General features: G+C 38.6%; 9 protein-coding genes and 3 pseudogenes across 9 annotated transcripts; 4 read left to right on the top strand and 8 right to left on the bottom strand.

The window, feature by feature from the left end:
- Positions 1 to 7,176: 7,176 nt before the first annotated feature.
- LOC134377165 (olfactory receptor 52D1-like) lies at positions 7,177 to 8,127 on the bottom strand. The gene has a single exon (XM_063095781.1). The coding sequence runs from the start codon at positions 8,125 to 8,127 to the stop codon at positions 7,177 to 7,179; it is 951 nt and encodes a 316-aa protein (XP_062951851.1).
- Positions 8,128 to 18,226: 10,099 nt separating this feature from the next.
- Positions 18,227 to 19,183, bottom strand: LOC134376926 (olfactory receptor 52H1-like). Its single transcript, XM_063095504.1, has one exon. The coding sequence runs from the start codon at positions 19,181 to 19,183 to the stop codon at positions 18,227 to 18,229; it is 957 nt and encodes a 318-aa protein (XP_062951574.1).
- An 18,354-nt stretch (positions 19,184 to 37,537) lies between these two features.
- On the bottom strand, positions 37,538 to 38,476 carry LOC134377028 (olfactory receptor 52H1-like). The gene has a single exon (XM_063095633.1). It carries the CDS (start codon positions 38,474 to 38,476, stop codon positions 37,538 to 37,540), a length of 939 nt encoding a protein of 312 aa, XP_062951703.1.
- Positions 38,477 to 54,392: 15,916 nt separating this feature from the next.
- On the bottom strand, positions 54,393 to 227,092 carry TRIM22 (tripartite motif containing 22). The gene is made up of 14 exons (XM_063092842.1): positions 226,655 to 227,092; positions 226,118 to 226,213; positions 225,270 to 225,500; positions 220,696 to 220,718; positions 219,276 to 219,376; positions 218,966 to 218,992; positions 117,510 to 117,536; positions 69,981 to 70,450; positions 69,282 to 69,377; positions 68,427 to 68,657; positions 57,774 to 57,796; positions 56,181 to 56,281; positions 55,858 to 55,884; positions 54,393 to 55,604 (listed from the first exon to the last, which is right to left on the bottom strand). Exons 1-14 carry the CDS (start codon positions 227,075 to 227,077, stop codon positions 55,009 to 55,011), a joined length of 2,472 nt encoding a protein of 823 aa, XP_062948912.1. The 5' UTR covers positions 227,078 to 227,092; the 3' UTR covers positions 54,393 to 55,008.
- On the top strand, positions 81,111 to 92,147 carry LOC134375016 (tripartite motif-containing protein 5-like). The gene is given in 4 exon segments (XM_063093148.1): positions 81,111 to 81,193; positions 89,952 to 90,420; positions 91,007 to 91,102; positions 91,761 to 92,147. Coding segments are annotated over 4 exon segments (1,035 nt in total).
- LOC134374827 (tripartite motif-containing protein 5-like) lies at positions 122,405 to 124,432 on the top strand. Its single transcript, XM_063092843.1, has 3 exons — positions 122,405 to 122,836; positions 123,421 to 123,516; positions 124,178 to 124,432. Exons 1-3 carry the CDS (start codon positions 122,414 to 122,416, stop codon positions 124,430 to 124,432), a joined length of 774 nt encoding a protein of 257 aa, XP_062948913.1. The 5' UTR covers positions 122,405 to 122,413.
- LOC134375015 (ras-GEF domain-containing family member 1B-like) lies at positions 173,468 to 176,952 on the bottom strand (annotated as a pseudogene).
- Positions 180,208 to 202,327, top strand: LOC134375014 (tripartite motif-containing protein 5-like; annotated as a pseudogene).
- LOC134375013 (lysophosphatidic acid receptor 6-like) lies at positions 223,483 to 224,887 on the top strand (annotated as a pseudogene).
- Positions 227,093 to 251,039: 23,947 nt separating the features above from the next.
- LOC134375862 (olfactory receptor 52B6-like) lies at positions 251,040 to 252,050 on the bottom strand. Its single transcript, XM_063094618.1, has one exon. The coding sequence runs from the start codon at positions 252,048 to 252,050 to the stop codon at positions 251,040 to 251,042; it is 1,011 nt and encodes a 336-aa protein (XP_062950688.1).
- A 9,934-nt stretch (positions 252,051 to 261,984) lies between these two features.
- On the bottom strand, positions 261,985 to 262,995 carry LOC134375846 (olfactory receptor 52B6-like). Its single transcript, XM_063094597.1, has one exon. The coding sequence runs from the start codon at positions 262,993 to 262,995 to the stop codon at positions 261,985 to 261,987; it is 1,011 nt and encodes a 336-aa protein (XP_062950667.1).
- Positions 262,996 to 272,936: 9,941 nt separating this feature from the next.
- Positions 272,937 to 273,947, bottom strand: LOC134376779 (olfactory receptor 52B6-like). Its single transcript, XM_063095305.1, has one exon. The coding sequence runs from the start codon at positions 273,945 to 273,947 to the stop codon at positions 272,937 to 272,939; it is 1,011 nt and encodes a 336-aa protein (XP_062951375.1).
- Positions 273,948 to 288,358: the final 14,411 nt, after the last annotated feature.

Genomic DNA, 288,358 nt, shown 5'->3' with positions numbered 1-288,358 from the left:
TTCTTACTACGACTTGGCTTCACAAGTCACACAGTGTCACTTCCACCACATTCTAGTCACTAAAGTTGAGTCACTAAGGCCAGTCCATATTTAAAAGGAGGGAACATAGCCTGCACCTCTCAGTGGAGTGCCAAGATGACCTTGTAAGAAGACCATATGGGATGGAATGCATTGGTGTAATCATATTTTTATAATCTGGCACAGACATCATTAAACTTTAAAAATGTTTCTAAGGCAAATTCAAATTATAGCTATACATGCATAAATATAGATATATAGATATAGATTCCAGTACTCCTAGAATCACCTGTTTCCCTGATCCTTCAAAAAGTGATTAAGCCCAATTACAACCCAATAAGAATTCTATAAAAATCCTCTCTCAACTCTCTAAGAATCCTCTCTCAACTGTCCCATTGTTATCCTTTGAGAGAAATTTGGATGTGCACAAGATTTTTTTATTTATGAGCGATGTAAAAACAAAAAGCAAAATCCCGAATAGCCAATGGTTGGCATTTCTTGATTAATATAAGTAGGCTTACGAACAAATTTCAGACTCAAAAATTGTCTTCCCGAAAACTTCCTGAACCAGGCCAAAAAGGGAAAAGACTATTGAGGAACTTAAACCTGTTCAGCTTATACACTTCAGTTTGCCATCAAATGAAGCCAGAAGATGCAAAAATGTGATTGGAAAAGACTAATTGACATGATTCTGAAAATTATTTAGAGGTGGTAATACTTTTAATATCCCTCAGACCCTCCCTCTGAACCAACCTGTAAGTGTAACATTTTTCCAAATCCTATTCAGGTATTAAAAAAAAAAAAAAAAAAAAAAAAAAAAAAAAAACCTATCACTTGCAGCAACTTAGATGGAATTGGAAACCATCATAACATGTCAAGTAAGCCAGGCACAGAAACACAAATAGCACATGATATTACTCAGACATGAAATCTAAAAGAAAATAAAAATAAAAATAAAATAAAAATGTGGTTCTTACAAAACTACAAAGTCTAATAATGATTACCGGAGGCCAGGAGGGGAGGGTGGTCAAGGGGCAGGAGAAGTTGTGGACTTACAGATACAAACACGGTATTTATCCTCAGTGAATCATTATACAGTATATGCATATATTGAAGCAACACACTGTACTACACACTGTACTCCACAAAAATGTACAAGTAAATTTTAAAATTTAAAAAGGAGTTAACTGTACATTATATATCAATTGGGAATTATATTATTTATTCTATCATGCTGGTTAAAATGATAAACTGACTGGAGCTGTTTAAGATTAGCACCAACAGTTAAGGATCCCCTTCTCTCACCAGCCACTGGTTTACCCTCTACCAAATAATCTTAAAAGAGGAGAGTGGATATTTTAGAAACAGCATCAGAAAAAAGATTACACATGATCCTCACTGGAGAAGATTTCTCAGGTACCATTTACAACCAGCAAAGCAGTAAAAGCTCCAAGGGATTGATTCTTGCATACATGTTTCCATCCAACAGTGTATTGTCCCTTTCCAATGAAAACTACTGTATTAGCAAATCTACAGCTATTGGAATCTTAAACTGAGGATTCTTCAGGATCCTCCAGAAGCAGATGCTCTGGAGAGCAATGGCTTACCTAAAATTTTCTGATGAACAGATAATGACACAAAGTGCATGGCTTGTGGCCAAGACAACAGAACTAGATTGATTTTTTTTTATATACCTTTGTTCTTCTTTTTTTTTTGTTTTATTATTAATTGTTGTCGACCAGTACCTGAGGGGAGACAGTGGACAATGAAGAGAGACATGCTTATGGGATTAGGAGGTCCATACAGTCTGATGACCTGTAAGGTGTTTGAGTTTATTTTAAGTTCCTTTTTATAAGCCAGTGAAAATAATAAATTGTACTGATTAAGTCAGACATGTCTGGTACAAAGCTGTCTACAGAACTTTTTCTGCTGCCATGGCACTTGAGAGTTCATAGCTAACTGCTTATCAGCAAAATAAGAGCATAAGCTTCTCTTTTACAACGACTTCAGGGTCCTCAGTTAGATCAAAGTCAGACCTCAAAGGGAGCGAGAAGGGGGAAACAAGCAAAACGGGAAGCCAGCCTTGGTGGCCTATTCCCTAGAATAGCAAGGACTCTGTCAGTTTGTAATTCAATATGCCACAATTAATATTGCTTATTGTCTTAATTTGGTGTATCTTAATGGTCACCTAAGAGTTTCTCAATGTTTAAACATATTTTTACTGTAATTGCAGCCTAATCTCATAAAGTGTTTCTCTGCTATCTAACGTAAAAGAAAACTTGTGTGTGTGTGTGAGAGAGACAGAGAGACAGAGAGACAGAGAGACAGAGAGACAGAGACAGAGACAGAGAGAGACCACAGCTGCTCCTTTAAATCTGATTTTTGAATTTGTCATCCCCCACACAATCCCACTTCATAAAGTTATTAACTCTTCCTTTAAAGATTTGAGAAGACAGCTTTTCTTTCATAAGTTCCTCATGGTATTGCATTTTTCTCATACCATTAACTTCAACCTTCAGTGTTTTAAGGATTGGACCCTGATCCAAAGTCAACATGATAACTTAGAAGGTTTCATTACATCATTTGCAGTGAATCCAAGGTCAGTAGGGGCAGTAACAAATATTGGGACTATTTTTATTCCAATTGTGAGTATCTTCATATACTCTCTAGTCTGCTTTACAGGTGCTATTTCAATCCCAAGAAAATTTTCTTTCCATGAAAAATCAAAAATTGTCTCACTTCTAATGCAGTACACATTAATGCAGTTTTTGTTCCACTGGAGGGTTTTTGCTTTCCTGACACACAGAAATCTATCTTGTGTATAAGGGGTAATTCCAAGAGATTTTTAGATATTTAAATCCTGTAGCCTTCCAGAGAACCATACTTTCCTGTGAAGAGCACCTGGATGGACTTCCAAAATGAACACTTGTAGTACTCAGGAAGCTCCTAGGAGAAGTAACTGACCTCTTCCTGTGTACTGTCTCAGGCTGCTCTTCCCATACTAGGGAAATTACAACTAACCATTTTCCTCTTTGCTGGCCAAAGAGACATATTCACCACATTTAAGACTTTCTGTTGTACCAATTTGAACACCACTTTTTGGGTGAAACAGACTGTCACTAGGCTAAAGAAAAAAACCTCCTGCATCTCAAAAATATATTAAAATGGATTTTGGATTCTTTTGCTTGTTTGTTTGGTGGCCTGAGTTTGGTGATATAGGTTCCTGGTTCCAGAGACTATTATATGGACTAATAGTCATTGACTTTCTGATAATTGTACTGCAATTGTTCAATGCATGCAGTCTGGAGTCTTAAATACTGCTGAATGTCTATTGTCATATCACATAATGCAACAGATTATCCTTTAATAAAAGAAACATTCAGGACTAACTACAGGCTGTTTTCTGAGCAACCTGATTAATAAAATTCTGACAATGGTTTATTGGGAATACAGATATTAATGGTTTGCAGGCTGAGTTTATCTGCTTTTGGCCAAAAGAAGATACCAAGAGATTTAAGAAAAAGCCTGCCAGCAGTCAGATCACATTGTCCCAGCTGAAAAATAACAAGGCCTAAAGGATATAAATGATACATGGACAGGCAATTCTGTGACAAAGTCTGGAACAAGGTAGAGAAAAGACCCATCATAACTCTTCTGGCTAACATGAGTCACTGCTTCTTCTTCACTGATGTTAACTCAAGCCCACTTTTGTCTTCATATTTCCTGGATAAAAAAATATTAAAATACAATCTCAAATTACCCACATTTTCTTGACCACATCCAATTTAGAATTCCTCCAAATTTCCAAGTTCCCTCCTTAAAATTATCAAGCACAAGCTCACACTGTATAAGAATCTCCTCATCATTAGGGAAATGCAAATCAAAACCACTTTGAGATACCATCTCACTCTAGTTAGGTTGGCTAATATCCAAAAGACTGAGAATGATAAATGCTGGTGAGGTTGCAGAGAAAAAGAAAACCTCCTTCACTGGTGGTGGGACTGCAAAATGGTGCAGCCTTTATGGAAAATGGTATGTACATTCCTCAAACAATTACAGATAGATCTATCATATGACCCAGCTATTCTACTGCTGGGTATACACCCAGAAAAATGGAAATCATCATGTTGAAGGGATACCTGTACTGCCATGTTTATTGCAGCACTATTTACAATAGCCAAGGGTTGGAACCAGTCTAAATGCCCATCATCAGTGAGTGGATCAACTACATTGTATGTTGATAATGGAAAATTAAAAAAAAAAAATAAATAAATAAAAAGGAACCATGAGCTGTGGTTTTCTCTTACTATCATCTTGGCTTCCTGTGACTTTGGGCTGCCCATCATGCCCAAGAATTTGCTTCATCTCCCTAGTGGGGGCCAATGAAATGAGGGTGCTGAGCTCTGGTATTTGGTCAATTCATTTGAACCGAAATCTTATGGATATTGAAACAAGAAAAAGTCTTAGAAAAGGTTTGCTTCATAGAATTTTCACCAAAGAGGGCAACTTACTTTTATCAGTGATTCTTTAGCAAAGAGAGTTAGGCCACCTCCATGAACTGAGAACAATTTTGTAGAATTTACAGTCAGTTAAATTGCTAGTATTTTCGCATGGGTTTTCACCCTGGCCAAAGTTTTCTTTCCATTATGGCTGTTCATGATATCACAAACCTCTACATTTTATTAGCTTATAGCACTGCTTAGCTTTATACAATTACACTGCATGAAGACGGTGAGTCAAGCTTCCTTACAAGCTTGCTGCTGTGATGGCATATAATTTGTCAGGCTAACCGATTTTTAAATATGACCCTTAAAACTTGGCAACAATTTGGGCCAGCCCCGTGGCTCACTCGAGAGAGTGCAGCACAGGTAGCGCCAAGGCCACGGGTTCGGATCCTATATAGGGATGTCCGGTGAACTCACTGGCTGAGCGTGGTGCAGACCACACTGTGCCGAGGATTGTGATCCCCTTACCAGTCAAAAAAAAAAAAAGTCAACAATTTTGTTTTTCAATTTCTAGGAAAATAAAGTGCAGAAAAGCAAAAGAGAAACATTCTCTTTTCAAAGGTTGTTAAATGGAAAAAATCAGTGGAGCAGACAATATTATTAGTGGTGGAAAAAGTCAAATAAATCACTGTTATTCTAAAAAAAAAAAAAAAAAAAAAAAATCCCCTCCAAGAATCCCCTCCCAACTTCTGTGTTGCCCAGTAGTTCTTCTGGAATGCTTTCTCTGTTACTGTGGCAGGATTAACAAAGCTAATTTTTGAGTATAGATATGTTCCTCTTGGTCTTAGGTTAGTGAGTTTTAATAATTTCCAACAGAGGAGATGGTCTTCACAGTTTTTATTTTTTCTTTCCTCTATATATGAAGCAAGATCTTACAATTAATTTTCGTTGGGATTTTTTTCACAGAAATCTCATAGCTGCTCAACACAGGAACCACGAGATCAAAAATAGATCTTAACTTATGGACATGTTGTACCTTTTTGCCTAGCCTAGAATCAAGATGGATCATAAAATAATGATTACTTCACTGTAAGAAAAAAAAATAGAATTATCTTAACATGCACATATTTTCCTCTTTGTTCCCATAATATCATTTACACTGCATCACTGCAATTGCCATATGCCATTGTAATTCTTCTCTCCTTAGAATATGAATATCCTAAAGTCTGGCACTGTGCCTTGTTCACCTGTAAAATTATATTATACCTGGTACATAGTTGAGCTTCAATAAATATTTTTGAATGGATGCTCAGCTATAATAAATAAATGAACAGTGTTTCTAAAGTTCTTGCAAAATGTGCGTTCTCTTCAGAAAGTAGGTTAGAGATTTCTAGGGATGGATGGAGAGAGAAATGGGGAGTTATTGCTTAATGATTACAGAATTTCTGTCTGGGGTGATGAAAAGTTTTAGAAATAAATAGTGGTGATATATGCACAATATTGTAAATGTAATTAATGTCACTAAATTGTACACTTAAAAATGGTTAAAATGACAAAGTTTATGTTATATGTATTTTACAACAGCACAATAAATAATTGTAGTTTCTGTTTATATGACATTTATTCATTTAACACCACATTACAAAGTCAACTGTGGATAGGCTGAATCTCAGACCATAGAAAAAGAAAGAGATATGGATACTGACGTTGAAAAGTAGATTGAATGTCTTAGAAGATTGAGAGTTTCTAGTAATAAAACATAGTGAAAAGTTGACTCTGATGAAAAATATCACGTTGTGAGGGAGAATCTACTGGGTGCTTGCATTTATTTCTTCCAGGCAGGGTGGGGGAGGATCAAAAAACAAAAACTGCCAAGTCTTGTGGAAGGTAAGCCTGTGCTAAAACTTGAAGGCCAGCTGTTTAAAGAAGGATTTTTGTCACCTCAACTAACACCCTGGATAGCATTAGCAGGAAACTATCTGCCCTGGAAATTCTAGTATACCCAAAGGGCTATTGACTAATTATGGTAAGCAAAGGGTCAGACTGAGTCCATAGTAGTCCTCAGAATAATTTGTATATCAAACCCATCACTTTTAGAATATCAGGAAAAGAGTCAAAGTCCATCAGTCATGAGGAAAGTATACTAGCTACAAACATCTTTTGAAGTGATTTCCTGAGAAACTAGTGCTATAGCTTTCCTAGGGAATTATGTACTTCCAGGCTTCTCACAAAAAATCACCCCACAGTCATCCCCATCTATTTCAGACATAATCTCAGATCCAGGGATCTTGGACTCACACAGCCATCTCTGGCCTAGGGGTGACACTCTCACTGAAAACACTCTTGGTTTAAAAAATATATTCTTAATCTCTTGAAGTGACAAGTAAATAGTTCTTTTACATTTTTTTCCATACCTTTAGCGCATGGAATTTCTGTACATGATTTTTACTTTCAAGTGTGCAATATTGCCTCTTGACCTAAAGGCCCAGTAAGAGGCCACATAATAACTTCACAGAAAAATGGTATTCTATAGATTTAGCAAGAGTAAACGAGTTGTTCTAAGTACTTCAAAAACTCTTAGGTAATACACAGTGCTGGCTTGTTAGCATTAGCAGAAGCAGCAACCTCTAGTACAAAGGTAAGAGATGCTGAAGAAAGTAAAAGATGAATTATAACTTTTCCCATTGACCTTTGGAGTATGTAGAGGGTATAGCTACCTCCTCCCCATAAAAAAACCAAATATTCTTATGCGGATCTGTTTGGTGTTAATGCCATAGACCAGGGGGTTGAGAACAGGAGGCACGAGAAGGTAGAGATTTGCAAGTACAATGTGGACCTGAGGAGGTACGTGGTGGCCAAAGCGGTGGGTGAAAAAAGAAAAAAAGGCAGGGATGTAGAAGACAAGAATCACACAAATGTGTGCTCCACAAGTGCTAAATGCTCGGAATCGGGCATCCTTGGAGGGCAGTCGCAGCACAGTCCACAGGATCAGGGTATAGGAGGTAGCAATGAGGACCACATCCATGCCCGTGATTGAAAGTGCTACAGTGAGACCATAAATGGTGTTGGTCTTGATGCTGGCACAGGCTAGCTTGGCTATGCCCATGTGCTCACAGTAGGTGTGTGGGATGATGTGGTGACCACAGAAGGGTAAGCGTTCAATGAGGATAACAAAGGGGAAAACAAAGAGAAGGCCACGAAACACACATGCCACACCTATCTTCCCAATCATGGTGGCATTGAGGATGGATGTGTAATGAAGTGGACGGCAGATAGCCACATAGCGGTCAAAAGCCATGGCCAGCAGAACAGCTGACTCCGTGGCAAAGACTGCATGGACGAAAAACATCTGGGTGAGGCAGCCATGGTAGGAAATTGAGTGGGACCTAAGCCAGAAGATTGTTAGCATTTTGGGCAAAGTTGTTGAACAGAGTACGAGGTCAGTGATGGAAAGTAGGCACAGGAAGAGGTACATTGGCTCGTGCAGAGCTCTGTCTGTCATGATGATGTAGAGAATAGTGCCGTTACCAACCAGGGCGAGGACATACATGGAGCAGAAGGGGATGGCAATCCAACCATGTTGGTCTTGCATCCCAGGGATCCCAAGTAGAATAAATGTGGAAGGGTGGAACGCAGTGCCATTGGCGACAGATGCAGAGAGCATTCTAATGCAGAGAACAGAAGGCTTTGTCTTCCTAAAAGTGATTAGAAAACAAAATGATGTCATCCTAGATGCCATTTATTCCTCGAAATATCCATTCAATGTATTGCCTTCCTTTCATTCCCACCAATTCTACTCAAAGTCATAACTTTCTCACTTCTTGCCTAGGTTATTAAACTAGCTTTGTAACTAATAGCCTCTTTTCAGGAATTTAATCTTCCAGTGATGCTTCTACATTTCTACTAAATATTCTAACACTTGAATATAATCAACTGTTAAGCAAATATAATTTTTCTTAGCTGCAGGATATCTTGTGTTAACTTTTTCTGGTCTACCCTCCACCACTTTTTATTTATGTTCTGGGACCTGGGACACTTTCCTCTATGGGCTACATCAACAGACTGCCTTGCCCTCTCACTTCTAGTTGGATTTGGCAATAAGAAATACCAACAAAAGATTGAGGGAGGAAGAAGAGTGAGGGCAGGTGTTTATTCCTTCAGTTTTTTCCCAGCAGGGTTGTTGCAAGCCCATTGCATCCCTGTCTCAGAAGTCTTCTTGGTTCTGGTTCATCTTGCACTCAGTCCAAGGATTGTAAAAGTGCCCACTGTCACTTATACAGGGCACATCACAAGAACTTGTAATTTTCCTACACATGCTCAAACCTTTCTAAATGGTTTATGTATTACATTCTTCTTAAATTATCTGAGTGTGTTATCTGCTCCCTGCTAGAATCCTGATACAATGTCATGCAAATCTCTTCTTGAGCTTGGTCCTGCCTCCCTGTCTAGCATTATTTACCACCACATCCCACACCGTACTTCATGTTCCAACCATATCTAAGTGTTGTGAAATGTCTAAAAGCATGCATTCTCACACCAACATACCTTTTCATGTGTTTTTTTTTCTGCACAGAATGGCTGGGCCCATTTGGTCATCTGGTAAGCTCCTAATAGTTATTCAAAAAACTGTTGAATAAGTTCTCCTCTATGAAGTTCTTCTATGTCTTCTCCTTTAGAGAGAGAACACATCTTCAACATGCCTCCCTTTGGAAATATAAAATTATTTAATAATTATGTGTATGTCTCTCTCCCGTTTACACTGTGAAATTTGACTCTTATTTTTTTCTCTGTATCCAGCATCTATGCTGTACATACATTAGGCCAATGAATAATGTTTCATGAGTAATTAATAAAAGATCAAATGCAGTAATTAAATTTTTAACAGACTTGGGTAAGTGAACATGGCTGAAAGTGATATTTCCCCTTTGGAGCCTTCCTTAGGAATCAGACAAGACCTTCCCTTGCTAGATCTATGATTCCTACCATGTTCTTTCCCTCTATATACTCCAAGAGGCACTTTATTACCTTTTCTTTAATGCATTTATAACTTAATCTAACCTAATCTATATAATAAATTTCTTCCTGTTTTCTTGATTAGTCATATGCATTATTTTGATCATAAAACATATCTGCTTTGGTCTGTTTTGCTGGCTTTCGAGTATGACAGTTTAGAGTAATGATACTCCGTGGTCAGCCAGTCCAAAAGTCGCACAGTTGTGTGCTCTAGGAAATCTCCAAAAAGACTAAGTAAGCCACAGGAAAGAATAAGAAGGCCAGAGACTAAGGGCACATAGGTGAGTTAAGTCAGGGAAGATTCTTCAGAGTGTGTGTGCTGTGGTTTGAGGTTATGTCAATGGAAAGGGAAAAACAGAGAAAAAAATTCTGGGGCTGTCTTGACTTTGGAGTCCCCTGTGGGCAAAGTCAGAGTCATCATTCTTGCCTTGTCAAAGTCCAGTCTTTGGGAGTCAAATATTCTCATTTTTAGAAGAGACATTAACATTAAGTTTATTCAGTCATTCTCATCTAAAAACATTTTTACAATGTGAAAAAAACTAAGATAAGCTGAAAGTGTACTACAATAATGATAATAATCAACTGCTCACCTGAATCTACATTATTAAAAGATCAACTCATAGTGTGTTATGATTTTGTTTTAGTAGTTGCAATATACATTTCTCATATACTACGGTAAGTTTATATTAATATAAATGTAAATTATATAGGTCATAATGTTAGTATAAGTTTTCATTACTAATGAAATTATTATTGTTTATATTTTAAAATCATGACAAAAGAGTGTACTGCCAATTTCAGTGTAAATTTATATATTCTTAAAAATTCAAAAATTTCAGTTATAACTTTCAACAAAAAGCAATGGTAAACATGTCAATGGCCATCTTGTAAAAGCATAAATGATTTTGGACTCTATCCTAGTACTATCTGACTTTTTAAATAATAAATAAATCAATGGGATATAATCTTGTCTTCTAATTGACAAATAAGTTACAAAGTCTACGTAGCTCAATAATTATATGATGCTTGAGTCCCAGATGTGATATCCTGCAAAGTGATCACCTAGAAGTTTCTTGCACGTCTCTGGAAACAGGGAAATTATGCTTCCTTGAGGCAGCCATCTTAACTTCAGCTACTCTGAGTCAGAATGTTTTTCTCTTTTCATTGAGCCAGTGTTTATAACCACAACCTACATTAAACACTATGATTTTTCTTCAATATCTTAGGCTTCCAATTTTATACACTTGTATTCTTTCTAAGGCTGCTCTTTTATTTCATCCTTTTGTCAAAAATACATTTATTGACAGCCCATTATGTGTCAGTTATTCTAGGTGATTCGTATATATTAAAGAGTAAGACACATGCATGCTTGATGATATATTAATCTTATAGTGTAATAAGACATAATTAATCAAATAATCTCCAATATATGCATAAAATGCTGTATTGATATATGCTATGAAGAAAAATTACATTAGCCAGTTTCTACTCAGCAAAGGCTTCCCTGAGGAAACAAAACTTGACCTCCAAATACAAGTCTTCCTCAGATGCTTCAAACATCTCTTGTACTCCTCAACTTCCAGTATTGTCTCCCCGCTGAAGCTCTCCTTCTGTGATCTAATCTGAAAAACAGGACATTAAGACCTAGATTTAGACAGGCCGGGTTCAAAACATGGCTTTATTGCAGTTACTTGTAAACTGTACTACCTTGAGCACTCTTTAAAATCCCTTTTGTCCTCATTTTCCCAATATAAAATTCAGATAATAATACTTCATAGTTTTGTGAAGAAGTAATTAAGGAAAAACATATAAAGCATATAATATAGTCTCTGTAACTTAAGCATTAGCCGTAATCCTCACTGCTATTTCTCATGATTTTGAATTCTCTGAGTCCATCACTCTAAAAACTACGTATTCCTCTCTCTATAGAGAAAACTTCATTTAGTTCTTCAAGTTAAAACACATTTGCCTTTCTTGAGTCCATAACACAAGACTTAGGGCACTGTGGTTTCACCCTCTTCTAATTTGAGTACTTTCTCCAAAGATATTTAAGACTGGTCCTTGGTTAGTAGGATTAGGTGAACTCCGATAAGATATGAAATGGAATGATTCCCCAACAATCCCAAATTCATCAATATGCTAATATCATTGAGATCTCCTCATTAATTTCCCTCAGGGCCAAGGAACCATTGTGACATTTTGGGTCCTTCAACACAAAAGAAGCAAGCGTGTTCCATGCTGCCACTAACAGCTAAGTAAGGATAAAGAAATGCTTATCTTATTTCTGTTCAGGGAAGAATTTCTACTAGGGTGTTTAATGAGGCAGTCACCTGATATTGCCCTGAAAACAAACAAACAAACAAAGAAACAAACAAACAAACAAACAAAAAACAGAACCTGGGGATGCTGGAGCAAGGATTTCTAGCTTGGTGGGATCCTAAGGTTTCTGCACACAAACTTCCAGGATTATCTACATGGAGGAAATTAGATACAGGGGGTACCAGCTATGCTCTGAAACTGGTCAGACTGGTGAGTTTGCTGATCCTCTGGGCTTTCTAGGGACACGGTGAGGGTCCTGGGTACTCAGGAACAAAATTACTTACTTACAAATATATGTAGCTTTACTCCTGCCTGGTTAGCCTGACTGATACGAGTAAGAGCCAAATCCAACTACTGTGCTTCACTATACCAACCATTTTACTATTCATATGTACCTCATAACGTTATGTTGTATGCCTTAAATACACACAATTTATTAACACTTATTTAAAAAAATAAAAAAGGAAATCTGCTTTTATCATTATTTTTAAAAAGGCTGCTCGTAGAGATCCATTTGACTGACTTGCCTTGAGCCCATAAAGGAAAGCAACAAGAGACTAAAATCTCTAATTGCAGCAGAGACTACTCAGGTGCCAAGCAAATAAGGACTTACTGATTATAAATTTTGGTGTGCATTAAGGCTGCCTGAATACCTGAGGGATTCAAGAAACTCTATTTTCTATAATGGAGTCAGAGGGCAGTCTGAGATGACCTCCAGAGTGGTCAAGGACATCAATATCTCTGTATGATTGTTGTCCGTCTCTATCCTCCCATCTCTATGCAGAACTGACCTCGACCTTATTTTCTATCTACCTCATCCATTTACACATTTAACACTTACCCCAGCCTTGGTAGTCAACAACACTTGAGAAGTCTTGATCCAGCACAAATAGCATAGCTCCTGGATCTGAGGTATGGTCCCATTTATCTCCACCCTGTGAAGGCTTTTTTTTTTTTTTTTCTGGTCCAGGGAGGATGTGTTGTGCCTCAGAGCACTAATGGCCCCAGCTGCCAAAAGTAGACATGAATTTACAAATAAAATCTCTGAGGACACGCACCAGTTATGTCAGGGTCTTCTTTGAAAAGCTGAGCATTTTGTAAGGCAAATAAAAGGGTCACCCTGGTCCTGCACTCATGGATTAATAGTAGCCCAATTGCACCAGTCTGTTAGGGAGAAGGTAGGGGCCATGGAATGAGGATATAAAAGGAAGATGTGTATCTTGAATTAAAATTTGCATAGTTTCCTTTTATTGCCTAATCTAATAACACGTATCACCTGTTTTCAAGAATAGAATCACTCTGCCTTCTAAATTTTTCCAGGGTGACCTTGAGCTTTTCTTTATTTCTCTTTAACATTTTTGTGTGTTTATTAGAGTAACTCTTTGTTTTTTCTCTTTCATTTAATTATACCAGATGATAAGCTGCTTAACTAAACGTACTGCTAGTTATGGTTCAGTGTGAAAATACATAGTTTTCTCATAATCCACAGAGGAAATGACATGTTGGCAGTTGTTGCTATACAAATCAGGAGTTCAGAGAAAAGTTTCACACTGGAGTTATACAAAAATGATGTAAAATACTGCTGATATGTCAAGGAATAAGAAGACTGAGACTACTGCTTAGCAATTGCAGTCATTATTGACCTTGACGAGAACAGAATTGTACAGTGTGTTTTTCTGAAAGTTTTTGCTTTCGTTTAGGTTCAAAGGATTCATTGGTAAAAGAAACCACTTGTCACACTAATAAGCCAGTTTATGATGTTTATCAAGCTACAGCAATAAGCAAGTAAGCAAAGAAAGCAAAATTAAGCAGGCATATTAAAAAAAGAAAAGAAAAAAAATTAAACAGTGTTTGCATCACCAAACTGGGGAAACACCTACATCCAGATCCAAGCAGTGCTGGGAAGTCCTGTGAACAGCGATCTGGAGTCCCAGTTGGGTTTGCCACAGGCAGTGGGTTTACTCCACAGGCGAGACTTCAGAGGGTGGTTTGAGGAAATCCTGCTTATATCACCCAGCCACAGACTGATAACATTAGTCTGTGTGCAAACATGCAGCTGTGGTTATTTTATTAATGCTTGGATCTTTTCTCACAAGTCTTTGGGGAGTTCTTCGGCACTGGGAACTGGCCAGGTTCCCAAGGTCCAACAAGCTCCAGGGCTTACTTTCCTTCTTATCTGATGTTTACTAAGCACCTATCCTGTATGCCTGCACACAGTTTCTGAGAGTCTGGCACACAGCCTATGTGGGGTCATTTTGCAGTCAGAGGCCTAGCGATGCCTCTGAAGCCTGAAAAAGACTATAAGCCTTAATTTTCCCAACACAATGGTAATATGAAGTTTGAGTAGGGGTGAGGTAAAGAGAAAATGGGAGAGAAGAATTAGAAACAGTAAATATAGATAACTCTTTCAAGAAGCTATACTGAAAAGGAAAGTAGAGAATTGAGGGTAATAGCTGAGAGAGAACTGGAGTTAAGAAATGATTTTAACATGAGAAAAGTATAACCAAGTGTTTATGATGATGGAGAAATCGAAATGAGAGTGAAAACTGATAATCAAGAATGAGGAGAGAATTTCTGGGTTCATGTCTTCAAACACAATGTGAGTGGAGAGGTAGATTTAGGTAGGGTTGCTGTGTTGCTGAAAAAGCACAATAAAGTGTGTGTGTAGGTGTGTGGGTGTGCACATGTGTGTTAGAGAGGGAAGGAGAGAGAGAGAGAGAGAGAGAGAGAGACAGAGACAGAGAAAGAATATTTGCATTAAAGAGTAATTTTAAGAATAGACCATAAAATTCATGCTGGTAAGCAGGAGAATTAAGAAATGAGGAAAATGAAGAAATATGAAAGGGCAGTAGGATCAATTTATTGTCAGTGCCTTGAAGTTGAAAGTTCGTTGAATTGGGATTTAAGAGAAAGTGACCTGAAAAAATAGGAGGTGATGGGTGAGGGACTAAAATTTAGATTATTAATAATTTGAATATATTTGCTTAAATACAAATTCTAAGGTATTTTCAAGGAATTAAGTAGATGAAGTAGGGTGGTCAAGATCTTTGGAGGAAACCTCAGAGTACTAAGAATGAAATTATTCCAGTTATCTACTGTTGCATAACAAATTACTCCACACCTAGTACTTTTAAAGCAATTTATTATCATGTCTATTCTATAGATTTACTGGGATCGGCTGAGTGTTTCTCTCACGTGGCTATAGTCAGATATAAGGTGGAGTTGTAGTCATTTCTAAGCTTGACATGAATTTGTGCAGTTGATGCTGGCTGTTAACTAGGAGCTCAGCCAGAACTGTCAACCACATGGCTTCTCCATGTGGCTTGGGATTCTCACAGCATGGTGGCCATGCTCTAGAGAGTGTCCAAAAGTAAATGTTCAAAGATACCAATAAGGAAGTTATTAGGTTTTTTATAATCTTGCCTCAAGTGTCCTGAAATGTCACATGTATTTCTCAAGGAAAATGCTGAGACCAAATCAGAAAAAAGGGAGGGGAATTAGACTGCACTTCTTAAAGAAGTGGCATGTTTTTATTGCAGACAAATATATGGAATGCAAGATATTGCTTTGTCCATCTTTGGAAGATAAAACTGGTAATGATCCACCTTCTTGCCAAAATAATACATACCTCCTTCTAGATCAAAATATATTTACCTCTTCTCTAAGACCTCAAAATCTCATTCCCATTATGTAATTAGTCCAAAGCCCAGGATCTCAGTCTCTAAATCAGGACAAAGTATGAATATAGCTCCTTGGATTCGATTTCTTGTGCACAGCTTCTAAAATGCAGCTCCTCTAGATTTGAAAACCTTTGAAGTAAATAAATGAGCTATCTGATGCCTACACATCAACATACAATGGTGATACAAATATTGGATAACTGCAATAGATACATGTTAAATAGTGGAAGAGACACGTAACAAGTGACTTGTCCATTGTAATTCTAAAATCCAGCCAGGCATATATGTCCAGTTTGTAGATAAGAACCCAAACCTTCTCCCTGGAAATGATTCTCTGTGGTTTGGCTTCAACCTCTGACTCAATATTTTATGTCATCTTTGTTTTTCAATGAGGAATAACCTGTACTTACGTCTTTCTCAGCCTGATTCCTGCTTAAGGAAGTTGAAAACCCAAAGACTTCTTTTCATTTCACAATGACAATTTCCCTTTTAGTCCAAGCTGATGATGCTTACATCTGTATGTTTTTGTCTATGATTTATTTTTTAGGGTTTACTCCATTAGAGAAAAGTCACACTTGCAAATATCTTCCACTTGTCTTCTGTCTGATTTTGGCTGAGAGTTATGGAATTCTGGGTTAATATTTTAAAGATTCTTGGAAGCTTCTTTGTCTAATTGAAGAGGTTTATAAGGTGCACCCTTAAATATTTTTCTAGTCTTAGCAAAGGATCTTATAGACTCATCTTAGAAATAATGCTACATCCCAAGGCCATTTTTTACTTTGAGAGTCTTTTGTCATTTGGAGAGGCTGGGAGTAAAAGGAGCCAACTTTTTATTTAAGCCAAGATAGTTATGACTCCTTTGTATTTATTCTAAATTCTACTTGAAGAGTGAACAATTTCATTTTTACTTCCTATATCTTAATCTATATCTTACCATTTGTAGCATAAAAACAATGTTGGTACTTTCAGTATTCTGCTTCAAAATTTCTTTGGCCAAATGTATCAGTTTTCTAGGCATATTTTCTATTTTCCATATTACTACCACAGATAGCTGAAGTCTCAATTGGACTGGATGACCAAGATGAGCTTACTGCCGTAACTTGCAGGTGTTGTCTGGGACCTCAGTTGGGGACATCCACTAGAATATTTAGACACGGCTTATCTATGTTGCTTGGGATGCTCACAGCATGGTAGCTGGATTCTAAAGGAAGCATACTAAGATCAACCATTTCAAGAAACCTACGTGGAAACTGCAAAGATTTTTATGACATAACCTCAGATGTCCCAGAATGTCACTTACACTGAATGCGATTTCTCAAGGATTCTTAAGTCCAGCCCAGATTCAAGAAAAGGTGGTTTACCATTTGCAACAACATGGATGAGCCTGGAGAAACTTATGTTGTGTGAAATAAGCAAAACACACAGGGATAAATACCACATGTACTCACTCATATGTCGGAGATAAGAGAGAAGGAAGGAAGGAAAGAAAGACCACAGTAGAGCATTGGACTTACAGAGGGAGAGAACATTCCTTGGGCTACAAAGTGGAGTGGGGAGGAAAGAGGGAGGGAGAGGGATGTTGGGGATAATTGGGTGGGGGACATGGGGTACAAATGCAATTTGTAGTAATAGGCACTCTGCCAGTATGAATCTGGCCCTCACATCATGGGCACGAGGGGTGACAATCAGCTTTATATCCATGAATATTCATTAAAAAAAGAAAAAAAAGAGGGATTAAACTCTCACTATTGATGTGGGAATGGCAAAAAGTTTACACTGTGGAAAACCGTGGAAGATGGAAGATGTCTTTGTAAATTACAATCTTCCACATCGTGTTATTAAAGGGAATCTACATGGACACCAAGAATCATGACAAAAGTTCCTTTGTTTTTTGAGAAAACTACATGGTGAAAGAAGCCAAAAATCTTCAAAGAAGGAAGAATCACCCAGGCTGAGACGATAACTGCAAGAAGTAGAGCTAATTTATAATATATTTTGATGATGTGAGATTTAAAGTTGGAAAGTTTTAGGATGGATGAATAATATTAGTCAAGAAGCAGTTACATGGAGCATAAAGGAGAGCTGTGTTCCTTTAGACCCAGAAAATTGCTACAGTAACCAAATCTATGCGTTTCCTAAAGGACCAGAACTTGTCAGATCTGGAAGGAAACAATTTTTCCTAGGTATCAAAATTACCTAGAAAACTGTTCAAGAATACAGAGGTCAATTGAAGTAAGACAGAGCCTGAAACTTTGCATTTTTACCAAGTTCCCCAAGGTGATTCTGATGCCCACTCAAGTTTGAGAACCACTTTCTAGATGATCATTTTTTTTCGAAGGATTCTTAAAAGAGGGTAATCATTTGCTGTTATCTTTACCAACTTTCATCTGGAAAGTGCCCTGTAGGTATCCCAAGTTGTGAGGCCTTTATTCATCTCTTTTAACCCATGTAAGACTTATCTGTCTACATTATGTATGATTGACATGCTATCCTATAAGTTGAAGAGGATATAAATTCCCTCTGCCCTATCTAATCATGCAAACATGTCCTCTTCAACCTTTATTTTGCTTCTCTAGACATCTACCTGCTCCTTCTGTCTCACTGCTTCCCATAACACACAGTGGATTTCTAGAATTTCATGTAAATTTAAATCAACATTGTAGGTATTCCAGCTTTTAAAAAGTTAGAAGCACTCCAAAATCAATACAGTTATATGTTTCATTTTGTTTTTCCCAAGCTTTTAAATTCATGTCACTTGTTCTCTTTAGGGAAGAACAGGAGGATGATTTTGTCCTGAATCTGTTTGGTCTTCACCCCGTAGATGATTGGATTGAGTGCGGGAGGAATGGCTACATAGAGGTTGGCAAACAGTATGTGAAAAGATCGAGGAATATTGTGACCAAAACGGTGGGTCAGGACAGAGAATATGGCTGGTGTGTAGAATATAAGACTGACACAAACATGGGAACCACATGTGCTGAGGGCTTTCTGGCGAGCGTCCCTGGATGGAAGGTTAAAGATAGTACGGAGGATGAGAGTGTAGGAGACTCCAGTGAGGATCAGGTCTGACATGACAGTCATTACAGGCACAGCAAAACCATACCAAATATTGATGGAGATGTCTGCACAGGCAAGCCGGGCAATGCCTATGTGTTCACAGTATGTGTGGGGAATGATGCGTGTTCGGCAGAAAGGCAGTCGCTTTAATAGGAACACACATGGGAAGATGATACAAAAGCTTCTGCTGATAATACCCATCACAATCTTAGTAATAATCTGACGAGTGAGAATAGTGGTGTATCTTAGGGGGAAGCAAATGGCAACATAGCGATCAAATGCCATGGCCAGCAGAATGGCAGAGTCCATTGCAAAGCTGTAGTGGAGAAAGAACATCTGGATAAGACATCCAGAAAAGGTGATTTCCTGAGGACCCAGCCAGAAGATGCTGAATGTTTTGGGTACACATGTATTAGACAAGATGAGATCTGTAGCTGCGAGCATGGAGAGGAAGAAGAACATGGGCTGATGCAGGCTGCGCTCCATGGAAATTAGGAGGAGAAGGACACTATTGCCTGCAAGAGCCACAAGGTAGATAATAAAGAAAGGAATCCCAATCCAGATGTGATACTGCTCCAGCCCTGGGACTCCCAGTAGGATAAATAGGCCTGGATTGAAGCTGCTGAAGTTGAATGGGGCCGTCATGGTCATGGATTGGATGTGTCTAATAAATTGAAAATAGAAAATTCATGGCTGATTGTTACAATAATCTACAGACATCTGCTTATCATCTTTCTCCAATATCATCCCATCACTTTCAGCTCTAGGAAATGATAAACTATCCCTCTTTTCTTCTCTTTGCTAGTGAATATCCACCAAACTTTCACTCACAGTTTTAAGCTGTAATAGAAGCGGTATTGAGATAATACTTTCCTAGAGACACAAGTCACATAACTCTGAATTCAGTCCTACCTGCCTACCAGCAACTTAAGAAGTTTTCTAAGAAAATGTGGGTATAAAATAATATTATTAAGAGACCCACTTAATTACGAGTCAGAAATTTGGAGCAAAATTCAATGTGAAATACCAGCCCTGGGGAATTGTAATAATGATCATATAAGGTCACAAGAGGCTTAACAAAGGCTGATTAAATATCTAAAACCTAAGCAAACAGTGCAGTCTGTTTTCTTCCTTGTTCCTCCCACCACATTAACATCTGCTCTGGTTCTCATTATTGTTATAGAAAACTTCGCCAACAGTACAAGGGAGCAAAGGACATTCGTCCCTAAAATGTGAGGTTTAGGTGGTTCAGTTATTTATTTATTTCGCAGCTGGCCAGTACTGGAATCCAAACCTGTGACCCTAGTGTTACCAGCACCGAGCTCTCTCAAGATTTAAGTAGTTTAATCTGCTCCTTCAGACATTCCTAGGTTGGAGAAATTTTTAAGAAAATATAGTCCTCAATAACTTACTATATACCAGACTTGTCTCCTTGAAAGAAGATAGAACCCCTCCTCCTAACCCTCAAAGAATACAAATCCCCAGAAGGGGAGCCCAGTGTCCTGGCAACATTATGCAATGACATTCTGACCCACGTGTGATCCATTCAATAATACATTTTTGTGAGACCTCATTGGAACAGTTGAATCCTTCTGCCCAAACTCGTCTATTTTGTGACATTATACACAATTCTTTTTCTCCAACCTTAAAAGTCACTTTTTTTTTTCTTTCTCTCTGTCCCATGAGGGTTGCAATTCTTCAGTGTTCTATCCAGGCCTGCTGCTCTCTTGGTGGAAAAAGTCCACCTGGGTGATCTCTGTAACTGCCAAGGCTTTAACCTCTATGTTGAAGATTCTGAAGTTTTAAAAAAAATCTTATGATATTCCTCTCTCCTCAGTTTTGACATTACTTGTACTATGCCTATTATTTTCACTTAGAAATCCCTCAGGTGCATTCAGCTCAGCATGTTCTAAACTATTCCATTTGTCTTCTATTTCCCCAATCCTGTGTTTTCCTACAATGTTTTCCAACTCAGCAAATGCCAGTACAACAAAATCATTTTCTCAGTCTAGAATCTTTGAAGCTATCTTAGTCATGTCTCCCTCACACTCACTCTCCTTCTCTTCTAAACACTTATCATATTACAAATATTCACTCTCCGAGTATTTCTATGTTACAGCCACTTATTACTACCCCTACATTAACTCCCTTATCCTACATACCATCTACTCTCACCAAGACCTCTACATAGATCTCCTAACTCAAATGCATCCATTTTCCTTGAGCAACTAAAAGTTGAGAAAGGAGCCAGAAACAATATATAGAAAATAAAAATAATATTTTAAAACTATCTCCTGATGTAGTCCTTGTGGTTTACCTCTCATTAAGGCTGACCCTGGAAATAGAGGCTTCCTGTTCCCGAAGAAAGGAAGATGTGACATAGGGTCTATCCAAAAAGGAAATGGAAAGCCTATCACTTCCAGATAGGAAGAAATAGCAAGGCTAGCATTCAGCGACAGCGGATTTTGTCTGTGCTCAAATCTAGGTAAGGTCTATTTCATTATCAATAGATTCAGTTACAGAGGCAAATACATTAAGAGGCTTCAATTAGAATTCAGAACACAAGACCCAAGGTTTTCTAGTCACCACCAAAATCTGTGGGTAAGCTGCCTTCCCCACATCACCTATTGTGTAGATGATATCTACGGGAAGAAAAGACAAATGGAAATTGGAAGAACAAACCGTTATAAAGAGAAACTAAATGAGAGACAATAAACCCCATGACAAAAGTACCGTAATTAATGACTATTCCAAAAAAAGTTGGAATTATTATATATAATATTATATATAATATATTAATCTAATTAATATTAAACTATTAATATTAACTATTAATATAATACATTAATATTTAAGGTATTCCTACAGATTACTAAGGCTTTGATCCAGTAGAAAAATTGTCAATGGATGCAAACAATCAAGTTGTATTAAAAAAAAAACAACTCTAGTCTTTAATATATGTATAGAATATTCTCCATCTCTTAAATAATTCAATTCAATAAAAAAATGGATAAGGTGCATTATTTATCAGATTAGCAAAGACTTAAAAAGAATGCTAATATCATTGATGATACCCAGTTCTGTGAAGAGTGTAAGAAAATAAGAATTATTAAAACTATTTTAGAATAATTTACTATAAAATAATTCTTAGAGACTAACTTGGCAATATGTATAAAAATATAAAATTGACATATGCTTATACATTGACAAATATAGAAATGTTTCCAAGTTTAAAAAACTAAAGTTATGCAAATAAAAAAGACATAAGGGTAGTTACTGCTGCAACATTTATAACATGAATTTGAATAAAATAAAACATGGAAAATAAAAATTGAAAAGCTGTCATCCATGTAAATTTTAACAGGAGAACTATTTAAAAATTTGTGTTATGCTCACATAATAGAAAAGTATGTAACCTTTAAAAAGAATGAGAGTAAATCTATGTGTATGGGAATTAAAAGATGCCAAAATATATTTAAGTAAAAAAAGGCAAATTATAACACCATGCTAGTATATGTTATTAGTGTTGATTTGGTGTTCATGGTGGTATTTGCATTTAAAAGCCTAGAAGAATACATGTCAACTATTCTGAGTGATATTTAAGGGGTGATCTCTTTAGGATGAAGTGGAGAAGAAAATTTGAATGATTTTTAACTTTAACATAAATATAAAATTTAACTTTTAACTTCATATAAATGTAATTTGTTTTAAAAAACAAGCTTTTGTTAGAAGAGTAAAAATAATTGCTGACAAGTTAATCATAATCCACCTAGGATTTAAATTTAACTGGTAACATGATTTCAGAATATATTTTTTAAGAATAAAACAGTTAAAAATATGTAAGAAAAGTGTTTTACATACTAGTAGAGAAGTGTATCATGCCCTTTATGTGTTAAACATAAAGGGCATGATTAAATTGAATATATTTATTAAATGTATAACTACATATAATTAACTAAACATGTAATTAAATTACATAGTGTTTTTCTGTTTCAAGAATAAATATTCCTAAAGAGAAAAGTATATAGCCCCAAAATTGGCTGTAATTTTTATAATACTATGTGCAATCGGAGAAATTAAAATCAGTGAAAAAATGCTAAATTATTCGACAAATGGTTTGGAAATAATTTGCCATCTATTGTAGAAAAATTGTATCTAGATCCAAAATTCACACTAAGTAAAATAAAATTCCTCATAAATCGAAAACATACATGTAAATCAAATTACAAAAAACCTCCAAATTGTATTAAGTAGAGTATCTATCTGAAATCCGTATAAGAATGAGGATTTTAAGAAGTATATTTAAGCAAATAAATAAGATACAAATATTAAGTAAGGTAGAAAGACAAAACCGTAAATATAGACTAGAAAATAGCACCAGGGCCAAATCAAATGGCAAAACTTCAAAAAGTAACAGAAGCTGCTTAAGATGAAAAATTTCAGTCTTTAACAAATTATTGATAAATGAGAAATTATTAATCTAAGCATATTAAATCCCCAAACTGGAAGTTAATAATTTTCAAAAGAGAAAAAAGAAGCAAATGTAATTAGTGGAATATAGTCTCTAAAGTCACAAGTGAATTATATAAACATGATGATTTCAATTAAGATAAGAAGACAAAAAATAAAGTTTCTAATGATAAAGAAAATATATTTTCTAATGATAATGGTATTTTACAAGTTATTCAACGTTTTGACAATCAAAGTAAAATTGATGATCTTTAGAAAAATATAAATTAACAAATATTATTCATCAATAATTAGAAAACCTAAAAAGACCAATTTATATGAAATAAAAAGAAAAGGTTATCAGAGACTATCTCTCTCCAAAAGATGCATATAGAAAAAAATTTATTCAATTGTATTTTCTTTTTTTTAAAGGGCAGGTAATTCATGTAAGACATAATCGATTTCTGAACATATAGGATACCTAAAAGTTTTCTAGAGTTATTTTAAAGGCTATTAATACTATTCATAAAAATATAAGTGCATGTATTCATTTATTCAAACAATATTTTTTAAGTCCTAATATGTGCCCAGATGAAATGAGAACATGTTTTGTAAATAACAATAGAGTATAATAATTGTTGTAGTGAGACAGATAGTGCTAGCCTGAATTAGTGTAATAAAAGAGATTAATAAACTGATTTCTAAGATATAAGAAGACAGAACTGGTAGGATTTGTTAGTTGATAGAGGGATAATAGAAAAAGTATCCAAAGGTGTTGAACCATCACCAAACTCTTCCATCTCCATGAGCTTTAAATAAAGTTTTTGGGAGTTTCAAGATGGCGGCGGCTGCGGCGGCTGGCGCGGAGTAGCTGAGGTGGAAAAGGTGGCCACTGGGCCTCAGGCAGCCGGGAAACTTGTGGACCTTCCTCTGGCCATCTCTTAAGGGAGGACTGCTGCTGCTGGCCGGTCGTGGGGGCTCAACGCCACTTTGCCCCCGGCAGGAGAGGCTGCCTCATTTGCAGGCAACAGCTTTGAAGTGTGGAGCAGGAAAAGAACTGATTCTTAGCTGCAAAAGTGAGTCTTGAAACAGGGAACACAGCGCCAGGGCTGCTGTGGATGCAGCCAGGATCCCGGAGGCTGGGGCCGCATTGAAGGCGGCCAGCTGCCCTATCCAGGATTCGAGGTTTCAGGCCGGCATTAAAGAAGACTCCTGGGAGCGCCCGAGCGGCGCCGCGACTGAACAGCCCGAGGCGGCAGCGCCGAGAACACGGAAGGCAACAAACCAGAGACAGAGCGAGCGCCCGACCTGGCACAGCACTGTGAGTGATCCCTGGCACAGCTCTGTTCGGGGGGTGGATGCACACGCGGCTCCCCGCCTGCACCACCAGGCCACTCACTACCCCGGTGCTGCCTCCATTTTCCCAGGTGCGGGCAGCTCCGCCCTGCTCGGCCATCACTGAGCCCATTTGCTTGGCCTGGCGCGGGGCTTTCCGGACCCTGCGGGCCGACCTCCTCTCCCACTCCCTCCACGGTTCTCTGGCAGGGCTGGGGGTGTGGGGCGTCCCGACCAGTTTTGGGAGGGCTAGGAAGTACGGGCGGGCCGACTGTCACTCCACCACACCCTGGACTCCGGCCCCGGTAAACTTCCTGTTACAGGGAGGCAGATACCATCTCTGCAACCACCAGTTTGGAAAAAAGCCTAACGAATTTCTGGTTGGGAATAGTGTGGTAGGAGAGTTCCCAGGTCCGCTTGAACCTGCCGGAGAGCAGGCTGCAGGCGGGCACTAGACTCGGTTTATACCGGGGGGATACAAAGGTGAACAAGACCCGAGAAAGATCTACACAGTGCTACAAAGGCACCCAGAGAGACCGGTCGTCTGTGCCTAGCAGAAACCTGGTAGACTTCCTGGGCGAGGCGGTGCTGAGCAGGGTCTTGAAGGCCCAGCTGATAGGCGAGGGGTGCAGAAGACACGCCCCAACCCAGCACAGTGTGCACAGAGGGGGGAGACGTGCGGCCAGGGAGGCGGAGACTCGACAGAAACCACACACCCGGTGGGGTCGCCACTGCATGATCTAACAGCCTGGGCCAGAGCACACGGAACGGGGAGAAGTCCTGTACAGAAAGTGAAAGCTCAACAGAGATCACACACCCTGTGGTACGTGATCCACCAGCCCAGCAAAGTACAAGCTGACCAGAAAGGTGGATCCCCGGAGAAGCCCAAGACCCGAGGCAACCACACACACAAGACACTAGAGGCCAACTGAGCAGTCACGGTGGGAGCCATACCAAATTGGCAACCACAGCAACATCCTAGTTAGTCATTAGTCTTAAACCGGTGGACTGTGAAACCCCCTGCCACAATGAATAAACACCAAAAAAAAGACACCAGAAATACAAAAAATCAAGAAAGTACACCACCAAAACTTAATAAATCTCATACTCTAGATCCTATAGAACAAGAAGCCCTTGAAATAACTGACAAGGAATTTCGAGTGATAATTCTAAGGAAACTGAATGAGATACAAGAAAACTCAGCTAGACATCATGATGAAATGAGGAAAAGTATACAGGATCTGAAAGAGGAAATATACAAGGAAATCAATGTCCTGAAAAAAAATGTAGCAGAACTTGCTGAACTGAAGAAGTTATTCAGCGAAATAAAAAACACAACGGAGAGTTTAACCAGCAGGCTTGTCGAAGTTGAAGAGAGAACCTCTGAACTTGAAGATGGGCTGTTTGAAATAACACAAGCAGACAAAAAGAAAGAAAAAAGAATCAAGGACATGGAAGAAAATCTGAGAGAGATATCAGACAACCTCAAGCGCTCAAATATCCGAGTCATGGGTATTCCAGAAGGGGAGGAAAATGGAGATTCCATTGAAAACATATTCAACAAAATAGTGGCAGAAAACTTCCCAGGTATAGGAAAAATCACAGATCTTCAGATCCAGGAAGCTCAACGATCTCCAAACGTATTCAACCCAAAAAGGCCTTCTCCAAGACACGTCATAGTCAAATTGGCAAAACTCAGAGACAAAGAGAGAATCTTAAAAGCTGCAAGAGAGAAGCGTCAAATCACCTATAAGGGAGCCCCAATCAGGTTAACATCAGACTTTTCATCACAAACCCTAAAAGCTAGAAAGGAATGGGATGATATTTTCAAAATACTAAAAGACAAAGATTGCCAGCCAAGAATACTCTACCCTGCAAGGCTATCCTTCCGAAATGAGGGGCAAATAGTATATTTCTCAGACAAACAAAAACTGCGGGAGTTCACTACCACAAGACCACCCTTACAAGAAATCCTCAAGGGAGTACTGGGTTTGGTTCCTGAAAAATAACTACCACTGCCATAAAAACCTAAGAAAAATCTAAACCCGCTAGTACAATAAAAATGGCATTCATGAAGAGAAAACAAGCTAACAAAAACACTATCTACAACCTAAGGAACCAACAAACAAAGAAACCAAACAGTAAATCAGAAAGCAAGGAACAAAAGACACCTAAGACAACCAAACAACCAATAAAATGCTAAGAATAAATCAACACCTTTCAATAACAACTCTTAATGTTAAAGGCTTAAATTCCCCAATTAAAAGACACAGACTGGCTGACTGGATCAAAAAGCAGGACCCAACTATATGCTGCCTACAAGAGACCCACCTCACCCATAAAGATTCACACAGACTAAGAGTGAAAGGATGGAAAAAGATTTACCATGCAAACAGAAAAGAAAAACGAGCTGGAGTGGCTATTCTTATATCTGACAAAATAGACTTTAAACTAAAAACCATAAAAAGAGACAATGAGGGACACTACTTAATGATAAAAGGACTGATCCATCAAGAAGACATAACAATCATAAATATGTACGCACCCAATGTTGGAGCAGCCAGATTTATAAAACAAACTCTATTAGACCTAAAGAAGGAAATAGACACTAATACCATAATAGCAGGGGACCTGAACACTCCACTGTCAATATTAGACAGATCATCTAGGCAAAGAATCAGTAGAGAAACACAAGATCTAAACAAGACTCTAGACCAATTGGAATTGGCAGATATCTACAGAACATTCCACCCAACAACCTCAGAATATTCATTCTTCTCATCAGCACATGGATCATTCTCCAAGATAGATCACATATTAGGTCACAAATCAAGTCTCAACAAATTCAAAAAAATTGGAATTATCCCATGTATCTTCTCAGACCACAATGGATTAAAACTAGAAATTAATAACAAACAAAACTCTGGAAACTATACAAACACATGGAAATTAAACAGCATTCTACTTAATGACATATGGGTCCAAGAAGAAATCAAGCAGGAAATCAAAAAGTTTATTGAAACTAATGAAAACAATGATACATCATACCAAAACCTGTGGGATACTGCAAAAGCAGTATTGAGGGGAAAATTTATTGCATTAAATGCTCACTTCAGAAGAATGGAAAGATGGCAAGTGAACAACCTAACACTTCACCTTAAAGAACTAGAAAAACAAGAACAATCCAATCCTAAAGTTAGCAGACGGAAAGAAATCATTAAGATCAGAGCAGAACTGAATGAAATTGAAAACCAAAAAACAATTCAAAAGATCAACGAATCAAAAAGTTGGTTTTTTGAAAAGATAAATAAAATTGACAGACCATTAGCATGGCTAACAAAAAAAAGAAGAGAGAAGACTCAAATAACAAAAATTAGAAATGAAAAAGGCGATATTACAACTGATTCATCTGAAATACAAGGAATCATTCGAGACTACTATAAACAACTATACGCCAACAAATTTGAAAATCTGGAGGAAATGGATAAATTTCTGGACACACACAAGCTCCCAAAACTGAACCGTGAAGACGTAGAAAATTTGAACAGACCAATAACAATAAAGGAGATTGAAGCTGTTATCAGAAGGCTCCCAACAAAGAAAAGCCCAGGACCAGATGGATTCACAGCAGAATTTTACCAAACATTCAAAGAGGAATTGACACCGATTCTTTACAAACTATTCCAAAAGATTGAAACGGACGCAAATCTCCCAAACTCATTCTATGAAGCAAACATCATCCTGATACCAAAACCAGGTAAAGATATAACCAAAAAAGAAAACTACAGGCCGATATCCTTGATGAATATAGATGCAAAAATCCTCACTAAAATACTAGCAAACAGAATACAGCAACACATACGAAAAATTATTCATCACGATCAAGTGGGATTCATCCCAGGGATGCAAGGTTGGTTCAACATACGCAAATCAATAAATGTGATACACCATATTAATAAACTCAAACACAAGGACCATATGATCATCTCTATAGATGCTGAAAAAGCATTTGATAAAGTTCAGCACTCATTCATGACAAAGACCCTCTATAAGTTAGGTATAGAGGGAAAGTATCTCAACATAATTAAAGCCATATATGCCAAACCCACTGCCAATATCATCCTGAATGGAGAAAAGCTGAAAGCTTTTCCTTTAAGAACAGGCACTGGACAAGGATGCCCACTCTCACCACTCCTATTCAACATAGTGTTGGAAGTACTAGCCAGAGCAATCAGAGAAGAGAAGGAAATAAAGGGCATCCAGATTGGAAAAGATGAAGTCAAACTGTCCCTGTTTGCAGATGACATGATCCTATATATCGAACAGCCTAAAACCTCTACAAAAAAACTGTTGGAATTGATAAATGATTTCAGCACAGTAGCAGGATACAAAATCAACACACAAAAATCAGTAGCATTTCTTTTGTCCAATAGTGAACATGCAGAAGGAGAAATCAAGAAAGCCTGCCCATTTACAATAGCCACCAAAAAAATAAAATACTTAGGAATTGAGTTAACCAAGGAGGTGAAAAATCTCTATAATGAGAACTACAAACCACTGCTGAGAGAAATTAGAGAGGATACAAGAAGATGGAAAGATATTCCATGCTCTTGGATTGGAAGAATCAACATAGTGAAAATGTCCATACTACCCAAAGTGATATACAAATTCAATGCAATCCCCATCAAAATTCCAAAGACATTTTTCTCAGAAATGGAAAAGACTATTCAGACATTTATATGGAACAATAAAAGACCACGAATAGCCAAAGCAATGCTCAGCAAAAAAAATAAAGCTGGAGGCATAACACTACCTGACTTTAAGCTATACTACAAAGCTATAATAACCAAAACAGTATGGTACTGGCATAAAAACAGACACACTGACCAATGGAATAGAATAGAGAATCCAGAAATCAACCCTCACACTTACTGCCATCTGATCTTTGACAAAGGCACCAAGCCTATTCACTGGGGAAGGGACTGCCTCTTCAGCAAGTGGTGCTGGGATAACTGGATATCGATATGCAGGAGAATGAAACTAGATCCATACCTCTCACCGTATACTAAAATCAACTCAAAATGGATTAAGGATTTAAATATACACCCTGAGACAATAAAACTTCTTAAAGAAAACATAGGGGAAACACTTCAGGAAATAGGACTGGGCACAGACTTCATGAATACGACCCCAAAAGCACGGGCAACCAAAGGAAAAATAAACAAATGGGATTATATCAAACTAAAAAGCTTCTGCACAGCAAAAGAAACAATTAAAAGAGTTAAAAGACAACCAACAGAGTGGGAGAAAATATTTGCAAAATATACATCTGACAAAGGATTAATATCCAGAATATATAAGGAACTCAAACAACTTTACAAGAAGAAAACAAGCAACCCAATTAAAAAATGGGCAAAAGAGCTAAGTAGGCATTTCTCTAAGGAAGATATCCAAATGGCCAACAGACATATGAAAAAATGCTCAACATCACTCAGCATCCGGGAAATGCAAATCAAAACCACATTGAGATACCATCTAACCCCAGTTAGGATGGCTAAAATCCAAAAGACTATGAACGATAAATGCTGGCGAGGCTGCGGAGAAAAAGGAACTCTCATACATTGTTGGTGGGACTGCAAAATGGTGCAGCCTCTATGGAAAATGGTATGGAGGTTCCTTAAACAATTGCAAATAGATCTACCATACGACCCAGCCATCCCACTGTTGGGAATATACCCAGAGGAATGGAAATCATCAAGTCGAAGGTATACCTGTTCCCCAATGTTCATCGCAGCACTCTTTACAATAGCCAAGAGTTGGAACCAGCCCAAATGCCCATCATCAGATGAGTGGATACGGAAAATGTGGTACATCTACACAATGGAATACTACTCAGCTATAAAAACGAATGAAATACTGCCATTTGCAACAACATGGATGGACCTTGAGAGAATTATATTAAGTGAAACAAGTCAGGCACAGAAAGAGAAATACCACATGTTCTCACTTATTGGTGGGAGCTAAAAATTAATATATAAATTCACACACACACATACACACATACACACACAAACCGGGGGGGGGGGGGAGGAAGATATAACAACCACAATTATTTGAAGTTGATACAACAAACAAACAGAAAGGACATGGTTGGGGGGGATGGGGGGAGGGAGAAGGGAGGGAGGTTTTGGTGATGGGGAGCATTAATCAGCTACAATGTATATCGACAAAATAAAATTAAAAAAAAAAAAAAAATAAAAAAAAATAAATAAAGTTTTTGTTTGTTTGTTCATCTGTTTGTTTTTTTTTTTTTTTTTTTTGGCTTCCAATTCTCTTCTTAATTTTAGAGAATCATTTTAAGGGTTATTCAAACTATGCACATTTGTTTACTATCTGCCAAACTATGCAAATAGACATTCACTTAAAGACATGTTACCTGGAATGTGTGACTAGTATCCACATTCTTAAGTTTTTTGCAGGCATCATATCTGGAGTACATACGTCAAAATTGAAGAATTTGAATACAACTCCTGGTTCTCTACCTAACCGGACATGCTGGCATTATTGACACCATTGCAGGTATGTAGTTCCTAGGTGACACTTTAAAAACATTCAATGATTTCCTTTGTCCAGTCTTAAATCGGTGTTATGTTAACTTACACTAGACCTTGGATGAGAACATCAGAGTGGAAGAGTCTATACAGCCCGCACTTGTATCAAAAGTGAGATAACTTTAGTTCCCCAACAGTGTCACCCCCAATTTTACTTTCAGTGCTGGAGAATACTACTGTCTGAAATTCTTCTCCACCCATGTCTGATCTTGGGTTCTTCAGCTTAGTTCATCTTCTCTCTTCTCTTACCTAACTCCTACACATCTACTGTCCCCAGCAAGCTTTTCTGACAAATATCCAAATTAGATAATGTCCCTAGTTACTATCCTGGCACTTGTCATTATCCAATCAGCTTTCTTATTACATCATTTTAATTTTGTTTTACTTAGCTTTCTCATTTAATAAACTGTAAATTTTAAAAGGACCAGCATCATGTCAGCTTATCTCATTATTCTATCCCTAAAAGAGTGCCTGGTGCACAGTGTTCAAAAAATGCTTGTTGAATGAATGGGTGAAGAAGGGCCCTTGGAACTCTACACTAATTAACTTGCACATTCAGTGATGGTCAATGGTCTTGTGAATACAGTTTACTCATGTTCCTACTGTACCATCACCTACCTCTCCCTCAGTCTTGCGTCCTTGCAGCCTAACATACTAGCACAATGCAGGCTCCTATAAGTGGTCATGATTGATTTACGACTGGCCATAACATAAATCAATCAGGACCACTTCAACTCTGGGAAACAGCAGATCTGAAAGAGCATAAAAAGTCGCATCCCGTATTTAAATAATTCTAAACTAAATGAAGACTCCCAACAAAGTAATCCGCCACTGTGACATGCCACTGAAAGACAGATATCTGGAAGGAAAGACACAGCTAAATGTTAGAAATTAGTTAGCATCTTTCCCACCCATTTTTAAGTTTAAATACAATAAAAATATCTGTGGTTTTACATTCACATTTTTTACTGAATCTTTCAGTTTTCAGAAACTATATGCTTTCTTTAATCTGTTAGTAATATCTCTGCCTTTGATCACAGTCCCTTTGACCACAGAATCCTGGACAAGATACTGTCTTTAGCAGACATTCTACTCTCAGCTTATTTGCTAATCTTTGATTGCTGAGCATTTTTCTTCTCTCTCCTAAGGCTGGAAATATTGCAGTGACACATCCTACATCTCTACATGTTCAGTCACTCCTAGCTAAACACAGGGCAGATCATTCAGTAATGTCTTGATCATGAAGTATAGTAATTCATGTCTTGTCCTTATTTTTTTTTTTTTTATCTATGTGAAGACCTCCCCAATACCCTTGTAAAAAAATGAGTGTCCGTGGTTGATCCATGAATCACAAAGGACTGTCATGAGACTTATTCTATAAAGAAACATTCTACTCCATTAGGTATGCACGTCCCTCCATGGTGTGTAGGGGAGGTGGATATCTTAGGGCTTGCCTCCATCATCCCAAAAGAACAGCAGGACATTCTCTCCCAAATGTGATCACAAATACAAACCTATGCTTCCACACAGAAGATATGCTATCTATGAAAATACACTATCTGTAAAAATCTTCAGCTTTACAGAGACCAAAAGTCTCTGAAGTCGTCTAAAAGACTTCAGTCCCCAGACGGCTGTTCCCAGTCTGTTATGGCCAGTCCTAAATCGATCATAATTACTTATTGTCTTTAATTTTTCTTACAATCTTAGGGTGAAAACCTTTGACCTCCAGACAAACCTAAAGCAGTGGGAGAGCAGTGGGTGGGGCTCAGCATTCAGATCCCAATAAACCCTCCTTTTTTACGCCTATCTCTTAACATGCCTGTAAACTCTAGAACTATATTCACAGTTCTAATTTGGCCTTTTCTATTTCCTGGAGCCCATCTTTTCCCAACTTATTTAGCTCTATTTCTCATCAGCTCTACTCCCCACTAGCTTTATTCCTTAATAGTACTACTCTGCTCTCCACCAGCATATACCTTGGAGGTCCTGGTCCTGGAACTGTTTTGCAAAGGCAGGGTAAGGACCAAAGAGTGCAGAAACACAGCAGGCAAAAGATGGAGCTGAGAAAAAGAGGACCAGTACCAGGGACAGATACATAGACAAAAAGGACAGACATAAGATCATGATCACAGTAGGGAAGAATAAAGACAGAGTCTGGATGAGTGAAGAGCAAATGTACATCCCTTGTCTTCTCCAGGGATTAGAGACCAGTTAGAACAGAGGCCCTCTGAGCCAGTGGGACCTATGAGCCTCAGGTCCCAGCGCCCAAAGCTAGTCTAGGACATAAGCAAAGATTAAGCGAAATTAACACTTTCCCATCTTAGGAACTTATACCTCTACTAATTATTAGTGAAGACTTGGGGATCTTAGAATCCAGGATAGTACTGTAAGGGTAAAAATGTGTATTACTTTTTCCTTATTTATTCCAATGTTCACAGTCAATACCCCTATAACAAAAGACAGATTAACAAGAAAAAAGCATAAACAAATTTATTTAATCAAACTTTACATGACATAGGAGATTCCATAAGTGAAGACCCAAAGATCCAGGAAAAAAAACAACAACAACTGTATTTTTATGCTTAGATTATGTAAAGAGTGCATAGCTGTGTGTAAATATGGTGGGACAAAAAGGGTGTAATCCAATGGTAATAGACTGGAGGGGGGGGGGGGACTTAGCAAGGCCAGTTAGCTCAGATTCTTCTCGGCCTCTCTGTGTAACATTCCTGCCCCTCTCTAGTATGGGGCAGAACACTTCTGGAATGAGGGTCTTAAGGCCTCCTTTCAGAGAGGAAGGTCAGAGATTTTAAGGCTTGCTTTGGGGGAGATGAGTTCCAGTTTTTATGATCTGCTTTGGAGAAGAAGAATTCTAGCTTCTAGTGCCTGCTAAGGCAGAAAAGGGGGAAGGAGAAATGAGGGCAGGATAAGGTCAGAGAGAACTTCTTGCTCCTGAGGCCCTGCCAATCTCCTTCAGTTCAAAGTATTCAGCATACCAAAGTGCCATACTATGGGGTATCATGTTCTGAGCCCCAACGGCAGCATACCTGGGTCTCCACAGTGTCGTGATCTAGCTTGATCAGCAACTTGATAAAGAAACTCTGCAAGAAGTAGATCTATGTCCCCAGGCCCAGTCTAAAACTCCTAAAACTTCTTGTGCACAACCTGTTTTACTTTCTTCTGAATTCTTGGTAAAAATTACTACATAGTGGGGGAACGATAAATGCCTGTTGAATTGAAATGAATTTCTTCTGATCTTCAGATAACAAAACCCAGACATGTGTCCTGTGGCTGCCATCTCCCCAGGTGTGAAGAGGCCTCTTCTCTGATACTTTCTTCCATGGACAGACTTGCTTGGCAATTCTCCCGTCTTCCCTTAGTGGTAAATCATCATTACCTTTGTTTTGAGTCAATTATTTAAAGTAAACTAGTAATCTATTGGTGTGGGGTAAATCTCTAAGACAAATTATATGCAGAACTGAAAATCATAGACAACCAGCCTGGGTAACTGAGAAAACTTCCCAAAGAACCTTCCGTCAGTGCAACAGGAAAGTCCAGTTTCAAACTCTAGTGCCTCCCCCCCCCCAAAAAAAAGGAATTTATTTGTTGTTCTCCTCATCTCTTCCTTTGTGCTGTAACAAAATACATAACTGTTCTGGAAATCACTTTCCACATCTGTGAAAGGGCAATAATATCTTGGAAATGCTTATCTTAAAGACAAGCTTAGAGAAATAAGTGGGGGTGACAATTATCATCTTAATATGGGTAATGTAAGTTATTCTCTATCAACACCAGAATTATTTTGAGGATTAGATTGAGTTACAAATCCAGAAAGATTCCCGTCCTCAAAATAGAAATTTTATTCATTAATTAAAACATTTATTTTTTCAACCCATTTATTCAGCAAATATTTGTTGAGTGTTTTTTATGTGAGAGAACCTTGCAGGTGATGCAAGTGCTATAGGAAACAAGGTAGATGCTAACCTGCTCCTCGATGACATCATGGAGGGGAGAGACATTGAAAAACTAAGTATACAAGTAATCACCTTATTAAAATTGTGATAAATCCTAAAATATAAAGTATATTGTGCCATGAGAATATAGATGAGAGATACTAATGTAGTGTTCAGGATTAAAGAAGGAATATCTGAGGAAGGAATTTTAATTGAAGCCTAAATTGGAGTTGCTAGGCATAGTAAAGAGAAGGAACAAGGAGAAATGTAGTGTATTTGAGAAGGTGAAACTAGGCAAGTATGGCAGAGGCATTGTCTTAGTTTGTTACCAGTGGTATCAGCCTGCCCTGTGGGGACAAGTTTCATCAATTTCTACAAAATACAGAGCTCATTTTATCAAGATTCTGGGAATACTTGTTCAACTGAGTGTGTAGGAGAGGCAGATGAGTTTAGTACATGAACAGGACAATGAATGAAATAATGTAATATAGAATATAAGCTGGTTAGAGAAGGAAGAAAGGAAAAGTTAGGGATAATGAATTAGAGGCAGAGTTTTCTGATGAAATTTATATACGCATGAAACGTTTACTGAGAACACAGTGTATGTCCGGTATTCTCATTGCACAGACTGTATGAAGGTGCCTAGAACTATGTTTCTGCCTTCAGGGAGCTCATAACATAGGTGTGAAGATATAAATACAAAAGCAAATAAATATGACTGTTTTTAATAGTGGCATAAATAAAGTAGCCCCTGCGTGTGCCGCTTCTGAACTGCCTAAAGGGCCTTACAGACAGAAAAAAAATGTTAACACATACACACACGAACACATACATTCTTATGTCAGAATGCCAATTTTACTCTTTGCTTCTTACTCCCAAGTAACTTAATACGTTCATCTTGTTTAAACGTATGGCTTGTTTTCCAGTGAAGATTTTAGGAAATAAGAGGTGTTATCATGGGACAGTTGCCTAACAAAAGCACGAATGACTTCCACCCAACTCCACCCAACAAGCACTAAGTTTTATTTTATGTAAAATAACAGGACACTGAGTGTGACAACGTTAAGACAAAATCACTTCTGGAATTACTTGCTTAAAGAGTCAGGGAAGCAAAAATAAAGTGTAAATAAACATAAATGAAGTGCAAATAAATGTAAATAAAGTGAAGGCTCTGAGTTGCATAGGAGCCTGCTCTTTCCGTTCAAATATTTCATTCCCTACAATGATCCTAAGGAAGAACGATGCTTAAGCATGATCCTGAAGACAACAGAACCACTGATGAGTTTCAAGGTACAAAATTACACAATCGGGCCGGCCCGTGGCTCACTCGGTAGAGTGTGGTGCTGATAACACCAAGGCCACGGGTTCGGATCCCATATAGGGATGGCCGGTTAGCTCAATGGGTGAGCGTGGTGCTGACAAAATTACACAATCGTATATGAATTATAAACAGATCATTCCATCTTTTACAAAGAGAGTGGACTGGATAAAGCAAGGTTAGAACTCCTTCAAGTTTTCAAGAAGAAAACTCTGAAATACTCTCAGAGACAGAGGTAGATTAGGATCCAGGCAATCTTAACAGTCATAATGTAAAGGTGAAAATGTGATGTATGTATGATCCCCTGGAATGACTTATAAGCTCCTCAAACCCAAATATTCAACTTAAATATTTAATTAATTTTGTTGGAGTGTAAAGTAGGAAAAATAAGGAACAAGCTACAGATTTCTGGCCTTGAAATTCATGTTTTTGCTGGTGCCATCCCCCGTAAAGGAAAACAGGATAAAAAGGGCACTTATTATTAGGGAAGGCAGTGAGTTTTCAGGTCAGTTTTGAAGAAATTAAATTTGAGAAACTTGTGAACCACTTGTAGGAGTACATACTCAAGAATTAATTAGATAAAAAGTTCAGAGTTTGAATCATACAGACCTGGGTTTAGGCCTTAGAACTATTAACTATCTTTCTGTAATCTTTGTAAGTCTCTGTTTCCTCATTTGTAAGCCAAATTAAATATTTCTCTCTATAATTATTTTTTTAATTAAATATATTAATGTTTGTAAGCTATAGACCCAAGTTTGTAAAAAACAAACAAACATATTTTGGAGGATGAGATTGAAGAAAACAGGTGAAGTTAAGCAATTCTATATAATCTGAGACGGGTAGTAAAAACAAGTAAAGGGCACAAGAGGAGGCATTAATAGTGTATAGTCTGGACGGAAGAAGTGTGAAGCGGGGAGTTTGTTAATTGTAGCAGAGCGGATGGATAACGACTTAACGAGGGAAGCAGGAAGCTTTGCCTTTACTTGAGAAGCTGAGAAACTGAGGGCTGAGTTGCATGTTAGGAAATATTTATTGTCCCTCAAATACCTCAAAATTAATAATAAGAAAGATAAAAACCTCAGTTTTAGTGCTCTTCTTTAGACATTATCAGCTTTTTTACACAAATGGTGAGAAAACTAAACCCAACCCCCCCCCCCCCCCCCCCGATTCTAGAAGTTTACAGGATTCGCTTTCTCTCCTTTCCCTCTTGCCTATACTTTGCACATGGGCAGAATGCTGAAATTTGAAATTAACAGGAGTTACAGATTGATTTTTATCTCTTCCTATGTTATGTAAAGTTTTACCAAATCAGTTTTACCTAAATTTCTCCTTCAGTTTCCACTCATCGAGTCTTCAAAGAGAAGAGGAGAAGGAATTTGTCCTGGATCTGCTTGGTCTTCACTCCATAAACAATAGGATTTAGAGCAGGAGGGATGGCCACGTAGAGGTTGGCAAAGAGGACGAGCACATTTCGAGGGACACTGTGCCCAAAGCGATGAGCGAGGATGGAGAAGAAGGCGGGTGTGTATAACATGAGGATAACACAGACATGGGAGCCACAGGTACTGAGGGCCTTTTGGCGGGCACCCTGGGATGAGAGTCGGAAGACAGCACAGAGAATGAAGGTATAGGAAACGGCAATGAAGACCACATCTGACATGACAGTCATGAGAGGTACAGCGAATCCATACCAGATGTTGATGGAGATGTCAGCCGAGGAGAGCCGAGCAACTCCTATATGCTCACAGTATGTGTGGGGGACGATACGTGTCCCGCAGAAAGGTAACCGTTTTAGCAGAAAAACGTCTGGCAGGATGACAGAGAAGCTCCTCACAACGATGCTCACCATGAGCTTGATGGTCACCTGTGGGGTCAGGATGGTGGCATATCTCAAGGGGAAGCAGATGGCCACATAGCGGTCAAATGCCATGGCCAGCAGGATGGCTGAGTCCACTACAAAGCTGAAGTGGAGGAAGAACATCTGAGTGAGGCAGCCAGAGAAGGTTATTTCTTGGGAGTGAAGCCAGAGGTTACTGAGCAGTTTGGGCACCGTGGTCATGGACAAGATGAGGTCTGTGATGGCCAGCATAGAGAGGAAGAAGAACATGGGCTCATGGAGGCTGTGCTCCACTGCAATGAGGTAGAGGAGGATGGGATTACCCACCAGAGCCATGGCATAGGTTACGCAAAAGGGAATCCCAATCCACACGTGAAACTTTTCCAGACCAGGTATTCCAACAAGTATGAAGGAAGTGGGGTTGTAACAACTTAAGTTATACATGCTCTCTTGCGTCTGAGATGTACTGGTTCTTGAGCCCTGAGGACAAACCAGCTGTCAGGATGAGCCGTGAAAGTTAACCATTTCACTCTGATGATAAAAATTGTTGGGGACTGAAACTGTCCCATTTAAGCTTCTTACATCAGAAGTAGCTCCTGTCCCCTGAATGAGCGGGCACTGACAGAATTGACTGTATATTGCCCCTTCTCTGTGACATTGGCCCCACATCATTTCTTTATATATGAGGGAACTTCAAAAAGTTCGTGGAAAGATTCATATTATCTTTCAATTTATTTTTTGAACTTTTTGAAGTATTCTCTTATTTACTAATAAATCTTATGAAATGGTTTTTTTTTTTTGTAAGTCAATAACTTTATGTGATTAAATATAATTAACTGTGTTTCTGTCTCAGGCTGATTATTCAGGATAAGCCCAATTTCAAAAGGTAAATAAAATATCAATTATGGGGAGGAGGAGTAGGGAGGAAGGAGAAGTAGAGAACATAATAAAAATACTAAAAATATCAAATTGAATAAGCTGTGGGGAAAGAAAAGCAGTTGACTTTTATAGAGCAGATATGTTCAGACAGTGGGTCTTATAAAATTGAAGAATTTGGATAAAGCAGGAGAAAAAATAATGAAAAGGGCAGGGAAAAGAAAGGGTAGATTCCAGTGCTGTGGGGGGTGCATGAATTTTGTTTCACAGGGGCTAGTGCATGGTTCAGATTAGAATGTGTGCCACTGGGATGTGAATAAGAGAATGCATCTACCAGAAAGCACACAGGGATGAGTGAGTAGATTATCACTACCTAGAGATGAGATGAAGAATAATAACAGGGTTTTGCCCCAATGTTTTCATTTCTAGCCTGCTACTGCTTGAACCCCATCGGTGGGAATCTCCAACTTCATGCTAAATGGAACCTGCCTCTGGAGATGGCTTTTGCATTGAAAACACCCTTTTAGTTTTAATTCTTTTTGTGTAATCTATTGTAAATGAGTCCATGTGAAAAGGGAAGGAAAGGGAATCGAGAACACTGATGCCAGCGAGCACAGCATTGGAGAGACACTACAGAATATGAGCCATCTTTAGATGAGTATTGGAAAGATTTGGTTTTTATTTTCCCCAGTAAATTTATAAAGTCATTCAAATAGCTTTTAAGGAAAGGTGGTGGATTTTTGTAAGCAAGTCACAACAGCTCTATATTATTTCGTTTGGCAGGGATCTGTAGTCTTCTGCATAAGGAAAGCATAGTGAGTTGAGTCATCTAAGATTTTGTGACATCTTCGCTAAGTCCCTGGCAAAAGCTTCTCTCTCTTTATTTTGTCATCGACAGAGTCCTTGATTAGCCGATGTAAACCTTTTACATCTACCTAAGAGAAATGCAACTAGTTTCCACTGCCCAATGGCAGCTGCTCCTCTCCCCTCTGCCATACAAAAGTCTTTTCTAAGTTACATCTCCAGGACTGATACAGACTAACGTCTACAGGCACCGAGCCTGTAGCAATAGTGTATAGTAACAGAATCTTTATGAAGTTTTCCCTAAAATGTTGGTCAAATGATCTCCTGTGGCCTGAAAAGCAGGTTGACTGAGAACATCCCAAATGTCTCTATAATTTAGACTAAATTGCAGTTCAGCTTTTGGAGTACAGATTCACTGCCTTCTGACAGGAATCACATTTTCTTCTAGTCACAGGGAATATGTTTAAAGGGGAGAAAAATAAACTAGTAATCATTAAAACTACAGTGGGTAGTCAAAAGAAAACATTCAAATAAATGTCTCGTGGTTCAGTAAAAACCTATTCAGATCTCCTTTTTTCTACCTAAAGAGCTCTTTCCTTCTAAATTCACTTCTGTACCACTGGTCACATTAGCTGGTCTGTAGGTAAAATCGATATTTTCCACCATTGTCTATATCCTTGTTATACAATCACTGGTGTCAGAAGGACCCCTTTATCTCAAGGTCATGTCCTACAGGGCACAGGCCCTTTTTAGACACTGAGTAAACTAGAGGATATCTTATCTGAAAAAATCACAGAGCTAGTGTAGGGTTTTTCTTCTCACTAATTGACTATAGTTTTCAACTCACCAGACTCACTTCTGTCTCTTGGTTTACAGGATTAGTAGTGAAGTATCTGTTTAAAAGAGGCAAGTATAATTTTAGGTTGGCAAAGATTCCAGTAAGAGGTAGACTGAAAATATTTATGCATTTCCCTATATCCCCAGGAGGCAACTCATTCATTTCCCATTCCCACACAAGGGATGGAAGCAACCATATTAACTCCTTTCCCTTGAGATGGAACATGGCTTGGGGGTTTTAGTAACCTGTGGATATTGGATCCCTGTGAGATCAACCTAAGACAAGTCAGACACAGTTCAGGTAGAATTCTCAGAAGCCTAAGAATGTTTCTGTACTTTCAGCAATCTTCGATTAGTCCTTTGTATAAATTTGCATCAATTCTATACAAATAAATTTTTCCACATTTTTGATACTGGAGTATAAGTCTTCCAATTTTTTTTCAGTATTTTCCTAGCCATTCCTGAGATTTTGCTTTGCCTTCAAGAATTTGTAAAGTTTCTCAGCTTACACACACACACACACACACACACACACACGCAGGCACACACACGCAGGCACACACACACACACACAGAGAGGCTTGGATTTTTTATCTGATTGCACTGAATCTATATAATCATATAGGAATATTTGATATGTTTATAATATTGTATATTCATGACATAAATATTAGAAATATATCTTCTCATTAATTTGGCTTTTTAAATTTCCTCAATAATGAGTTAAAATGTCCATATGATCCATAGGTACCTAAAAATACAAATTTATTTTTTGTTTTTTGTGAAAATATAAAAGTACAAATACTTAAAAATAAAAAATACCCTTTTTTGGATACAGTACATATTACTTTTCTATAGCTGCTACAAAAAATTACTATGAACTTCATGGCTTAAATCAGCACAACTTTATTATTATTGCACAGTTCTGTAGTTCAGAAGCTCCACATGGGTATCATTGGGCTAAGATCAAGGTGTTGAGAAGGTTGCATTTATTCTTGAAAGCTCTAGAAGAAAATCTGTTTTCTTTCTTTTCCAGCCTCTAGAATCCCCTTTCCTTCATCTTCAAAGCCAGTAATGCTACTTTCTTCCATAGTTACATTTTCATCTCACTTTCTTCTTCTGCCTTCCTCTTCCACTTTTGAGAACACTTGTGAATGCATTTGAGCCATCCAAATAAACCAGGATAATCTCTCTATTTTAAGGTTTATTGATTAGTTTCATCCTAAATTCATATGAAACTTAATTCTCTTTTGCTATGTAACTCAACATAACACAGGATCTGGGATTTAGAATGAGGGACATTATTCTGCCTACCACAGTTTCATAGTTAATAAATTATATTAGTTAAATTCACTTCTCTTGATTAACTTTAATATGCTAATACATTAGCAGTGATAGACACATTTAAATGTCTCATTACGTATTGTTAATGTCTCCTGGCTTCTTAGTTTGTAATGCGAAAGGGCCACCCTCAGGACAGATGGGGTTGGTGCATGCACTTTCTGGAGCCAGAAAGCCTACTGACTGGGGCATTCTGCCACTGCTGGCATCCCTCCCCTATTCAGTAAAACTTCCTTGCCACTCTTAAAGTTGGCCTGAGTTGCTCCCTGGCTCCAACAGACCTGCACAGAGCCACACCCCAGGGGGAGGCTATGGATGTCCCACACACCTCTCTTTGGGGCGCAGACCCCCACCTGCAGCACCAGTGATCCCTCCCAGGCTGCCCACCCCAGCAGAGGGGGTTACAGAGAAATCTAGCACCTCACTTAGGGACACAGTGGCCTCCCTACATCCCCAGAGACCTCATGTGGGGCAGCCCATCATACCTGAGGAGCTTCACAGTGACCCAGCACCTCTCTTGGGGTCACAGAGGCCTACCCAAAACTGCAGTGGCCTCACCCAGAATGGCCCACATCAGCCAAGAATCTTCAGTGAGTCCTAACATCTCATTTGGGAGTGCAGGGTCTTGCCTACGACCTCAACAACCTTACTGGAGTGACTCGCTCTAGCCAAAGAGATGCAGAGAGACCCAACATCTCTCTTGGGGGCAAAGGGACCTTCCAATGACCACAGTGGCCTTGACCAGAGGGGCCACTCCAGCTGAACAGCTGCAGAGGGTTACAGCATCTCTCTTGGGGACACAGAGTGATGTCCATGACCCCAGAGACCTTACCCATAGTGACATGCTCCAGCTGGGAAGCTTCAGAGTGACGCAGCACTCCTCTCATGGGACAAGAATCCCACCCCAAACTGCAACAACCTCACCTAGAGGGATCCACTCCAATAGTGGTGCTTCAGACCAAACCAGTATCCCTCTTGAGGGTTCAGGGCTCTACCCATAAACCCAGCAACCTCATTCAGAATGGCCCACTTCAACAGTGATACTGCAGAACACCCATCACTCTTAGGGGCACAGGTTCCCACCCATGGCTCCAGCAACCTTGCCAGTGTTGCTCACGTCAGCTGCAGAGATGCAGTGTGCCCCATTGCCACCTTTGGGGGTACAGGACCCAGCCCAAAGCCTCAGTGACTCCACTGAGTAGCCCACTCTAGCTGAGGAGTTGCTGAGCACTTCACTGTCACCCTCAAAGTCCAAGGTCCTAATCTCAACACCCATAAATCCTGACTGCCCAAGTTTGCTCACTGAAGCTAAGGAGCTTCAGAGCACCCCAGTGCATTTACCAGGGACACAGAATGCTGGCTGGGGCACCAGCAAATCTGCTTAGGTTCAACCATTTCAGCCAAGGAGAGGCAAGTCACCCTAGCACTTCTGCCAAGAGCTTGAGACCTTGTCCATGACTCCAGAGACCCAGCCTAGTGTTACTCATTTCAGCAAGAAACTTTCAAGCATCCCAGTACTTAGGCTATGAAGGCACTCACAAAACCTAAAACAGCCTACTCAATGTCACTACAAAGCACATATACCGGTAAGAGTCTCTCCCTTCAAAAGCTACTCCAGAGTGTTAGAAGCAGCAACTGCACCACCAGATGCCCAGACATTAATGTAGGAATTCCAGAAGAATATAAAAAAAACTTAAAGAAAAATTTTAAAACAATAAAATATGGCATCCTCAAAGGAATACAATAATTCTCCAGTACCAGACATCAAAGTAAAGGAAACCTGTAAAATTCCTGAAAAGGAATTCCAAACAATCTTTAGGAAACTCAATGAGATGCAAGAAAATTCAGATAGACAACAGAAAAAATGAGATAAACAGTCCAGGATCTGAAAGAGGAATTCAACAAAGAGATAAATACCTTAAAAAGGAAACAAGCAGAAAACATAGAACTGAAGAATTCATTAAATGAAATTAAAAAATACGACTAAGAGCTTAAACAACAGGCTAGAGCATGCCAAAGAAAGAATATCCAGGCTCAGAGACAGGCTTTTTGAAATAAAACAAGCAAACAAGCAAACAAAAAATTATAAAAAATGGAGAGAGCCTACAATATCTATGGGACAACCTTAAGCATACAAACATCTGAATTATGGGTATTCTGGAAGGGGAAGAGAAAGGAAAAGGCACCAAAAACCTACTTAGTGAAATAATAGATGAAAACTTCCCAAGTTCTGGGAGAGAGATAGATTTCCAGATTCAAGAGGCTTAAAGGTCCCCAAACGGATTCAACCCAGAAAGGTCCTCTTTGAGACACTTCACAGTCAAATTGTCAAGAGACAAAGACAAAGAGAGAATTCTTAAAACAACAAAAGTGGCAAGTCACCTGCAAGGGAATCCTCATCAGACAAACAGCAAGTTTCTTAGCAGAAGCATTATAGGATAGGAGAAAATTAGATGATATATTCAAAGTTCTAAAAAAAAAATTTGCCAGTCAAGAATACTGTGCCAAGAAATTCTTTCCTTCAGAAATCAAGGAGAAATGGTGTTTTTCCCAACAAACAAAAACCATGGGAATTCACCACCACAAGATTTGCCATACAAGAAATCACCAAGGGTGTCCTACATTTAGAATCTAAAGGATGATAGTCACCATGATGAATACTCAAGAAAGAATAAAATACAGTTGTAGAACAGATACACAAATGAGAAAGAGAAAGAGACTATCTTCTCACTACAAAAAAAGCAACAAACAGCAAAGACAAACAGTAAAAGGGAAAGAAAGGAACAAAACACATATAAAACAACCATAAAAAATCAATAAAATGCCAGTAATAAGACAATAACTAGAATGTAAATAGATTGAATTCCCCACTTAAAAGATACAGACTGGCTGAACAGATTAGAAAACTAGACCCAACTATACACTGCCTACAAGAAACTCACTGGACCTGTTAAGACACACACAAACTACTAATGAATGGATGGAAAAAGATACACCATGCAAATGGAAACCAAAAATGAGCAGGAGTACAACTTATATTGAGTAAAATAGTCTTTAATCCTAAAACTATATAAAGAGACAAAGAAGGTCATTATATAATGATAAAGGGATCAGTTTAGCAAGATAATATAATAATTGTAAATATAGATTCATCCAACATCAGAGCACCAAGATATATAAAGCAAATATTTTTGAGTACAAAGAGAGAGAAAGACAAAAACAAACAAAAAAAAGTAGCTGGGGACTTCAACACTGCTCCCTTAGCACTGGACAGATGATCTAGACAAAAAAATTCGGCAGAGAAGCATTGGATTGAAACTACACTTTAGACCAATTGGACTTGACAGAAATTTACAGAATGTTTTATCCAACAACTACAGAACATGCATTCTTCTCATCAGCACATGGAACACTCTCCAGGATAGAACACATGTTCAGCCACAAATCAAGTCTTAATAAATTTTTTAAAATTTCAATAATATCAAGTATTTTTTCAGACAGAAAGAGAATAAAACTAGAAATCAATAACAAGCAAAACTTTGGAAACTATAAAAATATGTGTAAATTAAATAACATGCTCCTGAATACCCAATGGCTCAAAGAAAAAATTAAGCAAGAAGTCAAATAATTTATTCAAATAAATGAAAATAAAAGCACATTATACCCAAAACTATGGGATACTTCAAAAGCAATATGAAGAGATGAGTTTCTTGCAATAAGTTTTTACCTCAAAAGAATATAAAGATGTCAAGTAAAAAACCTAATATTAGACCTCACAGAACTAGAGACCTCACAGAACTAGAAGAGAAAAAACAAACCAACCCCAAGATTAGTAGAAGAAATAATGTAAATCAAAAGAGAACTAAATGAGCTAGGTACCTCAAAAAAGATACAAAAGATCAATGAAACAAAAAGCTGGTTTTATGAGAAGATACATAAAATTGACAAACCATTAGCTAGACTAAGAGAGAAGACCCAAATAAAAATTGGAAATGAAAATGGAATCAAAACAACTCACACCACAGAAATATAATCATTAGAGGTTATTATGAACAACTATATGCCAACAAATTTGAAAATCTTGAGGAAATGGATGAATTTCTGGACACATACAACCTATTGTAACAGAACCAAGAAGAAACAGAAAACCTAAACAGGCTAATAATGAGCAACGAGATTAAATCAGTCATCAGCAGTCTCCCAACAAAGAAAAGCCCAGGACCAGATGGTTTCACTGCTAAATTCTACCAAACTGTTCGAGAAGAATTAATACCAATTATTTTCAAACTACTCCAAGAATTTGAAGCAGGGGCCATTCTACCAAACTCATTCTACAAAGGCAGCATCACACATCACCCTGATACCAAAATCAGACAGACACACCAATAAATAAATAAATAAATAAATAAAATAAAAAGAAAAAAGAGAAGAAAACAATGGACCAATATTCTTGATGAATATATATGCAAAAATTATCAACAAATTACTAGTAAATAGAATTTAACAGCACGTCAAACAGATCACGTACTATGATCAAGTGGGATTCATTCTAGGGATGCAAGGATGGTTCAAAATATGCAAATCAATAAATATGATACACCACATCAACAAAACTAAGGACAAAAACAATATGATCATCTCAATAGATGCAGAAAAGCATTTGACAAAATTCAATATAACCTCATGATAAAGACTTACAGCAAATTAGGTGTAGAAGAAAAGTATCCCAACAAAATAAAAGCCATATATGACAAACCCACATCTAACATCATCCTGAATGGGGAAAAGCTGAAAGCTTTTCCTCTATTAACAGGAATAAGACAAGGATGCACACTTTTGACACTACTATTTAATATGTTATTGGAAGTTCTAGCCAGAGCAATTAAGCAAGAGAAAGAAATAAAGGGCATTGTAATTAGCAAAGATGAAGTCAAATTGTCCCTGTTTTCAGATGACATGATCTAATATATATAGAAAAACTAAAGACTCCACAAAAAACTCTTAGAGTTGATAAATGAATTCATTAAAATCACAAAATCAATATACAAAAACCAGTAGCATTTCTATACACCAACAACAAACTAGCAGAAAAAGGAAACAAGAAAGCAAGCCCATTTATAACAGCTACCAAAAGAATAAAATACCTAGGAATAAATTTAACCAATGATGTGAAAGATCTGTACAATTAAAACTACAAAGCACTGATGAAAGAAATTAAAGAGGACAGAAAACATTGGAAAGACATTCCATGCTCATGGGTTGGAAGAATTAATGTTGTGAAATGTCCATACTACCCAAAGAGATCTACAGATTCAATGTAATTCACCAGTTACAGCCTTCACAGAAATAGAAAAACACAATCATAACATGGAACAACAAAAGACCTTGAATAACCAAAGAAATCCTGACCAAAAAGAATAAAGTCAGAGCCATTACATCACCTAACTTCAAAATATACTATGAAGCTTTAGTAACCAAAACAGCATGGTCCCAGATAAAAACAAACATATGGACAAACGGAATAGAATAGAAAACACAGAATTTAATCCACATATTTACTGCCAATTGATCTTTGAGGAAGGCACTGAGAACATCATTGGAGAAAGGGCACCCTCTTCAATAAGTGGTGCTGAGAAAACTGGATATCCATATGTAGACAAATGAAACTAGACCCGTCTCTTACCATGTACAAAATCAACTCAAAATGTATGAAAGGCTTCAATCTAAGACCTAAAGCTATAAAATTCCAAAATAAAACACAGGAGAAATGCTTCAGGATGTAGGACTGGGAAGACTTTATGAATAAGACCTCAACAGCATAGGCAACAAAAACAACAACAAATTGATGGGATTCTATGAAATTAAAATGTTTCTGCACAGCAAAGGAAACAATCAAAAGAGCAAAAAGACAGCCTGCAGAATGGGAGAAAATATGTGCAAACTATGTATTCAGCAAGGGATTAATATCCAGGATATACAAGGAACTCACACAACTTAATAGTAAAAGCAACAAATAATCCAGTTAAAAAAAGTGGGCAGAGGAACTGAATAGAGATTTCTCAAAAGAAAACACACAAATGGCGAACAGGTACATGAAAAAATGCTCAATATCACTATTAATCAGAGATATGCAAATCAAAAGTACATTGAGATATCATCTCATCCCAGATTGATTGGCTTTTATCAGAAAGGTAAAACATAACAAATGCTAACAAGGGTGAAGAGAAATGGCAAATCTTTTACAGCCTTAGTGGGATTGGAAATTAGCACAGATATTATGGAAAATAGTATGGAGGTTTCTCAAACAACTACAAATAGAACTACCATATGATACAGCAATCCCAACACTGGGTTTACACCCAAGAGAATGGAAATTATCATGTCAGAGGGATACCTGCACTCCTATGTTTATCACAGCTCTATTTACAATAGCTAAGATATGGAACCAATGTAAATATCCATTGGCAGATGATTGGATTAAAAAAACTAGGTATGCATACACAATGAAATACTATTCAGCCATAAAATGAATGAAATTTTGCCATTTACAGCAGTATGGATGAGCTTGGAGAAAATTATGTTAAGTGAAATAAGCTAGGCACAGAAATAGAAACACTACTAGTTCTCACTCACCAGTGGGAGCTAAAAATAAATAAATGAATGAATGAAGAAGCAAACAAACAAGAAGTTGAGTTTCAGAAGGAGAGAGCAGACTGTGGTTACTGGAGGCAGGAAAGAGGAAGGGGAAAGTGTGAGAGAGGGATACTGAGAGGTTGCTTAATGGACACAAAACAGCTAGAAAGGAAAAATAAGTTGTTTGGTATATAGTTGAGCCAGGAATCTATAGTTAATAATAATTTACTGCATGTTAGAAAAGAGGAGATTGAATGTCCTCATCACAAAAAAATGATTGTCTTGTAATGATGCTAATTAACTTGATTTGATCATCACACGTTACAAACATGTATTGAGATATAACTCTGTGCCCCATGAATATGTATAATCAATGTTTCAATAAAAAAATTTAAATGAATAAAATAAAATTATTAGATATACCAAAAAAATAAGAAGAAAAGCTTGACCTGTGCTCAAAACAACAACAACAACAAGAACAACAACAACAACAACAACAACAACAACAACAACAACAAAACAGTTAGTGGAGACTGACTCCAAAATGAGCCAGTTGTTTCCATTAATAGACACAGATTTTAAAGCAGCTATTATAACTATGGTCAAGGACATAAGGAAATATGTTTGTAATTAATGACAAAGTAAGAAATCTCAGGAGAAAAATAAAATTTATTTTAATACAATGAATATTAAAACTATAAGGTACAACAAATGAAAATGAATGGTCTTAATGAAAGAATGGAGATGACAATAGAAGGGTAAATAAACTTGAGGATGGAGCAATGAAAATTACACAATCTGAAATACAAACAATTGAAAAACAAAGAAAAGGACAAAATTTATGAAAGATAAGGAGAATAAATTTTTTTAAAAAAGTTACACACAAGCACATCGTCAAAGTTCTGAGAAAAACTTGATAGCAGCTAGAGGAAACAACACAATAATTACATTGTGATAATTGTTGACCTCTAATTAGAAGCAATGGAAACCAGAAGGCAATGAAAGATACATAGACATCAGTCAACAGTTCTGTATATGAGGAAAATATTCTCTAAAAATATAGGTGAAATGAAGACCTTTCTTTCTGCAAACAAAAACTACAAGTAAAACCAAAGGATGGTAGGGAGAAAATGGACGTTTGCTCTTGAAAAATTTTTTATATGACATGCAAAGTAGTATATTAATATTCGAAGGTAGACAGTGATAAGGTGACTGAGATAATTCTGTACATATCAATGCAGTACAAAACAATATGAATTGCTTAATGAGCAGGAAGAGCTAAGGCCTCTGAGAACATCTGTGAGGACACAGATGCTACTTATAATGCATCATCAGTTTACTTTAGCTTTTGTAGAATATATTAAACATCAAATATGTACATATGTCAACATTAAATATAAATATTATTAAAATGTATGAGTTTGTTAAAGATGACTAACTGAAATAATATCATGTTTGGCAGAAAGGTAATTAACATTTGTTTATCTGCTGGGTATATTTAACGTTGAACATGTGTACATATTTGATGCCTGTGGCTTGGGAGTGGTATGAAGCATGGAGAGTCCATCCTGTGTTCCATGACTGGGCCCACTAATGGGTACCTTGAGCTTCAAATTTGGGGTGTTATCAGATATGGTGTGCTCAGGAGACCCAAGTGGGAAACAAATGTGATCTTGTAGGGCCTGGATAGTATGGCCCAAGTCAGTGGAATGCACAGAGATGAATAAATTAAACTAGGAAAAAATGTCTACTGCAGTCAGGATCCAACTAAACACTATGGATGGGACATGAGAACCAATGTGATCTACTGGAGAAATCTCCAGGCCTTTTGACTGAGTGTCTTTAGCCTCCATCAGGGTCTGCAGGTAGGACATCTTTTCCATGCCATTTCAGTATCTTCTGACATATGTGTAGGCTCAGTCTAAGATGGTGTGTGAATTTATAAGGGCTGTCCTCTTGCTGATTTATTAGATAATTTGTCACATATAACTTTGCTCTGGGGTGGAGGAAAATTTAGTTCAGTCTCCATGTTTAGTTGACAAGTGTGATTTCTCCCATTGAAAACTAACCTTGGCATAGAGCCTCTGGTCCCTCCTGGAAACAGAAGGAAATCTGTTGGTTCTAGTCTTGTTTATTTCTGAAAGCAGAGTCTGGGCAAAAGCCAGCAGGGCTGTTCAACTCAACGCCAGGTCCACAGGGAAGGGCAGGGGGAACAGAACCTTGAATGAGTTAGAACGGCCACCTGTCAGAATTTGGACACGTGTTTTCAGGACGGATGGAGGGATTGGAGAGCTGGATGGAGCAGTGGCCCAGATGGACAATATCTGGGACTTCTGAGGACTGAATGGGGCAGGTGGGATCAAGCTGAGCCCAGGCTTCCCCCAGGCTTTCCTGGCAGTGCCCTTAAAGGTGTGGCTGCTGCTGCTGTCACTTGCATTCTGTTATTGTGGCTGCAGCTGCTATCAGGGCACTCTAAAGAAGAGAGTTGGTAGTAAGGTGTCCCACACTGTGCTACTCCTGCTTACTAACTATAGCAAGCTTACCTCTGAAGGAGATATAATGAATCTAAGGCTGTTTAGGGCTCCTAGGCAAAGTCATATCAAAGGGCTCTATACTATTTTTTTTTTTTTTTCCTTCTGGAGTTTCAAAGACTTGCTGCGCTGCAGGGCATTTATCTGGGCAAGGGACCTTCTAGAGTTATTCACCTTGCAGAAGCCCACTGACCATTCCTGTTGGTAGAGGGTGCTAGGCAATTGCTAGGGAACTGTTTCCCTAGCTTTCTCCAAATTCCTCTGTGGTGAGCAGACCTTCACTGACTCCCATGTCCTGTTGTTTATTCCTTTGTGCAATTCCTTCTCCTGGAGAGTGGGCAGAACTTCTGAATTACTTATAACCAATAGTATGTCGCAAAGGTGATGGGATGTCATTACTGTGACTATGTTACATCATATAAGACTGTCTTGCTAGAACAGCTCTTCTTCTCCTGCTGGCCTTGAAGAAGCAACAGACATTGTGTGAACTGCCTATGAAGAGGCCTAAGTAACAAGAAATTTCAGGCATTTAGAAGCTGAAGCCCTCAGTTCTACAAGTGCGAAGAACTAAATTCTGCCAATAACTTGTTATCTTGGAACCAGACCCTTCCCTACTCTAACTTTCAGGTGAAAACATTCTGAGTGGTGCCTTGAGTTCATGCCCTTGACATTGTGAAAGAGAGATTCCATCTAAGCTAGGTCCACACTTCTGATCTACAGAAACTGTGAGATAAATCTTTTAAGCCATTAAATTTGTGATCATTTGTTACACAGCAATAGAAAACAAATCTAACTCTTATTTAGACTGCAGAGTTAGATCAGAGAAGTTATTACAATTATACAATAATGTTAGGTGGCTATAAGATGATGAGAACAAGAGTACTTTACAATGATGTAATGTTTATTTTATAATTGGCTACAAATATTTTAAGGACTCTGATTCTTTACTCAAATTTTTCTATTTCTTGAAACAAAGTTAATTATTTTTTAAAGTGAATTAATGTGCACTTTTAAAATCATTTTTTTCAAGTCAGAGAAAAGAAGTCATGAAAAAAAAATAATCAACACCACTCTGTGTCAGTGCTTATGTGGTAGGAAATAGCTGAAACTATTACAAATATTCTATTATTTAATTCTGACAATATCTCTAACAGTTTTATTAATTTTATCTATTGTACAAGTAAGAAATTGAATCACATGGAAATTAGTTAATCTGATAAGGAACACTAAGTAGCTATGTCATTAAACAAAATTATATCTATTCTCAGAGTTCAGCTTTTAACCATATAACTATGTCCACCCTGTACATTCAAGGAAGGGGACATTTTTTTCATGTCATCTGTAATAACATGCTGGTCATGAAGTGATTCAACATAATATTATCCATTAGCATGACCTGCTCCTCCCTTGTTTATGGCTACATGGAATCAGCACATAAATTTACACCTTAGGCATCTAAGGGTTTCCTTAAGAGGCACCAGGCTCCTCCTGCAGATCATTATTTCCTGGAATCTCCCTTCTGCCCCCACTTCCCTGGGAACCTGGCTGCTGGCTTCTCCATGGTGGGATGGTGCAGAGGAGTGAGCACAGGTGCTGGAGTAACACAGACCTGGACTTAATACTGCCTATCCCTCTCATTAACCTTGGCACCAGAGGGAAAATCTCTTAACAGTTTATAAACGCTATCAACCTCCTCATTTAAATTTCTCCATCTTATAATATTTGTACAGATTAACTGGGATAATGTTTACATATGTTCCTATATTTTTACATAGTATTATATGTATATATACCTATATATATGCGCATGTGTATGAGTGTGTATAAATTTATACATCAATCCCAAGCCAGGCACCTTTTTTTTTTTTTTTTTTTTTTACCACCGGCATGACCAAGATACTACTACTCTTCTTCCTCTAAATTTCTACAGATCTTCATGTGAATTCTGTATAGGGGCATAATCTGTCCCGACTGATTACATATATATGATGGCTAATTTCAAGTTAAAACTTGACTAGCCACAGGATGGTCAGATTAAACATTTTTTTCTGGGTTGTTTCCGAATGAGATTAGCATTTGAATCACTGAACTGAGTAATATAGATTTCCCTCCCCAATGTGGCTGGGTGTCATCCAATCCATTGAAGGCCTAGATAGAACAAAAGGCAGGAGGAATTTGCCCCTTTTCCCTACCTTGCTTCTTGAGCTGGGACATCTCATTTCATCTTCTAATGCCCTTGGACTGTGATTTACACCATCAGCTCCCTGGTTCTCAGGCTTTCAGACACAGACTACATTATACTACCAGTTTTCCGGGTCTTCAATTTGCAAATGGCAAATCACAGGAAGTCTCAGCCTCCACAGTCACATGAGCCAATTCCGCATAGTAAATGTATATCTCTTACTGGTTTTCTTTCTCTGGAGAACCCCAGCTAACACAGCATACTTCTCTAAGAATAGTGTTTATGTCTTTGCTATCCTAAGTAGTTCTATTCGTCATCCGGTGTTTGAAAAAATGCTTTCCTAAAAAAACAAGAAAAGTGCATAGGATGATAAATACAGTGGTACACTCAAATGTTTTACTGCAAGGAAAAGGTCTGAACACCAAAAGGCTGTCCCTCTTAATGACAGCTAAGCCTAGACATAGCATTCTCTACTGGATGCATTATGGAAACTCATACTGTCTGCAGCAGGATTTTGGACCCCGAAAAATGAGACTTCAGTAAAACCAACTATTGTTTTATTGAAGCAAATAGAAAACAAAACAAAAAACTTGCTCCCTGGGACACTAGAACAGCTTACATTTTTTTTTAGTAATAACGAGAACAAATATTTATTTTTGTATTTAAGTTTCTTAGAAAAGTGCTTTACATTTAACAAAATTTTGTTTCTCAAAGTGATCCTAGGAATTAAGTACAATATTGAACTTAATATTGTTTCTTATTTTTATTTTAGGAAAATGAGACCAATAGACATTAAGTAAATTATTGAAAGTTATAGAGCTTGTAAATGAAGAGATAAGATTTGACCTCAGAAACTCTGAGCACCAAAAATCCACTCTAGATAAATATATCATTTATGAATTTCCTGTTTTAACTCTCTGATGAATATGGGGTATCACTGGAAAATCACACTCAGAAGGATTCACTATTTAGCAACAGATTCCTATGCACTTTCCTAGTTAACATAACTATGGGTTGACAAGTTTTCCTTTGCCAAAGCTGTTAAGTGGCAAAGCGAATAAGGAAGAAAGGAGATGGCAGAGGAGTTATAGCAATACTGTTCTTTCTGTAGGAAGGATTACATATGTTTCCCTTGCAAATACAAAAAAAAAAAAAGCATTATCTCCTAATAAAAATAATATACTAGGAAAATTACAGCATAAGGCATCATTATACAGTGGGGAAGAGTAAAAGGCTATTATGAGATGAATTTTATCCTCAAATTCATATGTTGAAGTCCTAACCTCAAAATATGACCTTATTTGGAAATAGGGTCTTTGTGGAAGATATCAAGTTAAAACAATTTCATTGAGGGTGGCCCTGATCCTGTATGAGTGGTGTCTTTACAAAAAAGAGAACTTTGGACACAAGGACAAGAAGAGAGGACAGACGAGGTGAAGAGACATAAGGAGAAGAGGGCATCTAGGAGCCAAGGAAAGAGGCATGGACCAGATCCTTCCCTCACAGCTGCCAGAAGGAACCAATTCTGCTGACACCTTGATTTTGGACTTCTAGCTCCCAGGACTATGAGATAATAAATTTCTGTTGCTTAAATCAGCAGTCTGTGGTACATTTTTTATGGCAGCCAGAGACGACTAATACAAAGACATTCTCAACAAAAGAAAAAGAAGGAAAGGAAGAGGCAGTCAGAATGGTACAGATGAACTCAGGGGCAGGATCTGAGCCTCAGGACTAGGGGCACTACACAGAAGTGCATGAGGGAACAAGAAAGTTCAGGAGCTTGGTGGGCACAGAGTCATGGGGGCTGGACAGTTCCAAGGATTGAAATATGGATAAGCAGGATGAGAAAAGCAACAGTCAGAGAACTTGTAGATGAGTGACCCATGGTCTGTGACATTGAAAAATGAGACAGTGCCTGCTTCACAGTCTAGGAAAACCCCAACACGATGAGGAGGCACAGCCATGGAGAGAGTCAGAAACCTGGCATCAGAGGGGGAACAGTCCTCAAAGGCATTGTACTCAACTTTATTCCGTAACCCTATTACCCAGTAGCCGTATTGAGGTCTGTATCTGGAGTAAACATTTTGATGATTTGCATCTGGATCATAAACAAACCCACAGCTCGCTCTTTTGTTGGGGCTACTTATCTTACTGTGTACCCCCAGGATCCAGGCAATCTTCCCAGACACATCTACTTCCCAGTAATATTTCCCTGAGGAGAAATATTGGCAGCCAAAGACACCAAAAGCAGAAAAATCACGTGGATTTGAATTCTTAAACGTGCAAGCATGCACAACCATCACTTGTCTCTGGTCTGCAGAAATGACAACATTCGAAATAGTGTTGACTGGGTTCAGCATCACGTCCACTGTGGGAAAAATTACAGAGTCAGGTGAGGGATAGGGGATAAGTGTGTCTTGTAGCATCATGAGGGGGAATATTGGGAACTGACTGGGAGAAACTTGTGTTGCAGAGCCAGAGATGAGTAGAACACTTAAGAAATGCAGTATGTGTGCATGTTTGGGGAGGAACACATGGGGCTCAGATCAAGAGAACTAAAAGTAACCAACACTTCTGAAAAGGGATCAAAAGATGATTTGAAGACTGTAATTTCTTCTTACCCCAGTAGCTCTGGACATCTGTCAGCTCTGAAATGACAATAATTTGTTGTTAGAAGGAAAGGCGTAAGCACTGATACCTGTCTCCCCTCTAGAATAAAGTCAGAAAAAAGGAGCACTGTGAAGCTATGCACTGGTGAACGAGAGGATGAAACAGACACCTGGCCATTACCCCATAGATATGCCCACATCTTCAGCACAGGATATCTCTCCTTCTCTGGCCTACCTCCTTTCCTCTATTCTTACCTAGAAATGACACCCACTCCCCTATTGAGCCATAATGCTACAAAAATTCCACACGCACACTCTTCCCCAGGATCCCTCACCTTTAAAAACTTGCAGCATCTTGCTCAGGTCTGGAGCTCGGAACACACGCTTTGGTTTCTTGGAAGCAGTTTTTGATTTCTTCAGGGTCCAACTCTCACTCCTAGGGATGACAAAAATTAATTGCCCCCACACCTTTGACCTCAAATCTCTCCAAGATCACTATCTCCTTTACCTAAAACCCCACCAATGCACTTGGACCCCCTTTCCTGAGAAGAGTAGAGACGAGAGACCTGACACTAGAGTCAGAAGAAATGTGCTCATGTTTACCTGTCTACTCACTCACCCTCTGTGTGACCTTTGGAAGGTATTCACCTCTAAGAAGGTTACTTGCTTTCTTCTAAACATAGGAGCTAAGAGAGAAAGAAGGAAGGAAAGAAAGACCACAGTAGTGCATTGGACCTGCAGAGGAAGAGAACATTCCTTGGGCTACAAAGTGGAGTTGGGGGGAAAGGAGGAGGGGCAGGGAGGCTGGGGATAATTGGATGGGGGATACGGGGTACAAATGCAATTTGTGGTAATGGGTATGCTGCCAGTATGAACCTGGCCCCCACATAATAAGCACAAGGAGTGACAATCAGCTTTGTATCTCATGAATATTCAAAACCAATAAAAAAGGAATAATTAACCCCATGCTCTCTATCCATTTTAAATAATATAAAATTATATAAAATAATGGTACATTTAGAAGGTATGTGATGCCTCTAAAAAAAGTATTTAATAGGTGGAAAAGTCATTGCTATTTCAGTGGGTCACCAAGGAGAGGCCAGAGATATGAGTTCCCAGGAAACCTGTCAGTAGAGAGGTTGCAGCATCTAGCTACGTGAGGGGTTGAGGACCGTCAACTGTGGGCTCCTGTACTGCAAGGACGAAGAGTTTCCAGAGCCTGTTATCCCAGTACAATACTCAGAGAGCAACATCTGAGGGTTCAAGTTCTCTGGTGAAAGGAGAAATCAAGATGACCAAATTAATAGTGGTCTGAACTTCATATGTTTGGGAAAACTTTGATGCTGACAGGTGGGTGAGCTACTTTAGACACAGCACTGCTTTCCCTACAAGATGCTGAAATATGTGAGTAAGAAGAGATTATAATGGCACCAGGACCAAAGACATGATTCACCAAGACTTGATCCTATTTTTCTGAAATCTAAAAAGAGCCACCTGGAAAAAACTTATTTTTTTCTATCCCCAGAAAGAAAAGCAAATATAAAGGAGCTATTCCTGTGGAAAATCTAGAGTCTGGCATATGAAGAAAATAGGACCTTTCTGCAATAAGACAGGCATCTACGAAACATGGAAACAACAGCTGAGGCAGAGACAGAAGTTTGAATAAAATTAGTGAAGTCATGGAGTTCTGCTACTGCAACTTCTTTTTCCTGATGCCTCTGTTGACCCTAACTCTGTGACCTACCACCACCTAAATTTCCTACCATTGAAAGCCTTCATCTTCAATCAGTGATCTGAGAAAATTTAATACATAAATTTCCCAGGTGTGTATTTTTAATTTTTTCTGATTGATCCAAAGCTAACTCTCATGACTATAATCATCTCTTCACACAAATAAGACCATACCATACCTGGCCTTCTGCACATACCTTCTCATGACGTCAATCACATCCTGGGGAGAAGAGAGAAAACATGACTCAAGCTCACGGTTGCCTGATTCAGAACATAAAAATGACTAATTAAATTTGAATTTTCGGTAAACAACACATATTTTTTAGTATAAGTATGACCCTTGAAATATTTAAGATACTCATATACTGAAAAGTTATGTGTCATTTATCTGAAGTTCAAATTTAACTGAGCAGCTTGTATTTTGTCTGACAGCCTTCAAAGGAGTGAATATGCTCTCCTGCCTTACAAAGTTTTATCTACCTTTTTTTCTCCCACTCTTACCACCCCTTGGTATGGTGGGAATAAATAGATGGTCACAGAGTGAGTGACAAAATGGAGAGGTAATATCCAGACAAACCATCAAGAAGACTCATGTGAGGGTGTTAGAAAGATGCTATGAGTATATGAAAATGGGATATATTAAAAAGGGAGGGAAGAAGCCTACTATTTTTTAATACATATATTTAATACATGCATTTTCTTAATTCATTAATTTATTGCGCTTTTATTTATTTTGCAGACATACAGAGGTGAAATCTCCTATTTGCTAGATATCTTTCCAGGCTTTGGGGAATCAAAGACAAATAATTAATAATAACAGTCCTTAGGAAGTGTAACTTCTTTTACCATGTGTATGTGTAAACAAGCACTTTGATGTCAAAGATGCAGGTTCTTGGATTTCCTGAGGGAAAGATCCCATCAGGAATCCACAATAACTCCAAGCCGACACGGCAGAGTCATACTCACAGTCAAAGTTTATTGCAAAGCGAAAGTTCAAACAGAAGATGTATGGAATGAGGACCGCTTCATGACTTCTTAGGGAAGGGTTTATATGTTGTTTGTTCTGGGATGGGAGTGTTTTCTTTATGTTAACTAAGGGGAGGAATATTCAAGAAGAAGGGGGGAGAAAAAGGAGGTTGGGTGCTTTTTTGCTTGAGGAAGCTCTTTTCTGAGAATCAAAGAAAAAGGGGTTTTTTGTGCTTTGTGGGTTTGTTTCCTGCTCAGAAAACCACAAGGCTCTGAAGAAGAGCGAGCTGATTGGTAGAGTGGTTAAGGTGTTTCTAACTAGTGTCAACTTGAGCCGCCTGAATGTCCCTGAGCAGACTCCCTGGGGCAAGTCCCTGTTCTATCCTGCCTCAACTTCAAGTAAATATTTCTCCGGCCTTCCTCTACTCACTCTATACAATTCCAAAACCCTACCTACAGGTTATCTCATCCATTTTTTTCTATATGAAATAAGCCACAGAAACAAGCAACTGAGAAAGTTTAAAGTGTGACTTACTATGTCTTAACTATTTACACTCCACAGTTCAGCATAATATCAACACCCATTCAGTCACTGCCTTGGAAACTATATCTTACCCTGAATTCCAATATTTTCTTAAGCCAGTCCAGTTCACATCCTTAATTTTTTTGGCTATTTTCTCTTCCTCATCTTAACCATTACTTGTTTTATTTTTTGGAACAAGGATGTACCAATATATTTGGTGTCCCTTTCTTTGGTATAACCACTAATATACCAACAAAGACTTGGCCTCCAGTTGGCTTTGCATCCTCAAAAAAATTTTTACTTTCTGTTGTTGTTGTTGCATATGATTGAAAGTAGTTTTAGTTAACTTTTTAATAAATTTAAAAAGGTTTTTTTGTTGTTGCATATGATTGAAACTAGTTTTAATTAACATACCAAAAAATCAAGGGCTCAAGTATAACTTTACTCATAACCAGATTTTTAAGCTAAACATCTGACCATTGGAATCGTTTTTTTTTTCATCTCAAAGTTTTATTTTATACCTACTATACTGACTTTCTTTTCAGATTCTATACAGCACCAACTTATTTCTCCTGGTTCAAATTATAATATAATACCCAGCAGAAAAAAGAACTTCTCTTTCTACTCATTACAGTAAAATTCTAAGGTGCGAAAACCATTGACCTGAATTGGGTCAGGTGCTTCTCTTAAAATAATTACTGTAGAGTTGAAAAAAATATAAAATTTGGATATGCTGATTTACCTAGAATTGAGTAACATGTACATACCTGATGTTACTGATTTTATCAACCTTAACCAACTGCATGGACTGATCTGGGTTAGAAATGTTTCCTCAAAGGGTAATTCATGAGATTGTTACAAAGGAACAAACAAAGGAGATAGAGGTCAGACAGACAAACAAATGTTGTCCTTTACAGCCCATTCCTTAGCTGACTGCCATCTGTTCACCAAACTATTTTGTAAAAAATGGCTCTATATAATACAATAGTTAAAATAACATTAGAAATGGATGACTTACACCATATATATGATATAACTAAAAATGGATCGAGGACCTAAACTCAAGAGCTAAAACTATAAAACTGTTAGAAGAAAATGGGAAAATCCTTATGAGATTGAATTTGGTAATTATTTCTTGTATATGACATCAAAAGTACAGACAATAAAAAGAACAGGTAAATTAAATTAAAAAACAAAAATACAGAACAACAACAACAAAACACTTTTGTGCTTCAAAGAACACTGAAAAGAGTGAAAAGAAAACCCACAGAATGGGAAGACATATTCACAAATCATATATCTAATAAGGTATTAATGTACGGAATATATAAAGAACTTCTACAGCTCAACCATGAAATCCATGCATATTCAGATAAGACTTATGAACAAACTAGTAACAGAAGAGAACAGCCTCAAAACTGATAAAGGCATATATGAAAAATATACAGCTGATATCATAATAGTGAAACCCTGAGTTTTTCTCCTAAGATAAGAGGACGACCAAGGTATGTGGTTTCCCCATTTCTGTCAGCATTGTATTGGAGGTTTTATCAAGTGGAATGAGGAAAAAAAAAGAGGGGAGGGAGAGAGGGAGGGAGGGGGAGAGAGAGAGAGAGAGAGAGAGAGAGAGAGAGAGAGAGAGAGAGAGAGAGAGAGAGAAGGTAGCAAAGAAAAGGGGAAAATAAAAAGAAATAAAATATCCAGAATAAAAAAGAAGTAAAACCGCACTTATTTTCAGATGGCATGAACTATATGTAGACAGTCGCAAGGAAAATACACACACATACACAGTGCACAACTACTAAAACTAAAAAAAAGAGTTTAGCAATATAGCAGAATTTAAGACCAATATAAAAATCTATTGTATTTTTAATTACAGTAATGAAAAATCCAATAAGAAATTAAGACATTTATTATAATAGAATCAAAAAGAATCAATTCAAATACATAAAAATAAATTCGAGAAAATATTCAAAAGACTGGAGTGCTGAAACTACAAAAGTATTGCTAATAGAGTTTTTTTTTTTAATTAAGCAAATGGAGAAATTTGATATTAAGATGACAATATTCCCCAAATTGCTTTTTTAAATTCCACACACCTTTCAAAGTACCAGCAGGCTTTTTAATAGATATTAACAAGAAGATCCCAAAATTTTTATGGAAAATTCAAAAGAACTAGGACAGAATTTCTCAACATTGGCATATTGAAATACTAGCCCAGATAATTTTTTGTCATGAGGGGCTGACCTGTGCATTGTAGGAGGATTAGCGACATCTTTGTCTTGTACTCACTGAATGCCAGTAGCATAGTCCAAATGTACCCTGGGAAGGGTAGGGGGTGTTAAAATTAGTCCCAATTGAGAACAATTGACCTAGAATAAAATTGTTTTGAAATAGAATTGAAATAGAATTTGAAAATAATTTTGAAAAAGAAGAGTGAAGTTTTAGGACTTACCCTCTCCAATATCAAAATTTTCTATAAGGCCACAAAACCTTAAAGTATTAATGTGAGAATAGACATATAGATCAATGTAACAGATTGATTATCCAGAAATATATCCTTACATTTAGAGTAAACTGATTTTTGAGAAAGATGTCAAAATAATTCAATGGAGGAGAGAACAGTCTTCAACAAATAATGTTAAAACAATTGGATATTCCCAAATAAAAACAACAAAAATAGCTTAGATCCTTACTTAATGTCATACACAAACTCAAAATTGACCATAGACCTAATCTCATAGATAAAATTATAAACATTTTAGAAGAAAAAACAAGAGAAAGTCTTTCTGACTTGAGTTGGTCAAAGAGTACCTGCATTTGATCCCCAAAGCATAACTGGCTACACAAACAAAAATAAGTGGACTGTATCAATTTTTAAACATTTGCACTCCAAAATATACCATTAAAAAATTGTAAAAATAGATGACACAAACATTGAGAAAATATGTAAAAATTACATATCTGACAAAAAATGAGTATCCAGAATATAAAAAAAAAAATCCATAAAACACTAAAAAGTACAAAGAACTCTGTTAAGAAATGACAAATTATTTGAATAGACTTTCTATTAATTATACATAAAATATAGACATATATAATTAATAAAAATAATATATATTCTATATATTATATGTGTATGTATATGTAGTATACTTGGGTATATACATAAGTATAGCAGAAAAGTATATGAAAAGATAGGACTTCTGGCTTTACCTCTAACATATAAAGGGCATGGAAGCCATCCCTCTTGTCCTTACAACAGAAAAATAAGCAGAACAAACTGAAAATCAATGACTTCCTCGGACTTGTCAGAGAATTCAGGTCACAGGATAAACAAACACTCCAAAGTCTTGAGAGACAGATACTGAGAGTCACAGAGAAGATAAGCTGACATGCAAGTTCCAGACGATGGTAGAGCCATACATTGGAAGGAAAACTTAAATGGCAATTTAAAGAATTGCTAGAGGCTGAGTGTGAACTAGCAAAAAAGTGAGAAACTCTTGGAGCCCAGTTTTATGGGGGCTTCATATTTTTGTCAGTTTCACTTCCAGGAACCCCACCAGCTTCTCAAAGGGAGGAGCCAAGCAAAAGCCCCTGTGTCTCTGGTAGAGGCAAGAGAAAAGTAACTATTGTAAAATAGAGTTGAATATCAATACCTGTGTACAGTGTGTGATGATCAAATCACTATAATTAGCATCTTCATCATTCAACTCTGTACCCCACAAATATGAATAATCAGTTATGTTTCAATAAAAAAGAGTCAGTAGCAAAGATCATCTTTTTAAGAAATAAATACCTAAGAAAAATGTAAAAACATAAAATGAAATAAAATAGATCCAGAGTATTATTCCCTGTAACAATGGCCTACTCTCCATGGAGGAAGAGGGGGTCCTACCTGACCTATGGTGAAGGGCTTTTACTCATCCCCAGGCTTCTCTTACCTCCCACTCTCACAAAAGAGGTCAGGGAGACCTTCGCAAGTGTTTAAGAGGCCAGGGAGAACTAAGAAACACTTGTGAAGGTCACAGCCCATGGACAGAGGGCAGACCCAATCAAAGACTGAGATAAAATCATAAAATAATGGTCACTTCTCCTCCCCACACCTTACCAACACATCAACAGGACCCCAGTGTAATAGCAGCGCATTTCAACAGAAAAAACTGCAAGATGCAGACTCTACTGAAGAAGGAATTTTTAGAGAAACCTAAATACCACAGAAGAAAGAAAAGAAAAGAAAAAAAAAAAAGATACTAAAGGAAACAGAAGCCTCTGCCCCTACTTCTAGAGCACACATTGAAAACAGCCCAATACTAGCCAAATTAACATAAAACCTTACACTATGAGGAATCTTCAAAAATTTCATGAAAAGATTTATATCATGTATTTTTTTAATTATTTTTTTTTCATTGTACATGTTTATGGGGCATGGTTTGTTGTTTCAGTGCATAAATGTGTGATGATCTAATCAGAATAGCAAATCTTTCACCAAAATATTTATCATTTTTTTGTAGTTATAGCATGCAAGATCCTCTTTTCTGGCTGACTTGAAATATACAATACAATAATATTAGCTATTGCCACCCTAAAGCATCAGAACTTATTTTTCCTATCTGACTGTAACTTGTAACTTTGTACTGGTCTACCAACCTTTCCCCCTATCTTTTAGTTCTATTTTTTTCACAAACATTTTGAAGTACCTTCATTTTTACCTTAGTTGCTATAACCTGATAAACCATGTCCACCTTCTAGCAAAAAATATAAGGCATGTTAAACGGCCAAAAAAAAAAAAAGAAAAAGAAAAAAAGAAACAAAACAAAACAGAAACAACAAAACAACACAAAAACAAACCCACAATCTGAAGAAACAAAGCAAACAAAGCAACAGAACAAGACTCGGATATGACACAGATATTAAAATTATTAAATGGAGAATTTAAAATAGCTGTGTTTAATATATTACGGACTTTAATAGAAAAAATAGCATTCAAAAACAGAAGAGTAATCTTAACAGAGGGGTGGAAAATCTTAGAATAAATCCAATAGAAATGCTACAAATCAAGGACATTGGAACAGAAAAAAAGAATGTATCTGATGGGCTCATCAGTAGACTGGACATGGCCAAGGAAATAATCTGTTAGGTTTAAGATAAGTCAATAGAAACTTCACAGAACAAAATACAAAAAAAATTTTTTAAAAAAAAGAAAAAAAATGAAAAGAAAAGAAATACCCAGAATATCCAAGAGCTATGGGGCAATTACAAAATGTATAATGTAAGCATAATTGTAATACCAAGAAGAGAAGAAAGAGAGAAAGGAGAGAAGAAATATTTAAAGAAATAATGGCTGAGGATTTTCCAAAATTAATTACAAATAACCAACCAAAGATCCAGAAAGCTCAGAGAACACCAGTCAAAAAAATAGTAAAATGTGTACATGTAAGCATATCATGTTCATACTAGAGAAAATTAAAAGCAAAGAAAATCTTTATGGAAGCTGTGCGTGTAGAACCACCTTAACTATAGAAGGGCAAGGAGAATTACAGCAGACTTCTTATCAGAAACTATGCTATCAAAAAGAGTGAAGTAAATATTTAAAGTATTACATAAAACAACAAAAAAACAAGAGATCTGTATTTGGAGACTTTATCTCAACAGTGCAACAGAAATAGTTTCTCAGAAAAACAAACAAAACCATAAAACCCTGAGAGAATACATCACCAGAAGACTTGCCTTACAAGAAATGTTAAAAGACGTTCTTCAAGGAGATGGAGAGAATATATGTCAGAAACTCAGATCTTCATAGAGAAAGGAAGAGCACTAGAATAGGAATAAAGAAAGATAAAATAAAATATTTTATTTTTTCTCATTGTCAACTATTCTGTAAGATAACTTTAATAATATCGACAATGTAGTGGGTGATTACAGCTTATAAATAAGTGAAATGAATGACAGTAATGTTGCACAGGAAGGGAAGAAAGAATTGCAAATACTATCTGATAAGGTACCTGTACTACATGTGAAGTGGTATATTCTTATTTGTAAGTAGACTTAGATACATTGTAAGTCTACTTATTGCAAACACCAGGGAGTAACCACTAAAGCTTGATAGATAGATAGATAGATAGATAGATAGATAGATAGATAGATAGATAGATAGATAGATAGATAGATAGATAGATATAGATATAGATATAGATATAGATATAGATAGATATATAATTAATATGCTAAGAGAGAAAAATGGAATCCTATAAAATACTCAGCTAAAACTAATGGGTGGCAGTAAAAGAGGAGCAGGAAAGAAAGAAGAAAATAACAAATGCAATGAATAGAAAACAGTCAAAAACATGGTAGATGTTTTAGTTCTTCAGGGTTGCTGTAACAAAATATCACAAACTGTATGTCTTGAAACAAAAGAAGTTTATTCTCTCACAGTGTTTGAGGCTAGATGTTCAAAATCAAGGTGTTTGTAGGGTTGGTCCTTACCACAGGGTAGGGAATATCTATGCCATGCTTTTTTACTTGCTTCTGGTGGTTTCTGGCACCTTGATTTTGGACTACTGGCTTCTCAAACTATGAAACCATAAATTGTTGTGATTCTCGGTTACAAAATTTGTGGAAATTTGTTGCAGCAGCCACAGGAAACTATTACAGCTATAGTGAGGTCTGAATAGCACACTATACCAACTGATCTAAATGTCATTTATAGAATATTCAATCTAACAGGCAAGTAAGTATTCTTCTCAAGCTCACATGGAAAATTAACCAAGATAGACCACATTCTATACAATAAGATACAACTTGACACATTTAAATAATTGAAATCATTAAAGTATTTTCTTGGACCACAACATAATTTAACTAGAAATCAATAACAGATAGCTGTAATACTTAAAAATATTTGGATATTAAATAACAGACTTCTAATTAACACATTTAAGTAAAGAATTATTCCAATTTTCCCAAAATCTATTCCAGAAAATAAAACAGAAGGACTACTTCAAAACATGTTCTACAAGGGCAACATCACCACAATCCAAAACCAAGATAAAACATTATAAGAAAGGAGTACCAAAACCAACATCTCTCCTGAACACAGATACAAAAATCCTCAACAATATATTAGCAAATCAAATCCAACAAAATATAAAAAAGAATTACGAACCATAAACAAGTGGGATTTATTCAAGGTATACAAGCCTGGTACAACATTAGAAAGTCAATTAATGTGATCTATCACACCAATAAAGGAAAAATATCATATGATCATATCAATTAATGCAGAAAAGGCATTTGACAAAATTCAACATCCGTTCATGATAAAAACTTTCAGCAAATTAGGAAGTGAGGAAAAGTTTCTCAACTTCATTAAAAAATCACAAAAAAACCCTAAAACTATAGCTAACACTATATTCAATAGTAAGAAATTGGATACTATCTCCCTAAGATCAGCAACAAGAATATCCCCTCTCAACATTCCTGTTTAGCATAATACTAGAAGTCCTAGTTAGTGCAATAAGATATGCAAAGACAAATAAAATGTATTCAGACTGCAAAGGGAGACAGAAAACACTGTTCTCAGATGACATGATTGTCTACATAGAAAATGCCAAAAAATTGAATGAAAAAACCCTCCTGTAACTAATAAGTGATTATAGCAACATTTCAATATGCAAAGTTAATATACAGAAGTAAATTTATTTTCTATGTTGCAGTAATGAGAAATTAGAATTTGAATTTTTAAAAAGTATAATAGCACCAAAAATGAGAAATAAGGAAAACATCTAACAAAATACATACAGAATCTATATATGAAAATATATAAATGTTCAACAGCATTAGTCATTAGGAAAAAGCAAATTAAAACCACATTGAGATACCATTGCATATTCACTAAAATAGCTGTAATAAAAATAGAGCAGGCAATATCAAGTATTAGCAAAAATATGAAGAACGTAGATATCTTGTATATTGCTCGTAGACATATAAAATGAATAAAAACTTTGCAAAATAGTATGGCAGCTTCTTTTAAAAAGTTAATACATAAACAGCAAAAAACACAGAAATTCCACTCAAAATATATCCAAGAGAAATGAAAATATGCATTGATACAAACACATGTAAGTTAATAATCACTGTAGCATTATTTGTAATAACCTCAAACTAGAAACTGTTTGTATAGCCATCAACTGGTGAATGGATAAACATAATAGGATATATCCAGATAACTAAATAGTATGAGCAATTAGAGGGAACAACATGTTACAATAAGAATAAACCTCAAAATATTATGCCAAGTGAAAGATGCCAGATGCAAAAGACTACATGTTGCATGATTCAATTTATACTGAGAGGTCCAGAGAAGCCAAATCTACATGTACAGAAAACAACCGAGTTGTTGCCAGGATATAAGGGTAGGAATGGGTGTTGACTACAAATAGGAGTGAGAAATGTTTTTGATGTGATGGAAACTCTCTAAACCTGAATTTGTTCATGGGTTAACAACTCAATATATTTACTAAAAATTGTATTCGTACAATGGGAAGATTTTATAATATGTAAACTATACCTCAAGAAACTCATATTTTTTTTTTTTAAAGCAGAAGCAAAGATCCAGAAGATGGAGATTAATTATCCCAGCATTAGAACCCAAAGTTAAGACATTTTTGTTCAACTGACAAAGGAAGAAAAGGAGAATGACAAGAAGTCAAGCAGAAAAAATTAAATTTCCCAAATTTCTCAACATTCTTTATGGCTCATGGTCATAGTTATATTGTTAATGCAATGAAAAAAAGTATTAATATTTATGTTAAGTCCAATACCTCCACCAAGTATCTATAGGTTTTCCCCCACATCCTAAGACAAACACTTGAACATACACATGCACATGCACACACACACATACACTCGTGCATATACGTACATTGTCAGTCACGTATTACACAATCTAGTCTCACACTTGCCATGCTTCAACGACAAAAAAAATCAAACATAAACAGAGGTACATACTGTATGCCTGTGACTAAGCCTAGTGAAGATGACTTACTAGTAATCCCCAACACCAAATCACAGATAGCAGGAGCCCACAGAATACCACTGGATACAAGGGATCTTTTCTCCAGGGTCAAATATTTGCACTGCCCTTAACAAATTAATAATAATGGAACTTTTTCTTGGCATTTATGTATTGAATTATCTCTGTGACCCCTGAAATAAGTAGCATAAAATGGGCATTGTGGGGCCAAAGGAATTTTTTAATGTACCCATAAGGAAGAAAGTCTAGGGACCTAGAAGGAAAGGGAAATTTGTCTCTGTGTGTCTCCCTGAATCTCATAAGTAGGAGCTCCATGCCAAGTCTCACCTGCAGCATCTCTACCGATGACCCCGATATCCGACGCTGGAGATCTGAGATGAGCTCTCTCACACACTGCCTCTGCTGAGCCAACTGGTCCTTAGCTGCTGCCAGGTTATCCAGCACATTTACCTCATCTTCCTCCAGCTTTTGCAGCTCCCTCTGCTCCTCACTGTCCAAGATGACTCTCATTTCAGTAAACCCTTTCAGAATCTTCTGTCTTTCAGTCTGGATATATTTCTTTGGGGATGGGAAGAGAAAGAGGCAGTCAGTCTGTCTGGCTGAGGGCCTGCTTTGTATGGACCTGAGCCAGGATAAGAGCTATTTTCCTCAGGGAGTTCTTAAAAGGAATAGGAGGTAAACATCTGAGCAATTTCTGTTGAAGCCATTTTACCCACTATTTACCCCTGAATTCCTCCCAAAAGAATATACTCAAGTCTGCTTTATTAAGGCCCACCTTCAAACAAAATGTGATAGATTGGTGAATCTTGGATTGCAGGCACCTGTCCTGCACAATTATGCCACTCTGTGTGTTAAACCCCTCCACCCACACCTCCTAAACAGGGAACCCTGGGCCTTTTCCTACCATGTTTCCTGGAAGTATCAGAGCCTAAATGGCACATAAGATTCATAAGCCATTTTTAGTTGTTTCCCTCTATGCCTGCACTTCCAACTATCTCTTGATTTCTGATGTCTACTTTTCAGCCTGTAATGCCAACATGGAAAGGATATAATAGTCCTAATCAAATGGCTTCTGTGCTCATTTATTCTGAAGTAACAAAGAGGAAGTGGTTCCTTGTGATAGATCCCTGGGTCCTTCCCAGATTCCTGTCTCATAATCCCTCAGGAAGTGTCTCCTCCTGCCTTCCAGGTAGCTCTCTCCTCTCCGATGTCAGCTTCCAACTTCTCAGCTTCATGATGCTCCTTAATCAGCCTCTCTAGAGCTGCCTGGAGTTTCTCCTGTGAGAAAGGAAACACACCAGAGTCAAGATGTGTGCTTTCACAGCACCTGGGTGGAAAATAATCAGGGAACAAATCAGGTTGATCTCAGAAGGGATCAGTTTCTAGAAACTGTGAAGCTAGTGATTAGAATCTATGACATTGGAGAGCATCTTAGGAGGAGAATGTATTCTTTACTCCTGAATTATGGAAGTTACCACCCCCTGATGTAGAGAAGCCTGAATCTTTTCTTAAAGAGCTGACCCTTCAACAAGGAAACTCCTTCCATCTCATTGTCAATCTTCCCACATCTCTTCCCACATCTAACCAAACATGTCCCCCCAAATCACTTCTGCTCAGGGGCAATCCAAGTTTGTCTTAGAAAGTAAATTTCCATTTATTCAACTTATATTTGCCAAGAAGTTGTTCTCTAGGTTTTTCTTTATTCAAATGAAAAAAAAAATGTACAACAATGTCCGTCAGGCCTTAGAAGGTGGTAAAGGGTATAGAAAGAGATCCCAGGGCTTGTTCTCTGATAACAAGGGGAACAAGGAAGGATAAAAATGTGAAGATTTCACATCCAGTACCATCTTCTGCCCTATCCTCTTCCACCCCGGGGCCTACCTGACATTCCTTGACCACCTCATCCACGAAGACTGTTTGGTGACCGTGGTGTTCCATGGACAACTCACAAACCCAGCAAATGACCTTCGCATCCTCTTTACAGAACTTCGTCAGTTTTTGTCCATGGTGCTCACAGAGATGTCTCTTCTGCCCCTCCTGTGGGCTCATCTTGACCTCCTTGACTCTCTCCACTATGTTGGCCAGGTGAAGATTAGGCCGGAGGTTCCAAGGTTGATATCTGGTCTGGCACACAGGACATCTTTCCCCTCCTGGGCTGATCACTGACCCTTTGTTCTTTGCAGTGATGCAGGCTTGGCAAAAGCTGTGGCCACAGTCTAGGCTCAGGGGTTTAGTCAGGAGTTGTAGGCAGATGGGGCAGGTCACCTCCTGCTGTATGTTTACCTGTACTGACGGATCCATTGCACGGCCCCCTTGTCTTCTTCCTGTCCTGACTCCTGAGGCTCTTCTTGCTCACAAACTCCCTGGGAATGTTGAAGGGGACAGGATATGAAAGGTAGGATTAGAAAAGATACTGATTGTGCAGAGATTTAGAATAGGACAAAACATTAATATTTAATAAGGAAGGAAAGGAAAAAAGAAAAACATAAAGAATAGGTGAGTGACCAAATAGGTCAAGATACTGTAATAATTTCAAACATTTTGGTCTTATTTTGCATCTCATGACAAATTCCACCCTGTCGGGGCAAGTGCTGGAGAGAAGGACAAACTGAAGTCCTTCCTGCCAAGAGTCTTGCATAATCCATCATTTGCTTTGCCTCTTCTTCCCGAAACCGAAACACATGCTCCATGTTAAATGCACTTAACATGCTCCTGCTCCTGGGCTTTTGTACTTGCTCCTCTCTCTGCATGACAAGATCCTACTCCCGATATTTGCATGACTCACTCTCTCTCTCTCTCTCTTTTTAAAACAGTTTTATTGAGTTATATTTGCAAAGCATCAAACAAACTTGTTTTAAGTGTACAATGCAATGATTTCCAGTACATCTGTGGAACTGTGAAACTATCTCCACAACCCAATTTTAAAACATATCCACCACCAGAGGAGGAAAAAAAAAAAAAAAAAACTAGTACCCATTAGCAGTCCACCCCTTATGATCCCAAGTTCCCTGGGCAACCACTAATCTCCTTTTTGTTTTTAATCAATTGATAAAGAAAGTGATGATAATGTATGGTCTTTCATGTCTGAATTATTTTGCTTAGCCTACTCTTTGAAGTTCATCTATCCTCCTTTTTTCCCATGCCAAAAACATACCCTCAGTGTCAAAGCACCAAAGCCATTGCAGCTTTGAGGCTTCTGCAGTTGCTCTTCTCTCAGCGTGGAATGATCCTCCCCCTGATGTCAGCATGACTTATATATTTCATTCAATAAGTCATCTTTTATGTCTTCTTATCAGAAAAACCAACAGCAAAACCACCACTACTACTACTCACTGTACAGTACCTATCTTTCTCTTATTTTTACTATAAAACATACAAAAGCTTTTAAAAGTGTCTACGTCTGCCTTCCAAAAAGTGATCCATGCATGGGCCAGGTACTGTTTTTGATTACTGATATATCCTCAGTACATAGAATAATGCATCACACATGGAAACAGAATGTTTGATGAATATTCAAAACTAGAACCTCCTCATGTCTTCACAGATGATTAGACTTTTCTAATTGTATTTTCATCTTTCTTTCTACCAATTAGCAGTTGCCAATTGGTCAGTTTGGGGACCACAGCTTTGGCGTACAGTGTGGAAATGTTCACCTCTTAGCACACCTACCCACAGAGAGTCCTCCCATGCCCTCACACTCACTCCCAGAGACACACACAGAAACAGCAACAACTACAAGAGGGACACAATTTCATCACTAAAAATTTTATAACCAGTTACAATTTAGAGGTTAATTTCAACTATTTATTCTTCATACAAAATCCATGGGAAATAATAGTACTCCCTTTCTTCAGATGTATAAATAGAATCAAGACACTTACAAAGATTATTCTATTCTAGTAGGTAGAGTCAGGATAAGAATATTGTCCACAAAGCCCTTCTTTGGAGTTCTCCCCACTACTTCACAGATTTAAACAAAGACAAAAAAAAAAAACAAACAAACAAATAACCCAAAAAACAAAAAACAAAAAAACAAATGTAAAGCCTTCAAGAACTGTATTGAGACTCAATGCTATGAAAGTATAGAAATGGAGAGATCCAGACCATCTGTGGGGTTCTGGGGAGTCTTGTGTATTTAATTATTAAAATTTCACCTTGGCCGGGGCATATGTCAGGGATGATAATAGTACCCTAAAGGTATATTTTTGTAGGAAGAAGGAAAAGAGACATATATTCATAGAATCACACACATGAGGGAGACCTGAAGAATACAAATTCCATTGATACATCTGTTGGTCAAGGGAGAAAAGTCTCAATATGTAAGAGAGGCCATATAATGGAAGATAAAGCCTGTCCTGTTTCAAACATACTGAGCATTATTATAAATTGATCGTTTCTCCCCAAAAGTTGTTGAAATCCTAACCCCCAATATATATGGATGTGATTTTATTTGGAAATAGTATCTTTGCAGATGATAAAGTTAAGATGAAGTCATCAGGGTGGGGCCTAATCCAATATGACTTGTGTCTTTATAAAATGGGGAGATTGGACACAGAAGGACATGCAAACAAGGAGAATGCCATGTGAAGAAGAAAGCAAAGAGCAGGGTGATGCCCCATAAGCCAAAAAATGCCAACGATTTCCATCATACTACCAGAAGCTAGGAGAGGCATAAAAAAGATTCTTCCTTCATAGTTCTCAGAAAGAACCAACACTTCCAGCACCTTTGATCTTGAATGTCTGGCCTCCAGAAGTGTAAGACAATAAATTTTTGTTATAAGCTACTAAAAGTTTGTTCTACTTTTTAATGGAAGCCCTAGAAAACTATTACAAGTGTCTATTTTTTCTTTATTCATTTATCCTTTATTCTAAAATTGGAGAAGTGCTACCCCATTGAAATCCTCCCTACCTAAAACAGACAACAGACACAGAGACAAAATGCACATTCCCCTTTGAAAGTGGTACAAATGTAAGAGTTTTATGATAGGGTGAGGACGAACTGGGTTCAGAGCTTCCTTATCTTAGTATACCCTGATTATTTGCAATGAGGCATTAGGTACCTACAGTTTAGACAAGAAAAACAAAAGTGTCTCTACAAAGGGGAGAAAAAGTACTATGAGGGGTTTAGCCAACATTTTCTTAAACTTCCCCTGTTTCCTGGGTCAGGAACTGCCAATGGAGAAAGTAAGTATTGTTCTTGCCATCCAGAGACCTGAGGAATTCATAAATGTTGCTACTACCCCACCCCCACATTCTGCTATATGCAGAGCTCCCTTTTCAAGATCCCCTTAAAGTTCAGGGTTTACTCTTCCACTCCTTACTGACCCCTTCCCTAAGAGCTCTAGCTCTGGTCCATAGGCTTTTAATAAGTCACTTTGTAACTGAGGGCCATTTTCACAAAGCTGCTCTTAGTCTCTTCCCTTTCTGTCAGTTACTTCATCACAAAACCCTCTAGGCACTCTCTTTAAACTAGTTCCTAGCACCTGAGTCTCTTACATAGATTCCAGGAAGAGTCCCCCACTAGCCTCCCTGATGCTGCCATTGGGCCCACACAGTCTGCTCTCATGACTCTTCTACCACTGGCCAGAGCGATCCACTTAGAGCAACCATCAATCTTGTCCTTCCTCTGCTCAAACCCAAGTCATCTGGTGTGAGCCAGTCCTCATCACAGTCTGTCAGGTCCACAGTAATATCCCCTCCCACTGTCTCATTTGAAATCGCCTCCTACTTTTCTCCCTGCACTCTCCTCTCCAACCCACCCGGGTCTCTTTTTGGTTCCTTAATCACTCTGTAAAAAAACCCCTTCTTAGATGTATCATTTCACTGATTCCTCTGCTCAAAGTCACTTTCCCACACTGAGACCTAATCTGGAATCTATTTAGAATTGCAAAGCCCTTTACAAGGGGAATATAAGTATCCTGCCCTATTTTAACTCTTTTGGTCTATTGTTTTGTTGTTTGTTTTGCCTTTATCCCATAGAAATTGCCAGTTTTTTGCATACTACATTACCTCTTCACTGTTTTACTTTCTCTCCCCTGGCCCAGAATATAACCTCTTGTAGTTACTTAATATTTATTATATGTTGAATATATGCTATTTTTTTTTTTTTGCTACAACTGTATGCTTTTGTCCTTGTGATTTGAATCAAAATTAGTTTTAAATTATTAAAAAATCATTTCTTTCTACTTATTGGGCCCTGTGTTAGCCTTGAGTAGACAGTTAATAATACTAGATAAGGACCTTGTCCAGGTATAAAGACAGACAGTTAACATGGTCTCTGAAAACTGAAGAAAAGCAAAGTACACATAAGAATATATGTAACACAGGGATCAAAGTACAAAGTGCTCAGAAGTAAGATTAAGAAGGTGCTCTTTATGACAAATGACCAACTCCTTTCCTTAACTCTGTGCAAGAGAACATGAACAATGAAGAGGTGCATCAAAGATGAAGAACAAGTTCTGAAGCAGGAAAGAACACCAGAGGGCCATGGGGTGCTACTGAGGAAACAGTAAGCCTTGGAAACTCAGGAAGACAGGTTCCTTGTGGCTGCATCTCTGGAGAGACAATTGACCACAGGGGAGCTGCATAGACGGGCAGCAGATGGACTATCCAGCCTCTTTCATCAGTCAGGACAAAGGGCTGGTAATTTTTCAGGAAGGTTGTGGACAGCATCCCAAAAGTTACCAGCAGGGGATCAGTACAATCATCTTCAAGAGGATCTTATCTTGGACAGAGCCACTAAGAACCCTTCCCCCACACATAGGTCCAGATATGGACTCTCATCCCTGCTGGACCTCACCAGGAGCTTGGGCTTGATGAAAAAGAAAAAACAGGGCTCCATTTCATAGGCTTCCCTGGAGGAAAAGAGGAAAGGAATTTGTGCCTCTGAACAAGAGAGTATTCTGACTCATGTTGGCAAGGCAGAAAAAACAAAATTACAGAATAGGAAGGAGAGGGAGTAACTCAGCATGAAGAAATAATTATTCTTCCAGAAAATGGGCAAGGCTCTTTGCTTTTTCAAACCTTTCTTATTAAAAGGTTACTTTTCCCCCAAACTCCATGCTCCCCTCCCTTCCCATCTCAGCAGACAGCCTACAAGCTGACTGTCTTTTTGTTAATACAGCTTCAGAACCACAAACTAAACTCTCCCAAACACGTTCAATCTATTCTTCCCTAATCCTCCCGCCCTTTGACCCCACAAATCACCACACATACCTTCAGACCAAAGTGGAGGAGACTTGAATCAGTGGAGAAGAGTGAAGGCAGGGCAAGTGTGGATGTGGACAGGATTCACTCAACAAGCCAGAGGCCTGGTCTCCACAGAGGACTTTCCCCACTGGAGCTGAGTGAGAAATGAAAGTTAATTTCTCAGAAGTGAAAGGAAACAAAGACAGGAAGCAAAACAGGAACTTACAGAGCATTAACCCCTGGAGAGCATAATGCTTCAGTGCGTTCTAGGGCCGGTACCAGCCAGGCATTCAATCGCTGCATCCTCATTCCTACCCCGGTTTACTTCAGTTTACTCCATATCTGAATAAGAAGAATGTGAATTACAAATATCCATTCTCTAGCTTATCTGGGCTCTTGGAATTTGATTCAATTTTTAATTATTAGTTGAGCTTTTCCTACATTCAGGCCCTCTGCAAGCCACTAAGGTTAAAATAAAGGTAATGATCCAGAAAGGCTTGTCACCTAACCTCTTGCAATGCAGTCCAATGAGGAAGATTCTCAGGTATAAAACTGAAAATTGGGCTGACAGGCTAGGCATTAGTGGCTGTCATTGTGCATGGTAAATGAAAAATTAATAAAGGATCTTCATGTGAGCATGCTATGGATTGAATGCATCCCCCAAATGTTCATGTATTAGAAACGTTATCCCCACTGACAGTGTTAAGAAAATGGGAAATCCTGTTATGGTAATTGGAAGGTGGGGCCTTTAAGATGTGATTAGATTGTGAACACCGTACCCTTGTGAATGGATTGATCAATTCATGGAGTAATGGGTGCGGTTCTGATGGCTTTATATCCAGAGTGAGTGAGCAGGTTAGCTCTGTCTTGCTTAGCCATTCTCGCCATGTGACACCTGCTTGCTCTGGAGAGTCATCAACAAACAAAGCCCTCATCAGATGTGTCCCCTGGACTTTGATCTTCCTGGCCTCCAAACTGTAAGAAACAAATTTCATTTTATTACAAATTACCCAGTTTCAGGTATTCTGTTATAAGCAACAGAAACAGACTAATGCAGAGCCCATTGAGAAAACTTTTCCCACAACATCACTAAATCTTAGAAGTTTGGTTAATAACCAGTTTCTGCTCTTTATCCAGGAAGGCCAGATAAGGAAGGCCTCATCTTGTTCAGTACCTAAGAAGGCAGGAGAGAACATGGAAGTTAATAGATGGTACTGTCCAAGTATAACCTTTCACTGAGTCACACTCATGCCTCCATAATTTTTCTACATTTTTCCACGTCCTTAGAGAAAAGTGTGGTCATTTTTATGCCATCAATTAAAAAGTAGTACTGAAACACTTTATATTTCTTGCACAAACTTTAGTGGCCTTTTGTCTTTCTTATTTTTGTTCTTACTGCATGTTCTGAATGGTTAACAAAATGACAGACCTCCGTAACATGGTTTCATGACTGACATTGTGAAACACAGCAATCTTCACACATTAACTGATATGAGACATGGAGGGTGACTGAGAAATCCATGTGTGTTATTTAAAGAATGGGTATTTTGGTATTGTTCGTTACCCGCAGAATAATAAGCTAATACTGGCTTATAAATTATTTTTTACTGATTTATAATTATGAGGCAGGAACCGAAAATCCTGTTGGCATAATGAGCCACATTGAAAACTTTAGTTTCTCAGGTATGAGAAGGTTTGTTTTAATTAAGAAACTCATGTTTTCAAATAAAATGATACTTACCTGAATTTTACAAAAACTGCATTCTGAGAGCTGGCAGATTTTTCTCCATCATCTTTGTTGCCACATAACACTATCATTCCACCCAGCCCAGAACCAAAATATAAGTTTCAAAAGGCATGAGGAGACTTTATCTATTTTGTTCTTTATTGTTTCAGACCTATTTTAAAGTGTTATATATAGGCAGTGATATTTAAATAGAAAATACATACAGCTATATAGCTATAGATATCATCTTAATTGCATTGAACATACTGATGAAAATCATAGTTCTATTAGTGATGTTGCAGTCAAGATAACTGCTGTGGTACATAATGTAATCACGCTATTATTCTGGTATTATTAATATGACCCCTTTTGACAAAACTTAAATTAGTATTGGTTTTATGGATGTATATTTAACTCCAACCTAGCCAAGTTGTATACATTAAATATGTTCAACTTTTACACTTCAATTATACCTTCATTTTTTTTTTTTTTAATTTAAAGAGAGAAGTAATAATCCACGGCATGATGGGTCAATAGATATAAACACAATGTCACCACTAGAGGCTCCTCATCAAAAGGCAAGTTCTATAATGATCTCTTCTGAGACACTTCCTTGTAAGATTGCAGATTCTCCTCAGAGCCCACCCCACTACCCCTATCTGCTACTGAGCTTATATCTAGACTCAATTCCCAGGGGGACCCTAAAGGTGAGATACAAAGTGTGACCCGTGAGGAGTTACGCTACACTCTAAAATAACCACATGATTTTTCTAATTTGTATAAACAGAAATCCAGGAAATTTGTGTGGGAAGAGATATTAACGGTGTGGTATAATGGTAGAAAAAACAAAGTTGGATCAGGCCAAATTTATTGATGTAGCACTGCTAAATGGAGATGAATGGTTGCAGACCATAGCATTAGTAAGGACTCATACAGTTTCATCGGACGATTGAAACATGGACCAAAATATGTCTTACTCTAAATGAAAATGAAATACCAGTCCAGTCTTGGTATACAGTAGGGGAAAGGATTCAAAATCTTGTGAAGATTGGAATGTTAGGATAGATTTCTCATTAAGACCCCAATCACCCACCTTGGGACTATTGAGAACACACACCTTTCATCACAACTATAAAGGGAACCCCAGCATCCTTGAAGGGCTCTGTGATCACTGCAATATCTCTGTAAGCTGGAAATTACAGTGGGAACTGCTGACACTGAATTAGGAAACCTAGATGCAATGGGAGTAATTGGAGCAAGGGGTTAGGGGCTAAATTGTGGGACATAAATGACACAGGCAAAGTAACCACGGTTATTATAATCTATAGCAGAGTTAAAGAGGGCAGTCACAATAGTTTGACTTGTGCACACCTGTGGTGTTGGATAGTTGATCTTAGTGTTCCTGTAAGTGAAATAGATGAGATGTCTACTAAATTTGTATTTAATCTACAAAAGCAGATGTGCCCTAGTCATTTGAACAAATGTCTAACTTGATTCATAAAAACAGACCACTATGGATTCTCAGTGAATTTCTAGACTTGAGGCAGTTTACAAACCCAGAACCTCTTGAATGCAGAGAAGGCTGAATCTCTCAAGAAAGAACCCTGCTACGCTGCCAAAAATTTATTCTATTAATCTTTCTCTCAGCCTACCCAAAAGGGACCTATTGCCTTTCACCAGAGTCACTGTGCATTGGGATAAAGTAAATAATCAAACATCTTGGAAATTATTAGAACATGATTCTGAACTAAAAATAATGCAAGGATAACCAAATTTTTGATGTTTTGATCTGTGAAGACAGAACTATTATAGCAGAAAAGGCCAAAAGCCACTAGACATTCCTCCACTTAAGAAAAGAAATAGCAATATCTCATTTCTGGAGGGACTACAGACATTAACACCATCACCAAAAATTTTCAGAATGTATGTATGGTGATTCCCACCATATCTGCATTTGACTCAACTACTTTAATTGTGCAAAAGACCAATGAGACTTTTGCACAGGATAAGAAATAAATATGACAAAACTCAGGGCCTTTTGAATGAAAATTTTAGGGATCCAGTAATGTGAGGCATGTCTAAATATTCCTTCTAAAGTGAAGGATAAGTTGTTGCAGGCCCACCTACAACCAAAACAGAGGCACAGCACAGTGAGGCTCCTTGGTTTTTGGGAAAACATATTCCTCATTCAAATATGCCAGTATGGCATACTCACCAAGTGTCCTGAAAGGTTACTAATTTTGAGTGGGACTCAGAACAAGAGAAGAGCTATGCAATAGGTCCAGGCTGCTGCTAAAGCTGCTCTGCCAGTGAGTCCATGTGATCAAGCAGATACTGTAGTGCTTGAAGTATCAGTGGCAGATGGGGAAGATGTTTGAAGGTTTTGGCAGGACACTGTAGGAGTCATTCTCTGCACATAACTATTCTCTCTCTTTTTTTTTTAGAGCTTTTGATTTTAGTGTATGATGAGAGATGCATACAGTAAAATCAACTCAGATTAAAGACTTAAGAATAAGACCTGAAACTGTAAAATTACTAAGGGAAAAAATAGGTGAAACACTTCAGCAATTAGGTCTGGGTACAGGCTTTATGAACATGAGCCCAAAAGCACAAGCAGTAAAAGAAAAAATAAACAAATGGGACTAGACTATATCAAACTAAAAAGTTTCTGCACAGCGAAGGAAACAGTCAATAGAGCAAAACAACAACATACAGAGTGGAAGAAAATTTTTGCTAACTATGCATCTGACAAGAGATTAATATCCAGAATATACATAGAACTTAAGCAATTATGCAGTAAAAAAACAAATGGCCCAATTAAAAATTGGGCAAAGGAGCTAAATAGACATTTTACAAAGGAAGACATACAAATGGCCAACAGATACATGAAAAAATGCTCAACATCATTAGTCATCAGGGAAATGCAAATTAAAAATACATTGAGATTCCACCTCACTCTAGTTAGACTGGCTATAATAAAAAAGATGGGGAATAACAAATGCTGACTAGGGTGTGGAGAGAAGGGAACACTCCTACACTGTTGGTGGGACTGTAAATTAGTACAACCACCATGGAAAATAGTTTGGAAGTTTCTCAAACAACTACAGATAGATTTTCCACATGATCCAGCAATCCCTTTTCGAGTATATATCCAGAGGAGTGGAAATCATCATGTTGAAGAGATACTTGCACTCCCATGTTCATTGAAGCTCTATTTGCAATAGCCAAGATATGCAACCAACCTAAAAGTCCATAAATAGATGATTGGATAAGGAAACTGTGGTATATATACACCATGGAATACTACTCTGCCGTAAAAAAGAATTAAATTCTCCCATTTGCAACAACATGGATGAACCTTGAGAAACTTGTGTTGAGTGAAATAAGCAAAACACAGAGGGATAAATACTGCATGTACTCACTCATATGTGGGAACTAAGAGAGGAAGGGAGGGAGGAAAGAAAGATCACAGTAGTGTGGTGGTCTTACAGAGGGAGGGAACATTTCTAGTGCTGCAAAGTGGAGTGGGGAAGAGAGGGAGAGGGAGAGGGTGGTTGGGGGACAATTGGGTGGGGATATGGGGTATAAAAGCAATTTCTGCTAATTTGTATCTCATGAATATTCTTTTTTTTTTTTTTTTTTTTTTTACAGAAGAGCTTTTGACATTCTACTGAACCTTAGTAGAAACTGAATGATTAACTATGGGACATCAAGCAACATGGAAGAGACTGAAGAAAATTATTAGTGAAATAAGCTAGACAAAGAAAGAGAAATAGCACATGTTCTCACTTGTAACTGGGTGCTAAGAAAGAAGGAAGGAAGGAAGGAAGGAAGAAAGGAAGAAAGGAAGGAAAGAAATAGAGAAAAAAGAAAAGACCACAAAAGTATGTTAAACTTTCAGAAGGAGAGAAAAAACCTAAGGACACTAGAAATGGCGAGGAGGGAAGGAGGGGGTTTAGGGAGTGATAGGTCAGGTAAAGGGCATAAAGAAAAATTATGATTTGTAATAATGAATATGCTAATAAAAATAATAAAAGCTACCATGTGATCATAGTTGCCCATTGTGAACTGGATATTATCTGACCAGTAAAGCAATAATGTCGGACGTGTATAGCAGCATCCCATCATCAAACAACAGTGGAGTATATATGATGGGCCCCAGTAGACCCCGAAGGCACAAGTAAGTTACATGAAGAAGTGGTCCAAATGCCCATGGTCTCCATATGGCAATACAATCTTCACCAACTCAGCCTACACCTATGGCTTCATGGAAAGTTCCCTACAATCAGTCAACAGAGGATGAAAAAAATAAGGCCTCATTTATAAATGGTATTGTCTGATATGAAGAAAAATAGTCAGCTGTAGCACTATAGCCCCTCTCTGAGACATCCCTGAAGTACATTTGTGAAGTAAAATTGTCCCAGTGAGTAGAATTTCCAACCATACACATGTTTTTTCATCTTGCTTGAAAAAACAAATAGCCTGATGTGTGATTATATACTAATTCATGGGTTATGACCAATGGTTTGCTTGGATGGTCAAGGAGATGGAAGGAACATGATTGAATATTTGATGACAAGTAAGTCTTGGGAAGAGATATGTGGATAGACCACTCTGAATGGGTGATAATGTGCAGATATTTGCATCTCATATAAATACTCACTACAGAGTGCCCTCAGAAAAGGAGTATTTCAATTATCAAGTGGATAGAATGACCTGTTCCATGGATATCAGTAATCTCTTTCCCCAGCCACCCCTAGCATTGCCCAATGGGCTGATGAACAAAGTGGCTTGGGTGGTAGGGATAGAGGTTATGCATGGGCTCCACAACATGGACTTCCACTCACCAAGGCTGACCTGGCTACAGCCATTGCTGAGTGCCCAACCTGCCTGCAGCAGAGACCATTGCTGAGTCCCCTCTCCATCAGCACTCCAGGGAGTGATCAGCCAATTAGCTACCTGCTCCAAGGTTGATTACATTGAACAGCTTCCCTCACGGAAGAGGCAGCATTTTGTTCTCTCTGGAGTAGACACTCGGGATAGAAATTTGCCTTTCCTACATGCAATGCCTCTGCTTGAGCTACCGTGCTTGAAATTAGAAAACAACTTATTCACTGTCATGATATTCCATATAGCATCGCTTCTGATCAAGGATCTTACTTCACAGAAATTGAAGTGTGGCAATGGGCCCATGCTTATTGAATCCATTTGATATACCACGTTCCCATCATCTTGATTAGTGGGCTTGATAGAAAACTGGAAAGGTCCTAACAAGATGAAGACACAGTGCCAGCTAGGTAGTAATACCTTGCAGCGTTGGGGAAGATTCTCCAGAAGGCTATACATGATCTGAATCAGCTTTAATCTATGGTGCTGTTTTTCCCATAGCAAGGATGCACAGGTCCAGGAACGAAGGGATGGAAATGGGAGTGGCACCACTCACTATTACTCTTAGTTATCCACTAGCATAGTCTTACCTCCCGTCCCCACAACCTTATGCTCTTGTGGCATAGTGGTATCTGTTCCAAAGAGAAGAATGTTTCTACCAGTAGAAACAAGAATAATTCCATTGATCGAGAAGTTAAGACTTCCATCTGGACTGTTTGGGCTCCTCCTATCTCTGAATCAACAAGCAAAAAAGGAAGTAACTATATTGCCTAGGGTAATTGATCCTGGCTACCAAGGATATATTGAACTGCTTCTCCACAATGTAGCTAAGTAAGAGTATGTCTGGAATACAAGAGATCCTTTAGGGTGTCTCTTAGTATTGCCATGCCCTGTGATTAAGATCAATATAAAACATGCAATTTCTTTTTTCTGTGGGAGCTAAGGAAGGAAGGAAGGAAGGAAGGAAGAAAAGAAAGAAAGATTACAATAAAACATTGATCTTTCAGGAGGAGAGAACAGATCTATACTTAGTAGAGGTGGGAAGAGAGGGGTAGGGGGTTAGGGAGTATTTGTGTAAAGGACACAAAGAATAATTACAGTTTGTAATGATGAACATGTTAATAATATCGATTTGATCATCATGTACTGCAGACTACCGATAGTCAACTCTGTACTCCATAAATATGTATAATCAATTACGTTTCAATTCAAAAAATAAATAAAATGTAAATTTCAACAAGGCAAAAATAAATAAATAAATTCTGTTTCATCCTGCAAAACTTTGTAAATGAATTGAAATAATTACATATTACACTTGAAATAGGTAAATTTTATAATATGTGTATTAAATCTCAAAAAAAGTTTTTGGAAAAATAAATAAATAAAATCAATGAAAAGCAACAAAACTCCAATTCAGGAAGAGTACTTGTTGGGAAAATATAATAATTTAATCAGCCCCCCTCTCCTGCCCATCTGGTTGGGGGAGGTGTGGTGCATTATTTGTAAATAAGTTGTGTGTGGGTGGTTAGTGCACCTGCATGGTGCCGTGACCTTGGCTGGCATCTGCCTCAGGCATCTGCTTCATGCAGTTATGCTCTCGAACCTACGGCTCCAAGGACCTTTCTTCCAGTTACCTAACTCATAGACCTGTGTGTGAGGGGTCTGGTGACCCAGCCTGGTGTGTGAGGGGTCTGATGAACCAGCCTGGCATGTAAAGGGTTTGTGACCCTGTCTGGAATGTGCTTGAGGGGTCTGTGAGCTCCAGATCCAGCCCTAGCTCAGCAATTGGCATCAGGAACAGGATTATGGGCAAGTAAAAGAGTGTGACAATACTAAAAGCCAAGGCCCTTCAGGAATTTATGTTTTGGCCACTTTACCAGGTAAAGAACGACTACCAATAGAGAAGCTTGCTGAGGGCAAAGAGAAGGTGAAACGTGTGGTGGAAGAAGCTGCACCAGATATAACCACAGCGCCAGTTAAAGAAACGAGAACTTCAATTCTCAGTAATTGATTGTATTTGTGATTGTATTTATTTCTTCTTTCCTTATAAATGTTTGTGTTTGTGTGTATGTATATATATTTACATATATATATATACGTGCATACTATCTTTGCATTTTTTTCTCTTATCCTTTTATCATTAACATAAAATGTATTGTATGTATATCATAGTATTTAAGTACTGCTAACTTTACATCACAGTATTAACAATGCAGGATATCAAGGAGAAGAGCAAACATTACCCAAGGACTTTGCATCCTATTCTAGGTAAAGGGTTATTACACTTTTGCTTCTGTGCAGGATGGATCTATCACATTAGCTTGAAGAATGGCCTGTTATTGTCTTTATTTATAGATTAAGTATGGTTTGAGGGCACATATGGGTACACAGTTGACAAGGAGTCAACTTAAGACGGTTAATTTTATGTGTCAACTTGGCTGGACCACAGTGCCCATATATGGTCAAACATTATTCTGGATGTTTCTGTAAGGGTTCATTTAGATGAGATTAACATTTAAATTCGTGGACTTTGAGTAAATCAGATTACCTTCCCTAATGTGGTTAGGCCTTGTCCAATCAGTTGAAGGCTTGAATAAAACAAAAGACTGATCTCTCCTGAACAAGAGTGAATTACCCTAGCACTTGGCCTCTGAGCTGAATCTCTGAGCTACCCCACAACCTTGGCTGATATCTTTCACAAAGTATGAGAATTGCAGCTGAGAGAAACCAGTAGGGATACCAGGTCCTTTAAAGATAACAGAAAACCTAGGCCAGTAGGAAACCTGAAAGCACCATGCTCCTCTCACCATATGCCATTTATTTCTAGAGCTGAGCATGTTGTCATGCTCCACTTTCCAACTCAATCATGTTCTCAGTCACATGAAAAAATGAATTCTCTTTAGATGTCAATTTTTCTCTGTAGTCCTTACATGTTCTCCTTGAAGAGGAATCTAATGTAATATCTCCTCTTTTGGGTCCATGAATTTTAACATTATTCCCTTTGAGAAAAGGGGCAAAGTAAGACTCAGTGTGGTTAGGTATGGTGGTAGAGACAGATTAAGCACCCATTTGAGTTATCCTTAGGAAGAAAACAGAAAAGACATGAAAAAGTATTGGCTAAATTTTGTGAAAGAGGTTTACATAGTTATTAATAATACCAAAAGAATATTTAAATCACATTAGATGATACAACAATTGCATTCACAACAAGAACAATAAAACAGAGGCATGACTTCATGAAGATGTTCAACTCAATTAAAATTATATTAGAACTCTATATCTGCATATTTATCCATTTATCTATCAATCCATGCATATACCAACCTGTAATAGAACTGAGACAATAGGGAACAAACTAGAAATATTTCCAACCTGACATCATGAAACTTAGATTTGGGGGTGTAGTTAAGGGTATAAAATTGGGTTGCTCATGATAGCATTAAGCCTTACAACAGGCTGCCCACTAGAGTTCTTTTGTTTTGTTTTGTTTTCTTTTCTTTTAATTTTTAAAATTTATTTTATTAGCATATTCATTATTACAAATCTTACTTATTCTTTATGCTCCATACCAATCTCTCTTCTCCCCCTTCCCTGCCCTCTTTCCCTCCCCACTCTAATAACCATAGATTTGTTATCTCCATCTGATAGATTAACTGTTCTGCTGTTGGTTTGTTGCCTAGCTGATCTGTCCAGTACTGAGACAGGTGTGATCAAGTCTCCCCTATTATAGTAAGTCAGATGATTCTTCTATTACTCTCTGGAGTGTGCTTTGTGGAGAGAAAGAGCCTCTTCTTTTTTTTTGGTCTCCTCTGTTGCCTCTCCTTGTGTCAATGCAGTTGAGAGTCTGGCATGCTATCTGCATGGTGGCTGTGACTGCTGCTATAGAGACTAGCCACCTTTGCAGTAGCCATGACAATTGTGGTGGTTATGGTGGGCTAACTGCATGGAAATGGCATTTTTAATGTGCTCTTTACCTGGTTGCAGCTAGGTTTGGTTTCCCCGGGCTCCATGCCTCATTCTAAGATGTTCTTGTGGAGCAGTTGGGGGGAAGGGGAGAAAGGAAGGAGGAGGGAAATAGGGTGGGAAGAGGAGGAAGGAAGGGGGGCATGATTGAGGCCCATGCTATCCTCCTCATTCTGGCAGGGGAGACCAGGGGTATTCCAGTAGCTGTTCAGTCATTGTTTGGCTGGATGTAGATGTCAGCAGGTCGTGGCTGAAGCCCTTGCCCCCCACCACCCTGGCTCAGGATCCCTGAGTGCTCCCTGCAGCAGCTTGGTGGTTGTTGATGGGCTGGTTGCAAATGTCAGGGGGCATGGCTGAGGCCCTCAGCCCCACAGCATCCTGACTCAGGAGCCCAGGACACTACCAGTGGTGGCTCAGTGGTCATTGCTGCGCTGGTTGTGGACGTTGGGGGAACATGGCTGATGCCCTCATCCCCCCATCACCCTGGCTTGGAAGCCCATGGGACTTCCAGTCCTTCTAGGTTTTATAGGTGTTCTTTGGTGGTGTTAGATCTTTACTAGTTAATATTAAACTTTGTCTCTGATCTCTGAGTATTTTGTTTTCTCTTTCAGTTCTGTGTTGGATTATTTGCTGTTCCCACCAATTAAACTCTGCACTAGAACTAATTTGTTGTCCTTTGCTTACTCCTGAAATTGAGGAACTTCCTTTGGGGACCAGCACTTGAGCTAAATTGCTGCCTTACTGCTGATTTCCTGGGGAAGGCTTTTTGTGCAGCTCAGGTTTTAATTGTTGACCTTGTATGTACTTCAGGGTCTCATGAGATCTGGTACACCTGGGTTGTGTGGAAACCCTGGTCTGAGCCTAAGTCGCTTCAGCAAACTGCATACCCTGCAGTTCTATATTCCTGACCAGTCTCTACTGATTGGGCCAGTGCAGATTGGAGGGCAGATCAGCTGTCCATGCTGTACCCTAATGATCCCCTAGTGGCCTATCTCCCCTACCACCTGCACTCCAAACACTTCCCATGGGATAGGCTGTGTGCCAGTCCCTTGCAATGACTCACCGGCCTTTGAGTAGTTCCTTTTATCTGTTATCTGTGGCTCCTCCCTCCTATGTGGGTCCACCGGAACCCTGTTAGTGGTCTTCCTGGCCTGGGGGCCACTAAGGCCCTCTTCTCTCCTGCCACCTCCAAGCAATTCCATAAGAATGGCACAGCTTTTGCCAGCTCTTGCTCCGTGTGCTCACCAGTTCCAGCCTTGAAGCAGCTGGGCTTTGAAATGGTGGGAGCAATCCTTTCTTTCCCTCATCATGGCTTCTCCTGCCTTTATGAACTCCATAGGTCTCTCCTCCTCTTCCCCTGCACTCTAGCAGTCCCATCTTGGCTGTCATTGCTTTTTAATAATTGTAAATTGGTTGATTTGTGGGAGAGAGTTACCCTGGGTACTTTCTATTCTGACATCTTGATTGGAAGCTGCTGCCTACTAGAGTTCTTACCATTGCCTTTTACTCATGCATTTTTATTTTTTAACTCAGGGGAATCTGACTGAGTCCTCACCTCTGTGAACAGTCTTGGTTCCATGGAGGAATTCCTGAGAAGGCCTAGTGAGTGAAGCCCTAGAAGGAAGGCTGTGGAGTGGTCCCTAAGCCACTACTCAGCCTTCTGAGCCAGTTCTCCTCAGTGTCCAGCAGAGAAGTGAGTTAGGCCTGGCCATACTCAGGGAGGAAATAGGTACTTTGGAGAAGACAACTGGGGGAAGTTTGAGACTTCTTTGAAGTATGATTAGTTTGCCATTTCTCTTCCTGTCAAAGCCACAGCTCCACCTCTGAATGACTCACTGAGAGGCTGGGACTCAAGAGTCCCTACTTGGAGGCATCCCACTGGTCTGTAGCTCTTCTCTCCTTTCTTGTCCACTCTCAAAACTTTAACATTCATTTCTTGCAGCTCCTCTGGGTAACTTCTTTGTCGAGATCAGGTTCTAGCCTGCCTTCACTCTTCTCCACAGAATAACATTTTTTCCATTGGTGTCTGAAAGTGTATTGACTGATTTGTGCAGGGCAGAGGTATAGAGATTTCAGAAAGAAAACCTGAATTTGCTTCGGTGATTTTAATTTGTAATCTGGAAAGCTGCTCTGTAGGGGGGTAGGAAACAGAACAGCCCAGTTTGCAGGCTTCCTCCTGGGAGTGCCGACCATTGGACAGTCTGGGCAGACACGGGGAGGGGTGGCCTTCAAGGAAGGTGGGTTTGAAGATATGAAAGCTTTGTTTCCTTGAGGGACTGTTATTTGTTCTGGATTGGTCTCTCCACGTCACCTTTCTATTCTATAATTTTAAATTGCACTTTGTTGAAGGGAGCCAGATCCTCTTGTCTAGAGGCAGACAGTCTCTTACCCCACAAACAGGAGCACAGCCAGAGAGATCTTGAATCATAATAGCTTAATGGCTTTCAGTCCAATAAGTAGTGTTTCTGCTTATTGGAAAAACTACACATCAGTTCCCATCACTTGGTCTGTCTGTACTTAGGGTACTTGGTAGTGTGTTAGCTGGCCAGCTTTGCAGCCTCTTTTCTATTCACTCCTCCTTCTAGAGCCCCAAGTCCAGACTCAGGGAACTACTAAAGTTTCTCATAAATTGCTAACCTTGCTCCTCCTTCCCTTTGAGTCATGTCTGCCACCCAGAAACAGAGCACAGCTAAGAGATCAAGAGCAAGAGAAGAACATGAGGAGGATTTCCTGAAGTGGAACCTTTTCTAACTTTCAATAATTAAAATGAGTTATTTGATTGATGCTAATGATGTGAAAAGATGTCAGAAGAAGTGGCATGACAGTAAGATCCTTAGAGACATGAGAGAAGAGAATTAGATTAGAAGACCCTCAGCTATTATTATATGACTTCCAAACAACATATATTTCTCCCTAGTAGTGTTTATCACATGTGCTCTTTTGTCCATAGATAGCTGATTATTTAATTTACTATGAGTCCATAGGTGAAATTCAAGTTCAGTGTTTTAAACCCCCTGTTGAAATTTGTGTTTTGGATATTGATCCAATTGCTAGCATATAATCTATCATCAGTAATAATTTGTCAAATAATGTTATCTAATAACTTGAGATTTCTCTCTCAAGATCAGCATTCATTTCATCTGTGTTTCTATTTTTTTCAAGTATCAGTCATGTGTGATTCTATAATTATATCCATATCACCTCCCTCCTCATCATTCACATGCATATATGCCTTAGTCTTCTATCAATGTCATTGGCAAATTGCCAGAGAAAGCCTGCCCATAATCTCCCAGCTGCTCTGGATTTCTCTACTTCCAAACCCCCATTGCTCTGGGTCTATGCAGTTACCTCTCTTTGTCTTTGATTAACTCTATGGGGGAACAGATAGATCCTGCAGGAGGATCTTGTATATAGGGTCATTGCAGCTCAAAGTATCCAAGATAAATGATTTTTGTAAGTCACTCACTATGTCTGTTTATACATTTAGTAAAAGGATTTGTTCTTATCATGTGCACACAAACATCATTTGTGATATGATAACAAGGAAAATCATTGCAGATGTACAGCAAGTGATGGGTTTGGTTACACTGCAGGTGAGGTAGTCAGAGCAGGTCTTTATAATAAGACAACATGTAGGAAGAGAATTTACTGAAATCATACTAACATCAGAGGAACTTTACACGCTGAGAGAAGAGCAAGTGTAAAGCTCTGAGGCATAAGTGGTTTGCTCCTTTATCATTTATGATATTTTCTGCATGGGAAAGAAAATGATAGATGGTGGATCACATAAGGATCTTGGTATAAAAGGTCTCTTCTATTCAGTGAAAATAAAGGAAAATAACCATAGCACAGATAAGAATGGAATTGGTCACGTGACATGAACTGGGAGGAAAGTGTTTGAAATTATTATGAAAGCACTTTTTAGCAGGTTACCAGGCTCATTTGTTTTTCTGTCTCCCTTTTCTTTTTGTCTTTAGTATTTTGATCTTGGCCCATTCTTGATTTGTCCACAATCAGCATTTCTATTCCTTCTTTTCTTACTCTGCTTTTTTTAAACCTTCCCAAATATGCAGGAATCTGTGAACAAGAGGAACCTCAGACATCAGGACAGGCAGGAGCAGGGGAGTAGCTGCTACAGCTCTGGCAATCCTGGTGAATGTGAACGAAGAGGTGACCCGCCCCATTTGCCTGGAGATACTGACAGAACCCATGAGCCTAGACTGTGGCCACAGCTTCTGCCAAGCCTGCATCACTGCAAACCAGAAAATGTCCCTAATAGGCCAAAAAGGGACGAGCAGCTGCCCTGTGTGCCAAATCAGTTATCAGATCAGGAACCTGCAGCCTAGTCAGCATCTGGTCAACATAGTAGAGATGCTCAGAGAGATAAAGCTGAGCCCAGGGGAGGGGTAGAAGGTAAATCACTGTGCATGCCATGGAGAGAAACTCTTAATCTTCTGTAAGGAGGATGATGAAATCATTTGCTGGCTCTATGAGAGGTCTCAGGAGCACCATGGTCACCACACATTCCTTGTGGAAGAGGTTGCCCAGGAGTACCAGGTAAGAAACTAGAATGAAGGGAAGACAGGGCAGAAAATGGTACCTGAAGAGCAACCTCCACTTTGCATTCTACTTTAATTACCTTGTCATCTAAACCCGAGCCCTGATATTTCTTTCTATCCCATGCTTACTTTCTTAAGCATGAAGGATGTTTCTGTGCTCTCCACCCACTTACGAGAGCATAAGCCTAGAGTAAATGAACTTGAACAAGAGTAAATAATCGTGTTTCTTGTGCTAGATGGATAGAAATTCAGTGCCCAAACAAAGCTCTAATTATACATTTCAGCAAGAGAATAGAAGGGTGAGTTGAGATATAAGCTATTTCCTTGCTGCAGGATTAGGTTTTTCTTTGAGGACAAAAAGAATCAGTCTACTCTTAGCGATGAGATGGTGCCTTCTATTACCTGAGTCTTTAAAACACATTCATCAACCTCAAGTTTTCATTGAACTCTTAGATTCTAACTGCCATTGCTCAGTTTCTGTAAACTCTAGTCTCTTCTGAGTTCAACTTGAGTTTTCCATGTTTCTCAACTATCCAGGTGCAAAGAAACCTCATAGCTTGACTGGTGTGATTTCTTTCTCACAGGAAAAGCTCCAGGCAGCACCTGAGAAGCTGAAGAAGCAGCAGCAAGAAGCAAAGAATTTGCAAGCTGACATTCAAAAGCAGAGAATTTCATGGAAAGTAGGAGTAGACACTTCCTGAGGGAGTTGGCCACACATCAGGGCAGGATCTAGGGAAGGAGCCCCTTCCTCTGTATTCCCTAACATTTGATAAGTCCAAAAGTAAAGAAGTCATTTGATTAGTGATTACTCCTCGTCTTCATCCTTTCCCCGATGGGGGTGGGGCCTGGAGAGTGAATATGTCACAAATTAACATAGCTATTTGGAGAGAGCTATTCACATAGAGGGGTTCTCTGATGAGGATGGCTAGTGAGCGCTTTGTTCTGTTCCTGAGGTCCTTTTTGAGTCTGTGACTCTTCTGGGGAAAGACATTTGGCATTGACTCAGTTCTGTACTGAATGTTCAACTTCAGCAGGGGGTTTTGTGATGGAATGAGGAGTAACCAGGGCAGGAATGAGTGTTGTGGACAGCTGAGTGAAAGCTAAGCCACCCCTGTTATCCCACTTTGGATCAGTGTGGGCCTCCTTAATACCACTGCAAGGTCATTGTTTTGGAATGACATGAAGAGAAAATAATAGGAAAAATGTGCTTTCCTAAGAATTGTTTCCCTGCTTCTATCTCCCACCATGAGAACTCTCCAAAAATAATAATTCTTTTTCTGGTTCCCAGCCTCTTCCTGATAGACTGAGTGCCTCTCTCTTTTTTTCTTATCCTTGAAGAATCATCAAATACCGTATGAGACAGCAATTGTCCTGTCAGAGTTTAAACAACCGAGAGGCATCCTGGACTGTGAGGAGCAGAACCAGCTGAAAAACCTGGGGAAACAAGAGGAAGATATTCTGAAAATCCTAGCAGAGTCTGAAAATAAGCTGGTCAAGCAGAGCCAGGTGGTAGGAAATCTCATCTCAGATCTGGAGCATCGGTTGCAGGGGATAGCGATGGAGATGCTACAGGTAAGACTTGGAAAGAAGTGCCAGCATCTGAGATTCAGGAAAAATCGAGACAATTCCCTTCAGTTGCATATTGCTGTGCACTTCCTAGTGGTGACACTAAAGTTCTTTGAGCTCCTTGGTACCACTTTTCTTCACCAATTACGGAGGTTATAGGAATAACTGAATGTATAAATAGCCAGACCAAATTCTGTTTTCATTAAACTTGTGAGTGCAGTGCAAACATTTGTCTTGAGATAAGATCCATTGTGCCCACTGCTAGTTTACAGGTAGGTCTGTGATCTAGTGATGAACAAATATCAGGCAGCCTTTCTTTTTTTTTTTTCTTGTTGGAACATATGTGATTTATATATCTATGAAGGACAGCATTGACTATCAATACCTGTGTTAAATATGTGATGTCAAAATTACAATAATTATTATATTCAACATTATACAATGTAATCAATTTTCATGGCCCTTTAACAATTTCTTCCTCATTTCTCTTCACCTCCCCGTTTCCCACCTCTGGTAATCTCAGTTCTGTTCACTTCTTTTGAAAGTTCAATGTATTATTGTGATTGTTGTTTCTTTCTTTTTTATTTATTTATTTTATTTATCTATTTTTTTGTCTCCCACTTATAAGTGAGGACATGAGGTATTTCTCTTTCTGTGCCTGGCTTATTTCACGTAACAAAATTTTCTCTAAGTTCATCCACGTTGCTGTGAATGGCAGTATTTCATTTTTTTTATGGTAGAGTAGTATTCCATTGTGTTTGTATACCTCATTTTCCTTATGTAATCATCTGACAATGAACATTTGAGTTGGTCCATCTCTTGGCTATTGCAAATAAAGCTGCAATAAATATCAAAGTATGGATATCCCTTCTATTTGTTTCTTTGCATGTCTCATAAATTTTGGTTGTAAACTATATATTTTTGTAATATATTGTTTCTCTAGGTTCTCATTGCATTCCCCTTTTCCCCAAGAAGTTTGTTTTTGTTTCTTTATTTAGTTACTTCCCTATGGCTGCTTATGTCTGTACTGAGTTTGAAGAAAAATAAAATGTAATTTTTAAGCATGGCATCCTAGGTTTCCTCTGTGTGTCTATGTATCTCCAGTTGATATCTAAGACTGAATAGAAGTTATGCTCAATCTCATCAATACATTAAGTTTTCTTCCCACCTTGGATGGATCTATGTCTGGATAGGGAAGTCCCTTAACAGTTTGGGCCATTTTAAAATCTTCCATAGCTTACTTATAGTTTCACCACCTCTCTTCTTCATATGTGTGTATCCTAGCATTGCCAGGATTGTATGTCACTCAACCATAGGAAAATTAGTATGTACAATTAACTTAATTCCAACAATAACTCTGTGATGCTTTTATTAAAATGGGCATCTGATCCATGTAAACATTTGCCATGTAAACCTCATAACTGTGTCATTAAAATGAGGAAGTAAAATTCTCATTTCTACTTGGGTTTCTATCAAGATATTCACATTTCTTGATGTGCATAGAATAAAGTCAATGTAGAGGGAATAAACAGAATTTGGAGAAAGACATAGACCATACCCTCATGACAAGTTTGAGCTTCAAAATTTACCTATCACAATTGTTATAACTGCCCTCCCCCAAATCCTTTTTTTACCATTTAATCTAATTTCGTTTGTTTTGTGTAATCTACAACATGGAAAAAAAAAAAAAAAAAAAAAAAAAACTAATGCAAACATCAAAACCTGTGTGTGTGTGAGTGTGTGTGTACACCCAGCTACTGGTTCTGTTCTTCAAGAAAATTTACATGGAGGAAGAAAGTATGGGGGAAAGGAGAGCATGTTTATTGGTACATGATTGCTCAAACAAATAAAACAACATCTGTGGTAATAAAGAAGAGTAGATAGCTAAAGACCATTAGGGGTGCACATTAAACTGGGCTGGTAGAGAAAGAGTTTGGAGTAAGTATTGTAGTTTTTTAGGACAATGACTAAGTGAATATTGGTAACATTGTGGAAGGGGTATAAGTAAGAAAACAGTGTGGTTTGTGTTACATATTAGACATCCTACTGTGCTAGTATTTGTGGCTTCTTCACTACTGAATATATTAAACTGCACTTCAGTGACAAATCTGAGTAAAAGTAGAGAGTTGGAAATCAACTACACATATGTTGGTATTGAAGTAAAGGAAGTGGTTGAAGTCAATTATAGTTAATGTATAGAGTGAGAAGTGAGGAGCATGAGAAACATCTTTAGTACGTAGGTTTGCTTGTCCATTGAACCCTCAGCAACAATGAGGTAAATTTCTTGAACACCCATAATATGAATGTTTGTATGCCTATAGTTTCCTTTCTGGACAAACAAGAACTGTATGAATTAATCACCACTAGACAAGCCCTACAAGAAATCCTTAAGAAAATCTTTCATCTGGAAGAGAAAGAATGATAGCTACCATTATCATAACATAGAGAAGAATAAAACTCACTGGCAGAGCAGATATGCAATTGAGAAAGAGAAAAAAATATATATCTTATCACCAAAAAACCAGCAAATAACACATACTAACAATTAAAGAGAAAGAAAGGAATAAAAGATATATAAAACAACCATAAAACAATTACAATATTGTGATAAGGTACCATCTTTTGATAACTACCTTGAATGTAAATAGGTTAACTCCCATATTTAAAAGATAGACACTAGCTAAATGGATTAAAAAACAAAATTCAACTCTATACTCCTACAAGAAACTCACATCACCCGGAAAGGCACACATAGAGTCACAGTGAAGAGATGGAAAATATATTCCATGCAAATGGAAACCAAAAATGAGCAGAACTAGCTGTACTCGGATAAAATACACTTTAGACCAAAAAGTATAAAAAAAGACAAAGAACGACATTGTATAATAACAAAGAGGTCAATTCAGCAAGAGGATATAACAATTGTAAACTTATAATTACTGAACATTAGAGCACCCAGATATATAGAGAAATTATTATTGGAACTGAAAGGAGAATTAGACTCCCAATACAGTAATAGTCGGGAATTTCAGCACCCCTCTCTGAGCATTAAACAGATCATCTAGACAATAAATCAACAAAGAAACACTGGATTTGAACTATACACAAAATGTACTATACAGACATTTGTGGAACATTTAATTAACAAATGCAGAATACACATTGTTCTCATCAGCACAAACTATCTCCAAGATACACAGCATACTAGGCTACAAATTAAGTCTCAACGAATTTTTAAAAAATTGAAATGGTATCACATATCTTTTCAGACCACAAGGGAATAAAATCAGGCATTTATAACAAGTGAAATTTTGGAAAATGCACGAATATATGAAAATTAAACAACATGCTTGTGAATGACAAGTGGCTCAGCTAAAAAAAGAAGAAGTAATTTTAAAAATTTCTTAAAACAAATAAAAACAAAGCACAACATACTAAAACCTATTGGGTAGTTCAAAAGTGGAACTAAGATGGAAGTTTATGGAAATAAGTGATTACATCAAAAAACTGAAAGATTTCAAATAAACAACGTAACATTGTACCTCAATGGAACTAGAAAACTAAAAACAATCCAATTCCAATATTAGCAGATGAAACAATAAAGATTAAAGCAGAACTAAATGAAAGACACCAAAAAAAGATACAAAAATCACCAACACCAAAAGTAGGTTTTTTAAAAAGATAAACAAAATTGACTACCATTAATTAGACTAAGAAAAAAAGAGAGAAGAACCAAATAAAATCAGAAATGAAAAAGGAGATATTACAAGCAATACCACAGAAGTATAAAGAATTGTTAGAAACTATTAACTATTATGAGCAACTATGCACCCACAAATTGGACAACCCAGAAAAACAGACAAATTTCTGGACACATACAATCCCGCAATTCTGAACCAAGAAGAAATAGAACCCCCCCCTCCAAAAAAAAAAACAATGACAAATAAAAAGACTGAATCAGTAATAATTTGTCTCCCAAGAAAGAAAAACCCTGGTCTGAATAACTATGCTGCTGAATTCTACTAAACCTTTAAAGTTTGAAATGACAGAGTGAAATGCCAGTTAAGCAATTATAAAAAACATTTAAAAAAAAAAAAAAAACTTCTATGAATGTAGACAAAAGGGAAGATTTACACACTGTTCATGGGAATATAAATTAGTATAACCCTTATGGAAGACTGTATGGAAGTTCCTCAAAAAACTGAAAATAGAACTCCTATATAATCCAGCAATCCCACTGCTGCATACTTATCCAGAGAAAAGAAAATTAGCATGCTTAAGAGATATCTGCACCCCCATTTTAATTGCAGTACTATTCACAATAGCCAACATATGGTGTCAACCTAGGTGTCCATCGAAACATGAATGAATAATGAAAATTTATATATTTACACAATGGAATATTACTTGGCCAGGAGAAAGATGCATGGATGAGCCTGGAAGACATCATGTTAAGTGAAACAAGTTAGGCACAGAAAGATAAATATCACATGATCTTAGTCATATGTAAGAACTAAAAAATAAATAGATAAGTTGAAGAGTATTTTTTTTTTTTTTTTTTTGTCGTTTTTTTCGTGACCGGCACTCAGCCAGTGAGTGCACCCGTCAGTCCTATATAGGATCCGAACCCGCGGCGGGAGCGTCGCCGCGCTGCCAGCGCAGCACTCTACCAAATGCGCCACGGGCTCGGCCCTAGAGAGTAGAACTATGGTTACTAGAGGATGCGAAGCAGAGGGGGTTAGGAGCTAGGGAAAGGTTGGTTAATGAATACAAAATTACAGCTCTATGGGAAAAATAAATTTCACTGCTACAGTAGTGCTAGGCATATATAATTCACTATAATTTATTGTATGTTCTCAATTGGCTAGAAGAGAGGAACTCAAATGCTCTTATCACAAATTACAATTTTTTGCTATGATGAATATGCTAATTACCCTGATTTGATCATCACACATTATATACATGTATGAAAATATAAATCTGTATTCCATAGATACATACAATAAATATGCTTCGATTATTTTATATATACATATATTTAAGTATTGTGAGGGGTTTAGTCAAAACCATTCAAACTTCCATTTGTCCCTGGGTCAGGAACTCTCAATGTCACAAAAGTAGGTCTTATTCAAGTAGGTTCTGTTCTTCCATCCAGAAACATTGCTATTATTCCCCGTTCCTCTATACTCAGAGCTTCCTTTTCAACCACCCCTTAAATAAAGTTCAGGGCTTAATAATCCCCACATCAATGATACTTTTCACAAGAGCTCTAGCTCTGGCCAATAGGTTTTGCATAACTCATTTGGTAACTAAGAGCCGTTTTCATAAAGCTAATTTAGTATCTTCCCTTCTATTAATTCATTACAAAACCCTCTAGGCACTCTTTTCAAGCTAGGTCTCAGCCACCTGAATCACTTATCTGGCTTCCAGGAAGAGTTCCCCACTAGCCTCCCTGATGCTACCACTGGGCCCACACAGTCTGCTCTCATCCCTGTTCTTCCACCATTGGCCAGAGCAATCCTCTTAGTGCAGACATCAATCTTGTCCCTCTTCTACTCAAATCCAAGTCATCCAGTGAGAGCCAGTCCTCACTGAGGTCTATCAAGTCCACATTCAAATCCCCTCTCACTGCCTCATCTGAACTCACCCCCTGTTTCTCTCCCTGTGCTTGCCTCTCCAACCCACACTGGTCTCTTTTATGTTTCTTAATCACTCTGGACAAAAACACCTCTCGGATCTATTATTTCACTGATGCCTCTGAGGAAAGTCTCTTTCCTACATTGAGATGTAACCTGGAGTCTACTTAAAATTGCAAAGCCCTTTACAAGGGTACTACAGATATTCCGCCCTATTGTAGTCTGTTGCTGTTCCTTTGTTTATTTTACATTTATCCCATAGTAATTGCCACATTTGTGCATATTGCATTACATCTTTACTATTTGTTTACTTTCTGTCCCCTGGTCCAGAATACAATCTCTTGTAGGTACTTAATATTTATTACATGTTGAACAGATATTAATACAATTTTTCCATTACAGCTCTAGGCTCTTGTTCTTATAAAGTAAATAAAGAAATATTTTAAAAATTTCTACATATACCTTTCCTCATATTCATTGTATCCTGTACTAGTCTTGAGTAGACAATTAATAATACTAGACAAGGACCTTACCCAGTTGTAAGAACAGACACACAGAAAGACACTAACCTTGACCTGTGAAATATGGAAATAAGGAAAGTACATATCAGATTTATGAAACATAGGAACCAAAATATGAAGTGCTCAGAGGTAAGGTCAAGAGGGTGCTCGTTACAGCAAATTACCAATTCCATTTCTTAGCTCTGTACCTGAGAACATAATAATGAAGAGATGCATCTAAGATGAAGAACAAGTTCTGAAGCAGGAAAGAACATGAGAGGGCCATGGGGTGCTACTGAGGAAAGAGTAAGCCGTGGAAACTCAGGAAGACAAGTTCCCTGTAACTACATCACTGGAGAGACAAGTGACCACAGGGGAGCTGCAGAGATGGGCAGCAGTCAGACAATCCAGCCTCTCTTATCACTCAGGGCAAGGGGCTGATAATTTATCAGCTTGGTTGTGACCATCATCCTAGAGTTAACCAGGACGGGAGCTGTGTGATAAACCTCAACAAGGTCTTATCCCTGGCAGAGCCCCTGCCTTGGGTTAAATGTCCCCCCAAAACTTAATACCCACTGTAACTGCTGAGGGTGGGAAATCCTATTATAGTAATTGAAAGGTGGAGCCTTGAGGAGGTGATGAGATTGTAGGACCCTGCTGTAGTGAATGCATTAACAATGGTGGTCAGGAGTATGGTTCTGAGGGCTTTAAAAGGAAAACACATGAGGAGCTCTCTCTCTTTCTCTCTCTGCTTCCACCATCTTGCAATGTGAAGGGTCACAGTCGCCACCACCAGATGTGTTCCTTGGACTTTGGACTTTCCAACCTCAGAAACTATAAGCAATACATTTTGTTTTCTTTATAAATCATCCAGTTTCAGGTGTTTTATTAAAAGCAGCAGGAGCGGACTAATATAGCCCCTAAGGCTCCTTCCCCCACACATAGATCCAGATAGGGGCTCTCATACCTGTTGGACCTCACCAGGAGGTCTCTTGATTAAAAGAGAAAACAGGGCTCCACTTCACTGGCTTCTCTGGGGGGAAAGAGAAGGAAATTTCTGCCTTTGAACAAGAGTGTTATGATGCTGGTGAGGCAGAAAAACCGAAACTACCGAATAGGAAGGAAAGTGGGTAATTCAGGCTGAAGAAATAATGGTCCTTCCAGAAAATGAGACAGTCTCTTTGCTTTTTCAAACTTCCCTTCTTAAAAGGTCACTTTTCCTTCAAACCCAATGCTCCGCTCCCCTCCCATCTCAGCAGACAGCCTATAATGTGACTCTTTTTGTTAATTCAGTGCAGCTTCAGAACCACAACTCACTCAAGCACATTCAGTCTTCTTCCCAAAGCTTCCTGCCCTTTGACCCCACAAACCACATTATACTCCTTCAGACCAAAGTGGATGAGTCTTGAACCAATGGAGAAGAGTGAAGGCAAGGCAGGTGCCGGTGTGGACAAGATTCACTCAACAAGCCAGAGGCCTGGTCTCTACAAGGGACTTCCCCAACAGAACTGAGTGAGAAAACAAAGTTAAGTTCTCAGAAGTGAAAGGAAACAAAGACAGGAAGCAAAACAGGAACTTACAGAGCATTAACCCCTGGGGAGGTCAATGCTTCAGTGTGTTCTAGGGCCAGTGCCAGCCACCTGCACTCAATCACTGCATCCTCATTCCTACCCCAGTTTACTGCAGCAACATTATTTGAATAAGAAGAATGTGAATTACAACTATGCATTCTCCAGCTTGTCTGAGCTCTCAGAATTTCAATTCATAACTGTAATTATTACACAGGCTTATCTTATATTCAGGCCCAACAAGTCATTATGGATAAAGTAATGATCCAGAAAGACTTGTGACCTAACCTCTTGCAATACAGTCTGATGGGAAAGATTCCTAGATATAAAGCTCTGCAAGTTGGGGTCGACAGGCTGAGTATTAGTATCTGTCATTGTGAACAGTAAATATTAAATTAATATAAGATCTTCAGTGTGAGCACCTTGAGAAAATCTTTCCACAACTTCATTAAGTCTTCCTTCAGTTAGTGACCAGTTTCTGCTCTTTATTCAGGCAGGCTAGAAGAGAAAGGCTTCTAGAAATTAACAGGGGTCAAACTGTGTCAGTGTCATGTTACTCAGTGCCTAAGGAGGAAGAAGAGAAAAGGGAGGTTTATAGATGGTGCTGTCCAAGTATAACTTTTCACTGAGTCACACTCATGCCTCCATACTTTTTCACTTTGTGCCATTTCTTTAGGAAAAAGCTTGGTTGTTTTTACACCATCAATTAGACAATAGCACTGAAAAATTTGATACTTTTTTGACCTGTTGTCTATCTTATTCTTATTCTGACTGCATGTTTCGGACGGTGCCACTGCAAATGATGGAGCCTCCACAACATGGTTCCCTGACTGACATTGTGGAGCACGGTGATCTTCATCCATTAACTGACATAAGACATGGAGGGTGACTGAGAAATCCATGTGTGTTATTTTAAGAATAGATATTTTGTTATTGTTCATTACTCTCAGAATAATAAAGTAATCCTGGCTTATACATTATTTTTTACTCAGGCACAAGGAAACACATTGAAAATTTCAATTTCCTGGGTATGAGTGAAGTTTATATTAACTAAGAGATTCATGATGTTTTCCAATAAAATGATGCTTACCTGAATTTTATACAAATTGCATTCTTAGAGCTGTCAAGTTTTCCTTTTTCGTCTTTGTTATCATGTAGTAGCATCATTGAGTATCTCTCCCCACCCAGATCTGCACTGAAATATGTTTCATGAAAGCATGAGGAGACCCTATCTATTTTGTTCTTTATTGTCTCAAACCTATTTCAAAGTGTTCTATATAGGCAGTGATATTTAAACAGAAAGATATACAGTCACATAGCTGTAGATATAATTTCAATTTTACTGAACATACCAATGATAATGATGGTTCTGTTAGTGGTGTTGCACTTAACATAACTGCTGTGGTACATAATGAAACTCTGCTATGGTTCTGGCATGGTTAACATTTTTATGATCCCCTTTGAAAATCTTAACCAATTATTTTTCACAGCTTCATTTTTTTTCCTGAGGTTTACTCAGAAAATTACATCAACGCCTGTTGTTTGATCTTTTTACACTAACATATGCTAATTGCATTACTTTCTAGAACCTATAGTGTTTAACCATGGAAATATTTAAAAATCATAGACCCAAAGTGGGAGAACTTTCTTTGGATTCCTCTCCAATAGGAAATACAGGGACTGAGGGGGCGTACAGAGCCCCAAGGAAGATTTGTTATTTCTGGCTTTTGAAAAATAATAAACTGAAATGTGGAGCATAAAAATGTAGTCATCTCTGAAGATAAATGTTGAGTGGCGGGAGAAGGAGCATGATGCATTCAGGTTTTCTTTTGGCTCAGGTTTTCTGATACACTGACACTCTAATTTCTCCCTTGTTTCTCTCTGCCTGATGAAATTCCCAGTATATCATCCCCATCCCCTGTCCCCTATTTCTGAGGCTTCTGATTCCCTCCTACACTTCCCAGTAAAGTCTTTATACTCTCCTGCAAGTCAAAATCAAAAATACCGGCTCCTCCATATAGCATGAATTTTCAAATTATACAGTAACCTAAGGCTTTCTAATCCAACGCTTCCCTAGCTCAGTCTACTCAGAAATGCATGATGTGTACTGAGGTTTGAGTTTTGGCACAAATGGAGGAAAGAACAGAGATACTGCTGATGTTTAACAAAAACAAAAACTGTAAAACACAGGGGAAAGGTGTAAATTGTCCTGTCTTCAAGCAGGGACCAACGGTGGAGAAAAAGAAGGAAGAAAGAAAGTTCAAAGATGCAAAGATAAAGAATGACTCAGAGCCAGCTTTTATACCCTCTATTGCCAAACAGATGTCCGTCTTCCCATTCCAGAAGAATTTGCACCTCATGCAAACACCTCACAGAGTCCAAAAGGAACCTTTAGTTCTCTAGGCCATAGATTGTGGAGTCAAATCCAAGATTTAAGTAGAGTCAAGGGTAGAAGACTGGCCACGGTGTTTGTGGGAGGCACAGGAAGGGAAGAAGCACTGGACAGAGAAGAGGCCCTTGAACGAGGGATCTCTTCTCCTCTGGCCATCACAATCACCTGGCCTTCACCATGCGAAGCACTCCACACAAACACATTGACACAGTGAGCCCCTTCCTCCTCCTATTGTCAATAAGGTATATAAAATAAATAAAGATTACAGCAAAAACTAAATCTACTGCGTGTCTCAGCATTAACCACCATACTCCATACAACCTTCTTTTCCTCTCTGATTTATGAGAACGAAAAATGGAAAATCCACTTTGAAAAAAATTGTCCATTTGTTATGACATAAAACATACATTTACCCTAAAAACTGGCAATTCAAAGTATAGTATTTACTCAAGAGGAATGTTCTCAAGAGTATCTCTAGAGGACTGGACAAGCCTTTTATGAACAACCACTGTGGAAACAATTCCCTCCTGTCTCACTGAAACAGAGGAACAGGCTTCTCTTTCCTGAGGACTACTATGGTCTATTAGCCCACTGAAAAGCATGAGGCTAACCAGGGGAAAAAAAAAAAAAAAAAAAAAAAAAAAAAAAATTGACCTACAGTATTGTTGACAAATCCAAGTACTCTTAACTCTTTCTATATTGCTGCAGACAATAATTTCCTACAGTTGAGCAAATAAACAAAGGATTTTCAGTGAGATAGAATTACTACAGAAATAAGAAAAAAAAAATCAAATCACCTTTTAATTAGTATGTTTGGTTATATTACAGAGGCTATTATAATCATAAGAACAGGCAGTTATGAAGATGATAAAAAATAGTTTACACTACTGAAATATTTATTTTATAAGTGGATGATTTATAAAAACATACCTGTGATTTTAATTGTTATTCTATTACTAGAAACAGAGGTGATCATTTTGAAAGTACTCAAATATATATTCTTAAAATAATTTTGAGTCATAGAGAAAGGTGATAACTAAAAACTCCCTTCTAACCATGTCAGTTAAATTGTAGTGCCTTGGGAGATTTGGGATAAGTCAGTAGTCATGTTTCATGTCTTGGAAACCATTTTCACAAGACTATTTTTACTTAAAAGCAAGCATGATAACACCAGAAAAGTAATAAAATGACCTAGAATGCTTCTTGTAACCCTTACTGTAGGTCCATGCAGGTAGGATGAAATCTAGTAACAATTCCAAACCTCTACATCATGTACAACCAACAGAAAAACACATGTAGGGATTAGAGAGGGACTGCTCTCTTCTCTCCCTTCTTTGATTCTTCACGTTTTTATAATTATAAAATGCTAAGTTTTGCTGCCCTTCTTTGGAGGTCGTTCCTCAGGGCAAGCTGATTTATGCATTTCTTTTTTTTTGTTAAAGTCACATTAGCTCAATAATTCCTATGCTTTATATTCACTGACTTAAAAATTTGCTAAAAAGATAGATATTATTTTAAATACTTTTATCACCAAACAAAGAGGGTGCAGGAGAAAACTTTTGGAGATGATAGATATATATGTGGCATTGATTATGGTGATGGTTTTATGATTGTATCATGCTCTCCAATCTCATCAAGTTGTGTACATTAAATAGATACAGCATTTTGTATGGCAATCATACCTCACACGCGCGTGTTTAAAGAGAACAGTGATAGTCCATGCCATTTGGGGTTAACAGATACACTTGAAATGTCACTACTAGATTCTCCTAATCAAAAGGCAAGGATCCATTAAGAGGATCCCCTCCACCTCTATCTCAGAAGATTAACTTTGCTTTTTTTGAGGAAACTGTAACGGTGTATTCTGAGGTAGCTGCCTGGTAAAATGTCAGATTCTCCTCAGAACCCTCCCCACTACCCCTCTTTGCTATTACACACAAGTGCCAGCAGGTCCAAAGGTGAGGTACAAAGTGTGACCTGTGAGGAGGTATGATACACTCCAAAATAACCACATGATTTCCCAATTTATATGAATGGAAAACCAGGAAATATCTGTGGAAATGGATATTAAGGTTATAGCACAATGGCTGAAAAACATAAAGTTGAATCAGGACAAACTTACTGATGTAGAACCACTAAATGAAAATTAGTGGTTGCAGCTCAGGGGATTAGAGAGAGCTCAAACACTTTGGTTGAATGGTAGAAACCTGGATCAAAAAATGTCTTACACTAAATGAAGATGAAATGTCAGACCTGCCTTGGTATACTGTAGATAAAAGGATTCAAAATCTAAGAAAGATTGTAATGTTATACTAGGTTTGTTATTTCAGACATCCTAACACACCCTGGGAAGATTCAGAAAACACACCTTTCACCAAGACTCTAAGGGGGAACCCCAGCATCCTTGAAGGGCTCTGAGATCACTTTTCTCTGTAAGTTAGAAATTACAGTGGTAACTGCTCACACTGAACTGGGAAACCTAGATGCGATGAGGATAATCAGAGCAAGGGGCTAAATTGGGGCATATAAATGACACAGGTGAGGTAAGGGTGTTATTATGATAAAGAGCAGAGTCAAAGCTGCAATCAGAATAGTTTGACTTGTGTACACCTATAGTGTTGGCTACTTGATCATAGTGTTACTAGAATAGATAGATGACATGCCTACTAAATCTGTATTTAATATGTATAAGCAGAAGTGTTTTAGGTTATTTGAACAAAAGTCTAACTTGAGTCATAAAAGCAGAGCATCAAGCTTCCCAGACAATTTCCAGACTTGAGCTATTTTACATGTGTAGCACCTCCTGAAGAGAAGGCTTAGTCCTCTTGAGGAAACACTCACTGCACTGACAAATATTTATACTGTTAATCTTTTCCTCAGCATTCCCAAAGTGAACCTTTCACCAAAGTCACTGTGCATTTAGAAAAACAAAATAAACATTTTTGGGATTATTAGACAATGGTTCTGAAACGACTCTAACTCCAGGACAAGCAAAATGACTAGGGCCTTATTATGGAGGTCAAGTAATCATTGGAGTTTTAGCTCAGGTCCGTCTAATAGTGGATCTTCAAACCTATCCTTCAATCTTTCCTCAGTTCCAGAATACATAATTGAAGTAGACATACTCAGTACATACAGATCCCCAAACTGATTTCCCAGTCTGTGAAGAGAGGGTTATTATAGTAGAAAAGGCCAAGAAAAAGCCGCAAGAACTGACTCCACTTAGGAGAAATAGCAAACCTAAAGCAAAATCCCACTTCTGCTGGAATTGCCACCACCAAAGACCTTCAGAATGCAGGGATGGTGATTCCCATCACAGCCTCATTTGACTCACCTATTTGACCTGCACAAACGACCAGTGTAACTTGGATAATAGCTGTGAATTATTGTAAGTTTAACCTGGCTGAGATTGCAGTAGTAGCAGCGGTACCACATGTGGTTTCATTGTTGAGAATATTAAGATATCTCCTGGAACATGATGTGTGGCTATTAATCTGGCCAATGCTTTTTTTTAAATACTTGTTAGTAAAGACCACCAGAAACAGTCTGCTTTCAAAGCCAACACCAGAAATACACATTACTCAGGGGTATATCAACTCTCTAGGTCTATTGCATAATTTAGTTTGCAGAAATCTTGATTACCTTTCTTCCATAAGATAGCACACCGTTCACTTACATTGATGGCCTTATGCTGATAGAAACATTGAGCAAGAAGTAGCAGCTACTCTAGACTTATTGGGAAGACAATTGTGTCTAAGAGGACAAGACGTAAATCTGACAAAACTCAGGGCATTTTCAATGAAATTTCTGGGGATCCAGTACTGTGAGGTGAATTTAAATATCCCTTCTAAGGTGAAGTATAAGTTGTTGCATCTGGCCCACCTACAACCAAAAAAGAGGCACAACGCCTAGAGAATCCTCTTTGGATTTTGGAGGCAACAAATTCCTCATTCAAATAGGCCACTCCAGTCCATTTACCAAGTGACCTAAATAGCAACTAATTTTGAGTAGGGCTCAGAAAAAGAGAAGGCTCTACAATCGGTCCAGGCTCCTGCTGAAGCTGCTCTCTTACTGGGGCCATATAATGAAGCTGATACAGTTGTGCTTGAAGTATCAGTGGCAGATGAGAAAGATTTTTGGAGTTTTGGGCAAGACCCTATATGTGCCATTCTTTGCAGATAACTACCCCCTTTTTGAGAAAGAGTTTTTGGGCTTCTACTGAACCTCAGTAGAGACTGAAAGATTAGCTATGGGCCATCACATTACTATGTGACTGTAGTTGCCGATCATGAACTGGGCATTATCTGACCAATAAAGCCATAAATTTGGGCATGCAAAGCATCATTCCATCATCAAATAAAAGTGGTATGTATACAATGATAGGATGGGCCTGAGCAGACCCTGAAGGTGCAAGTTAATAACATGTGGCAAAAATGCCCACAGTCTCCACTTCACTATATAACCTTCTGTTACCCAGCATGCACCTAAAGCCTTATAGAAAGTTCTCTACAACAGTCAGTTGTCAGAGGAAAAGCAAACAAACGAAAAAAAAACCCAAACAAAAAAAAACTAAGGCCTGTTTTACAAATGGTTCTGTGTGATATGAAGACAGTACCTGGAAGTAGTCAGCTGAAGCACTACAGCTCTTTTTGGGATATCCCAGAAGTACATTTGTGAAATGAAGTCTTCCCAGTGGGTAGAATCTCTAGCCATGTACATGATTTTTCATTTTGCTTGGAAACAGAAATGGCCAGATGCATAACTCATAGGCTTTGTTCATCAGTTTGACTGGTAGTCAAAGCATTGGAAAAAACATGATGGAAAATTTGGTGACAAGAAAGTCTTGGGAAAATGCATGTAGATTGACCTCTCTGAATAGGTGATGATGTATAGTTATTTGCATCTCACATAAATGCTCAGCACAGAGTGACCTCAGCAAAGGGATATTTCAATTATCAAGTGGATAGATGACCCGTTCTGTGGATATCAGTAAGTCTCTTTCCCCAGCCACTTCTGTCATTGCCCAATGGGCTGATGAACAAAATGGCTAGGATGGCAGGAATGGAGGTTATGCGTGGGCTTCACGACATGGACTTCTACTCTCCAAGGCTGACCTGGCTACAACCACTGTTGATTGCCCAACCTGCCTGCAGTAGAGAACATCCTTGTGTCCCCTCAATAAAACCATTCCAGGGAGTAATCAGCCATCTAGCTACTTGATACAGGTTGACTATATTGGATAGCTCGAATAAGGGAAGAGGCAGCATTTTGTTCTCACTGGAACAGATACTTTGGATACAAATTTGGTTCCCATGTGTGCAGTACTTCTGCCAGAACTGCCATCTCTGGAGTTATAGAATGCCTTATCCACTACCATGTTATTTCGCATAGCATTGCCTCTTAATCAAGGAACTCACTTCACAGAAAACAAACTGTGGCAATGGGCCCATGCTCGTCGAATTCACTGGCTGTACCATGCTTCCCATCATCTGCAGCAGTTGGCTTAATAGAAAAGTGGAGCGGTCCTTACAAGGTAAAAGCACAACGACAACTATGTGATAATACCTTGCAGGTTTGGGAGAAAATTCTTCAGGAGGCTAAATATGTTTTGAATCAGCTTTCGATATATGGTGTTTCTCCCATAGCCAGGATTCATGTGCCCAGGAATCGAGGGGTAGAAATAGTAATAGCACCACTCACCATTACTCATAGTGACTCACTAACATAATCTTCACTGCTGTCCCAGCAACCTTAGGCTTTTCTGGCATAGTGGTCTTAGTACCAAGGGCAGGAATGTTCCCACCAGTACAACAATGATTCCACTGTTTGTGAAGTTAAGACTGCTACCTGGCCCCTTTGGGCTCCTCACACCTTCAAGTCAACAGGCAAAAGAGCAAGTTATTATACAGGCTGGAGTAATAGATCTTGTTTAACAAGGATATGTCAAACTGCTTCTCCACAATGGAGCTAAGTAAGAGTATGTCTAGCATACAGGAGATCCCTTAGAGTGTCTCTTATTCTTACCATAGCCTGCAATTAAAGTCAACGGAAAACTATGATAATCCAATTCAGGCAGGACTACTATAGGTCAAGGTCCTTCAGGAATGAAGGTTTTGGACACTTCACCAGGTGAAAAACAACGAGCAGTAGAGGAGCTTGCTGAGGGCAAAAGAAAATATGGAATGTGTGGTGGAAGCTGTATTAGGAATAATGATGAAATGAGTTACAGAAAAGAGATGATAAAATTGGGATAATTATCTTATTCATCATTGCAAACATAATCATTCTTTGTGTCCATTAACTGTTCTTTTGATAACCCTCTACCCCTCCCAGTTTCCCACTTCTAGTAACTACAGTTCTGTTTTCACCTTCTGAAAGTTCATGTTATTGGTTGTCCTTCCTTCCTTCCTTCCTTCCTTCCTTCCTTCCTTCCTTCCTTCCTTCCTTCCTTCCTTCCTTCCTTCCTTCCTTCCTTCCTTCCTTCCTTCCTTCCTTCCTTCCTTCCTTCCTTCCTTCCCTTTTTTAGCTCCCACTTATGAGTGAAGACATGCAGTATTTCCCTTTCTGTACCTAGTTCAATTCACTTAAAATTTTTTCCAAGTTCATCCATGTTGCTGTAAATGTCAGAAATTCATTCTTTTTGTATGGCTCTGTAGTACTCCATTGTGTATCTATACCACATTTTACTTATCCACTCACCCATCAATGGACATTTAGGTTGGTTCCAACTCTTGGCTAGTCTTAATAGACTTGTGATAAATATGGGAGTGCAGGTATCCCTTTGAAATTATGATTTTCATTCCATTGGGTGAAATTCCAGTAGTGGGATTGCTAGATCATATGGCAGGTCTATCTGTAGTTGTAAAGAAACTTCCATACTGTTTTCCATAATGACTGTACTAATTTACTGTTCCACCAGCAGTGTAGGAGGGGCACCTTTCTCTACAGCCTCACCAACACTTGTTATTCTCAGTATTTTTAATAAGATCCAGTCTAACTGGGGTGAGATGATATCTCAGTGAGGTTTTAATGTGCATTTCCCTGATATTTAGTGATGGTGAGCATATTTTAGTGTATCTGTCAGCCATTTGTATGTCCATTCAGCTCCTTTGCCCATTTTTTTATTCAGGTTATTTGATTTTTCACTGTTTTGTTTCTTGAGTTCCTTGTATATTCTAGATGCCTTGTCAGATGTATAGTTTGCAAATATTTTCTCCCATTCTATAGGTTGTCTTTGCACTGTGTTGATTGTTTCTTTTGCTGTGAAGAAGCTTTTTAGTTTCATGTAATCTCATTGTTTATTTCTTCTTTTGCTGCCTATGTTTTTGAGAACTTGTTCATAAGGTCTTTGCCAAGTCCTACATCCTGAAGTATTTCCCCTATGTTTTTCTTTTTAAAGTTTTATATTTTCAGGTCTTATATTTAAGTCTTTAATTCATTTTTTCTTGATTTTGATATATGGTGATAGACGTGGGTCTGTTTTCATTCTTCTACATATGGATATCCAGTTTTCCCAGCATCATTTATTGATGAAGCTGTTCTTTCTGAAATGTACATTTTTGGTGCTTTTGCCAAAGATCAGTTGAAGTAAGTACTTTGATTGATTTCTGGGTACTGTATTATGTTCCATTGGTCCATGATTCTGTTTTACTTCCAGTATCAAGCTGTTTGTATACCATAGCTTTATAGTATAATTTTAAGTCAAGTAGTGTAATACCTTCAGCTATATTTGTTTTTCCCCTCAGGAGTGCTTTGGCTATTGGGGATCTTTTGTTGTGCCATATGACTGTTAAGATTGCTTTTTTCTATTTCTGTAAAGAATGGCAGTGCTGTCTTGATGAGGATTGCATTGAATCTGTAGATCACTTTAGGTAGTACAGACATTTTACAACATTAATTTTTCCAATCCATGAACATGGAATGTATTTTCATCTTTTTTGTTCTCCGATTTTTTTCAGCAGTGGTGTATAATTCTCATTGTAGAGATCTTTTGCCTCCTTGTTTAAATTTATTTATAGTTAAGTGAGCTTACTTTATTTCTTGATTTTTTTGGTGTGGTGTATCGTATTTATTGATATGCATATGTTGAACCTTCCTTGCATCTGTGGAGCAAATCCCACTTGGTGATAATATTTAATTTTTTTGATGTGCTGTTGTATTCTGTTTGCTAGTATTTTGCTAAGGATTCTTATGTCTATGTTTATCAAGGGTATTGGCTTGCAGTTTTCTTTTTTTTGTTGTTGTATCTTTGTCTGATTTTGGTTTCAGGGTGATGCTGGCTTCACAGAATGAGTTTTGGAGAGTGGTCTCTGATTCAATTTTTTGGAATACTTTGAAAAGGATTGGTGCTAATTCTTCTTTGAAGACTTCACAAAATTCAGCAGTGAAGCCATCTGGTCCTGGGATTTTCTTTGTTGGGAGGTTGCTGAGTACTCTTTCATGTCATTGATCACTATTGGTTTGTTCAGGTTTTCTATTTCTTCCGAGTTCACTCTTGGTAGGTTTTATGTGTCCAGAAATTTATCCATTTCCTCCAGATTTTCAAATTTGTTGGCCTATGGTTGTTCATAGTAGTTTCTAACCATTCTTTGTATTTCTGTGGTATCAGTTGTAATGTCTCTTTTCTCATTTTTAATTTTGTTTATTTGCATCTTTTGTCTTCTTTTTTTAGTTAGACTAGCTAATAGTTTGTGTATGTTGTTTATCATTTGAAAAAAATGCAATTTTTTGCTTCATTTATCTTTTGAATCTTTTTTTGGTCTCATGTTAATTATTATTATTTTTTCCATCTACTAATTTTGGGATTGAATTGTTCTTGTTTTTCTAGTTCTTTCAGGTGGAACATTAGGCTGTTTATTTGAAGACTCTTCTTTTGATGTGAGCATTTATTGCAATATACTTCTCTTATTACTGCTTTTGTCATATCCCATTGGCTCTTGTAAAATGTGTCTTTATTTTCATTAGTTTCAAGAATTTTTTTGATTTTCTGTTTAATTTCTTCTTTGACCCAGAGGTCATACAGAATCATGTTGTTTGGTTTCCATGTGTTTCTATAGTTTCCAAATTTAGTTTGATATTGATTTTTAGTCCTAATCTGTCATGGTCTGAAAAGATACTTGAAATGATTTTAACTTTTTTCAATTGTTGAGACTTGGTTTGTGACCTAACATGGGTCTGTCTTGGAGACTGTTCCAAGTGCTGATGAGAAGAATGTATATTCCGTATTTGTTAGATAAAATGTTCTTGTAGGGCTGGTCATGTGTTGGTGAACTCTAACAATATTTTTTTTTCTGGAAATATACTATTTCTCCTTCATTTCTGAGGGATAGCGTTGCAGGGTATAGTATTCTTGCATGGCATTATTTTTTTCTTTTTGTGTTTTGAGTGTATTATCCCATTCTCTACTGGCATGTAAGGTTTATGCTGAGAAATTTTAGTCTGATGGAGACTCCCTAAAAGTGACGACACTTTTGCTGTGTTTGTAATTCTCTCTTCATCTGTGATTTTTGACAGTTTGACTACAATGTGTCTTGGAGAGTACCTTTTTGTATTGAATTTGTTGGGAGTCTTTGAGCCTCCTAGATAAGGAAATCCATATCTCTCCCAATACTTGGGAAGTTTTCTACCATTATTTTGTCAAGTAAGTTTTCAATGGCCTTTCTCCATTTCTGAAATTCCCATGATTTGGATGTTTGTGCACTTAAGTTTGTCTGATAGCTTGTAGGTTTTATTCATTTTCTGAAATTGTTTATTCTCTCCTTACTTTTTTTATTATTATTATTTTATTTGTCTACCTGGGTTATTTCAAAGACTGTCTTCAAGATCAGAAATTCTTTTTTCTGCTTGCTCTAGCCTGCTGCTTAAGCTCTTGGTTGTATTATTTATTTTGTTGAATGATTCCTTCAGTTCCAGTAGTTCTGATCCTTTGTTTGTTTGTTTGTTTAAGGTTTCTCTTTGTAAATTTCCTCCTTCATATCCTGGATAGTATTTCTCATTTCATTGTGTCATTGAACTGAGTTTTCTTGAAACTCCTTGAGTTCCCTTAAGGCTTTTGCTCAAAATTTCTTTTCAATCATATCAAAGGTTTCCTTCTATTTGGTTCTGCTACTTGAGAATTATTGTATTTCTTTTGTGGTATTTCATATTTCATATTTTCTTTACTTGCTTTTTTGTACTTCTAATATTCTTACATTGATGTCCAGTCATCTGGTGGAACAATTGCTTCTTCTATTACTCTGGAGTGGCTTTTGAAGATGTAAACTTTCTCACGTAGATGTGTTTTATATTGACCATTGGGTACGGTCTTTATTTTGTGTTTTGGGTAGACAAAGTAGTGTAGTCTTTGTGTGATTACTTTGACCATATTAAACTGTGGAATAGTCTGTGAGAGGCTCCTTGACCTAAGCACTGAGGCATTCAGTAGTTTCTTGCTGAAGTGAGTGACACTATGTTGGGTCATCAAGGATGTGAACAAGATCTTGAGTTCTTGAGAGAAGCACCTTGGCATCCTGTTACTCTTTGGCTGAGGTGGGTGACCTTGGGAAGACTTGCTGGCACCCAGCTAGTATCTTCTGGCACTGATAAGTATGCTGGTATGTACTGAACTCCTCAGGTGAATGGTCCACCCTGGGAGGGGTTTCTCTTTCCTCTTTCTGGGAGGCTGAGGCTTCTCCTGGGTCCCTACTTCTCCTTCTTTCCTCTAGCCTCATAAAATACAGTAACATCTGGATCTGGGTGAGGTGGAGCTGTTGGCTCCTGGAGGGGCACTTGTGGAGAGTAGGACAGACTGCCGTGTTGGGAGAAAGGCAGCTATGGCAGCAGTGCTCTGTGGTCAGGTGGTGATGACAATGACAGCTGTGAGGTTGTGCATTCCTCTGTGGTTCAGGAGCTGGACTGCCAATGGTGGTGTTTCTAGGTGGTGGGTGGAGCCATTAGGCAAGACGGCAGTGAAGTAACCTGTCCAGCTGCTTCTGAGCAGTGGGCAGGGCAGCTTTGCTGTCCTACAGTAAATGGGTGAGTGCAGCCACTTCTGGGACTGCTGGCAAGGCCGCTAGGGGGGACTGTTCAAGACAGAATCACTTGGCCACTTCTCTGGAAGAGGCAGATTCACTTTATTTTCACAGGACCAACGACATATTAATTATGGTGGAGAACCTAACTCCACTGAGGGTGAAGCTGTTTTTTTTTTTTTTTTTGGCTAGGGGGATCATGTGCACACAACTCAGTAAGCTGGTGGGGCTGGGATAGGGAAAGGAATGAAGGGTCACCTGTGTGGGGAAGATCTACCTCTCTGCTCTCTGGCCAGTCACATGCATCAGTTCAATAGGACTAGGGTTGGGTCCCAATATTGCAGAAGTAGAGTCATAGCCACTGTGAGTACAGGCTTCAAACCATGGGATCAGAGCATTATAGCCTCTCCTGTGAGTGCACTGGGTACAAAGCAGAAGCTTAAGGCTGAGGAAGCCCATAATTACTGGCCACAGGGCAGGATGTGCTTGCATAGCATCTCTGGTTTCAAGATGGCACCATCCTGCATCTTCTTGGGCCCCAAGGGTGGGAGGTAGGGAATACAATGTTTTTGCTAGTGCTCTAGAGCGATGCCATGTGTTTGCTAGGGTGTTCCCCATACTTCGCTCTGGGCTTGACCTGCTAAAGGATCTGCATACCTTTGTGGTGAGGTTAGGGGTTGGTGTGTGTCCTCTGCCTACCTTTTTGCTGTAAGGAAAAATTCTTCCTGCCCTGATCCTGGTGTTGGAGACATGGCAGCTGAGGCCATACACCTCTCTCTCTTCTCTATGTTATCATCCTGGGTTTTCATGCTCCACAGTGATCTCACCAGACTCCTGGGCACACCCAAACTCTCCCACTGATGTTCCTGTCAATATTTACCAGTCTATTAGTTGTTCCAGTTTTTTCTGTAAGAGGAGTGTGTGATGGGCACCTCTAGTCCACCATCTTCACCCTCTCTTCCAAGATGGTTAATTTTATGTGTCAACTTGGCTGGGACACAATGCCCAGTTGTGTAGTCAAATATTATTTGGGATGTTTCTGTAAGGGTGTTTTTGAATGAACTTAACATTTAAATTGGTGGACTTTGAGTAAATCACATTATCCTCCAGAATGTGGGTAGGCCTTGTCCAATTAATTGAAAGCTGAATTGAACAAAAGATGGACTTCCAATGAGCCAGAGGGAATTCTGCCATCAGTTGGCCTTCGGACCTGATATAATACAGGCTCATATATGGGCCCACAAATGGGCCCACTTTAGGCAGACTTTTTTAATTTGCCAGCCTCCATAATCATGTGAGGCAATTCCTTAAATCCTTTTGTATATATATTAACAACTTGTTGGTTTATCTGCTCTAATGACCCTTACTAGTGACCCCTGGCTAATTCACTGGTTAAAGCAGAGAATTGAATGAGAGATGTATTCTTAGGTATACCTGAATCTATAAAATTTGATGACATTTGTAGGGGAGTGGAGGGCTCAGTGAGTGAATGTGTTTGTGTGTAGTGCACAGGGTGGAGTCCAATTATCAATCAGGATGGACAAAGCAGATTAACTTTTTATGTAAAGACCTTTCCTCTGTCCAAATTTTCTTCTCTTCCCAGCCCTTACACAAATCTCATATCCATTCTTTTACTCTTCTCCTGAATTGAATTTGTGAACCAACCCCACAACCTGTGCTGATATCTTTCATGAAGTATTAGATTTTCAGCTGAGAGAAACAAGTAGAATATCAAGTCCTCTCACCATACCAGACAACACGGGCTAGTAGGAAATTTGAAAGTGCCATGCTTCTCTCACTGTGCACAATTTATCTCCAGAGTTGAGCATGTTGACATGCGCCACATTCCAACTTATCATGATCTCAGTTATAGGAAAAAACACATTCTCCTTAGATCTCAGGTTTTCTCTGTCTTACTAGAAGAGGAATCTAATTAAATATCTCCCCATTTGGATCCACACATTTTTACATTTTTCACTTTAAGAAAAGAGGCAAAGTAAGAATTAATGTGATTAGAGTGTGGTGGTAAACATCCATTGAACATCCATTTGAGTAAACCTTAGAAAGAAAACCTAAAACTTTGAAAAATTATTAGTTAAATTTGTAAAAAGGTTTTTCATAATTTTAATACCAGAAAAAATGTTTATCGATTTAACTATCACTCTGTGCATATACCAGCCTCTAGTAAATCTGAGATAATAAGGAACAAACTAGAAACATTTCCAACCTGAGGACATGAAACTTAAGAGATGGGGGCTGCAGTTAAGGGTAGGAAACTGTGTTACTAAATGATAGCATTAAGCCATAACAGTCTGCCGACTACAGTTCTTAACCATTGCCTTATACTCATGCAATTTTATCTTTTAACTCAGGGGAAGCTGACAGAATCCTGACCTCTACTAGTGTTCTTGGTTTCAGTGAGGACTTCCTGAGAAATCCTGGTGAGGGAAGCCCTAGAAAGAAGGCTGTGGAGTGTTCCCTGGGCCACAGCCCTACCTTCTGGGCCAGTTCTGCTCGGTACTAGCAGAGAAGAGAGTTAAGTGTGACTCTGCTCAGGGAATAAATATAGTGGGTTAGAAATCCTGATTCTCCTTCGATCTTAGAATAGGATTTTTAGGTAATGCATGAATGAGCCAGAAGGATCTTGAGTAGGGGGCAAAAGTCCACAGATAAGTTTGGCAAAAGCCATCTAATCAATTCTAATCACTGTTTAGGGATGGGATTGTGTACTTTGACTGTTTTAGGTTGCTGGTTTCATTTTGGTTTGAATGACTACTGACTGTTTAACCTACTGATTGTTCTTTAGATATGTTAAGGAAACTGCTTGAATGCTGTTTAAATATGCTAAAAAAATCCCTGCAGGAAGTATGTAGAAAAGAAAATGTTTACTAAGGATAAGCTTTTGTTGGTGAATTGACCTAGCTTTTTGCAGATTACATTCTGGAAAGTCACATTGTTAATTTACTGCTGTTACTACTTTTACTCTGCCTGTTTTTATGTCCTTCTTTCATGATTGAATCAACTGATTTTTCTTGTGAAAATTCCTTGTCTTGTCAATAAAAAGCAAGGCTGATCTTGAATCGGGGCTGCTCCCCTGATGGGCGGCAGTCCCTCCAAGCCTCCTTCATGTTACCTTGAGTGAATTATTTCTTTCTCTTTTTTCCTTCTTGGTTACACAGACGGAAGTATAACAAATAAATATGTACTTTGGAGAAGAAAACATGGGGAAGTTGAAGAGTTCATCAAAGCATAATTATTTTACCATCTGTCTTCCTGTCAAAGGCAAAGCTTCATTTCAGGGTGACTCACTAAGAGGGTGGGACCCAAGAGTCCCTACTTGGAGGCATCCCATTGGTCTACAGTTTCTCCTCCCCTCTCTTGCCCGCCCTCAAAAATTAAACTTTCATTTATTGCATAAATGAAGGTCTTCTGTGGGAAATTTTTTTGTGGCAATTAGCTCAAACCCTGCCTTCACTCTTCTCTGCAAAATCAAGACTTCTTCTCTGGTGTCTGAAGGTGTACTGACGGATTTGCAGAGGCCAGAGGTCTGGAGATTTCGGACAGAAAAACTGAATTTGTTTGGGTGAGTTTGATTTGTCATCCCTAAAGCTGCTCTGAAGAGGAGGGGAAAAACCCAGCTTGCAGGCTTCCTGCTGTGAGTGCTGACGGGGAGCCACCGGGGCAGCCTGGAGGAGGGGCGGCTTCCAAAGAAGAGGGGTTTGAAGAAGTGGAAGGCTTTGTTTCCTGGACGGACTGTTATTTTTCCAGGCTTAATGTCTCCACATCTCCATTTATTCTATAGTTTAAAATTGCACTTTGCTGAAGAGAGAAGTTCTTCTCTTCCAAAGGCAGACAGCAACTTTTCCCCAAAATGAGGCAAAGTCAGAGGGATCTTGGAATTCTAATAGCTTAATAATAAACAGTCTAATAAGTAGAGTTTCTGCAGGACCCTATACATCAGTTCTCATCACTTGGCCTGTCTGTTTAGGATCGTTGATAGTGTGTTAGCTGGCCAGCTCTACAGCCTCTTTTCTATTCACTCCTCCTACTGGAGCCCCAAGTCCAGACTCAGGGAGCTACTGTAGTTCCTTATAAATCCCTAACCTTGCTCCTTCTTCCCCTTGAGCCATGTCTGCTTCCCAGAAACATAGCACAGCTGAGAGATCAAGAACAGAAGAAGTACATGGGGAGAATTTCCAGATGTGGCACGTTTCCTACCTTTTAATAAACAAAATGAGTTGCTTAACTGATGTTAAAGATGTGAAAACATACCAGAAGTGGCATGACACAGACCCTGAGACCTGTGATTGAAGAAAGTTCGTTTATCCCCACCCCCTACCCAGGAAAGGCACAGCTTCAATCAGGCTAATTCTGGTATATCATAGATGCCAATCAAAACTCTTTTCTTACACTGACTTTTCCTTGTGAAACTGAATCTTACTGCTTTAGTTTGATTTAGAGGGGTTCACCTCTGCCTCATACTCCTTGTTACTTTTCTGGTCATAAGTCAGTCTTCTAAACTTACAATCATCTCTCTATCATTGCCATATATCACAGTGTTTTAAAAATGATTCATTAATTTTCTGCTTCAGTTTTTTTTTTTTAATTTTGTTAGTTTGATAGGGAGTGCACATTAAGTGTTTTTGATATATTGGGTATTGGGTCCTGTTTCTTGGCATACAACCTCTAAAATCTTAAAATCTTTATTGTAGTATGTGACTATCTGTATATTACAGAGTGGCTGCTGATTGGCAGTTCCTAGATAGCTTCAGGATGGGGCTGATCAGAGGAAATACCCAGGACAGATTAGAGTGTTGGGACTTTCAGACCCACTTTCCCAACCTACAGGGAGATGTGGGGGGCAGAAGATTAAGTTGAACTAACTGTCAATCATTTGATTATCCATGCATATTTAATGAAGCCTCTGTAAAAATCAAAAAGGACAGAGTTTGGAGAGTTTACAGATAGCTGTACACATGGAGGTGACTGGAGGGTGGCAGGCCAGGGAGCGCTGGAATCTCCACGCTCCTTCCCACATGCCTCACCCTATGCATCTCCTTATCTGTATCCTTTGTTATATTATTCATGATAAGTAGGAAAATGTAAGTAAAGTGTTTCCTTGAGTTCTGTGAGCCATTCCAGAAAATTTATCAAACCTGATGACGGGGTCCTGAGAACCCCCAATTAATAACTGGTTGATCAGAGGCACAGGTAAAAACAACCTGGAGCTAGTGACTGGCATCAGAAATGGGGAGTAGCATGGCAGGACTGAGCCCTCAACCTGTAAAATCTGAGCATATCACTATGTACATAGTGTCAAAATTCAATTAGAGGACACCCAAAGTGTGCCTACTGCTGAAGGATTGCTTGCTTGGTGTAAGGGGGAAAACCCCACAAATCTGGTCACAGAAGTCTTCTGTGGTGGATGTTGACTGGGAATATAGGAAATCCTGAGTTTGTAAATCTTCTTTTTTTTTTTTTTTTTTTTGTCTTTTTCGTGACTGGCACTCAGCCAGTGAGTGCACCGGCCATTCCTATATAGGATCCGAACCCGCGGCGGGAGCGTCGCTGTGCTCTCAGCGCCGCACTCTCCCGAGTGCGCCACGGGCTCGGCCCAAGTTTGTAAATCTATACAATAATATTACATGACATTGCTCAGCAAATGAAAAGTACAGTATCATTTTTTTACCCTACTTAGGAAAAGTGACCCTTTCTCATATAACATCAATAATTTGAATCTTCCTCATTCTTAGCAAAACAAATTTACCCCAGTCACAGAATAAGAAAGTTCTGTCTATATCCTTATTATATGGATTTTTACCAAACCAAGTTGTTTCTTTTAATGTCTCTGTGCTTGTCTTTAGTTGTCACCTCTGGGATGTGTTGCTTTATATTTTCATTAACTTAGATGTCAGGAGAAGACCCATGTGTAGGATACAATCATCTGTGGTAGCCAGCAGCCCTGGGAGATGTCAGGCAACTACCTGTCATGTTTGCATCTCTACCTCCTGAATTCTGTGAGGCCCTTGGGTCACTACTTAGGTACTGGTGTGGTCATTCCCATGAATGGGGGATCTGGCTCCTCTGTCTCCTTCTGTGTCTGTTATGGCAGCAGCTGCTCTGACATTAGCTCCTTGTATCCCCACTGTGAACATAAATTCCACAGCCTCATGGCAGAACCATGTTCCTCTTCTCCCTCCTGTGTAGGCTCTTGATGCTCACAACACTGGTTGAATCCTTAATAAGATAATGGATAACTGGAGGCCACACCCCATGTTTGGATCACAGTTTGAGTTGTGAACAGGGCTAGACATTATCATATGATGTAAACCCCTGATCTTACCATGCAGTAGCAGAGGCTGATCTAGGCCGTAGTCTCTGCCGCCTAACACCATATAGCCTGTGGCCAGTTTTCGGTATCTGTGCCACTGGCTAGATTACACCTCTATCAATTCTTCACCCTCGTTCTCTTTCAAGTTCCTTCCACAGATGATGGGAGCAGTGGACAGTTTTTGTCGGTCTCACGTTATCTCCATTCAGCTCTTATAACTGTCCTTTTCCTCTATCAAAGAAAGGGAAATACCAGTTGTCTCATACTGGAAATCTTTCTTTTACCATCAAACCTTGGAAACCATTAGTATGTTAATAATTACAAAGGGTCATCCAAAAGTTCATGAAAAGTTTTGTATTATCTTTTATTTATATTTTTAAACAAACTTTTTAAAGTACCCTCATATCAGGATATTCCTTTTTGTTAATTAATTAATTCCTCACAGACCCATCTGCAGAGAGATCCTGACAGAACCCCTGAGCCTCTGAGGCCACGGGGCCATTACTGAGTCCGGACCTGAGAGTCAGCATCACAGTGCTGCCATGTCATAATACCCATTCAGACTGACCACTAGCAGTAGTTTCAAATCTGGTTTGCCATTCCTCTAATGCATCTTAACAGGCCATAAACTATCTAGGTTTATATAGCATAGCAAGGGGGTGCAGGACAGTAGGTACAGCTGGCATGCCTGCCTCGGGGGAGCTCTCAGTGAGGGGCCTCAGAGTAGAACAGTTGGTACATTATGCCCATCATCTCAGCTTTTTAAGAAACCAGACTAACTGGATGTGTGTGAAACTACCATAGGATAGGGAAGCCTAGTACTCCAAAGGTCTGGTTATCTTGTGAAAGTCATTGAGCACAGCTTTCAGGGGCCTAAAAGACACGTTTGGTTATATGATTCATTCTCTTCTTGTGGAAAATGAGATCTGTTATTAGCAACTGAAGTTCAAACTGGTCAAAATGTGCTTTATATATCAGGCAAGTTTTCCTTCAAATAAGTAATGAGGACTACAAGAAAGCTGACATTCCATTTTCTTGTAACCCAGTAGGTTTCCCAAAGGGGAAAAAGAATACTAGGGAAGAGTAAGTCAATATTGTCTTTACAGGAAAATAGAGCACAGGCCTGATGTTAACCCTTTGTTCCCACACATTCATTCTAATTCCCATCCCCGCCCCTCTTACCCCAATTATCTCTCACTCTCATCTGCTCTTCATTTCCTCCATCACCTTGTCCTGCAAGCTGTCACCACCTTTGTTTGAGCAACTGTGTCTCCTTCCCAGTGGATCTTCCCACTGCTACCCAGGAGCGATCAGATCTTTCACACCCAAGTGCAGAGCTAATTATACCATTATTCTCCTCTGGTAATTAATATTGCTAATTCTAATTGATGATTGACATTGATAATTTCTCATTGCTCTTAAAAAAGAATCCCTAAATAGTACAAGATTTGGGAAGTGTCACATTTTCTGGTTTCTGCAGGCTTATGTAAGTAAAGGTGTAGCAGCTCTGTGCCCACCAGTCACTCTGGCTATTTAAAACTAGAAGGTGCAGCATCTCTCATTAACAGGTTATTCACATATGCAGTTTGTTCTACCTGTTACATTTGTCCTCTTTCTCAGCCCATATTTTCTTCAGGTTCTTCACGATTCAGTTAAATCCTTATGTTCTCAAGTTGGAATTCTTGGATAACCCTCTGTTTTCCCATTATATGGCTTCCGAACAGTATGTATGTCTCTTTAGTGTTTATCAAGTCTGCTCTTTGTGTATATACATATGGCTGTGATTTAATTTACTATGACTGTTGAAGTGAAAGTCAAGTTTAAAGTGGTTTACATCTTCTGTTGATCTTTGTGTTTTGGATTTTGGTCCAGTTGCTAGCATATAAAATCTGTCATCAATAATAATTTGTCAAATGATCTTGTCTGGTATTTTGAGGAGTCTCTCCCAAGGCAGCTTCCATTTCATCTGTGTTTATATTAACCAAGTCTCTGTCATGTATGATCCTATGAGTTTATCTGTATTAACTCCCTTCCCTCTGTCCACATGCATATACATCCTCAGACCCCTATAAATTTCTGTGGCAAATTTCCAGGAAAGTCTCTCCAGAACCTCCTGGCTGATCTGGATTTCTCCACTTCCAACCCCCCCTTGTTCTAGGTATTAACTGAGTCTACACAATTGTCTCTGTTAGTCTTTAACTCTGTGGGGCAGCAGACAGACCCTGAAGGAGGAACTGGCATACAGGGTCATTGCAGCTCAACATGTGGAAGATAAATGAGTTTTGTAAGTCACTCACTATGTCTGTTTACACATTTGATGAAAGGATTTGCTCTTACCATGTCCACATAAACATTATCATTTATTTTGTGGTGATAACAAGTGAAATCATTGCAGATGTACAGTGAGTGATGAGATTGGTTACACTGTAGATGAGATATTCATAGCATGTATTTGTGATGTTATGACATGGGGGAGGAGAATTTGACAAAGTCATAATAACATCAGGAAGTGTTCCATGCTGAGGGAAGAGCAAGTGTAAAAGCTCTGAGACATAAGAGGTTTGCTGCTTTTAACAATGAGTATGTTTTTGATGTGGAAAAGAAAAGACAGGATAGATGGTGGATCACACAAAGAGCTTGGAAGAAAAGTCCGCAGTCTGTCCTTCTATTTAGTGAAAGTAAAGGAAAATAACCATCACACAGATAAGGATAGAATGTAGTGTGTGACATGAACCTGGAGTAAAGTGTTTAAAATTATTGTGGAAATCCCTTTTCACCGGGTCACCAAACTCCTTTACTTTTCTATCTCCCTTTTTATTTTGTCTTTCAATATTTTGGTCTTGGCCCATTTTTTGTTTCTGCACAAACCGTATCCTATCTATTCCTACTATTCTCACTCTTCCCCTTTCAACTTGCCCAGTAATTCAGGAATCTGTGAACAAGAGGAATCCCAGACGTCAGGAGCGGCAGGAGCAGAGGAGCTGTTGCTATGGCTTCGGCGTTCCTGGAGAAATTGGAGGAGGAGGTGACCTGCCCCATTTGCCTGGAGCTCCTGACAGAACCTGTGAGCTTAGACTGTGGCCACAGCTTCTGCCAAGCCTGCATCACTGCAAACCAGAAGATGTCCACAGTAGTCCAAGAAGGGGAGGGCAGCTGCCCTATGTGCCGAATCCGATACCAGATTGAGAATCTGCGGCCTAGTTGGCATCAGGCCAACATAGTTGAGATGCTCAAGGAGGTGAAGTTGAGTCCAGAGGAGGGGCAGAAAGTAGATCACTGTGTACGCCATGGAGAGAAACTCCAGCTCTTCTGTAAGGAAGATGGTAAGATCATTTGCTGGCTCTGTGAGCGGTCTCAGGAGCACCGTGGTCACCACACATTCCTCACAGAGGAGGTTGTCCAGGAGCATCAGGTAAGAAAAAGGATAAAGAAAAGATGGGAGAGAAAATGCAATCTGATGGGCAATCTCCATAGTGCATTCTCCTTTAAATATCTGTGACCATAAACCCAAGCCCTGAGATTTCTTTCCATTCCATTCTTACCTTCCGAGGCCTGAAGGACACCTCTGTGCAGTCTACCCAATTACAAAAGAATAAACCTAGAATACACAAACTTAGACAGAACTAAATGATTGTTCCATATGTGTAGCAATTTAGTGCCCAAGAAAAGCTCTGATTACCTCCTTCAGCAGGAGAATACCTGGGGTGGTTTGAGATATAATTTCTTTTCTTGCTGCAGAATCAGATTCTTCTTCCAGGACAAAAAGAATCAGTGTATTTGTGATAGGATGGTGACTTGTAATATTTGAAACTTAAAGAACAAGAACACATTCACTATCTCAGGTTTTCTTCCAAGTCATAGATTCAAATTGCTGCTTCACAGTTTCTAGAAAGTCCAGTTATTTTCTGAGATCAACCTGATTTGTTCCATGTTTATCCTCTATCCAGATGCAGAGAAAATTCACAGCTTGACCCTGGTGTGACTTCTTTCTCACAGGAAAAGCTCCAGGCAGCTCTGGAGAAGCTGAAGAAACAGCAGCAGGAAGCTGAGAAGTTAGAAGCTGACATCCAAGAAGAGAGAACTTCCTGGAAGGCAGGTGGAGACACTCCTGAGAGAGTTAGCCAAAAATCTGGGCAGGACCTGAGGAGGGAGCCCCCTTTCTCTATTCAGCCAGTCAATAATGAAGTCATTTGATTAGTGATACTCCTGTTCTTCCTCCTTTCCCCGATGGGGGTGGAGGCTGGACAGTGAATATATCACAAATGAATGCAGCTATTTGGAGGGAGCTATTCACATGGAAGGACTCTCTGGTCAGGATGGCTGTTGAATCCTGTGCCCCACTCCTGTGGTCTTTTTTGAGTCTGTGACTCTTTGGGGGAAAGACATTTGGCAGTGACTCACGGTTCTGTCCTGCGTGTCCCAACTTGAGCAGAGGTTTCAGGGGGTGGCGTTAGGAGTAATGTGGACATGCATGTGTGTCCTGGACAGCTGAGTGAAAGCTCAGCCACACCCAGTTATCCTGGTTTGGATCCGTGCAAGCCTTGTTATTGCCAGTCTAAGGTCATTGTTTTGGAATGACATGAAGGGAAAATAATAGGAATCATATGCTTTCCTAAGAACTGCTCCCCTGTTTCTGTCTTCTGTCCCTAGGAGAACTCTCCACAAAAAATAGTTTTGTTTTGTTTTGTTTTGTTTCTGGCTCCCAGCCTCTGCCTGATAGTCTGAGTATCTTCTCTCTTTCTCATCCCTGAAGAATCTAATACAGTATGAGAGAGAAACTGTCCAGTCAGAGTTTGAAAAACTGAGAGCCATCCTGGACTGCGAAGAGCAAAACCAGCTGCAAAAGCTGGAGAAAGAGGAGAGAGGTATTTTGAAAATCCTTGCAGAGTCTGAAATTGAGCTGGCCCAGCAGAGCCAGGTGGTGAGAGATCTCATCTCAGATGTGGAGCGTCGGTTGCAGGGGACAGCAATGGAGATGCTGCAGGTAAGACTTGGAATGAAGCCCTAACATCTGAGATTCAGAAAAAATGGAAATTATTACCATCTCTTCTGTGTTGCTGTGTCCTTTCTGGTTGTGATGCTAAGTTCTTTGGGCCCTGCTTCATCAACTGCAGAGGTTATAGGAAAGATCCAATGTTTTAATAGCCAGAGAAAACTCCATTTTTATTAATTTCTAAATTAATAAAACATTTGAGTGAAAACATTTGAGCTTGGAGAGAAGATTCATGGTGTCCAGTGCTATGTTTTAGGTAGGTCTGTGATCTAGTGTTGAGCACATATCAGGCACATTTTCATCACTCAGCTAAGTCAATATCAAACAAATGCACTTCAGGTTACAAGAGATCTTTTTATTTTTTCTCCGTGTTAAATACGTTGAATCTTTTCTCCGCTTTATTTTCTAAAAAATTGTGAAGGACTCCTATTATTTCTTCTTTATATAATCAAAGGAACTCACTGGCAACAATGTCTTAGTCTGTTTTTTTCTTTTTGAAAAATATTAAACTTTTAAATTTTTAAATTTTTATTGGGATTATTTAGATTGTTTTATACTTCTTGGGTGTGTTTTTATATCTCTGTAGGAATATTTTATATTTTGACTAAGTTGTCAAATATGTAGGCCTAAAGTTACTCATAAAAATTCTTTAGAATACCCTTAATTTCTATTTTTTCTTTTGTTATCTTTATTTATTTATTTAAATTGATAAGTAAAAATTATATATATTTATAGTGTACAACTCATAATTTTGAAATATACACATTTAAAAATGGCTAAATTGAGCTAGTTAACATATATATAACCTCACATACTTATTATTTTTTTGTGTTGGAACTGAAAATTTAATCTCTGCAGTTATCAAGAATACACTGTTATTACTATAGGTAACCATGTTATACAGTAGATCGCTTGAAGCTTTTCCTCCTATCTAACTGAAATTTTGTGTTCTTTGACTAATATTTTCCCAACTCCCCCTGTCTCCCCAGCCACTGTAAATTCCTCCTTACTCTCTGCTTCTGTGAGATGAACTTTTTCCACGTGTCTGAGTGATGTTATGCAGTATACGTATCTGTGTGCCTATTTCACTTAACATAAAGTCCTCCAGGTTCATCCACGTTGTTACAAATGACAGGATTTCCTCCTTTTATAAGGCTGAATAGTATTCCATTATTTATATATACCACATTTTCTTTATCCATTCAACCTTTTATGGACACTTAGGTTGATTCCATGCCTTGGAACTTATTCTTCTGCATGTGGATATTCAGTTGTCCTAATACAATTTATTGAAGAGACCCCTTCACTCAGTGTGTGTTTTTGACATTTTGCTGAAAAATCAACTGACTGTAAATGCATGGATTCTTTTTTTGTCTATTCTGTTCCACTGTTCTATGTGTCTGTTTTTAATACCAGTTACCATGCTGTTTTGGTTACTATAGCTCTGTAATAGATTTTGATGTCAGGTAGGGTGATGGCTTTATTGTTGCTTTTTTGGCTAAAGATTGCTTTGACAATTTGAGGTCTTTTGGGGTTCTAAAATAATTTTAGAATTTTTTTTCTAATTTTGTGAGAAAAGTTGTTGGAATTTTGATGAGAATCGCATTTAGCTTGTAGATCGCTTTTGGTGATATGGATTTTTGAACAATATTTCACAGTATTTTCACAATATTTTATAACCCATAAACAAAGGATATCTTTTCATTTTTATACGTTTTTCTAATTTCTTTCATCAATGTTTTGTAGTTTTCAGTATCCAATACACACACACACACACACACACACACACACACACACAGTAGCTATTGTAAATGGTGTTGTTTTTGTGATTTTTTAAAAAAATAGTTTGTTGGTAGTGTATAGAAATACTATTGATTGTTATATGTTAATTTTATATCCTTCAACATTGATGAATTTTTTTATTAGTTATTAGAGTTTTGGGGTGGAATCTTTAGAGTTTTCTATATATGAGATCAACTGTATACAAACAGATACAATTTTACTTCTTCCTTTTCAACTTTGATGCCTTTTATTTTTATTTTTTGCTTATTCACTCTGCTTAGGGCTTCCAGTACTATATTGAATACAGGTGGTGAGAGTGGGCATCCTTGTCTTATTCCCGATTTTTGAGAAAGAATTTTAAACTTATGGCCATATGTTTTGATATTATGTTATGATGTTATTACTATGATGTTAGCTGTGGGTTTGACATACATGGCCTTTATTGCATTATAGTATGTTCTATTTACTCCTAATTTGTTGAGTGTTTGTATTATGAAAGAATATCGAATTTTCTCAAATGATTTTTGTGCATCTATCAAGGAAATCAAATGGCATTTACCTGTTGTGTTAATGTGATGTATCACATTTCCAGATTTGCATATGTTGAAGCATGCTTGTGTGCCTGAGATATATCCCACTTCATTATTCTGAATTTTTTTAACATGCTGTTAAATTTGGTCTGCCAGGATTTTGCTGATGATTTCTGCATCCATGTTTATCAGGGAGATAAACCTGTAGTGTTCTTTTTTTCATTGTCCTTGTCTGGCTATGGTATCGCGTAATGCTTGTCTCATAAAATGGGTTTAAAAGCATCCCCTCCTGTTTAATTTTTTGAAAGAGCTTTAGAATTATTGATGTTAGCACTGCTCTTAATGTTTAGTAGAATTCAGCAGTGAAGTCATCAAGTCCAGGTCTTTTACTTCATGAAAGACTTTTTTATTGCTAATCCAATCTCCTTATTCATCAGTCATCTGTTTCGATTTTCTGTTTCTTTGACAGGCTTTATGAGCCTAGGAATGTATCTATTTGTTTTAGATAGCCTAATTTGTTGCTATTTAACTTTTCATTGTAGTCTCTTCTTATTGTTCATATTTCTGTGATATCGGTTATAAGGTCTCTTCTCTCAGTTCTGATCTTATTAACTTGAGTCTTCTCTGTTTTATTATTTTAATTTAGCTACAGATTTGTTGATTCTGTTTATCATTTCAAGAAATTAATTCAGTTTTATTTATTTTTCCTGTTGTTTCCTAGTTTCAATTTCAATTATTTCTTCTCTAATCTTTATTATTTCTTTCTATCTGCTAACTTTGGGGTTAGTTTGTCCCCCCCCCCCCCCAGTTTCCTGAAGTGTATTATTAGGTTGTTTGGGCTCTTTTCTTCTTTTTTGATGTAGGCATTTATTGCTACAACCTTCCCTTTCAGATGGCTTGTGATGCATTTCCTACATTTTTATATGTTTTGCTTTCATTTTAATTTGCTCAAGATATTTTTAAGTTTCTATTTTGATATTTTCATTGACCCATTGGTTACTTGGGGTCATGTTTTTTAAAAATTTTTATGTATTTGTTGATTTTCCAAAATTATTCCTCTTATTGATTTCTACTTTTATACCAGTACGATTAGAAACGATACATGTTTTTTCCTGCAATCAGTCACTTTATGTCTTTTGATTGGAAAATTTAATCCATTTATATTCAATGTAATCATTGATATGTAAGGACTTCCTACTGTCATTTTGTTAATTACTTTCTGGCTTTTTATAGGTCCTTTGTTCCTTTCTTCCTGTCTTGCACTCTTCCTTTGTGATTATTTGATATTTTCTAGTATTATGCTTTAATTTTAATTTTTTAAAATCTTCTATGTGTCTCCTATAGGTTTTAGTATTGTGGCTACCATGATGCTTAAAACAAAATTAATAACAGGCTATTTAATCTGAAAACAACTTAATTTTGATCACATTAAAAAAAAACAGAAACAAAAACAAAAAACACCCAAACAACTCTAGATTTTTAAACACTACCTCCCCACAAATTTAAATGTTTATTCAACAATTTACATATACTTATGTTGTCCATTCCTTAACAATTTATTGTAGCTAATACTATTTTAATAGTTTTATCTTTTAACCTTCATACTAAAGAAATAAGTGATTTGCCCATTATCCTTAAACAATTAGAGTATTCTACATTTGAAATTGTACTTAATTTTACCAGTGAGTTTTATACTTTCATATGTTTTTGTATTACTAATTAGAATACCTTTATTTGAGCTAGAAGAATTCCTTTGAGCATTTCTTGTAAGACAGGTCTAGTGTTTATGTACTTCCCCAGCATTTGCTTGTCTGAGAGTGTCTTTCACTCTTCTTTATATCTGAAGGAGCACTTTGCTGAGTACAAAATATTTGGTTGGCACTTCCCCCCACACCTACCCCCAGTATTTTGAATATATCATCTCACTCTGTCCTCACTTGTCTCTGCTGAAAAATATGCTGTCAGCTTTCCTGGAACTTTCTTATATATTATTTGCTTCTTTTCTCTTCCTACTTTCCAGATCCTTCCTTAATTCTTGATTATTGACACTCTGATTATAATATGTCTTGGTGTAGACTTGTTTAGATTAAATTCACTTTGCAACCTTTGACCTTTCTGAACTTGAGTATTTAATCTTTCTCCAAATTTAGAAAGTTTTATGCTGTTATTTATTTAAATAAACTTTCTACACTTTTGCCTTTCTCTTTCTCTTCTCAAACTCTTATAATTCAAAACATTGCTTTTTTGATGGTGCTCCACAAATCTCATAAGCATCTCTTGTTTCTTTTCACTTTTTTTTTTCTTCTCTGGTTGCGTATTAGGAAATGAAATGTTTTTAACTTAATGGATTCTTCTGCTTGGTTTGTTATGCTGTTGATGCTCTTTATTGTGTTTTTCAATTCATTCATTATATTTTTCATCTCAAGAATGTGTGTTTGTTTAATTTTTTGTTGAATAACTTCAATCTCTCTGTAAAACTTCTTGTTTTGGTCACTTATTGTTTTACTGATTTCATTAAAGTGTTTATGTGTATTTTCTTAAAGTTCACTGAGCCTCCTTCAAACAATTATTTGGAATTCTTTGTCAGGCAGTTTATTATAAATTTCCATTTCTTTGGGATCAACTATTAAAATATTATTAGGTTCTTTCAGTGGCATTGTTGTCTCTTTTGCTTTTTATGTTTCTCTTTGCCTTAAGTTGATGTCTCTGCTTTTGAAGAAATTGAAATTTATTTTAGTCTGTGCATAGTCGCTTTGTCTAGAAAAAGCCTTCCAGAGATTCTGGGCATGTCATGTGGCATGGCCCAATGACAAGCTTGCTGCTAGAGTCCTCTGGCAGGCTAGCCCTATGCCCGTGTCAGCAGGAAGATGGGCCTGGCACCTGAGTTCACAAGGTTGAGCCTGGAGCCTGGATTCACAACATCAGACCCAGAGACCATGTCTGTGGGAGCAGACCTGAATCCTGTGTCTATAGGTGCTGATCTGACACTGGGGTGAGCATTGAACCTAAGTTAGCAGGAGCTGCCCTGACTCTTGGTGAGCCTGGAGCCTCATTTTGTTTGTTTAGGGTGGTGCTATGGTTTCACAGATGTTGGCCTGTAGCCTGAGTGTGAAGAGGTATTCTTGAATTCTCAGTTAACACTGTCCATCCTGGCACCAGAGTTTACTGGGAAGGGCCTGGACCCTGGGACTAATGAAGCAGGCCCAGACTCTGGGTTCTCTGTAGCTTGTGGCCAGAGAGTCCAGCCTTTGCCCTGAATCCAGCTTGATACTGAGGCCAGTGTGGAGAATGCATAGGAAAGGACTGGTTAGAGCTTAAGATCACAAGCCATGGTCTGGTGCTGGAACCATGGGGGTTGGCCTGAAGCCAAGAGATGTAGGGACTGATGTGGAGCCTGTATTCACTGGTGCCAACCCAGAGGCTAGGTGTGCAGGTCCTGGCATAGAAGTTAGGTATACAAATGCTAGCCTGGGTTCTGTGTCTTTGAGAGTGAGCCTGGGTCCTGGATATGCAGGGGCTGTCTGGAAGCCTGGATCAAGTCCAGCACTGCTCTCTATTGGACAGGACTGGATCCTCAGTCTTCTGAAGTATGCTTGGACTGTGAATCTACTAAAGCATGGTATCACAGGTTCCTGGCTGGAGGGTAGGGCCACAGGAACCAGCCTTGCACTGGGCAGGTCTGGAGACTGTTTTGTGGGTACATGCCTGGTGTTTGAGGCTGGGCATGTCAAACTGGCACTGAGATGGGCCTGAAGCCTGAGGCCACAGGGTCTTGCCAAGCACTGTTTTGACCTGCTTCCTGTATCTGTAGGAGTTGTCCTGAATTTTGTGTCTGCAGGAGTCCCTGAGGACTAAGGTTGCTAGGGCCAGCCTGGTGTTGGGCTTCAGAGCCTGAGGACAATGGGGCAGGACTGACCCTGAGGTGAGCCTGGAGATTAAATCTGTGGGCTGGTCCAGAGCCTGGTGCTGATGTGATCAGCCTGACTTGTGGGTAGGCCTGGAGCTTGGGATTGTGAGATCATGCATGCTGTAGAGGTTGGCTTGGAGTCTAAGTCCATGGGTACCTGCTTGAGATCCTGTGTCTGCAGTAGTTGGCCTGGCTGCGAGTAAATGAGCACCAGGCTGATGACTAGGGCTGCAGGACTAGGCCTAGTGCTAGGGAAGCCAAAGCCCTGTGGCCATGGGAGCCAGCCTGTTAACACAGCAGTCTGTAGCTTAAGCCCTCATTGGTCAGCCTGGTGGTCAGGGCAATCTGGAGCCTGAGGCCCCTGTGACTGGCCTGGCACTGAGAGTGGTTAAAGCCTGACCTGCTGAAGTCAGTCTGCCAGTGGGGCCACTCACAGACCAAGTTCTCCTTACAGGAATGGAGCTTAGGGCACTGGACCCAGATTGGCATTAGTGTGGGTCTATAGTCTCAGTCTATGGGTAGCAGCCTGAAGTCTGGAGCTTTTGGGCCTGGCTGATAGTGGGTTTTACTGGAGTGGACCGACTGACTGCTGGAGTCTAAGACAGAGTTCAATGCTTACTTTCCTCCCATTACCCCATGTGGGGGGTATCTATCTCCATGCAATGCCATCTGGGGTTGGCAATAGGTGACACTGGTAATGTAAAGCTGTTCTTCCTACTTACTTCAATGAGTCTTTTATTTCTGTGCTACACCTAAGTGCTGTAAGCTCTCCCCTGGCTTCCATTGATCTCATGAAGGTATTTTAGTGTGTTGATCATTTTTTAATAGTTTCTGCAAGGTACCAGCACTGTAGACTTCTATTTCACCATCTGGCTAATATTCATCTCAAATTTCTTTAATTTCTGTAGTGCACACATTAGCATACTTTTATTCCTAACTCCATGATTTGTTCTTTCTCTCTGTTTCTATTCTTTTTCTCAGTTTAGTTATGTTTTGCTATGCCACACATTAAATGTGTCCCCAAAGGTTCATGTATTTTAAATTTAATTCCCACTTTAACAGTGTTAAATGGGTGGGAAATATTATTATTGTAATTCAAAGGTGGGACTCTAGAAGAGGTGATTAGATTGTGAGACCTATGCCCTTGTGAATGGACTGATTCCATTGAAGCAGTAGTGGACATGGTTCTGATGGCTGTATCAGGAAAGCAATTGAGTAGATTGTCTCTCTTGCTCAAACCATTTCCCCTGTAATACTGTGCATCGCTGTAGACTCACCATCCAGAACAAGGCCTTCTGAATGTGAAGGCCACTGAACATGTTCCCTGGACTTAGGACTTTCTAGCTTTCAAAACTGTAAGAAATAAATTATATTTCATTATAAATTACACAGTTTCAGGTATTCTAAGTGACAGAAATGGATTAATACATATTCAGTCAATTCAGTTGCCTTTTTCAAAGAATGACTTTGTTTTATTGACTTTATCCATTTTTAACCTTTATCATTTATTTCTGTTCTTACTTTTATTAATATTTTTATTATGAAAATAACTTCATCTTTTTAATTGGAAAATAGTTGGATGTATGTATCTGTAGGGTACAGCATTGAATATCAATACCAGTGTGTAATATATGATGTTCAAATCAGGATAATTATTATATTAATCAAAATGTAATCAACTTTCATGGCTTTTTACCAATTCCTCCACTTCCCCCTTCTTTCTCACCCTTTCCTACCCCTGGCAACCTCAGTTCTGTTCTCTTCTCTTAAAAAGTTGAACGTATTATTCTGATTGTTGTGTCTTTTTTCTTTATTAGTTTATTTATGTATTTATTTATTATCAGCTCCCATATATACGTGAGTACTTGCAGTATTTCTCTTTCTGTGCCTGGCCTATTTCACTTAACATAATTTTCTCTGAGTTCATCCATGTTAATGTGAATAGCAGAATTTCACTCTTTTTTTATGACAGACTAGTATTCCACTGTATAAATATATCACATTTTCCTTATCCAGTCATTTAGTGCTGGGCATTTAGGTTGATTCCAACTCTTGGCTATTGTAAATAGGGATTCAATAAATGTGGGAGTGCATGAGTCCCTTTGACATGATGATTTCCATTCCTTGGAGTATATACACAGCAGTGGGATAGTTGGATCATGTGGCAGTTCTGTCTGTAGCTGCGGAAGTTTCATACCATTTTCCATGATGGCTGCACCATTTTACTGTCCCACCAACAGTGTAAGAGGGTTCCCCTTTCTCCAAATCCTCACCACCATTTGTTATTCTCTGTCTATTTGATAGTAGCCGGTCTAACTGGAGAGAGATGATATTTCAGTGTGGTTTTGATTTGCATTTCGCTGATGCTTAGTGATGTTGAACATTTTTTCATGTGTCTACAGGCCTTTTTTATGTTTTCCTGAGAGATGTCTATGCAGCTCCTTTGCTCATTTTTTAACTGGTGTGCTAGGCCGTTTTGTGTTGCTATAACAAATACACTGAACTGGGTGATTTATAAAGAAAATAAAATTTATTGCTTAGAGTTTCTGAGACCGAGACGTCCAAAGTCCATCTAGTGGTCATGACAGTGACCCAGGAGTCTCACGTTGCAAGATGGTTGAAGCAGACAGAGAGAAAGAGAGAGTCTTCTTTTCAATCCCTCCAGAACCATGTCACTGACCACCATTTTTAATCCATTCACTACTGCAGGGTCCTACAATCCAATCACATCTTTAAGGCTCCACCTTTCAGTTACCATAATAGGATTTCCCACCCTCTTGTCAGTCACAGTGGGGGCTAAGTTTTCTAATATATAAAACCTGGAGGACAAAATTCAAGCTTCAGTGAGTTTTGGGGCGACATAATTCAGTGCACTACAATCAGGTTACTTGATTTTTTTACTGTTAGGTTGCTTGAGTTCCTCATATATTCTAGATATTAATCCTTTGTCAGATGCATACTTTGCAAATATTTTCTCCCACTCTGTTTGTTGACTTTTCACTGTGTTAATTGTTTCTTCTGCTGAGCAGAAGCTTTTTAGTTTGATATAATCCCACTTGTTTATTTTCCTGTTTGTTGCCTGTGCTTTTGGGGTTGTATTCATAGTCTTTTCCCAGTCCCTCTTCCTGAAGTGTTTCCCCTATATTTTCTTTTGTGTTTTATAATTTCAGGATGTATAATTAATTCTTTAATCCATTTTCAGGTGATTTGGTAGAAGGTAAGAGGTATGACTCTAGTTTCATTCTTCTGCATATGGATGTCCAATTTTCCTAGCATAATTTATCAGAAGCTTTCTTTTTCTCAGTGTATGTTCTTGGTGCCTTTGCTGAAGATCAGTTGGCTGTAGGTATATGGGCTGATCTCTGGGTGTTCTATTCTGTTCCATTGGTCTGTGTGTCTGCTTTTATGCCTGTACCATGTTATTTTGGTTTCTATAGCTTTGCAGTACAATTTGAAGTCAGGTAGTGTTATACCTCTGGCTTTGTTTATTTATTTAGTTAGTTCAGGATTGCTTTGGCTATTTGGGATCTTATGTTGTTCCGTATGAATGTTAGTATTGTTTTTTTTATTTCTGTGAAGAATGTCATTGGTATTTTAAAGGGGACTTTGTTGAATCTGTAGATCACTTTGGTTAAAATGGACATTTTCACAATGTTAATTCTTCCATTTCAAGAACATGGAATGTCTTTCCATCTTTTTGTGTCTACTTCATTTTCTTTCAGTGGTTATTTGTAGTTCTCATTGTGGACATCTTTCACTTCCTTGGTTAAATTGATTCCTAGATTTTTTTTTTTTTTTGGTTACTATTGAAAATGGGATAGTTTTCTTAATTTCATTTTCTACTCATTCTTGTTGGAATATAAAAATGCTGCTGATTTTTGGGTGTTGGTTTTGTGTCCTGCAACTTTGCTGAAATAGTTTATCAACTCTGAGTGTTTTTGAAGAGTCTTTAGGCTGCTCTGTATGTAGTAGCATTTCATCTGCAGACAACAACAACTTGACTTTGTCTTTTCCAGTTTGGATGCCCTTTATTTTTTTCTCTTCACTGATATTTCTGACTAGTACTTCCAATACTGTGTTAAATAGGAGTGGTGAAAGTAGGCATCCTTGTCTTGTTCCCATTGTTAAGGGATAAGCATTCAACTTTTCCCTATTCAGGATGATACTGGCAGTGGATTTTTCATATATGGCTTTTATTGTATTTAGATACTTTCCTTGCATGCATAATTTGCTGAGAGTCTTTCTCATGTAGGGACGTTGAATTTTGTCAAATGCTTTTTCAGCATCTATTGAGATAATCACATGTTTTTTTTGTTAGTTTTTTTGATGTGGTGTATCACATTTATTGACTTGTGTATTTGAACCTTCCTCGCATCCCTGGGGTGAATCCCACTTGATTGTGGTGTATAATTTTTTAAATATGTTGCTGTATGCTATTTGCTAATATTTTATTGAGAATTTTTGTGTCTGTATTCATCAAAGATATTGGCCTATAGCTTTGGCTTTTTGTTGTTTCTTTGTCCAGTTTTGGTATCAAGTTAATGTTTGCCTCTGAATGAGTTTGGGAGAATGAATGGCCTCTGGGTTTGGTTTGTTGTTTCTTTTCTAATTTTGTAAGGTAAAAGCTTAGTTTACTGTGAAATGTTCAATTCTGATGTATGGTTTAATTATATAAATAAATTATTTTAACACATTTTGATACTGCATTCCATACATTTTGATTTGGGGGTATTAATTTTCATTTCGTTCAATGTACTTTCTAGTTTTTTATGATTTTTTGTTAACTTACGTTATTAATTAATTAATTAATTAATTAATTTTCAATTATTTATTAATATTATTATTTTTTCCATTCTAAGATATTGTTGCAGAGCAGTTGGTGGGGAGGTGGGAGGGGAAAGGGAAAGGAAATAGGGTGGGAGAACTAAAAAGGAGAGGGAGGCTTGGTCAAGGCCCATGGTACCCACTCATTCCAGCAGGGGAGACCGGGGCAGTTTGTGATGGCTTGTTGTTCATTGTACGGCTGGTTGCCAATGTCAGGGGACCAGGGTTGAAGCCCTTGGAATGCTGCCACCCCAACTCAGGAACCTGTCACTCTTCCTGCAGCAGCTTAGTGGTCATTGCTGGATGATTGCACTTTTCGATGGGGGTGCTTGGCTGAGGCCCTTGGCCCCCCACTGCCCCAGTTTGGGAACCTGGGACATTTGCTGCTGTGGCTGAGTGGTCATTGTTGGGCTGGGTGTGGTCATTGAGGGGGCATGGCTGAGGCCCACAGCTCTTCCCCCTCCCTGTCTTGGGAGCCCAGGGGGCTTCCTGGAACTTCTAAGTTTTCTCAGTATTCTTTGGTGGTGTTAGACCTTTATTAGTTAATATCAGACTTTGTCTCTGATCTCTGGGTATTTTGATTCTTCTTTCAGTTCTGTGTTGGATTATTTGCTCTTCCTATCCCTTAAACTCTGGACTGGAACTTTGTTGTCCTTTGCTTACTTCTAAAATGGGTGAACTTCCTGCGGGCATCAGCACTTGAATCTTGTAGTTGAGCTAACTTGCTGCTTTGCTGCTGATTCCTAGGGGAAGGGTTTTTATGAAGCTCAGGATTTAATGGTTGACCTTGCATGTACTTCTTGGACTTGTGAGGTCCAATACACTGGGGTTGTGTGGAAATTCTGGTCTGGGCCTGTATCTTTGCAGCAAACTGCACCCCCTGCAGTTCTATATTTCTGGCCAGTCTTCATTGAGTGGGCCTATGCTGATTGGAGGGCAGATCAGCTGTCCATGCTGTGCCCCAATGTTCCCTGGCAGGCCCATCTCCAAACACTTCCCATGGGATTGGCTGTGTGCCAGTCTCTTGCAATGACTCACAAGCATCTGAGTGGCTGTTTTTTTCAGTTGTTTGTGGCCCCTTGCTCCATGTGGGCCCATGGGAACCCCATTTGCCATCTTGCTGGCCTGGGGACCACCAAGTCCCTCTTTTCCCCTGCTGCCTTCAAGCAACTTCATAAAAAGGGCACAGCTATCTATGACTTTTGTCTGCTCTGGCTCCATGAAGATTTAAAATGGCCAAGGCTCACAATGGTGGGAGCAATCCTTTCTTTCTCTCTTTATGGCTTCAACTGCCTTCATGAACTCTGTAGGTCTCTCCTCCTCTTCATGTTAGCTCTAGTGGTCCCAGCTTGGCTGTTGTTTCCTTGTAATAGTTGTCCCATTTAGTTTAGCATCAAGTAATTTCACCTGGAGAGCCCCAGAGCACATACCATCATGTCTAGGGAAGGCTGCCTCTCTCCTAGATAGATTGGTATTTTAAAAAACAAATCCTGTAATGGTCATATTTATGATTCCGTATTCTGGCAGAAAATAGGTAGCATACTTGAAAGGGATAACTGGGAAGAGTTTAATAAAGGGCTACTAACAAAGGTGTGAGAAGGGACCAAAGAACTGGCAAAGCATGCCTAGGTTAGTGACCAACTTAGGTTTTTTAGAAGTATGCAGTTGAATTGTTAAATTTCAAAATACTTTGGGATCTTTTAATGTTTCTTCTTCTGTGGATTTCAAATTTATTTCCTTGGTAACCAGAGAAAACATATTTTATTTGTTTACTATTTTAAAATGTATTGAAACTTTTTTATGGCCTAGAATATATGTCCAGGTAAATGTCCCATATGCATTTGAAAGGAATGTGTACTCTGCATTCCTTATGTATAACGGTCTATTGATGACAATTAGGTAAAAATGATTGTTAGAGTTGTCCATTTCTTCTATATCTTTTATAGATCAAGATACTAAGGTTTCTTCCCTCTTTGGATGGATCTGTGTAAGTGAGTGCATTATAAGTTCAGTCCATTTTCAAATCTGACTCCCTAATGGTTAGTTTCACCACTCTTATTCATATGTGTGCATCTTTAGCATGGCCAGGATTATATGTCACTTAATCCTAGGAAAATTAGTATATGCAATTCATTTGGCTCAGCAACAACACAGTTATGCTTTTAAGATTGGCATCTGATTGATATAAAAAATTGTCATGTATGCTGCAGAATTTTTTTGTTATATTCTACATATGAGTGATTTCATACCGTGTATGTCTTTTTGTGCCAGATTTACTTCACTTAACATGATGGTTTCCAGTTCAATCCATGTTGCTGCATATAACAGGGATTTTTAAAAAAATAGCTGAGTAGTATTCCATTGTGTATATATACCACAGTTTTTTTTAATCACTTCATAAATTGATGGACATTTAGGTTGATTCCATCTCTTGGCTATGTGTGAATAGTCCTTAGATGAACAAGAGAGCACAGGTCTTTGATTTCATTTCCTTTGGGTAAATACCCAGTAGTTGGATAGCTGGATCATAGTACTGATATAATATATCATAATATAGAGTTTTCTCAGAGAAGTAAAAATAGATACAGTTTTCCACAGTAGCTGTACCAATTACACTGCCACCTGCAATGTAGGAGAATTTCTTTTACTCTGCATCCTTAAATATTTCATACTTTTTCTCTTGTTGATAATAGCCATTCTAACTGGAGTGAGATGATATCTCATTGTGGTTTTAATTTGCATTTCCTTGATAGGAATATTGAGCATTTTTTCATGTGTCTGTTGGCCACTTGTATGTCTTCTTTTGAGAAATTTCTGTTCAGGTCCTTTACCCACTGTTTAACTGGGTTATTTGCTTATTTTGTTGTTGTTGTTGTTGTTGAGTCACTCAAGTTTCTTATATATTCTGGATATTAACCCCTGTCTGAGGAGTGACTGGTAAACATTCTTCTCCCATTCAGTAGGCTGTTTCTTCACTTTGTAGATAGTGTCCCTTGCTGTGCAGAAGCTTTTTAGTTTGATGTAATCTCATATATGCATTTTTTTAAGTTGCCTTTGCCTTTGTATTCTAACTCATAAAAGTGCTACCCACTCTCATTTTCTGTAGCATTTCTCCTATCTTTTATTCTAGTTGTTTCATAGTTTTGGGTCTTAAATTTAAGTCTTTGATCCTTTTTGAGTTGATTTTTGTGTATGGTAAGAGATAGGGGTATAGTTTCAATCTTCTGCATGTGGATATCCAGTATTCACAGTGCACTTTGTTGAAGAGGCTGTCTTTTCCCCATCATATATTTTTGGCACCTTTATCAGTAAGCTATAAGTGCATGTGTTTACATTGCGACTCTCTATTCTATTGCACTGGTCAATTTGCTTTTATGTCAGCACCATGCTGTTTTGGTTACTATAGCTTTATGCTATATTTTGAAGTCAGGAAGTGTGCCTTCAACTTTATCCTTTTTATTCAAGTCTGCTTTCTCTATATGGGGTCTTTTGTGGTTCTTTGCAAATTTTAAGATTTTTTTTTTATTTCTGTAAAGAATGTCATTGGTATTTTTATAGAGACTGTGTTGAATGTGTAGATTGCTTTGAGTAATATTGACATTTTGATGATGTTAATTTTTCTGGCCCATGAACATGGAATATTTTTCCATTTATTTGTGTCCTCCTAAAATTTTTTTCACCAATGTCTCATAGTTTTCAAATGAATCATTGCTTTTATGCTTTAATTTATAAGCAAAGTTTTCCTTTGATTTTTTTACATATTTACAATAGTTGTTTTGAAATTTTTCCTGCTAACTATAATGTGTGGGTCATGTAGATATATTTCCCATTTATTATTTTCAAATTTTTTCTAAGCATAAGGTTATACTTTATCCTTTCTTTGTATATCTCATAATTTTCATTTGTAAAATAGATTTTTTGTAGTATTTTTTGTTTCTCTGAATTCTCATTATACCCCCCTTAATCCTAAAAATCTTATTTTCATTTCTTTATTTAGTTAATTTCCTATTGCTGCTGATGTCTCTGCTGAGTTTAAAGAGAGATAAAATGTAATTTTTACTTGTGGCATCCTGTTTCCCCTATGTGTCTATGTATCTTTGTTTGACTTCTAAGCTTGAATGGAAGTTATGTTCAATTTCATCAATGCACTGATGTTTCTGCCCTCTGGATGGATTTATGTTTGAGTAGGGGAGTGCATTAAAAGTTTAGGCCATTTTCAAATCTGCCATGACTTACTCCCTGATGGGATGCTTCACTTCTCTTATTCATATGTGTGTATCTTTAGCATGGTCAAGATTGTATGTCACTTAACCCTAGTAAAATTAGCAGATGCAATTTATTTGTTTCCAGCAACAGCACAGTAATGCTTTTAAGATGGGCATCTGTTCCCAAGTAAACAATTGCCACTCAAGCTTCAGAATTTTTTGTTAAACTGTGCAAGTAAATTTTCCTTTCTGCTGAGGCTTATGTCATGAGATTCACCTATCTTTTATTTACTGAGAATAAAGTCAATGTAGAGAAAAGAAAAAAATAATCTGGAAAAAGACATATAGACTATATTCTAATGACAATGTTTTAGCTTCAAAATTCAGCTATGACTGATGTTATAGCTGTTCTTCCCAATATTTTTTTAATCACTTAATCTTGCTTTATTTGGCTTATGTCATAAGCAAAATAAAAGCCCTCATACCAGCAGCATAAACTTTGTGTGTGTGTGAGACTGTGTGAGTGTGTAGATGCAGCTATTGACCTCGTTCTTCAAGAAAACTACATGGAGGAAGTAAGTCTGGGGTAAAGGAGACCAAATGTATTGGGACATATTTGCTCAAACAAATAAAACAATATCTGTGGGGTTAAAGAAGATTAGATGGCTAAATACTATTAAGGATATACATTAAACTGGCCTGGTAGAGACTGGAGTTCAGAATAAATATTGTAGTTTGCAGGACAATGACTGAATATTGGTAACATTGTGGACAATGGGGTATAAGTGAGAAGACAGTGTGGTGGGTGTTCCATATCAGGCATCCTAATGTGCTAGTATTTGTGGCTTCTTCACTATTGAATATATTAAACTGCATTTCAGTGACAAATCTGCATAAAAGTAGAGAGTTGGAAATCAACTGCATATATGTTGTTTTAGGGAGTGGTTGAAGTCATGTATAGTTAATGTACAGAATGAGAAGCGAGAAAAATGAGAAACTTCGCCACTTGTTTAGTACATTTGTTTCATTGTACATTGAATCCTCAGTGAAAACCAGTTAAATTTCTATTATCTATTCATTTTTTTTGATTATCCAAAACATGGAATAATACCTGTCTAATAATACTTTTTATCGGTTTACATATATATTGAACAAATCAAGGAACCATGGATTATTTAATCATCTCATGGGAAGACATATATTTGGTAAAAAAAATATATATATAGAAATAAATGTGTCTCTCTCTTTTTCCTTGTAAACATGTCCCATCTCTATATGTCAGAACCTCTTGTTATGCTTCCATGCGAGTAAAAGATGTTTCTACTATTTAGGGAGGTTGACGACTTCACATGAGTTCTGGGATGATTGGCATGAGTCTTATCTTTACTTTTTTGTCATTTGCATTGGGATCAAATCCATTCTCAGCACATCACTATATGGCTAGGATATAATAAAGCTTTCTAAATGAGGACAGTCTATCATATCTAAACTCATATTTCTCCCTTCTTCCTAGGATGTGAACAGCATTACAACAAGGTATGTGGGGACACCAGGGATAGTCCTTTTGTGCTGTGAGAAAAAAATTGTAGTCATTAGAATTATCTGGTGATCAATGAGAATAAATCATCTCTGGGGCAGGAAAATGGAGATATAGAGTTATCTTAAATTTCTGATCATGAGTCAGGGTTTGAGTGGCCTATAACTATTGAGGATAGATCAGATTCCATGGTGTAGGATTTGAGTGGAGGGAAGTAATTGAATTTGAGTCATTCATGGTATTAGGGATAAGGTGTTGCAGTATCAGACCCTGTGACACCCCCATTTTATTCAGCCTGCAAGCCTAAATCTCACTCTGGTTTTGTATTTAATAGGCTCTTGACTTATCATGAGAGAGATGTATCTTTTCTGTTTTCTAAAGACCTAGCATTGTTCACTGGGATAATTCTTACATGTTTATATTCTTCTCCTGAGAATACAAAAGACCAGGTTCTATTTTTTTGGTGTATGATTCTATTTACATTTCAAAAAAAAAAAAAAAAAAAACCTTGAATCTTTAGAAAGAATAGTTTGGCCCCGGTGCAAACAATTGACTCATCTCAGCTACATACATGAGAAGAGTATGGAGAGGTTGTGTGCTTGTGTCTAAAATTGCACACTAACCTGGAAGCATCAAGCCCTTTCCAAACACATAAAACTCAAACCAATATTAGATTGGTCTTCATAATATCTTCTTCCCTTTCCAAGTGTTTGTAATTTTTCCCAGTGAACCTGAAACTTCATATGACATCTGAGGGCCTCACTACTGGGAACAGACATTGCAGATCATTGCCCTCTTTTGGTAGGATTCCCACATTTGATAGTTCTCAAACATCCAGGAGGCAGATTCTGCAACCTCACTTTCTGACCATCTCCCTGGGAACCCTCATTCGTGACAATGATGATTCTACACATTAGATTTTTTTTTTTAACTAATCAAAGTTTTGTTTTGTTTTGTTTTAAAATCCATTATTTTATCACTTCCTATAAGTCCTAGCAGGAAGAAAGGAATAGGTTATTTGAAGGAATTCAGTGGTGTTTCAGAGACACAAGGTCAGAGGTGTGGGGGGTTTTTCATCCCTAGGTGTCAGAACTTCAACCTGAAGACGCCCAAAACTTTCCCCAAGAAACAAAGCAGAGTTTTTCAAGCTCCTGATCTGAAAGGGATGCTGCAAGCATTGAAAGGTGAGGAGAGCTAGATCAAGTGTGTAGCTGTGGGATTCCAGAGGTAGCAGGTGCTAGATGGGGAAGATGGTGCAGTTTCTGGGTGTGGAATGAGGAGACAAGGGAGGACAGATGCTGGGTGCTGATGATGTGGTCACACTTCATGAGGAATGATCAGGGGCCGGGTTCATCCTCTTACTCACCTGTTCACTGCCCTATCATAGTCCCTTTTACTTCCCTAATTTGGAGAGAAAATAGATTTCAGTGCTGGGTCTTATGTTTGTATTGAATATTATAAATTTTTATCATTTCAGAGCTGACAGATATGCAACTATACTGGGGTAAGGAGATATCACAGTATCATAAGCCACCCTGTTGTTGTCATCTTTCAGAACTCTGTGTTCTCTAGTAGTTCTCATTTTTCAAGTCCCATGTTTCTCCTTCCATCTCAAACATACCTAACCCTACGTGTAACCTCTGAATAAAATTCCTCTTAGGTCCCTTTTAAGTTTTTCTCAAGATTCCTCTCATAATTTCAAAAACAATGCTACATCATACTGCTCACATGATCCTTAATTTTTCTACAGTTGACATGAAATTGACTCCAAGGAAAAATTCAAATACTTTTAATTTTTTTAATCTGACACAAATGGAATTCTCATTTGAGAAGTGTTCAACGCCTGCTAATTCAAGTAGTAATGATTATTACAGCATCAGAGGTTCCCCACTGATGACATCAGGACAACATTACTGGGAGGTAGATGTGTCCAACAAAAGCGCCTGGATCCTGGGGATATGTGAAGTAAAAGAACTCCAATGGCTTGTGAGGAACTGTTTTACACAAGTTGTAAGTTACCAACCTAGACATGGTTATTGGGTTATAGGGTTAAAGAATCAAGTTGAATATACTGCTTTTCAGGACTCTTCCTCCAATGATCCCTTGATTGTAACCCTCTTCCTGTCTGTTCCTCCTAGTCGTATTGGGGTTTTCCTAGACTATGACGCTGGTACTCTCTCTTTTTTTAATGTTACCAATGGGTTTCTCATCTATAAATTCTCTTCATGTCGCTTTTTTCCAATGGTTTGTCCATATTTCAATCCTATAAATTGTTCAATCCCCATGACTCTGTGCTTGCCAAGCTTGTGAACTTCCTACACCAACACCCACTTGCCTGGATGCATCTCACGCACCTGAGCTCATCGGCACCATTCTAACCACCTTTTCCTTGCTGTCTGCTCTTCAATCTATTTGTGCAAATTGCCTTGTGCCACATTCCTCCCAATATTTCATTTGCATTTATGAGAAAATTTTATTCATCATTTTCCATACTCAGGAAAAATGACTGATCCTTCGTAAAGAAAGACCAGTATTGAGGTAACACCTCTGCCAAATCTTTACAACCCAATTCCCTTTGACACTGACTAAGAAAACGAAAACATATTTTTCAACAACTTTTTTATATTATTGAAGGGCATGTCTAGGAGTCACTCACTAAAGAATGAGCCATTAGCAGTGTGTCAGCTTATCCGTGATGCCCCTTATCATCAAGGTATTAAGGAGAAAATATAATTACTTTATACAAAGAGTGGAGGCTTTGAGTCCAGAGTGTCTGAGTTCAAATTTTGTCTTCCCACATACTAGCCATGTAATTTTGAATAACATACTTAAATTGCTGTGCTTATTTTCTTTAAATAATTTTGGTATAAAAACTTCACCTAATACTTTGGATCACTGTGACAAAATTAATTCATTAAGTATAAAGCATCTATTTAAGTTCTCAACTTAATGATAAGTATTTGCTCTACTAAGTACTGAAAAATGTAACCTGTGTCCGTGTCCCATGGAACAGCTTGTGCCTTCGGAGGAACTAAGTTTATCTTTAGTGAATTCTCATTTTTTTATGTCCTATACACCATTCTCAATACTACTCCAGCTCTGTCTTTTATATACATGCATACGTACACACACATATTTAAAATTTCATTGTAATTCTGATGTTGCTACAGTCTTGCTCTTATCAAGTAAACACAATTCTATGGGATTCAGTTTATTATTTGAAAAAGAATAATAAAAACTAACCTTACCAGATATAGTATTTTGAAACTTAAAAAACAGAATGTTTTCTTAATAACTTCTATCATTTCTAGCACATAAGAAGTAATCCAATAAGGTGTCTATTAGTTTTTGTTTCTTTTCTGTTACTGAAATAAATGATTTATAAGAAAACATGTTAGTTTACTTTCAAAATTATTACCCAAACTTTGCTTTTAGAATAGTGTAACTGGATTAAAGAATCACAGATTTTTATTTATTTTTTTAAAAATTTAAAATAAATGCTGTTGAATGGAAAAAAAATCTTTGCTATTATTGACTTCTTAGAAACCTACCCTTCATTTTCGTTTTTATATTCCTGAGAAATTCTGTCCCATTGGAAATTCTTTTTGGGTTTGCTCAGTGCTGAATATGTGCTATGAACAAATGTGCAGGTGGAGTCAAAAGTACAGTTGAGGGATCTCTCAACAATAGTTTAAGTAGGTGTTTTGTTTTCCCTGGTTAGCCTCACTCTTTTCACTAAGGTGAAAGGATACGGTAGTTATCAGGGATGAAGGAAAAAGCCTGCTCTCTCTATTCAGAGACAGGAGGGGAATTATTTTTGCAATGGATGTTTATGTGGGGCTTGGTGGGATCCCTGTGTTATTTGGCATTTTATTTCGAATTCTGCCCCAAATGAGTTCTGGGCCTATATATATATATATATATATATATATATATATATATATATATATACACACACACACATACATTTTTTTTTTCCAAAGAGGCTGTCTAAACAAGTAGTATTTGCTCTTAACCCTGCTTGGCCACAGGAATTCGTCTCCATTTTGGATGAACTTTCATGAGAAAAGGAAGTCCAAGGTGGACACTGTCCGTATCTGTGAACGTGAGTGCATACCTACCTCAGCACCCATCCATGAGAACTGGGAAAGTCAAACTTATACATTTTCCATGTGACCTCTGCCTTCCTGTCATCCTATTTGTACAATGACTGAGGCTCTCACTCACTAGGGATAGACTGTATGATCTTGAATTATCAAGTAGCACTCCAAGGACATTAATGCCTCCTCATTTACTGGAATGTCCAGTCCCCCCGTTCAGAATAAAGTATCTAGTTACAAGGAAATAAAGACCTAAAATTTTGTATACAACAGAAAAGATCTGCACACAGAGGGTGTCCAAGTTTTAAGAGGTTCCTGGCCCCAGTAATGAATACCTCTGCTGGAGCCTGTGGGTTGCTCCCAGATACTCTCTGTCTACTCAGCAAAAGGCTGACAAAGCCATTCTCAATTGAAAAAGTCCATTGGACACCAACTGTGGATTTTCTCTCCACTTCTGTGTCAAGTCTAGAACTTTCTTCTTCCTGTCACTTCTGAACCTCTGAGCAGCAATCATACCATCTTGTGTTTCTGGTACCCTAGAACAGTGCTGGGTCATTTATTAGGCAGATATGTGTCCACAGTGGGAAGTTTGAGTGGGTTCAGGAGAATCTTAGGGTATAAGGAGGCTTTAGCCTATAGAATTATCCATAGATAATGTACAGGCTGTGGTACCTAGAGAAATCACCAAAAGGTGATCAGAAATTTTATCACTTGGGGACCTGAGATCCTCACTGGAATAGATACAAGATCTGCCTTCATTAGTATGATTTTCCATGACCTTCCTTTTCACTTGAGGATGATCCTAGGGAATCGCTTTGTACTGACTCTCAGTCTCTCCGTGTTGTCCAATGTCAGGTTTGCTTTTCTGCTTTTATTCTCAGCACCCACAGTTGCCACTACCTTCTGCCATGTCACTTCCAAACCAGTACCCCCAACCCCGCACCCAGCTCAGATGACTCATTTGTTGTAGTGGGGTGGAAAGAGGGACATTGTTTTTCTTTTCAGTGTTGCTTTGCCACTGAGACCCTGCAGGTACATTTTCAGACCCTGGTTCGGCAGGGATTATCCAGAAAAACTATATATCTATATGAGATGGAGAGAGCGAGTGAGCGAGAGTAAGAAACAAAGAGAGAGAGAGATTTAAAGACTCTGTCTCATGCAATTGTGGAAGCTAGTAAGTCAACCACCTGCAGGATAGACTCAGGGAAAAACTGAGGTTCCGCTCCAGTCTGAAGACACTTTAGAAGCAAAATTTCCTCTCTTTTGGGAGGTGGCAGGAGGGCAGGAAATCTGTCTTGTTTTCTTTTAAGGCCTTCAACTGAGTGGATTAGGTCCACCCATTTTTTGAAGGATAATCTGCTTTACTCAAAGTCTACTGGTATAAATGTCAATTTCATCTAAAAATGCTTTCACAGCAAAACTTAGACTAGTGTTTGGCCAAATACCTGGGCATGCCATGCTCCAGCCAAATTAACATGAAATTAAACAACACAAATTAACTCATTGTCAATTTGGCACCCATAAACATTTTTTTAACCATACTTAACCTCTAAATAAAGGCAATTTTTTTTTTTTGGTCTTTTTCGTGACCGGCACTCAGCCAGTGAGTGCACCGGCCATTCCTATATAGGATCCGAACCCGCGGCGGAAAGTCGCTGCACTCCCAGCACCGCACTCTCCCGAGTGCGCCACGGGCTCGGCCCAATAAAGGCAATTATAAGGTGATACTTTAACCTAACATGGTGCAACTGTCCTGTGTACAACCAACGTGAACTAACCCTATTCTCAAGAGTGGATACAATGTTCACTCTTCTCCTCAATATTCTATAATTTAATACTGTGGTGTAAAGTGAACAGTTCTTAATACTGTGATATAAAGTCAATAAATATGTTTTATGTTAAATGATAAAGTTAAAAGGATAAAAATATTATATATGTATATGTATACATATATATGCACAAACATATTCATAAAATAAAAAATACAGAAGACAGTTTTGGTCCCTGTTTATTTAACTGGTCATGTGGTCACGCCTGATATTTAACACCACCCATTCTCCCACTACTTATTTTGTATTCTTTTTGCCCTCAGCAAGTAGTTCAGCTATTTTGTGGTACTTTACCTGGTGAGGCAACCCAAACTTGATGAATCTTGGCCATTAGTACCCTGCCTCAGTTGGTTTTATATAAATCTGTTCATGTTACCATAACACAATACCACAGATTGGGTGACTTAAACAACAGAAGTCTATTTTCTTACAGTTCTGGACATTGGAAGATCATGACTAAAGTGACAGTGAGATTTCTATCTGATGAGGGCTCTCCCCTGGAGTTGTAGATAACAGATTTCTTGCCATGTTCTCATGTGAACTGTTGTTTGTAAGGAAGCAGACAGAGAGAAAGAGAAGGGGAGCAAACTCTTTGGTGCCATCTCTCCTTATAAAAACACTAAATCTTTTGAACTAGGTCCCCAACTCATCAGCTCATTTATCCTTAATTACTTCCTTAGGGGATCCATCTCTAATAGAGTCACACTGGACTTCAACATATGAATTTGGCAAAAATAAAAACATTAATTTTATCAGAGAATTGTAGTTTTCTATTGACTTTAATCTCAGAGCATGATAATATTAAGAGATGCCCTAGAGATCTCCTGTATTCCAGGAATACTCTTTACTTCCATTGTGGAGTAGGTGTCCAGTTTCTCCTTGATAGCCAGGATCAATCACCCCAGCTAGCACAGTGACTGTGTTCTTTGACTGTTGATTCAGAGGTGTGAAGTGTCCAAATTGGCTGGGTGGAATTCTTAACTTCTTAGTTTAATGGAATCATCATTGTGTCTACTGGTGGAAGCATTTCACTTTGGAACTAAGATCTCTATGCCAGTAGAGCATAAGGTCACAGGGAGAGAAGGCAACACTTCCATGCCCATCCCTTGATTCCCAGAGTGGTGAATTCTGACTATGGAAGAAGAAGCACCAGATATTGAGCACAGACTCTGAGCAAAAATAGCTTCCTACAGAGCCTTCCTGCAGCCCTGCAAGATATTTTCATCTCACTGATGCTGTGACTTCATCTTAAAGGGCCATTTCATTGTTCTATCAAACCAGCTGCTCAGGATGGTGGGAAACATGTTAATAACAGTGAATTTATGAGTGTGGGTGCATTGCTGCATTTCCATTGCTGTTAAGAGAGTTCCTCGATCACAAGCAATGCAGTGTGGAATACCATGATGATATATAAAGCATTCTCTAAGTTCATGGATGGTAGTTTTGGCAGAATCATTGATTGTAGGGAAGTCAAATTTATATCTAGAGTAAGTGTCTATTCCAGGAAGAACAAAACACTGTCCTTTTATGATGGTAGTGTTTCAATAAAATCAGTCTACCACCAACTTACTAATGTACTAGTGCTGCTAGAATATCACAGAGTGGATGACTTAAACCACAGAAATTTATTTTCTCTCAGTTCTGGAGCCTAGAAGTGCAAGATCAAGGTATCAGGAACTCTGGTTTCTGCAGAGGCCTCTCTCATTGGCTTGCAGATGGCCATCTTCTCACTGTGTCTTCATATGGTCTTTCCTCTGGATACACACACCTGGTGTCTCCTCTTACAGATACATCAATTATATTGAATTATGGCACTACCCTTATGACCTCACTTAATTTTAGTTATCACTTAGAAGGCCTTATTTCCTAATACAGTCACATTGGGGATTAGGGCTTCAACTTATGTATTTACAGAGACAAAATTTAGTTCATAATACTGCACACTTTGAACTCCGCAAATTTATGTTCTTATACACCAAATACATTAACCCATTCCAATCACACCAAAATCTAAATTTATTCCAGCACAAAATGTTACCTCAAAGTATCACCTAAAAATTATCTAAAGCAGGTATGGGTTATATTCAAAGTATGATTCATCCTGAGGTAAAATTTCTTTCCAGTCATAAATCTGTGAAATGAGACATGTTATATGCTTGCAAAACACAACAGTAGGACCAGCACAGCAGAACTTCCCATTCTAAATGACAGAAACTTGAAACAAGAAATGAACAACAGATACGGTCCCAAGGAAGTCCAAAGCCTCTCAATATAAATTCCATTGAAATCTTGAGAATAACTTTTTTCTTTAGCTTAATGTGCTGCCTCCTGGGTCTATTCTTCCTTCATATCTTGCATCAATCCTGCCAACACTTTTGATCTAGGATATCTATCCTCCATAATTGTAAGACAATATATTTCTGTTTTTTAAGCCACCCAGATTGTGGTACTTTTTTATGACTGCTCTAAAGAACTAACTGAAAAGCTAAATTAAAATAAATAAATAAATAAAAAAAATAAAATTATACATATATATATATATTTTCTAACATTGAAGAAGGATGACCCCATTGAAATTCTTTCCACCAAAGACAGAAAAACAGAGACAAAAACATGCTACTCTTTGGTACAAATGTAGGGGTTTTTATGGTAGGATAAGGGCTTACTAGGTACAGAGCTCATTTTCTAAGAATATCCCATACCCCTATGCCCTTTCACAGAGGCATATAGTACTGCTACAGTGTACAAAAGAAAAAATAAAATTGCCTCCACAAAGGGATGGATTGTACTGTGAGGGATACTTTGTACTGTGAGGGACAAAAAGTATCATGAGGCACTATTTCTTCATTTCTGAAGAATGGCTTTACTGGGTACAGTATTCTTGGCTGGCAGTTTTTTCTTTCAGCATTTAGAATATATCATCCCACTCCCTCCCAGCCTACGAGGTTTGTACTGAGAAATCTGCTGTTAGTCTGATGAGGATTTACTTATAGGTGACTTGACACTCTTTTCTTGCTGTCTTCAGAATTATCTCTTTGTCTTTGACTTTTGACAATTTGCCTAAAATGTATCTCAGAGAAGACCTTTCGGGTTAAATCTGCGTAGTGATCTTTGAGAATCTTTGGTCTGGAAGTCCATATTTCTCCCAATACTTAGAGAGTTTTCTGCTATTATTTTATTAAATAGATTTTTGGTGCATTATCCTTCTTCCTCCCCTTCCAGAATGCCAATATTATGAATTTTTGGACATACAAAAACTGTAAAAATTAATCACCACTAGACTGGCCCTACAAGAAATCCTTAAAGAAGTCTTACATCTGGAAGGGAAAGAATGATAACTACCATTATCATAACATTCAGATGAATAAAACTGAGTGGAAGAGAAAATGCACAAATTAGAAAGAGAAGAAAATTGTATCATTTCACTACAAAAAAGCCCCAGCAAATAACAAAGACAAACAAAGAGAAAGGACCAAAGGTATGTTGAATGGATGTTAATGAAATTTTTCAACTACAGCTTTATGCTTTTGTTCTTGTAAATTAATTAAAAATATTTTTATTTTTTTTAAGTACATATCCTCTTATTTAATGGGCCCTATACTAGCCTTGAGTGGACAATTAATACATACTAGAAGAAGACCTTGTCCAGGTGTAAGGACAAACACATGAAGAGACAGTTATCTTGACCTCTGAAATGTGGAGATAAGAAAAGTACATATCAAAATATATGTAATGTAAGGATTAAAGTATAAAGTGCTCAGAGGTAGGATTAAGAGGGAGCTCTTTGCAAACATTTTCTCCTATTCTGTAGGTTGTCTTTTCACTCTATTATTTCTTTTGTTGTGAAGAAGGTTTTTAGTTTGATATAATCCCATTTATTTATTTTTGGTTTTGCAAACTATTCATCCAACAAGGGATTAATATACAGAATATACAAGTAATTTAAATGACTTAGTAAAAAAACAAGTAACCCAATTAAAAAATAGGCAAAGGAGCTAAATAGGCATTACTCAAAGAAAGGCATACAAATGGCCGACAGACACATGAAAGAATACTCAATATCACTAAGCATCAGGGAAATTGAAATCAAAAGGACTGTGAAATGTCATCTCACTCCAGTTTGACTGACCATTATCAAAAAGACAGAGAATAACAAATGCTGGCCAGGATGCAGAGAAAAGGGAAGCCTCCTACACTGTTGGTGGGAATGTAAATTAGTGCAGCCATTAGAGAAAACAGTGTGGAGTTTCTTCAAACAACTACAGGTAGAACTACCATATAATCCAGCAATCCCACTGCTGGGTACATACCCAAAGGAATGGAAATCATCATGTTGAAGGGATACCTGCACTCCCAAGGTCATCACAGCTCTATGTACAATAGCCAAGAGTTTGAACCAACCTAAGTTCCATTGACAGAAGACTGGATAAGGAAAGTGTGGTGTATATATCTACACAATGGCATCCTACACTGCTGTAAAAAAGACTGAAATACTGCCATTTGCAGCAACATGGATGAACTTAGAGAGGATTATGTTAAGTGAAGTAAGCTAGGCACAGAAAAAGAAATATTGTATGTCCTCACTCATAAGGGGGAGCTAAAATAGAAGGAATGAAAGAAAGAAAGGAAGGAAGGAAGAGAGATACAGTAATCACAATAATTCACTGAACTTCAAAGAAGAGAATGAAATTAAGGCCTCCAGAGATGGGAAAGGGGGAGAGTGAGGAGGAGAAATTGGTAAAGGGCCACAAAACAATCCCCATTATATTGTGTAATGATGGACATAGGAATTATCCTAATTTGAGCATCACAGCATGATGTATTGCACACAGGTATTGATATTCAATGCTGTACCCCACAGATATGTATAATCAATTATATTTTAATAAAATAAATTTTAAAAAGAGGGGGCTCTTGTGGAAAATTACCAACTCCTTTCCTTACCTATGAAAGGAAAATTTGAATAAGAAGTCGAAATAATGAACAATGGAAAAGTGGATAAAAGATGAAGAACAAGTTCTGAAGCAGGAGAGGGCACCCTAGGGCCATGGGTGCCACTGAGGTAAAGCTGGCAGTGGGGACTCAGGGAAAACAAGTTCCCTGTGACTACATCTCTGGAGAGACAAATGACCACAGGGGATCTGCAGAGATGGGCAGGGTCCTACAGATACTGTGCCCTATTGCAGCCCTTTTGGTCCGTTATTGTTGTTTCCTTGTTTGATTTACTCTTTTCTCATAGTAATTGACATCTTTTTGCATACCACATTGCTTCTTTACTGTTTGTTTACTTTCTCCCCCCACCCCAGAATATAATCTATTGTAATACTTATTATATACTATATGTTGAATAGATGTTAATACATTTTTTACTACAACAATATGCTTTTGTTCTTGTGAAATTAATGAAAATTATTAAAAAATTAAAAAAAAATTCATCCTGTTTATTAGACTTCATACTAGCCTTGAGTAGATAGTTAATAAAAATAAGATACCTTGTCCAGGTATGAGGACAGACACATGGAGAGACAGTTATCTAGACCTCTGAAATGTGGAGATAAGGAAAGTACACATCAAAATATATGTAACATAGGAATCAACATATGAAGTGCTCAGAGGTAAGATTAAAAGAGGTCTCTTTATGGAAGATTCCCAACTCCTTAGCTCTGTGCAAGAGAACAGGACCAATGAAGAGGTGCATCTAGATGAAGAGAAAAAAGTTCTGAAGCAGGAGAGGACATCAGGGGGCCATGGGTGCCACTGAGGTAAGAGTAAGCCTTGGAAACTTAGGGAAGACAAGTTCCCTGTGACTGGACTTCCAGAGAAAGTGACCACAGAGGAGCTGCAAAGACAGGCAGCAGTCTGATCACCCACCCTCTCTCATCAGTCAGGCCAACGGGCTGGTAATTTATCAGGAAGGTTGTGGACAGCATCCTAGAAGTTACCAGGAAGGGATCAGTAGAATCAGCTTCAAGACAGTTTTATCCCTGGCACAGACACTACGACCTCTTTCTCCACACACAGGGCTTGATAGGGACTCTCATCCCTGATGGACCTCACCAGGAAATCTTAATGAAAAGAGAAAATTGGGCTCCACTTCAAAGGCTTTTCTGGGGGAGAAAAGGATTGTAATTTCTGCCTCTGAATAACAGAATATTCTGATTCAATGTTGGCAAGATGGAAAAACCAAAACTACAGAATAGGAAGAAGAGGGAGTAACTCATCCAGAAGAAATAATGATCCCCCCAGAAAATGAGCAAGGCTCTTTGCTTGTTCAAATCTCCCTTCTTAAAGGGTTACTTTTTCCCCAAACTCAATGCTCTTCTCCTCTGCCATATCAGCAGACAGCCTACAAGCTGGCTGTCTTTTTGTTAATTCAAGAAGCTTCAGAACCACAAACTGAACTCAAAGAAACGCATTTAATCTCTTTTTCCTAAACCATCCTGCCCTTTGCCTCTACAAACCACCCCACATTCCTTTAGGCCAAAATAGAGGAGTCTTGAAACAGTGGAGAAGAGTGAAGGCAGGGCAGGTGCAGGTGTGGACAGGATTCACTCAACAAGCCAGAGGCCTGGTCTCCAGAGAGGACTATAGGAACTGAGTGAGAAACGAAAGTTAAGTTCTCAGAAGTGGAAGGAAACAAAGGAAACAAAACAGCAACTTACAGAGCAAAAACCCCTGTGAAGGGCAAGGCTTTAGTGTGTTCTAGGGCCTGTGCCAACCAGGCATTCAGTCACTGCATCCTCATACCTAGCCCAGTTTACTGCAGCAACAATATCTGAATAAGAAGAATGTGAATTACAATTAAGCATTCTCTAGCTTGTCTGAGTTCTCAGAATTTCAGTTCAATCCTACTATTATCACCCTGGTTTATCCTATATTCAGGCTGTAGAAAGTCATTATAGATAAAGTAATCATCCAGAAAGATTTGTGAACTGAACTCTTGTAATGCAGTCTGATGGGAAAATTCTCAGATAAAAAGGCCTGCAAATTGGGGATGAGAAGCTGAGTATTAGTAGCTGCTATTGTGATTGGTAAACATAAAATTAATAAAGACTCTTCAGTGTGAGCCCATTGAGAAAATTTTTTCACAACGTCATTGGATCTTAGGAGTTCAGTTAATTACCAGTTTCTTCTCCTTATTTAGGCAGCCCAAATGAGGAAACTTTCCCAATAATGAGAAAGTAGCACTGAAAAATTTTATATTTCCTGCTTGTACTTTTTTTCCCTGTTGTCTATCTTATTCTTGCTCTGACTTCATGTTCCAGATGGTACCACTACAAAATGATGGAGCCTCCACAGCATGGTTCCTTGACTGACATTGTGGAGCACGGTGATCTTCATCCATTAAATAACCCAAGACACAGAGGGTGACTGAGAAATCCATGTGTGTTATTTTAAGAATACAAATATGTTACTGTTCAAAGAATAGAAAGTTAATCCTGGCTTATGAATTATTTTTCACTCAATTAGAAATAATGAACCACATTGAAAATTTCAGTTTCTTGGGTAATAGTGAAACTTTTCCAATAAAGTAATGCTTATCTGAATGTTTACACAAAGTGCATTCTGAGAGCTGGCAGTTTGTCTTCATCATCTTTGTTGTCATGTAATACTATCATTGAGTATCACCCCACCCAGCAGCCCCACACACAAAGGTAAGTTTCATAAAAGCAAGAAGAAAACTTATCTATTTTGTTCTTTACTGTCTCAGATCAATTTTAAAGTGTTGTATATAGGGAGTGATATTCAGATAGAAACATAGTTATATAGCTGCAGATATAATTTTAATTGCATTTACATAATGAAGAATATCATGGTTCTATTATTAGTGGATTCAAATGGAAAGAAGAGCAAAAGACTGGACGTGGTATTTGTGGGAGGCACAAGAAGGAAAGAAGCACTGGACAGAGGAGAGGTCCTTGAATGAGGGAGCTCGTCTCCTCTGGTCATCACAATCACCTGCCCTCCCCCAGGAGGTGCACTCCTCACAAACACATTGACACAGTGAGCCCTCTACCCCCTACTATTAGCAAGATGCATAAACCAAATACAGACTAGAGCAAAAATGACATCTACTGTGTATCTCAGTATTAGCCACCCTGCTGCATACCATCCTCTCCTCTTATGTGCCTTTTGAGAATGACAACTGGAAAATCCATTGTGAAAAAATTATCAGTTTATTATGACATAAAACATATGTTTACCTTAACAATCAGCAATTCGACATACAGTATTTACTCAAGAGGAATGTTCTCAAGTGTACTTCTAGAGGACTGCACAGGCCCTCCATGAACAACCAATGTGGAAACAATTCCCTCCTGTCTCACTGAAGCAGAGGAGCTGGCTTCTCTTCTTTCTTGAGGACGACCAAGGTTTATTAGCTCATTGGAAAGCATGAGGCTAACAAGAAGCCAAAATTTGACCTACAGCGTTGTTGACAAGTCCCGCGACTACTCCTGACTTTTTCTAGATTGCTGCAAACAATAATTTTCTAGAGTTAAGCAAACAAACAAACAAAAAAGGATTTTCAATGAAATAAAATAACTACAGGCAGGTAAAAATTTTAAATCCACTTTTAATTAGTATGTTCACTTATAGAGGCTATTATAATCTTAAAATAAGAATAGGCAGCTATGGAGATGATAAGAAAAAAAATAGTTATAGTTTATACAACTGAAATATTTATTTTACAAATAAAACATTTTTAAAAAACCTGATATTTCATTGTTATTCTATTATTTAAAACAAAGGTAATCATTCTGTAAGTAATCTAACATGTATTCTTAAAATAATTTCAAGTGCTAGAGAAAGGAGATAACTAAATAATCAACTCTGACTAGGTCGGTTAAATTGTAGTGACTTGGAAGATCTGGGATAAGTTAGTAGTCATGTCCCATGTCCTAGAAACCATTTTCATAGGACAATTTTTACTTAGAAGCAGATGTGATGGCACCAGAAAAGGAATAAAATGACTTAGAATTCTTTATGTAGTGCTTATCTTGCATCCATGCATGTAGCATTTAAACTAGCAATCCCAAACCTCTACGTCATGTACAACCAACAGGAAAACTGATGTAGAGATTACAGAGGGGCTGTCCTCTTCTCTTTCTTCTTTAATTTTCTCCTTTCTTGTGATTATAAAATGCTAAGCTCTGCTGGCCTTCTTTGGAAGGCATTTCTCAGGGCAACCTGATTTATGCATTTCCGTAGTTGTAATCATTATATTGGCTCAGTATATCCTATGCTTTTTAGGAACTGACTCTATTGTATGCTTAAAATTTTGCTAAAAAGATTGATATTACATTAAATATTTTTATCAGCAAAAGAAGGAGGGGGATGGGAGAAAACTTTTGGAAGTTATAGATATATTTATGGCATTTATTTTGGTAACAGTAATATGGATGTGTACTTATCTCCAAACGAATCGAGTTTTATACATTAAGTAGGTATAGCCTTTTATATGTTAATCACGCCTCAATAAAGTATGTTGTTTCCTTTTTTAGGAGAGCAGTGATAGTGCATGACATGATGGATCAAATAGATACACACAAAATGTCAACACTAGATTCTCTTAATCAAAAGGCAAGGATCCATTAGAAGGATCCCCACACCTCTATCTCAGAAGATTATCTTTGCTTTGTGTGAGGATACTTCAATGGTCTCTTCAGAGGCACTTGTCTTGTAAGACTGCTGACTCTCCTTGGAGGCCACCCCACCACTAATCCTTTCTTATTCTAGTCTTATAACTAGACTCAAGTCCCAGAAAGCCTAAAGGTGAGATACAAAGTGTGACCCATAAGGAGGTGTGTTACACTCCAAAATAACTACATGATTTTCCCAATTTATTTAAACACAAATCTAGGAAATATCTGTAGAAATGGATAAGGTTATAGTATAATGGTAAAAGCATAAATTTGGATAAGGCCAAATTTATTGATGTAAAACCACTAAATGAATATTAGTGCTTATAGCTCAAGGGGTTAGAGAGAGCTCAAACAGTTTGGTTGAATGGTTGTAACATGGACCAATATGTCTTACACTAAATGAAAATGAAATGCCAGAACTGCATTGGCATACTGTAGAGGAGAGGATTCAAAATCTAAGGAATATTGGAATATTAGAGTGGCTTTGTCATTTCAGACCTGCTAACACACCCTGGGAACAACCAGGAAACACCTTTCACCACGACTGTAAAGGGAACCCAGCATCCTTGAAGGGCTCTATGATCACTTTTCTCTGCAGGCCAGAAATACAGTGGGAACTACTGTTACTAAACTGGGAAACGTAGATTGAATAGGGGTAATTTCAGCAAGGGGTAAGGGGGCTAACTCTAGCACTTCAATGACACAGACAAGGTAGCCATGGTTATTATAATACATTGCAGAGTCAAAGTAGCAATCAGAATATTTTGACTTAGGCACACCTGTGGTGTTGGCTACTTGATCATAGTATTGCCAGAAGTGAAATAGATGACATTTCTACTGAATTACTATGTGATCTGTATAAGCAAATGTGTTCTAGGTCATTTGAACAAAGATCAACCTGAATTATAAAAACAGAGCATCAAGCATCTCAGTCAATTTCCGGACTTGAGCCAGTTTACATACATAGCACCTCCTGAAGAGAAGGTTTAGTCCTTTTGAAGAGAAAACTTATTACACCAACAAATGTTTATGCTGTTAGTCTTTTTCTCAACCTTCCCAAAACGAAGCTTCCCAGAGTCACTGTGCATTGTGATAAAGTAAATAATCAAATATTTAGGGGATTATTAGACAAAGATTCTAAAATGACAACAGCCCCAAGATAAACAAAATGTCATTGTGACCCACCTAATAGTCTAGGGACTTGTTATGGAGGCCAAGTGATCAATGGAGTTTTAGCTCAGTTTATCCAACAGTAAATCAAGTGGGTACTTAAACCCATCCTGTCATTTTTCTACCATCCAGAACGCGTAATTGTAGACACACTCAACAAATAGCAGGATCACCACACTGATTCCTTGATCAGTGAAGTGAGGGCTATAAGAGTAGAAAAGTCCAAGTGACAGTCACTAGATCTGCCTCCACCTAGGAAAATAGTAAACATAAAACAATATCCCATCTCTGGAGGAACTGCAAAGATTGGTGTCACCATCAAAACTTTTCAGAGTGTGGGAATGGTGATTCTCAACACATCCCCATGACTCTTTTGTTCTGTGAAAAAGACCAAAGTAACATGGATAATGAAAGCGGATCTTTGGAACCTTAACAGGTAGTCACCCTGATAGCAGCTGTGGTATCAGGTGTGGTTTCATTGTTGAGAAAATTGACACATCCTGTGATACATGATGTATGGCTATTAATTTAGCAAATGCTTTTTTTTTCTACTTACTTACTAGAAAACACCACTGAAAACTCTCTGCGTTCAGTTGGCAATGCCAGAAATACACTAAATTCACTAACTCACTTTCCTACCTCATAGGTATGAAAACTCTTCAGCCCTATGGCTTAACTTACTTTACAGAAATCCTGATTACCTTTTTCTTCTACAAGACATCACACTGCTCTCTTACATTGATGGCATTATGCTGTTGACCCTAATAAGGAGGAAGTAGCAACTACTACACACTTCTTGGAAAGACATTTGTGTCTAAGAGGATAAGAAGTAAATCTGACAAAACTCAGGGCATTTTCAATGAAATTTCTAGTAATACAGTTCTATGAGGCCTGCCTAAGTATCTTTTCTAAGGTGAAGGACAAGTTGTTGCTTCTGGCCTACCAAAAGAGGCACAACACCTACTGAGCCTCTTTGGATTTTGGAGGCAACAAATTCTTCATTCAAGTGTGCCACTCCAGTCCATTTACCAAATGACCTGAAAAGCTACTAAATTTGAATGGGGCCAGAACAAGAAAAGACTCCACAACAGATCCAGGCTGCTGTTGAAGCTGCTCTGCCACTGGGTCCATGTGATCAAGCACACACAGTGGTGCTTGAAGTATCACTGGCAGATGGGGAAGATGTTTGGAGTTTTGGCAGGACCCTGTAAGTGTCATTTTTGTAGATAACTACTCTCTTTAAATAATAAAAAGAGAAAGCTGAGGGCTGGCCCATAATTCACTTGGGAGAGTGTGGTGCTAATAATACCAAGGCCACAGGTTTGGATCCCTATATAGGGATGGCCAGTTAGCTTACTTGGGAGAGCGTGGTGCTGACAACACCAAGTCAAGGGTTAAGATCCCCTTACCAGTCATTTAAAAAAAAAAAAGATTTTTGGGTATCTACTGAACCTTAGTAGTAGACTGAAGAATTAACTAGGGGTGTGAGGAAAACGGAGTAGTTTGGTTATGCCCAGTTGCCTCGGGTCCAGTTGGGTGTGGTACAGCACATCCTTTGTAAACAAGTTGTGGGGGAATAGAGTTAGTGTGCATGCATGCCCATGTACCCTTTTTGGCTTGTTGCTATTTTTGTGTGCTCCCTGGTATGTGAGGCAGCAGCTCTGAACTGCTGGTCGGTAGAGCTTGCATCTAAAAATAAAGTCTATTGTTTCTTCACCTACAGCTGCAAGGAACTTTTCCTGTTACCTAGCTTGTATACCTGCATGTGAAGGGTTTGTGACCCAGTCTGGACAATGGGATCAAGGGGTCTGTGAGCTCCAGCCTTAGCACTACAATTGACTTAGTCTGAAGCAGGATTCAGAGCAGGTACAGGAGCCAAAAGCCCTTTTGGAGAAGGAGGAAATGTGGCTACTCTTGAATATGTTGTGCCCTGTGGCCACTTTTCTGTTGACTGTTACCTGGTTGCTGCTCACTATACTGCAAGTCAGCATAGGCTAGACACTACAGCAGAGAGCCCCTTGGGAAGGGGAGGAAATGTGGCTATCCTTGAGTATGTGGTGCCCAGTGACCACTTTTCTGCTGACCAGAGCCTGGCTGCTGCTCACTATGCTGCAAGCTGATCAAGATTTGAAGCAGAAAGCAGAGTTGTTGGAAGCACAGATAAATGTCCTGGAGGATGATGTGCAGTGACTGGCCACTCCTGCTTCTCATACCAGGGAAGACTACAAACTAGGGGTGAACTGGGCGAGACCATGAGTCTCCAGGCACAACCTGTCATGCATCAGAAAGTGAAACATGAGCAGCCTATGGAACTGGGTGGACAACTGGCAGGCAATCCACAGGTGACCCAGTTCACCACCTATGTCCCATACACCCAGGTTGAATTAGTTGACTTGGGGAGACAGTTCTGGCAGAAACAGGGTAAGCCCCTGGCTGCTTGGCTGCTGCAGTTATGGGACCTAGGGGTTGATAGTGTGATGTGCTCTGGTGAGGAGATGGAGAAATTGGCTTCCATTACCATACACCTGTCCCTGAGGCAGTGGCTACAGAATAGCCACAGATATGCACAAGGGCCAGGTAATCACTCCTTAATGGAATGAGTGAATGCAGTGGCCCAAACCCTGTGGGTGAATGCTGGAGAACTGCCCGAGATTGTTAGTAAATGGCAAACACATGCTGAGTTGGTTCAAATAATTCGGGAACTGGGGATGTAGCAGTCTATGATTAATATGAACACCTGTGGCTCGGATGATGAAAATTTTACAGGCAGCATGAGAGACACAGTACTACAAAATGCCCCATCAACATCCTTTGGGTCACTGATGGCCATACTGGGCCCATACATTGGTTGTCCTATGCATGAAGTAAAGACCATGATAGCCAGCTTGGGTGAAGTAGAGGATAGAGGACAAGCAAAAGGGGTCCAAAAGGATGCTAAGGCCAAACCCCCAAGAAATGCTCGGGATTTTATCCTGAAGGGACCAAGCAAGACTAGCCATAAGCAGATGTGGCTTGCCTTGCTTGCAGCTGGGGTTGATAGCAAGAAAATTGACCATCAGCCAAATGCAGTTCTGTCTTATGGCAACAATTGCGCCTTGAACAGTGTTTCACTAAGTGTCCAGAAACAGGTAACAATGTACGTTCAGTGGATTTAAAGGACTTTTTGGTTGCTCTCGAGGAGGCAGATGAACTGTTCCATTTCACTTAGGGAGCAGGCCAAGGTATTTGTCTTTTGAGTGCAGGCAAGGACCAGAGGCCTCACGTTGAATTAGCAATATATTGGTCAAGGACAAATGTGCAGTGTGTTTTGGCATTGGTGGATATAGCTGCAGAATGTAGCCTGATATATGGCAATCTAGATAAGTTTCCAGGGGCCACAGTTCATATTGATGGCTATGGAGGACATACTATTGAAGTTAGAGCTGCATCATTGCCATTGTGTATATACTGTATATGTCCCCAGTAGCTGAATACATCTTGGGTATGAATGTACTTTATGGTTTGCACCTGCAAACAATAGTTGGAGAGGCTCGGCTACAAATAGAGATAGTACAGCCTGTGTTATGGGGATATGCTAAACATGACCCACAGGTGTTACCCTAGCCAAGCCATGTGGTTAATGTAAAACAGTTTCACCTACCAGGAGGACATGCAACGATAGGTGCCCACTATCTTTATATACAACTCTATATTGGAGTTAGGGAAAGTTGGCATTATTCACACAGCTCATAGCCCATTTAACGCTCCAATATGGCCAGTGAAAAAACCTGGTGGTACCTTGAGAATGACTGTAGACTATCAAGAACTAAACAAAGTGCTGCCTCCTTTGCATGCAGCTGTGCCTTCAGTTCGCAACTTGATGGATCAGCTGATGACTCAGCTGGGAGCTTATCATTATGTATTGGACATTGTGAATGCTTTTGTCTCTATTCCAATCTCAGCTGATAGCCAAGAACAGTTTGCCTTCACCTGGGAAGGGAAGCAGTGGACCTTTCAAGTATTCTGCCAATGTTATGTGCATAGCCCAACCATCTGTCGTGGTTTAGTGGCTGGAGACCTAGCCAAGTGGACTAGGCCCAGCATGGTTACAATATTTCACTACATTGATGACGTGTTACCAACCTCTGATTTTCTTACAGATTTAACTCAAGCAGCTCCAATGCTTTTAAGTCATTTGGAGCAATGTGTTTGGGCCATGAACACAGTCAAAGTGCAAGGACCTGGGCTGTCAGTCAAATTCCTGGGAGTGGTCTGGTTGGGTAAGACGAGAGTCATCCCAGAGCTATTACAGACAAGATACAGGCATATCTTTGACCCACAACTGTAGCTCAGCTACAGATATACTTGGGACTTCTGGGGTATTAGAGAGATTTTGTACCCCATATGGCTCAAATGGCATGCCCACTGTATGTGTTAACAAAGAAAGGAGCCCTCTGGGATTGGAGTGAGGAAGTAGAACAGGCTTACCAAACTACAAAAAGGGCAATATAGCAAGTACAGGCTTTATAAGTGGCTGATCCCACTAAGCCTTCTGAATTAGACGTAAATATCACCCAAGAGGGGTTAGGATGGGGTTTATGGCAGAGACAGGACAGATTCCAAACACCTGTAGGATTCTGGCCTCAGCTCTAGAAGGGCACTGAAGTGTGTTATTCTCTAATAGAAAAACAGTTAGTGGCTGTGTATTTTGCCTTGATGGCCACTGAAGCTATCACAGAAACTGACAAAGTCCTAGTAAAAATGACATACCCCTTACTAGGTTGGCTGTGCACATGGGCAACCAACCCTAAAATGGGTGTAGCTCAGACCCCCACTCTGTCTAAATGGGAAGCATATATAAAACAAAGAAGCACTGTGGCAATGAGTCCTTTGTCCAAAGAGTTGCAAACTGTGCTAGGCCCAGTAGAGGTTGTGGAGGAAACTTTGACACAACCGTTACCCAAGGAGGTGGAGGCTATACCTTTCCATGAGGGACAGGGACCTATCACAGAGCAAGGTTGGTATACAGATGACTCTAGCATGGGACCTTCAGCATCATTGACAGCTGTTGCTGTCCAGCCCTTGACTGATACCATGTGGTATGAAAATGGCACACTGCAGAGCAGTCAATGGACTGAATTGAGAGCAGTATGGATAGTGAGAAAAAGTGAGTATGGACCATCAACTATCTGTACAGACAGCTGGGCTGTGTACAAAGATTTAACCCCTTGGATCTCTACTTGGAAATAATAATGGTGGGCGATAGGCCACTGACCCTTGTGGGGACAAGCTATGTGGCAAGACTTATGGAAATTGGGACATGAGAAAGAAGTAACTCTTTTCCATGTCACATGACACTTCCCCTTAGCCAGTCCAGGAAAAGAGGAAGCTGATGCCTTGGCTAAAGTAAGATGGCTGGAGAGAGCCCCAGCTACTGATGTAGCCCTGTGGTTACACTGACGAATGCAACATGCTGGCAGTAAAACCATGTGGACTGCAGCTCAAAGATGGGCCCTGCCTATAAAATGGGAAGATGTAGTGAATGTCTGTTGTGCTTGTCCAATATGTACTCAAGAGAGCCCACACCCCCAGCGGGTGCCCCATACAGATGGGCAAATAACTCAAGGAAGGGTGCCCTTCACTTGATGGCAAAGTGGACTTTGTCAGACCACTGCCAAGGTCAGAGAATTTCAGATACATCTTCACTGCTGTTGATACTGCTACTGGTCTTCTGTTTGTATGGCCTTGTAAGGCCTCCTCAGACCAGGTAAAAGCACTGTGAAGGCACTGAATAGCCTTTCGGCCATGCACAACCATCCTGTAGTCATAGAGAGTAATAATGGAACCCACTACTTGACATTCAGAGGTGGGCATCCCAGTTGTCTATTTAGTGAAAGTTACATGTGCCATATCATCCCCAGGCAGTGGGAATGATTGAACAGTACAATGATGCTTTAAAAAAGGCACTAAGGCTATCTGCCCAACCCCCATCCCTTTAGGGGTGGGCAGGACGGTTATGGCCAACAGTCAGGATTCTAAATGAGAGACCCCACAAGGGCATACCCTCTCCAGTGGAAACTCTTTTGCATAGGGCTGCAGCACCTATACAACTGCAAGTCACTACTATAGATATACTTTACTACTACAAAGTAAAGTGTACACACCTCAGCCAGCAAAGTGTGGTTGCCTCCAAGGAAGTGAGCAACAATAGATAAGCTTTTGAAGACAGAATGTGGCAAGAATGGAAATATTCTCTTACCGGCTCCAACCTGTTTACAACAGGGACAGACAGTACAATGGGAATGGCCTTGGAGAATAGAAGCCCCCCTTATATGCTGGGTAGGTCTAATAGGTCCTTGGGGGAAAGGATTAGAGGAAGGCCTGCTAGTTTCACCTTGGGTGACAAGTACCTGGCCTCCTTGAGTAAAGGTAACACGGCCTGGAACAGATAAGTGCTCTATTCCAAAGGGCACATTTGTATTATCATTATGACCAATTATGAGTTCCCCTATACTGTTACATGTAGAAACTACAGATCCAACAGTGTTAGCGATAAACCAGGTAACATACCTATTTCTGCAACCATCCTTTCTCGGGATGGCAAACTGGCATGTATCTTAGTAGAGGGGCGAGAACTCCCCCTATTGGTACCAATAACCTTTCTGTCTTTTTGACCATAGTGTTCTGGCTGCAGGCACCAGAGTCGACTGGGAACATAAATATGTTCATGTGATCAATGTGTCAGCTTACTGAATATGCACTGAACATCCCATCAGTATGACTACAGGATTCCCATGGAAAATCACAGCAATGATGACTACTAATTGGACATGTGTGGCTAATGGTTGAAAGCACAGAACTACAGGACAGGCCTTAAGGATAAGCCTTAATGCATATTGAATAGACTATATGTTATATGAATGTAAGGGTCATTTATTCTCACTAAGGTAACATAGCAAAATATTCTGAATGTGTAGATTATATGGCGAGGGACTCTGAATGGATGGATTGTGAAGAAAATGGAGTAGTTTGGTCAGGCCCCCTCACCTCGGGTCTGGTTGGGTGTGGTGCAGCACATCCTTTGTAAACAAGTTGTGGGGGAATAGAGTTAGTGCACATGCACACCTGTGTACCCTTTTGGCTTGTTGCTATTTTTGTGTGCTCTTTGGTGTGTGAGGCAGCAGCTCTGAACTGCTGGTCGGCAGAGCTTGTCTAAAAATAAAGCCTATTGTTTCTTCACCCATGGCTCCAAGGACCTTTTCTTATTACCTAGCTTGTAGACCTGCATGTGAAGGGCCAAAGGGCTCGAGAGGTCTGTGAGCTCCAGCCATAGCTTTATAAGAGGCCATTACATTACCTTGAGAACTTAGCTGCCCATCATGAGCTGGTAATTACTTGAACAAGGAAGTTATAAAGCTGGATGTATGTAGCAGTATTCCAGCATCAGATAAAATGGTATATATGTGATTGGTCTGAGCAGTCCCTGAAGGCACAAGTAAATTACATGAAGAAGTCACCCAAATGCCCACTATCTCCACACTGAAATATAACCTTCTCTTACCCAGCCTGCACCTATGGCCTCATAGGGAGTTTGCTACAATTGGTCCACAGAGAAAGAAAAGAAAACTAAGGCCTGGTTTACAGGTGGTTCTATTTGATATGAAGACACCACTTGGGCGTAGATGACTGCAGCACTACAACCCCTTTCTGGGATATCCCTGAAGTACATTTGTAAAGCATATCCTTCCATTGAGTATGATGTCAGAGGTAGGGTCCAGGGGGATGATAGTTGGCCTCAACCCACCCTGTCCTCTTACCGGGTTCTTGACTCCACCACAGGAAAATAACTCAAGGGTAGAGTCACAGTGGAAAGTGAGAACAAGTTTAATATAACAGATAAGACACACAGGTTCCACAGAGAGAGTGTGACATGCACCAGAGACTGAGCAGGGCCCACACCAAGTTTAACACAAAAGGCAGTTCAGTACAGACATCAAGTCTAACACAAAAGCAAGAAAAACATACTTAAAGTTCAGTACAAAGGGCAGGCTGGCTCAAGAGAATGAGCAGCTGCTTGCTGAAAGTAAGTTCCATACAAAGTAAAGTGTACACACCTCAGCCAGCAAAGTGTGGTTGCCTCCAAGGAAGTGAGCAACAATCTCACCTTCAGCTGGGATTCAGCTTTTATAGTTTCTCTAAAGAATATTCAGTTAAGGGGGTGGTTCCCAGTTATGTAACATTTAGTCTTGCATATGCAGTTGGTATCTTCCGGGAGCACATTCATCGGTTAGACCCTCTCACATGCACCAGGCATATTCAAGAATATTCTGTGCTCTCTAATGAGCAAGCTCAGCCACTTGATTTGCATAAGCCAGCTCCTTGTGGTATCATTTGGAAATGTTAGTGCTAAAAATAACTCTAAATGGTAACAGTAACTTTCTTCCAGGGGAGAGTTCAGAGGAGGGGGCCTGAGAACTCAGGGAGTGGCTGGAAACCCAGAGGCATGTCCTGAAACCTGAACCCAGGGATACTGAGCACCTCCAATATCAGGTAGAATTTCCATATTTGCAGCTGAGAGAAACCAGTAAGAATACAAGGACCTCACAAGATACCTGGGTTAGTAGAAAACCTGAATGCACCATGCTCATCTCACCATATATTTATTTATCTGTAGAACTGAGCATGTTGTCATGTTCCACACTCCAATTTATATTTGAGTTGTGAAGAAACAAAAATTCTCCTCAGGTGTCCGTGTTTTCTCTAGAGTTCCTCCATGCCCTGCTTGATAAAAAATCCAATTAAATATCTCTCACTTTGCATCCTTTGATAAAGGGAGCAAAGTAAGAGTTAATGTGGTTAGAGTGTGGTAGTAGGAACAGATTAAACACCCATCTGAACTGACCTTAGGAAGAGAAAGAGAGGATATAAAAAATTGTTGGTTAAAATTTGTAAAGGTAGTTAATAATACCAGAAGAATGCCTCAATTACATTATGTGACACAGTAATGGTGTTTACAGCAAGAAATATAGAACAGAAACATGTCATCATCAAGATAGTCAATTCAATTAAAAATTTATTTATACCTCTATATCTGCATATCTATCTATTAAACAATCACTCCATATATACATCACCTTCTAATAGATCTGAAACAGCAAGGACAATATAGAGAGTTTCCCAACTGACTTCATTAAACATAGAGTTGGGGAGTGTACTGTACATTAGGCCTCATGGCCAGCTTAAGGCAACTGGGCTGGGCTGGAAGGAATGCTTCGGAAGACTGTGCCTTAAACCAGCCAGATGTTATTGGACCCCAAGGGCTTGTGGCATCTTGCATACCACTGATTTCAAAATTGCCCATTACTCTGCCAGAACACTCAAAGCCTTATAAACCTCTGGCTTTCCTTTGTTAGGAGAAACCAATGTGACTCAGTCTCCCCTCCGCATTGGTGGAATAAAGCTGCTTGTCTGAATGGTGCCTGGCTCAGGTCTCTCTTTCTCCATCTTGCCAAACCTAACAGTGTAGGGTGGGAAATGGGGTTGCTAATGACAGCATTAAGACTTAACAGGCTGCCACTGGAGTTCTTACCATTGCTTTTTTTTTTTTTTTTTCTTTTTCTTTTTTTCTTCAAAATGTAAAATATATTGATGGTTATAAAGGGACAAGCTGGACAAGTTGGAGACATTTTAAGTCTGCTGCACACACACATGCTCTGTTTTTTTGAACATGGTATTTTTTTTTTTTCATTAGCATGGATTACTACTCTACAGTTTCTCTTGGAGTAAATAAACACAGTGGCAGTTTGCAGAGCTGCTACAGACTTATTTAGATGTTTAACAAGGTGAACTAATTTCACAATTAGATCGACCAATGAGTTAACAGCAAAGTGTTCTTCATTTGTTTTGTTTACTGATACAGTGTGTGTGGGGGGGGGTAGGTGGTAACTTTCCAATTTACAACCTGTTTAAATTTAGTCACCAACACACTCCACAAAGTAATGAAAAGTAACAGTTGGTTAAAAATTTAAATTGTTATTATGCTCTGGTTTTCCCAAGACCTTTAATGTCACCTCATTTAAATTTATGAGAGAGAAACATAACAGTCATCATGGAAAACTAATTAATAAAAAACTGCTGAAAAGCACTTCTGTAGAAGGCAGTGGTCAGTTGTAAACAGCTCAGAACAGCAAAGAAAACAAAAAGTCCTTCTAGCATGTTCAGCAGTCCAGTGACAAACTCTGCTCTTTTTCATCCCCCAGTGGCTATTTTCCTACCATAGTGTTGAGCTTCATTATTATATTAGACAACTTATATGGATAAAAAAGAGTTTGCTAACTAGCAGCCAACTCGAAACCTTGTAGGAAGAGAGAGGAGAGAAATTTACAATACAGCACACACTGAAGGGAAACAGTGTCCACAGTCAGCATTCAACCAGTCTCATCACTCTCTGGCAATACTGGTTACACTGAGGTTTAGGGTCTAAATGGGGCAGTTTGAGATCACCACCCCCCTATCCCTTTTTCATTTAAATTAACAATGAAACATGGGCTTCCGGCCGAGCCCGTGGCACACTTGGTAGAGTGCTGCGCTGGGAGCGCGGCGACGCTCCCGCCGCGGGTTCGGATCCTATATAGGAATGACCGGTGCACTCACTGGCTGAGTGCCGGTCACGAAAAAAAAAAAAAAAAAAAAAAAAAAAAAGAAACATGGGCTTCCTAAGAGCCAGCACTCAGCTGGGCAAGTCCCATTAGCAGCAAACATTCAACCAAATAAAACACACACACACACACACACACACACACTCCATCCAGGTGCAGAACTGTGATTCACATGGAAATTCCAGGAGATAAATCTTGTGAAGAGTTGGGATCTTCACAGGATTCTTTCTCAATTGTCTTCAGCAAACATTTCAGTCTCACAAAATCTGAGTCAATCTGTCACTGTAGGAAATAAGTTCCCCATTTGCTCTTGAGTGAGCTTGCTTGCTTTGTTGACAAAAGCACTCTGATGACTGCAGGGTCTTCATGATTTTTCATTGTATATGAGATGTCAGAAAACAAAAGCCAGCCTCTCAATAATCTGCATGAGGTGCAGTGGTGGTAGTGGTGGCAGCGGCAGCAATCAGTTCCCACATGTTAAACTCTGCCAAAGAGGCTCTACCTTAAAAGCTTCCATCTGTCTTTCTGTACATGATTTTCAGGTCCTTCACTCTCATAAGAAGCCAAGTAGACAGCATCTTCACTGAAGACTGACACTGTAAGCAGATATTGCAAGATCTTCTTGCCTCTCACAAATTGACACTCCACTTGTTTCCATGTCATTATTGGGCTGGATCACAGAACCCTCTGCGCCATCCTGTGCAGGTCATGAGTCAGGTAGTTGAAAAAATATTCTGGTGGCCAATAACAGGATAGACATGCTTTATTCCTACATGAGCTCTGCCTGCCAGTGGTTCAGAGCCAATATCTTCCATACCAAAAGTACAAAATAGTGGCAATGAGCCAAGAAGTATATATAGGTGTGTATGCACAGTTACACCACTCTTATATAACTTGTTTACAACAGATGTGCTGAATCATACCCAGCCAAATATGAGGCAAGGGAGCCTGACCATGCTGACTCCATTTTCCTACACCCCACCCCTTCAGGGTCCCTTGCCATACAATCTACGTGTCTGAGATCTGCAATGTTCCCAAAGAAAGGGTAGCTGACCCTTGCATACATAGGCCACAGCAGCAATATAGGCTACAGCAATACAGGCTGCAGCAACATGCTACTGAAACACAGTTGCTTCCTCCTAGTACAGCTAATGCCCATCTTCAGGAGGATAACATATTGGCCCAACATTCCTGGGGGAGATCTCCGGTCATTTTTTGGACAGCATGAATTTCACTGGTTAATTGCTGCAAAGCCTGAGTGACATTATGATGACAGTTAGGGATATACACACACAACATTCTGTTCAGGTCAGGTCCAGTTAGCAGTCATCATTGGGATGATCTCGCATGGGAATCCTGCAGCCACGCTGGTAGGAAACTCAGTGCATATGTATGTGTCCAGTCAACTATGGTGTCTGCAGCCACAATATAATGGGTAAAAAGACAAAAAGGTTACTGGTACCAATAGGGGGAGTTCTTGCCCCTCTGGTAGAATACATGCCAGTTTGCCATACTGGAAAGAATGGCTGCAGGAACAGGTGCTGCTGCTCAATGCAACAGAGCCTCCACTGGAGAGAGCCCATCCTTGCAGGGTCACTCATTTAAGATCTGGACTGTTGGCCATAACCACTGTGTCCACCCCTTCAGGGATGAGGGTTTGGCAGATAGCCTTAGTCCCTTTTTTAGAAGACCACTTTACTGTTCAATCGTTCCCACTGCCTGGGGATGATATGGCACATGTAACTTCTACTGAAAGGACAACTGAGAGACCCACTTTTGTACTTCATGTCCAGTAAAATGGGTTCCATTTTCTCTTTCTCTATGACCAAGGGTTGGCCATACATGGCTGTAAGGCTATTTAATGCCTTAATGGTGCTTACCTGGTCTGGGGCCTTACAGAGCCATACAAACAGAAGACCAGTAGCCATATCAACAGCTGTGAAGATAAACCTGAAATTCTCTGACCTTGGCAGTGGTCCTACAAAATCCACCTGCCTTCGAGTCAGGGGCATCCTTCTATGGGTTATTTTCCCCTTGGCATGCAGCACCCACCAGGGGTGTGGACTTTCTTGAGCTCATGCTGAACAAACATGACATGTTTACTACATCTTCCCATTTTATGGGCAGGTTCCACTTCTGAGCCATTGACCACATGTTTATTACATCTTCCCATTTTATGGGCAGGTTCCACTTCTGAGCCATTGACCACATGGCCTTGCAGCCAGCATGCTGCATTTGTTGATGTAACTATTGGGCCACATCAATGGCTGGGGCTCTCTCCAGCCATCTTACCTTAGCCAAAGCATCAGCTTCATCATTGCCCGGAATGGCTAAGGCGAAGTGTCCTATGACATGGAAAAGAGTTATTTCCTTTACATGTCCCAATTCTCATAACTCTTGCCACATGGCTTGTTCCTACAGGGGTCGGAGGCCTACCATCCACCAATGAAATTTCCAAGTAGATATCCAAAGGGTAAGACCCTTATATTTGGCCCACTCACATTGTTCCAAATGACCTAGCAATGTTGGAGCCACCTTGGTTAAATCTGCAAGAGAATCAGCGGTTAGTACAAGGTCATGATAGAGAAAAAAGCACTTGCAAGGCCTAGTACATAAAGATAAGGTCCTAGGTGAGTCATCAGCTGATCCATATTAAGTTGTGAGCTGAAGCCACGACCACATGCAAAGGAGGCACTACTTTGTTCCATTCCCAATAGTCCACAGTCATCCTCCAGGTACTATCAGGCATTTTCCATTGGTCATACCAGGGCACTACAAGGGCTATGTATGGGATGAATGATGCTGACTTTTTATAACTCCAATATAGTGGCACTGATCTCCATATGTCCTCCCAGCAGGCTATACTGTTTCACATTGACTACACATCTTGGCTTGGGTAACACCTGTGTGTCATGTTTACCATGTCCCTGTAACACAGGCTTTACTGTCCGTATCCGCAACTGGAATTCTCCAACTGTCATTTGCAGTTGTAACCTATAAAGTACATCTATACCCAAGATGTATTCAGCTACTGGGGTTACATACACAGTATATACATGAGGGGGCAATCGTCCTATGCCCAGCAGTAAAGACACAGATGCTATTCTATTTGACTTTAATAGAATGTCCTCCATAGCCATCTACATGAACTGTGGCCCCTGAAAACTTATCTGGGTTGCTGTATATCAGGCTATATTCTGTGCCAGTGTCCCCCAACACCAAAACATGCTGCACATTTATCCCTGACTAATGTATTGCCAGTTCAATGTGAGGCCTCTGGTCCTCACCTGTCCCCAAAAGATGAGTACCTCGGCCTGCTCCCTAATCAAAACTTAAAGCACATCCACCACTACGGGAGTAACCAAAAAATCTTTCAGAGTCACTGGGTGTACCTTGTCATTTGCCTCTTTTGGAAGTTTGGTGTAATGTTGTTTGGGGTGGAATTGTTGCCACAAGGCAAACAGGACCACATTTGGTTGCCAGTCACTTTTTTCCCTATCAACTCCTGCCCTAAGCAAGTCAAACCATATCTGCATGCCGCTGGGCTTGCTCGGTCCCTTTGGAAAACCGTCTGAGCATATCTTAGGGACTTGGTCTTCACCACCTTTCAGACTCCCTTTGTTTGTCTCCTCTCCTCTGCTTCACCCAGACTGTCCATGAGGGTCATCACTTCATGTATAGCATGACCAATGTATGGGGCCAGTATGGCCATTAGTGACCCAAAAGACATTGATGGAGCATTTTGCAGCAACACTGCATCTCTCATGCTGCCAGTAAAATGTTCATCATCTGGGCCACGGGTGTTCGCATTAAACATGGACTGTCACATCCCCAGCTCCTGAATGATCTGGACCAGTTCAGCATACGTTTGCCATCTACTCACAGTTTCAGGCAGTTCTCCGATGTTCGTCCACACAGTCCAGATGGCTGCATTCACCCATTCCATCCAGGAGTGGTTACCCGGTCCCTGCGGGTATCTGTGGCTATTCTGTAACCACTGCTGCAGGGTCAGGTGTGTGGTGACAGAGGCTAACTTTTCCATCTCATCACCAGAGCACATCACACCATCCAGTCCTGGGTCCCATAACTGCAGCAACCAGGCAGCCAGGGGCTCTCCCTGTTTCTGCCAAAACTGTTTCCCCAGGTCAACCAACTCAGCTTGAGAATAGGGGATGTATGTAATATACTGGATCACTTGGGGGCTGCCTACCAGTTGTCCACCTGGTCTCAGGGGCTGCACGTGCTTCAGTTCTTGATGAACAACAGGTAGTGCCAGGGGATGCACAGTCTCCCCCAACTCACCATCAGATTGGTCATCGTCAGAAGCAGAGATGACCCTTTGCTGCACTTCAGTTTCCAAAACAAGAACCCATGCTTTCAACATGTCTGATTTCTGCTGCAAATCTCAAAGCTGTGCCACTTCATGGAGTGCCAGGTCTATGTGGACTCATAGTACAGTGAGCGATATCCAGACCCTGGATAAAAAAAGGAAAGCAGCCACCAGGTATCACATACTCGAGGGTAGCCACATTTCCTTCCCCTCTTGAGGGGCTAGCGGCTCCCTTACCTGCTTGGAATCCTGCCCATGATGCCAACTGTTGGGCTGGATTACAGAACCCTCTGCCCCATCCTGTGCAGGTCATGAGTCAAGTAATTGAAAAAAGATTCTGGCTACTGATAACAGGATAGAAATGCCTTATTCTGATGTGAGCTCTGTCGGCCAGTGGTTCAGAGCCACTGTCTTCCATACTGAAAGTGCACAATAGTGGCAACGAACCAAGGAGTATATATGGGAGCACACACACAGTTACAGCACTCTTATATAACTTGTTTACAATGGATGTGCAGAATCATATGCAGCTGGTTATAAGGTGAGGGGACCTGATCATATTGACTCCATTTTCTTCACAGTCATAAATTCACTCACGTCTTTGGCCAGTTCCCAAAATGTCTCAAAATTGACATGACCATTTGGAAGGTGTTTGGCACAACCCTCATTGAGGAAATAAATATCTTTGATTAAGAGACTGAAGAATGGTATCACAATCTTCTCTCTGCTACTATGAGCAGTTTAAAGAAAAGACCTTTGTGCTTCTCCACAAGGAACTGTTCAATAATTATAGAAATTACTTGAAGGGTCCATTTGATGCTCAAGAATGTCAAACTTTGCAATGTTCACTTTGGCCCAAGTTTTTTTAGTCAAGAGACTGGGCTCACAATCATGCCCAAGATTATCCCATCAAGGAATTAGAGTTGCCAGTGTTTAAACACTTTCAAGCTACATCAAGGAAATAATCATTCTGGCTCTGTGTTTCTTCTTTACAGGCATGCAGATTTCTGTAGCAACCAAGTAGCTAAGGTGGTTAAACCATGCCACATAAGCTTCTAAGTTTTGTGTTTTCTTCTGTTCACTATTGCAACTCGTCTTTGCCCAAAGGGTCCTTCTGCACAAATGCTTAAACAAATTCCTCTAGCCCAATATATTTGAGTCTTCCTAGCTCGATGTGAGTCAACTGCTGGGCCAACGTGTAGGGGTCACTGCAGACAATAATAACATCCTTTTTAATGGATTGTAGGTTGGTACTGAGAACTGTAAGCCAATCTAAGATGTGAAGCTGATTTTTGCCAGGACTTCCTCATACTGGCTGAGGGCAGCAAGCTTGTGGATCAGACACTGGATCATCTGCTGGATATTCTTCTAGTATGTCTGCTCCTCACCTTTGGCTATTTGGTGAGACAGATCTTTTTAAGTATCTCCTAATTCTTTCACCCCAAAAATCATAAGAAAATGTTTCTGTCCATTTTGACAGGAGTTGAAGGATTTTAGTTGCAGTTTTTCTTATCTGGTTCTTATCACTATCAGGATCACTTAGTCTCTGGTGCTCAACACATAAGTGGCAAACTTTGGCCATTGGTTCATATGGATGCATAAATAACTAAGAGCTGAGTAGAAAGGTAAATATGTATGTTCTATCTGGATAGTAATCCATGTTAAGTACTAAGTGCTGGATGAATGCTTCCAGAGATCCAGAGAGGAGGTTGTTGTCATTGTAATATGACTCATCACAGCTTTCTCTGTAGACTGATAAAGGTTTCAGTTGTAACTACTTCTGCCAAACATTGTTGAAAAGGGAAGAGTTTGAGGCAAGCTTTCAGTTTCTAAGGCCGGGAAGTCCCAAGTCTAAGGAACATATCTGGTGGTGTCCCCCATTGCAAGATGGTGGAAGCAGAGAGAGAGAGAGAGAGAGAGAGAGAGAGAGAGAGAGAGAGAGAGAGAGAGTGAGAAAGACTTACCATTGCCTCTTTACTCATGCATTTTTATATTTTAACTAAGGAGATACTGACTGAATCCTCACATCTATGAGTGAACCTGGTTCCAGTGAAGACTTCCTGAGAAGTCTTAGTGAGGGAAGCCCTAGAAGGGAGGCTGTGGAGTCGTCCATGGACCACCAACCGGTCTTCTGGGCCAGTTCTACTCAGTGACTAGCACAGAAGGGAGTTAGGTCTGGCCGTGCATAGGATGGAAGTAGGTACTTTGGTGAAGATAACAGAAGGAAGTTGGAGAGTTCTCTGAAGCTTAACAGTTTAACTGACATCATTCTAATAATATAATATTTCTTGCATGGCTCTTCAGATAAATTCCTACCATCCTGTCCTCTCTGGGTTTGAAAGCCTTAATGGTGTGATAGCTGCCCTTCTCTGCAGCCTCTGTACTGTTCACTTGCTCTATCAGATCTCTAAGTCCAGGCTCAGGAATCCACTAGAGTTTTCTGAAAATTACTAACCTTGTTCATCCTTCTCCTTGGCCCTCTGGGCCACCCAGAGTCAAAACTGAGCTGAGAGACCATGAAAACAAACAAACAAAAAACACGTAGGAAGAATTTCCATAAGAACTACTTTTCTTTTAATACTTGGTTGGGTTAATGAGAAAATATGTCAGAAATGGCAGAATAATAACAAGGTAGTGAGACTCAGAAAATGGAGTTAAAGTGTGTGTGCCTCTTTATTTAACCATCTCTCTTCCTGTAAGAGGCACAACTCCACCTCAGGGTGACTCACTCAGAGGGTGGGACCCAAGAGATCCTACCCAGAGTCATCCCATTTGTCTCTAGTTTCTATTCCCCTTTCTTGCCAGCCCTCAAAAACTTAACTTCCATTTCTCACAGTTTCTCTGGGGGAACTTCTTCCTGGAGTTGTGGACATCAGGTCCTGCTTCACTCTTGCACAGAATCACAATTTCTTCATTGGTGTCTGAAGGTGTATTGACTGATTTGCAGAGGGCAGAGGTGGAAGATTTCAGAAAGAAAAACTAAATTTGCTTGGGTGAGTTTAATTTGTAGTCCAGAAGTCTGCTGTGAAGGAGAGAGGAAAGTCCCAGTTCTCAGGCTTTCTACTGGGAGCACTGACTGGCGCGCAGTCTGGGCAGACAGGTGGAGGCGCAGCTTTGAAAGAAGGGAGGTTTGAAGAAATGAAAAGCTTTGTTTCCTGAGAGACTGTTAATTTTCCATGCTTGGTCTCTCCACATTCCCTTCCTATTCTATAATTTTGGATTGTAGTTTGCTGAACAGAGCCAGATCATCTCTTCCAGGTGCAGACAGTCTTTTCCCCAAGAACAGGGACAAAGCCAGAGGGACATTTGAATCCTAATAGCTTAATGCCTTGAAGTCTAATAAACTGTATTTCTGCAGGACTCTACACATCAGTTTACATCACTTGGCCTTTTGGTGTTTAGGATCCTTGGTGGTGTGGAGGCTGGCTATCTCTGCAGCCTCTTTTCTATTCACTCCTCTTACCAGAGCCCCAAGTCCAGACTCAGGGAACTACTGAAGTTCCTCATAAATTGCTAACCTTGTCCTTCCTTCCTCTTGAGCCATGTCTGCTACCCAGAAACGGAGCACAGCTGAGACATCAAGAGCAAGAGAAGAATCAGCCACAATGTATATCGACAAAATAAAATTAAAAAAAAAAAAAAAAAAGAGCAAGAGAAGCACATGGGGAGAATTTCCAAATGTAGCACCTCTTCTAACTTTTCACAAACAAAGTTAGTTGCTTTACTGATGTTAATGATGTGAAAAGATGTCAGAAGAAGTAGCATGACAGCAAGATCTTGAGACCCATGAGCAAAGAGAGTTAGAGTGGGGATGCTCTATGTTTATTCCTACTTCCTTCCCCAGGAAGGCACAGCTTCACTCAGGCTAATTCAGACATATGACAGGTGCCAATCAAAACTCTTCTCTCACCCTGACTTCCCCATATTTGACCAAATCTTACTGCATCAAGGTTGATTTTGGGGATTTTCACCTCTGCCTCGCATTCTTTGTCACTTTTCTGATCATAAGTCAGTGTTAGGTGCCTGACTTCTAAACTCATAATTATACCTCTATCACACCATATATCACAGTGTTTTAAAAATGATTCATTAATTTTCTGCTTCAGTTTTTTATTTTGTTAGTTTGATAGGGAGTATACATTAAATGTTTTTCATATATTGGGTCTTAGATCCTGTTTCTTGGCATACTTCTGAAATATTTAGAATCTTTAATGTAATTTGTGACTTTATATATGTCAGTGAGTGACTGTAGACTGGCAGCTCCTAGGTAGCTGCAGGATGGGGCTGGTCACCTGAAAGATCAAAGCAAGATTAGAGGGTTGGGACTTTCAGATCCACTCTCTCAATCACTGGGGAGAGGAGAGAGGCTGAAGGTTAAGATACACTAATTGTCAGTGATTTAATCAGTTATGCATATTTAATGAAGCCTCCAGAAAAACCAAAAGGACAGGGTTTGGAGAGCTTCCAGATAGCTGAACACATGGAGGTGCCTGGAGGGTAGCAGACCAGGGAGGGGCAGAAGCTCCAAGCTTCTTCCCACATGCCTCACGCTATGCATCTCCTTATCTGTATCTTTTGTTATATTATTTATACTAAATAGCAAAATGTAAGTAAAGTATTTCCCTGAGTTCTGGGAGCCATTCTAGCAAATTTATCAAACCTAATAAGGGACTCATGGGAACCTTCAATTAGTAACTCATTGGTCACAAGCACAGGTAAAAACAACTTGGAGTTTGTGATTGGCATCAGAAATGGGGAACAGCATGGTAGGACTGAGCTCTCAGCCTATGAAATCTGAACCATATCTCTAGGTAGATGGTGTCAAAATTCAATTAGAGGACACCCAAAGTGTGCCTGCTGCTGAAGGATTGCTTGCTTGGTGTATGGGGGAAAAACCCACAAATCTGGTCACAGAAGTCTTCTGTGGTGGATGTTGACTGGGAATAAAGGAGATACTACTGAGTTTGTAAATCTTCTGTACAATAATATTAGATGATTTTGCTTAGCAGTGAAAGAGTACAATATCATTTTTCCATCGTATTTAGGAAAAGTGACCCTTTCTTATATAGCATCGATAATTTGAATCTTCCTCATTCTTAGGGAAACAACTCTGCCCCAGTCACAGCATAAGAAAGTTCTGTCTATATCCTTATTATATGGATTTTTACCAAACCTAGTTGTTTTTTTCAATGTCTCTGTACTTGTCTTTAGTTGTCATCTCTGGGACATGTTGCATTTAATTTTCATGAACTTATATGCCAGAAGAAGACCCATGTGTAGGATACAATAATCTGTGGTAGCCAGCAGCCCTGGGAGATGTCAGGCAGATACCTGTCATGTTTGCATCTCTACATCCTGAATTCTGTGAGACCCTTGGGTCGCTGCTTAGGTACTGGTGGGGTCATCCCCAAGAGTGGGGATTCTGGCTCCTCTGTCTCCTTCTGTGTCTGTTATGGCAGCAGCTGCTCTGACATTAGCTCCTTGTATCCCAACTGTGAACATAAATTCCACAGCCTCATGGCAGAATCATGTTCCTCTTCTCCCTCCTGTGTAGGCTCCTGATGCTCTTAGATAAGGGATAACTGGAAGATACACCCCGTGTTGGGATCTCAGCTTGAGTCATTAACAGAGCTAGACATTGTCATATGGTGTTAACCTCTGATCTTGCCATTCATTAGAGCCTGATCTGGGTTTTAGTCTCTGCCACCTAACACCATATGGCCTGTGGCCAGTTTTCAGTATCTGTGCCACTGGCTAGATTACACCTCTATTACTTCTCAGCCTTGTTCTTCTTCAGGTTCCCTTCGTAGATGATGGGAGCAGAGGACAGTTTTTGTATGTCTTAATTTATCTCCATTCAGCCTTCATAATAGTCTTTTTCCTTTTCCGAGAAAGGGAAATACTTGCCAATTTTCTCATAATAGAGATCTTTCTTTTACTATCAAAACTCGGCAACCATCAGTGCATTAATGTTTATGAGGGGTCTTCAAAAATTTCATGAAAATATTTGTATTATCTTCATATTATATTTTTACACAAGCTTTTTGAAGTACCCTCATATTAGGATCCTCCCTTTTATTTATTCATTTATTGCCTCAGTCCCATCTGCCCAGAGCTCCTGACAGAACCCCTGAGCCTAGACTGAGGCCATAGACACATTATTGGGTCCAGGTCTGAAAGTCATCATCACTGTGCTGCCACTCTATGAAGCCCCCTCTGAATGTAATTTGCCAGAATATTTTGTCTAATGTTTTGAGACTTCTCTCCCAAGACAGCATCAGTGTCAACTGTGTTTCTATTAACCAGGTCTCTGTCATGTGTGATCCTATGAGTTTGTCTGTATCAACTCCTTCCCCACCATCTACCTGCATATACATCTTTAGGCTCCTATAAATGTCTGTGGTAAATTTCCAGGAAGAGTCTTCACAGAATCTTCTGGCTGGTCTGGATTTCTCTACTTCCAAATCCCCTTACTCTGGGTATTAACTGGGCTTTTGAAGTTACCTCCATTAGTCTTTAACTCTGCGAGGGAGCAGACAGACCCTGAAGGAAAAACCTGAATGTAGAGTCACTACATCTCAATGTGTCAAAGATAAATGTTTGTTATAAGTCACTTACTATGTCTGTTTGCACATTTGATGGAAGAATTTGCTCTCACTATAAACACACAAGAGGTGATAAGAGAAATCATTGCAGATGTACAACTAGTGATGGGATTGGTTACACTGTAGATGAACTGTTCAGGGTAGGTATTTATGATATTATAATATGTAGGAAGAGAGTTTACGGAAGTCATACTAATATCAGAGGAACTTTCCATGCGGATAGAAGAGCAAGTGTGAAAGCTCTGAGGCATAAATAGTTTGCTGCTTCTAACAATGAAGATTTTTTGGTGTGGGAAAGAAAAGGCAGGAGAGGTGGTGCGTCAAACAAAGATCTTGATAGAAAAGGCTTCAGTCTGTCCTTCTATTCAGTGAAAGTAAAGAAAAATAGCAACCATCACACAGATAAGGATAGAATTCAGCATGTGACATTAAGTGGGAGTAAAGTGTTTAAAATTATTATAAAAATCTGTTTCAACCAGGTCAACTAACTCCTTTGTTTTTCTACATCTCTTATTTTTTTTGTCTTTCAGTATTTTGGTCTTGGCCTATTTTTTGTTTCTGCACAAATGGTATCCTTCATATTCCTGCTTTTCTTACTCTGCCCCCTTTCAACCTTCCCAATCATGCAGGAATCTGTGGACAAGAGGAACCTCAGACGTCAGGACAGGCAGGAGCAGGGGAGTAGTTGCTATGTCTTCAGCATTTCAGGAGAGTCTGAAGGAGGAGGTGACCTGCCCCATTTGCCTGGAGCTCCTGACAGAACCCGTGAGCCTTGACTGGGGCCACAGCTTTTGTCAAGCCTGCATCACTGCAAACCAGGCGATGCTCATAATCCAAGAACGGGGGATCAGCTGCCCTGTGTGCCGACTCAGTTACCAGTTCGAGAGCCTGCGGCCTAATCAGCATCTGGCCAGCATAGTAGAGATGCTCAGAGAGGTGAAGTTGAGCACAGAAGAGGGGCAGAAAGTAGATCACTCTGCACACCATGGAGAGAAACTTTTAATCTTCTGTAAGGAAGACAGTAAGATCATTTGCTGGTTTTGCAAGAGATCTCGGGAGCACTGTGGTCACCACACATTCCTCATAGAGCAGGTTGCCCAGGAATATCAGGTAAGAAACAAGGATGAAGAGAAGACAGGGAAGAAAGTGGTCCCTGATGGGCAATCTGCACTTTGTCTTCTACTTTAAATACCTTGTCATCATAAAACTGAGCCTTGAGATTTCTTTCCATCCCACACTTAATGTTCCAAGGCCTGAAGTACATCTCTGTTCACTCTACACAATTACAAGAGGAGAAGCCTAGAATACATGCACTTCAACAGAAGTAAATTGTTTGCTTTCTTGTGCTAGATGTGTAGATATTTGTTGTCCAAGAAAAGCTCTGATTACCCCCTTCAGCAGGAGCATAACTGGGGTCGGTTGAGATTAAGCTGTTTTCTTGTGGCAGAATCAGGTTCTTCTACCAGGACAAGAAGAATCAGTATAGTCTTGGCAAGGAAATGGTGGCTTCTAATATTTGAAACTTAAAGAACAAGAACACATTCACTACCTCTTGTTTTCATCCACGTCATCGATTCTTATTGCTGCTCCACAGTTTCTGTAAATTCTAGTCTTTTCTGAGGTCAACCTGGTTTGTTCCATGTTTATCCTCTATCCAGGTGCAGAGAAAGCTCATAGCTTGACTCTGGTGTGATTTTTTTTTTTTTTTTTTTCTCACAGGAAAAGCTCCAGGCAGCTCTGGAGAAGCTGAAGAGGCAGCAGCAGAAAGCTGAGCAGTTGCAAGCTGATGTTCAAGAAAGGAGCACTTCCTGGAAGGCAGGAGGAGATACTTGCTGAGGGGGTAGCCAAAAAACTGGGTGGGACCTAGGAAAGGAGCCCCCTTCCTCTTTATTTTCTGACAGTTGATAAGTCCATAAGTCATTTGATTAGTGATTAGTCCTCTTCTTTATCCTTTCCCTGATGGGGGTGGGGGCTGGACAGTGAATATGACACAAATGAATGCAGCTATTTGGAGGGAGCTATTCATATGGAAGGACTCTCTGGTCAGGATGGCTGTTGAATCCTGTGTTCCATTCCTGTGGTCTTTTTTGAGTCTGTGATGGTCCTGGGGAAAGACATTTGACAATGACTCATGGTTCTGTCCTGAGTGTTCAACTTTGAACAGGGTTTCAGGGGGTGGCATTAGGAGTAATGTGGGCAGGCATGAGTGTGCTGGACAGCTGAGTGAAAGCTCAGACACAGCCATTTATTCTTTTTTGGATCAATACTAGCCTTGTTAATCCCATCTTAGGTCATTGTTCTGAAATGACATGAAGGGAAAATAATAGTAATAACATACTTTCCTAAGAACTGCTCCCCTGCTTCTATTTTATGTCCCTAGGAGAGATCTCCATAGAAAATAGTTTTTTATTTATTTTTATTTATTTTTATTTTGGCTCCCAGCCTCTGCCTGATCGTCTGAGAGCCTTTTCTCTTTCTCATCCCTGAAGAATCAAATACAGTGTGAGAGAGAATTGTCCAGTCAGAGTTTGAAAAATTGAGAGGCATCCTGAACTGTGAAGAGCAGAACCAGCAGCCAAAGCTGGAGAAAGAGCAGGGAGATATTCTGAAAATCCTGGCAGAGTGTGAAAATGAGCTGGCCCAGCAGAGCCAGGTAGTGAGAGATCTCATCTCAGATGTGGTACATCGGTTGCAGGGGACAGTGATGGAAATGCGGCAGGTAAGACTTGGAAAGAAGCCCCAGCAACTGAGATTCAGGAAAAATGAAGACTGCTTTCTTCTGTTCTGTGTTTCTGTGTCCTTTCTGGTGGTGACAATAAAGTTCTTTGGGCCCTGCATTACCACTTTTCTTCATCAATTTCAGAAGTTATAGGAAAGATCCAGTGTGTTAATAGCCAGGGAAAATTCCATTTTAAGAAATTTTTCAAGTGCAGTGTGAAAATTTGAGTTTGGAGAGAAGATCCATTGTGTCCATTGCTGTGTTATATGTAGGTCTTTGATCTAATGTTGAGCACGTTTTCGGGCAACTTTTTGTCACTAGCAGAGAAATGCACTTCAGATTATGAGACAGCTTTTTATTTTTTTCCTCATGTTAAATAAGTTTAGTCTTTTTTTTATCTCCTGAAAAAATTGTGAAGGACTGGTTTTATTTCTTCTTTAAATAATAAAAGGAATTCACAAGTAAAGACATTTAAGACCTTTTTTATTTTTCTTTTTGGAAAATGTAAACGTTTTATTTATTTATTTTTTTGTTTGTATTGGGATTATTTAGATTGTTTTACATGTCCTGAGTGTGCTTTTTATTTCTCTGTAGGAATTTTAAATATTTTGTCTAAGTTCTCAATTATGTAGGCCTAAAGTTACTTATAAAAATTATGTATAATATGCTAACTTCTATTTTTTAATTTGGCTAATTTTATTTATTTTATATTTATTTATTTTTTAAATTAACAATATATAACGTAGTTGGTTTTCGTGCCCTTTACCAATTCCTCTGTTTCCCCCCTCCATCTTGCCCTCCCACTCCCACGAACAGCATATCTGTTCATTTATCTTAACAAATTCAAGGAATTATTATGATTGTTGTGTCTCCCCCCCCCCCCATTTATTTGTTTGTATATTTATTTATTTATTTTTATTAGCTCCCACATATAAGTGAGAATGTGCAGTATTTCTCTTTCTGTGCCTGGTTATTTCACTTAACATAATTTTCTCTAAGTTCATCCATGTTGCTGTGAATGGTAGTATTTCATTCTTTTTTGTGGCAGAACAGTACTCCATTGTGTTGATGTACCACTTTTCCTTATCTGCTCATCTAATGGTGGGAATTTAGGCTGCTTCCAACTCTTGGCCATTGTAAATAGTACTGCAATAAACATGGAAGTGCAGGTATCCCTTCAGCATGATGATTTCCATTCCTTTGGGTATATACCCAGCAGTGGGATTGCTGGATTATATAGTAATTCAGCCTGTAGTTGTTTGAAGAAACTCCACACTGTTTTCTCTAATGGCTGCAGTAATTTACAGTCCCACTAACAGTGTAGGAGGCTTCTCTTTTCTCTGCATCCTCACCAGCATTTGCTTTTCTCTTTCTTTTTGATAATGACTGGTGTGAGATATCATCTCAAGGTAGTTTTGTTTTCAGTTTCCCCAGTGCTTATTGACGTTGAGTATTCTTTCACGTGTCTTTGGCCATTTGTATGTCTTTCTTTGAGTAATGCCTATTTAGCTCTTTTGCCCATTTTTTAATTGGGATACTCATTTTATTGCTGTTTGAGATCTTTGTATATTCTGTATATTAATCCTTTGTCATATGTATATTTTGCAAATATTTTCCCCCACTTTGTTGGTTGCCCTTTTGCTCCCCTTTAATTGTTTCTTTTGCTGTGCAGAAGGTTTTTAGTTTAACATAATCCCATTTGATTATTTTCCCTTTGGTTGCCTGTGGTTTTTGGGTCATATTCATAAAGTTATGTCAAAATTCTACTTCCTGAAGTGTTTCTCATATGTTTTCTTTTAGGAGTTTTATTGTTTCAGGATGAATATTTAATTATTTAATCCATTTTGACTTGATTTTGGTATATGGTGAGAAGTATGGATCTAGTTTCATTGTCCTACATATGAATATGTAATTTTCTTAGTATCGTTTACTGAAGAGGCAAAAGAGCTACCTTTGCCAAAGATCAGATGCTGTAGGTGTATGGGCTGATTTCTGTGTTCTGAATTCTTTTCCATTGATCCCTGTGTCTGTTTTATGCCAGTATCATGCTGTTTTGGTTACTATAGCTTTGTAGTATGGTTTAAAGTCAGGTTGTGTTATGCCTCTGGCCTTATATTTTTGTTCAGGATTGCTTTGGCTATTTGTGGTCTTTTGTTATTCCATTTGAATGTGAGAATTGTTTTTTCCATTTCTGAGAAGAATGTCATTGGTATTTTGATAGGGATTGCATTGAATCTGTAGATCACATTGGGTAGTATGGACATTTTCACAATGCTAATTCTAATAAGGCAAGAGCATGGGATATCTTTCCATGTTCTTGTATCCTCTTTAATTTTTCTCAGCAGTGGTTTGTAGTTCTGATTGTAGAGACTTTTCACATCCTAAGCTCACTTTACTCCATGGTATTTTATTTTTTGGTGACTATTATAAATGGGCTAGATTTCTTGATATCTTTTTCTGCTAGTTCATTGTTGGGGGAAAAATACTACTGGTTTTTGCATTTTGATTTTGTATCCTGCAACTTTGGTGAAATCATTTTTCAACTCTAAGAGCTTTTTTTTTTTTTGAAGAGTGTTTAGGCTGTTCTATTATAGGATCATGTCATTTGCAAACAGGAATAATTTGACTTCATCTTTACCAATCTGGATACCCTTTATTTTTTTCTCTTCCCTGATTGCTCTGGCTAGTACTTCCGATACTATGTTGAATATGAGTGGAGAGAGTGGACCTCCTTGTCTTGCTCCTATTCTAAAGGGAAGAGCTTTCAACTTTTCTCTATTTAGGATGATATTGGTAGTGGGTTTGTCATCTATGGTTTTAAGTGTGTTAAGCTACCTTCCATCTATACCTAATTCAAATTCATTGAGAGTCTTCAACAGATATTGAGTTTTGTCAAATGTTTTCTCAGCATCAATGGAGATGATCATGTGGTTTCTATCTTTGATTTTGTTGATGTGGTGTATCACATTTATTGAGTTGCATATGTTGAACTATCTTTGCATTCCTTGGATGAATCCCATTTGATCATGGTGTATAATTGTATGTATGTGTTGCTATATTCTATTTGCTAATATTTTATTGAGAATTTTTTCATCTATATTCATCAAAGATAGTGGCCTCTACTTTTCCTTTTTTGTATCTTTGTCTTGTTTTGGTATCAGGGTGATGTTTGCCTCATAGTATGAGTTTGGGAGAATGGCCTCTCATTCAATTTTTTGGAATAGTTTGTAGAAAACTGGTATTAATTCTTCTTTAAAGGTTTGGTAGAATTCTGTAGTAAAGCCTTCCTGTCCCAGGCTTTTCTTTGTTGGAAGACTGCTGATTAAAGCCTCAATCTCTTTGATTGTTATTGGTCTGTTCATATTTTCTATGTCTTCTTGGTTCAGCCTTGGTAGATTTGGTATTTCCTAAAATTCATCCATTTCTTCTAGGTTTTAAAATTTGTTGTCATATACTTGTTTATAATAGTCTCTAATGATTCTTTGTACTTCTGAAGTATCAGTTGTAATATCTCCTTTTTCATTTCTAATTTTTTTATTTGTGTCTTCTCTATTCTTTTTTTAGTTAGCTTAGCTAATTGTTTGTGAATTTTATTTATCTTCTTGAACAACCAACTTTTTGTTTAATTGACCACTTGTATCATTTTTGGGATTTCTATTTCATTTAATTCTACTCTGATCTTAATTATTTATTTCTGTCTACTAACTTTGAGTTTGGATTGTTCTTGTTTTTAGTTCGTTGAGGTGACATGTTAGGTTGTTTACTTGCCATCTTTCCATTTTGCTGATATAAGCATTTATTTCAATAAATTTCCCTCTTAGTACTCCTTTTGCAGTATCCCACAGGTTTTGGCATTATGTGCCATTATTTTCATTATTTTCAAAACGTTTTTTGATTTTCTGTTTAATTTCTTCTTGGGCCTGTATGTCATTAAGTATAATGCTGTTTAATTACCACATATTTGCATAGTTTCACATTTTCACTTGTTATTGGTTTCTAGTTTCAGTCAATTATGGCCTGAAAAAGCACATGGAATAATTCCATTTTTTTTTTTTTTGAATTTGTTAAGACATGATTTGTGACCTAAAATTTGATCTATCCCAGAGAATATTTCATGTGCTGATGAGAAGAATGTATATTCTGAGGTGTTGGATGAAATGTTCTGTAGATGTCTGCCAAGTCCATATGGTCTAAAGTGTTATTAATATTTTGTGTTTCTCTGTTGATTTTTTGCCTAGATGATCTGTTCAAAGTTGAGAGTGGGGTGGTCAGTTACCCTGCTATTATGGTATTATTGTCTATCTCTTTCTTTAGGTCTAATAGTGTTTTATTATTATTCATTATATATCTGACTGCTTCAAAATTGGGTGCATATATATTCATGATTGTTATGTCTTCTTGCTAGATAGATTACTTTATCATTGCGACTTTCCTTATATCTTTTTATGGCTTTTGGTTTAAAAATCTATTTTATCTAAAATAAGAATAGCTATGCCAGCTTATTTTTCCGTTTCTACTTGCATAGTATATTTTTTCTATCCTTTCACTCTTAGTCTGTGTGTGTCTTTACAGGTGCAGTAAGTCTCTTGAAGATGGCATATTATTGGGTCTATCTTTTTAATCCAATCAGGTAGTCTGTGTCTTTTGATTGGGGAATTTAATCCTTTTACATTAAGAGTTATTATTAAAAGATGTTGATTTATTCCTGGCATTTTATTATTTTTTGTTTGGGTGTTTTAAGTATCCTTTCCCCCCACTTCCTTTGTGATTTACTGCCTGTGTTCTGTGTTTGTTGGTTTCTTGAGATGGTAGATAAACTTCTTTTCTCTTTATTGTTTGCACTTTCGTTTTATTGGTGGGTTTTGTTCTTTCTTGAGTATTCATAGAAGTGATGGTAGTTTTTCATATACCAGGTATAATACTCCCTTGAGAATTTCTTGTAAGGCTGTTTGTGTAGTGGTAAACTCCCATAGTTTTTGTTTATTTGGGAAGTACACTATTTGTCCTTCATTTTGGAAGGATAGCCTTGCTGGGGAAAGTGCTCTTGGCTGGTGATGTTTATCTTTTAGTATTTTGAATATATCATCCCATTCTCTTCTGGCTTTAAGGGTTTCTTTTTTTTTTTTTATTTTTTTTTATTTTTATTTATTTATTTATTTATTTATTTATTTTTTTTTTTTTAAATTTTCTTTTGTCGATATACATTGTAGCTGATTAATGCTCCCCATCACCAAAACCTCCCTCCCTTCTCCCTCCCCACTCCCCCCCAACAATGTCCTTTCTGTTTGCTTGTTGTATCAACTTCAAATAAATGTTGTTGTTATATCTTCTTCCCCCCCCCCCCGGTTTGTGTGTGTGTGTGTGTGTATGTGTGTGTGTGTGAATTTATATATTAATTTTTAGCTCCCTCCAATAAGTGAGAACATGTGGTATTTCTCTTTCTGTGCCTGACTTGTTTCACTTAATATAATTCTCTCAAGGTCCATCCATGTTGTTGCAAATGGCAGTATTTCATTCGTTTTTATAGCTGAGTAGTATTCCATTGTGTAGATGTACCACATTTTCCGTATCCACTCATCTGATGATGGGCATTTGGGCTGGTTCCAACTCTTGGCTATTGTAAAGAGTGCTGCGATGAACATTGGGGAACAGGTATACCTTCGACTTGATGATTTCCATTCCTCTGGGTATATTCCCAGCAGTGGGATGGCTGGGTCGTATGGTAGATCTATTTGCAATTGTTTAAGGAACCTCCATACCATTTTCCATAGAGGCTGCACCATTTTGCAGTCCCACCAACAATGTATGAGAGTTCCTTTTTCTCCGCAGCCTCGCCAGCATTTATCGTTCATAGTCTTTTGGATTTTAGCCATCCTAACTGGGGTTAGATGGTATCTCAATGTGGTTTCTAATGAAAAGTCTGCTGTTAGTCTGATAGGGTCTCCCTTAAAAGTGACTTTGCACTTTTCTTTTGTGGCTTTTAAGATTCTCTCTTTGTCTTTGAGCTTTGCAAGTTTGACTATGACATGTCTTAGAGAGGACCTTTTTTGGTTGAATATGTTTGGGGATCTTTAAGACTCCTGGATCTGAAGATGTGCATCTCTTCTTATACCTGGAAAGTTTTGTGCTATTATTTCATTGAATATGTTTTCAACGCCTTTTCCTTTTCCTTCCCTTTCTGGAACACTCCTTATTTGGATATTTGAGTACTTAAGGTTGTCTGCTCTCTCTTTTAGATTTTTTTCAATTCTTTTTTTATGTCTGCCCATGATTTTTCAAATAGGTCATCTTTGAGATCAGAAATTCTCTATTCTGCTTGTTTTAGTCTGCTGTTTAAGCTCTCTGGGGTTTTTTTTGTTTGTTTTGTTTTGTTTGTTTGTTTGTTTTGAGTGAATTCTTCAGCTCCACAAGCTCTGAAAAATAAAAATATATATATTTATTGTGTACAATATGTAATTTTGAAACATATAAAAATGGCTAAATTAAGTTAATTAACACATGCATTTTCACATGTTTATCATTTCTTGTGTGAGGAACACTAAAAATCTACTCTCTGCAGTTATCAGGAATATAAAACATTGTTATTATCATAGTTACCATTTTGTACAATAGATCTCTTGAAGATGTTCCTCCTAACTAACGTTTTGTATTCTTTGACCAATATCTGTCCAATGCTCACTGTATCCCCCAGCCTCTGTTAACTCTTCCTCTTTACTCTCTGCTTCTATAAAATGAACAGTTTTACATTCCACATTTCTAAGTAATGCTATGAAGTGTATGTACTTACATACCTGATTATTTCACTTAACATAAAGTCCTCCATGCTCATCCATGTCACAGATGACAAGATTTCCTCCTTTTTAAGCTAACTAGTATTTCATTGTGTATATATACCACAGTTCTTTCATTTATGGACACCTAGGTTGATTCCATATCTTGGAATTTTATTCTTATATATATATTTAGGAATAACTTTAACCAAGGAGGTGAATAGCTCCAAAAATGAAAAAAAAAAAAAAAATGGAGCTATTGTAAACGGGCTTGTTTTTGTGATTTCTTTTCAAACATTTTATTGGTACTATATAGAAATACTATTGATTTTTATATATTGATTTTATCTCCTGCAACATTATTGAATTTGTTTATTAGTTTTAAAGGTTTTGGGATGGAGTCTTTAGAGTTTTCCATATATGAAATTAATTTGTATCTGAACAGGTACAATTTAACTTCTTCCTTTTCAATTTGTATGACTTTTATTTTTATTTCTTGCCTAATTGATCTGGTTTGAACTTCCAATACTATATTGAATACAAGTGATAAGAGTGGACATCCTTGTCTTCTTCCTGATCTTCAGGAAGAAGTTTTAAACTCACCATTATGTTATCATGTTATGTTATGATGTTATCACTATGATGTTAGCTGTGGGCTTGACATACATGGCCTTTATTGTGTTGTGGTATGTTCCATTTACTCCTAATTTGTTGAGGGATTTTATGATGAAAGAATATTGCATTTTCTCAAAGGATATTTTTGTTTCTATTGAGATAATCAAATGGCTTTTATCCATTGTTGTGTTAGTGTGAGGTATTGCATTTACAGATTTGCAAATGATGAAGCATGCTTCTGTGCCTGAGATATATCCCACTTCATTATGCTGAATCACCCTATTAACATGCTGCTAAATTTGGTCTGCTAGGATTTTGTTGATGATTTCTGCATCTATGTTTATCAAGGAGATTGACCTATAGTGTTGTTTTATTCATTGTCCTCGTCTGTCTTTAGTATCAGGGTAATGCTGGCCTCATAAAATAAGTTTAAAAGTATCCCCTCCTGTTTAAATTTTTGAAAGAGCTTTAGAAGGATTGTTAGTACTTCTCTTATGCTTAGAAGAATTCAGCAATGAAGTCTTCAAGTCCAGGTCTTTTTTTATTATGGACGACTTTTTATTACTAATTCAGTTTCCTTGATCGTTAATAGTTTCTTCAGATTTTCTGTTTCTTTATGGTTCAGTCTGGACAGGCTTTGTGCATCTAGGAATCTATCTATTCTAGGTGGCCTATTTTGGTGGTGGTTAATTGTTCATTGTAGTCTCTTCTTATCTTTCATATTTCTGTGATATCAGCTGCAATGTCTCTTCTTTCATTTCTGACTTGCATCTTCTCTATTTTATTTTTAGTTTAGCTACAGATTAGTAGATTCTCTTTATCATTTCAAAAAAATTAACTCTTAGTTTTATTGATTTTTTCTATTGTTTCCTAGTTTCTCTTTCAATTATTCATGCTCTGATCTTTATTATTTCTTTCCCTGTGGTAACTTTGGGACTAGTTTGTTCTTTTCTTTCTAGGTTCTTGAAGTGCATTATTAGGTTGTTTGTCTGGGGACTTTTCTTCTTTTTTATATAGGCATTTATTGCCATAAACTTCCCTTTCATAACAGCATCTAATGCATTTCCTACATTTTTGTGTTGTTTTCATTTTAATTTGTCTCAAGATATTTTAAAATATTTATTTTGATATTTTCATCAACTGGTTGGTTACTTAGTATCATATTTTGTAATTTGTATGTATTTGCTAATTTTTCACAGTTATTCCTCATTGATTTCTACTTTTATAGCATTATGGTAAGAAAAGATACTTGTTTTTTCCTCTATTCAGTCATGCTATGTCTTTTGATTGAAAAATTTAATTCAACTACATTCAGTGTAATTATTGTGTGTAAGAATTTTCCACTGTCATTTTGTTAATTGCTTTCTGGCTTTTTTTATAAATCCTTTGTTCCATTCCTCCTCTCTTGCACTCTTCCTTTGTGATTAGTTGATATTTTCTAGTATTATGCTTAGATTTTTTAAAATTTTTATCTTTTGTATGTCTTCTGTTAGTTTTAGTAGTGTGGCTACCATGAGGTTTAAAATAAAATCTTATAACAGGCTATTTTAAGCTGAAAACAACTTAATTTTGATCACGTTAAAAAAAAACTCTAGATTTTTCCTCCATTCCTACCCCCAAATTTAAATTATGGTGTCATAATTTACATATATATATATGCAGAGCATTTCTTAACAATTGTAGCTACTATTATTTAAATAGTCTTATCTTTTAACCTTCATAGTAAAGAAGGCAATGATTTATACATTATCATTAAACTATTACAGTATTCTACATTTGAACTTATACTTAATTTTTCCCAGTGAAATTTATACTTCTATGTTTTTGTGTTACAAATTAGAATCCATTTATATTAGCTTGAAGAACTCCTTTTAGTATTTCTTGTAAAACAGGTCTAGTGTTTATGAACTCCCCCAGCTTTTCCTAGCCCAAGAGTATCTTTATCTCTTCTTTGTATGTGAAGGACTGCTTTGCTGGGTACAAAATATTTAATTGGCAGTGTTTTGTTTTTTCTTCTAGCATTTTCAATATATCATCTCATTCTATCCTCACTTGTCTCTGCTGAAAAATATGCTGTCAGCCTTACTGAAACTCTCTTATATATTATCTGCTTCTTTTCTCTTGCTACTTTCCAGATCCTTCCTTTGTTCTTGATTTTTGACAGTTTTTTTATAATATGTCTTGGTGTAGACTTGTTTAGCTTATATTCACTTTGTGATCTTTGAACTTTCTGAACCTGAGTAATTAATCTTTCTCCAAATTTTGAACGTTTTCTGACATTGTTTATTTAAATAAACTTTCTACCTTTTTGTTTTTCTCTTCTTCTTCATGAATTCCTATAATTCAAAAGGTCACTTTTTTGATGCTGTACCTTAAATCTCATAAGTGTATGTAATTTCTTTTCTTTTTCTTTTTCTTTTCTTTTTTCCTTCACTGGTTCAGTATTTTGAAATGACATGCTTCTAAATTCACAGATTCTTCTGCTTAACCAGTTCTGCTGTTGATACTCTCTATTGCATTTTTAATTCATTTATTGTAGTTTTCATCTCAAGAATGTGTGTTTATTTTTTTGTTGAATAATTTCAATCTCTGTGTAAATTTCTTGTCTTGATCACTTTCTTTTTAATGATTTTATTATATTGTTTCTGTGTATTCCCTTAAAGTTCATTGAGCCTACTTTGAACTACTATTATGAATTCTTTTTCAGGCAGTTGTAAATCTCCATTTCTTTGGGGTCAGCTATTGGAATATTATTATACTCTTTTGGTGGCATTGCTGTCTCCTTTGCTCTTTATGTTTCTCTTTGCCTTATGTTAATATCTACACTTTTGAAGAAATGGAAACATATTTTAGCCTGCAAAGACTGGCTTTGTCTAGAAAAGCCCTTCTAGATATTCTGGGCATATCATGTGGCATGGTCCAAGGGCAAGCTTGCTGATGGAGACCTCAGGTCGGCTAACCCAATGCCTGTGTCAGCAGGAAGGTGGGCTTGGCACCTGAGTTCACAAGGTTGAGTCTGGACCCTGGATCTGTGACATCTGACCTAGAGACTGTATCTGTGGGAATAGACTTTAATCCAGTGTCTCCAGGGGCTGACCTGACACTTAGGTGTACATTGAACATCAGTCAGCAGGGCCTGTCCTGGCTCTTGGTGAGCCTGAAGCCTCAGTTTGTGTGTGTAGTAGGGTGTTTTGGGTTCACAGGTACTGGCTTATAGCGTGAGTCTGCAGAAGTATACATGAATCCTCAGTCCACATTGTCCAGCTTGGCACCAGGGTCTACTGTACCCTGGGCCTGCTGGAGAAGGCCAGGATTTGGGTCTTCCACCGCCTGGGTCTTCTACTAGCCTTGGCTCTGAGTCCAGCTTGATGTTAAGTTCTGTGTAGAGCCTGAGTATGCAGGGACAGGTTGGAGCATAAAATCACAAGCCATGACCTGTTCTTTGGATCCCAGTGGGCTGGCCTGAAGCTCAGATCCTGGGGACTGACCTGGAGCCTGTATCCACTGGTGCCAGACTAGAAGCTAGGTGTGCATGTTTCAAACTAGAAGCTAGGCTTCAAACTTGGGGTTACTCATAGACCAAGTTCTCCTTACAGGCCTGGAGTCTAGGGCCTCAGGATCCAGCCTGGCACCAGTTTGGGCCTGCAGTGTCAGTCCAGAGATCATAATCTGGAGCTGTTGGGCCTTCCTGGTAGTGGGTTTTACTGGAGTAGACCAAGTGCTAGGGTCTGAGGCAGAGTTCAATGCTCACTTTTCTCCCATTACCCCATGTGAGGGTATCTATCTCCATGCAATGCTGCCTAGTGTTGGCAAATGGGTGACATGGGTAATGTAAAACTGTTCTTCCTACATTCTTCAATGTGTCTTTTCTTATTTCTGTGCCACACCAACTTGCTGTATGCTCTTCCCTGGTTTCCATTGATCTTGTGAAGGTATTTTAGTGTGTGGATCATTTATTAATTGTTTCTGCAAGATACCAGCTCCATAGATTTATATTGTACCATCTGGCTGGTATTTATCTCAAATTTGTTTAATTTCTGTAATGCACACTAACTCCATTATTTGTTTTTTCGGTCTCTTTTTTTTTTTTCTCAGTTTATTTATGTTTTGCTATGCATTAAATGAGTCCCCCCAAAAGTTCATGTATTAGAAATTTAATCCCCACTTTAACAGTGTTGAGTGGGTGGGAATTCTGATTATGGTAATTCAAAGGTTGAGCCGTAGAAGATGTGATTAGATTGTGAAGAATATGCCCTTTTGAATGGATTGATCCATTAAAGGAGTAATGGGTTCTGATGGCTGTATTAGGAGAGCAAGTGAGCAGATTAGGTCTCCCTTGCTCAAGCCATTATTCATGTGATACTGCACATTACTGTAGAGTCACCATCTGGAACAAGATCCTCACCAGATGTGTTCCCTGGACTTTGGACTTACTGGCATTCAAAACTGAAAGAAATAAATTTTATTTCACTATAAATTAGCCAATTTCAGGTATTCTAAATGTCAGAAATGGACATGATTGATCAATTCTGTTGACTTTTTCAAAGAATGGTGTTTTGTTTTATTGACTTCATCTATTTTTTAACCTTTCTATATCATTTATTTCTATTCTTACCTCTATTAAATTTTTTGTGTTTTGGGTTTGGTTTGCTATTTCTGTTATAATTTCATAAGTGAAAGCTTAGATTACTTTGAAATATTCAATTCTGATATAGCATTTAATGATATAGATAAATTTTAACTATTTTCTATACATTTTGATTTGAGGATTTTAATTTGCATTCAGTTCACCGTATTTTCTAATTTGGGGGGTACTTTTTGTTAACTTGGGTATTTAGAAGTGTATTTTTGAGTTTCAGCATATTTGGGGATCTTTTAACATTTCTTTTGCTGTGATTTCAGATTTATTTCCCTGGAAATCAGAGAACATGTATTTTAATTGTTTAGTATTTTAAAAGATATTGAAACTTTTTTTATGGCCTTGACTATATGTCCAGGAAAATGTTCCATATGCATTTGAAAGGAATGTGTACTCTGCTTTCTTTATGTAAAATGATCTATAGATATCAATTAGGTCAAGACGGTTGATAGGGTTACCCATGTCTTCTGTATCTTTTATGGATCAAGACATTAAGGTTTCTGTCCTTCTTGAATGGGTCTATGTAGGAGAGTGCATTTAAAGTTCAGGCCATTTTCAAACTTGCCATATCTTACTTCTTGATGGGATGTTTCACCTCTAATACTCATACACGTGCATGTTTAGCATGGCCAGGATTGTATGTCACTTAATCCTAGGAAGATTAGTATATAGAATTCATTTGTTTCAGCAAAAACAGTGATGGTTTTAAGATTGGCATCTGATTCATGTAAAAAATTGCCATGTAAACCTCAGAAGTTTTTGTTAGATTCTATATATGAGTGATTTCATGCAGTATTTTTCTTTTTGTGCCCCATTTACTTTACTTAGCATGATGGTTTTCAGTTCAATCCACGTTGCTGCAAATTATCAGATTTTTTTTTTTTTAATAGCTGAGTAGTATTTCACTGTGAATGTATACCACTGTTTTTTTTTGTTTGTTTGTTTTTATTTTTATCCATTCATTTGTTGATGAACATGGAGGTTAATTCCATCTCTTGGCTAATGTGAATAGTTCTTCGATGAACATGAGAGTACAGGTGTCTTTTTGATGTATTGATTTCATTTCCTCTGGGTAGGTACCCAGTAGTGGGATAGCTGGATCATAAGGTAGATCTATTTTTAGTTCTCTGAGGAAATTCCATACTGCTTTCTACAGTGGCTGTATCAATTTACACTCCCACCAACAATGTACGAGAGTTCCCTTTTCTCCTCATCCTCACCAGCACTTGTTATTTTGTCTTGTTGATAATAGCCATACTAACTGGGGTAAGATGATATCTCACTGTGGTTTTAATTTGCGTTTCCTTGTTTAGGGATGTTGAGCATTATTTCTTGTGCCTTATGGCCACTCATATGTCTTCTTCTGTGAAATGTCTGCCCAGATCCTGTGCCCACTGTTTAACTGGGATATCTGTTCATTTTGTTGTTGTTGTTGAGCCACTTAAATTTCTTATATATTCTGGATATTAACTCCTGTCAGAGGTGTGGTTGGCAAACACTTCCTCCCATTCTGTAGGTTGTCTCTTCACATTGTTGATAGTGTCCCTTGCTGTGCAGAAGTTTTTTAGTTTGATATGGTCTCACATATGTATTTTTGCATTAGTTGCCTTTGCCTTTGTAGTCTCACTCATAAACGTGCTGTCCACTCCCATTTCCTGTAGCATTTCCCCTATGTTTTCTACTAGTCATTTTGTAGCTTCAGGTCTTAAATTTAGGTCTTTGATCCATTTTGAGTTGATTTTTGTATATGGTGGGAGATAAGGGTCTAGTTTCAATCTTCTGCATGTAGATATTCAGTATTCACAGAACCTTTTGTTGAAGAGACTGCCTATTCCCTATTGTGTATTTTTGGCATCTTTGTCAAAAATCAGTTGGCTGTAAGTGCATGGGTTTATTTCAGTGCTCTCCATCTATTCCACTGGTCAATTTGTCTGTTTTCATGCCAGTTCTATGATGCTTTGTTTACTGTAGCTTTATATTATATTTTGATGTCAGGAAGTGTGACACCTCCAACTTTGTTCTTTGTATTCAAGACTGCTTTCTCTATATGGGGTCACTTGTGGTTCTATACATATTTTAAGATTTTTTTATCTATTTCTGTGAAGAATGTCAATGACATTTTGATGGGATTGCACTGAATCAGTAGATTGCTTTAGGTAATACAGATATTTTGATGATGTTAATTCTTCTGACTCATAAACATGGAAATTATTTTCATTTATTTGTGTACTCAAATTTTTTCACCAATGTTCTATAGTTTTCAAATGAATAATTGCTTTTATATTTTAATTTATAAGCATAGTTCTTCGATTTTTAACATATTTACAATACATGCTTTGAAGTCTTTGTCTCCTAACTACAACATCTGGGGTCACTCAGAAATATTTACTATTTATTGTTTTCATGTTTTTCTTCTAATCATGGGTCGTGCATTATTGTTTGTATATCTCATAAATTTCATTTGTAAAATAGAAAATTTTATATATATATTTCTTGTTTCTCTAGATTTGCATTATATCACCCTTTATCCCAATACATTTGTTTTTGTTTCATTATTTAGTTTCTTCCCTATAATTGCTGATATCTCTCGTAAGTTTAAAGAGACATAAAATTTAATTTTTACTTGTGGCATCCTAGGTTTCCCATATATGTCTACATATCTTTGGTTTAATTCTAAGCTTGAATAGAAGTTATGCTCAATTTCATTAATATGTTGAGGTTTCTGCCCTCTTTGGATGGATTTATGTCTGGGTAGGGGAGTGCATTAAAAGTTTGGCCATTTTCAAATATGCCATGACTTATTCCCTGATGGGATGTTTTATATCTGCTATTCATAAGTGTGCATCTTTAGCATGGTCAGGATTGTTTGTCCCTTAATCCTAGTAAAATTAGTAGATGCAATTCATTTGTTTCCAGCAACAACACAGAGGTGCTCTTAAGATGGGCATCTCATCCCAGGTAAACAATTGCCATACAAGCCTCAGAATTTTTTTTTGTTAAACCATGCAAGTAAATTATCTTTTTTTCTGGGGTTTATTTCAGGAGATTCACCTGTCTTTCATGTACTGAGAATAAAATAAAAAAGAATCTGGAAAAGGACACAGACCATATCCTGATGACAATGTTTTAGTTTCAAAATTCAGCTATGACTGATATTATAACAGCCCTCCTCAACATTTTACCACTTAATCTTGTTTTATTTGGTTTATGTCATATACAACACAAAAGTCCTAATATGAACAGCATAACCTTTATGATTATGAGTGTGTCTGTGTATAAACTCAGCTATCGGCCTTGTTCTTTGAGAAAACTACATGAAGGAAGCATGTCTGCAATAAAGGAGACCAAATATATTGATACATATTTACCCCCCAAAATACAACAATATCTGTGGTGATAAAGTTTAGATGGCTAAAAACCATTAAAGATATACATTAAAATTGCCTGGTAGACACTGGAGTTCAGAGTAAGCATTATAAATTTTAGGACAACAATTGAGTGAATATTGTAACATTGTGGACAGGGGTTATAAGTGAGAAGACAGTGTGGCTGGTGTTGCATATTAAACATCTCAATGTGCTTCTTCACTACCGAAAATATTAAACTTCATTTCAGTGACAATTCTGAGAAAAAGTAGAGAATTGGTAATCCACTGCACATATGTTGTTCTTGAATTAAAATGAGTGAATGAAGCCAAGTATAGTTAACATATAGAATAAGCGAGAAGCATGACAAACACCTCTACTTCCTTAGTATATTTGTTTGCTTATACATTCAACCCTTAGCAAAAGCCATGCAAACTTCTACTATTTATTCACCGTTGATTATCCAAAGCCTGGCATAATGCCTGAAAAATGGCAAATAATAGCATATCAGTTTACACAAATGTTGAATAAACCAAGGAACCATGAATTATTTAATCATCTCGTGGGAAGACATACATTTGGTAAAATAAATAAATAAATAAATAAAGAATGAATGAATGAATGAATGAAAGAAAGAAAGAAAAAGTCTCTCTCTCTCTCTCTCTCCCTCCCCCCCCTTCTTCCTCATAAACATGTCCCATCTCCATATATCAGAACCTCTTGCTATACTTCCATATGAGTCAAAGATGTTTCTTCTTTTTAGGGAACTTGACAACTTCACATGAGTCTTCTGGGATGATTGTCATGAGTCTTATATTTACATTTTTGTCATGCACATTGGGATCAAATTCGTCCTTCTGCACATCAGGGAGTAGTGGAGATGTGAGAAAGCTTTCTAAATGAGGACATTATCATATATTCTCTCTTCTTCCTAGGATGTGAATGAAATTATGGAAAGGTATACTGGTACACCAAGGGTAGCCTTTTTGTTCTGTGAGTAAAAATTTGTAGCCATTAGAAGTATCTGGTGTTCCCAGAACCATTTGCTATAGAGGCAGTATCTTCCCTAGTGTATAGGCTTGGTGCCTTTGTCAAAGATCAGCTGGCTGTAGGTGTGTGGGTTGATTTCTGGATTCTCTATTCTATTCCATTGATCAGTGTGTCTGTTTTTATGCCAGTACCATACTGTTTTGGTTATTATAGCTTTGTAGTATAGTTTAAAGTCAGGTTGTGTTATGCCTCCAGCTTTATTTTTTTTGCTCAGCATTGCTTTGGCTATGCGTGGTCTTTTGTTATTCCATATAAATGTCTGGATAGTTCTTTCCATTTCTGAGAAAAATATCATTGGAATTTTGATGGGGATTGCATTGAATTTGTATATCACTTTGGGTAGTATGGACATTTTCACTATGTTGATTCTTCCAATCCAAGAGCATGGAATATCTTTCCATCTGCTTGTATCCTCTCTAATTTCTCTCAGCAGTGGTTTGTAGCTCTCATTATAGAGATTTTTCACCTCCTTGGTTAAGTCAATTCCTAAGTATTTTATTTTTTTGGTGGCTATTGTAAATGGGCAGGCTTTCTTGATTTCTCTTTCTGCATGTTCACTATTGGAGAATAGAAATGCTACTGATTTTTGTGTGTTGATTTTGTATCCTGCTACTGTGCTGAAATCATTTATCAACTCCAAGAGTTTTTTTGTAGAGGCTTTAGGCTGTTTGATATATAGGATCATGTCATCTGCAAACAGGGACAGTTTGACTTCATCTTTTCCAATCTGGATGCCCTTTATTTCCTTCTCTTCTCTGGTTGCTCTGGCTAATACTTCCAACACTATGTTGAATAGGAGTGGTGAGAGTGGGCATCCTTGTCTAGTTCCTGTTCTTAAAGGAAAAGCTTTCAGCTTTTCCCCATTCAGGATGATATTGGCAGTGGGTCTGGCATATATGGCTTTAATTATGTTGAGATACTTTCCATCTATACCTAACTTATAGAGGGTCTTGTCATGAATGAGTGTTGAATTTTATCAAATGCTTTTTCAGAGATGATCATATGGTCCTTGTGCACTGCTGGAAATATACCCAGAGGAATGGAAATCATCAAGTCGAAGGTATACCTGTTCCCCAATGTTCATCGCAGCACTCTTTACAATAGCCAAGAGATGGAACCAGCCCAAATGTCCATCATTGGATGAGTGGATACGGAAAATGTGGTATATCTACACAATGGAATACTACTCAGATATAAAAACGAATGAAATACTGCCATTTGCAACAACATGGATGGACCTTGAGAGAATTATATTAAATGAAACAAGTCAGGCACAGAAAGAGAAATACCACATGTTCTCACTTATTGGTGGGAGCTAAAAATAAATAAATTCACACACACACACACACACACACACACACACACACACACACACACACACACACACACACACACACAAATAACCGGGGGTAGGGAAGAAGACATAACAACTACAGTTCATTGAAGTTGATACGACAAGCAAACAGAAAGGACATTGTTGGGTGGGAGGGAGGAGAGGGAGGAGGGAGGGAGGTTTTGGTAATGGGCCACAATAATCAACCACATTATATATCGACAAATAAAATTTAAAAATAAAAAGAAAAAAAATAAAATAAAATTTGAGACCATGTAGTTAAACAGGTAGATTTTAGTTTAGTTTTTGTTTTTTAAATGGGTTACTGAGCTTAAGAACAGAGCCACCAATTAGAGATAAAAGCATTCAACTCTTGAGGTTTTTAGGAGAAGAGCAGTAGACCCAAAAGGGGTTGGTTGGCGCCATGGCTGCTTTTTTTAAATAAAACCCCAAAGTTTTCAGAGAAAAAGAGTAGCACATGCAGTGAAGAAAAGAACCACTGCTTATTGGGCCGGCCTGTGGCTCACTTGGGAGAGTGTGGTGCTGGTAACACCAAGGCCGCGGGTTCGGATTCCTATACAGGGATGGCCGGTTAGCTCACTTGGGAGAGCATGGTGCTGACAACACCAAGTCAAGGGTTAATATCCCCTTACCGGTCATCTCTTTAAAAAAAAAGAAAGAAAGAAAGAAAAGAACCACTGCTTTTAAGAGAGGAGAGAAGCATTATGCAGGTAAGAAAGAAAAACATGCTTAAACAATACCAACACTGTAAAGAAATATTAACATTTTTTACTTTAAATTGTTTAAAGTATACTTAGTTACTGGCAAAGGTTAAGTTTTTTTTTTTTTTGGTGGGGAAAAAAAAAAAAAAAAGAAGTATCTGGCGTTCAATGAGAATAAAGCATTTCCAGGGCAGGGAAAAGGAGTTTTATCATCTTAAATTTCTGATCACCAATCATGAATTGAATGGCCTGTAACTACTGAGGATATATCAGATTCCAAGGCATAGGATCTGAGTGGTGGGAATTCATGGAGTTTGGGTCATTGGTGGTATTATGGATAAGATGTTGCAGTATCAGACCCTGTGAGTCCAAATTTCACAGTTTAGTATTTAATAGGCTTCTCACTTACTGTGGGAGAGTTGTATCTTCTCCACTTTCTAAGAATTTAGAATTTTTCATTGAGTTAATTCCTATATGTTAAAATTTTTTTCCTGAGAAAAGAAAAGACCAGGTTCTATTTTTTTGTGAGTGTCTGATTCTATTTACATTTCCGAAAAACAACTTAAATCTTCAGAAGTAATATTTTGGCCATGGTGCAAACAATTGATTCTTCTCAGTCAAATACATTAGAAGAGTGTGGAGAAGTTGTGGCTTTGTGCCTAAAATTGCACACTGACCTGGCAGCATCAAGCTCTTTCCAAACACATAATATTCAGACCAGCATTAGATTGTTGTTCATAATATTTCCTTTGCCTAGTGTTCGTAATTTTTTCCAGTGAACCTGAAACCTCATATGACATCTGAGGGCTTCAGTGACTATATCCCAATGCTATTAACTCACATCCCATATTAAATACTAATATTCTAAAGTTATATGAGTTTGTTAATGATGGCCACTTGGTATAATAACATGCTTGATAGAAAAATAAAGTTTATTTATCTACTATGCAATGATTTTCCCCTTCATAACTTGAAGACAATATGATCTTTGTTATTGTCTCCAATATTCTCGAGAATAACTTAAGACACTTAGGGTCCAAGACTGCACCTGCAGGGGCTTGGTGGCAAAGAAATTCTGAGGAGAAAAACAATTTCCCTCTTTCCACCCCAGAGAAAGTAGGTGGTAGTAGAGGAGAGTCACTTGAACTGGGAGGGTGCCTACCTCAGGAGAGGCACTGTGGAGGGGGAAGGGTCGAGGATGCTGAGATTAAAAACAAAACTCAACAAAAACACAGATCTGAGGTTAGAGTCAAGATCAAGGGATTACCCAGCATCATCCTCAGGCAAATGGAAGATTCCTGGAATTTCATACCAATGAGCACAGATCCTGTGTCCCCTCCAGTAAGGATTTCAGACTCTCAGGGTTGAGAAACTTCTGGTCAGCATCTGGTGATGGTTCTAGATACTGCTTCCTGCACATTATCTATGAACAGACCTGCAGGAAGAAGATTCTTTAGGCCCTGACATTCTCCTGAGCCCACGCAGACTTTCGACTGTGGATGCTGCACCCCTAATTATGATGCGGCACAATCCTAATGCCCCAGAAATACAAGACGGCATGATTGCCACATACACTTTCAAAGATGATGGGAAGTAAAAGCCCAAAACTGACGTGGGTGGTGAGAACCCACACTTGGAACCCAGTGAACTTTTGGTTTTGAATCCAAATCCCTTCTTTCTTTGGTCTTTTCCTGAAAACAGAAAAATTGGAAGCAACTTACAGTCATCATCATCTTATCAGCAGAGAGCACTGCTTTAGAAGCCAGGAGGCTCTGCTAAAAAGAAGATGACCCTTAGTGTGCAGGTTTTGTTTGTGTTTTCTATTTTATGTCTTTTTTTTTCTGTAACCAGTCTCTCATCTTGAACTGGGGGGGCTGGAGATTCCTAGAATGAAAGAAAGGAGTATTCCTGGAGAATTACCTGTCAATAATTCAAGAGAGTGCAAGATGTTCTTAGTTTATTAGAGCCTCAAGCATTGTAATGATGAGGTGCCTGGAATGCAGTCAAAGGGAAATGGATAGAAATGGATTTCCAGTTTCCATGGATGAGTGCCAGAGATCAGTGTATGCATTTATACATGGAGAGACTGGATGTATCTGACTTGAAATCCCTTCCCCCACCAAAGATCACAAAGAGATAGGGGTCTGAAAAATTCCTGGCAAAGCTGGGACCAGAATAGAAACTGCATTGTCAGTTCAGAAGTAAGAAGAGGATAATAGGCAATAAAAATGCAAAAGACATAGGTATATCACCATGTGCTACATGAACACTCGGGACAGCAGCATGTGCCCTGCTGTCTCACTGGAGGAACACGTCTCACTGTAAAGAATAAGGTTAATGAGAAGAAAGAAATCATTGATCAACACCATTGCTGTGGGAGCTCAAGACAGTACTCCTGACCCTTCTACTTTCACTGCAAGTCATATTGCGAACCAGCAACCTGAAAGTTGGAGACTCAGCTGGGCAGACAAAGAAAGGAATTTCCAACAAGAATCATTAGAGAAGTAGAAAAGAACGTCAGAGCACTCCAGTTTCAGTTTCAACATATAAGGAGCTTGAAAGTCATTACTCCCATTCTTAAAAGAAAAAATTGAACCAACTGAAAACAAATGACTTTTCTTCAATTCATCAAGAGTTAAGGTCACAGGACAAATTGCCACCCTGAATCTAGAAACGGATAGGTAAATGCAGAGAATAACAGCCTAAATCTAGTTACCTGGAGCAGAAATTGCATGAGCCATAAACTGAGAAACACTTAATGGTAATTTTGACAAATTGCTGGAGGCTGAGTGTGAAATAGCTTGAGAGTCAGAAACTTCTGGGGGCCATAGCTTTAGGGGGCCTCCACACATTTTTGGAATTTACCTCCAAAAGCCAAATGAGGTACCCATAGTGAAACACCAAGAAAAATCCTCTCTTTTCTCTGGCAGAGGGAGGCTAAAAGAACCCCTTTGAAATAATTCAGAGCATCCCCCATAACAAAATCTATTATCCATTGGAAAGTACTTTACCAGAGCCTTACTCCAACTAAGGAGAAGGGCGTTTACCCTGCTCCAACCTCCTCTAGTCTTCCCATCTCACCTAAAGGGATATGGGCAAAAAACCACTTGTGAAGGTCAAAACTCAGGAACCCAGGCCCACTGAAGAACTGAGATCTAATCATAAGCATATACCAATATATCAACCGTGATCCAGGATAGTAGCAGTGGGTGATAATTGAAACAGTTGCAAGATAACAGACTCTACCTAAGGAGGAGTTCCTAGGGAAACTCCAGAACAAGTGAGAAATAAAAGGATAGAAGAGAAATTTTGAAGCCTTTAGCACCCATAGATACAGAAAACATTAAACACGGCTCTATTCCCACACAAATTAATCTAAAACTTCACACTAAAGCCCTTAACATTTTATTATGTAATATATTATGTTCAGGCTTGCAACAACAACAATGACAACAAAAATTGCAAGACATGCCAAGACAAAACAAAACAAAAAAAAAGAAAAAACAGTTTGAAGAAACAAGTAAGCATCAGAACCAAACTCAGACATGACATAGATTTTGGAATTATCAGACAGGGAATTTAAAATAACTATTGTTAATATATTATGGACTACAATGGAAAAAATAGACAACATGAAAGACTAACATAAGTAGAGAAAGAAAAGAAAAAGAAGGCATTTTTCTAAGAAAAAAAGAAGGCATACTTTTCTAAGAAAGAAAAATGCTAGAAATCAAAAACACTGTAACCGATAAAATGAAAAGTGCCTTTGATGGTCTCATCAGTAGACTGAACATGACAAAGGAAAGAATCAGTGAGCTTGAAGATATGCCAATAGAAATTTCCTAAACTAAAATACAAAGAAAAAAAGGAACGAAAAATCAAGAGAATACCCCAAAACGGGACAATTTCAAAAGATGGGTATTTCAAAATGTTCTTGGAAAAATAGTGCAGTGGACTGAATTATGTCTCCCCAAAACTCACTGAAGCATGAATTGTGTCCCCCAAGTTATGTATTAGAATCTTAGCCCCCACTGTGACTGTTAAGAGGGTGGGAAATCATATTATTGTAATTGAAAGGTGGAGACTTAAATAGGTGATTGGATTGTAGGACTGTGCCATAGTGAATGGATTAAAAATGGTGGTCAAGGGCGTGGTTCTGAGGGCTTTAAAAGAAGAGGAGAGTCTGTCTTGCTCTCTCTGCTCTCTCTATGTTTCCACCATCTTGCAATGTGAGACCCTTGGGTCACTGTTGCCACCACCAGATAGACTTTGGACTTCCTATCCTCAGAAACAGTAAGCAATAAATTTCGTTTTCTTTATAAATTACGCAGTTCCATGTATTCTGTTATAAGCAACCCAAATGGACTAATACAAATAGAAACAAAAGATAACACAAATCTTCTCATGAACTTTTTGAAGATCTGTTGTGTATGCATAATTAGAATACTAGAAAGAGAAATAGAGAATGGAACAAAAACAGAAAAAAATATTTGAAGTAATAACGGCCAAGAATTTTCCAAAGATTAATAATATCAGACACAACATCAGACATAGAGAAACCTCACAGAACACCAGCAGAATAAATTAACAACAACAAGAAAAAAACAAACAAAAACTATACTTAGGAAAAGCATAGGGAATCAATTTTTTAACTGGTATGTTCAGTGAGATTAAAAAAGGAAGTTAGGAATAGGATGAGAATGAAGTTTTTGTTTTACAATAAAGACTTTTTTATAATAATTAATTACTTTATGATTAGATGAAATTTAAAAATCAGCTGTGATTCTTTAATAAAGTTATTATATTTATTGAACTAAAACACAGCTAATAACTTTTAAAGTAAACTAATTTTCATTCTACAAATGATTCATTTCAAGTCACAGAAAATGGAAGCCAGAATAAAATAGACAATATTCTGGGTCACTAGTCATGAGTTAAAACTAGTAGTTATTCAAATATCTTGTTGTCATTTAATTTTCACAGTGCCCCTAGAAAAATACTATTGTGTTACATGTAAATCGACAAACGAGAAACAGAGAGAGAGGCTGCTGGAGGCCTGAAGGGACGCTGATGAAAAAAAGACCGTTCATTCTCCACAGTTCTCATTAAAGGCTTCTCCTGCATTCGGAGTCTGACCATATGATCTAAAAAATCCTCCCTTAAAAAGTAGCAAGATTCTCTCTAGAATGTAAAAGAAAAAAAGAAAAAAAAATTATCCCCAGTCTCCATACTTTTATCATAGGTGTAATTTAAGCACTTACTTATATATTTTTTACGTCTGGCTCCTCATCAAGTCTGTATACTCCATGAATTTCTTAGCATATCTCCCATAACTAGCACTACACTTGGTATATTGGTGTGCAATATAAATTTGTGAATAAACAAGCAAATGGATGAATTAACATGATTTATGTATTTATTATAGGATATGATTGTAACACAGATTTTCTGTGTTTTCTAAATACAGCAAATCGATTGGGACAACTTCTATCCAATTAATTGCATTGATATAAAATTTTGTTACAGTTATGTGCCCTTTGGCATGGGCAACATGTAGTTTAAAGAATGGATATGGTATGTAAAGGAGAACTGCACTAAATTCAATCTAGGCTTCCCTACTGCTAGTAGGCTTCCCTCCTCCCACTGCAGTCTACCCTGGAATTTCAGTTATTGCTTGCTGCTTAAAAGAAGCTGACCAGTGTCATTAAAAAAAAAAAAAAAAGTGTGTGCATACAACAATTAGTATGAGTATTCCAAATATTAACAGCAGTTATTAACAGTTTAACAAATTACTCCCAAACACTGTTATACGTGTGATTATATGGTATTTTTAATCGTTTAATTCCAAATCTTCCTGTTCTAGAGGATTCAGTTAGCTGGTGATAGTACTTGTGTTGAAATATCTACATTGTGACTCAATTTTAATTACAAAATAGCCTATGTCAGTAATTTTCAGTTCCTGATTCAACAGGAGAAAATACTGAGAAGTATATTCCATGATGTAGGTAATAAATATAGAGTATATGATATACTAAGCTATAGTGAATCTAGCTTTCCATTAATAGAGAGAAGAGTACTATAATAAGCAAAAGACAAAGGTGTATGATACACATTTAACAAGGTATGGGAGCCACACATTCTCCACTTTACATTGTGGAGGACAATAGTTGAAAAGTACATGAACTTATCAGGTGAAATTAGCAAGATATCACCAACCTGAGCCATCTGGCCAGTGCCTTTAGGCCAAATCCACAAACAATAAATAATCCCATTGATGATGTATGCTATTCTTAGTCAGATCTACCCATTAGAGTGTAAGCCCCACCTAAACAAGAGAAATTTATAAATTTCTCCTGTTCCTTTTCCAACAAATATCAAGTAGCATTTACTTAATGTACATCCACTTTCTTGTACAATCTACCTACCATATTTATGCAGAGATTTCAAAGTGTCCATTTGAACTTTCATTCATGTGTCTATTATCATCTATAGACACAGAGTGGTTTGTCCCCAGGGAAGAGGACTAATTTAAGGCTAAGGGAATAAACTAGGAATGTTCTGCAGACCTACACACAAAATATATCATTGAAAGATAACTCTGAGAATGGTCCCAATTCATTATGTATCAAAAATGAGGAAAGAGTTCTCTGTACCAGGAGAGAAAGGCTAAGAGATTAGAGCTAAGAAATATACAAATAACTACAACACTGAGAAATTAAATATTTAGTACAATGACAATTACTTCATCATGCAGTACATCATTCTCTATATTTAAGATTATATCTAGGGGTTACTCCTGGAGCATCATCTCATGACTGAGTGTGAATAAGTGTCTTCTGGATTACTAATCAAAATTTCTCTTTGTTTTAAAACTATTTTTTTCCCTATTCTATTTATGTTTTTAATCATGTGCCTCTTATATCCTTCTCCTTGTACTGAGACACATCATGAACAGACACATGAACAGAAAAAAGCAATTGTACTAATTTATTTTCTCTTCTCCAAGGAAAAGTAGCACTTATTTTTGTCAGCAGTAAAAACACTTCTTTATAATCAGAGTCAATGATTTCTCCTATTACCCAAATGTTTTGCAGACTCAGATTGAACTTGGAAAATAATAGTGACCATATTGTTAGTGGCATGCATACAGATGAGCTGTGAAGAATCTTCCGATCTCTGAGAACTATGCTACCAGCATGGAGAGGAAACATCCAATCTAGCTCTGAATAGCATGGCTGAGTATGGTTTAAAGTGGACGTGGGACAAGTAAACATGAAATACATTGTGCCTTTGTTACCTCAGCTTTTTGTGGTAGAAGCGTTCAATCAGTGAGTGTACTGCCATTCCCTGTGTCTACCTGCAAAACTCAAAGTTTCAAGTCCTTTGCTTCCATGTCTTTTGACTTAATCTTTATTACAACAATTCCCATGGATTGAGGTTAGTATATTATTGTATAGTCATGTGATTATCACTGAAACTGTTTTGGGGGACATCAAAGTATTGGTAAAATGGCAGTGTGTTGGGCTTAATGGTTGGCAAATGCCTGGGACACAGGGGCAAATATACCATATGCAGAATAAATATCGACGTTTGTCAATAAGAATATGTTGAGGCTCTTTTTAGGTAATGGAAATATAAAATTTACTTGCTACACAAAGTTTGCCTTTTTTCCCAAGGAGCTCGTATGGCTTAGCCTTACCCTCCTGTCAACATTGGCACCTGTTACATTGGTTCACATATTTTTAATTTTCTCTGGGATGGCTGTGAATTTTTACCCAATGACAGGAGGCCTTCTCACCTGAGTGATTTAAAATGGCTTGCCTCTGTCATGCTACTTTAATGTTTCCCAAAGAAGTCATGGTGTAAGCTTTGTCACTGTTTCTCTCCCAAATTTGCCCTTGATGGGATTTAATTGTATCTGCCATACGTCATAATTGTACAAAGCTCCAAATGAACTTTCCTTTCATAGTCCAACTTTTTTTCCCCCCTAGTATACTTCATTTGATATTCATAACTAAGGCTCGAGTCAAAACTAATCATGTACTTGTCTCCATTGTTTTAAAATAGACTGATTAGTAAGCAATGTATACAGTTCATCATAACAGGTTGATTTTCTCACTTCTTTTACCTTATGTCTCCATTGACATTCCATACTGTGATGTTGAAATTTACATAAGGAATTATTTTACTTTGTTTTTCAATTTAAACTTTCAATCATTACCTTGGTAAACATAAGCTAGGATCCAACTTTTGTATTTCTAGGTATCATTTATGGGCAATATAGTTGCAGGAGTCTCGTCCTTTATTACATTTTGAATATACATTTTGAATATTATGAATTCCTTTGACTACTTTGTATATAACATTTACATTTCAAGTGTTTCCCTGACTTGTCTTGAAATACTCACGGTTGGCCCAGACTAATAGAGGGCAGTCTTTATATAAAGAGATTGACAGATCATGGGTCAAATATTCAGTGGCCATTCATACCCCAGTGTATGCTTTTCTAAGACATATATTCTCAAAGCTCAAAGGCTGTTTTGTGCTGCCATCCCATGGCCATTGCTACAAATTCCAATTATTACCTTTCATGTCTCTTTTTTTTTTTTCTTTTGGTGGCTTGCTGGGTCAGGATACAAACCCTTGACCTTGATGTTACTAACACTACACTCTAATCAAGTGAGCTAACAGGCCAACCCTTGAGTGTCTTTAACATGTAAGTCACAGGGATTTAAATTTATTCCATGATTCTAAAGGCAGAGCCACCTGAAGTTTCTGTTGTAGCACAAGGAGCATTCCTGTTGCTCTAGAGGCCACTGAAATTAAGCACATTTTTCTGTTACTTGATATTTAGCAGTCAGCATTGGGCGAGGTAAGGAATATGTTGTTCATAAACCAAATGTTCCTATTAATTGTTGTTTCTGGGCAACAACTGTTTTCTTACCACACTAGGTATATCCTTGGTCCTACCATTCCTGATATTCAGGGAAATTTTACTGTCTGAGAAGATCCTTGGCATTACTTTGAATTTACATTTTGTCCATGCAACATTATTAACTATGCCACCTTTTCCAATATATCTTGTGCTTAGCTTCATGCTACGATAAGAATGTCATTCATAAAATGAAATATAGAAAAAGGAAGTCTATTATAAGAATAAACAGGAGATTCTAAGTAAACCTGGATTAAGACTGTAAAGTCATATTGCATTCTGAGCCAAAGAGAAGACAAACTGGTCTTTTCTGGTTTTACTGATAGGCATCAAAAAAAAAAAAAAAAGCATTAGCCAAATCAAACAGTTAACAACTCTTTTGTTTTACCCGATCAACTAATCAAACATGCAGCAAGACTGGTGCTGACTATCTTATTTAATTCCTCTTACTCCATTGTCAAAATTCAAAACTTCTTTACTGGTCTCATAGATTACTTGAGGAGAGAGAATTTTTCACACCCCAGCTCTCTGTAGTCCTTAATATGTTGTATAGTTTCCTGTATACGTGTGGCAATCTGCATTGTTTTATGTGTATAATTCATTTTGGCTTTGGTTATGCTAGCAGGTCAGTGTGCAAATGTCCTATAATAACGAGCATAGAATAATTAATTATCCTAATTTAGAACTTGACTTTGACTTTGTCAGAGCAGTGCATTGATCCAAAACTATAAGAGAAAACCAATCTTCACCATTAATATTTAAATTGTGTGGGTATGGCTTTTCCTTGGGAAATTTGATCAATAAAACTTATTACTATGTTTTTATATCAAGAACATCTCTTGATTTTACCTCCTATAGTAGTAGTTTTACTAATGTAAGTTTGTCTCCTTCCTTCCTTGAAACTGTCTTATTGTCATTGGTAAATAGAGACTCTGCCCCTTCTTATGATATGGAGTTATCATATCAATAACTTAAGAGAAAGCAAAGGAAGCCTTGCCTTCTCTTACTTTGTTTCAGTAACCGTTTCAGTAGTTAATGATATTCAGTTCCTTGTATTTATTTAACATATACTCCTTCCTCTTAAACTTCATGATTCAGTATCTAAATGAACATCTATTTCCTATTTAAGCAAATTACTTTATTGTCTATCTGTGTTTCTTCCTCTCTCATCCCTTTTTGAATATTTTATGTCTTTATATATCTTCATAGCTCTAACCTCCTTTGCTCATTTCTCTTTAGTACTTTAATCTATGCTGAGGTCTTCCCTGGCATCGGCAAGGTAAGGGGCAGAACAGTTTTCAGTCTGCCTCAGGGATCAGCCTAATCAAATCACAGAGCACATGGTCCAGACCTGGCTGTCCCCTTCCTTCTTCCATCTTCTGGCACATTCTCTACCTATTCCACTCATCTTGTTCTGTCTTCTTTAACTTACAATTATATTATCATTTGGCTTAGTTGAGGCTTTAATCGAAGAAGGGGCTTCTGTTACTGTAGTCTATGCCCATGTATAGGACACCAAAACATCTGTTACCAAAGACCAGATCATCTTTATTAAGTCCTAAATACAAATCAAAATGAGGAGCTTTAGGATGAGAATTGTTATCATCAGGTAGTGCTACATTTCATGTAACCTTTTCTGCAGGATTGATATGTGGCAAGTTCTTCCTAACTCTAACCATAACCTCTCTTTCTGAAATTACATAGTGTAATGTGGGTGTGTGCTGCTTTGAATGAATATAATATAGCTCGATTTAATTGTGTCCTGTTGTCTTCTTTCCATTGTCTCTCCATTATTTTTCTCTTTTCATCCCCAAGCCTCTGCTCTGTCAGAGCCTGTCTCACTTATTCTTTGATTACTGTCATATCTGTGGTTAATCTTTCTAACAGCATAAGGCAGTATAGAGTAGTAATCAGCAAACTTTTTGGTAAATATTTTAGGGTTTATAAGTCAAGCAGTCTCTGTTGCAATTAATCAACACTGCCATTGCAGCCTGAAAGCAGTGATAGACAATACATAAATGAGCATGGCTATGTTCCAACAATATATATTTACAAAAATAGGCGAAAGGTTGGATTTGGCCCACAGACTGATATTTGCTGACCCCTGGCAGAGAGAAATGAGTAAAAATGTGGTTTCTGAATTTCCACCTTGAAGGTTGATTCTTCCACTTAGTATTTGTCCAACCTAGAGCCAATTCTTGCATCTTTCTGTGCCTCAGTTCTCTTTTTTTTTAAAAAAAGATAATAATAATATCTATGCTCATTTGACTGCTGTAAAGGTTGAGTTTATATGTATAGAAGTGTGACTGACACATAGGAAGTGACAACACACAGCTGCTTCAGTGGTCAGGTGAGAGACAGATGCAACTGAATGTGTTGACTTTTAGTTCAAAAACTTGTGGGGTTTCCTTTGGTCTCTTGAAATAAAGCCCAATGCTCAGGTGAGATGGGCAATAGTACCACACCTTGAAGCCCTATCTTCATTTCTCTCCTAATTTCTTTTCTGCTTTTTCAAAGATTCCAAAATGAACTTCATGTGTTTCCCTAATTTTGTTTTTCATATTTTAATCTTTGTTTTCTTGCTATTCAAATACTAGTATGTTTTCACGATGGATCAAAATGAATCAATATTTTATTCCTTAGTTGACTTTTTATTTGATGTGGGCCTTTGCCTAAGTGTGCGTATCTCATGAATATTCATAATAAAATAAATAAATATTTTTAAAAAACCAATAAAAGTAAAGCGGGTTATTCTTGGCCTCAAACATCACCTCCCCCATGAGAACCTGAAAACTAGCTCTTCACCAATCAAATGTAATGTTTCAAATCTTGGAACTTTAGAACCTCCAATTTGTCTCTGTTCTAGAAGATGGTTGAAACAAGACTTGCACAGAACATACCTTTGTTTCATCCCCCAGTAGACTGAGCCTCTGAAGTCAAGGACTAAATTGTCTGCACAAAGCAGTTACACAGCAAATGTCTGGAAAACTGAAAGAGCTCCATGGGTATTAAGATGATTTTTGACAAGAGATGAAGTAGCAAAACATTTAAATTTTAATTAAAACTGAGTTAAAATGTAACTCAGTGTTGCTAACAAATATTAACAGGCTATTTCTCATGAACGTATACGCAAAATTAGTTAACAAAACTTTAGCAATTAGATATATTATGTAGAAAGGATAATGCATCTGAAAGAAAGTGAGCTGAAATGCCGGGTACCGATCAAGCTTTATTAAAGGAAAATAATCTGCTGGGCTGTGCTCAAAATGCAGGACAGCACCAGGTGTGGGGGTGAGAGAGCTTATACGGTGCCAAGGGCTGGCCGATACAATCAATGAGGAACATTATGCTAATGTGGAAGCTATGTGACCAGGGTGGAGAATTACACCTTTGTGGAAGCAAAAAGGGTTTCTCTTTCTCAGAAATCATGAGGTTTCTTACAAAGGGAGGGGCTGGCGACTATTTTGTGCTTATTGTGTGCAAAATGGCGCTGGTCAAATCCAAGATCCATCAGCATCATAACCAAGTGGGGTTGGATTAACATTGGAAAATCATGTAATGTGATGTACCACATTAACAGACTATAAAAGAACAAAACAAAACAAAAAAAACCATGATGGTCTCAGTGGGTACATATGATACAATCTTCTATAATAAGAAACTTATAAAAGCTTTAAAAACTACTAAAACAAATAAATGAATTTAGCAAGATTTCAGTATATAAGATCAGTATACAAACTTAAGTGTACTTCTGTAAAATTGCAATGAATAATTTGAAATTGAAAATATGATTTAAAATAGAATTGAAACATGAAATAGGGATAAATACAACAAAATGTACAAGATCCATACACGGAAAAGCACAAAACATTGCTGAAGGAGAAAACAAACAAACAAACAAACAAAAACACACACACACACACACAAATAGAAAAATACAGTTTATGGATCAAAAGATTCAGTATTGCTAAAATGTCAGTTCTCACCTAAATTAATCTATAGATTCAATGCAAGCCTAATCAAAATTACAGAAGAAACTAATTTAAAAATTGACAAACTAATCCTAATTTACATGTGAATGCAAAGTCTAGAACAGACAAAGCAAATCTGAAAAAGAAAAAGTTGGAAAACTTGTACTACCTGATTCCAAGATTTATTATAAAACTACATTAATCAACATTTAGGATATTGGTGCCAGAATAGGCAAATAGATCAATGGGACAGGAAAGAGTCTAAAAATAGACCCACACATATATGATCAGTTGAGATATGATAAAGATGCAAAGACAATTCAGTGAAGAAAGAAGTCTTTTAACAAATGGTGCTGGAACAATTGGATCTATACATACAAAAAGATGAATTTTGATCTACACTTTTCACTATTTGCAAAAATTACCTCAAAGTGAATCACAGACTTAATGTAAAGCCTAAATTATAAAACTCCTAGAAGAAAACTAAGAAATTCTTTGTGGTCTTGGATTAGAAAAGATTCTTAGATAAAACATCAAAGTCCGATCCGTTAAAAAAACAAACAAACAAAAAAACAAATGTCAAGTTGAAAGTCATCAAAATTAAGAACTTCTGCTCTTTGAAAGACACTAAGAGAATGAAAAGACAAGCTACATACTAAAAAGGGATATTTGCAAATTGTACCAAAAGTGTGTGTATAAACATATACATACATACATACATACATACATACATACATACATATATACCCTTCAAAACTCAATAACAATAAAATAAGCAACCCAATTAAAAAGCAAACAAAAAGGTTTGAAGAGACACTTCACCAAAGAAAATATGCAGATGGCAAAAAGCACATGAAAAGGTGCTCAACATCCCAAGGCAGTAAATAAATGCAAATTAAAGTGACAGTGAGAAACTCCACTACACATCTATTGAAATGCCTAAAATTAAAGACAAACCAAACTAAGCCACAGAAAGGATGTAGAGCTACTGAAGTCTCAGACACTGATGAGACAGATGTAAAATGGTACAATCACTTTAGAAAATAGTTTGGCAGTTTTAAAAATAATCATACATCTATCATACAGCCAGATACTTCACTCTTAGGTATTTACTCAAGAAATGAAAGTATGTGTTTATTGAAAGACTTTTACAAAAAAATATTCACAACAGTTACATTTTCATCAGCCCCAAACTGGAAATAAACCCACATTTGTAAAACAGGTGGATGGATAAATTGTAGTATATCCCTACAATGGACTCCTATATGGCAATAAAAAAGGAATTAACTCTTGACAGAAGCAACTTACTTGGTGAATTAAAGAGACCAGATGATACTATATAATTCCATACATATAAAACTCTAGGAAATGCAAACTATAGTGACAAAAAGCAGAACAGTGTTTGCTAGTTTGCTAGAGGATAGCAGTGGGGTGGGGAGGGAAAAAAGAGAGGGATTACAAAGGGGCTGGGGAAACTTTTGAGAATAGTGGGTATTTTTACTGTCTTGATGGTGATGATGCTTTCGCAAGTCAAAACTTATCAAAATATACACTTTAAATAGGTGAAATTTATCGTATGTCAATTATATCATAATAAAGATGTTTAAAAAATGTTCCCAACAACAGAAATCTTTCCTTTTAAGTTAGAATCAAATTTAAATTCCAGCTCCAACAAGTACTCACTTATTGGGAAATATTAGGATGACAATACACTTGCCTAGAACTCTAGTGACAATAATACTCTTCTATGAATTTTAAGCTATGAGGTGGAATAAACGCAGTTCCAGAAAAAAAGCTGAGATGCTGAGTTCTCTATAATGAGAATGAGGAGTTGTGTAGGGTTCTGAACACTTCTTTTAGTATCCTTTGTAAGAGACCACTATGTCTCCAACAAAATCTGAGTTTTCCTTCTTTTGAAACTTCACTGTACATGACTTCATACAGCTAGACATTTAAAAAATCTTCTTTTACCTTTCTGCCATTACCTTCTCCTTGGGGAGAGGAGTCCTGGTAAAAATGAATACATATACCTTGAATCCTCCTTTGTACCCTGGGCCCACAGGCATTTACACTAGGGACAGAAATTTCATTGCAGGCTCTAGTCCAGAGTTGTTCAATAGAAATACAATGTCATATGCTTTTACACTAGAGACAGAAATTTCATTACAGGCTCTAGTCCAGAGTTTTTCAATAGAAATACAACGTGACTCATATATGTGTTAGTTTTCTGTTGCTTATAAAAAAAATAGCTGAAAAGGGGAAATTTATAAAGAAATAAAATTTATTTTAGTTTTGGCAACTGGGAAGTGCATGATCCAGGGAACTCATCTGGAGAGGACCTTCTTGGTGGTGATCAGGGTATGAATCATGAATCATGAATATGGTATATGAATATGAATATGAATCATGAACATGAATCATGAATCACATGGCAAGAAAGGCAAGAGCTTTTTCATTTTCTCTCCATATAAAGCCACCTCTCAGTACCCATAACCCACTAAACCATTAACCCATTAATCCAGGAAAGGATCAATCTATTCACGAAGACAGAATCCCGACAATCCAATCACCTCTCAAAGGCCCCCTTTCAAATAACATAATTGAATTTCCCACCCTCTTAACACTGTTAAAATGGGCATCAAGTTTCCACTACATGAACTTTTGGGGAAACACAGCACATCTGTGTAACTAAAATTTTCCTTGTATCCACATTAAAAAAATAAAATGAAACAGGTGAGATGAATAATAGTTTATTTAATCCAATATATTCAAAATAATATCATTGCAATATATAAAAGTTATTAGTGCAGTATTTTACATTATTTTTTGAAACAAGTTTTCAAAATCCAACGTGTATTTTCTACTTACAGCACATGTCAATTCAGGCTAGCCACATGTGAAGTGCTCAGCAGCCCCCTGGTGGCTCTTGGCTACTACACTGGACAGCCAGCTCTGGTCTCCTTGATATTCATTTCTACCTCATAACTTCTTTTACATGGCTCAGAAAGCATATAGTGCCTCTCTACCAAAGTCATAGCAGCTCATTCACCAGCTGTTTGTGTTTTAGCATAAAGGAGGTATATCACAGATAAATGGAGTCTGGGTTCCTGAGGACTTTGTGGAGAACTCGTACTATACTGCCAACCTCTGGACTTAGTGGAGGGGGGAAATGGACTTCCATTTCTTTTAAGCCACTGTTTTTTGGTCTCCATAATTCACAACTAAATATAATCATAACTGATACCGTGTTGAATAAATGTTGGCTGTTGCATCTGTCAAAATAAAAAGATATGGAGAAGCCGGAAGAAATCATTCTCTTCCTTAAAGTGCTTTATACAGTAATCCCCCCTTATCTGTGGGTTTCACTTTCTAAGGTTTCAGTTACCTGCAGTCAACTGTGGTCCAAAATTACAGTATTTTATGAGAGAGAGAGAGACCTACCACATTCACATAACTTTTATTATAGTATATTGTTATAATTGTTCTATTATTTTTGTTAATCTCTTATTGTGCCTTATGTATAAATTAAACTTTATCATATGTAATGTATAGGAAAAAACATAGTATATATAGGGTTCAGCACTATCTGTGGTTTCAGGCATCCACTGGGGGTCTGGGAATCTATCACCCACAGATAACGGAGGACTACTGTATTAATCATATTTTCTCTTTGCATTTTCCTCCCATTCTGAGAGAAAAATCTGTATTGGATTAATCATTTTCCTCTTTCCCCTTTTTTTACTTTAATTCATTTGGAAAATATATTTTCTTTATTTTTCTATTGCTACCCTTAAATTTTTAAGATGAAGGTTGAAGGTGGTAGTGAAGGCTACAGTAAAGACTGAAGTTACAATCTCCTCTCCCAGTCTGAATTTAAAGTCACCAGAAATTAACATTATAATGGTTTGTTTTTAGCACTCAATCTTATATATACTTACATAAAAGTACAGCAATTTCTTTGCTCATTATAGCATTTTATAAAAACCTGACAAGGACATTACAAGAATATAAAACTACAGGTCAATTTCTTTCATAAAGACAGATGAAAACAAAACCTAAATAATGTATTATCAAAAACAAATCCAGTATTGCCTATAATAATAATGGTTTATTTCAGAAATTTGTGGTAGATTTAGTAATTCAAACAAATCAAGGCACGTGGCCACAGTAACAGAATAAAAATGACACACGATCATCCCAATAACTACAGAATATCTGTTGAATTCCTTTTTTTCATTCAGTGCAACAACTCATCCCAAATTATTAAAAAAGAATCCCTTCAATCTCATCTTGTGAATCAACTAAAACATCCCCATCAAATACCATGTCTAATGGTAAAATATGGAAAGCTCCTTCTATGCACCTCAAGATCTGTACGTAGTCAAGGATGTTCATTATCACCATGGGGTGCATCCGAGTAGTGAGTAAATGTTCAAAAGGACAGGAGTGAAAACACAGAATACAGAAAATCAGAAAAGAGCATCACGTGCGGACAGGCTCAGGGTGGACGGTGCCGTTCAGAAACGGGCAGGGTCAGCAGAATGTTCAAGGGCTTGGGCGACGCAGGGTCATTGGAACTACACAGTTGCAAGTATTAAAATATGGACAAAGGGTGGTGGGAAAGTAATATTTAGAAAAAGTGTAGATGGGGAAGCCATGGTTTGTGACATTGTAAAAGGAGACGGTGCCAGCCTCATAGTCTATGAAAACCCCGACACGGCGAGGGGGCACTGTCATAGAGAGGAGCAGGGAGGTGGAGCAGTCCTCATAGGCTCTGTACTCATGTTTGTGCTGTAACCCAATCACCCAGTATCCACTCTGAGGCTGATATCTGGAGGAAACATAGTGATTGCTGGCATGCTGGCTGAATGAAAATGGAGGTCCCACTGAATTGCTGCATACACCCAGGATCCAGGCAGTCTTCCTGGCCACATCAACCTCCCAGTAATGTTTTCCTGAGGAGAAGTGCTGGGAGCCCAGAACACTACAGTCATAATGCTCTTCCAGACAGGAAGGACCAGACAGCGCAGCACCCACAAATCTCACCTGTCTCCGGTTTTTAGACAGGACAAGATTTAAATTAGCTGTGTGTGGATTCAGAGTCACGTCCACTGTAGGAAAAGGGACATCAGCAGATGAGAATGGGAGCAAGGGTCTTGTGACACAGAGAAGAGCAAACACAGGAAGGGGTTGGGAGGAACTGGAGCTAAGTGGTGGGGGACTAGGGGGAGGTACAACACCTCAGACCAGGTGGAGGGCGGCATGTTTGGGCAGGAGCCTGTTAAAGGGGATCAGAACATGTCAGCGTAAGATGACCATGGTTTCTACTTACCCCAGTAGCTCTGTACATCTGTCAGCTCTGTAATAACAAAGAGTCAATTATGTTGAATGGAACCAGTGGTCTCGTGTCTGATATTTCTTCCCTTACCAGACTGAGGGGAATGGTGGGGAATTGGGTGAGGATGTGAACTGGTCATTTCACCTCCCCTTAAATACGAATTGCATCTTCTACAGCACACAATGTCCCTCCCTCTGTGACTTCCCTCTTCACCTCTATTCTCAGATACCAACTACACCCTCTTTCCTATTATTTATCATTATGGCATTTCCACATCCAAACTCTTTCCCTTGAATCTTCTCACCTCTGAATACTCGCAGCATCTTTTTCAGATCTGGGGCACGAAACCTACTTTTCAGCTTGGTGGGGAGAGATTCTGGCTTCTTCAGGGTCCAGAACTCACTCCTGGAGAGGACAGACCTTATGAGCCCCACACTGCTGACTGGGCTTCCTCCATCCCCTCAGTTCCCCTAACGCCCCAGGCCCATCAAGGAACTTCTACAATCTTTTCCGAAGAAACTTAGCATCGTTCAGAGCTGTAGCAGTGGAGCTAGAAACCTGGACTAGAAACTAGCTTATCATCTGTGTAAACTTTAAGATTCAGCCTCTGAAAGCCTCATTTTGTTTTTTCTATTGTTGTTTTCACAAAATACAATAATCTTCCTTTCTCTAGTCCCTAGATAGTATGAAAATAAATAAAATAATGGCTGGGCTACTTCTAAAAAAGATATAAAATATTTAAAATGCCACATCTGAGAGTCTCCCTCAAGGGGCTAGAGATGTCTGGGTTGACAGGCAGAACACCAGGAACCTGATGCTGAGGTTCTGAGGGTATCTAGTGAAGGGCGTCCTTTGGAAGAGTCTGTGAGCTCAGGTCCTAGGGTCTGCCAGAAGGCCAGTGAAGAAGGCCTTCAGCACAGCATCTTAGAATTCACTGTCCCTCAGAATGTTATACCAGCTGGAAAAAGGAGACATCCTCACCTCCAAATGGAGAGTGAAGACTTCAGAAGGGACAACAGGTTCCATGTTTCACGTGCCTGTGAGGAGCTCGAAGGTACCAGGTGTGTGGGCAACTTTAGATGTCACCTTGGTGGATGAGATTCTAGAGTATGTGATAGAGAAGAAGAGATGTTTTGTTCCAGGTCCAAAACCACTGTTCTCAAGATCTCAGGTCTACATTTTTACTGGAATTGAGACAAATGGAAATCCAAGGAGAACTAGGTAGCAAGGCCTGGACTGTTCCAAAGCCAGGGGAGAAAAGGAAATTTAAGGCAGATGTTTTAAGAGCAAATTTTTGGACCTTGGGAAACAACGTAGACAGGAATTCCACCTTGATAAAATGCATGAGCAAAGAAAATCTCTGCATATTCTGATGTCCCTATCAACTGTGACAATCAGGGCCGAACACAGTTAAGAGATTTGTGGAAAATTAGTCACATGACAGGATACCAGGGGAGTCACTGAGACTGCAACCCTTTATTGTTAATGACAGTGTTGCCCCTAATATGTGATCTCCCATCACCCAAATTCTCCTACCACAGAATCCAATCCATTCCCTTTATTTTGGGACCCCAAAATTCTGTGATGAGCAATTCAAATCACCAGTCTTGAATCCTCCCTGCCCTGTGATTTTTTTCCCTTTCCCACTGACCCTGGGATAACTCTATGGGTACAGGAACTGCTTGTCAATCCAAGGGAACCACCTCATGTTCTCCTACACATACCTTTTTGTGACATCACTCACATCCTAGAAAGAAAAAAGACAGGTTAAATCCAGATGTAATGAGCCATGTGCTCATCCACATCCCTCATCCATCTCCACTACCCCATAATATGACAGGAATAAAGACAGTCCCAATGCGGAGGCCACAAAGTAGAGATAAAACTCATGGCAGACTGTCCCTGAGAACCCATGTGAAGATACCAGGAAATGACTCAATTGATTCATCAGTACCTTCATTTTTATAACAGCGCATGTGTGTGTTATACGTGTGGATCATCTATTACTTGCCAGGCATTGAACCTGGCCCTAGAGAATCTCACACAAAAAAAGTCATAACTTCCATCTTTGATAAGCTTACATTCTATTCTGGTTGCTGAAGATACGAGCTCATGGGCGAATGTGGTTGTTTCTTAAACCTGACCTCCTCTAACCTTCTACCCTGCTTTCACTGACTTCATTCAGTCCCTTGATTTCAACACACACATGTGAGTGATACCCAATCTGTACTTCTGCTCAGATCTCTCTTGCTAATGATCCAGATTAATATATACCCCCCAAAATGAGCCATAGGCACCTCAAACTCAAGATGTTTAAAAAACCACTATTCTTATTCCTTAACCATTCTGTCTCTTACCTCCCATCCTTCTGAATGCTACTAGCATCCACCTAGTTGCCAAATTTAAACAAAATGCTACATAAAAACTACCATCCTGACATCCCATCTTGGACCGAGCAAGTCCATTTCACACCCTTAGCTTCTTTTACCTTCATCACCACTGTTTCCTGTTTTATTTCAGTAGAATTCTCTGTAACTTCTGCTCTTTACACCTCAATGACCCTGAAGAAAAGGCCAACAGTTTGATCTATGTATCACAGAAATAACTATTTTCTGTGTGTATTAGGGCTAATTTTGGTTGCATTTCACAGAAACAGAACTCAAACTGGTTTGGACATAGAAAGTAACAGACATGTTGGATGTGTCAATTTACACCAAACATCCAGGATTATATCAATCTTCAATCACAGCTGTACTGAGGAACAAACAACCAAATCAGTGTGCCGCTTCATGGCTATTTCTCTTATGCTGGCTTTATTCTAAGTGTTCACATTTTTTTTTTTTTTTTTTGTCGTTTTTTCGTGACCGGCACTCAGCCAGTGAGTGCACCGGTCAGTCCTATATAGGATCCGAACCCGCGGCGGGAGCGTCGCCGCGCTGCCAGCGCAGCACTCTCCCAAGTGCGCCACGGGCTCGGCCCTAAGTGTTCACATTTTGAAGCTTATATCTTGGCTATCAAAATTTAATGGGCAACAATGTCACACAGATATAGAAAAAAGAAGAAAGAATATGTCTGCGATGGGAGAATTCTAGAGAACTGACCGGTAGTAACAATCAAGTTAAAATGTCCTTCGGGTTGTCATACTAATGAGTGTGGGAATGCCTGCACTAGAAACATAAATGTATGATTCCATACCAGCCAGCCGCTCTCCCCCCTCCCCCCCAAAATTGATGATTCCTTTGCATTTAAGGAAAAATTTTTACAGTTAGATGAGTCTGTGGAGGAGCTAGAATGAAGGGGTAAAGAAGGAAGTATTAGGATCACCTAACATCAAAGAGGAGGACAAAAAGGCAAGAAGAGTAAAATAAAGACATGAAATAGGAAGCAATGAATGAGAAAAAGCTCTAATAGTTGGAAAGTAACTCCCCCATGACCCTAATCCTAGGACCCCCAAATAAAGAAATAATTGTTCCACCAGCAAAAACAGGGCAAGAGGAAAATAAGGAGGCAAACAAAAAAATAAGGAGCAGCCTGAAGGTTCCAGAACATCACAAGGTACATCACTCCTCAACTTCATACTCACACTATTCATTCTGTGTAAAAAACAGCTGCTCATGTTTCAACCTCAGTCCAAGATCCTCCATCAAATCTCTCTAGGCTTGATGCCTTGGACCCTGCCAACCTACATGCGCGCAGACCAGAGCCCAGCCCCCGGTGACCTGTTCAAGTATCTATTCCTGGAACATGTACATGATTCTGCCATAGAGAACAGAATGGAAGCAAAGGGCTGGTAAGTACATAAACAAACTCTAAAAACTTAAGTTTGAAGGGAAAGCCCGTCTCACAATACATCTGGCAACTGAGGAAAAGGCCTCAATTCAGCAAAGCTAACACAATTAGCAATTTACTTTGGAACCTTTAACAGACTCTTCTGCTTACCACCGTCTAGAATCCACTGCAGGAATGCCAAAAAGGAAAACTTCATTTAAAAGGAAAAAGAAGTAAAACAGGACAAACTGGAAATGCTTAAGTGTCTGAAACGCTGCATTAAAATGTGAATCAGACTGATAACTAAATATTCCAGAGTGTCAAGGAACTTTAATTTTGGAATATTCATCTTGACTACAGACATACAAATTTAAAAGATGTGTAGTTTTGTTCCCAGATGGGAACGAAGTTTTTCTTTAAATCTGTAATCCTATGAGTTGGCTTCACTGACTGCATTTTTTAAAGGTTGGTCATCAGTTAACTAAGGCCCTGGATTCATGGATTTTCTGAAGACTAGAAAATGATAATATTTTTCTGTTGAAGAACCAAGTGGAAACTTTACAGCAACAAATTTCATGTTTCTTTTGGAGATTTCTGAGAAAGAGAAAGTATTTATAAAATCTCCCAAAGATCTAAATAATTTGCAAATAAATTAAGAGATTACAGTGTTCACAATCTGAATACCAAAGGAGGTTGCAGCTTACAAAAGGACTTCCACTCAGTAAACTGGAGGTGCCTTTATGATGGTAAGCATTAACAGCTCCCAGTGCTCCAATGACTCCTTTAAGCACACTCTGTACGGGTGCATGTTCAGCATGGTGTTTGTGCCTGAGTTAATATCCACTTGTGTTGCCATATACATTTGCATCTGCACCCTCAGAGTGCGAAGTGAACCTACGATGTACATGATTAACTTGGGAATGCCAGACTTGCTGTTTGTTTTTACTTTACCCTTCAGGAATTTTTACTTTGTGACACGGAATTGGCTGTTTGGAGATTTACTTTGTAAGATTTCTATGATGCTATTTTATACCAACATGTATGGAAGCATTCTGTTCTTAACCTGTATTAGTGTAGATCTATTTCTGGCAAAATCGTCTACCCATTTAAGTCAAAGACGCAAAAACCCAATTAAGTCAAAGAACCAAAAGAAATGTAAAGACTGTTTGTATTCAGTACCACAGGAAGTAGGCCAGCAGGTTTTTTTCAGTCTACTCACTCTCAGAACAGACCTCAGAAGCCTACTTTGAAAATTTTCCAGAAGCCACGTGAAAACATCTCTCTCAAAAGTTGTAATTTTCATCAAAATAGTGGGATTTTTTATTCCTCTAATTTTAAATGTAACTTGTTCTACCATGGTGCTAAGAACTTTAAATAAATCTGTTACATTAAGTAAAAGCAAAATGATTTTGTACATTTGGTCATATTCTGTTTCGGTTTTGTGCCTTACAATATCAATCTTATTTTATATTCTCTATGGAGAACACGAACATTTGTGAATTGCTCAGTAGTGGGAGCAGTAAGGACAACATTCCCAAGTACTCTCTGCAGTGTTGTTGCAAATTGCTGTTTTGACTCTCTAGTTTATTTATTACTTTATGTTGGACACAATTCAGAAATCAATAAAAAAAAAAAAAAATTGGTCTTTTAGGAGAAATAACTCCAGATTCTCTGAAGTTCAAGGCACAGAGAACTTCATTTAGGGGCTGACCCGTGGCTCACTTGGGAGAATGCGGTGCTGATAACACCAAGGCCACGGGTTTGGATCCCTCTATAGGGATGGCCGGTTAGCTCACTTGGGAGAGCGTGGTGCTGACAACACCAAGTCAAGGGTTAAGATCCCCTTACCGCCCATCTTTAAAAACAAACAAACAAAAAAAGAACTTTATTCAACACAACCTGCAAATCACAAAAAATAAGATATTAAAAAAAAAAAAAGGACTTGAGTTTGGCATTCATTCGCTTGTGACTAAGCTGGGTAAAAGCACCAAACTTTCAACCCAGCATCAGAATCGGAGACAATGGGTACCTAATAAACAGTGGTTCTCAACTGCAGAGAACAATGTCCTCCTTAGGGATATAAGACAATGTCTGAAGAGGTTTGTGGTTGTCACACCTGCAATGGTGCTGCTGATATCTAGTGGGTAGAGGCCAGGGATCTTGCTAAATATCCCACAATGTATAGGAGAGCCCCTCAGAGCAAAAAAAATATCTAACCCAAAATGTTAATAGTGCTGAGATTGAGAAACCCTTTTAGAGAACATCACTGGATACAACAGATCTCCACAGTATCAAACTTCCGAACCACCCTTCAAAGATAATAGATGAGCCTTTCCCTTAGCATTTGTACTCTGAATGATCTTATGCTTTACCTCGTAACCTTGGTGCAGTTTAATCAGGAAGAGGTACTACAGGGCCAAACGAATTTTTTGTTTGTTTGTTTCCATCAGGATGTTAACTGCATGTCCCAGAAAGGAAGAAAAGTTAGTTTTCCTTGACTCTCAGATTCAGGCTCCTTCACAAGTCTTACCTGCAGCAGCTCCATTGTTGACCCCTGACATCTATGCTCCAAATCTGAGATGATCTCTGTCAATGACTGGCTCTGGTGGACCAGCTCCTCCTCAGCCTCCTCTATAATACTCAGCCCCTTCTTCTCTTCCTCCTCCAGCTTTTTCAGCTCCCGTTGCTCCTCTTTGTCCAGGATGCTTCGTAGCTGATTAAACTCTGTCTGGATCCTGTGTCTCTCAGGTGCCATCTGATTCTTGGGGAACAGGGAAGAGAAAAAGAGGCTTCTAGTCTGTTGGGCTGAGGGTCACCTTTACATGGGGCAGGGGAGTGAGGCTCAGGACTGATTTCCTGGGCCAGGCCTCACCAGGAGAAGAGGGTAAATGCCTGCAGGTGCAGGCCTGCAGAACCTGTTCTTCCAAAACCATTAGCCCCAGGCTGCCTTATCCAGGCCTTCTAGATACAGACTGTGATTCCTGGGTGAGGTTTAGATTCCAGGCAGCCTCCCTGGTCTCTCATGCCTCTGTATCAGCCTCTCCTCCCAATTTTGAGTATTAAGATAGGAATTATTGGCCTGTGCCTAATCTGTCTTTCCCAGTAAGCCAAAGAGATGGAAACTGTAGAACAAGATCCAGAATTATAAATTAGGGAATACCCCTGGCCGTGGTTCCTCTATGTGACTGTCTCCAAAAACCTGGGTTCACTTTTGATAAGTTACATACCACCCCCACCCCTTCCCTGTTTGGAAGGGATGCAGCAGAGGACTAGGCAAGGGAGAGTTCTTCTAGCTATAATGTCAGGGGACAGGCAGGACCAGGCCTTCTTTTCCCTTGGCACCCATGGCCCCCCAGCACCCTTGGGGGTTGCCTGTGCCTTCCAGGATGCCCTCTTCTCTCTGATAACAGTTTTCAGCTTCTCAGCTTCCTGCTGTTCTTTCCTCAGCTTCTTCAGAGACTCTTGGAACTTCTCCTGGAAGAAACACATCAGATGAAGCAGGGTCAAGCTTTATATGGTCTCCATACCTAGACATGGAATGACTAGGGCAGAGATTATGCTGACCTCAGAAGCAGCCTGTCCTGTCCTGGGATGAAACACTGAGAAGGTCAAAGCATCTGTTACACAGAGAAAATGAAAACCAACAAGAATAGGCTGATTCTCTTCTGGGGAAAGAACCTGACCACACAGCACTTTAATTCATCTACTCTCATTATCAATGTATCCCCCACACTAAATCAGCCAAGTCTCTCTGTGTCCTATTCATAAGACATAGAGTCTCTACTCTGGATCAGGAGGGCATTATCTAGGTTCGTCCTCTAGGTAAATGGACTATGAAGAAATTAAATCAGAGCACGATGAAAAGTTAAAATCTCCTGACAAGAGTCCCATTCCTCCTCCATCCTGGATCCCCACCTGGTACTCCTGGGCAACCTCCTCCATGAGGAACGTGTGGTGACCACGGTGCTCCTGAGACCGCTCGCAGAGCCAGCAAATGAGCTTCCCATCCTCCTTACAGAAGAGCTGGAGTTTCTCTCCATGGTGTGCACAGAGAATCACCTTCAGCTGCTTCCCTGGGCCCAACACCACCTCTCTGAGCCTTTCTACTATGTTGGCCAGATGCCGATTAGGCCGCAGATTCTCAGGCTGGTAGCTGGTCTGGCACACAGGACAGCTGCTTTCCCCTTCTTGGCCAATCACTGACTCCTCGCTGTTCTCTGTGATGCAGGCTTGGCAGAAGCTGTGGCCACAGTCTATGCTCAGGGGTTCTGTCAGGAGCTCCAGGCAGATGGGGCAGGTTACCTCATCTCGTAGGTCCACCAGTACTGCTGAAGTCATTACAGCTTCTCTCCTGGCTCCTGACTGCCCAGACCTGACTTCTGTGGTGCTTCCTCCTTGCATAATCCTAGATAGACAAGCCAAGAAAAAAGGGTCAAGTGTAGGAATTGAGAGAAAATAGGGGATGCTGACTGCCCTATTCTGTCCTGTTTAAAAGAGATCAGACACCGGGGTAACAAGAACTTTTCATTTTAATTTCTAACATTTTCTTTACTCCAGCCCATCTGATACACCGATTTCTACCCTTTTTAGACCAATAATTATGATTATGATTTCCTTTTGGATGGAAAAACAAACAGAGGCTCTGGAGAAGCCTTGTGTAAGCCATCATGTCCGAACTTTTCTCAGCCCACCAAAACACATTGCTGTCTCAGGATTTTGGCATTTGCTCTTCTTGTTGCAAGAGTGACCCCTCACCCTGATGTCTGCAGGACTCACTTCTTACAGGTTCCCTTTCCAGAAGGGGCTGCTCTCTTTTGTACTAAAGAATGGCCACCATATAATCACTCCCTACATACTTACTTTATTTTTCTCCTTATCATCACTATACACACACAAACACACACACACATATGTATGATATATATATATATATATATATATATATATATATATATATATATATATATATATATATATATATAAAAAACTGCCTGACTACTCCAATTAGAATGTAAGCTCCACGAGATCAAGGACCATTTTTGTCCACAGTTGCACCATCAGCAGCTAGCACAGTGCCCAACACACAGGTCCAAAAGCTAGAACCTTCTTGCCCTCCACAGATGATCAAACCTTTCTCATGAGCTTTTTCACCTTTTTGCCATCACTCTGCCTATCTCAGCGCCTAGCACTGCACCTAACCTAGAAATGAGCAATTAACTTTATAATGGACTTAAAATTATAACTTACTGCTGACCTTATAATTGGACTTGATGTTGGCATTAGAATGTGGAAATACATGTGCTATCTTAAGAAATTGTTACTGGTAAGCTGGTAAGAAATAATTGTGATGGTATTATACTTATTTTAACTGAAGGTCTTCTCCATCATTTACACACACACACTCTCTCTCTCTCTCTCTCTTCAGGCAAAACCATACTTGGTATACACAATTCTCTTGACGGAGAGTTTCTGCCTCATAAATGCAATGTAGTAATAGCCCCAAACTGGAAAATGGTAAATGGACAAACTGTGGCATATCCATACAATGACATATTACCAAACAATTAAATGAAACTGCTGATAGACACAAGATAAATCTCAAAGCATTAATACAAGGTTAAAAAAAAAAAAAAAGCATGAAACATAAGTTACTGTATAATTCCATTGATATGAAATCCTAGAAAAGGCAAAGCTATAATATTTGAAAGCACATCTGTGGAAGCCAGGGTCCAGGTGTGTGAGAAGGAGATTAACTGCAAAGGAGTACAAGGACATTTGAAGGGTGATAGAAATGGCCTTTAGATTCCATGATTGTGCTGGCAGTAAGTTACACAACTACACATATGTCAAAACTCACAAAATTGTATGCTTACAATTTACAACTTACTAGATATAAATTACACCCCAATATAGTTGACAAAAAAAAAGAAATGCGATGATAAAAAGTGAATGTTTGGCTTCTGATCTTCTAAGCATAAATTAGAACTGTTGTCAAATATGGTGACCACATGTGGCTATTGAGCACTTGAAGTGTGGCTAATCAGAAATGAGACGTTTTAAGTATAAAATACACATCAGATTTTGAAGATTTAGTAAAAAAAGAAATCTAAATTATCTCAATAATTTTTATGTTGATTTTGTGTCCCAATCAATAATATTGTGCATGTATTGGGTTAAATAAAATGTATTCAAATTAATTTCTTCTGTTTCTTATTTTTTAATGAGGACACTAGAAAATGTAATATTACATATATGACCATATTCTATTTCTATTTCATTATATGTCTATATATTTTTTTCCCATCTAATGTGCTACTTTAAACATTCAAGACAGAAAAAGAGTCCTGAACAGAAAAGAGGATGAAAGAGTTGATGTCTATTGTCCAAGGGCATAAATTAGAGGCGGGGGAAAAGAAAGGAACTGTGAAGGAGATAAGCACACAATTAATATAGGTTTGAGTGACCATTGCCCACACACCAGCAAGGCCTTGACTGCCTGCAGCAGCCAAGGAAGTGGGAGCCTCCAACTGAGGCTATGACTCAAGACCAGTGTGGATAGGCTGAAAAATGGCTGTGTGAGGAGTGCAGACCTGGAGAGCCTGAGGTCCCGAGGCTCTATGGATCAAATTAGCAGATGAAAGAGGCTAAATTCATGACCAGGTGGGAACAGTTAAATCACAGACAGATGCCTGAAAAAGTAGGTCACTGTGGTCTGATAATAAGCAGTCCTGGCATCCACTAAAGCTCTTTATGTAAAATCTGTTTCATCCTGACTGATTCAGAATCTGCACTTTAATAAGATCTCCTGGTGATTCGTATGCACATTAAGGCTTCAGAAGTACTGCCTCAGATAAAGGCCCTTCTTTTCCAGGTGGATACAATTTAGGGTGCAAAACATCTAGGAAGGGGGAAGGGAGGGAGGGCCAGAGAATGGACGATATTTAGATCTGAAGCATCTATTAGAACGGAAGCTCACATAGATATCAAAATGGCTTTCAGAATAAAAATCAGTGACTGAGCAGGGGCGACTGGGACTGGTCCAGGCTGGAACTCAGAATGAGAGTTAGGAACAAGAAGGACAGGGCTGCTCCCCAGCTGAGAGCCCTAATGAAAGTGGAGTGAAATAGATGCTAACTGCCTCTTGGGCTTTGGGAATAACATTGTTTTTGACCTTTGTGTAGGGTTATCTCCCACTATAACCTACTATCTGGGATTGATTATTTAACAGATATCACTTGATTAATATTCAAATTGGAACATAATCAGTTTCAGATATTTTTTAAAACCTGGCTTCAATAATCTCTACTCCCTGAATTTCAGAAACTTACAATTGAATAATTTTACAGATTCTTAAAATATTGCTCTGCACAGGTTTTCTTCTCCCTGAGTGTTAAATAATCCATTGAGTTTTTTTAAGTCTAAAATATAAAATTCTTTTTTTTCTGCATGTGTTATTCCACTTGTAATTCCTAATTTTAAAAACTCGCATTTTGACTTGTTTAGGTTTAACAGTCATATTCATCGTAATGCATTTTAACATTTTACTGCATAGTACATTTTTCAAAAATTGTTTCGATTGTGCATTTTTAAAGGTAGGCATGAAATCTCAATAATAATAATAACTTAATAATTTGAGTATTTACCATAAGTCAGGCATTCTCCTATGAGTCTAAACCCCTGCTTCAATCCTCGCCGAAACTCTAGGATATACACGTCACTCTGCCCGCTTTATTAGAAACTGAAGCTCAAAGAGGAAGCGTTAACAGGCCCAGGGCGCACAGCCAGTGTCTGTGTTGGAGACAGGATTTGAACACATGCGGTCTGGCTGCAGCACCCATGCTTTTAACTACCCATTTCTGTCTCACCTGATGATTGATTGATTAAATGTGTCCCTCACCTCTGAGAGCTCACTTCAAGTGAGGAGGAAAAGAAAGATAAAATTAAAAGATAAAGACGGGCGCATCAAGGAAGAGCAGCTCCACATGGGAGCTCCAGGTGGTCAAGGTCCTTCGGAGCAACCCAAGGAGTCAAACTAATTCTGAGGTAAAGAAGGTGCTCACTTCTCACATCGGTCTCTCATCCAAATTCAACCTCGCACGGCTCTGCTTCGTTCCGAAAACGGCAGAGCTCTCTCCTGGGCCAGCCGCTGGCCTTTGGACAGACCCCGCGAGTGAGGCCCCGTGTGGCCGGTTCATCTCTCGACTCCGCCGGGGAGGAGTCGGCCCCGGGGTGGGATGAACGCCGCTCACTTCCTGCCGCGGCAGGGCTGGCGGTGGGGGAGGGGGCCACCTCCGCATCCACGAGGGCTTGCAGAGCTGCCGCTGCTCCTTTCGCTTCCAGAATCAGGCTGCAACTCTCACTGCCCTTTACTCAGCCTATTCGCAGTTGCAGAGGCGCCTCTTCTGTGCTGCTTTCTCAAACTTGAGTCAACTCAAAACCGCAGAGGTCTCCTTCATTCTTCCACCCGTGAAACCCCACTCCAGCCTGTAGGGCGGGTCAAACTCTCTGTTCTAGTGGGGACAGCGGTGACTGGCCAGAAAGTGGGTTTGTTCACTAACCTGGAATCTGTGGCCTGCATCAGAGCCAAAAAGTTGCGGCTGCCGCCTCCTCCACCACCAAAGCCAAAGACCCAGGGGGAACGGGGTGGAGCCAGGGCAGGAGGCGGTGCTGCTGAGGGGCCTATGTGTCCCGCACAGCGTGAGATCCTGCAGACTCCGTAGGTGTGGTCACCAGGGCCCCATCAGGCGGTAAGGGACACTAAGGTATTTTTTGAAAGCGGAAGTAAAAAGCTGTTCTTCTCTCCTGATGGACAGCAAATTCTGAGGCCTTTGAGAACACCTGAAGTCCAGATTGCAAATTGTCTTAGGTTTACTTTAGCCTTCCAACCTCATATCAGAACTTGAAATACTGATAATACACCTATACTCCGTATTAATATATTATGTCTAAATAAATAAAAATATCTGCAGTTACACAAATGAATAAAAGACCACTTGGCATGTTTTTCAAAAAGATCATTAAAATTTATCAGTTTATGATTACGTATATATAAATGTATATATACCTGTGTGTGTCTGTCTGTAATTTTAACCTATATTAATGAGAGACCATAAATCTTTATTTTTAAGTCCTTCTGCATACATGCAAAGCTTACAGACTCTAGGAACAGTAACTATAGGGTTTCAATGACACAACTCTGAGAAGAAATAGAATGCCAAACTTCCTGCCTAAGGAGACTGACTAGATGAGTGTCACCTGGTCTTAGAAGGTGGGTTTGGGGAGGGAATATGAAGGAGAAACTGGGGTGTTTAGATAGAAGTAAGGACAGAAGGTCAGGCAACATGGAGAGAATCGGGCTAACTATTAAGAGTTTGCCCTGAACAGTCCTCAAGCAAATAAAAGGTCATTGGAATCTCAAAACAAGAAGTGAATACATGTGTCACTATTCCAGTAAGTACCTCATATCTGCAGAGTTAAGAAGCCACGCAAGGTGTACTTTGGATCACTTCCCAACACAAGGGATTTAGGTATGGCTGCCTCCACATTGCCCATGGATGAGTTTGCAGGTTGAATCCTGCTTATGCCCTGAGATTCCCCTGGGCCCACCAAGTGGCCCAGTGTAGACACCAACCTGCCACTGGCACACTTTTAAGTCTCCTGAAATATAATATGGCGTGATTTGCACACAGAGGGTTAGAAGTGTTTGATGCATGATGAAGCCCAATGCAGAATCCTTTGTCAGTTCCTTTTCTAAGGGCTACTATAACGGGAAGTAACTTACCGGCCTCACAGTCTTGTCAGCAGCAGGCTTTATGTCTGAGGCAAGGAGTCTCAGTTAAAAAGAGGATGTTTCTCAATGTGCAGTTTTTTATTATTATTATTTTTGTTTGCTAACCAAGGCAGTTTTTATTTTCTCTGTAACCAATTTCTTAGCTTGAACTGGGAGACTGGGCATTCAGGATATTGAAAAGAAATGAATGTATTTGGTAATAATTTAAGGGATCTTACAAAGTTAGACATAAATTTACCATACAACCCAGCAAATCCACTCCTAGGAATCTACCCAAAAGAAATGAAAGCATATGTCCATACAAAGACTTGTGCACAAATATGTTCATAGCAGTTTCACTCATAGGTATTAAAAAAAAAGAATCAACCCAAATGTCCAAGTGTTGAATAAATTTAAAAAACAAGTTGTGTATCCAATACAATAAAATATTATTAGCATTAAAAGGGATTAAGAGGCTTGGTGGGGTGATGTGGGGCATCTAGCAGGACAGATTTGAACATTATGGGGCACAAGATATGCTGACAGTCTCAAGTCCCTGAGTACTCTGAGCACTTACCATTCTAGACTCAGGGTGGTATCAAAGGATCCAGCCTTCTATTGTAACAACATTCAATATATTAAACAATATATACCAAAGTTATTACTTAGAGCACAAGGCAAACAGTCGAGATATTTTAATAGCAGGAACTGGATGTTAACATGGGACAGGTAAAGAGGTTTCAGGAAAAGCAAGCAGGACTATGAAAAAGGGGGCACAGAGAACATTGTTATAGCTGTATAGTGATTAAAAACACAAACTCTGGAGATAGACTCTGGGAGTAAAACTCTAACATACTGTACATATTTTTTTTAGTACAACTAACTCTTCCCTGTTTGAAAGCAATATTGAATGATACCTGGTTTTTCTCCTCTTATTAAAAACCCTACTCTCATTATTACCGCCCTTTGGAAGCTGATGGAACAGAGAAGAAAACAAAACAAAACAGCATAATAGATGTTACAAGGTGGAGATTAAGACTCAGGGCTTAGGATAGTTTATGCTTAAGCATTCAGGATAGAAATAACTAAATTCTCTGATAGAATCAGTTTTTAACATCTGATTAGAGAAGGAACTTTAGGAAAACCTAATAGAAATCAATTTATTTTCCTTCTTCCTTTTTTTTTTTTTTTTTTTGGTGGCTGGCCAGTATGGGGCATCCGAACATTTGATCTTGGTGTTATAACACGGCACTCTAACCAACGTAACCAGCCAGCCCTAGAAACAGATTTTAATGAAAAATAGTTGTTCCACAGGCTGAGAGATATTATAGTAACATGCCACCAATTTTGTTTTCACATGCTTCTAATTATCCTAGGTAGACCCAATTAACATATGTTTTTCTTTCTTCCCTTCCTTCCTTCTCAGACGAGGGGCTCAATTTCCGTGGATTCTGGTCACAAGACACACCTGTGGGTTTCAAGCCACTCCCCAAGGTCTCAAGTCCTTAATCTAGGCCCTCCTCTAGAGAAGAGTTACTGTTGCCTGTTGGACCTATTTTTGGCACCAACACTGGGAACTTGAGACCTCAGGAGGCTGACTTATGCAAATCCAGTGCCTGGGCATGCTTAGTGCAGAGGAGTTATATAATCCTTATAGTGTAGCATGCTCAGTGAAGCAGAGTTTATCTTTGAATGACCTTCACCTAGAGATGTTAAAGAACACAAAATATTCTTGAATACATCTGCTGCATGTGACAAGATTTAACCAATGAACATGCTCTAAAAGGAGACCAGCTCAGCATGTACCAGACTATGTTACATAACAGGGAACTGCCCCCTTAGTTGAATATTCGTTAGATAGCATGAATATGTATCAGCATAACTCTAAAAGTGGAATTCCAGCAGAAGGCAGAGTGATTGACTACTCACTCTCTCTGGAGTTATCCTGTACTCTGCATGTGGAGTGTATATTCCTTTCTTTTTGTATCAAACTTGCCATTATCAGGCTGCTGTTCACTCTAGAGCTAGCCTACACTTTGTGAATGTGTATTTCTTACTTTTGCATTAAACCTGCTCAGTCTCGGAACTAGGCCAAACTCTCTCTATGGAATTTGTATCTCTTATTTGTTACATTAAACCTGTTTTCACTTTCTACTGTGACTCCGCTGTTGAATTCTTTCCTGTGGCAGAGTCAAGAACCTGGGAAGAGGACAGGTTGAGTTGAGGCTGGCCATCCGCCTTCCCCAGAGTCTCTCCTTCAGTACCACTTCCTTCTTTTCTCCCTCCATCACTTCTTTTCTTCCCTTCCTTCCTTCCTTCCTTCCTTCCTTCCTTCCTTCCTTCCTTCCTTCCTTCCTTCCTTCCTTCCTTCCTTCCTTCCTTCCTTCTTTGCTTCGTTTTCAATAGACACATACTAAATTATATATAGTGTAGCACAGTATTGAAGACTACAGACTTTGTAGTCAGTTTTGCCCAGGTTTAAACTCTAGCTCACTTAACTACCATGTATATGATTTGGGGCAAGTTACTGAACCTTTCTTTTGCCTCAGTTTTTTATCTGTAAAATCCCTGCTGCACAGAGAACTAAATATGCAGCCAGATGTTTTCACAGAGCGGAACCCTGAGGAGCACGTTCCAGATATATGGAAAGTGCTGAGGACATTTGAGGGCGAGGAGATGTCAGAGAGCAGAGAGAAACTGTGGGGGACATGAGTAAAGAGAAGTACGAAGAGGTAGAGTTGTGGAGCAGTGATTAGAAGAGAGGAACTGGTTCAGAGAGGGGAGTTTACAGAGTGTTGGTGGGAAATAGGAGTGTCTTCCCCCTTCACCAGGTCAGAGCTGCCCAGCTGCAGACTTGGATTTCAGAATGTTTGAATGAGTGGAAAATAATGAGGCCTTAGAGCAAAATAGAACTGACCATGATGGGCCTCATGTTCATCAAGACATTTGAACTAATTAAATGGTTTACACAGATTACAGGAAACACTGAAAGCAAGGAGGGTGGCATGATGTGATCTTTAGGTTAGAAGACCTATCCATCTGTGAGTGGTGTTGATATTTGTTGGAGGGCCACCAAACTTCAAATACATGGCTTTTCTCAATAGCATAAAGGAAGCCTAATGAGTGATGGAGTTTGGATGCATTCTTCTCCCAGAACTCATGGAAACCTTATCCCCAGTATGACAGTTTGAGTCATGGGGTAGATCCCTCATGGATGGATTAATGCTCTCCCTAGGTGGGGGGAGTAATGAGTGAGTTCTTGCTCTACTAGTTCCCATGAGAGCTGGTTGTTTAAAAGACGCTGGCACCTTCTCTTTCTCTCTCTCTCTCACTTCCTCTCACCATGTGATCTGAACCCACTGGCTGCCTGTCACTTTCCACCATGAGTAGAAGCAGCCTGAGGCCCATACCAGATGCAGCTGTCCCAGAATTGTATGCCAAATAAACCTCTGTTCTTTATAAATTACCCAGTCTCAGGTATTCTGTTATAGCAACACAAAATGGACTAATATAATGAGGAACTAATGAGAGCATGTCATGAGAATCGAGAGTCAAAATATATTTGTGTATAGAAAGTATAAGATTTGGGAGCAAGAATGTGAAAACAAATTCAAGAACAAACATTTGAATATAGAAGTTAGACTAATTTCTCAAGAGGACCAGCCTGTTCCACAATACTGCTTTTGTGTTCTGTTAAAGCTATCCCCTCATCCTTCATCTTCTTATTTCAATGGATGTTCACCTGAAGTTTCATTGGTCTTCTCTGAGCTCCTTTTCCCTACTTCACACACAACCATTTAGAACTCGGTTTCTCTACTTCATGTTTTCATCCTGGTTTTACACACTTCACACACAGCACTTGGGACCAAGGCCTAAGCATTTGCTGGAGACTGATGAGACTGCAGTGGTGGCCCAAGGAAGGCCTCCCTGCTGTGTGAAACTGAACAATGGTCTGTAGGACATCACAGTATTCTGGATGTGTGTTTCTAAAGGAACATATTTATTGAATCCTTTGTTAAAGCAATAAAAACAAGACTAATGTTCAGCATTTAGCTTTTGATTTCCAGGGGCTTTAACCCTGTCAGCTCTGCAATGTATTCTGCAGGGCCTGGAAAGTCTCTTCATCCTCCGCATAGGATGTGATTTATGGGACCTGCAGCAGCACCTGTGCTGATCCCTGACACCTCTAGCTGTGAGGTCAGTGCATCTAGCTACTGGCCCTGTTGGGCTGGTTGGGCTTCAGCCTTGTGCAGACTTCTCAGACTCTTCTCCTTCTCCTACAGCTGCCTCCTCTAGAACCTTTCTGTCCAAACAGTGTCTGGCTGGCTAAAACTCTGAATGAACCTGCTGTTTCAGTTTCCGCCTCATTCTGTAGGGAAAAACAGAGAGAGAGGCTGCCCTGCTCTGTTGGGAGGATGGGAGTCATGCCCTGGGGGAGATGGTCAGGTCCACAGTGGAGGAGGAGTGAGGGGAGGAGACCCTCCTCTGTAATCTGCTCTCCTTTCCAGTTTCTTGTCCTCTCACTCTACCCACATGTCTCCAAAACTTCCTTCCCGGCCACCTTTGCATCCCTAAGGTGGAGTTCAGCTTAAGGATGGGAGGATGGGGATAATTTCCGGAATGACCGTGTGAGTGTTGGCTCCTGTGCCAGCAAGTCCTGAGTACAACTACTTCTCCATATTATGTTCCCCTTTCAAGTCTGAGTACCAAGTGGGAGTCCTTGGTCAGGGTCTACTGTATCCTTCCTATCCCCTACCCAGGGGTCCAAATGCACTCTAAATGTGACATCTTAATATAGGGACAAGAATCTAGAAAGCTGGGACCACCATGAGCCAAGGTTTCTTCCTATGTTCTTCTTCAAATTGCTGGTTGTGCTGGGAGCTTCCGTTCTTGCACCCATATCGTTGTCCATAAAGAGAGAGAAGGGGAATAGTGAGGATGGTCAGGATAAGGCAGGGCTTCTCAAAGCATGATTTGATGACCAAGCTGCTGGTCAACAAACCGTTACATGTATATAATGAATTAAGGAGCTTTGCACTTGAATGTAAATCAACTTTTTTTTTTTTTTTAGTGAAGAAAGCAGTGGGTTAATTTTCATTCTGGTGCAAGCTCCAAATACCATCACAAAAGAGCATTTTCATAGCATTGGCCTTTAGAACATTCAGCATATTAACTTCCTCTCTTATATACCCTGTGATCAGACAGAATTGGGTTCCACAACTACCTTCTTCTGTATCTTGTTGTCCTTTAACTTCCTGGCTATTCCCTGTTTTATCGTCAACTGCCCCAAAACTGCTTGGAGCTTTTACTGCAGAGAACATATATGTCTGTGTTTATTCAAGATTTTAGTTCCATTGCTTATATATATTTAAGGATAGTTTGAATAAGGTGAGGTTAGGATTAGATTCTTTTCATATAAAATCTTAGAAACAATGCTCACCTTTTCCCCCAGAGCGTAAAGGACCCAGCATTAACACCACTGTGCCTATGATGATGGGAAGAAAAGCTCATGCAGATTAAATCTTACCCATTTGTCCCATTGCTGTCCTGACCATGACACACCTCTATGATCCTATAGGTGCACGCTTTGCTCAGAGAGCCCTGGAAAGTTTCAACCTTGGTAGAATTCTTTATACATCCAGAATTTGAGGATGTGTCTGACCTAGTCCCTTTTGTCATTTTAAATGGTAAGATTGGGAGGAAAGGCTTATCCTTATGTGTGAATAATAAGACAAAATGAAGATATTATAAGATGTGACTGGGTTGGGAAAGTGAACAGAGTGCTAGGGAGTATGCAGTGTTCCCATTAGGAACAACTTCCTGCTCTTATTTTCTCCAACTTAAGACTTACCTGGGCAATGTATTAATCCATTTCTATTGCTTATAACAGAATACCTGAAACTGTGTGGTTTATAAAGAAATAGAAATTATTTCTTGTAATTTTGGGGGCTGGGAAGTCCAACGTAGAGAAAACACATCTGGTGAGGACCTTCTTGGGGATGATGACTTTCCATAGCAATGCAGTGTCACACAGCAGATGGGCTGCGCAAGAGAGAGCTGACCTCCTCATTTGCTCTCCTTTTAATATTATGACAACCAAGCCCATTACCACCTGTTAAATCATCAATGGATCAATCCTTTCATGAGTGAATAGTCCTCTTAATCTAATCCTCTCTTAAAGGGCCCCACCTTTCAGTTACCATAATTGGATCTTCTACCCTCTTAACGCTGTTATAATGAAGATTGTATCCAATCATGAACCTTTGGGGGACACATTTAACCCATAGCAGGCAGCTTCTTTCATGGGGACCACGTCATATCTACAATGCTCTCAGGATCTCTTTCACTCTAAGCAACGGGCCTTCTCATCCTCCCCACAAAAGGTTATATTTCCTTTCTACATTCCTTCTACAGAACTCTCTTTAGTACCTTCTCAGGTAAAATAGGCCATCTCCCCATGCAGGGTTTTCAGCACTGTAGATGAGGCTTCAAATATCTAATTATTATGCTTGGGGCGCTCACCTAAAGGTAACTGAGGAGTGGAAAAATGAAGAGGTTTTGGAAAAGATGCATAAAAGGAGGGGTACAGGCTGTCTAAAAGAAGTATGGACCAAGGAAAGAATAATGAAAGAGACATGAGATGGAGGCAAGAAACTGGAAAAAGTAAAGAAAATTTCTTTGCCGCTCTTGCAGTTACCCAAGCACACTGCTGATATCATGCCATCTTTTTGATGTAGGATGAACTGAGTCCCTTACCAAGTGAGGTACTACTGTCGGTGACCTTCCTTGTTTTCATGGACACTGTAAATTAAGGTTTTTTTTTTTTTTGCTTCTTGTATGAACAATTAGACTATTAATCTTGGCTTGCTACTCTCATTTAGACCCCCAAATAGCAGAGTTCTCCTAGAATCAGACTCTAAAAAACATCCCCAGGGGAAAAATTTTTTTTCCTTTTTTCTTATATTTAACTTCTCAGGGAGACAGTTTCTTAGTCCATGAAGACTGATATAACAAAATACCATGAACTGCAAAGCTTATAAACAACAGAAATTTATTTCTCACAGCTCTGGAGGCTGGCAGATTTGGTGTCTGGTGAGGACTTGTTTGTTGCTTTCTCCCTGTGTACTCACAGGTGAAAAGGGCACACGCACTCCGCAGGGCCTCTTTATAAGGGCACTAATCCCATTCAGGAGGGCTCTGCTCTCAGAACCTAATTCCAGAGGCCCCATTGCCAAGGGGGTTAGGATTTCAACATATAAATTTTGGAGGTACACAGACATTTAAACCTTAGCACGAAGCAAACAGCTTTAAAAGATATTTTAAAATAATTTTAGATAATCATTTTGATTATTAGTCATAACACAAAACACCTTTATATATATATTTTCACAAAAGAAAAAGAAACTTTAACCATGTAGTGTATTGTTGGCATTGTATAACTATGATGAAATGGAGATCGAGGATATTCAATAAGTTGTTCAAAATTATGCTAATGATAAGTCTATGACTAAACCTAAAATCTGACTCCAAGCTCCAGCTTTTTTATTGCTTTACCTCAAAGGAAAACTGTTATAAATGTTGGGAAGAATTTGCAATAATATGGTGTAAAATCAGTGAATAACAAGGGGTGTACTATGGGAAGATATGTAGTAAAAATCACCAAAATAGTCCAAACTTTCTACAATAACTTAGGCTTCTTGTACATTCAAGCTGTTCATGCCTTTAAGCATCTGTTTATTATATTCTCCATACTGTCTTTCTTTGCTTAATTCTTATACATGTTTCATGAATCTGTAAGACATATCTCCCCAGAAAGCATCATCAAAACCAGGAAGTTGGGATAAGTGCCCCCAACCATGCTCCCAGTGTATTCTCTCTTCTATCTTAAAGCTTACCATAATTTATAATTGTTTGTTAATTTGTCCATCTCCTTTTAGCCATTGAAATCCTTCAATGTTTAAAAAAAAATTGTCTATTATTATTATTACTATTTTTCTTTTTTTTTTTCACATTTAGTGCTTAGACCAGGAGTCATCCTAAAGGTATCTCCTTTTATCTCTTAACTCATGTGCACTCCATTGCAGAGTTCTATCTTATCAATGTTCAACCATATGAAATCCATGCAGATCTTTAGCTACACTGCTGTCAATGAATACAACCCACCACTGGCCCTTGCCCCCCTTGTACCACTGCACGTACTTCCAAAGTGACCCCTTGGTTTCTAAATTTCCTCTCTTTGAATCTTTTCCAAATTTCCTTGACTGAAATCTGAATTAGTTTTTCACAATGCAAACCTGAAATCATCACTTCTTTCAGAACTTTCAATGGTTTGTCATTCTCAAGTTGAAAGCAAAAACTATTATGATTTATAAGGTACCACATGGTCTGTCTTTGATGTAGTCTGTCTCACACCACCCTCTCACTAGCTCCCCATGCTCCAGACACCATCACCCCTTCAGAACACAGAACTGAGTTTTTCCCATCACAAGTCTTGATGCACACCATTCCATCTCTCCTTTACCTAGGAAAGTCCTAATCATCCCTTGGATTTCTCATTTGTCACCTCCTCGAAGAGACTTTCCCTCATTCTTGAGATTGTACTTATGATATCATTTAGCTAATATATTAATAATCATATGATTGAGAAAATTTAACTATTAGTGTGATTTTTAATACATATCTGCTCATCACACTCACCGCCTGCCATGAACTGCTTTTACCTCACATGATTGTAAATTATTCCTTACATCTACAATAGTTTTCCTTTGAGGTAAAGCAGCAAAAAAGCTGGAACTTGGAGTCAGATTTTAGACCTAGTCCTAGATTTACTATTAACTTAATATATAATTTTGAACAACTTATTGAGTATCCTCTATCTCCACTTCTTCATAGCTATACGATGCAAACAATACACTACATGGTTAAAGTTTCTTTTTTCTCTTGTGAAAATATAAACGTAAAAGTGTTTTGTGTTATGACTAGTAATTAAAATGATTAATAATTAAAATGGATTTCTCAAGAATTTATATGAGGACCAGATGGGACCTGGAAAGAAACTGGGCTTACCATCATTCGCCATTAGGGAAATCCAAATCAAAACCATAATGAGATACCACTTCATACTCACCAACTGAGATGGCCAGAATCAAAAAGACAGATACTACGAAGTTTTGGTGAGGATATGGAGAAATTGGGACCGTCCTACACTGCTAGTGCAATTGTAATATGGTATAGTCACTTTGGAAAACAGCCTGGCAGTTCCTCAAAAGGATAAACACAGTTACCAATGACTCAGCAATTCCACTCCAAGAGAAACAAAAACATAATTCCACAGAAAAACTTGTACATAAATGTTTATAGCACCCTTATTCATAACAGCCAAAAAGTAGAAACAATCCAAATGTTCATCAACTAACGAATGAATAAATAAAATGTGGTATATTCATACAATTACATGTTATTCAGCCATAAAAAGGAATGAAGTACTGATACATGCTACAACATGGATGAACCTTGATAATGTTATGCTAAGTGAAAGAAGTCAGACACACAACATCAAATATTACATTACTCAGTGTATATGAAAATGGAGAGTAGGATAGGAAGCCAATCTACAAAGATTTGTGGATTAGTGAATTGGGTGGTTGCCTAGGGCTGAGAGGTAGCATGGGAAAAACAAAATGAAGGAGTGATTGCTAAGAGGATGTCATTTTTTTCAGGGGTAGGGGACGGATATATGGGAATAATGACAATGTTTTAAAATGGATTATGGTGATGGTGGCACAGGCTGTGAATATAATTTAAAAACATGGAATTGCATACTTAAAAAAGGCAAATTGTAAACTATGTGAATTGTATTTTGATAAAGTTTTTATTAAAAAAAAAAAAGAAAAAGAAAAAGAAAGAAACAAACTGCCTTACCTTTTGGAGCAGAAAGCAAAGGGGAAATGTGGGCTCTCAATCTACCCTCTCCTGATGGCTCAATCTCTTTGTCCAACGCTTCAGGGCTGCCTCTCTCATTTCATGTAGCTTCCTGCATCAGGGTCTACTGGACACTCTTCTTTACACTGACACTTCATGGCCCCAAGTGCTGTCTGTGCTGTCTCCCCAACCTTGGGTCACACTTTAAGCTGGCAAAATTCCTTACATTTCTGAACCCAACAACAGCCAAGTGCTTACGTGTAGCAGAGGACCAGGAATGCTCTGTAGGGAATGTGAAGGTCGCTTGGCTTCACTGACCTCTACCTGCATATGTGATCTGGCAGGGTAAGGAAAGCTCCTGAAGGTGGGGGAGGGGAGAAGGGGAAAGCTTGGGATGCAGAAGTGTCTGGAAGGGATGGGAGGAGCCAGAAAAGCCTGCTGAGAGGGCCAAATTCTAAAAAGCATCCTGTCATTTCCAGTCTGTGATTTGTTCAGGAATACTGCGATACCAATCCTGGAGTGGTGGAAAGTGGAGGAAACCTGTGTTTCAAGCAAGGAAGAATTGTGCCAGGATTTTTAACTGCAGGTAATAAGGGAGTTGATATTACCAGAGGCTAGTACATGGTGATGTTGAGATTTTACCTTCTGTGGTATTTGCTTTTCCCCATGACTTAAAAGAAAACAAACAAAACAAAACAAAATAAAACAAAATATGCCCACATCTCACCTATTAAAAATAATTAAGTAGGAGAGTTGAATTGAAGCACAACATCGATTAATTTTGGTTTTACAGCTTACTCATACCCATAATACAGAGCCAATAGATTATTGTTTTAAGAATGTAAATATTTCTGTAAGCACTTTAAGAAGTCCTAGAGTCCTACCATTGTGTACGTAAGGCAGCAAAGAGCCTGGGGAGATCTTTACTACGTGGAGAACAGATGAGACCATCTTATGCAAAAGGGAAAAGGAATGAATATTGGGGTGATGCTCCAGGAATCAAAAGAGTGCTCCCTTGCTCCAGAGAAGATCAGTGCTCCCCTCCACATGGGAGCAGACAGCAGTAAATTCTCCTGGACTGACCGCCCACACCTTCTTCCTGATAATATTCACCACCACTTACTGCTTTGAGACCATCAGGAATAATGCAATTATGCATATTATCCCTGTTATGTCAGATGCAAGAAGCTCAAGATTCTAGATCATCACTCAGACCCTCATCTACAAGGCTCTGTATATTCCTGTTTTTGATTGCACATGTCACCCCTTTCCAACTTTTTAATTCCTTTACTGGACAGTCTGGAACTCATAGTCAGCCATCAGTGAAATTCTCTAAGCACCAAATTCTTCTTGGAACATCCCATTTACTTTCTTGATCTGACTGACACTTGGATTTCCAGAAGACATTTTTTTATTCTCTCTGACACTTTTTATGTCTCTTGGCCTGGATTTGGGGTTAGTTGTTCTCCCTGCATCTTACTGCTGATTTCCTCCCTTCTCTTAAAACAAAACATAAACACCCCACATCCTTGTTTCAGTTTATTATACCACAACTCTCACCCTTCTTTGATCAGAACCTTCTACTCCTGGCTCATATTCTCATTCTCCATAATTTCTTTATCATGATTCTTGATGATTTCAATTCTGACATAGATGCTCCTTGCTTATTCTGAACTTCAGTTCTTTTCACAACTTCTTTTTTTTTTTTTAATTACTTTCTTTTTTTTTTTTTTTAATTTTATTTTGTCGATATACATTGTGGCTGATTATTGCTCCCCATCACCAAAACCTCCCTCCCTTCTCCCTCCCCCCCTCCCCCCCAACAATGTCCTTTCTGTTTGCTTGTCGTATCAACTTCAAATAATTGTGGTTGTTATATCTTCTTCCCCCCCCCCCGGTTTGTGTGTGTGTGTGTGTGTGTGAATTTATATATTAATTTTTAGCTCCCACCAATAAGTGAGAACATGTGGTATTTCTCTTTCTGTGCCTGACTTTTTTCACTTAATATAATTCTCTCAAGGTCCATCCATGTTGTTGCAAATGGCAGTATTTCATTCGTTTTTATAGCTGAGTAGTATTCCATTGTGTAGATGTACCACATTTTCCGTATCCACTCATCCGATGATGGGCATTTGGGCTGGTTCCAGCTCTTGGCTATTGTAAAGAGTGCTGTGATAAACATTGGGGAACAGGTATACCTTCGACTTGATGATTTCCATTCCTCTGGGTATATTCCCAACAGTGGGATAGCTGGGTCGTATGGTAGATCTATCTGCAATTGTTTGAGGAACCTCCATACCATTTTCCATAGAGGCTGCACCATTTTGCAGTCCCACCAACAATGTATGAGAGTTCCTTTTTCTCCGCAGCCTCGCCAGCATTTATCGTTCATAGTCTTTTGGATTTTAGCCATCCTAACTGGGGTTAGATGGTATCTCAATGTGGTTTTGATTTGCATTTCCTGGATGCTGAGTGATGTTGAGCATTTTTTCATATGTCTGTTGGCCATTTGTATATCTTCCTTAGAGAAATGCCTATTTAGCTCTTTTGCCCATTTTTTAATTGGGTTGCTTGTTTTCTTCTTGTACAGTTGTTTGAGTTCCTTATATATTCTGGATATTAATCCTTTGTCAGATATATATTTTGCAAATATTTTCTCCCACTCTGTGGGTTGTCTTTTAACTCTTTTAATTGTTTCTTTTGCTGTGCAGAAGCTTTTTAGTTTGATATAATCCCATTTGTTTATTTTTCCTTTGGTTGCCCGTGCTTTTGGGGTCGTATTCATGAAGTCTGTGCCCAGTCCTATTTCCTGAAGTGTTTCTCCTATGTTTTCTTTAAGAAGTTTTATTGTTTCAGTGTGTATATTTAAATCCTTAATCCATTTTGAGTTGATTTTAGTATACGGCGAGAGGTATGGATCTAGTTTCATTCTCCTGCATATGGATATCCAGTTATCCCAGCACCATTTGCTGAAGAGGCAGTCCCTTGGCCACTGAATAGGCTTGGTGCCTTTGTCAAAGATCAGCTGACAGTAAGTGTGTGGGTTGATTTCTGGATTCTCTATTCTATTCCATTGGTCAGTGTGTCTGTTTTTATGCCAGTACCATACTGTTTTGGTTATTATAGCTTTGTAGTATAGCTTAAAGTCAGGTAGTGTTATGCCTCCAGCTTTATTTTTTTTGCTCAGCATTGCTTTGGCTATGCGTGGTCTTTTATTGTTCCATATAAATGTCTGGATAGTTTTTCACAACTTCTTTTAAGATGAACTTGTCTTCCATTGTTCCTCAGTCTCTTACTTTCATGGTCATGTTGCACACACTATTAACAATAATAACCTATTCATGACCACAATTTCAAGTATTCCATTCTCCATCCATTGCTTTCATTATTTAAACTCTCTCTCTTTAGTGAAATCACTCCAATATTTTCTGATCCCACCAGGACCTATAACACACTGGTTCCTACCACCTTGCCCCTGCCCTCTATAGCTACATTACCCCCATATTCACATTGTAAATTTCACTATGATAATCACTCTTTGCCATGTTCATTCAAGTGCTTTGTCATTCTCCATCTTCATTGTACTTTCCTAGCAAAATGTCAACCCTGTTTAAATTTGATTTTTAAATATATCTCTTTTCATCCAGGTCATGTTGGAGACACACATACAGACATGCACACATTTCTCTTTTCACTTTAAATTTACAATCACTAACCTCAGGGAAGTCTTTAATGCTACTTATTCCATTCTCTTTCCCGCCCTCTAAGACTGCTCTCATCTCCTCTCTCTTATAAAGAGTTTAAAACCAAGGTAAAATCACAGCACTCATACAGATATAAAATAAATACATGTCAACATTTTATTTGATTAATTAAACCAGCAAGATGTTAAAATCAATTCAAATAAGAAAATGACTTAAGGAATGAGATCTAAAACATTCTACTTGCTACACAGCTTACTGTCTATAGTAACAAAACCTTAGTCTTCCACTGTCAAAATGATTTTGCTATTTTAGAAAGCTCTTAACCAAGAAGATAAAAGTTTCAAGTGAGTTTATTATTCAACCCAGAAATACATTTAAATGAGCATCAATTGCTAAACTGTCCAACAGATAACATAAAACAATAGTTTACTCTCCAAGATTTTTAAGCATCCTTATCTCAAAATCCTTATTTGGCTGTTTCCATCAATCTTAAACTGTTATCTTTATCTAATTCTAATCAAGTCCCTAAGTTATAAGACTCATCTTAAACAAGATTCTAAATTCTCATTAATATGTCAACTTTGCCCTCTTCCTTTGAAGACTGTCTCTTCCACTGTGTTAAGATTAAACTCTGCTTTGTCTTATAAACAGATTGTTGGATATTTCAGGGGAGGCTGCACTTGACAAGAAATTTTTATTCTCTACTGGACAAAATTAATTTGCATTTACCAATGATGGAAATCATTTGCAATGCTTACAGAAAACCTTTTCATTGTTAAAATTTTTATAATCCACAGGATTGTAAAAGCCAGGACCCTAGTTAATCAAGGATAATCAAAGGATCACACCCTTATAGAACCAGATAACACTTGGAGGGTTTGTTATACAATGCTCAACATTCCACTGCAAGGCAGCCGGGTAATCTCTTTCTCCTATTTCCAAACTTTGACAATGTTTCCTGACAATTCTTGTAAAACTTTCTATAGGAGCCAGCTCCAGTGCCCAGAGGTTTTTAGCTAGGATAGCCAGATGGAGAATGGGCTTGAGTTTTCTAGGTTGGAAGTTGACCCAAAGAATAGTGCAAAGGGGAATAGGTTTGACTTTTTTCTTGGCTGACTCTCACTTCTATTTTTCTGAGACTCTGAAGATGCAGCATCTGCAGATGCTATGTACATAGTTGGTGCTCACGGGCACTGTCAGGAGGTCCGGGATGATGACAAGGGTCACCTCCTTTCTTGCTCTTTACTTGCAATAATTTCCTAATTCAGATTTGTGAGGGTTTCTGTTTGCTTCAGGTCCTTCAAGGCTTTCAGACTGAGGGCTGGAAGACCAAAAGAAAGAATGTGTGGGATGGTAAAAGCAGTTACCAAAAGTTTGCTAAAATGGAACTTATACCCTAGGGTGTTTTAATTGTAATCACAATTGATGTGAACATAGATGTGCAAATAGGTGTTTAAAAAAAAACAAAAAACTTCTCACTAATGAAATTAGTATAAGGAAAGAAAAAAGGTAATCATCAGTAGTCTGTGATGTATGGAAGTTCAAAAAAAAAAAAAAAAAGGTCTTTATCTGAACCCTTTTAATTGTTGTCCCATGGCTTTTAAAATATAAAGTAATATAGGGATTGAAGGTTGTGAGGTTTGGAAAAATGAAAATGGAATGGGGAAGGAACTGTTCCAGATTTTTCTTCATACTGTTCTTTCAATCGCAATTCTTTTGAAGCATCTGTCAAATTAAAACAGTAAAGCCACTGAAGGGATTCTGCTGTAGTCTAAATGTTTGTGTCCGCCCAAAACACATATGTTGAAAACTAATCCTAAATGTGATGATATTCGGAGGTGGCGCCTTTGGAAGGTGATTATCATGAATGAGTTTAGTGTCCTTATAAAAGAAGCCAAAGAGAAATCCCATTTCTTTTACTACATGAGGACACAGGTAGAAGGTGTCATCTAGGAATCATAAAGTGAAACCTCACCAGACACTGAATCTGCTGGTGCCTTGATCTTGTACAACTCAGCCTCCAGAGCTGTGAGATAATGAATGTGTGTTGTTTATAAGCTGTCCAGCTTATGATATTTTGCTATAACATCCCCACGGTGACAGATTCAGAGTATGCCACCCCAACCATACCGCTCTGTCATAAAGATATTTTAAGCTGAAGGCAATTGAGAAAATGCAGACACAGAATGTGCTTTCTGCCTTCCCCCATCTGCCTGAAAGCGGCACATACACTCCCCTTGTGAAGGTGCCCCCGCCCTCGCCTCACACTTAACCGTACCAGGAAGGGGATAACAACCTAACTCCAGAAATGATGTGGCGTTGAGAAAGAGTCTACACAAGCGAACGTTACTAATTAGCCCTTATTCTCCGTTAGTTTACACCACATATTTGCTTTCCCATAGTTTGCCATTCTTAGAAGCCTAAAACCTTTTTTTGTTTGTTTTTTTTGGAGGGCTGGCCCATGAAGGGATCTGAACCCATGACCTTGAGTATAAAGCTGTGCTCTAACTAACTGAGCTAACAGGTCAGGCTTGAAGACTAAAACCTTCTCCTTTGTCTTGATGCTTCTCAATAAATTTATTGTTCTTTTGTGAAAATAACATGTAAGCCTAAGTTCTAGCCACGACTTCAAGTTATCACTGAGTTTCTCTCATGTACATGTGCACTGCTCGGGTTAATAAACTTCTGTTTGTTTTTCTCTTGTTAATCTGTCTTTTGTCAGTCTAATTTTCAGGACCCTGACTGGAGAACCTAGGAGGGTATGATGTACTGTTTCTGTTTTATTCTTGTTTTCTTCTTCCTATTCCTCCCTGTAGAAACAAAATTGGAGTATGAGACATTCAATCTCCTTAGGTCCCAGGACAATTATTCACTAATTATGAGGTGTTGAATGAGCCATTAATTAATAATAATAGAGAAGTGCTGGACTAATGGGTATAAAACTAAGTGAATCATTGTACAGTATTTGTAGTGTACTGAAACAACACACTGTACCCCACAAAAATGTACCAGTAAATGTTAAAATAAAAAATAATAGAAGTAATTGAAACAACAATACAAGAAAAGCTGTCATTTGCAGAGCATTTATTTATATGCCAAGTACTATTATATGATATATATACATATATATACACCTACATATCTATATCTATATCTATATATTTATATTTAACATCAAATCATTAAGACAAAGGTACTATCATTATTTCCCTTTCAAAGATGAAAAAGTTGAGACATACAAATGGTAAGTAACTTGCACAGAGTCACACAGTTGGTAAATGGAGTCAGAATTTTAACAAAGATCTAGAACACAAAACTTGATCAATACTCCTTACAGTTTCCTCTTCCACATGATAAGAATACTAATAACTGCTTTCTCTATTTTTTATTATCATTGTCTTGAGGATACAGAGAGCTATGTGGAAATAAAGAAGAGGAAAATGTACTCAACATTCATCTAATGCTTACTATACAAAAGATGTATAATACTATATCATTCTCATCTTCTTTGCAGATGAGTAGAAAATTAAGCTCATTGATGTTGTGTAAACTGGTGAGCTCACTGAGCAAGTCAGGAGTACATCTAGGTGTAAAGTTCACATCTCTTGGCATTTAGTACAGTTCCCCTATACAGGATACTGGCTCACAGGGCTGAGAAGAACTTCCTTACTTAAGAGTGAATGCAGAGCATAAAAGTGATGTCAAAGTTGATTAAATGAGAATTTTATACACATACACACACATATTTCATATCTGCTGTCAGTAGGCTCTCATTCTTTGGGGCAATGGTAATGAAAAACCTTATAAAATAATCATTTTTCTCAGAAAATGCAGTCTAGGCAGGGAGTGAAGGCACACACACAAGAAGATCTCTAATAAAAACAAGAAGGAATAAGATCATGATTCAACAGAATAGTGATTTAGATGAAAAGTGGTTCTGAATCTCAAAAAATGGGTCTTTCACTGTGGGGTGAATATGGGAGTGGGCAGGCTGAGAGGTGCACTACATCGTCAAGGATGGATTTGTCTTGGGTTAAAATTCAGGATGACTCACTTTTATTAATCTCAGAGAACATCAAGCTAGGATAACTCCTAGTTAATGATTATAAATTAATGGTTATTAATAATGGTTAACAATGATTACTGAGCAAATTATTAAACTACATATAGATGTTTATGTATTTTTAACCATTCATTAAACAATATGTAAATCAAAGCTATTAGATATAAATAGGTATTTTGACTTCTAATTTTAAAGATGAATGTAATTTTGAAATATTAATGCAAAGCATATATGGATGAAAAACAGTACTTGGTCCCTACAACTATCTACATTGTCAGTAAAACAATGTCCAGAATAGGTAATGGTAGTCCAACAATATTTGGTAAAAGGTTTTTAAAAATTATATGTTCATATTTAAACTGATAAATGAGTGTGTCCACTTACATAAGCAGCTGTGTGTTGGTATCTCTGAAATCGGGTATACATACATGTGCGATCATGGATTTGTGCAGCTGGTAAGAAAAACAAAAACATATAACATCCCATGGGACTACAAATTTGAGACATGGCAGTAATCAGAGGTTCCATCGTGAGAAAGATGTTGAACTGGCAAATAAATGTAAACATGATACACACAAAGAGTTATCATATCACTTCTAAAAAGTTAGTGCTTCTTGAGGTGATTGGGGTACAGACCACACTGGAAATATGGGGTGAATATTACTACAGAATTCTAAGAAAAGAAATCAGAGGTGGGTTTGAGTAGATGGCATATTTAAGTAAATTGAAACATGGATGAGCATAACATGTGGATAAGTAGAAGATGTAGTGATGAGGATGGGGTGAACATAGGACACTCAATACGTGTCGAAAAGTGTTAAGTTGAGGCCAAGCTGGGAGCATTTATTTAGATCCTTTGGCAAGATCTGAAAACATCTGCTTCACCCCTTCCAAAATTTGCTTGGTCCTCACTCCATAAATAATGGGATTGAGCATAGGTGGGATGACCACATAGAGGTTGGCCAGGAGGATATGGACATAGCGTGGGATACGTCTCCCACCAAACCTGTAGGCAAAGACAGAAAAGAGGGCAGGGATATAGAAGAGAAGGATGACACAGACATGGGATCCACAAGTGCTCAGGGCCTTGGACCGAGCATCTTGAGAAGGGAGGTGAAAGACAGCTCGGAGGATGTGGACATAGGAAACAGAAACAAGGATGATGTCCAGGCCTGTGGAGAGAAAAGCAGCTGCCACCCCGTACCAAACATTGATGGAGATATCAGAACAGGACAGACGGGCGATGCCCATGTGCTCACAAAATGTGTGAGCGATGATATTGTTCTGGCAGTAGTTCAGGCGCTTAAGTAGAAAGATGGTTGGAAACATGATGGTGAAGCTGCGGGTCAGGGTGGCAGCAGCGATCTTCCCAATCACCTTGCTTGTGAGGACTGTGGCATATCGTAGAGGGTAGCAGATGGCCACATAGCGGTCAAAGGCCATGGCCAGCAGGACAGCAGAGTCAGCCACAAAAAGGAAGTGGATGAAGAACATCTGGGTGAGGCACTCATCAAAGGAAATGTGTCTAGACCCCAGCCAGAAGTTGGCCAGTGCCTTGGGCATGGCTGAGGTAGAGAGCAAGACATCAGCACTGGCCAGCATTAACAGGAATATGTACATGGGCTCATGCAGGCTTGGCTGGGAGACGATGACACAAATTAGAATGCCATTGCCTGCCAGGGCGGCTATGTACATGGTGCAGAAGGGGATGGAGAGCCAGGTGTGTAGGTGCTCCAGCCCAGGGATGCCAGTAAGGAGGCAGCCTGCCACGCGAGTGTCAGAGCTGTTCACTGCAGCTATGCTGTTAGCAGATGAAATGACCATGGTTTTCTGCAGAGACCTCACCTGTGTCATGGGGGAGAAAGAACTTCAGACTTTGAACACACCAGTAGAGTGCACATAAAGTTGTTTTCAAACAGCTATGAATTACACATACTCATAGAACTATGAGTCTACACACACTCACAGGCCCTACAAGTATGGGCTTTGCACATAAGCATATTTTCTATAAACAATCACACACCAGTTCTGCACAAACTGCAGAGATAAAGACCATGCTCACAGACAGGGTCTGTGCCCTGCCCAGAAGGTCTCCACACAGCTGTAAGGCTTTAAAGAAATTACAGGTCTCAAAAACATTGCTTAACTCAGCACAGTGTCGCAGGTTCTAAAAAGAGAAGAGATAGTTAGAACATCAAAATTAATTTCTGCAATATCTTTGAGTACGTGAACTGTAATGAGCTCTGCAAAAGCCCCAGGCTCTGCGCGTAGGACTGCAGTCCAACTGCAAAAAGCACTTGCCTCTGCTTATCAGACTGTATGGAAAAATAGGGGTGGGGGTGGTGGCCACTGTGATACGAAGTCTCTTTTCCTCCAGGCACATATGTGGCTTGTAGAAAGAACACTGGAGATGGTGTAAAAGAACCAAGGTCAGTGATCTGCTCTGTCAGCTATTGACTGTGTGATGTTGGACATGTCACTGTCTTCTCTGAGTAACAATGTTCTGATCTTTAAAATGAACATACTTGTTATCCTGTTGGTATATTAAATTATATTTTGTCTGTGAAAAGTTTATAAATCTGGATGTTACTTCCTGAGTCACCTGTGTAGCTGTGAAATGTGGTGCTATCGCTCAGGGTAGGAAGAAAGATACAAACAGTGCTTCTGAGTATGCTTCTGAGTGTGGTCTCCAGTCTAGCACCATCATCATCATCAGGAACTTGCAAATCTTTGGGCCCCATCACAAACCTACTGAATTAGAAAATCTGGGTTTGAGGACAGAAATGTGTACTTTAGCATGCCCTCCAGCTGATTCAGATTCATGCTAATGTTTGTACACCCCTAATAGAAGACATTTTTTATTTTCTTTCCATCCTAGTCTTGACATTCTTCATTTCTTCTGCCAGGACCATTAACTTCTCAGTCCCTGCTGATTTCTGCTGCATTCTCCTTGAACACGCACGGACTTTAACTAAATGTAACTAATATTATCCTCAGCTCGCATAGTCAGGCTGTGATGAAATTGACGCAGCCATGCAAGTAGCGTTTACTCCATATGGGGACACTTGAGCCCTCCTCAGTTGTATTAAGTTATCCTCACAATGAATATACAGCGCTTATCACTGTCCATACCCTGTTTCTCTTTCAACTTTTTTCAATATAATTGAGACTTCAAAACTGTCAGGAGCCAACTCCTCACATAGTTTTTCCTCTCCTCTAAATCTGTCTTATGTCTGCACCCATCTCCCCCTCATTTCCTCCCATCGTGGAGAACGTGGTGTCGATGTCCCTTCTGCTTTTCAATGTGTCCTTTCTCATAGCTGTATTATCTTTTATTTTATGTAGATATAAGAAAGCTTCCTTCAATTATTTTTAAAACAATCTTATCCATACACACACAAGCACACAAATATGCACTTACATGCATGCATTTTTATATGCATATATTTATATATGGGCATATATACGTTTTTATATCTATGTGTGTGTTATGTATGTACATCTTCAAGAACAATTTCCCCACCTATTCACTGAATTCCCTTTCTTTCCTACCACTTCAGGAACTCTGTTCAATCCGTTATCCCTTCTCTTTTCTATCTTCAGCTTCCTCTCATTGTCTGGATCTTTATTATCTACGAAGATTCAAATCTTTTAAATCGTGAAGACAAACAAACATTTACAACAGCTATAATAAAAATGTCTTATTCTCCCAACATCTCTTCCTAGTTACTAGTTACTGTTTTCTCCATCTCCTTTCCTTTAAAATCACTCCTTCCGTGTAACACTTCTTTCGGCTTTGACTTCTCTTCCCTACACTGGTTGTCCTCTTGTACCCTGACCATCCCTTCCAGTCCTTGCTGAAGTCACCTCTGCCTGTGCAGATGGTTTACTGTTGGCTTTTCCTCTTGGTCTGTCTCTATCCTCTTCTCACTCTTCTCTCTCCGTGCTCAATCTTATCCACGGTCTTGGTTTCATTTAAGCTTCACATGCTGATATCTCCCTAATCTAAGTCTGCCATTTATAGTGCTTCCTGGCTCCCACCTGGTCTCCTAGTCCTCCTAGTCTCTAAACCATCCTCCAGGAGTAAATAATGTTTTAAGATAAATTTAAGTCTAACATTTTTTTGATTATGTATAATAATTGTCCATTGCATGAAAAAATTTACACACACACAGACAGACACACAATCACACTCTTGCTTTCTCTTCTCATACCGGAAAACACGTGTGTCCCTGAACCTGCTCTTCTTTCTCTGTGCTCTTCTATTCATTCTGCTTCCTCTACGTCGATCCTCCTTTTAATGTAGCCAATTTAGATTTCTTATCTTCACAGATTTTTTTTCATCCTTTAAGGCAGCTGGATTATTGTGTCCTCTGTACTCCTGCATTTACCTGCAGTTCTCTCTCTCTCTTTCTCTCTCAGTACTTACTATACTGAAATATTTTCAGCCCAAATAAATTGTGAGTTCCTTGAGAGCCAGAACTGTGTCTTTTCCGCTGATGTCTGAGATAGAGTTTACACTTAGTGTATGTTCAAAGCATGAGAAAACAGGTAAGTCCCCACTTATTCAGCCATGTAAGTTTGCCCTGACAAGAAGACACACTAATTCCACAAACTCACAGGTGGGTAATAGCTCTTCTGTTCTCAAGTTCTCTTCTAGCCTGTCGTGCGCGCAACCTGCGCTCATTATTCCACAGAATCACTCATCTCTTGTCCCTCCTCTGCCACACGTTCCCACCTTTGTCTGTGACATCAGCATCTGCAGAAACCTTTCTTCTTCATCTTGACTTCAGCTCTCCTTCTAAACAATGAACCTCCGAAGCAGCCAGTGTTCATAATGTCTCCCCATCCTCCACCCCAGTGATTTCCATTTTCCCTCCAATTCCGGCACCCGTTGAAGTTTCCACACCTCAGAACTGGTGAGCGACTCCAGTAACCCCACTTAAGGTTTTCTCCCAGGAGCTCCTTTCTTCAGATGTCCTGTGCCTTGTATGTCCAACCTCCTTGTCTACCTCCTTCTTTCACCTTTGGAACCTCCTAACTCCAATCAGTCTTTTCCAGTTAAGCATCTTTTGGGCGTCCAGGATGTTTACATTTTTTGAGTGAAAGCAAGGCAGAGGCAGAATTTTCAAAAGTAAATACAAGATTAAGTACTTTAAATGCAAGACCAGAACAGATTTTATTAACTTTTTTTCTAGGCGTCACTTTTCAATCCTGCTAGCCTGAGTTCATTCATCAAAACTTGACCGATACTGACTACATTTCCCCTCATTTTCTTCTCTCAGTTCCTGACAATTGCTCATCCTGCATCATATTCTAGCTTTCATTCCTAGGCAGTAGAGTTTTGTTAGATAAATTCACATGCTAAAAATCTAGGTAGTTTCCCCATGACCTCTCATGCTTTGACTCATCCCGTATTGGATTCCTAATCAGTGAATGTTGGTCCCAAACCTTCTCTTCTCCCCTGTCCTCATGCTCCAGTAGAGCAGATGCAGTAACTCTGCATTAACAGAAAAGTCCAGACCTTCAAGCCCAAACTCTTTTATCTTTTTTAGTCTTTACCCTGGCAATTCATCTTCATTCTTTAATTCTCTCCCTTCTACTAATCAACACATCCCTTCTACTAAAGAAAGTATCCCTTGTTCTACATCAATGAATTTCTATCACCTGCTTTTGAATCCTTTACCCAACTGCTCTATCCAGGAACTTTTTCCATTTTTCCTTTGTATGTGGTTTCCCATATACGAGGGATCTTCAGAAAGTTCAGGGAGGGATTCATGTTATCCTTTAATGCCATTTTTCCCATGAACTTTTTGAAGTACCTGCGTATAATAGTTGCATTTTCTTGCATTGTTTCTCAGAGTCTGAGGATAGGACCTAGGTGCAATTTTTGATTCTTGAATCCTCCTTAGGAGTCAAGGATCGGTTACTCACCAACCTCTCCCTGCTCACCAGGAAAGTTTCCCTCTGAACTGCCCTTCTCCCATCCTACTTCCCAGGAAAGCACAGTCATCTTCAGCTTCCCTAGTCTGTTCCATTTCTCTGCCCTCTGCCCTCTTTGAACATTGTCACGGAGTTCTCCACTTATCTGGTACCCATTTCTCATTCTCACCTATTAAAACTTCCTATTCATTTCAAAATTTATTGACCCAGACTTACCTCCCCAATGCCTCCTTCTCAGATTCACGGTTTCTCCACTGCTCCTTTCACGCACAGCTCAGGCTTCCTTAATATATAGAACTGTATTTCAGGTCTTGCCTCATACAGTGTTTATTTCCTCCTCTCCTTTGGGAGCCGGGATTCTCCTGACTCTCTGTGTCCCTCCCCCACTGTTTGGAACAATACGGCCCCATTCACTCAACACAGGGACCTGGAGCACATGGGTATATGCTTTGACATGGAGCTGGAGAGAAGAGATCTATCGACAGACCCTCTGAACATCCTCGGGGGAGGAGCACAGCGCCAACACAGACGTTCCTGGCTGGACAGTTTTCATCAAATTTGTTCTGTATTTTCGGTCTGATGCTGATTCCCTTCCTTCTATGCCTTCAATCCCTCTCTTTTTTCTCTCTTCTGCTCTTCTCATTGCCCTTCTTAAAGCATTTCTTTTGGGGCTTTTTTCATTCATTATTTTCCTGTGTCTGTCTTGAAAGCCATGTGTCATTTCCACCTTAGTGCTCTCTCTGCACCCCTCCACTCTCCCTAAAAATTGATTACATTCATACGTCAGCCTAAAGTAAAGAACGTATAGGAATTTCTGTGTGTTTTTCCATTCAACCATTTGAGAAAGCTTGGTTGATTCTATCTTTGAGTTAGCGTTTGAGGTCAATAGTGGAAGAAATCATGTTGCTTTACTACAAGCAGCTACCAGTAATTATAGTCCAACGGTGGGTGCGAAGTGCTGTGGGAGTCCAGAGGACTAGTGACTCTGCCTGTGTAGTTAGGGGAGGATTCACTGAGACTCACATTGTAGTTGGGACTGAAAAGAGACAATGTGTGTGTGTGTGTGGTTACTGCACCAGTTGAGACAATAAATATGAAAGAACTTACATGAAATAAATGGCGATGGTATTGCTTTGGAAAATTTAGATTAAGGGGTAAGAAGGAAATTAGATTGCTAGAACTTGAGTAGAAATATTAAAATCTAGTATTCAGGTGACAGGAAATAGTATCAATCTGCTTCAGTTTCTCCCCAAATTAGGATGATTTCCCTTTCTAGGTCAGGTTTTACTTAAGTTGTCTTTTTTAAAATCGAGATACAACAACTATAAAATTTATCTTTTTATAGTGTACAATACGGTGGCTTTTAGTATAGTTACTCTGGTTTGAAACTGTCACTACTAATTCCAGAACATTTTTTACACCTCAAAAAGAGTAGCCTTGCTCATTAGCAGTCACACGCCTTTTTTTTCTCCCTGGAAACCACTAACATGCTACTTTTTTTATAGATTTACCTATTCTGGCCATTTCATATACATGGAATCATATAGTGTGTGGTCTTTTGTGACTGTATTTCTTAACTTAGACAACTTTTTTCTCTGTTCACCCACGTTATATTATGACAGTACTTCTTTATTTTTGTATGTATAAATATTTCATTGTACAGATAAAATGTATTTTATTTATTCACTCACCCATTGATGGCCACTTGGGTAATCATGAATAGTGCTGCTGCTAACATTTGCATACATTGTTCTGTGTGGATATGTCTTCAGTTCTCTTGGGTATGTTCTAGAAGTGGTATTGCTGGGTTATATGATATTTCTGTGCTTAATTGTATGAGAAATTGCCACACTGCTTTTCAAAGAGACTGTACTACTTTACATTCCCACAAGCAGTGTATGAGGATTCCAGTTTTTTCACGTTCTTACCAACACTTGCTGTTAACTGAAATTTTGAATATAGGCATGTCGGCAGTTGTGAGGTGATATCTCATAATGTTTTTGTCTTGCATTTACTTGATAACTTGGGATGTCAGTCATCTCTTCATGTGGTCATTGCTCATTTGTATCTCTGCTTTGGAGAAATATCTATTGGATCTTTTGCCCTTCTTGTAGCTTGTATATTTGACTTCTTATTATTGAGTTTTAAGGATTCTGTATTTATTCTAGATACATGACCCTTATCAGATATATGATTTGCAAATATTTTCTTTTATTCTGAAGGTTGGTTATTTAACTTTCTTGATGGTGTCCTTTGAAGCACAGAAGTTTTTTTTTTTTTTAATTTTAATTAAGTCCAATTAATCTATGTTTTCTTTTTCCTCATGCTTTTGCTGTCATATCTAAGGATACTTGCCAAATCGAAGGTCACAAAAATCTCCCTTTTATGTTTTCTTCTAGAAGCGTCATGAGTTTTGTCCTTTGCTTTGTATATTGATCTTGAGTATTATATATTGATTTGAAACCTTGCTGAACTGATATATTAGTTCTAATAGTTTTTTTTTGTTGTTTGTTTATTTCGAAGTGGATAAGTAGATTCCTCAGGATTTTCTGTATATTAGAGCATGTCATCTGTGAGTAGAGATAATTTTAATTATTTCTTTCCATTCTTTGTTTCCTCTTATTTGATCTGTGGGGTTTTTATAGATGCCCTTTATGAGGTTAAGGGAGTTATATTCCACACTAGCTTGCTGTCTTTCTCTATTTTGAAGAAAAATTTTGCCAATTATAGAATTCTTGGTTGACAATGCTTTTCTTTAATAATTTTGAATATGTCATTCCACTGCCTTCTTACCTCCATGGTTTCTGATAAACTATAAGCTATCAATCTTATTCAGAATCCCTTACACATACTGTCAATTCTCTTCTGAGGCTTTCAAGATTTTCTTTTTGTCTTAGATTTTCAACATTTTCATTATTATAATGTGTATCCCTGAGTGTATTGGGGAATTTGTTGAGCTTTGTGAAACTGTAGATTAATATTTTAAAAAGTCAAATCTAGGTTGCTTTCTGCCATTATTAAAATATTATTTCTGCACCTTTGTCTCTTTTCTCTCTTTCTAGGCCTCCCATCATAAATATGTCAGTACTATTGGTGGTGTCCCACATGTCTCTGAGGCTCTGTTAACTTTTTGTCCTTTTTTTTTTTTTTCTCTTACAGTTCTTCAGACTGGGTAATCTAAATTGGATTATCTTCCTGTTTTCCAATTCTTTTTTGATTTCTAAAATCTGCCTTTGAGACCCTGCAGAGATTTCTTTTTTTTTCATTTCAGTCATTTTACTGTTCAACACCTGAATTTCTGTTTAATTCCTTTCTGTAAGTTCTCTCTGTTAATATTTTATATTTGGTGTGATATTTTTCTTCTACATTCCTTTAGCTCTGTGAACATATTTAAAGTAGCTATCTTTAAGTGACCTTGGGTATAAGGCTGTGCTCTAACCAACTGAGCCATCAGGCCAGCCATGAAGCCTAAATCCTTCTCCTTTGTCTTGATACTTTTCTACAAATTTATTGTTTTTTTGTTAAAATAACATTAAAGCCTAAGTTCTAGCTACCCCTTCAAGTTTTTTTATCACTGAGTTTCTCCCATGTACATGCACAATGCTTATGTTAAGAAACTTCTGTTTATTTTTCTCTTGTTAGTCTTTCTTTTGTCAAGCTAATTTTCCGGACCCGGACTGGAGAGCCTAGGAGGGTAGGATATACTGTTTCTGTTTTACTCTTGTATTCTTCTTCCCACTCCTCCTGCAGAAGCAAAATTGGAGTATGAGGCATTCAATCTGCTTATGTCCCAGGACAATCATTAACTAATTATGAGGTGTTGAAGGAGCCATTAATTAATAATCATTGAGTAGTGCTGGACTGATTGGTATAAAACTAAGTGAATCATTGTACAGCATTTGTAGTGTACCAAAAGAACATACTGTAACCCACAAACATGTACCAGTAAATATTAAAATAAAAAGTAATAGTAGTAATTGAAACCACAATACAAAAAGTTGTCATTTGTAGAAACTTTACTTATATGACAAGTACTATTATATGATATATAGAGATACATATATATACACTTACATATATCTATATCTGTATCTATAACTATATATATATTTTACATCAAATCATTAAGAGTAAGGTACTATTATTGTTTCCCTTTCACAGGTGAAAAATTTGAGACATAAAAATGCTAAGTCACTTGCCGAGAGTCACACAGTTGGTAAATGGAGTCAGAATATTAACAAAGATCTAGAGCGCAAACCTGACCACTACTCCTTATAGTTTTCTCTTCCACATGATAAGAATGTTAAGAACTGCTTTCTCTAATTTTTATTATCATTGTCTTGAGGATATAGAGAGCTATGTGGAAATAAAAAAGACGAAAATGAACTCAACATTCACCTACCGCTGACTATACAATAGCTGTATAATGTTATATCATTCACATCTTCTTTACAGATGAGTAGAAAGTTAAGCTCATTGATGTTGTGTAAACTGGTGAGCTCATTGAGCAAGTCAGGAGTACATCTAAGTGTAAAATCCACATCTTCTGGCATTTAGTACAGTTCCCCTCTACAGGATACTGGCTCGCAGGGCTGAGAAGAACTTCCTTAGTTAAGAGTGAATGCAGAGCATAAAAGTGATGTCAAAGTTTTTGAAATGAGAATTTATACACATACACACATATATTTCATATCTGCTGTTAATAAGTTCTCATGCTTTGGGGTAATGGGAATAAAAAGCCTTACAAAATAACCTTTTTTCTCTGCAAATATACAGTCTAGGCAGGGAGTGAAGGCACATACATGAGAAGATCTCTACAAAAAACAAGAAGGAGTAAGATTGTGATTCAACAGAATAGTGATTTAGATGAAAAGTGGTCCCAAATCTCAATAAATGAGTCTTTCACTGTGGGCTGAATAAGGGAGTGGGCAGGCTGAGAGGTGAATTACTTTGTCAAGGATGAATTTGTATTGAGGTAAAAAACAGGCTGAGTCTCTTTTCTCCATTTCAGAGAAAATCAAGCTAGGATAATTCCTAGTTAATGAATTAAAATTAAGGACTATGAATAATGTTTAATAATGATTAGTGAGTCAATTATTAAACTACATATGGATATTTATGTATTTTAACCATTCATTGAAGAATATGTAAATCCATAGCTATTAGATATAAATAGGCATTTCAACTTGTAATTCTAAGGATGAGTATGATTTTGAAATACTCATACAAAGCATATGTGGATGAAAAAGAGTACTCAGTCTCTACACAATTATCAAAATTTTCAGGAAACCTCTGTCCAGAGCAGGTAATGGTAGTGCAGACTTATTTGGTGAAAGTGTTTTTTAAAATTATATGTTCATATTTAAACTGATAAATGAGTGTGTCCACTTACATAAGCAGCTGTGTGTTGGCATCTCTGAACTTGGGTATGCAAACAAATGCGATCATGGATTTGTGCAGCTGGTAAGAAAAACATATAACGTCCCATGGGACTACAAATTTGAAAAATGGCAGTTCTCAGGGGTTCGATTATGAGAAAGATGTTGAACTGGCAAATAAATTTCAACATAATATACACAGAGAGTTATCATATCTCTTCTAAATAGTTAGTGCTTCTTGAAGTGATGGGGGTTCTGACCACACTTGAAATATGCAGTGAATATTACCACAGAATTCTGAGAAAAGAAATCAGAGGTGGGTTTGAGTAGACGGCATATTTAAGTAAATTGAAACATGGATGAGAATATCATGTGAATAAGTAGAAGATGTAGTGATGAGGATGGGGTGAACATAGGACACTTGATACGTGTCGAAAAGTGTTAAGTTGAGGCCAAGCTGGGAGCATTTATTTAGATCCTTTGGCAAGGTTTGAAAACATCTGCTTCACCCCTTCCAAAATTTGCTTCGTCCTCACTCCATAAATAATGGGATTGAGCATAGGTGGGATGACCACATAGAGGTTGGCCAGGAGGATATGGACATAGCGTGGGATACGTCTCCCACCAAACCTGTAGGCAAAGACAGAAAAGAGGGCAGGGATATAGAAGAGAAGGATGACACAGACATGGGATCCACAAGTGCTCAGGGCCTTGGACCGAGCATCTTGAGAAGGGAGGTGAAAGACAGCTCGGAGGATGTGGACATAGGAAACAGAAATAAGGATGATGTCCAGGCCGGTGGAGAGAAGAGCAGCTGACAACCCATACCAGACATTGATGGAGATATCAGAACAGGACAGACGGGCGATGCCCATGTGCTCACAAAATGTGTGCGCGATGATGTTGGTCTGGCAGTAGTGCAGGCGCTTAAGGAGAAAGACAGATGGAAACATGATGGTGAAGCTGCGGGTCAGGGTGGCAGCGACGATCTTCCCAATCACCTTGCTTGTGAGGACTGTGGCATATCGTAGAGGGCAGCAGATGGCCACGTAGCGGTCAAAGGCCATGGCCAGCAGGACAGCAGAGTCAGCCACAAAAAGGAAGTGGATGAAGAACATCTGCGTGAGGCAGCCATCAAAGGAAATGTGTCTAGACCCCAGCCAGAAGTTGGCCAGCGCCATGGGCATGGCGGAGGTAGAGAGCAAGACATCAGCACTGGCCAGCATTAACAGGAATATGTACATGGGCTCATGCAGGCTTGGCTGGGAGAGGATGACACAAATTAGAATGCCATTGCCTGCCAGGGCGGCTAGGTACATGGTGCAGAAGGGGATGGAGAGCCAGGTGTGTAGGTGCTCCAGCCCAGGGATGCCAGTAAGAAGGCAGCCTGCCATGCGAGTGTCAGAGCTGTTCACTGCAGCTATGCTGTTAGCAGATGAAATGACCATGGTTTTCTGCAGAGACCTCACCTGTGTCATGGGGGGAGAAAGAACTTCAGATTTTGAACACACCAATAAAGTGCACATAAGTTGTTTTCAAACAGCTATGAATTACAGAAACTCAGAGAACTATGAATCTACACGTACACACAGGCCCTACAGGTCTGGGCTTTGGACGTAAGCATATTTTCTATAAACAATCACAGACCAGTTCTGTACAAACTGCAGAAATATAGACCCTGCTCACAGACAGGCTCTGTGCCCTTGCCCAGAAGGTATCCACACTGCTGCAAAGCCTTAAAGAAATTACAGGTCTCAAAAACATTGCCTGACTCAGCACAGTGTCACAGGTTCTAAAAAGAGCTGAGATAGTTAGAACATCAAAATTAATTTCTGCAATATCTTTGAGTACGTGAACTGTAATGAGCTCTGCAAAAGCCCCAGGCTCTGCGCGTAGGACTGCAGTCCAACTGCAAAAAGCACTTGCCTCTGCTTATCAGACTGTATGGAAAAATAGGGGTGGGGGTGATGGCCACTGTGATACGAAGTCTCTTTTCCTCCAGGCACGTATCTGATACATATAGAGGCAGTAAGATATGGCTTATAGAAAGAACACTGGAGATGGTGTAAAAGAACCGAGGTCAGAGATCTGCTCTGTCAGCTATTGACTGTGTGATCTTGGACAAGTCACTGTCTTCTCTGAGTAACAATTTTCTGATCTTTAAAATAAGCATACATGTTATACTGTTGGTATATTAAATTATATATTGTCTGTGGAAAGCTTTTAAAACTGGATGTTTTTTACTGAGTCACCTCTGTAGTTGTGAAATGTTGTGCTATCACTCAGGGCAGGAAGAAAGGTACAAACAGTGCTTCAGAGTGTGGTCCCCAGTCTAGCGCCATCATCATCATCAGGAACTTGCAAATCTTTGGGCCCCATCACAAGCCTGCTGAATTAGAAAATCTGGGTTTGAGGACAGCAACGTGTGCTTTAGCATGCCCTCCAGCTGATTCAGATTCATGCTAATGTTTGTACACCCCTAATAGAAGACATTTTTTATTTTCTTCCCATTCTAGTCTTGACGTTCATCATTTCTTCTGCCAGGACCATTAACTTCTCAGTCCCTGCTGATTTCTGCTGTATTCTCCCTGAATACACACAGACTTTAACTAAATGTAACTAATATTATCCTCAGCTCGCATAGTCAGGCTGTGATGAAATTGACGCAGCCATGCAAGTAGAGTTTACTCCATATGGGGACACTTGAGCCCTCCTCAGTTGTATTAAGTTATCCTCACAATGAATGTATAACTTTTATCACTGTTCAGACCCTGTTTCTCTCTTTCAACTTTTTTTTTCTATATAATTGAGACTACAAAACTGTCAGGAGCCAAGTCCTCATATAGTTATTCCTCTCCTCTAAATCTGTCTTATGTCTGCACCCATCTCCCCCTCATTTCCTCCCATCGTGGAGAACGTGGTGTCGATGTCCCTTCTGCTTTTCAATGTGTCCTTTCTCATAGCTGTTTTATCTTTTATTTTATGTAGATATAAGAAAGCTTCCTTCAATTATTTTTAAAACAATCTTATCCATACGCACACAAGCACACATATATGCACTTACACGCATGCATTTTTATATGCATATATTTATATATGGGCATATATATGTATTTATATCTATGTGTGTGTTATGTATGTACATCTTCAAGAACAATTTCCCCACCTATTCACTGAATTCCCTTTCTTTCCTACCACTTCAGGAACTCTGTTCAATCCGTTATCCCTTCTCTTTTCTATCTTCAGCTTCCTCTCATTGTCTGGATCTTTATTACCTAAGAAGATTCAAGTCTTTTAAATTGTGAAGACAAACAAACATTTACAACAGCTATAATAAAAATGTCTTATTCTCCTAACATCTCTTCCTAGTTACTAGATACTGTTTTCTCCATCTCCTTTCCTTTAAAATCACTCCTTCCGTGTAACACTTCTTTCGGCTTTGACTTCTCTTCCCTACACTGGTTGTCCTCTTGTACCCTGACCATCCTTTCCAGTCCTTGCTGAAGTCACCTCTGCCTGTGCAGATGGTTTACTGTTGGCTTTTCCTCTTGGTCTGTCTCTATCCTCTTCTCACTCTTCTCTCTCCATGCTCAATCTTATCCACGGTCTTGGTTTCATTTAAGCTTCACATGCTGATATCTCCCTAATCTAAGTCTGCCATTTATAGTGCTTCCTGGCTCCCATCTGGTCTCCTAGTCCTTCTAGTCTCTAAACCATCCTCCAGGAGTAAATAATGTTTTATGATAATTTTAAGCACAATACTTTTTTGATTATGGATAATAATTGCCCATTCCATCAAAAATCTTATACACAAACACACAGATACACACACACACTCCTGCTTTCTCTCCTCATACCGGAAAACACGTGTGTCCCTGATCCTGCTCTTCTTTCTCTGTGCTCTTCTATTCATTCTGCTTCCTCTATGTCTATCCTCCTTTTAATGTAGCCAATTTAGATTTCTTATCTTCACAGATTTTTCTCATCCTTTAAGGCAGCTGGATTATTGTTTCCTTGTACTCCTGCATTTACCTGCAGTTCTCTCTCTCTCTTTCTCTCTCAGTACTTACCATACTGAAATATTTTCAACCCAAATACATTGTGAGTTCCCTGAGAGCCAGAACTGTGTCTTTTCCGCTGATGTCTGAGATAGAGTTTACACTTAGTGAATGTTCAAAGCATGAGAAAACAGGTAAGTTCCCACTCACTCAACCCTGTGAGTTTGCCCTGACAAGAAGACATACTAATTCCACAAAACTCACAGGTGGGTAATAGCTCTTCTGTTCTCAAGTTCTCTTCTAGCCTGTAGTGGGCGCCACCTGCGCTCATTATTCCACAGCATCACTCATCTCTTGTCCCTCCTCTGCCACACGTTCCCACCTTTGTCTGTGACATCAGCATCTGCAGAAACCTTTCTTCTTCATCTTGACTTCAGCTCTCCTTCTAAACAATGAACCTCCGAAGCAGCCAGTGTTCATAATGTCTCCCCATCCTCCACCCCAGCGATTTCCATTTTCCCTCCAATTCCGGCACCCGTTGAAGTTTCCACACCTCAGAACTGGTGAGCGACTCCAGTAACCCCACTTGAAGTTGTCTCCCAGCAGCTCCTTTCTTCAGATGTCCTGCGCTTTGCATGCCCAACCTCCTTGTCTACCTCCTTCTTTCACCTTTGGAACCTCCTACCTCCAATGAGTCTTTTCCAGTTAACCATCTTTTGGGCATCCAGGACGTTTACATTTTTTGAGTGAAAGCAAGGCAGAGGCAAACTTTCAAAGGTAAATACAAGATTAAGTACTTTAAATACAAGATCAGAAGCAGAAGCAGATTTTATTCACTTTTTTCTAGGAGTCAGTTTTCAATCCTGCTAGCCTGAGTTCATTCATCAAAAACTTGAATGATACTGACTACATTTCCCCTCATTTTCTTCTCTCAGCTCCTGACAATTGCTCATCCTGCATCTTATTCTAGCTTTCATTCTTAGGCAGTAGATTTTTGTTTGATAAAATCACATACTAAAAATCTAGGTAGTTTCCCCATGACCTCTCATGCTTTGACTCATCCCGTATTGGATTCCTAACCAGTGAATGTTGGTTCCAAACCTTCTCTTCACTCCTGTCCTCATGCCCCAGTAGAGCAGATGCAGTAACTCTGCATTAACAGAAAAGTCCAGACCTTCAAGCCCAAACCCTTTTATCTTTTTTATTCTTTACCCTGGCAATTCATCTTCATTCTTTAATTCTTTCCCTTCTACTAATCAACATATCCCTTCTAATAAAGAAAGTATCCCTTGTTCGACATCAATGAATTTCTATCACCTGCTTTTGAATCCTTTACCCAACTGCTCTATCCAGGAACTTTTTCCATTTTTCCTTTGTACGTGGTTCCCCATATACAAGGGATCTTCAGAAAGTTCAGGGAGGGATTCATGTTATCCTTTAATGCCATTTTTCCCATGAACTTTTTGAAGTACCTGGCTATAATAGTTGCATTTTCTTGCATTGTTTCTCAGAGTCTGAGGATAGGACCTAGGTGCATTTTTTGATTCTTGAATCCTCCTTAGGAGTCAAGGATCGGTTACTCACCAACCTCTCCCTGCTCACCAGAAAAGTGTCCCTCTGAACTGCCCTTCTCCCATCCTACTCCCCAGGAAAGCACAGTCATCTTCACCTTCCCTTGCCTGTTCCATTCCTCTGCCCTCTGCCCTCTTTGAACATTGCCATGGAGTTGTCCACTTATTTGGTACCCATTTTTCATTCTCACCTCCCTACAAAAACTTCCTATTCATTTCAAAATTTATTGACCCAGACTTACCTCCCCAATGCCTCCTTTTCAGATTCACGGTTTCTCCACTGCTCCTTTCACGCACAGCTCAGGCTTCCTTAATATATAGAACTGTATTTCAGGTCTTGCCTCATACAGTGTTTATTTCCTCCTCTCCTTTGGGAGCTGGGATTCTCCTGACTCTCTGTGTCCCTCCCCCACTGTTTGGAACAATACGCCCCGTTCACTCAACACAGGGACCTGGAGCACATGGGTATATGCTTTGGCATGGAGCTGGAGAGAAGAGATCTATCGACAGACCCTCTGAACATCCTCGGGGGAGGAGCACAGCACCAACACAGACGTTCCTGGCTGGACAGTTTTCATCAAATTTGTTCTGTATTTTCGGTCTGATACTAATTCCCTTCCTTCTATGCCTTCAATCCCTCTCCTTTTTCTCTCTTCTGCTCTTCTCATTGCCCTTCTTAAAGCATTTCTTTTGGGGCTTTTTTCATTCATTATTTTCCTGTGTCTGTCTTGAAAGCCATGTGTCTTTTCCACCTTAGTGTTCTCTCTTCACCCCTCCACTCTCCCTAAAAATTGATTACATTCATACGTCAGCCTAAAGTAAAGAACGTATAGGAATTTCTGTGTGTCTTGCTCATTCAACCATTTGAGAAAGCTTGATTGATTCTATCTTTGAGTTAGGGTTTGAGGTCAATAGTGGAAGAAATCATGTTGCTTTACTACAAGCAGCTACCAGTAATTATAGTCCAACGGTGGGTGCGAAGTGCTGTGGGAGTCCAGAGGACTAGTGACTCTGCCTGTGTAGTTAGGGGAGGATTCGCTGAGACTCACATTGTAGTTGGGACTGAAAAGAGAGAATGTGTGTGTGTGTGTGGTTACTGCACCAGTTGAGACAATAAATATGAAAGAACTTACATGAAATAAATGGCGATGGTATTGCTTTGGAAAATTTAGATTAAGGGGTAAGAAGGAAATTAGATTGCTAGAACTTGAGTAGAAATATTAAAATCTAGTATTCAGGTGACAGGGAATAGTATCAATCTGTTTCAGTTTCTCCCCAAGTTAGGATGATTTCCGTTTCTAGGTCAGGATTTACTTAAGTTGTCTTTTTTAAAATTGAGAAACAACAAATATAAAATTTATCTTTTTATAGTCTAAAGTTCGGTGACTTTCCGTATAGTCACTTTGGTTTGAAACTGTCACTACTAATTCCAGAACATTTGTTAAACCTCAAAAAGAGTAGCCTTGCTCATTAGCAGTCACACGCCTTTTTTTCCCCCTGGAAACCACTAACATGCTACTGTTTTTATAGATTTACCTATTCTGGCCATTTCATATACATGGAATCGTATAGTGTTTGGTCTTTTGTGACTGTATTTCTTAACTTAGACAACTGTTTTCACTGTTCACCCATGTTGTATAGTGACAGTACTTCTTTATTTTTGCATGGATAAGGAATATTTCATTGCACAGATAAAATGTATTTTATTTATTCATTCACCCATTGATGGCCATTTGAGTAATCATGAATAGTGCTGCTGCTAATATTTGCATACATTTTTCTGTGTGGATATGTCGTCAGTTCTCTTGGGTATATTCTAGAAGTGTTATTGCTGGGTTATATGATAATTCTATGCTTAATTGTATGAGAAATTGCCAGACTGCTTTTCAAAGTAACTGTACCATTTTACATTCCCACAAGCAGTGTATGAGGATTCCAGTTTTTTCACGTCCTTACCAACACTTGCTGTTAACTGAAATTTTGAATATAGGCCTGTCAGCAGTTGTGAAGTTATATCTCATAATGTTTTTGTCATGCATTTAGTTGATAACTTGGGAGGTCAGTCATCTCTTCATGTGTTCATTGATCATTTGTATTTCTGCCTTGGAGAAATTACTATTGGATCTTTTGCCCTTTTCGACTTCTTGTTATTGAGTTTTAAGGATTCTGTATTTATTCTAGATACATGACCCTTATCAGATATATGATATGTAAATATTTTCTTTTATACTGAAGTTTGGTTATTTAACTTTCTTGATGGTGTCCTTTGAAGCACAGAAGTTTTTTTTTTCTTTTAATTTTAATTAAGTCCAGTTAATCTATGTTTTCTTTTTTGCTCATGCTTTTGCTGTCATATCTAAGGATACTTGCCAAATCCAAGGTCACTAAAATCTCCCTTTTATGTTTTCTTCTAAAAGTGTGATGAGTTTGGTCCTTTGCTTTGTATATTGATCTTGAGTATTATATATTGATTTGAAACCTTGCTGAACTGATATATTAGTTTTAATAGTTTTTTTGTTTGTTTGTTTATTTTGAAGTGGATAAGTGGATTCCTCAGGTTTTTCTATGTATTAGAGCATGTCATCTGTGAGTACAGATAATTTTACTTATTTCTTTCCATTCTGGGTTTCCTTTTATTTGAGCTGTGGGTTTTTTATAGATGGCCTTTATCAGGTAAGTGAGTTTCACTCTACACTAGTTTGCTATCTTTTCCATTTTTCAAGGACAATTTTATGAGGTATAGAATTCTTGTTTCACAATGCTTTTCTTTAATAATTTTGAATATGTCATTCCACTGCCTTCTTACCTCCATGGTTTCTGATAAACTATAAGCTATCAATCTTATTCAGAATCCCTTACACATACTTTCAATCCTTTTCTGAGGCTTTCAAGATTTTCTCTTTGTCTTAGGTTTTCAACATTTTCATTATTATAATGTGTATCCTTGAGTGTATTGGGGAATTTGTTGAACTTTGTAAAACTGTACATTAATTTTTTAAAAAGTCAAATTTAGGAAGCTTTCTGCCATTATTTCTTAAAATATTATTTCTGCACCTTTGTCTCTTTTCTCTCTTTCTAGGCCTCCCATCATAAATATGTCAGTACTATTGGTGGTGTCCCACATGTCTCTGAGGCTCTGTTAACTTTTTGTCCTTTTTTTTTTTTCTTACAGTTCTTCAGACTGGGTAATCTAAATTGGATTATCTTCCTGTTTTCCAATTCTTTTTTGATTTCTAAAATCTGCCTTTGAGACCCTGCAGAGATTTCTTTTTTTTTCATTTCAGTCATTTTACTGTTCAACACCTGAATTTCTGTTTAATTCCTTTCTGTAAGTTCTCTCTGTTAATATTTTATATTTGGTGTGATATTTTTCTTCTACATTCCTTTAGCTCTGTGAACATATTTAAAGTAGCTATCTTTAAGTGACCTTGGGTATAAGGCTGTGCTCTAACCAACTGAGCCATCAGGCCAGCCATGAAGCCTAAATCCTTCTCCTTTGTCTTGATACTTTTCTACAAATTTATTGTTTTTTTGTTAAAATAACATTAAAGCCTAAGTTCTAGCTACCCCTTCAAGTTTTTTTATCACTGAGTTTCTCCCATGTACATGCACAATGCTTATGTTAAGAAACTTCTGTTTATTTTTCTCTTGTTAGTCTTTCTTTTGTCAAGCTAATTTTCCGGACCCGGACTGGAGAGCCTAGGAGGGTAGGATATACTGTTTCTGTTTTACTCTTGTATTCTTCTTCCCACTCCTCCTGCAGAAGCAAAATTGGAGTATGAGGCATTCAATCTGCTTATGTCCCAGGACAATCATTAACTAATTATGAGGTGTTGAAGGAGCCATTAATTAATAATCATTGAGTAGTGCTGGACTGATTGGTATAAAACTAAGTGAATCATTGTACAGCATTTGTAGTGTACTGAAACAACACGTTATAACCTACAAACATGTACCAGTAAATGTTAAAATAAAAAATAATAGTAGTAATTGAAACCACAATACAAAAAAGTTGTCATTTGTAGAGCATTTACTTATATGCCAAGTACTATTATATGTTATATATATATACATATATATATACCTACATATATCTATATCTATATCAATATCTGTCTCTATATCTACATATATTTTTTACATCAAATCATTAAGAGTAAGGTACTCTTATTGTTTCCTTTTCATAGGTTTATAACTTGAGGCATAGAAATGCTAAGTCACTTGCCCAGAGTCACACAGTTGGTAAATGGAGTCAGAATTTTAACAAAGATCTAGAGTGCAAACCTGACCACTACTCCTTATAGTTTTCTCTTCCACATGATAAGAATGCTAAGAACTACTGTCTCTAATTTTTATTATCATTGTCTTGAGGGTATAGAGAGCATGTTGCAATAAAAAAGAAGAAAATGAAATCAACATTCATCTAACACTTACTATACAATAGATGTATAATACTATATCATTCTCATCTTCTTGGCAGATGAGTAGAAAGTTAAGCTCATTGATGTTGTGTAAACTGGTGAGCTCATTGAGCAAGTCAGGAGTACATCTAAGTGTAAAATCCACATCTTCTGGCATTTAGTACAGTTCCCCTCTACAGGATACTGGCTCACAGGGCTGAGAAGAAATCCCTTACTTAAGGGTGAATGCAGAGCATAAAAGTGATGTCAAAGTTTTTGAAATGAGAATTTATACACAAACACACACATATTTCATATCTGCTGTTAGTAAGTTCTCACGCTTTGGGGCAATGGGAATAAAAAGCCTTACAAAATAACCTTTTTTCTCTGCAAATACACAGTCTAGGCAGGGAGTGAAGGCACACACACGAGAAGATCTCTACTAAAAACAAGAAGGAATAAGATCATGATTCAACAGAAGAGTGATTTAGATGAAAAATGGTTCCGAATCTCAAAAAATGGGTCTTTCACTGTGGGCTGAATATGGGAGTGGTCAGACTGAGTGGTGAACTACATTGTCAAGGATCAATTTGTCTTGGGCTAAAATCCAGGCTGAGTCACTTTTCTCCATCTCAGAGAAAATCAAGCTAGGATAATTCCTAGTTGATGATTTAAAATTAAGGATTATGAATAATAGTTATTAATGACTACTGAGCAAATTATTAAACTACATATGGATGTTTATGTATTTTTAACCATTCATTAAAGAATATGTAAATCCACAGCTATTAGATATCAATAGGTATTTCAATTTCTAATTCTAATGATGAATATGAATTTGAAATACTCATACAAAGCATATGTGGATGAAAAAGAGTACTCGGTCTCTATGCAACTGTGAACATTTTCAGAAAACCTCTGTCCAGAGTTATTTGGTGTAAGTGTTTTTTAAAATTATAGGTTCATATTTAAAATGATGAATGAGTGTGTCCACTTACATAGGCAACTGTGTGTTGGAATCTCTGAACTTGGATATATAAATAAATGCGATCATGGATTTGTGCAACTGGTAAGAAAAACATATAACATCCCACGGGACTTTAAATCTGAGACATGGCAGTTCTACGGGTTTCCATCATGAGAAAGATGTTGAACTGGCAAATAAATGTCAACATAATATACACAGAGAGTTATCATATCTCTTCTAAATAGTTAGTGCTTCTTGAAGTGATGGGTTTCAGACCACACTGGAAATATGGGGTGAATATTACTACAGAATTCTAAGAAAAGAAATCAGAGGTGGGTTTGAGTAGACAACATATTTAAGTAAATTGAAACATGGATGAGCATAACATGTGGATAAGTAGAAGATGCAGTGATGAGGATGGGGAAAACATAGGACACTCAATATGTGTCGAAAAGTGTTAAGTTGAGGCCAAGCTGGGAGCATTTATTTAGATCCTTTGGCAAGGTTTGAAAACATCTGCTTCACCCCTTCCAAAATTTGCTTGGTCCTCACTCCATAAATAATGGGATTGAGCATAGGTGGGATGACCACATAGAGGTTGGCCAGGAGGATATGGACATAGCGTGGGATACTTCTCCCACCAAACCTGTAGGCAAAGACAGAAAAGAGGGCAGGGATATAGAAGAGAAGGATGACACAGACATGGGATGCACAAGTGCTCAGGGCCTTGAACCGAGCATCTTGAGAAGGGAGGTGAAAGATAGCTCGGAGGATGTGGACATAGGAAACAGAAATAAGGATGATGTCCAGGCCGGTGGAGAGAAGAGCAGCTGCCACCCCGTACCAGACATTGATGGAGATATCAGAACAGGACAGACGGGCGATGCCCATGTGCTCACAAAATGTGTGCGCGATGATGTTGGTCTGGCAGTAGTGCAGGCGCTTAAGGAGAAAGACGGTTGGAAACATGATGGTGAAGCTGCGGGTCAGGGTGGCAGCGACGATCTTCCCAATCACCTTGCTTGTGAGGACTGTGGCATATCGTAGAGGGCAGCAGATGGCCACGTAGCGGTCAAAGGCCATGGCCAGCAGGACAGCAGAGTCAGCCACAAAAAGGAAGTGGATGAAGAACATCTGCGTGAGGCAGCCATCAAAGGAAATGTGTCTAGACCCCAGCCAGAAGTTGGCCAGCGCCTTGGGCATGGCGGAGGTAGAGAGCAAGACATCAGCACTGGCCAGCATTAACAGGAATATGTACATGGGCTCATGCAGGCTTGGCTGGGAGAGGATGACACAAATTAGAATGCCATTGCCTGCCAGGGCGGCTATGTACATGGTGCAGAAGGGGATGGAGAGCCAGGTGTGTAGGTGCTCCAGCCCAGGGATGCCCGTAAGGAGGCAGCCTGCCACACGAGTGTCAGAGCTGTTCACTGCAGCTATGCTGTTAGCAGATGAAATGACCATGGTTTTCTGCAGAGACCTCACCTGTGTCATGGGGGAGAAAGAACTTCAGACTTTGAACATACCAGTAGAGTGCACATAAAGTTGTTTTCAAACAGCTATGAATAACACATACTCATAGAACTATGAGTCTACACATATTCACAGGCCCTACAAGTTTGGGCTTTGCACATAAGCATATTTTCTATAAACAATCACACACCAGTTCTGCACAAACTGCAGAGATATAGACCATGCTCACAGACAGGTTCTGTGCCCTGCCCAGAAGGTCTCCACACAGCTGTAAGGCTTTAAAGAAATTACAGGTCTCAAAAACGTTGTTTAATTCAGCACAGTGTCACAGGTTCTAAAAAGAGAAGAGATAGTTAGAACATCAAAATTAATTTCTGCAATATCTTTGAGTACGTGAACTGTAATGAGCTCTGCAAAAGCCCCAGGCTCTGCGCGTAGGACTGCAGTCCAACTGCAAAAAGCACTTGCCTCTGCTTATCAGACTGTATGGAAAAATAGGGGTGGGGGTGGTGGCCACTGTGATACGAAGTCTCTTTTCCTCCAGGCACGTATCTGATACATATAGAGGCAGTAAGATATGGCTTATAGAAAGAACACTGGAGATGGTGTAAAAGAACCGAGGTCAGAGATCTGCTCTGTCAGCTATTGACTGTGTGATCTTGGACAAGTCACTGTCTTCTCTGAGTAACAATTTTCTGATCTTTAAAATGAGCATACATGTTATACTTTTGGTATATTAAATTATATATTGTCTGTGGAAAGCTGATAAAACTGGATGTTACTTCCCAAGTCACCTCCGTAGCTGTAAAATGTGGTGCTATCGCTCAGGGCAGGAAGAAAGGTACAAACAATGCTTCAGAGTGTGGTCCCCAGTCTAGCGCCACCATCATCATCAGGAACTTGCAAATCTTTGGGCCCCATCACAAACCTACTGAATTAGAAAATCTGGGTTTGAGGACAGCAACGTGTGCTTTAGCATGCCCTCCAGCTGATTCAGATTCATGCTAATGTTTGTACACCCCTAATAGAAGACATTTTTTATTTTCCTCCCATTCTAGTCTTGACGTTCATCATTTCTTCTGCCAGGACCATTAACTTCTCATTCCCTGCTGATTTCTGCTGTATTCTCCCTGAACATGCACAGACTTTAAATGTAACTAATATTATCCTCAGCTCGCATAGTCAGGCTGTGATGAAATTGACGCAGCCATGCAAGTAGCGTTTTCTCCATATGGGGACACTTGAGCCCTCCTCAGTTGTATTAAGTTATCCTCACAATGAATATACAACTTGTATCGCTGTCCAAATCCTGTTTTTCTCTTTCAATTTTTTTTTTCTATATAATTGAGACTTCAAAACTGTCAGGAGCCAACTCCTCACGTAGTTATTCCTCTCCTCTAAATCTGTCTTATGTCTGCACCCATCTCCCCCTCATTTCCTCCCATCGTGGAGAACGTGGTGTCGATGTCCCTTCTGCTTTTCAATGTGTCCTTTCTCATAGCTGTTTTATCTTTTATTTTATGTAGATATAAGAAAGCTTCCTTCAATTATTTTTAAAACAATCTTATCCATACGCACACAAGCACACATATATGCACTTACACGCATGCATTTTTATATGCATATATTTATATATGGGCATATATATGTATTTATATCTATGTGTGTGTTATGTATGTATATCTTCAAGAAAAATCTCCCTAACTATTCACTCAATTCCCTTTCTTTCCTACCACTTCAGGAACTCTGTTCCATCAGTTTTCCCTTCTCTTTTCTATCTTCAGCTTCCTCTCATTGTCTGGATCTTTATTATCTAAGAAGATTCAAGTCTTTTAAATTGTGAAGACAAACAAACATTTACAACAGCTATAATAAAAATGTCTTATTCTCCTAACATCTCTTCCTAGTTACTAGTTACTGTTTTCTCCATCTCCTTTCCTTTAAAATCACTCCTTCCGTGTAACACTTCTTTCGGCTTTGACTTCTCTTCCCTACACTGATTGTCCTCTTGTACCCTGACCATCCTTTCCAGTCCTTGCTGAAGTCACCTCTGCCTGTGCAGATGGTTTACTGTTGGCTTTTCCTATTGGTCTGTCTCTATCCTCTTCTCACTCTTCTCTCTCCGTGCTCAATCTTATCCACGGTCTTGGTTTCATTTAACCTTCTCATGCTGATATCTCCCTAATCTAAGTCTGCCATTTATAGTGCTTCCTGGCTCCCACCTGGTCTCCTAGTCCTCCTAGTCTCTAAACCATCTTCCATGAGTAAATAATGTTTTAAGATAATTTTAAGCCTAACATTTTTTTGAATATGGATAACAATTGTCCATTGCATGAAAAAATTTACACACACACAAAGACACACACTCACACTCCTGCTTTCTCTCCTCATACCGGAAAACACGTGTGTCCCTGAACCTGCTTTTCTTTCTCTGTGCTCTTCTATTCATTCTGCTTCCTCTATGTCTATCCTCCTTTTAATGTAGCCAATTTAGATTTCTTATCTTCACAGATTTTTCTCATCCTTTAAGGCAGCTGGATTATTGTTTCCTTGTACTCCTGCATTTACCTGCAGTTCTCTCTTTCTCTTTCTCGCTCAGTACTTACCATACTGAAATATTTTCAGCCCAAATAAATTGTGAGGACCCTGAGAGCCAGAACTGTGTCTTTTCTGCTGATGTCTGAGATAGAGTTTACACTTAGTGAATGTTCAAAGCATGAGAAAACAGGTAAGTCCCCACTCACTCAACCATGTGAGTTTGCCCTGACAAGAAGACACACTAATTCCACAAAACTCACAGGTGGGTAATAGCTCTTCTGTTCTCAAGTTCTCTTCTAGCCTGTAGTGGGCGCCACCTGCGCTCATTATTCCACAGCATCACTCATCTCTTGTCCCTCCTCTGCCACACGTTCCCACCTTTGTCTGTGACATCAGCATCTGCAGAAACCTTTCTTCTTCATCTTGACTTCAGCTCTCCTTCTAAACAATGAACCTCCGAAGCAGCCAGTGTTCATAATGTCTCCCCATCCTCCACCCCAGTGATTTCCATTTTCCCTCCAATTCCGGCACCCGTTGAAGTTTCCACACCTCAGAACTGGTGAGCGACTCCAGTAACCCCACTTGTAGTTGTCTCCTGGCAGCTCCTTTCTTCATATGTCCTGCACCTTGTATGCCCAACCTCCTTGTCTACCTCCTTCTTTCACCTTTGGTGAAGGTTCCTCCTTCTTTCACCTTTGGAACCTCCTAACTCCAATCAGTCTTTTCCAGTTAAGCATCTTTTGGGCATCCAGGATGTTTACATTTTTTGAGTGAAAGCAAGGCAGAGGCAGAATTTTCAAAGGTAAATACAAGGTTTAATACTTTAAATGCAAGACCAGAAGCAGATTTTATTCACTTTTTTTCTAGGCGTCAGTTTTCAATCCTGTTAGCCTGAGTTCATTCATCAAAACTTGACTGATACTGACTACATTTCCCCTCATTTTCTTCTCTCAGCTCCTGACAATTGCTCATCCTGCATCGTATTCTAGCTTTCATTCTTAGGCAGTAGAGTTTTGTTTGATAAAGTCACATACTAAAAATCTAGGTAGTTTCCCCGTGACCTCTCATCCTTTGACTCATCCCGTATTGGATTCCTAACCAGTGAATGTTGGTTCCAAACCTTCTCTTCTCTCCTGTCCTCATGCCCCAGTAGAGCAGATGCAGTAACTCTGCATTAACAGAAAAGTCCAGACCTTCATGCACAAACTCTTTTATCTTTTTTTCTCTTTACCCTGGCTATTCTTCTTCATTCTTTAATTCTCTTCCTTCTACTAATCAACGTATCCCTTCCAGTAAAGAAAGTATCCCTTCTTCTACATCAATGAATTTCTATCACCTGCTTTTGAATCCTTTACCCAACTGCTCTATCCAGGAACTTTTTCCATTTATCTTTTATACATGGTTCCCCATATACGAGGGATCTTCAGAAAGTTCAGGGAGGGATTCATGTTATCCTTTAATGCCATTTTCCCCATGAACTTTTTGATGTACCTGTGTACATTAGTTGCATTTTCTTGCATTGTTTCTCAGAGTCTGAGGATAGGACCTAGGTGCAATTTTTGATTCTTGAATCCTCCTTAGGAGTCAAGGATTGGTTACTCACCAATCTTTCCCTCCTCACCAGGAAAGTGTCCCTCCGAAATGCTCTTCTCCCATCTACTCCCCCCAAGGCACAGTCATCTCCAGCTTCCCTAGCCTGTTCCATTTCTCTGCCCTCTGCCCTCTTTGAACATTGTCATGGCGTTGTCCCCTTATCTGGTACCCGTTGTTCATTCTCACCTCCCTACAAAAACTTCCTATTCATTTAAAATTTATTGACCCTCACTTACCTCCCCAATGACTCCTTCTCAGATTCACGGTTTCTCCACTGCTCCTTTCACACACAGCTCAGGCTTCCTTAATATATAGAACTGTATTTCAGGTCTTGCCTCATACAGTGTTTATTTCCTCCTCTCCTTTGGGAGCCGGGATTCTCCTGACTCTCTGTGTCCCTCCCCCACTGTTTGGAACAATACGGCCCCGTTCACTCAACACAGGGACCTGGAGCACATGGGTATATGCTTTGGCATGGAGCTGGAGAGAAGAGATCTATTGACAGACCCTCTGAACATCCTCAGGGGAGGAGCACAGCACCAACACAGACGTTCCTGGCTGGACAGTTTTCATCAAATTTGTTCTGTATTTTCGGTCTGATACTAATTCCCTTCCTTCTATGCTTTCAATCCCTCTCCTTTTTCTCTCTTCTACTCTTCTCATTGCCCTTCTTAAAGCATTTCTTTTGGAGCTTTTTTCATTCATTATTTTCCTGTGTCTGTCTTGAAACCCATGTGTCTTTTCCACCTTAGTGCTGTCTCTTCACCTCTCCACTCTCCCTAAAAATTGATTACATTTATACGTCAGCCTAAAGTAAAGAACGTATAGGAATTTCTGTGTGTTTTTCCATTCAACCATTTGAGAAAGCTTGATTGATTCTATCTTTGAGTTAGGGTTTGAGGTCAATAGTGGAAGAAATCATGTTGCTGTACTACAAGCAGCTACCAGTAATTATAGTCCAACGGTGGGTGCGAAGTGCTGTGGGAGTCCAGAGGACTAGTGACTCTGCCTGTGTAGTTAGGGGAGGATTCACTGAGACTCACATTGTAGTTGGGACTGAAAAGAGGGAATGTGTGTGTGTGTGTGGTTACTGCACCAGTTGAGACAATAAATATGAAAGAACTTACATGAAATAAATGGCGATGGTATTGCTTTGGAAAATTTAGATTAAGGGGTAAGAAGGAAATTAGATTGCTAGAACTTGAGTAGAAATATTAAAATCTAGTATTCAGGTGACAGGAAATAGTATCAATCTGCTTCAGTTTCTCCCCAAATTAGGATGATTTCCCTTTCTAGGTCAGGTTTTACTTAAGTTGTCTTTTTTAAAATCGAGATACAACAACTATAAAATTTATCTTTTTATAGTGTACAATACGGTGGCTTTTAGTATAGTTACTCTGGTTTGAAACTGTCACTACTAATTCCAGAACATTTTTTACACCTCAAAAAGAGTAGCCTTGCTCATTAGCAGTCACACGCCTTTTTTTTCTCCCTGGAAACCACTAACATGCTACTTTTTTTATAGATTTACCTATTCTGGCCATTTCATATACATGGAATCATATAGTGTGTGGTCTTTTGTGACTGTATTTCTTAACTTAGACAACTTTTTTCTCTGTTCACCCACGGTATATTGTGACAGTACTTCTTTATTTTTGTATGTATAAATATTTCATTGCACAGATAAAATGTATTTTATTTATTCATTCACCCATTGATGGCCATTTGGTTAATCATGAATAGTGCTGCTGCTAACATTTGCATACATTGTTCTGTGTGGATATGTCTTCAGTTCTCTTGGGTATATTCTAGAAGTGGTATTGCTGGGCTATATGATCATTCTATGCTTAATTGTTTGAGAAATTGCCAGACTGCTTTTCAACGTTACTGTACCATTTTACATTCCCACAAGCAGTGTATGAGGATTACAGTTTTTTCACGTCCTTACCAACACTTGTCATCACCTGAAATTTTGAATATAGGCATGTCGGCAGTTGTGAGGTGATATCTCATAATGTTTTTGTCTTGCATTTACTTGATAACTTGGGATGTCAGTCATCTCTTCATGTGTTCATTGCTCATTTGTATCTCTGCTTTGGAGAAATATCTATTGGATCTTTTGCCCTTCTTGTAGCTTGTATATTTGACTTCTTATTATTGAGTTTTAAGGATTCTGTATTTATTCTAGATACATGACCCTTATCAGATATATGATTTGCAAATATTTTCTTTTATTCTGAAGGTTGTTTATTTAACTTTCTTGATGGCATCCTTGAAGCACAGAAGTTGTTTTTATAAAAAATTTTAATTAAGTCCAATTAATCTATGTTTTCTTTTTCCTCATGCTTTTGCTGTCATATCTAAGGATACTTGCCAAATCCAAGGTCACAAAAATCTCCCTTTTACGTTTTCTTCTAAAAGTGTGATGAGTTTTGTCCTTTACTTTGTATATTGATCTTGAGTATTATATATTGATTTGAAATCTTACTGAACTGATTTATTAGTTTTAATAGTTATTTTTTGTGTTTTTTTTTGAAGTGGATAAGTGGATTCCTCAGGTTTTTCTATGTATTAGAGCATGTCATCTGTGAGTAGAGATAATTTTACTTATTTCTTTCCATTCTGGGTTTCCTTTTATTTGAGCTGTGGGTTTTTTACAGATGGCCTTTATCTGGTTAAGGGAGTTTCACTCTACACGAGTTTGCTATCTTTTCCATTTTTCAAGGATAATTTTATCAGGTATAGAATTCTTGGTTGACAATGCTTTTCTTTAATAATTTTGAATATGTCATTCCACTGCCTTCTCACCTCCATGGTTTCTGATGAACTATTCGCTCTTATTCTTATTTAGACTCTGTTACGTGTTCTGTCAATTCTCTCCTGAGGCTTTCAAGATTTTCTTTTTGTCTAAGGCTTTCAACATTTTCATTATTATAATGTGTATCTCTGAGTGTATCATGCTTAGAGTTTGTTGAGCTTTGTCAAACTGTAGATTAGTTTTTAAAAACTCAATTTTGGGAAGCTTTCTGCCAGTATTTCTTAAAATATTATTTCTTCACCTTTGTCTCTTTTCTCTCTTTCTAGGTCTCCCATCACAATATGTCAGTACTATTGGTGGTGTCCCACATGTCTCTGAGGCTGTGTTAAATTTTTGTCCTTTTTTTTTTATTCTTTCAGTTCTTCAGACTGGTCAATCTAAATTGGCTTATCATCCTGTTTTCCAATTCTTTTTTGATTGCTAAAATCTGCTTTAGAGTCCCTGTAGAGATCTTTTCATTTTAATCATTATACTGTTCAACACCAGAATTTCTGTTTAATTCTTTTCTGTAAATTTTCTTTGTTGATATTTTATATTTGGTGTGATGTTTTTCTCCTACTTTCCTTTACCTCTGTGAACATATTTAAAGTAGCTATTTTTAAGTCTTTTTATAGTAAGTCTAACATTTGAGCTTTTTCAGGGACAAGTTCAATTTATTTTATTTTTTCTGCGTATTGGCCATATGTCTATGACTTTATATGTCTCATAATTTTTTTTTGGTTAAAAACTGGACATTCATAATATGAATAAATTATAAATACATAAATTACATACATAATATGACTTGTTAACTATTGAAATTAGATTTGCCCCATTGCTAGTATTTGCTGTTGTTGATTATTATAGTTTTTTTAGTGACTTTTTGATCTATTTTTCTAAAGTTTAATTCTTTGTTGTGTACAGGCACAGAATTCTGTACTCAGTTATCTTAGTGGTCAGCTAATGAATGAAAACAGATTTTCTTAATTGTTGGGAAGAATAAATCTCCCAATCTTGCTGAGGGGCTCTGTTAGCATTTTGGGGTGTGCATTCAGTACTCAACCATCCAATTTACAGCTAAAGAAGAGCTGTGAATGGGATGGTTGAGTATTTTTATTTTCTACTTTTACAGAGTCTTAAGGTCAGCAGGATGATAGAGATTAGGGCATCCTCACAGCCCTACACATGCACCTGATCTTCTAGATTCCCAGTGTTATGTCAGTCCTTTTCAAAGCTGCTATATATATATATATATAATTCCACAGTTTTTCCTTTTAAGCATTTTGGTTAGTATATTATTTACCACAATGGTTATCCATTGTTTTAGGCAGCTGTGAAGTTAAAACACTTGCCTACATTGTTTTCAACAAATTCCCCCTCAACATACTGGGAGAAGGATTTTAGCTCTGGACCAGCTCCTATTTGGCCTATTAAGATGGGTCTTCCAGGTAATCACCAGACAGGTCAGATAATGGCAATTCTTTGGGAATGAGGCTTTGAAAGAGCTCCAGCTTCATTTTGCTCCCTTCTATGGCTACAAAGCTTCCCTGGGATTGCCAGCCTGCTTCTTTTTTTTTTTTTTCTTTTTCTTTCTTTCTTTTTTTTTTTTTTTAAGGCTTTGGATAGCTGGAGAATAAGATGATTTTCAAACAACTTAAAATACGCAGAGCTCATTGTTAGTACCTAGATTGAGCATTGTTCCTTGAATAAATGATCTTCAGGCTGCTGCAAGCCTTTGGTTAGTTTCCATAAGTGTGAATAAGATGATTCTAACAAATTTTGCCAATTTTTTCATTGGTTTTATGATGGGTGAATTTTTGAAGATTCCTACTCTACCATTCTCACTGAAGTCATCTCTATACTTAAGTAATTTAATATTAAAATGAGATGGAAATTTCAGGATATACATTGAAGCAAAGACTTTGTCATAAGTATTCATGACTATTCATTATTAAGACAATGATAAGCAATATTCAAATAGTATAACCCAGTTTCCAGACCTGTGCCTTATAATAAGGGTCTGATTCTGCAGGGGAATCTAGGAGACTGTAGATGCTCTTCTTTCAGTGATGAGGAGTAGACAAAATAAAAACAAAATCAAGCAGAAGCAAATGTGCAAATTAACATACAGATGTTGGAGACTCTCTGGCAAGGCTCTAAAGGACTAACCTTGGGTCACTTCAAAGGAGAGAGCTGTTCTGACCACTTTTTTTTACATGAGTCCACTCCTTAGGAAGAAATTGTGAGCTTGTAGCAAACTTTCATCATAACTCTTACCTCATCTGGGACACTGGGGGAATTTTCTGTCGATTTCATAATAGAAACAGAAGATAAAACAATGTAATATCTAAAGAGAGAGAAAATTTTAAAAGATTTTCTAAACATTCATGCAAGAGTGCAATTGAGCCTAAACCAGTTTTGATAGCTGATTGTATGCATCTCTTTTCTGCTCCACATTTTCATGACATACCATAAAAAAAGAGTTTCATGTATTAAGCAAATATGAAAACTGCATAGGAGAAAAGACAGAAAAATATATTTATGACTACTGGATAAAATTTATTTCTTAATTAAAACTAAAAATGTACAAATCATAATGTTAAATATTAATTATTATAATTACATCCTTATAGAAAATGTCTGTAAACACAAACATCACAAAATAAGTGAAATTATTTAAAAATAAAATAAGTGAAATGATAAGGATCACACTGAAAGCAGTTAGTAAATAACAAGCAAACTATCAGTGTCCACCATTTATAAAGCCATTCTATAAATGAATAAAAAACAAGGGCAAACTCAATAGAAAACTGTTCAAATAAAATAGATAAAAATAAAACACACAAAAGTAAAGACAACCTGTATGGTTAATAAGTATTTGAGAATATGTTTGCGGTGAATTCTGTGGTTTGTCTCTTTGAACTTTCATTTAGAATTCCTTTGATTTGGAAAGTATGGAATAATAATCATCAATAAATCTGAGTCGATTGTAACTGTAAGTCTAAATGAGATCAACTATTTTTGATAGATGATTCTCAGCATCTCTCCTCCCCACAAGTAACCAATTTACAACTATTAAAATGGAAAAACTGCCAGCAAGGGACCACGGGAACTGAGAGAAGAGGAGGAGAAACCCAAAGAGTTCATGAAGATATGAGCAGTCACAATGAGCTGGTGTAGGGAAAGCACCTGTTGTTCTGAGCCCTGGCTGTTTCTAAGTCACCGTGGAAGGGGTAGAGGCATGGCTGCTACACACAGACTGAAACCAGAAAAACCCACAGCAGCACCCTTTGTATAAACCACCTTTGAGTCTGCAGCAGGGAAGAGGGCTTTAGAATGAACCATTCCAGCCCACAAGCCATAAAGACTGGCAGCACACCTGGACCCACACAGGAGCAAGCAACTGCAGCCAACTGCAGAAAGGAGCCGCCCAGATATCAGTGAGTTTTTGCAAGGGGTGTGTACATGGCCTGCCACACAGGAATCAGTTGGAATGCGGAGGGAAGGATGGCCTTCTGGGGAAACATTGGGCACAGAAAGAGCAGCTGGTCTCAGTAGGAGGGCCATAGAACTGGTGGGGGTGCAATCTGCAGAAAAGTCTCAGACAAAGGCCACAATTTCCACACAGCTCAGACCTGGAAGTTCTTAATGATCCATACAAAAAGTCTTTCCCAGAGTTTCAACAGCAAAGCAGCAATTTAGCTCAAGCACAGAGCTCATGGTTTTGTCCTCATAGGAAGCTCCCCCTGCTTGGGAATTAACCACAAAACAGTACATTAGTTCCTGTGCAAATTCTAACTGGTAGTAGCAGTTATTAATCCACTACAGAATGGGAAAAAAAAAATGCAGACCAGAGACATAGCTCTGATAACCATCTATTAAACCTAGAAGAGGTAGCAGTCTCCTCAATTGCCCAGGCATCAACGTAAAGACACAAAGATCGAGAAAGAACAGAGAAATATGTTGTCACCAAAGTAAACAAACAAAGCACTAACAATGTATGCAGAGGAACAACAGCAGATCTATGAAATATCTGACAGAGAATTCAAAATGATTCATTTAAGGATGCTCAATGAGTCACAAAAAATACAGACAAAATTAAATGATATTTGGAAAAAATATCAGGAGCAGAACGAGAAACAAGACAAAGGAATAGAATCAATTCAAAAAAATAGAAATTCGAGAAATAAAGAATACATTATTTGAATAGAGAAATGCAATAGAAAACTCAAACAGCAGACTTAATTAAACAAAGAAAAGATTCAGTGAGCTTGAAGATAAAACACACAAAATTATTCAATAGAAGGAGCAAAAAAAAAAAAAAAAAGAATAAGAGAAAGATAAACAGATATACAGCAAATATTGGACTTCCTCAAGGGAAATAACCTCCACAAAATTGGAATACTTGAAGGAGAAGAAAAAGGAAGCGACTTAGAAAGCATATTCAAGGAAATAGTGACTGCAAATTTCCAAGTATGGAGATAGACAACAGCATCCAGATACAGGAAGCTCTGAGGTTGCCAATTAAATTCAATCCAAGGAGGAACTCCCCAAGATACTTCATAATCAAATGCAAAGACAAAGAGAGAATACTGAAAGCATCAAGAGAAAAGAAACACATAATATTCTTTTTTTTTTTTTTTTTTTTTTTGTCCTTTTTGTGACCGGTAAGGGGATCGTAACCCTTGGCATGGTGTCGTCCGCACCGCGCTCAGCCAGTGAGTGCACCGGCCATCCCTATGTAGGATCCGAACCTGCGCGGCGGGAGCGCTGCTGCGCTCCCAGCACTGCACTCTCCCAAGTGTGCCACGTGGTCGGCCTGATAATATTCTTTTTTAAAAAATAATTATTTTATTTATTGAATCAAAATCGATTATATATATTTTGGGGGTTGAACGTTGAGATATGTTGACTAAATCAATATTACCAGCATATATATTGTTACAAATCATAATTATTCTTTATGCCTTTTGTCCAACCTCTCCCCTTCCCCCATTTCCTCCCCCCCCCAATTGCCCTAGATTTCTTCTTTCCTTCTGAAAGAATAATGGTTACTCTGTTAACTTGTTGCCTAGATGATCTGTCCAATGCTGAGAGGTATGATCAGGTCCCCCAATATTATCATAGAGCAGATGTTTCTTCTGTCACTCTGAAATGGGTTTTGTGGAAAGAGACATCCTCTTCTTTTGTCTCTGCTGGTGACACTTCTTGTGTGAATGCACTCCAGTGGCTGGCGGACCATCTGCGTGGTGGTTGTAGTGTTTAGCCGTTTTTGCAGCAGCCATGGTTATTGTGGTGGCTGTGGTGTGCCACCCATGTGGAGGTGCTATTTTTGGCATGCTCCTTGGCACTGGTGGTATGCCTGGGTGTAGGGTGTGTTTGGTCCCCTTCTCCACGTCTCTGATCCCTGGGCAGGCCCCAAGGCCCAGGCGCCATGTGCCTGGTTGTGGGAGAGAGGTCTGGTCTCCTTCTCCATGCCCCGGGTCCCTGTGGGCTCTGAGGTGCTGGCATGGTGTGCCTGGTTGTGGGAGGGTGGTAAGGTCCCCTTCTCCATACCCCAGGACTGTGGGCGGGCCCTGAGGCACTGGCTTGGTGTGCCTGGTTGTAGGAGAGAGGTCCAGTCCCTTTCTCCATGCCTCAGGTCCCTGGGCAGGCCCTGAGGTACTGATGCAGTGTGCCTGGTTGTGAGAGGAGGGTCCAGTCCCCTTCTCCATACCTCGGGTACCCAGGTAGGCCCCGAGGTGCTGGCATTTTGTGCCTGTGTGGGAGGAGGGTCCAGTCCCCTTCTGCATGTCTCTGGGCCGGGTGGGCCCTGAAGTGCTGGCACGGTATCCCTGGTTGTGGGAGAGAGGTCCAGCCCCCTTCTCCTTGCCTCAGGTCCCCAGGCAGGCCCCAGTGCGCTGGCTTGGTGTGCCTGGTTGTGGGAGGGTGGTCTGGTCCCCAAACACATAATATTCAATTGAGCCCCAATACATCTCTCAGCAGATTTCTCAGTGGAAACCCTACAGACCACAGGACAATGGGATGAAATATTCAGAGTGCTGAAAGAAATAGACTGTCAGCCAAGAATTCTGTGTCTGGTGAAACTTCAAATATGAATGAGAAATAAAGTCTTTCCCAGACAAACAAAAGCTAAGGGAATTCATCAAAACTAGACCTATCTTACAAGAAATACTAAAGAGAGTTCTTTAATCTGAAAGAAAAGAATGCTAAAGAGTAGAAAGAAAACATCTGAAGGTATTTAACTCATGAATAAAATAAATATACAGACAATCTCAGAATACTCCAGTGTTATAAGGGTAGTGAATAAACAAATTTTATCCTTAGCATAAAGACTAAAGAATATACCTAACAAGGCAATAACATATGCCACAACTATATGAGACAGGCAATAAAAGATGTAACTTGGAAAAACAAAATATCAAAAAGTGTACGTGTTAAGGGGGAATGATGCCAAAGCTTAGAGTGTGCTTTGGTTTTTCTTCTTTCTTAGATATCAAGGTTAAGTTGTTATTAGTCTAAAATAATTTGTTAGAACTACAACATGCTTTTTGTAAGCTTCATGCTAACCATGACACAAAAATTTAAAAGAGACATACTAAAAATAAATAGCAATAAATCAAAATATAAAACTAGAAAAAAATCACTCAACCACATGGAAAGATAGTGAGTCAGGATAGAAGGATCTACAAAACAATCAGAAAAGAAAAATAGCAAAATTGTAGTTATGAGTCCCTATATATCCCTAAATGTAAACAGATTAAATGGCCCAGTTAAAAGACACAGAGTGGCTGAATGGATTACAAAACAAGAACCAACAATATGCTGCCAATAAGAAACTCACTTAACTGATAAAGACACGCACCAGCTGAAAGTGAAGGTATGGAAAATAGTTTGTGCAAATGAAAACTAAAAAAGAATAGGAGTGAGTAGCTACATTTACATCAGGTAAAATAGACTTCAAGCCTAGGAAAGTAAATAAAAAGAAAAGAAAGGTTATTATGTAATGATAGAGGGATCAATTCAACAAGAGGATATAACAATTCTAAATATATACACACCCAACTCTGGAGTACCCAGTTATATCAAGCAATTGCTATTGGAACTAATGGGAGAGATTAATTAATAACAGTTGGAGACATTAGCACCTCACGTTCAGCAAAGGACAGATCATTTGGACAGAAAATTACCCAGAAAACATCAGAATTATTCTCTACTATAGGCTGACTGGACCTAATGGGCATTTATAGAACATCTCATCTAACAGCTGCATAATACACATTCTTCTCAGCAGCACATGGAACGTTCTCCAGAATAGGCCATATGTTAGGACACAAAAGAAGTCTCAACAAATTTAAAAAAATCTAAATCACATCAACTACTTTGTCTGACGATAATGGAATAAAACTAAAAGTCAACAACAAAAGAGACATTAGAATCTGTAGGAATACTTGGAAATTAAACAATATGCTCCTAAACAACAAATGGGACAAAGAAGAAATTG

The sequence above is a fragment of the Cynocephalus volans genome, chromosome 4 (genome assembly GCF_027409185.1).
Source record: "Cynocephalus volans isolate mCynVol1 chromosome 4, mCynVol1.pri, whole genome shotgun sequence".
In the NCBI taxonomy this organism is placed as follows: Eukaryota; Metazoa; Chordata; class Mammalia; order Dermoptera; family Cynocephalidae; genus Cynocephalus; species Cynocephalus volans.
The sequence above is the reverse complement of the archived record's forward strand: the minus strand, read 5'-3'. Positions and strand labels throughout refer to the sequence as shown.

What these genes read in the sequence shown, in the direction of transcription:
- LOC134377028 (XM_063095633.1), bottom strand. Translation starts at nt 38,476, where the DNA reads ATGTATAACTTAAGTTGTTACAACCCCACTTCCTTCATACTTGTTGGA.
- LOC134375862 (XM_063094618.1), bottom strand. Translation starts at nt 252,050, where the DNA reads ATGACACAGGTGAGGTCTCTGCAGAAAACCATGGTCATTTCATCTGCT.
- LOC134374827 (XM_063092843.1), top strand. Translation starts at nt 122,414, where the DNA reads ATGGCTTCGGCGTTCCTGGAGAAATTGGAGGAGGAGGTGACCTGCCCC. An exon ending in AGGTTGTCCAGGAGCATCAG is followed by an intron (nt 122,837 to 123,420) that starts GTAAGAAAAAGG and finishes TCTTTCTCACAG; the next exon opens with GAAAAGCTCCAGGCAGCTCT. An exon ending in AAGAGAGAACTTCCTGGAAG is followed by an intron (nt 123,517 to 124,177) that starts GCAGGTGGAGAC and finishes TCATCCCTGAAG; the next exon opens with AATCTAATACAGTATGAGAG.
- TRIM22 (XM_063092842.1), bottom strand. Translation starts at nt 227,077, where the DNA reads ATGACTTCAGCAGTACTGGTGGACCTACGAGATGAGGTAACCTGCCCC. An exon ending in AGATGTACAGAGCTACTGGG is followed by an intron (nt 117,537 to 218,965) that starts GTAAGTAGAAAC and finishes ATCAAACTAAAG; the next exon opens with CAGTAAGATTCAGTTTCACA. An exon ending in GATGCTGCAAGTTTTTAAAG is followed by an intron (nt 55,885 to 56,180) that starts GTGAGGGATCCT and finishes TTGTCATTTCAG; the next exon opens with AGCTGACAGATGTCCAGAGC.
- LOC134375846 (XM_063094597.1), bottom strand. Translation starts at nt 262,995, where the DNA reads ATGACACAGGTGAGGTCTCTGCAGAAAACCATGGTCATTTCATCTGCT.
- LOC134376926 (XM_063095504.1), bottom strand. Translation starts at nt 19,183, where the DNA reads ATGACCATGACGGCCCCATTCAACTTCAGCAGCTTCAATCCAGGCCTA.
- LOC134377165 (XM_063095781.1), bottom strand. Translation starts at nt 8,127, where the DNA reads ATGCTCTCTGCATCTGTCGCCAATGGCACTGCGTTCCACCCTTCCACA.
- LOC134376779 (XM_063095305.1), bottom strand. Translation starts at nt 273,947, where the DNA reads ATGACACAGGTGAGGTCTCTGCAGAAAACCATGGTCATTTCATCTGCT.